The sequence below is a fragment of the Telopea speciosissima genome, chromosome 8 (genome assembly GCF_018873765.1).
Source record: "Telopea speciosissima isolate NSW1024214 ecotype Mountain lineage chromosome 8, Tspe_v1, whole genome shotgun sequence".
Taxonomy (NCBI): domain Eukaryota; kingdom Viridiplantae; phylum Streptophyta; class Magnoliopsida; order Proteales; family Proteaceae; genus Telopea; species Telopea speciosissima.
Window position 1 is genome coordinate 8947071 of NC_057923.1, and position 234819 is coordinate 9181889.

At 40.3% G+C, this 234819-nt stretch overlaps 4 protein-coding genes and 1 long non-coding RNA gene across 9 annotated transcripts; 3 read left to right on the forward strand and 2 right to left on the reverse strand.

The window, feature by feature from the left end:
• The first annotated feature begins 9904 nt into the window (after window positions 1-9904).
• LOC122638283 (transcription factor BHLH089-like) lies at window positions 9905-18996 on the forward strand. Of its 2 annotated transcripts, none has more exons than XM_043831169.1 (6): window positions 9905-10556; window positions 11040-11234; window positions 11462-11527; window positions 11652-11720; window positions 11812-11883; window positions 18573-18996. In XM_043831169.1, exons 1-6 carry the CDS (start codon window positions 10212-10214, stop codon window positions 18699-18701), a joined length of 876 nt encoding a protein of 291 aa, XP_043687104.1. In that variant the 5' UTR covers window positions 9905-10211; the 3' UTR covers window positions 18702-18996. The 2 variants fall into 2 exon arrangements, with proteins under 2 accessions (XP_043687104.1, XP_043687105.1); XM_043831170.1 differs by having other exon boundaries at window positions 11043-11234.
• Window positions 18997-24940: 5944 nt separating this feature from the next.
• On the reverse strand, window positions 24941-27876 carry LOC122638284 (protein SHORT HYPOCOTYL IN WHITE LIGHT 1). The gene is made up of 4 exons (XM_043831171.1): window positions 27677-27876; window positions 27326-27535; window positions 25935-26000; window positions 24941-25329 (listed from the first exon to the last, which is right to left on the reverse strand). The coding sequence occupies exons 1-4, from the start codon at window positions 27848-27850 to the stop codon at window positions 25186-25188; spliced, it is 594 nt and encodes a 197-aa protein (XP_043687106.1). The 5' UTR covers window positions 27851-27876; the 3' UTR covers window positions 24941-25185.
• Window positions 27877-33994: 6118 nt separating this feature from the next.
• On the forward strand, window positions 33995-124367 carry LOC122670775 (phosphatidylinositol 4-kinase alpha 1-like). 3 transcript variants are annotated; one of them, XM_043867757.1, is made up of 27 exons: window positions 33995-34797; window positions 34846-35133; window positions 35262-35603; window positions 35701-35862; window positions 49363-49533; window positions 49695-49853; window positions 49982-50109; window positions 50323-50629; window positions 51020-51188; window positions 51424-51641; window positions 59159-59317; window positions 59420-59602; window positions 60147-60680; window positions 60816-61172; window positions 74253-74467; window positions 78788-78974; window positions 79113-79249; window positions 79348-79501; window positions 84470-84736; window positions 84881-84958; window positions 85064-85111; window positions 86024-86196; window positions 102734-102929; window positions 103234-103374; window positions 122674-122882; window positions 123536-123697; window positions 123855-124367. In XM_043867757.1, exons 1-27 carry the CDS (start codon window positions 34129-34131, stop codon window positions 124111-124113), a joined length of 6072 nt encoding a protein of 2023 aa, XP_043723692.1. In that variant the 5' UTR covers window positions 33995-34128; the 3' UTR covers window positions 124114-124367. The 3 variants fall into 3 exon arrangements, with proteins under 3 accessions (XP_043723692.1, XP_043723691.1, XP_043723693.1); XM_043867756.1 differs by having other exon boundaries at window positions 33995-35133; XM_043867758.1 differs by lacking the exon at window positions 49982-50109 and having other exon boundaries at window positions 33995-35133; window positions 49695-49724; window positions 50513-50629.
• On the reverse strand, window positions 117398-117804 carry LOC122670776. Its single transcript, XR_006334250.1, has 2 exons — window positions 117622-117804; window positions 117398-117522 (listed from the first exon to the last, which is right to left on the reverse strand). It is a non-coding gene; the product is annotated as an uncharacterized LOC122670776 (long non-coding RNA).
• A 4469-nt stretch (window positions 124368-128836) lies between the features above and the next one.
• On the forward strand, window positions 128837-219993 carry LOC122671373 (phospholipid-transporting ATPase 3-like). Of its 2 annotated transcripts, none has more exons than XM_043868542.1 (27): window positions 128837-129041; window positions 164656-164721; window positions 164880-164941; window positions 165230-165311; window positions 165907-166017; window positions 166517-166594; window positions 166771-166867; window positions 178211-178317; window positions 179102-179167; window positions 189991-190112; window positions 190260-190344; window positions 190445-190522; window positions 190638-190754; window positions 190995-191144; window positions 191244-191348; window positions 194860-195002; window positions 195200-195301; window positions 195398-195461; window positions 195553-195765; window positions 197722-197887; window positions 198001-198080; window positions 198187-198426; window positions 217244-217465; window positions 217555-217722; window positions 217997-218359; window positions 218445-218551; window positions 219686-219993. In XM_043868542.1, exons 1-27 carry the CDS (start codon window positions 128847-128849, stop codon window positions 219990-219992), a joined length of 3696 nt encoding a protein of 1231 aa, XP_043724477.1. In that variant the 5' UTR covers window positions 128837-128846; the 3' UTR covers window position 219993. The 2 variants fall into 2 exon arrangements, with proteins under 2 accessions (XP_043724477.1, XP_043724478.1); XM_043868543.1 differs by having other exon boundaries at window positions 128878-129041; window positions 164885-164941.
• The last annotated feature ends 14826 nt before the right edge of the window (window positions 219994-234819 follow it).

Genomic DNA, 234819 nt, shown 5'->3' on the forward strand with positions numbered 1-234819 from the left:
AGTGAGAGGGCAGGAATGGGCATCGAGAGGGTATTTTAGGAGGGGTTGCTGAACCCTAGGATGGTAAGTGAACCGTACTCTATGGGTAGAGGAAAACTTTGTCCAATAAAAATTGGTGTACTGTGCACCACCCGGTCACTCAATACATGCTACCCCTACGTCCTGACATAGGTGCACGAAATGACTGTCGCACCCCGATCATTTTCAAGGTTCCAGAGGGTGCGGTGGTCATTTCGCGTGCCTCTATGTCAGGGCGTAGGAGCGGCATACACTGCACAACCGGGTGGCATTCTTTTCCCTAATAAAAATTAATCATTCTCGATAAAAACCCCTCATCCCAAACTTGTCTCCTCAACTCAGCTGAAGTTGCCTGTTGCATCCTTCCTCACTAACGCTTGCAAAGAGCTCCACATGTATGGTTCCCTCTGTCTCTCTCTCTAGGATTCTCGTTAGATTCTTTGTTGGCACAGCTGGCTTGAGGCTATTACAATATAGCATAGCCCCCTCAGGAAGTTTCACGTTCAAGACCTCCTATTTCTTGTCTAATCTAGGATCTCCTCACCACCCCCACAAAAAAAAAATGTATGTTTTTTGGTAATGATATAAGGATTGAGTTTTCCATCAACCATGGTGAATGCGAATCTATTCACCACAACAACTTCAAATGTGTGTGGGGGGTATTGGGAGGGTATTTTAGGGAACATGTTAAAACCCTGTAGAAGAGATCCTAGATTAGACAAGAAATAGGAGATCTTGAACATGAAACTTCCTGAGGGGGCTATGCTATACTGTAATAGCATGAGGGTTGAGTTTTCCATCAACCATGGTGAATGCGAATCTATTCACCACAACAACTTCAAAAGTGTGTGGGGGGGGGTATCGGGAGGGTATTTTAGGGAACATGTTAAAACCCTGTAGAAGCTTGTGAGTCCTAGGATGGTGGCTGAACCTTCACCACGCAATGGAGGAGAACTTAATAATCCATGATAGAATGATAAATTACTTTTAAATTATTTTTGATAATCCTTTTGTACTCCTAATATTAATAATAATAAAAACTTTGAAAATAAATCACTGAAATTAAAATATACAAAAAACAAAACAAAAAACAAAAACAAAAAATCTATGTTCTAAATAGACCTTTACAGGTGTTATTTAGACAATCCCATAAATAAAAGGATCATCGTTGTCGATGTCCCTTTTATTTGTTAGTACTGAAACGGTCTTCCAAGTTCCAAAGAATATAGCCTCCCAATTGCGTCATCAAATTTTATCTCTTCCTGTATTGGATTATCTCCTAGGGTTATAGGAATGGGATTTTATATAATTCTCTCTGAGCCAAAGAGTTGGGGTTTATGAGAGAGGATGGGCTTTTTGTTTCCAATGTAGGGGTGAAAGCGGGCTGGGCTGGGTCAGGATTTTTAAAACCCCAGCCCAACCTTATGTCCCCTTAACTCAGCCCAGCCCGAGGTCTGGCTACGATATCTAAGCCTAGGCCCAACCCTATTGGGAACTTGGCCATAATTGATCTTGATTGGACCTGGTTGGCCCTTATTGACCTGGGCAACGTTTATGTATGATGTATAATTATATAGGGAAGCAGTTTTCTGTACGGGAGTGTGGCCTACGCCAGCACTCTCATGTGTCTATCTCTCTCTTCCTTAAAACAAGAGGGTAGAAGTGTCTTTTCACATGAAGATGAGAGAGATAGACTCATGGGAGTGCTGGCGTAGGCCACACTCCCGGACAGATAACTTTTTCCCAATTATATATTATATATAATAAAAAAATATTATTATAATCAAAGTTTATGTAAAAGAAGTCGTCTTTACTTTCTACCCTTTTAGGACAACCCACTTCTTCTTTTAACGAGGGTAAAATCATATCATTTCATATATTTTTATTTATAATTATAATTACAGTGTTGGACTAAGCCAAGCTCAAATTGAGGCCTCACACTCTAGGCCTAGCCTGGCCCTGCCCAGGGCCTAGAAATCTCAGCCCTGGCCTACGGGCTGAAAATCCCAACCCAGGCCTTGTCGGGCTCTAGGTGGGCTTGGTGAACCAAACTTGCACCCCTACTTTCCAGGGACTAAAGCAACATGCATTTTTTTTTTAAGTAGGCTTCAACTGGAGTTGAACTCATGATCTATGCAAACAACTGCTAGCTTGGTTGGATGGAGACATTGTTGGTTGAATTCATGCCCCCTAGGAGGTCAAGTGATTGACTCTCCTTGATTGCATTTGTGCTATAAAAGGCACCCCCTCTCCCACCTCCCCCCTTGGTAGTTGTAGGATTTTGTTCGCTTGTCTTAGCCTTCCCTTCTAGCTTAGATTAGATTAGTATTGACAAAAAAAAATAAAAAAAAAAACTCATGATCTCTTTATTTTGAGGTGTTGGTCCTTGCCAACTGAGTTATCCCCTTGGGATTATCATTTTGTTCCAAGCAATGGCAAAAGGATTTAGTAAATAGAGTTTAGCGAAGAGCTAAGAGATTCTAACAGATATATCAATCTTTTTTATATAAAACTGCTGTTAAATTCTCACCCAACTTGCCTTCAAGTGATGGGAAGTCTATGCCTTCCACCATTACAATTCCAAACAGAATAGTCCTTAGGACAATTGCTACTCATATCTTATTAATAAACCCAACAATCATAGGTTTAAGTCCAACCAAAGAAATCAATATATTAAGAGGGAGAGGGTTCCTTGAAAGGCAACATGGCCCCTACGTCAGCACGAGCCAATGGGAGCATGTGTGGAAGCATCAATAAGGGTGAGATTTCTGCATTTCATGAGGGGTGGGGCGGTCATTTTGCATCCCTTTATATCTCGGTGTAGGGGTCATGCTGCCTTTCAGGGTTCTTTTTCCCATATTAAGATAAGGACCGAGTTTTCCTCCACCCACAATGAATGGGATCCCATTTACCGTAGGACGGAAATGGGTATCAGGAGGGTATTTTGGAACATACTAAAACCCTAGGAAGGGTTTGTGAACCCTAAGATGATGGGTGAACCATCCTCAATGGGTAGAGGGAAACTTAATCCTTAAGATAATAGGAGTGTTCTTTGTTTGGGAGCGTGGCCTATGCTAGTGTTTTCTTTTTCTATCTCTCTCTTACCCCAATAGGGGGCAAAGATGTCATTTCATAGAGGAGAAGAGAGATAGACACATGGGCGCTTCTGGAAACAGAACAATTTCCCTTAGGCTCCGTTTGTTTTGGTGTAAAATTTTACCTCGAAAATTTTCCACGACAAATTTTACTTCGTTAATATAACATGTTGAAAAGTTTTCTAATGTTTGTTTCCATAAAAAAACAAGCATTGCAACACTTTCCAACATTTAAAATTGTACATTTAAAATTTTTTTTTGAATTGAAAACTTTAAAGTAAAATTTTACGCCACAACAAACAGATCCTTAAGAATAATAATCCATATATATCAAGGTGTTTCCCACAATAAAATTAGTCAATAAGAAGAATCCACACAAAATTCCATTTTTCCATTATCGACCTATGGATCCTAACCATACACGAATTTATGATCTCTCACTACCCTACTATGATCTTAAGAATTGTAGTAAATAAAATCATAAATATTGAGATATAAGACTTATCTTTAATGCTCCAACAAAAGCTTGAAGTGAGTCTGAATGATAAGGGAACTTTTCCACTAATAACACAATTCAAACATTGGTTACTGTCCATTGAACACTTCACATCAATGAGTTCAAGGGTGGCCTGGGGCTTAAAATCGTTCTCTTTAAGATCGTAGTCACCTCCTATGGTGCAGAATCAGATTTTTTCGAATTGACCTCCAAAATAACAGCCCCTTGAGGCCTCACCAGTAATTGTTGCAGTTAATTATTGGGCCAAATCAGGAGTCTTAAGAGTAATGCTCAACAAATCAATGAAAAAAACATACAAAACTTGTGAGAAGTGGCAAAGGTGGAAACAAAGTAATAGAGAGGGTAATGAGAGAATATGGGAGCAAAGAGCGTTCGTAAATGATGTTCAACAATCAAATTCGTCCTCTATTTATAAAGAGAATGTGTCAGTTGGACATGCCTGTCCAAAACACTACGAGAGGTGACTCCCCACATTTTATTTTTAAGGGAGAATGTTCTCTGTGCCGCAGCACAGGCTGCACCCAGGCACATGGGCCTGCCACTCGAGGGGCAAGGTGATCATTGCGCCCACCCCCATGTGCCTAGGCGCAGCCTGCGCTGCGGCACAGAGAACATTCTCCCTATTTTTAAATATTGGCCGTTGCCAATCAGCCGCCTAAAAGAGTGGATAGGCAACTCCTCCCAATAGCCCAAACCTTTTTTAATCTAAATAGTTAAGGATTTCCTTTGTAAGCAACCAACAGTGGTGTATCATATATGATCTTACTCGAATTACCTTCCTCCATGGATCTTGTCTTGTGATAGATACTGTTCAAGGAGATGCTTCTAACAGAAGAATGAAAGACTTTTAAGGGTCTTCTTAAGAACTGCTTTACTTCAACTTTTTGTGTACATGCCACCTGAATTACCTAAATAGTGATTGAAAGCTTTAGGAACACGCATGATTGATTAGTATGTTTACCAATGCATCATCCATTTTAAAATATTCATCAGCTTTCCTTCTTATTTGTATATTTTCATTCTTACGGATTTATTAGATATAAAGGAAAGATAACACCATCAGGTTGCGCAAAGCATGCCGTCCTTGCACCCTAACATAGGGGTGCACAAAATGACCACCGCATCCTCCTGAAACCCCAGAAATGATCAGAGGTTCAGCAAACATTTTGCATATCCCTGTGTCAAGGTATAGGGGCAACATGTCTAGCGTGACCGAGCAATACACATGGAGTCTTGCTCACAAAGAGAGACAATCCATGAAGAGGAGTTAGGCCAAGTTATCACACCCAATTCGCCATCCATAGTAATTAGAACTATTAAGTCTAAGCTCTAACAGACTAGACACAATAACAAAACTTGAAATTGGGTTTGGTGTTATTCTATTTTGGGAGGAGAAGTGGTTATATTTCAATGTTGGAACTTGGAAGTAAGAATAAAAGTACAAATGCACTAGATTTCATGACTCGTTTGATGTGAACAACTGACTCAAAATCCAAAACCTATTCAACTTAATATCCTGTTTTGCAACATGTCATCCGTAACTTAGATTCGGTAGTCGTAATAGCTGAAATCACCATGTGGCCTCTCTTCACTGCACGTGCATTTAGGATGAAATCCAAATTACACATGGTTTAGTGCATAGTATCGAATCGGGTATCGATCACTGGCAAAACTGATATGATACTGATACGATATTGCCATGGATTGGCTGTATCAGATAAATTTATCTCTAATTTCCCTTAAAATCAGGATTTTTATTGTTTTACCCCTTGTCCATACCATATCAGTGATATGGTATAAGTATGGTATCGGGATCTGCAACCAGTAAAATCATTATGTATCATCTGATACCGATGATACAATACCGATACCTCAAACCATGATTTTATGTCACCATTCCTCGACGTGACATGAAAATTGCCGATGAGTTGTGTGTTTGGCACGTGGGTTTTAGATAAGTTGGAGACTTTGACATTGAGATTGATTCCATCCTAACATGATTTCAAAGACCAGAATTAATGGTCACCGGAGTGTTCTGGTCTAGTCCAATCAGCCGAAAAGATGTATCAAGAAGAAACCTTCTCACTTATTAGTCTAAAATTCTCTCCAAAGCTGATCGATGCAGAATTAAGGTTGTGTTTGGATATCAAGAAAAGGAAATATATATATATATACTTAGACAAAAATTATGATACTGCAACGATTGATTTATGTGTCAGTAATTCTTTCCTCAAATTCAAAATTTTTGGAACTTTTTTTCTTTCTTTGGCATCCAAACATAGCTAAGAAAAGAGAAGTATTAGTCTACCAAAATAGGCTAATTCATACCATTGTCATTTGTCACCAACCACCAGTTCCACACGCATGAATGCGCCTTTCCCGTGGAATTAACAGATATAGCTTTACCATCCAGGCCTTTTGGTGAGTGCATATACCTTAGCAAATTAGATCTTCTTTATCTTTATTGAGTTCTCATTTCTTCTTTGACAAAGGGGGCGCCTTTTGATTTAGGAGAAAGTTTTCTTTCACCAAGCAATAAAGGTTCATCACATTATCATCCATAAATCTCTATAGGGTTTTAGTGTGTTCTTCAAATACCTTCCCAATATTCCTTTTTCGTGGCTGAATAAAAACTCAATCTTTGATTTAGCATGAGTATTGATGGATATTTATTCTGTTCTTTGTGTGTTTGATATTCATTTCCAATTAATGTGGATTGAATTTCAGTTCATGCGGCTTCTACCACATTAACATCACGTTCCTTTTCCTCTTTCATCTCTAATTCTCTATCAAGGTATATTTATTCGATTACGTGTTCTTTGTGTGTTTGATATTCATTTTCAATTCGTACCAAATAAAGATATTCATTTCCAATTAATGTGGATAGAATTTCAGTTCATGCGGCCTCTACCATATTAACTTCACGTTCCTTTTCTTCTTTCATCTCTAACTCTCTATCAAGGTAGGTGAGGTACAAAAATCTTTTACAAATTCTAAGGAAGGGGACAAGAGACTTTTTTTTCCATAAGAGCTTTAGTATAGAGGACGACCTTCTCACGTATGCTTCCTTAATGCTTGGCATGAAATGGAAGTATGGTGGGGATTCCACACCCCACCCCCCCCCCCCCCCAAAAAAACACTCTTTTAAGAGCGTTTAGTATACAAGTTAAGGGAAGTAGTTTTCTATCTTGCAGTGTGGTTTACGCCAATACTCCCATGTGTCTATCTCTCTCCTCTTCAAAATAAGGGAGCAAAGATGTCTTTTCCTCGGGGGTTGTCGCCCCTCAAACCCCCGCATGGACCCAGCAATTCATCAAAGACCCAATAACAAAGATAATGTACAAAGTGGGCCGATTCCTCTAAGCTGTTAAGAGGCTTGGAGAAATCAACCCACTAATGCAAGCGATGGAATACAAGACACCATACCCCAACAACATCCATTAACTTTAGCAAATGTCCACTTATATCAAGGTATATTTATTCAATTACGTTTCTATTAGTCATTGGTTTGATAGTGTACGCTTGGCAGAGGAGAAGACGCTTGCAGGCTAAACCAAAGGTCCAAGCAACTACACAGACACCAACTTGGCATTATCGAATCTCAACAGTTAAAAATATGACCATTAGAGTATCTATTAGTCATTGGTTTGATAATACTTCTTCCTCATATGACTGGGCTACTCGTTTCCTTGTTGATGATTTTTTGTGTAGCCATTGGTTTGATAGCATTACTTTTTTCCTTATTCCTTGGGATCCAGATCTTCTACGGCGCGGGCTACCCGTCCTATCGTGCTACGCAGATACAAGGTGGCACGCATTGACAGTCTTACCCCTGCCTAAGCAGGGGTAAGAAGGTCATTACGCACGGCCTTATGTCTGCACAACACATGCAAGACAAGGCAGTGCGCCATAGAAGATCTGTGTTGTATTCCTTGGTAGCTTAATGTTGAGACTCATGTACTAGCTAATGGTGCTTCTTTATTACATTTGTTAAGAGTGTGGTGGGTTCGGGCTCTACTTTCATCTTAAATCATACTTCTCTTGATTAATAATAGTTTAATGTGTTTAATTGTCAAAATAAAAAGAGGTGAGGTCCGTTAAGAAATTTTGAACTCCCCTAAGTTTTTCTTTTTTTGGAGAGAGAACACTAACCGATGTTATAGCTCGAGCTGTACTTGTTCCCACGCACAATCATGCACAAAATGATCGATGCAACCCTAGGCCTTTTCACTTTTCCAAGTGGTACACCAGTCATTTTGTGCACGGTTGGCGCAAGTACACCCTACGCTACAATCCTGGTGAGTCTACTCTATCCTCAGCTTGCACCACTATTGAATCACCAGTTAAATCCCTATGGTTGTCCATGGTCTTCGCCAAGTCTTTGTGTGATTTTACATCATCCAATTTTCTTTTAGAAGGGTAATCATCAGGTTGACTGTTTTTCTTCTTATCATTTGATGCTGAAGACGAAACAACCTTCAAGCTTTCCTTTGGGAACTCTGCGGCAGGGGTTCCTTTACTTCGGCTTCCCTTTGATTTCTTTTTGCCACCAGATGACATCTGCTCCTTCCCATGGGGCCTCTTCACTCCATCCTGTTCAGAAGATGTAGATTTCACCCCAAACTTCTGTTTTGGAGCACCAGTGGTTCCATCATCAAGATCTTTCCAAGGACATAACCTGCAACAAGGTGAAATTCTTGCCACGGTATCTATCCACGAACAAATCAATCACTTGAATGTCTGAAATTTCTGAGATTTCTTATGGATTTCACCGATCCTCAAGCTTGAATGTCTGAGATTTCAACATATTCAAAACCCTAGCTATTAGAATCTGTTCATGAACATTAAAATAACAGGAAAGATTGAAGGGGGAAAACATACCGCAGTTGGCCGGTGTTCTTCCTTCTTCCATCTTCAGCGCATGGTAGCGCACAGTGTTCCGGCGTCTTCTCCGTTCAGCCCAGAGACACTTCAAGAGGTGAAAACGATGACTCTAGTTTTTTCTTTTTGGTTAAGTTGGGGGGTTTTACCCTTAAGGGTATTCTGGTCAGTTTCTCATTTTTTAAGGGCAATTTGGCCATTATAGAAAAATTAACAGCAACTTAACTGAAAAAGCCTAACAGACTAGACTGAGTTGATATATATTTATAAAATAAGAGTAATCTTTGATATTTTTGCAAAATTTAAAGTGTATTTGCTATTTCAAATAGTTACAGGGGGTATCCATGAAATTTGCCCTTTTTTGTTAAAACAGATCAGAGATTGCGTCATACTTCAGCAGCACAGCAACCAGGATTACATCATAATAAGAAAAAAATCCGCTCCAACCATCCATCCAACGTCATGGAGGATTTGGACGGATCCAGATCCCCTACTGCCGAGCTGCTCGGCAAGACTGTGCTGCCCAGACACAGGGCTATTCGCAATTATCGCTCGCCTTACCCCCACTCGGGCAAGGCGTTTGGGTAGGGGTAAGGTGAACATTGCGCATAGCCCCGTGTCAAGTTAGTACGGTCCTATCGAGCAACTCAACAATAGAGGATCCAAATTCGATTTGGACACGCATCCCTAGGTGTTGATAAGTGTTAGGATGCGTGTCTAGGTCTTCCGAACCGTTGGATAGATAATTGGAGAAGAGTTGGACGCCCAAGTAATTGGAGAGGATCTGATTAGAAATATGATCAATGTACTTGAGACATGTGGTGACATCTCGATAGTCCATTCCATAGATCCTGTGGTCCAACAGAAGAGAAGATTTTAGTACATGTGCATGTGCCGAACAAGTTTCTAGAACTTAAAAATGTAAAAATTTAATGAGGTTAATTAACTGTAAAATGAAGTTTGATAATGAGTAATGACAATGATTAGAGTAAAGACCTTGATTAACATAAATCGTTAGTGGGTCAGTCCAGCCGATATATCGTCGCAATCCAAAATATCGTAAACGGTTCTCGCTGCTGGCTACTCCGTAAGTCCGTAGTTGTGTACGCTGTAAGTTGTGGGTTGTGTGACCCAATCTTGAAACAGTCGCAACGGCAGATCCTGCGATAAAACCTCACTGTCTCACTTTCTTTTCAACTCCCGAGGTTTCTCCCTCTCTCTCTTTCACAGACACTGTGTGTAGTGGTGGGGAAAGAGCGCAGTGGGCGCATTGCGCACCACTGACCACTGACCACACGACTCTGGGTTTCTACTTCTGATGCTGGTTCCTCACAAACACACACACACTCTCTCTCTCTCTCTCTTCCTCTCTTTGTATCTGTGGTCTCTCGCTTTCGTTTTCAGTGAGGGTCCCGCTACGCTTATCTTTCCTTTTCAGTGATGATTAGAAGCTTTCTCTCTCGCGTTTACTCTTTAAATGGCACTATTGCTGAATAGCAGTTCGTTCCAACTTCAAATGCAGATTTTGCAGTCGTGTCTGTTGAGCTGAGCTAGGGTTTTCGGTAGTAGTTTCGACCTGATTTGGTTGCTGAGCAGGTCTAATTGTTTTCATTTTTTATATAAACGAGAGGAATGTCAGGTTAAGATTGGATGAGAAATTCGAAAGGTTTCGCGCTATTTGATGAATTTTGTGCCTGGAGATGGATCGTCCTTCTCTGATCAATGCTGGCTCTTTCCCCTCTGCGAATGCTTCGTCGTATGGTTTAACTGAGATTTGGCCGTTTTCTCTTAACGGAGGTGGCGTTGTTGGTGGTAGTGATCAACCAGGTAGTATGTTGGGATTGCAGAGGAATCATTTCGGTCAGAATTTGGCTGGATTTGTGGAGACTACAGGGAGTGGGATTGTGAATCGGGATGTGTCAGTCGATGAGTCAACGGTTACGGAGCAGAGTGGGAGCCGTGGTAGAGGTAGAAGGAAACGTAGAGATGCGGCTTCGGAAGATGAGTCTTCTAAGCTTGTTTCTACTAGCAGTGGCAATGACATGGTATTCACCTGGTTATTGTATTTGTTTTTTTTTTCACTCAATAATATCTAATCGGTCGGTATCTTCACATTTTTACATTTCTTAACTTAGATTTTGTTATGCTCAACTATATTTGAGATTTTTCTAGCTGTGAAACACTTCTGTGTTAGAATCATTGATAATTTCTCAATGTTGCTGGAGTGAGTGATGATTCCTGCATAGTTAATGAATTGGGTTAGAATCAATTATTTTGGATCTGGAAAAGAATTTCTTACACTTGTTTTAATTATTCCTTTGTAAAATTTTAATTTCAATGTAATCTATTCTGGTCCTGTCTGGTTCTTCCAAATTGTGAAAATTGGTTTGTAGAGAATTGAAGTGTAAGACATTGGATAAAGAGTTGATCAGGATATATGTTTTCTCTTTATTAGCTTATTGTATACATAGAATTCATTTGATTCATGGCTCCTAGTGATGTGGTCCTTATATGATTTTCCATTTTAGCAAAATGATTCTGGTGGTAAACGTCAAAAGGTCTCAGGATCTGGACATGAAAATGGCGATTCAAAAGCTGACGTGGAAGCAAATTCAGGTACTGGCGATAAACAAGCGGAACAAAGCTCAAGACCTAAGCAAGATTACATCCATGTTCGAGCAAGAAGGGGTCAAGCTACTGATAGCCACAGCCTAGCAGAGAGAGTAATCCACTTATTTCCTCTTTACTTGTGCATTTCTGTATATGTCAAATATCAGTGAATGGGATTATAAGATTTTACATGAGAAAGTAGAGCTTAGGATTCAGATAATAAGATTAGCAGGTTTCTATTGTTTTTTAGTAAGTATTACTGTGAGACATTGATAACAAAATGATTGATTACATTCACAAAATGCAAGCAAAAATGCTTATAGATCAATTTGTTGGACAGGCTAGAAGAGAAAAGATTAGCGAGAGGATGAAGATTCTTCAAGATCTGGTCCCTGGTTGTAATAAGGTGCTGTATTGTTGTTCAAGTGCTTATATTGTTAGTTTGTTACTATGCATCTGGGCATGTGGAGATTGAGCTCTATACGTAGAGCATCCAATATGTGTTGGTAAGCTGTTCGTTCTTTGAGCAGGTTATTGGTAAAGCACTTGTCCTTGATGAGATCATTAATTACATTCAATCTCTCCAGCGTCAGGTTGAGGTAAGCATATTTATATATTTTATATTTGCAATGGTTGCTCTTTACCTTGTTGAAACAAGCACAGGTTCTAACAATTCTTTGGATGTTGTAGTTCTTGTCCATGAAGCTTGAAGCTGTTAATTCAAAAATAAGCCCTAGCATTGAAGGATTTCCTCAAAAAGATGTAAGTCTGAATAAACTGTTGAATACGTTATGCATAGAGCTAAATTTTCTTTTGGAAAAGCCAATTTTGTCAATTCCTTGCTGTTATGACTTTTTTTTTTTTTTTTGGGGGGGGGGGGGGATGTTGAGAAAAGCGTATGGTAGACCGAACATCCTCAATGGATTCAATACTAACCCATGAACCTAAGATCTTCACAGACCTTGATATTTTCTATAGAATAGACTTTTATTTTTTAAATATCACAAACAAACATCCAAGTTGTCTATGATTATTTTTCCCTTCATTTATAAAATTAGTTTGAAATGTTGAGTCTAATATTTTGTCCATAGAATAAATCCATTTTAGAATAGCTAGCTTTGTATTTACATTATTTGTACCATATTTTTTAAGAAGTATTTATTATTTATTCATATATGCATGCATGTTGATGGAATCCTAGAGCACCTAATAGTTTAGGTTAGGATTCTCAGGGAAAACCAGGATCACAGGGCAGAAATTGAACCAGAACTGGGATATTTTAGATAACTCAAGATGAAGAAATTTAATGTGGCTGCAATCCAGGTCGAAGGACACCATGAAACTGTGGGTTAAGCTCTCAAAGTTTGGGTCCAATCCAACAGCTGAATTAGGAGTTATGACACTGACTAGAAAATAGCAAATTCCTCAAAACAGATTTAGAAACCTGCAGTCACTTTTGAACAGCATACACAGGCTACTTGGAGACGAAGATCTGAGACTTGTATATAACTAGAAATTTAAAACAGATCATATGTGAAGTCTGCAACAGAATTGGACACAAGAGATTGATCATATCAATGGAAGACACAGAGGTATAGTAATGTAGTCCTAGAATAGGAAATAATCCTACTAGGAGCCAAGTAAAAGCAAGGTCTGGTCAAGCCTGCTGTTTGGGGCTGATTAGGGCAAAATTAGGGTTTAGAATGGGAATTTGGGAATGGGGTTTATATGGTTTTATTCTGCAGGTTTAGGGAGTCATTATGATATAAAAATATCTGGATTTGAAACAGTTTTGAATTCCTGCAGAAATTAGGGTTAGGGTTTCGGGTTTTAGAATTAGGAAAAACAACAAAAACTAGGGTTTAAAGTAGGATTCAGGGGCTGGGGTTGAGGCCGAGTGTTAGAGGGACTAAGGGGAAGGTTCGGCTGCAATATGGGGAATTTCTGATGGCTGAATATGCCTAAACAGAAATTAGGGTTTCTTAGGTTTATGGTGATTAATGGGGAATTAGGGTTTAGAGTGATGGGAAGGGGCAGTAGCTTAGATCGAGTATAGGCAGGGGTGTGAGGGGGCTGTGGCCTGAATCTGGTTGGATTCTGATGAGGGATGAGTGTTTAAAATAACCTAGATGATCTAGGGTTTCAGAAATTCAACTAGAAAACAAGAGGGATCGAATGGGGGGAAAGAGGAATGGAAAAGAAATTTAAATTTAGACTTACAGCAGATATCCACGGCAGCAAATCTAACACTGAAGGATAGAACCACCTTCACAAGGAAAACCTCCCAGCCGTCACGGCGTAAAGAGTCGCAGGATTCCACCCACCCTTCCACCTTAATGTACCCACAAGGATGCAAACACTCTTGAAGAGCAGGGAGCAGCAGCAGCAATCGGCCAGCAGCAGAAAACAATGTTTTAATTCAAATATCAATATGTGGGGGAGCCTCCCACGATCCCTTTACTTATAATAAAGGCCTAAGGCCAAATCCTATTACAACTTAAAGGCCTCTCCTTCACAAAATCGTGGAAGGGAGAGGTTTAAATCTAATTGGACTAATTTAAAACTTAAAATGTCCTAACTACCCCTACTAACTTAAAATAAAAGAATATAACTTAAAAACAACTAATTTAAAGAAGATTCCATAGCAACCAATAGGATATAAGAACCTATTAACCAATAGGAACACTTCACTTAAATTAGACCCATTGAACCAATTGGATGCAACCAATTCTAACCCGGTTCAATCGAAAAACAAGAAAATAAACTAAGTATGGAAAATATAAATCCTAACCTACGGCTCCCTAGTCAAACCCTAGGTTCAGGGTTTCTTCTTCTTCTTCTTCTTCCTTCTTGGAGCTGCATCAACTCTCCCCGTCTTGAAAGCATTCATCCCCGATGAATGGCTGGAGATCATAGAATGGTCTTCCCAATCAGGATTGAGTCTCTTGAGTTCATCTTCAGCGGTTGGCCCAAGCTTGTATGCGGACAACAGCTCTTTGGAGGATGAAGAAGGTTGCAGTTCTGGCTGGACAGCAGCCTTTTGCCGTACCACATGAACACCTCGTAACTCATCATCGTCAAGATAATTAGCCACATCATACTCATCATTAGGAGGGAGTGGGTGAATGCAATTTGCGTCTTGGTCGTCGTCTTCACCTTGAACTTCTTCCTTTTCAGCCACGTTAATGGGCTTCTTCTTATGTGGGCAGTCCCTAGCAATGTGTCCTTTGTCTTGACAGTAGTAACAAGTGAAGGGATCATTTCGGCCCATAGGAGCTTTGCCCTTATCACCCACACGTGGGGGAACAGCAGGGCGAGATGTGCTGCCTATGGAGGAACCTTGTTTTGAGGTGCTATTGTTGATGTAGGCCGGCTTGGAAGTAGAACCCGGCTGTTTACTTGAAGCTAATAGCTCCTCTGCTTTCAAGGCCTTCTCAAAACAATCTCAAACGTCCACAACGTCAACCACTCCAATTGTCCTGTTGATCTCACTTGACAAACCCAACCTGAACCTGGAAAGCATTTGGATGCCCTCCTCCCTAATGCCAGTGCGAGAAGAAAGAGCATCGAATTGCCTCATGTACTCAGTTACAGTCATGGTTCCTTGGCGGAGGGAGTTGAACTTATCCTGCAACTGAGACCTGAAGTGCCTTGGTAAGTATTGCTTGCTCAGGTCATATTTCATGTCTTCCCAAGAGCGGGGTGCAGTACCATTAAAGTCCATCTCCCTTTCAGCAGTTCTCCACCACTCACGGGCAGGTCCGACAAGTTTAGCACGGACTAACTTCATTTTCCCTTCTTCAGATAGATCATACCAGTAGAAATAATCTTCTATTGCGGCAAGCCAATCATAAAATACCTGAGGGTCAGAGTTACCATCGAATTCTTTCAGATCAAGCTTCACTTTTTGGTTGCCTGTATAGCGCCTATTATTACCCTGGTCTCCAGTGAAGTAGGACCTCATATACTCTTCAAAAGTAGGCTGTCAAGCTCTGTCTCTGTCCCGGTCTTCTCTATCTCTGTCTCTGTAGCCTTGGTGGTGATCTCTGTGTTCCCGAGAAGGTTCAGGGGCATATCTAGGTCTGTCCCGACGATCTCTATAATAATCTCTATCATCCATGTCATCTCGGTCAGTCCTGAATCTGTCTCTATGACCTTTGTGTCCATCTCTGGAGCTCCCATCTCTGTCAGGCAGCCGCTGTACCACTGAGTGGAGTTGGTACCTGTCTTCTTCTATGGGTACATTGTTGTCCCCATTAAGTGTAAGTTGTCTATGCTCAATGGCTTGCAGCCTCTCAGCCATAGCTCTCTGTTCAGCTCTAACGTCTTCAAACACAGTCTTTTGGTCAGTAGTAAATTTCCAAAACATCTCTAACATGGCTGCCATAGGGTCGACTGGTTGTGGCAGTACCGGGTTGCCATGTTCGTCCATGGCTCTGATACCAAAATAATGTAGTCCTAGAATAGGAAATAATCCTACTAGGAGCCAAGTAAAAGCAAGGTCTGGTCAAGCCTGTTGTTTGGGGCTGATTAGGGCAAAATTAGGGTTTAGAATGGGAATTTGGGAATGGGGTTTATATGGTTTTATTCTGCAGGTTTAGGGGGTCATTATGATATAAAAATATCTGGATTTGAAACAGTTTTGAATTCCTGCAGAAATTAGGGTTAGGGTTTCGGGTTTTAGAATTAGGAAAAACAACAAGAACTAGGGTTTAAAGTAGGATTCAGGGGCTGGGGTTGAGGCCGAGTGTTAGAGGGATTAAGGGGAAGGTTCGGCTGCAATATGGGGAATTTCTGATGGCTGAATATGCCTAACCAGAAATTAGGGTTTCTTAGGTTTATGGTGATTAATGGGGAATTAGGGTTTAGGGTGATGGGAAGGGGCAGCAGCTTAGATCGAGTATAGGCAGGGGTGTGAGGGGGCTGTGGACTGAAGCTGGTTGGATTCTGATGAGGGATGAGTGTTTAAAATAACCTAGATGATCTAGGGTTTCAGAAATTCAACTAGAAATCAAGAGGGATCGAATGGGCGGAAAGAGGAATGGAACAGAAATTTAAATTTAGACTTACAGCAGATATCCACGGCAGCAAATCTAACACTAAAGGATAGAACCACCTTCACAAGGAAAGCCTCCCAGCCGTCACGGCGTAAAGAGTCGCAGGATTCCACCCACCCTTCCACCTTGATGTACCCACAAGGATGCAAACACTCTTGAAGAGCAAGGAGCAGCAGCAGCAATCGGCCAGCAGCAGAAAACAGTGTTTTAATTCAAATATCAATATGTGGGGGAGCCTCCCACGATCCCTTTATTTATAATAAAGGCCTAAGGCCAAATCCTATTACAACTTAAAGGCCTCTCCTTCACAAAATCGTGGAAGGGAGAGGTTTAAATCTAATTGGACTAATTTAAAACTTAAAATGTCCTAACTACCCCTACTAACTTAAAATAAAAGAATATAACTTAAAAACAACTAATTTAAAGAAGATTCCATAGCAGCCAATAGGATATAAGAACCTATTAACCAATAGGAACACTTCACTTAAATTAGACCCATTGAACCAATTGGATGCAACCAATTCTAACCCGGTTCAATCGAAAAACAAGAAAATAAACTAAGTATGGAAAATATAAATCCTAACCTACGGCTCCCTAGTCAAACCCTAGGTTCAGGGTTTCTTTTTCTTCTTCTTCTTCCTTCTTGGAGCTGCATCATAGAGTCTACCAACAGTGTGGTGATTTGATAGATGGAACAAGTGAGGAAAAACTTACCACTGAAGAATTTGGACTAAATTATAAACAAAGGAAAAAAATAAGAAGAAGAAGAAGAAGGATATGGTTGAGCCTCCCACTCGAACCTAGGTTAGAATCCCACTAGGGTTTCTGCGTCTCACAGTTTAACAGCATAACAGCAATTCTTTTCTCAAACTTCATATCACGGGAGCTGACACAACCCCTCTCTTGTATTAATAGCCTTCAAATCCTCTTCTTGCATGGGAGGAAACCACTTACAAATTGGAAACTAAATAAAGTAAAAAACTGTCCTAATCTAGATTACATAAAAAATAGTAACTTAAACTAAATAAAATCTTGAAACTGAAAGTGAATTAATGTGTAGTAATAACTAAAATAACAACTACTATTACATAAAGAATCTTTATCAAAATAGAAACTAACTAAAAGCTATTAAAGTCCCCCACGCAAGGACTGTAACTTCTCCAGAAAATATCTCCATGTAATCAAGAATGGGTCCCACAGAATATTTTCAAGGAATTTTTTTTGGGTAACATTTTCAAGGAATTCTTTTCCATGCAAGTAACTAATGGGCCCCACAAACATGACCAAATAATCCTTAAGAACTGCTGGACAATGACAGAAATAGGGCCTGGTTTATGGTCTTAATAATATTAGAATATGGGCCCACAAACACTGGATCAATGAGAACAAAATCTGGACAGGCTTCTCCCATCAATCTACATCACATGTCCTGCAAGTTTTGCATCTCTATCTTAGATTTTCTGCAGTATCAATGTCTTCCATGCATTTTTTTGTGCCTCTCTTGAAGTGGCATTGTCATTTGCCAGTACTCCCTCACTACAGATAGTTTTAACCTCCAATTTTACTGGTCTTTATGGTCAGTGCCTCATGTAGCGAAAATGGCAGGGGGACCCAAGCACCTGCAAAGTGGTCTAGAGCAAGCACTTTCACTAATTAAATGCTAACTAAGGCAGAAAAGGGCAAAAGAATTAAGAGAAAATATGATCCTCAAGTGACCTCCATTATTAATTTAAGAGCACTTTATAGTTGAAGATTTGGGGGAAAATACCCTGAATATGATCTTACAGCAATCCTCAAATAAATAGCAGTATTTGAAGATTTTTCCCCCCCGATATTTTCTTAGTACGTACATATTAATGGAAGAAGGGTTTCTGGTCTGCCAGTCCCCATTCAAAGTCTTGGTGGGGTGCCTTACTTCTGCCACGTGGCAGATCGGATTGGGCTGAAATTTTGTGGACAGGTAGACCCAAGGTTCCTAGATATCCAATGGTCGAATTTGTCATTTGACCCTTCTATGTGGTAGAATTAGGTGTTTAAACCAGAGACACCCTTACCTGGTCTGTCAACCAAGGATACTTTTGCCTAAATTTAATAATAAAATTAATATATGATCTCCTTGCTTCACCCAGTTCCTTTAAGTCTTTAACCACTTTGATAGTAGTTTGTGAATTTCCTTCTTTCCTCCTGAAACAAGATAGCTGGATTTTCTTTAGCATTGGATTGTTGTTGTCTTGATTCATTTAATTCATTATTGAAGAATGGCAAAATTATGAAACAAAAAGGAGTAGAAAATTGTTGTTTAAAAATGGGTCAAAAGAGGAGATGATTGGTTGGAGATGCTTCATTTATGAATTATTGATCTATCTATTTAACAAGTTAAATTTTGTGTTTCAGTTCGGTGGACAATCATTTGGTACCACTGGAATGGCATTCAATTCACAAGAAACAAGGGAATTTGGTCAAGAATCACCACAGGAGTGGCTGCACATGCAGGTTGGTAGCGGTTTTGAAAGAGCAACATAGTTCTAGGAAATCCTCATCAGTTGGCAATAAGGGCATCAAACAACCTGTTCCCTCCATTATGACCGTCAACAAATATTTCCCCATGTCTTAATTTATCGTGGGACCTTATTATTGTTTTCAACATCTGGTATGGAGCTGTTTCTTTGTTTATACGCGTGAGCTTGAATTGAAAATTTGAGCAGCCTCCATTACTGTGTTGGAAAATCCATTCTTTTACCTTCATATATCATCTAACGGGAATTTCCTTTTCTCTGTTGTATCGGTAAACTTAATTCAGAACTTTCTTCTATGAATAGTTCCTGAACTTTTTTCTATGACCTAACCAAAGAAGGAATTTTTCTTAGTTTCTAAAGGCTTCTCTCTTGTATTAATCTTGCTTTTGATTTTTTGCACTCAGGAAGTTCAGGGCTCAATATATTGTTCTTTGTTCAGTTCTGTTTGGTTTCTTCATGCCCATTATCCTTCTTCCTCGGATGAAGTTTAGTAATACTAACTCAACTGTACACAACTCAACTGAGCCTTTTTTTTTTAATCTAAAAAAATGTAAATGAATATGTAAAAAAGGAAAAGTCTTACATGGGAAGGGAAAAATGTGACATCACCTTTGCTTTCTCGTGAGGACACTGATTCGCCATGACAGTGGTCTAAATATTTGATTGTGTTCTTCTAAATCAGAGTGTATTCAGTGGAATAATGTTTTCAAATACCAAGGGGTGATGTGACCTATTCTACTTCATTTTGATGCTGGGTACAGGCCTCATGAATGTGCTTTTTTAAAAGAAATAAATATATACAATAGGATCAATTAAATTAAGGAAGAAAAATTGTCTTATGTTGAATAATGCCTTAGTATGGATAGACCATAACTATCCTAGTTCATCATACATAATACCAAAAATGCATTTTTCATTTTAAATTTGCAAATTGACAATTCTTCATGACATAGTAAGTTAACAATCATCCAGAAATTGGTGGTGGGTAAGAGAAGGGTGGGTGTGTTGGGGGGGGGAGGGGGGGGGGGCATGACAAATACCATACTCTCTGTGACTGTTGCCAAGAATTCCCCCCCCCCTGGGTAGAGGGTGGGAAGTAATTGACTTGATGTCCTATCCTGTTTGATCGGGGTTTAATCTATTACAAGGCTTCAGTGTACTGGGCTTCCTTGTCAATCGAGCTTCTTCAGGTGCTGATTCCAGTAGAATGAGTCAATGAGATACCCTCACTACCAAAGCTCTGATCTGCTCCTTGAGAAACTTTTATCCTCCTTGTGGCCTTGTCTTTCACACTTGTTTCATCAAAAGAAGCACAAATTTGTTTATTAATTATTATTTAAACAAGTTGTGTCCCTGAAAATGAGGTGCACACTTGAGGCATCAAATGCGCAAATGTCTCATGTGAACACATATAGTAGAAACATCCCCCCTTGGCACCTGTTGTATGTTTATGCCTTTTAATAAGCTCCATGGTGTTCTCTGATTGCCTCATCCCAGGGTGTCCCTCAAGGCACATACACCCTGAGCACATCTGAAATCCTTGAATTGGGATAACTGATTATTCATACCTGGACTCTTGTTCCTACGGACTTCAATCAGGGACTCTTGCATCTGAGCAGTGTCATTTAATACCTTTACTTCTTATAATTGGAACATATCAAATATTCCTTTTTTCCTTCCGTAGATGTGGAATTTTCTCAGTAAATTTCTTTTGGGAACTTGTTTTTTTGCTACCTTTTGGAATATGTTGGTATTGGCTTATCTTTTGGTATGGTTTGTAAACATCTATTTTTTTGTGTTCCCCCCTCCCCCCCGGGTGGTTATTAGTGATGTAGTAGAGTGTAGGGACCATTGAAATAGGACTTCTCTTTTCAAGTCTGTTGGTCAAGTGGATTTCCTATGAGGGTAAGTTGATATTAATTTTGTTCATTCTTTTAACTAATATATTGTTGTAATTTCTGAAATCAAATGTATACAATGCTTTCTTGATCTTCTTCAATGCTTATTAGGGTCATCTCTCTTGGAACTATGTGTTAGGTCTTTTGCACTTATGCGATATAGAAAGTGTTTTTAGAATTTTGCACCCAAAGTTGTTGGGATTCATATTTGAGTATTGTTAGTTTTTACTGTTATCCTGAGTTAGTTTGGACACTTAAGAAGTTTTTTTTCTTTTATTTTTATTTTTTTGGCTTGATTTTGTTACCAGTACTGTTTGTCAAACCAAAATTTTACAAGTTACATTGGAAATACCAAATATTTAGAACAGAAACCAAAAATAGTTTGAAGGTTTCATTGGAATCAAATGAAGTCAAAAGTTCAAGTTCAGTAGAAATCTCCAAAATTTAATCCCATGGATAGATTTTCTTTCTACCTATCTGTTGAACCCAATGCCTAGCAAATGTGATGTGCTCCAGGAGAGTTATGGCCAAAATACTGGTAGGCTATAATTTCTATGGCACATTTTTTCTTTATGGTAACTTGTTGGGGACTTGCACCTTAAGATTTCTCACATGCCCAAACATATTCTGGTGGACATGTGTGGCAGGGCAAGATTTCTCACATTTTTTTCCTTTTTATGTCCTGCACATAAAAGATACTTGACTAATGTCATTCTTGATTAAATGTGTTCACAGTTTGAAGAATAAACCTGAATTTATGAGTATGGGCATGTGTTGCCCTTTGTTCCGCTTCCCATTAACTTGCTCTTTGACTTGTGTCATATAATATTCCTAAGACTGTACATCATTAGTAACTTTGCCTTTGAAGACTACTTGGAATGTCCTATTCTGTAGTTATATTCAAGTGTGAACGGTCCATAAAGTATGTGGCCATGTTCCTATTTCTGGACTTTGACAGGTTGCCATGTCCATGCTCAATATTCTTGCCTGCATAGTGCTGCTGGCTAGGTATCAGTCTATAACAGTATGTATCTATTTTGGTGTGTTAGGAGTCTTGTTATGAACTCCTTAAACCTCTACTACTGTCATGATTCAATTTCCTATATGCCAATACCCACCAAAGTAACTAGTAATTGCACATCTTTAGTTTGTTCATCCTTACCTAGAATCTTAAATGGCACCCTTGCCATATCTAAAGCTTACCAGCTTTTTATTTTAACCTTATGCTGAGTTTATAAACATCTTTATCTGTCTATAATCCAACTTATGTAGGACTTCCTATGCTTTGACTTGGCCTCATTAAAGCTTTATTTTTATTCTTTCTGTGACTTTATTTATGAAGCCCCAGTATGTGGGGTATGCTGTGTTGTGCTCCATCCTTGTGCTATAACTTAAAACTCTCCCCCCCCCCCCCCCCGAATTGTTATCACCTCCAATTCCTGCCCCCTCCAATTTCCTCTAATTCCTCACATAGGAGTGGAAATGACCACCCTACACCCTGCCCGAACACTGCCCTAGGTGGGGTAGGGTGGTCATTTCTGCTCCATGTGAGGAATTGGAGGGAATTGGAGCGGGCAGCGAATTGGAAGTGATAAAATCCCCACTCATAGTTTAGCTGACTATATTGTCTCAGACCACGAAAGGCCCTTTTTAAGTCCCACTTTTCATCCTCTTTTCAAATCAAAATTACTTCACAGGCTCCATTTTTTACTTTAGTATCCACTAGCTTTTATATTGAGCACAAATAATTTAAGCCCCACTAGCTAATCTACCACCAAACCTCTTTTTGTGATATGTTGCCATTTTCTATGTGTGTTATCCATAGAACCTCCTCCCACTCTGTTAACTGAGCTGGCTATATTGTCTCAGATGCCACATTACCTTCTTTCAAGTCAGTCCCACTTTTCATCTTATTTCAAGATGAAATTACTCCCGAAGACACCATTCTTTACTTTATGATTCCAATGCCTTCCATGAGCATAAATAATTTGAACTGCCGTTCCATATCCTTGGAACAAATATCCAATGAAATTTGAAAATCCATGTTGCATTTGTTAATATGAATGTAGGATTATCAGGTAGACATATTTTTAAGATCAAGGTATCCGAGGCCTCATCTTAGGTTGTTGTTTTGGTTGCGTTGGCCTGTTGTTGACCAAGATGAGCTACCATTGTGGGTTTTTTTTTGTCATGCTTTGTGTGCTTTTACACTGCGTCTTACTGCAGTTTATTATCATCAAGTTCAAATTGAAAAAATGTGTATTACTAAGACTTCAAATGATGTTAATGCTTCAAACAACTTTCAGAAAATATTTGATTTTTTACACATTTGGTGTCAAATTGTCCTTGTGCTTCAAGTATTTTCCATGGAGTTTGGGCCCAACCACACTTACACATGGCAACATTCATCGGTGTGTACAGTTGGTGTGGGAATCCCTCCCTCGTGTATTATCATCAAGTAGACTAAGGCTGTGTTTGGTATGCATTTTAGGTAGAGAATGTGTTCTGAGAAAATTAAAGTGCCGTTTGTAAGCATTTTTCGTTCTTGGATTCCAGAATGTGCCAGAGATTGTAGTCTATTTTGGAACGGGCTTTTTCCCCCATTTCACATTCTCTTTCTTCCTCGTGATTTTCATTCCCATGAAACGAGCTCCTCTTCCTTCCTCTCCCTTTTCTTTTCTTTTTCTTCTTCATGGTCCTGGCTCAACACTGTCAACCTCAAAACTTATAATCCGTGGACGGGTGTCAAACCACTGGTGGGCATGAGGTTTTCAGGCTGAGATCAAGGTTTAGAAGGGGGCAAAGGTTCAAGAAAGGCAATTGTTGCAGAATGCGGTGTAGATCAATGGCAAGTTGAACTTCTTCTTGACTCAGGCAAAGTGGGAGACAAGAAGGAAGAGATTAAGGGCAAGGTCAAGGTTCAGTTGCAGATTTTTTAGAATTTTATGCAAGCTGAGGTTGCAGAGGCCAATGCTGATCTGGCGACTTCAAGGCATATGCTGCAATCCTCGTCGCAGGCTTCCTGAATTTCCCCTTCCCCAAAAGCAGTAGCTGAGGGCCAAACAGGAAAATGAAACTAAAATGACCAAACAGGAAAATTAAGAGAAATGAGTAAAAGATTGCTCCTAGACTTGAGAAATAACTGTCGAAATAAAGATTGAGCTTGGATTCCAGGGAAGGATTGCTCGAGATCCATCCTCGTCATCCCTGCCAAGACATGTGATTCTCTTCTTCGTCCTGGTCTACATGATGACTTTACTCTGACCTGCCTTACCTGGGCACAACAATCTGATTATGCGTTGCTCACTTGCCTCAATAGGAGATTCAATTCCTTGATAGCAAGCCACTTCCTCTATGGAGTTGGATGGGAGAGAGTTGTCCGGTGGTCATTTTTCCGGTTGTTGGAATGGGATAGAGTTGTCCAGCGCCAGCGTCAGAAATTCTAGTCCTCACCAACGCAGCTTGGAGGCTCAGAGTAGATGTTGCCCATTAGATGTTCAATAAAATGCATGAAGGATTTTAAAATAAATGAATGCATTTTGGCTAAACGTGTATCAAAACAATGTTCTCATTCTCACCCAAGAATTCATTCTGTATTCTGAGAATGGGAATGCATACCAAACATATCCTAAATATTAACATAAGTATTAACTTAAATTGAAAGGTCCTAAATGAAATCCATTTTATCCAATCCCCAATCACCCTAAAGCCTTGGGAGCTTTCTTGCGAGACTCTCCATGGATGTAATCAAAGTTATCCGGTTTGTCCTTGTTAACCTCTCTCTCTCTCTCTCTCTCTCTCTCTCTTTCTCTGTGGATTATGGTTCCATTGGGCTGTCAATAAGCTTTATGAGAGCTAAGTTTTGCTGGTAGTGAAATGAAATAAAGTAGGTTATGAAATAAAGTAGGTCATTCTATATCCTAGATATGTACATTACAATAAACTGATGATACAATGCTGATGAATTCCAAACACATAAAACCAGTTTGAATAGATTACTCTTGGTATTGAACTTTGGATGATGAGCTTCAAGAATTTGGCGTTGACCCAAATTGATCTATTATGGGCTCAGGCCAGGCTTAGCCTGGTCATCTCCAAGCTAGCAAAACCTGTTCTGACCCAACAGAAGGTCACGAATCTGTTTCCAATGGTTTCATGGTCTTCATAAAGAAATCCAGGTGAAAACCTATTCCGGCAGCTGTAAGATGAATACTCGTGATAAATTGTTATGAGATTCTTGTATGCTTGGGATTCAATTAAACATTGATCAGTTTCCAGTGCTCCATTTTTACACATTCTTCATCTTGTCCTCTAAAAGATGATACAAACCTTAGTGGAACAACCACTAAATTCTAACAGTATCCCATTTCTTTGGTACCTTACTTCCTGATCTTATTCAGAGGTGAAGTTCTTAACATTGGGTTCTTCCAGCTATCAGCACAAAGCCCTCTCTCAACCAATGGTCCAAGAATCATAAGTTCAACTGAAATGTTGAAATCTGCTACAATAAGCTCATGACCGATGTCTTACGAGAGCATGAACTGAGAGATTAACCAGATTACATATACACAGTGATGTGAAACAATTATAAAATCAACTTGAGGGTTGTACTGTGCCATATGAGCTTCCTCCTTGATTCAAACTACTTCCACTTGACTGGAAATGGGAAACCGCCATCCAGACCACACGTAGCAACAGGATCACAAAGAAAACTACACCTCCAAGCGTGCAAATTACCTGTAGATGACATTCACCACTCATTTCAGTTGATAGAACCAGAGAAACTTCATACCTGATTCTTAATCAAGACTCTTGAGGTTAATGCTTCTTCTCTACAATTGGGAGGGAAACTGGGAAGGGTTTTACTTGCATATATCTGGATAAAATACACAATCGTCGATCTGGTTCCAAGATTAGAAGCTTTTGAGTGGGGGCAGTAACAGGGTTGATTAAATGGGTGACCAATCCCACCCCATTGTTTGGTATGGCCTTATCAATTTTCAAGTCAATTTTTGGTACTGGTTTTTATCCTGTGGGACTTCAGGTCAAAATAAATCCTGCTTATGATTATTCATGGCCCTTTTATTCTTCTATTTTCTCATTAAGAGAATTTCAAACTATTATTTGATGCCCTGCCCCAACCCAGTTGGCCTCTGACTTCACTCTTGGCCCTTCCATATCAATTAAGATTGCACATAAGGTCACTTGGATCAGTTTTGGGCTTTGCTAAAACCCATACAGGACTCACCCTGTCCTGAGAGAAATCACTTCTATTGTCCACAATGAATCCTGATAAGAGAACTCTTAAACTCCAAATTACAATGTTTGTGTCTAACCAATACCTCAAGAAGCGCTTTAACAACAGAAAGCGAAGTCAGAAGAAGAACTCCATCCACTGCAAAAGAAACCTGAATGTTCCCAAAAAAACAAAAAATTCACAAACTCAGACTGCAAATAGGTTGGCACTTCAAAGTCAGGATTAACAGAGTATAGCATGCTTGCTGAAAGCTACCAATATTTTACTTGTAATGGTATCATAATCTCATTTTACACATGTTTCTTTTGATACGGTCGTTCCCTTCTTAATTTTAATGTTATATTCCTTCTTTGAAAATATAAATTAATAATCATCCCTTCCTTTCTGCTTCTTCATCTAATCTAGCTGAGAAATAAATCAGAATTTGTATTTCCCCCTTAGTTTCTTCTGCTTTTCTGATTAAGTTGACTTTTCACGAGTTTCGCCTTTTATAGTGCACGAAGTACTCCACTGCTGCTCTGGTTTAATTTAGGTATCCTTCCCACGCTTCTCATTCCATCAAATAGTCAAATGTGTCCAGAAGAGCTTAATATCATGCACTTTCTCTTGCCACCCCTTTCCCACTCTAAATAAATTAAGCTGTGTTTAGTATGCATTCTTGGAATGTATTCTAAGTTGATAATGCACTCCAAGTGATCATACCAACCACAGCCTTGTCTTCCACCCATGATCCACTATTTATTCAACGTATATTTGTCATCTCATTTTCTCAACCTCAACATTTTGTAGTCCCGAGCACCCCACCCCGTGAAGATCTCAACTCTAAATTGTGGTTAAAGAAAATGAATTATACATCAAAAGCGTTTGAAATTGTATAGTGGACTTTTTTGAAATGAAGGTTGAGTTTGGCATGATTTCTTGTGTTGTGTTTGATATGCATTCTCAAAATAGATTTTAGGTCTAGAATACACTCTGAAGCAAGAGAATAGAGAGAAATCGGGTTTCAGAATACATTCTAAACCTAGAATGTTGGTTTAGAATGTATTCAGAGAATGCATACTAAATCACAGCCTTGGAATGCATTATCGATCTAGAATGCATACCAAATGTAGCATGGTTTACTTCTTGAGAACAATGAAATGACTTCATTCATGTACAGCATGGAATATTGGGATCCTATACTATTTAAGTCCTGGTTTCTACTTTCTCCAATCTGTAAATGACTCCATCAGTTTAACAGTTCGTACTGCACATAAATGGCGTAACAGAGCCTTGAGCTGATGGTAATATCCTATGGGGAAAAAACCCAATTGGTCAAAAAAGAGAGAGAGAGAGAGAGTGCAAGAGTTGGAACAAACTCAGTAATCGTGAACGAATTTTTAAACCTATCAGCTCAATTTCAATAGTCTTCAGTTCACAAAGTACTCAATTAGAGTTCTAAACGAGGGGGATAATAGAAAGGAGCTAAAACCATACCAGCTGCGGAGCTATTGCATGGGGCAATATCGAACGCGTGGCCTTCTTAGCTCTCTTGGAAACCTTTCTGAATATGCTCTGCATAAACCTAAAGAGCAAATCCACACTACTGTCGGAGTCATCTTCCTCGCTTTCATCCTCTATTTCATCATCACCGCCGAAGAAAGCTTCCCCTATCTCTTCTGTTTCTCTTCCCGAAGAAGCGTTCGGCTGCAGACATCAGTTTTCATCATTCTTGATTTCTCAATTTTGTTCCAGAGCTTAAGGTTCATCTAACTGAAGCAACAACTATCAAAATGCACAACAGAGAGAGAGAGAGAGAGAGAGAGAAATAGAGAGAAAGAGAGAGACCTTTCCATTGCAAATACGGCTTCCATGGCATCTTTTGTATTTGAGATGGAGGAAGGAGGGACGAAAAGCGAGGTGAGAGAGCGTGAGATTTATGGGGCTCAATTGGGAACAGCATAGATTGGTAGATGGGAGCACGAGATGTGGAAGCAGGTAGGATACTGCTGCACCTGCCATCGCAAATAAATCTATCTATGGCTTAAAAAAACCTTCGTATTATGCTGCTTCCATGGCAATATGGCATCTGTTGTAATGCTTTTGCAGAAGATTGTCGCGAGCTTAAAAGCACAAAAAATCTCACGTCTGGTTGTCTGGGAAGGGTTATGAAAATCAGAATCGAGGTTTGAATCGGTCAGTAACGATTCTAATCTAAATCATCCGAAATCGTTTGGAATCAACTGGAATTGGTCGGAATCGTCTGGATTGGCCACAGACTCACAGCCTCTCCGATCCAAATAAGCGATGCAATTCCGATTTTTTTAATCGTCAGGACGGGAGTCTAACGCAAAGTCGCGGTTCATAGATTTGAGAGCGGATTGGCCGAGTCCAGGTTTCCATTTAAAAATGGGTTTTTTTTTTAAACCCTTTTTACCGTTTGCCCATACCGATTCATCGATATCGGATCGCTCATGGATCGAGATCGGGAAGATCGGGCGAATCCGCCAATCCGATACCAATCACTTAAACCATGATTCCAGCCGGTGCTTCCAGGCCATTCTAATTGATTCTTGCCGATATTTAATTGATATTGACTGATCCCGATCTCTCGGAATCATGGAGCATAAAATCTTTGGCAAAAGTTTTCGTGCACGGTCGTGTATGGTGCACGATCATGTCTTCAACCGTTGGATGAGGATGAGGATGAGGAACCGTGTATTGTACACGATCATGTTTATCCAACGGCTGAAAGCACGATCGTGCACATGCATGGCCGTGTATGAAAACTCTCCCCAACTTCTTTCAAGAAAAAAAATACATAACAGATAGGGAAAAAGGAGCCAAGTCTGGGAGCACGGCCCTTGTGCCTACGCCCCAGCTAATGGGAGAGCACACGCAGGCCTCGTGTAGGGGATAGGGGCACAATGGTCATTTCATATGCCCTTGTGTCTAGACGCAAGGGCCACAATCCCCAACAGAGAATCCTCACCCCAAAAAAATAATATTAAAAAAAAAGTTTAAGATAATGGTTGCATCTAGAGGCAACTCCTCTTTTTTTTGTGTGTGTGAGACTGACTTACCACGAGGCATTGCATTAGGGGAAAGCTTTCTTTTACCCCAAGAAAGGTTAAGCCATCATCTTAGGGTTCTAAAACATCGATCCTCTTCTTATTGGACAAAATCAATAATACCCTTCTCTTGATGCGCAATATCTTCTCCCATCCATTCAAAAGTCGCAGACAAAGGATTCCCCATTGCCATGGCTTAAGGAAAACTCGATTTCATTACAGAATCTCAAACTGACGTTGATCTTAGTAGGAGTTCGTAGAATTTCATGCCCACACATTTAGAATGTTACTTTCTAAATGGATAAAGAGGATATAGCCCGTGGGCTGGGGTTCCACGATCCGAAGTTGCATAATCAGGCCTCGTTGGCCTAGCGCTTACTTAAGGAAGTTGATTCACCTTGGGCTATATTAGTGAAATCATTATGCTATCCCAACACTTATTTTATGCATGCTCCTATGGGTTTTAAAGTCTCTTGGGCGTGGCGAAGTATACTTGAAGGGCACAAAGTTCTTATTGTTGGTTTGATTTGGCAGGTGGAAACTAGAGATCAAATCAAACTTTGGGATGACAATTGAGTGCCTTCTGCACTAGGATTTAAACTGCAGCACCCAAAGCCCCCAAATGGCCTACTTACTTGGGTTACCGATATTATTGATCAACCAAATAGGAGATGGATCACTGATCGTATCGAATCTACCTTTCATATTGATGATCATAGAGCTATTCTTCGGATCCCCCTATCCTTGTTCCCAAAGGAAGACATGCTGCAATGGGGAGAGGCCAAGAATAGTCAATTTAGTGTGAAGTCGGCTTATCATTTGTTTTGCGATATGGTGAGTAGTAGACAAAATCAAAGAGCTTCCACATCTCACACTTGTAGCACTAATTTGGATCCACCCCTAGTCTGTGGAAGAAAATTTGATATTGCAATATCTTGCCAAAAATCAAAAACTTTCTTTGGAAAGCTTGGAAAGCTTGCGTTGGAGGCCTAGCAACTAGAGCAACTATATTTCAGTGGTGAATCTATCTTGATCTGTAATGCCAGCAGTGTGGAGCCCTAATGGAAAATATTGAACACATTTTGTTTTCCTATAGCTTTGTGAAAGTTGGGTGGTTCGGTAGTCTTTTGGCCTACATTGCACCCATTGGTTAGGACCATCATCATGTAAATCAGTGTCTCCATGTTCAATTATTAGAGAATTCGGACACAAAATTAGGTGCATCCAATATAAGAGATTTGATGGAACAACACTCACCAAGATTCATCACAATATACACATTTTAACATTCATTTGGACTCTTATGAATCATTCAAATATCATTTCAAATAACTTGAATAATACAAAGATCAAATGATTAAAAATACACACATGAAACTTGTACTATGATTTATTTGTTTATTTAGTAGTTATTGTGACAATGAGGAATGTGAGGTTTCAAATTCATGAAAGATGAGTAGTTGGTGCATTGGAATTAAAACCATCCAGTTGTGCAGCGTACACTGCCCTGGTGTCCTGACATAGGAGTGCGTAAAATGACCGCCACATGACCCCCTAGAACCCCGAAAATGATCAGGGGTACAGCAGTCATTTCATGAGCTGCTGTGATAGGGCGCATGGGCAACGTGTCTGGCGCGTGAATGGACTGCATTCTTTCTGCCTAAAAAGAAATTATCTAATCATAGATTCTATAAAAAAAAAAATTGGGGTAATAGATTCTGTAATTTCCACAAAACCCACATTCTTCAATGATGGATTTAGGAGATTAAGGCTATGTTTGGAAGCCAAGAAAAGAACCCTACCATAAAAAAAAAACCAAGAATATAAAAAAAAGAAGGAAAATTACATGATTAGCTACTTTTGGGTTTTCATTTACAAAACTGTCCACTCTATGTTTGAGTTAACAAAAATAGACAAAAACAAGTTAAGGTTTACAAAACTGGACAAAATAGTGCCTCTCCCTCCCAAAATTACTTTTTTAGACATTTTAACCCTGCCATTGTCTTCTCGCCCAGGCATCCTCTGTTCCCTGCAACCCACTCCTGTCCCCGCCACTGCCATTCTCTGCTACCCAAACCCGCCCCTCCCTTCCCTTCCCTGTGATTACCCAGGATGCCTAGGTGAGAAGGCAATGGCAGGGGTAAAAATGTCTAAAAAAGTAAGTGAGGGAGGGAGAGACACTATTTTGTCCAGTTTTGTAAACTTTAACTTGTTTTTGTCTATTTTTGTTAACTCAAACATACAGTAGACAATTTTGTAAATGAAAACCCAAAAGTAACTATTCATATAATTTTCCCTAGAAAAATTGATTTTTTTGGTAAAACAAAAAAAAAAAAAAATTTTGAAGAGAAAGATGGCTAGACACGTAAATCAATCATTACATCATCATGATTTTGTCTTATTGTAAAATAGGTCCAGACTTGACTTGACTTGTCCTATTCAATCACGGAATCACTGTCTCCGATTTCTTGTTGCGAGGTATCCTCCCAAACATGTTTTGAGCTATCGGTATCAAATTGTCCGTATCGATATTGCAAGCCACCAATCCTTTAGACCATGTAGATACTGAATTAGTGAAACAGGATGGACTAGGGGTAAAACAAGCAAGCAACCTTTTTTTTTTTTTTGAAAACTAAGCGTAAACTTGTTCGATATGAGGTGATCCATGCCAATACATATCGGTATCGTATCAACTTTGGAGGTGATTGATACCCGATCTGATACCATGCATTAAAACCATGCTCCCAAAGTCCCAATCCCAAAATTGCATTTGGATCCCATGTTTTTTTTGGTAAGGATTGAATTTACTTATGATAAGCATGTGTACAACCAGTAGCTTCACTTTGAAGAATGGTCAAAAGAGGACGGCCTCAGCGCAATGGTCAGGTTGCTTGGCTCCATTGCAACCTAGTTGTCGTAGGTTCGAATTGGATAACAACAACCCTATAAAAAAAAGGGAAATTTTATGAAACACCCCCTGAAAATGGGTCGAAACTCAGATCACCCCCTAAAATTTGAAAATACTCAGATCACCCCTTGTAATAGAGCCCAATACTCAGATTACACCCTACCGTTAGTCAACTGATGAAGTCAAATAGTTAAATTTATTTAAAACCCTAAACTACCCTTGACCAGTATATAATTACTATTTTACCCTTTAATCTAAAACCCCCAAAATCTATCTTCTTCCTCACATGACCTGCAACTCAATCTCAAGTAGACGAGTCGCCGTCGTCTTCTTCCTCGCAATCCAAAAATCGCTTGTAGTTGCACCCAAAAACTGGTTCTTGGGGCTATTGACCTCCACCAGCTCTCTCCGGCCACGACCATAGCATGGAACCAGCACGACAAAACTGTTCTCCGTCTCATCGTCACTCAGGAAATCAACAACCACCCAATCGACCAATGGATACCCCCTCTCTGGCTTCCTCTTTCAAGCTCTACACAGAACGAAAACCAGAGGAGAACGGAGGAGAATCCCTGGCCTCTTCCCTCTCTCGATTTCAAGCTCCAGAGAATACGAAAACCAAAGGAGACCCCTTTCGATCTCTGTAATGGAGAAAAAGCCTGGGGTTTTCAAGAAATTTAATAAGCGTCCATGGCCATTGTGATTCAGAATCTACCCTTTCCAATGGAGACGCTTAGGTTTTCAGCTCTCTCTCGTTGACGACATTCTCTTTAGGATCGTTTCACTATTTGAAGCCATCTACCTCGTTTCCACTCTCTGCTTCTTCTACCTCTGCTGCGGTTGCCACTTTTAATTCCATTCTTTATCAGTTTCTAGGAACAATCTCAGTTTTGTTTCTGCAAATTTATTTTTTTTTTCTTTGTTATTTAACAATCGAAGAGAACAATCACTGAGATCAATCGAAATTCCTGTAGATCTGCCCGATTCTAGGTATGACCCCAACCCAACCCCCCCCCCCCAAAAAAAGGGGGAAAATGTAAAAAAATAAAAAGAAGAAACCCTTTAATGAAATCGTAGGAAACGATGATTTTAGTGACTCAGAGGCTCAGATCACCAACCTGCTCAATCCCCGCCAAATGAGAGAGAGAAATCGCAATGATTGCAGGGGATCGGTGAATCGCCATTTCTGGTAAATCCAATTGTGCGGGTTGATGTTAGGGTTTATATTAACACTAAAACCCGCGAGAATCACATTCCGAGGGTTTTGTAGGTGTCCCATTGACATACCCTCTATGCTCCACTTCGATTTGCAGACATATGGATCAAAAAGGCCTTTTTCCGCTCTCTCCCTTTGATTTTAAACTACAGTTAGTCGTTCCTCTCTCTCTTCACTTTTTTTTTTTTAAAGCAAATCAGCATTAAAGCAGCTTTATTTATATGAAAGGCTATAAGTCATACCCCACGATTGATTGAGTTGAGTAAATTTGGCTTGATGCCCCCAATCTGTGAGATTCATATTTTTGCGACTGTGAGGTACTGAGGTGGGATGCTTTGCAAAGTCGATGGGATGCTGATCCAAGCTTGAGTGAGAAGCTCAAGTCATATCTTTGATGTGGATCAAAGGTTCCAGCAGAAGTATTTCCATAAGAATAAGAAGGGCTAGCCCAGCCAGCCTCGGGCAAGTTGTAGAAATGGAAACCCCCTCTCTCGCTTCCCTCTTTCAAGCTCTACACAGAACGAAAACCAGAGGAGAACGGAGGATTCCCGGGCAAGTTGCAGAGCAGAGAAGGGGTGGGGCGCTATTGGCCGGCGAGGGAGAAGAGAGGAGAGAAAGGAAAGGGTGGGGTATTTTAGGTTGAAGATGAAGGAAATGGTAGTATTGTAAATTTAATTCTAAAGTTTTAGTGCAAGGCTAAAATAGTCATTTTACAACAATAATTAACAGCAGACTAACACTGTTAGTGTAGAGGGGGTGATCTGAGTTTCGACCCATTTTCAGGGGGTGTTTCATAAATTTCCCTAAAAAAAAGGGGTTAAAACTGAGCAGTCGGTTGAGTTGCCCTTGACTCGGGTGAAGTCGAAAAAAGTCTTGTGGGATGTTTTTTAGAGAGAGAGAGAAACGTGCCCAAAAGTTTCTCTCTCTCTCTCTATTTTTTTCAGAAAAAAATAAAGAAAAAAGCAAAGAATCAGAAAACAACGAGGTGACGAGATGAAATGAAACAGCAAGGGAGGGAACGGAAAGGCAGAATGGAAAACGATCGCCCGTTTAAATCTTGAATGCCAGTTTGGCTTCTCTTCTCCTTTTGCATCTACATTTCTCCATGGAAGCACTGACAGAGCTCTGCGACTTAATATCTCAGAATCCCTCACAGTTCGCCGAGAAAATTGAATGGATTTGCGGCAGATGCCCTCCTGCTGGTTCTCTCTCCGTTGGATCTCATAGGTTAACGCGGCTACACCTCAATGCCGTTCTTGCGGTCGCGAGATTTATTTCTAAATGCCCCAACCACACCGAAACCCACCCTAGATCGCAGGTCATCGAGTTTCTTCAATCGATTCAGGGCTCGTTTCGTCAATCATTCTGGCCGCAGTCTTATGGGATTGATTCCATCTCTGCCTTTTACTCTAATTTCCTCGGTTATGTTGCCAAGGCGGCGGAGTTATCCCCTGATTTCGCCAAGGATGTCGCTGAATTTATGGGAGGGATCGTTATCAGTGCTGCTGCTATCGCCAATGACGAGGCGGGAATATCTAGGGTATTCTTGAATGCTGTGTCGCACAATTGCCCGCCAATTTTACCTGCTGATGCCGAGAAGCTGGTTTCTTGTCTTTTGGAGCAGTTCTCTGTTGCTGCTCCTATTACGCCCAGGGAGGCGGCACTTTCAAACTCAGAAACATCATCATCGCAGAGCTCGCCGCTTGTTACGCACCACTTGCAACCGAATGAGAGTACCAGCCCGGGCAATGAAGTGAGCAATGCCTCTGGGTCGTCGAGTAGCACGGTTTTGAGGGTTGCAGATGATATAACTATTGCGTCCTCGAGGGTTACGGCTGTGAATGGCGGCACCAGTGCCTGGAGGCGCAGTGTCGATCAGCTTGGTATGAATTTTGGGTACAATGATGGCGGAGGAGCAGGAGGCGCGGCCATGTTGAGGCAGCAAATTGCCTTTTTGGAAGAGGAGTCTGTGGAGAGCTTGGAAAAACAAGAGATCGCCTTCAGGTTGCTGTGGCACATTGTAGATAAAGTCCATCTCAATGACGTGCATTTGGACCTGGTCAAGATGGTTTCGAAGAAGCAGCTCCAATCTTCACTGGCTTTTATCAAGGTAAAACTCATTTTCAATTTGTCTGTCTGTTTTATTGCTCATATTTTAGTTATCCCTTCGCTTCCGGTGGAGAGAAATTGGACTTTCTTCCCAAACTTGAGTTATTTTCATGGTTGGTAACTGATCAGATAAGGAAGCGTGACTGGACAGAACAGGGGGCCCAACTAAAAGCTAGAATTGATACAAAGTTATCGGTTATCCGAGTTGCAGCCCAATTACATGTAAAAACTCTTGCATCCCTTGATTCGGATGGGAAATCCTCAAAGAGATTGTTGCTCGAGGCACTGACATTGCTCACCGATGTTGCGGAAGCTTGTTTATTCTCTGTGTGGAGGAAGCTGAGAATCTGTGAAGAGCTGTTCAGCTCCTTGCTTAAAGGTGTCGCACAGATTGCTGTCACTCGTGGGGGTCAGCTGTTAAGAGTTCTGTTTATTCGTTTGAAGCCTCTTGTGCTGACAACATGCGCTCAGGTACATCTGCTTTTCCAAGACTCAAGTTTGTTGCCAGACCTCAGGGTGTGAGTTGGTAAGATACTGTAATGTCATTTATACTGCGCTTCATGTACAGGCTGATACATGGGGAAACAGTCAGGGAGCCATGTTTGAGAGTATCACAAATACAATCTGTGAGATAATAGAATTTGGTTGGAGCAAGGACCGGGCTCCAATGGACACTTTTATGATGGGATTAGCTTCATGCATTCGTGAACGAAATGATTACGAGGAGCAGGCTAGTCTCTAATATTTCCTGTCCTTATAATACTTCTTTTTACTTTCGACATCTGTATGAAGAAAATGCTGATTATCAACCTTAAGAGGTGCCGTGGGTTAAATTCAGTCATTTTCTTTCTTGAATAATACTGTCTAATCTCTGTGCTTCAATTTCAAATGTCATGCAGGCAAAGGCATTTCTCCATGGCCAGTTAATGTTGGCATCGATATAATGCTATCTTTCTTGTTTATAACTTTTAAGTTTGGATTCAAAGGAATATTGCGAAAACTGTATGCTTACCTTTATTACACTATTGATGTCACAAGCTGTTTACAAGTACCATTGTTGGGACAATGTTTGTTTGAGATTGAGTTACTCTGATCCTTTTTTTTTTATGGAAAGATAATTTATGGATTAAAACGAGAAACAGGCAAATGCCTTACAAAATGAGGGAAGGAAATATCAGCCAAAAGGTGGTGATGCAAAAAGGGGGGGGGGGGGGGAGGGGAAGAAGAAGTCCAAAACTCTGAATTCCTAGAGAGAGTGCTATGAACAGCTAAAGCATCTGCTACAGCATTTCCTTGTCTCAAATTATAATGAAAAGAGACATGTTGGAGGTGATTAGCAAGGACGTAGCAATCTTGTATTGTATGCTGAGTACTCCTGGGAGCATCAGAACTGACTTCTTTACGCAAATTGATAATGAGGAGGTTATCACTTTTGTTTTGCTGGTGATAGAAACCTCTGTTAATAGCAATCTGCAATGCGTGTCTGACAGCAAGAGATTCTGCAACCATATCGAATGTGGAACCAATGAAGATAGAAAATCCCAACAGAAATCTCCCGTCAAAGTCATGGAACACGCCTTCAATTCCTGCCGGACCTGGACATCCGATACAAGACCCTTCGATATTAACTTAACTACATTAGGTGGCAGAGGAATCCAATGAATGAACAATGGTCAATAGATATAATAAGTTGATGATTCTTTACAGAACTCCTTGGCAAACGTTTGCATAGAAAAGCTAATGTAGATGGAGGATGAGCATTGGATTGGCGAATAACTTCCAAATATTTCGGCCAAATATGTCAAAGAACTCTAGTCATTAAAGCATTAAACCAATCCTTGGCTTGGTGATGTAAGTGGACTGTGAGGATGTTTGAAATCCATGTTGAAATGGAGCTATAAGAAGTGTTAATAAAACCAAAACCTGCAAGGTTCGAAACTTCCTGAGAAAAGCGACATGTAAGGAATAGGTGGTCCTCCTCCATCATCGGAGATGTGTGACAGAATGGACATTGATCAATGAGGTTGAATCCCCTTAGATTAAGGAGAGAAGGTAGTGGAGTCTTATCCAGCAAAAGTTTCCAAGTAAAGGAGTGAGCTTTAGGGGCAATGGGGATGTGCCAAATCTTCTACCAGAATCCAGATTGGGTTAACCACCATATCTGGTTCAGGTAAAGCAAGCCGATAAGCAGATGAGACCATAAAGAGATCTTTAGCTGAAGGAAACCAAACACAAGACTATAAGAGTCATCGCATGGAGAGATAGGAATCGAGATAGAAAGAATGCTCTCCGCATAATCTGGAGGCCACCAATGTCTAATCATAGAAGATTTCCAACACTTGAGAGATGAGTCAATAAAATCTGCCACAGTAGATGTTGCATGAGGAGGAAGAGGATATGAAACTGCAAGTGGTATAAATCCAGGAATCCAATGGTCAACCCAAAGATTGATAGACCGCCCATGCCCAACTCTGATGGACAATCCCTTAATAAGCAGATCCCGACCAAATAACACTGATTTCCAACTCCAGGACAAGTTGGACTTACTGGTTGCTTGAAAAGATGAACAATTTGGAAAATATTTAGTCTTCATCAACCTACTCTAGAGGGATTGATTCGGGTTGAGAAGCTCCCAGGCCTTCTAAGAGGGACAAGGCTTGATTCATATGAGATGAAATCTTAATACTCAAACCCCCAGATTTCTTGGATTTACATATGGTTTTCCAACTTACTATCCCTTGAAAGGATGAACAAGTGGGAAAATATGTAGTCTTCATCAACCTACTCTAGAGGAATTGATTCGGGTTGGGAAGCTCCCAAGCCTTCTTAGAGGGGCAAGGCTTGATTCATATGAGATGAAATCTTAATACTCAAACCCCCAGATTTCTTGGATTTAAATATGGTTTTCCAACTTACTATCGGTACCAAACTTTTCTCACCATTCAACAGAAAAAGGAGCGATTATAGGAATCCAAACATTTAAGGATTGAGGCTGGAAGCATAAAGCAAGACATGGAATGTAAGGGGAGACCAAACAAGGTGGATTGGATAAGGGTTTGTATACAAGCAAAATTAAGGAATTTAGACTTCCAAGTAGACAACCAGGACTTAACTCAAAGGATGAGCTCTTGGCAGTGAGACTTGTGCAGTTCACCTCTAACAAAAGGCACACCAAAATATGAATACAAACTGTTAGAAAAGTGAATTAGGAAATGATCAAAGAGCAATCTTTTGAGACTGGAAGGTACATTGGGACTGAGCTGGGCTCTGGTTTTGTTTATATTAAGGGATTTTTTTTTGGGTGAATAAAAATTCATTAACCAAAGAGAGATAGCCCCAAGGGGGATACAGAAAGAAAGCTCCAACAAAGGAAAAGAGCAAAGAAGAAAACAAATTACAACTCACAAATGGAAAAAATACAGCCCTCAAAGGAGAATATTCCAAGAAGAAACTATGTGTCTATTTCTGGAGGAGTTAATAAAGCGTAAAGGGACAGCCGATAGCCTGCTTCTGATGTCAAAGGAGATGGAATCCCAAATCTGATGAAAGGATTTGGAGTTGGAGGTCCATCTTCTAAGGTTGCGTTCGAGCCAAATATGATGAATAGCAGCACTAAGGGCCAGTTTACCCACTCGATCACAATAGGAGGAGCCTCCAAAAGTCATATCAACTCAAGTCCGTTCTCTATGGAAAGGAAGGATTCGCTGATGGGCCGGCCAACAACGATTGAGGGGCCATGACCAGATCTTCGATGAGAATGGGCATTTGAAGAACAAGTGGTCCATGTCTTCAAGCCCATTCTAGGAAAGGATGCACTAAGGAGACACATGAATGTGCCTACTAATAAGAAAAACCTGCGTGGGTCCGCGAAGCGCATGCCAGAGGGTGAAGCTGTGTCGAGGGACACAACTTGGGAACTAAACAACATTGTGCTAGATGACAACTTCACCATAGGTTCTGATGAGATTCCATGCGGACTTCAAACTGAATAAGCCAGACTGGGAAGCTTTCCAAGAGACCCTATCACCCCTTCCAAGAGAGGGACCTGTGGATATTTGGGAGGGCAGCCCAAATGCGATCAAGGGGGGAGGGAATAAGGGATCCCAGGAAGGCCCCCTAATGATATGAGAGACCATGGCCAATTTGTCTGAACCCAGATTGTAGATAATTCTACAATAACAACAACAACAAACTCAGCCTTATCCCAACTAATGGGGTTGGCTACATGGATCCAATCAAACAAAGTAGAAAATTCTGTCGTCCACTAAATGGAGGACACCAGCAGGGTACCGGTTGTCTAACCAAAAACTAGTAGAGGCACCATCATCCATAGTTCGAGTACTCACGAGATCTCGGTTTTTTGGGAGGTCGACTCGAGTTGGTATACGAGTTCTTAAATTGCATTTTCTCGGTCGAGATCTCGGGTTGACTCAGATCTCGATCCATCTACTTCTTTAAAAGTCATCTAACTTGACAGGACTCGATATTTCTCGATCGAGTTCTGTCCAAAAGCTATTTTGTTCCCCATTTGAAGGCTGTAACTCATTTTACCTCTAGATTTCAAGTTGTAACCTGCAGGAGAGTTGATTCAGCTGACAATGATTATGGCCAGGAGAGCACAAGTTTCGAATATATTGGCTATGGTCAATTTGGGCAGCCAACACTTGAGTTCGACAATCAAAGCATTGGGTCAGGTTTTGGGCCCAAATTCCCAGTCCCAAACCAGCCACACCCATACATGACTTAAGATGACAGTAGCAGTGGATCTCACGCCTCATGGCAACCGTCTCATGCCTCATGGCCAAGGTACTAAAACTCGGAACTCGGTACTAACTCGGTCCCTTGAAAAACCGAGTCGAATCGAGATCTCAGCGAGATCTCGCCGAGTTGGTGCATTTTTTTTTTCCGACTCAAAGCCTCAACTCGGTGGGTTTTAGACTTAGTTTGGGTCTGAAACTTGGTATTCAGCCTATTTTAGGCCATTTAAACACTGACACTATCAGATTTTGCAAAAACAAAGTCCAAATATGAGTTATGTACCGGTTAAACTTAATTTGGTGTGCACGAATGCTGTCAAATCGCTCTGAATGAAAATATTTTCTTGGACATCAAAACAAATGAATATTTTACAGCGCTTTTGGTTTTTAGCAATGTTTTACCATATTAAGATTTATGGAATTTTTAGATTTGAGAAAAACCCCAGCATTAGAAAGTTGAAAATTGCACCTACCGCCAAGGTTTAAAGTATCGGTATCGGGTGTCATATCAGAAGGGTGATTTTAAGAGACGTATCGTATCGTATTGAAGAGACGCAAGATACACATGGAAATGTTTAGGATACATGCAAAATACAATTTTGAAGCATAAAACACTATAAATAAGTAATATGTAAAATATAGTTTATAAGAGATGTATCAAGTGTATCCATCAGTATCAACCATATTGGTTCAAGTATCGACCCTATACAGTTGATATTTTTTTTAGGTATCGTATCGGTGACCTAAAAATAAGATACGTATCGGCTAGTATCGCCGGATACGTTAAGAGACTTAAAACCTTGCCTACCGCCGAAAATCCAGTTTTTGTTCTTGAACTAGGGGGTTGACTTTTTTTCCTTTTGGAATTTGATTTTTTAACTATTTTTATTGGATTGAAATAGGGGGTATTTGCTATTTATGAATAATATCTTAAGTAAATGAAATACAAATACAAAAACATTTACTTAAATGATATTAGGCATAAAGAAGTGTCTGTTTTTGTTCCTGGCCTAAATAAGTGTCTGTATACCAAGGTTTGCATAGATAGGTGTCTGTATACTAAGATTTCCCACCAAGATCTCGAGATCTGGCACTCATATAAAGGAGTTTGGGTCGAGATCTCGGTCGAGTTGTTGCACTTTTGCAACTCGTATGCCAACTAGTCTCGGTTGCTCAAAAAACCAAGAAACTCGCCGAGATCTCGGCGAGATCTCGCAAGTTCTCGAACTATGCTCATGGCAACAACTATACCCTAGGATTGGGGACTTGACATATGCTGATGACAACTCTTATATGCTTGCTGTGGAGCACTATATGCAACAGTGCAACAACACTATGTCATGGGAAGACTATGTGGCACTATTGGGGACTAAATACTTGATTCAAACTCAGTTTATGTGATGATAGTTGTAACTTGTAATATTGTTAAATAGTTTGATGTATCATTTTAACATTTCAAATGCTTATTTAAGTTGTTTAGCTATTAATTGAATGTTTTGCTTGCTTTCTATTACTAAATTATGTGTAGAGTAGGGTACTTTGGTACGTCGTCGCCTACCAATTTAAGGTCCGAAGTAAAACTCCTATTTGGATTTTGTTTTTGCAAAATCTGATAATGCCATTGTGTTTAAATGGCCTAAAATAGGCTGAATACCAAGTTTCAGACCCAAACTAGGTCTAAAACCCACCGAGTTGAGGTTTGAGTTGAAAAAAAAAAAATGCACCAACTCGACCGAGATCTCGGTTTTACTCAGGGTCGAGTTGGGATCGAGTTCGGAGTTTTAGTACCTTGCCATCATCGATCAAGGAGATTGTGGAACTAAGCGCAAGAGGCTCGAGCTTAAAAAATTTTCTCCAAACCCAAGAGGCATATGAGGGGATAGGGATAGTCCAAACAGAGTCTTTTCTAAGATATCCTTTGTAGACCAATTCCACCCAGATGCTCTTTTTTGTAGAGGCAATCTTCCAAATCAACTTGATAATACCAATTGCATTGGTATCTTCGATACGTTTGATACCCAAATGTAGAAAACCCTAACCAGTAACTTCAGAGAGGAGAAAAGAGAGAAGAGAAGATGGAAGAAGACTATTGAGAGAACGGAATGACTTAGATTCATTGATAGGTAAGCCCCTCTTTTTATAATAGAGGGGAAAGTTACAAAGGGACTGAAATAGGCGATGTGGGACTAAAATCCACATAGCCGATTGTACCTAATAACATAATAAATAAACTAACCCCAAAAGGACCAGAATACCCCCACGGTATTCTGGATTACATATTCCAATACCAAACCATCCTCAGCTTTGGGGAGACAAACTGAGGCTCAGGAGGCAGGGTGAAGAAATCTAGAAGTTTCAAAACCCTTCCAGAGGAAAGAACAATGAGTGCTTCCTACTTGGAGATGACCGATTTGTGGAATTCCAAATATGCCTGACCAATAAATATACGTTGCTTGGAGGACTGTATGATCAGTTCAAGACGCCCCGCATAGGAAAGGAGCTTACCTTTCCACAACTAGAGCCTTTTGAAGCATTGGGGTGCAATGGTGAGCAGTAAACCGAGAGAGGATAAGGGGGAGGCCCAGGTACTTTACTGGAAGGAAACCAAGGGAAAACCCAGATATTTGTAAGAGGGTAGCTTTAAGGTCCTTAGAGATACCATATAAGAGTGGTTTTTCTTTGAAGTCTACCTCCAACCATCACGTTGTTGTCGTACATCCATGGCTTCCCAAGTAACACATTAGTCAAAATTATGGGAATGATATCACACCATACATTTTCCTCGTAATCTGAAATCTTAAGAAGCACTGAACATCGCTGATTAACTTCTAAAGTATCACTATTGAGTAGAGATACCTTGTAGGGTTGTGGATGCGGTTCAGCCTTAACCTTTCCTTCTATGACAAAAGCGTGAGAAGCCACATTAACACAATTTCCGCTGTCTACGATCACTTGTGTTGTTGATGGTCCACTAGACATTAGTGTGTAGAAGATGCAATGTCGATGCCAATCTTCTCCTTTGGATTCAGCAATCAGAATACGTGTCACTACATTAACCTCATAAATATCATCATTATCATTTAGGGTGTCTTCGCAGTCCTCTCCTTCAAGGGCAGCATTAACAGCCCACACATCACTTAGCTGTGGTTCACACACCAGCATCTCCCGGATTGGACTCAATGGCTGTAATCACTGAGTTTGTTTTCCCTTGTTGTGGGCAGAATTTCGCATAATGACCCACTCCATTACAATGGTAGAACTTGGTAGAAGGCTGAATAACTAGAGGAGCCTTACCCTTATCCTCTGTAGTTTGTGGAGTTCGGATAGGGAATCCACTAGGTCGATTAGGGACATAGGGCCTCTTACCATCACCTTATTGTGGAGTGAACCATCGTGGGGTAGCTTTGAGTAGATCTTCAGCATCCATAGCCTTCTCAAAACTGTCGTTCAAATTGTAAATTTCGACCACACCCATCTTATCTCTTATATCAACCCTCAATCCCAATCTGAAACGGGATAGGAGCTGCTCGTCTTCTTTGTCAACACCTGTACAAGATAACAAATCATTAAATTTATCAAAATATATTCCTCAACGGTCAATGTACCTTGTTGGATAGTGTTGACCTGATCATGAAGGCGTCTACGGTATGAAGGAGGCAGGTACTTCTCCTTGAGAATATCCTTCATAGCTTCCCAAGTAGTTGGTTACGTGCGACAGCGAGTCAATCTTCCTTCAAGTGTGCGCCACCAATCCTTGGCCCCTCCGGTAAGTTTAGTACTAGCCAGTTGCATCTTTCAATCCTCGGATAATCGAAACCATTTGAAGTAATCGTCTAGAGCATTCAGCCAGTCATGGAAAGCAATAGGATCGTGCTTCCCATTATACTCCTTGAGATCCAACTTCACCTTATGCTTGTCATCTCAGTGTTGCTGGTTGCCATCATACTCTTCACCATCTTCAAAGTCAACACGGGTTGCTGTTGGTATAGTTCTTCGTGCTTGACGTAGAGGTGACCGAGGAACATTATTCACAGTGGTTTGTTGCTCCCCTGTATGAGTCAACATCTCCCTCAACTCCTTGATCTCCTTATCCATGGATGCTATCTTCTCAAATAACTGTTGAACAGCTTGTAGAATAGCATTAGGAACATTACGAGAAGCTTGATTAGAACTTTCCTCCATAGCTCTGATACCAAATAATGTAAGACTAGAACCTGAAGAGGTCTAATCCCAGATAGGATCGAAATTGGAACCCAAAAGTAATTGAGATGAGTGAACAATAGAATGGGTATATGAGATCTATCTGGTGTTATCAGAAGTATTCCTGCTCCATACCCCCTTTGATTAGCTGCTCCATCAAAGAATAACTGCCAAACCCCTACTGATTCAGTGGTTTCAACTTTCAATGGGAAATCAGAAGGCAGAAAACACATTTTGGTTGGACAGTTCTTCGATAGAACAGGTTTGTTTCTAGCTTGCAGTTATGTGTGTCACATGTTCATGCATGTAACGTCTTGGCTAGAGAGCACGACTTAGAAGTGAATAACTGTGATGAAAATCTCAGGAAGCTCAGAGATGCTAAAGTTATGTATCAGCAAACTCTACTTCAGGAAGAGACCTTTTGGAGGCAGACCAAGTGCGATCGATTGTCCTTCCTTTATAGATTGAACTTCTGCGACTCTTGAACTGAAGGAAGGTTTGGAACCCTAGCCAGGGATTAGTCATTCAAGGATCAGTTGATGCGCAGGGATATTAGACAGTTATTCGGTGCTGCTCCAGGACAAACAGTGGAGGCACATGGAGGTATTGGCTCTCACTATCGATCGGATGGAGGGTACCGCGGCGACGATTGAAAAGGGGCTCGGAGAAAGAAATTGGGGTTCCCAATGCTTCTCCATGCCCAACGAGATGCGCCAACCTCGGGATGCTTTACTCCTAACCCCACAAGGTCTCACAAACCAACAGTTTGTTGAGGCTGCAATTTGGATCGAGTGGTCCCCTTGGATGTAGGATGAAACCCACAAAAGATGAGCACGGTCAGATCAGCAATAAAAGAGATCAATCGGCCTTCAGGGTTTTGAAAACACTAATTCCTCTTAAAATCGATAATGGGGAGTGGCCCCTGTTGTGATGGCTGATAATGATGAAATTTGGCAGCAACAATTGGTGATGGATACCCAAGAGAATGATGCGAACAACTTGCAGAAAATCTCTGCAAACTTGGAGAATTTCCTGAGATCGATTTGGGCAGTTTCAGGGTTTGAAACCCTAATAATCCTTGAGATTGATGGAAGGGATTTTTTTTTGGGGGGGGGGGGGAAGGGATGGGTATCTCACCCCTGGTCTCTCATCTATTCTATCTAACAGGAATCTCACAATTGCTCAAAGCAAAATACTTCTATTATTCAAATCGTGGGGACCTCTCAAGAGCTGATACATATATATAGCCCAATGGCTGAAACAGAACAAAAAATTAAAGTCTAACTAGGATTCCAATTAGGAGTACAATTCAAAACATAGCTAGGAACTAATTTCAAAAACATAACTAGGAATTAAAAGCCTAACTAGAAAAAAGAAATAACATAATAAATAGGCTGCAACATAAGCCCACGATTTCGTTGTGCTGCTGGTATAGGAAGATCCTTACACCTGTGGCTGTATTTCTTGGTATGCAGCCTAGATACATCACTGCCTCTAACAGGGTCAAACTATCTCTCATCTAAGGCAGTGCTTGAAGAGTATCAAATAAAGTTCTGACAAATAGCGCGGCCAATATCTCTCCTTTCAGCAAGAACTGTACTTTCAAAAGAGATTGACAAAATGGAATTGCAAGCTCTTCTTTTGGCAGTAGAAATTTGGAAAATGCTGGTCCCATCTAATTCTGGCCTTTGCTCCCACAGACGCTCCAACTGATTCGTAATCCTTCTAATTGAAGCAGAAAGGAAATTCTCATGTGAAGACTAATCAGCATCTCTGGAATTGAAAGGGACAATGTGGTGGACCTGGTGGTGATCAATTTGAGTTCTCTGATTCTTGATTCTGGTGTCCAGATTACCAACCACAGTTCTATTCCAAAGTGAGAATTTTTGAGAACATGTAGCTTGGAAGTAAGAACGTGATGCAGATCCTAGCCTCCTCGAATTGAAGAAGCCACCCTAAGCCTAGGGTTTTAGTAGGAGCCTTAGTTTAGTTTATTTCAGTTCTATTCTTAGTTTTTATTTTATGTTTTGAACCGGTTTTAAATTGGTTGCATCCAATTGGTTCAATTGGTTTAGTTTAAGTGATTAATTCTGATTGGCTGGTAGGATCTTATATACTATTGGCTGATGAAGAATCTTAGTTGTTTTAAGTGTTTTAAAGTGTTTTTAAGTCATTAGGGTCAATTAGGTCTTTTAATACCTTTTAAATTGTTTTAAGTTACTTATCTACACCTCTCCACGATTTTGGATGGGGAAATAGAGTTATAATAGCTTTAGGAATAAAAGGCCTTTGGCCTATTATTTAATACAGATCGTGGGAGAGGCTCCCCCACCAATTAAAGTTTTAAAATTTTCGTTGTTTGCTGCCATGAATGCTGCTGCTGCCTGCTCCATCGTGTGAGTGCCTTGTGAGCAATATCAAGGTTGCCTTGTGAGTAACATCAAGGTGTAGGGACTGGTGGATCTCGAGTTGACTCCTTGCATCGTGAAGATCGGGAGGTTCTTTCACTGTTTCAGCTGCTGCCATTGCTGGTTCTTCAAACCAGTAGGTAATTTTAGTTTCCTGCACATACCCTTCTCTTCTTCATCCTCTAACCCTAGCCTATCTATACTGTTCAGCATTCCCTCCATTAAACCTACTCTAATTCCCTCTCTATCCATCAAACCTAGCCCTCCATTAAACCTGCAACTTCCACCTTCAAATCATAGCTTAGTTTCTAAGCAACCATCATCCCACCATCAGATCTGTCCCAAACTTTCAGCATACATCCACCACACTCCCCCCTACACTCGATCCTACTTTGAGCCCAATCGGACCACTCAAACCCTAATCCCCCTCATCTCCCATAAAACCCAAAACCCTAAAAACCATTCTAAATTCTGTCTAGCCCTAATTAACCATCAAAACACCACCAAAGCCTGATCGAATCACCCTCCCACTGCCAGCTACACTCGACCAGAAACCCAGCCCAAAGCCCTTTCCTAAACTCTAGAATTAGCCTAAAATCTGAACCTAAAACCCTAACCCTAACCCTAAAACTGCAGAACTTCTAAACCTATCCAAACCCTACTTTCTTTATACCATAATAATCCCCTACACCTGCATACTAAAACCATATGTAAACCATACCAGAATTCTTAGACCTAACCCTTGTTTTACCCTAAACAGCCCACATCTGTAAACAGTTACAGAATTCTGATTTCACCTGGTTCCTATTAGGCTTTGTCTATATAGGACTACATTAGAACGTAGATTGATAACCAGAGATAGATGATGACCAAGATGCTTCCACAACAGACTTAAAGGTGGGCTGCATAACCCAAAAAGATTCAAGTGTGAATGGAAAATAAAGACGGTCTTGCCTTCCATCAGATGTAGTAAAATAGCCTTGTGATCAGAGGACGTGAGTCACGCGACAATTACATCATATATGAGAGTTAAAAGCCTAAAAGCCCTTGGATTCTTATCAAACCACTCTGCCCCATAGAGAGAGCTCTATCCAGACGTTCTTCAATTCTTTGAACACCATGACTCTGATTGTTCCAAGTGAAGGGTGAACCTTGGAAAGGGATCTCTAAAAGAGCAACATCATGAACAAAAGAACAGAAGGGCATGAGCTGCGGGATAATAAGAGTGCGACCTCCTATCTTCTCATTGAGGGACAAGCAAGAATTCCAATCTCCTATAAGAAGCCATGGATGATCGATAAAAAATGATCAATTGAGATAAGGAGATCAACTGTTCCTTGCACCAGGAGGGGAGTGAGCTCATGTAAACCAGGGTGAGAAATGTAGATATACAGCCCGAAGAATGAGGATATGTAAATTCAGCGTGAATACACCAGCTATTCACCCTAATGACGTTAACTGAACAGAATTTCTCCACAACAAAAGAAGGCCATCTGAAGAGTTATCAGCTGATATACAAAAATGAGAGTAAAAAAGAAGATTACGACACAACGTACTGTGTGTAACCTCTGATGATTTAGTTTCAGAGAGAGAAAGAAAATCAGGTCATAAAGTCCGTGACAGCGAACGAATCTCTCTTTTTGTCGAGGGACGATCCACAACCCTCGACGATTGAGAGCAAAGGCCTTAATTGTTGCTCCGGTGGTTGCATCCGGTCAACCACCAAAGGCTCAGAGATAGGAGTAGCAGATTTCAACCGTTTGGAATCATGACATAGTTGCAGAGTGCCAGAGAAAAGAGATCCCTCTTCCACGTTTTCTCTAATGGAGCTTCTGCGTTTGTAAGTATTTGGAGAAGTGGTGCTTGGTTCTGCAGCCACCTTGCCATGCTTAGCCAATGATAATGAATGATTAAAACATGGGAAACAACTGCATCATGAGGACAAGAAGAAGAAGGGTATCAGCTGTGAAAGTAGGGATGGGTTGGGGTTGATTGGAGGAATGGGGGACGGTTGAAACTCTGGAGGAGGTAATAACGGGGTTAAGCTTTGGGAAGATAAGCAATAAAGTCTGATTTACTTGAGGAAGCAATTGGGAGTGGGAGGGACACGAGGCAGAGGAAGAGCTAGTGGGTCTAATTTGCTCAAGTAAAGAAATTAGAACTGGAGCCTGGTGCAAGGATCGAGATCTCGGTTTCGGTGGACACCGAAACCAAGATGTGCCGGATCTTGTTTCGAGGTTTCAACATTGGGTTTCGATCCTAGCCCAAGGGTTTTGTTTTGGTCTCGCCCGAAACCGAGATAACTCGGAGGTCAGTATTATGATTGGTTGTTCTACTTTACTACCAAATTCTCTTTCACTGCTAGTTTCTTTTAAGAGTTAATATCTAAACACTTGCTAGTTTGTGTTTGCTACTAATCTGATCGGGTAACTGGAGCTCAGGCAATCACTTTTGAGCTGTAATTAAGTTCTTCAATACTTGTATACAGTTCTTATTTGGATAGATTTTTCTCCTTTTGTTCCGTACTCCAGTAGGTGATGATATTTTCATCTATTTCTATTGGGAGGAGTTTTGTCGTACTTGGTTGATTTTGTATCCTTGTACACCTGTTAATGTTTTCCTTCATCTACAGAGATTACTCCCACCTTTGTATATGTTTTGCCTGAATGTGAGATTTAACTTCATGTTGTTGAATAGTTGTATATGTTGAGTTCCTTCTCAGATATTATCTGAATTTCTTATGCCTACTTGGTGCCTAACTATTTTCTGGGTGATTTGAGTTTTAAGTTCTGGATGTCTTGGGAGATATATATTGCTTAGATATTTATTACTGTATTTTTTATTGTCTCCTCTGATCTTTTTCAGGACGGGAAAGAGAAGCAGCCAGTTCCTGTTTTGCAGCTTAATGTTATACGCTTGCTAGCAGATTTGAATGTTTCTGTTAATAAGTCTGAAATGGTAGACATTATATTGCCACTATTTATTGAAAGTTTAGAAGAAGGAGATGCTTCAACTCCTGGCTTGTTGCGTCTACGAGTATGAAACCTTGTCTTCTGAGCATGTATATGCTGTCTCATAGATTTTCCGTTCTTGTACATATTTATTGTTGCCAAAATTTTAAGCACTGTTTGGCAGCTAATAATTGTTCAATTGGAAATATGCATTGGTCCTGAACCTGTTTTTTTTAACCTCTGCAGCTTCTTGATGCTGTATCTCGCATGGCTAGTTTGGGTTTTGAAAAATCCTATCGTGAGACTGTAGTTCTGATGACAAGAAGCTATTTGAATAAACTTTCGACTATAGGATCTGCAGAAAGCAAAACAATGGCTCCAGAAGCCACTACAGAACGTGTAGAGGTCTGTTTATAATCATAGGATATTCTAGAATTTTAAACATTTTTCTTACATGTTACTGTCTTGATACAAGTATTGATTAGCGATTTATCTTATTAAAACGGATGCTCACTGGCTCCATCACATTCTAGACTCTTCCTTCAGGGTTCCTTCTGATTGCTAGTGGTCTTACCAGTCCTAAATTGCGGTCAGACTATCGTCATCGATTGCTATCTTTGTGCTCTGATGTTGGGTTGGCTGCAGAGTCCAAAAATGGCAGGTATTACTCAATTTACCTATGAAAATAATATGACATGAACACATTGATAAATTGAGGTGATGCTGTTAATGTTTTTATGGAAATCATACTCCATGGATCATGACTGCACCAGGGCATCATCCTTACATTATTGTGTTCAACTACTTTTTTAAATTTTTTGTTATATGACCTATGGTGTTTAAATGTTCCATTACTGACTCTCTGATTTTCCAGGAGTGGAGCGGATTTTTTGGGGCCTTTACTTCCTGCTGTTGCTGAAATATGTTCTGATTTCGATCCAACTGTGGATGTGGAACCTTCAGTTTTGAAGCTTTTTCGGAACTTGTGGTTCTATGTTGCTCTTTTTGGCTTGGCACCTCCTATTCAGAACAGTCAGCTTCCAACAAAATCAATCTCCACTACACTAAATAGTGTTGGAAGCATGAGTGCCTTGGCTCTTCAAGCTGTGGCTGGACCATATATGTGGAATAGCCAATGGTCTTTGGCTATCCAGCGCATTGCTCAAGGAACCCCTCCTCTTGTAAGTTGATTATAGGGAGCACTTGGATGCCATGATTTTTCTGGTTGAGTATGTTAGATTAAGCTCTTCAGAGTTGGATGTACCGTGGGGCCGTGGGCTACTTGTTTTTCACCATCTGTCATGCATTTTTTTTTTTTTACATATATGGATAATCTTGCTCTAGCAGTGTTTGTTGTATTTTCTGTAACCTATAGATTGCAGTTCTATACTGCTCAAAAAACCTACACTGTGCAACATGGCAATAAAATTGGTGAAGATTGAGCCCCCCATGCTAACATAGTTTAGTTTCGGGAAAATATCCCCTGTTTATGAATTGAAACTTCAACTAGCACCTGTTACTTTCTAAATTTTTTTTGGCTGATATGTAATTGGGGTATTTGTTTTTCTTAGGTTGTTAGCTCAGTCAAATGGCTTGAAGATGAGTTGGAACTTAATGCTCTTCACAACCCTGGCAGTCGTCGGGGTAGTGGCAATGAGAAAGCTGCCGTAGTCCAAAGAGCTGCTCTTTCTGCTGCTTTAGGAGGGCGGGTTGAGGTTGCAGCAATGAGCATGATTTCAGGTTTCTGTTAAATCCTTGAAAGTTGTTAATCAAACAATGTTTCTCTAGGTTCTGCCATTCTGGTAATGATTGTTACACTAGTTGATGCTATAATTGTGGCTTCAGATCAGGGACAAGTTTTCCGGTATGGGTTTGTGCCTTGAGTAGAACCTCTAACAAGGTTTTATGATAGGAATTTGTTGAAGTGTTCAAGTGTTGATATTTCCTATCCTCGATCCCATTTTTTGTCTTACAGGTGTGAAGGCAACCTATCTCCTTGCAGTAGCTTTTCTGGAGATTATACGTTTCAGTAGCAATGGCGGCATCCTTAATGGCAGTGCTAGTTTGAGTGCTTCAAGAAGTGCATTCAGCTGTGTGTTTGAATACCTCAAAACTCCAAATCTAATGCCAGCTGTCCTTCAGTGTTTGACTGCAATTGTCAACAGGGCTTTCGAAACAGCAGTGTCATGGCTGGTATTTACTTCTATCTATTAAGGCTGTACTTGAACTTATCCTTTATCTTGCTTATGTTCTTGAATTGTGTATTCATCTAAACTGCCATGACATAAAATGGATGGATAAAATATCCTTTCATGAAGGATGTCCTCAGAAATAATTGGACTGATTTTAATAGTTGTTGTTACTTGATCATGTATTTCAATGTGCTAGAAAGTGATACTGTTTGATGAGAAATTGAACCCCTTTGAAAGATTTCATTGATCGGATAGTGTTGATTGATTGTCATTAGCCTAGTGTTATCGTTAATGGAAGGATATTCTCCGATGATTAAAAATCTTCTGTTAAGTTCATATCTTTGCGCAAAATTCTCCTTCTACGTGTTTGCCATCCGCGTGGAGGGGGAGATTGTTGGGATATCCACGCATAAAGTCCCACATCGGATATGAAAGGGGATGTGGGTGGGTTAATTGGTACTTAGGCACCCTCTCCTTAACGGCTAGCTTTTGAGGATAAGACCCAAGTCCCTAACAAGTGGTATCAGAGCCGGGGCGTGGAAATTCCCGTTTGACCGAGGGTTCTCGGGGTTTGATCTCAGGCTCCACGTCAGCTCCCGCTTGGAGGAGGAGATCGGGATCTCAGGCTCCACGTGTTATTATTCTCTCTCAACGCTGATAATTTTTCATTCATAGCTGTCCTCCAGCCAACACTAGATAATGCCTCAGATAAAGAATTAGGAAGTGGATGAGTTTCAACAGTAGACAAAAAGGAACGAAAACCAGTAGACAAGCCAGAATAAGAAACAAAATTAGAAATAGAAAGCTGAGTACAACTCCGAGTACCTTTACGCTGGGCAATAGGTAGATCAAGATCAGAAATAATAGGAAGAAGGGGAGTTGTACTTACAGTATGATCTGCAGCGGAAGAAGACATGGTAGAGTCTGTGAGAACAGGAGGGGCAGTAGCTATAGGTGGTTCAGGGGCGGCAGCAGCTACTTGCGGTTCAGGGGGGACAGCAGCAACTTGCGGTTCAGGGGGGGCAGCAGCCATCATGGGTTGATGGACATACACATGAGTAGTGGGAGGATGATTCCGAGAAGCTGGAGCAGGACCCTGTGGCAAAGAAGACTGAATAATACACACAGGAAAAGTATCATCTAAGCTAGACGCATCAACTGGTTCAGTATGGTATGGAGTAGACTTGAAAAAAGTGACATCAGAAGTGATAAAATATTTACGCAACAGAGGAGAATAACAACGATATCCCTTCTGGGTATGAGAATATCCAAGAAAGAAACATTTAATGGCCTTAGGATCCAATTTGGACAGCCCAAGCCGATGATCACGAATGAAGCACACACACCCAAAAATTCGTGGAGGCAAAGAAAATAAAGACTCATTGAGAAATAACAATGTATGAGGAATACCCCCCTTCAAAACAGAGTAACTGTCATCACTGCATCAGCCCAAAACACTTTAGGAACTTTCATCTCAAATAGCAAGGAACGAGTAACTTCCATTAAATGACGATTCTTCCCTTCTGCCACACCATTTTGTTGTGGTGTGTTAGAACAGGAAGATTGATGGATAATACCACGCTGAACCATAAAAGAAGAAAAAGAGGAAGAAAAATATTCTTTGGCATTATCACTGCGCAAAATTTTCACACACACCAAATTGAGTTTGGATTTCAGAGATAAATGCACAAAAGATAGAGAATAATTCAGATCTGTTTTTCATTAAATATAACCATGTGACCCTTGAATGGTCATCAACACATGTAACAAAATATCTGAAACCAAGCTTAGAAGTAACAGGACATGGACCCCAAACATCTGAGTGTACTAACGAGAAAGGAAATGCTGAACGCGTATTGACTCTAGGTGGGTAACTCACACGATGGAGCTTCCCAAACTGACAAGACTCACACTTCAGACTAGATAAAGAACTAAAAGTAGGAACTAATTTTTTAAGACTCTCCAAAGAAGGATGACCAAGCTGGCAATGAATCTGATGAGGGGAAGCAACATTGGTGCAAGCCACAGGTGAAGAACCATCCAATAAATACAACCCCTCTGACTCCGGTCCTCTACCAATCGTCCTCCTCATAGCAAGATCTTGGAAGACACATGAATCAAGATAAAAGGTCATAGAACAGTTAAAGGTTTTAGTTAATTTACTAACAGACATAAGATTAACTGGAAAATTAGGAAGGTAGAGAACAAAGGACAGAGATAACGAAGAACTGGGTTGAACAGTACCAATCCCTTTAACTCTAACTAAGGACCCATCAGCCAAAGTAACACTAGAAGAGGATGGGGACAAAGAAGAAAATATACCTGACATCCCAGACAAATGATCGGAAGCCCCTGAATCAATAATCCATGGATGAGAAGTAGCGGAGAGACATGCAGTGGCATTACCTGTCTTGACTAAAGTAGCAGTGGAAGAAGTAGGCTGAGACATCTGGAACTGATTGTAGCGGGTAAATTCCTCCTCTGTCATGACCACTACCTTATTTTCAGATGGTTGAGTCTGTGGGCTGACTCATTGCTAGTAGCTGAATTAGCAAATTGTTGCTAGGGAGGTTTTGCATGAAGTTTCCAACAAAATCTCTGAATGTGTCCAGGCTGGCCGCAATGATGACATGTTCTAACAAACCCTGAGCCATCAGAAGAAGTACTAGACTGAACAAAACCTCGCTGGTTTTGTGTTTTCCTTGTGCCACGGCCACCACCACGGCCACTGGTGCCACCATCACTACCACAGCCTCCACCACGATTGCCACTATCTCCTGGTGCAAAATTCCCAATCCTTGATTGCGATAATAGGGCAGAATTCTCAATAGAAGGTGTAGGCTCCTTAGAGCCATCCCGGGATACTCGAAGTACCCTAGCAAATGTATCAGTTAGCATGGCAACAGTTGCATCTCCAAGGATTTGAGACCGAACTTACTCAAACTCCTGTCCAAGACCTCCCAAGAAGCCCATGACAGTCAATTGCTCCCTTTGACTTTGCATCTGTTTCACATCAGCCAAGATAGGAAGAAGGGAGTTCAATTCTTCATACATTCTCTTGTAATCAGCAAAGTATTGAGTGATAGAACGTCCCTTCCTCTCAGTGCGATAGAACTCCTGAGAGAGTTCAAAAATCCGTGACAAGTTATTTTGGCCAGAATATAACACCCCCAAATAATCCCGCAATTCTTTCACTGTATCGATGTGGGTAACAAGGTCAACTATGTTGTTCTCTGTTGAATTCAACATCTGGCCAAGAATTCGAGCATCAACGGTAGCCCAAGTTGTGTCATTCTCAGGCTTGGTCCCTGTCAAATGAGCTTGTTGATCACGACCAGTCAGAACCAGGTTCACAATCTTTCTCCATTGCTGATAATTTGTTATACCTTCAAGCTTCTTTTCGGTGATTCGATTGGCAGAAGAGGACACAACCTCTGTGACCACTGCACTTTTTTGTTCATCACCCATAATAGTGTTCAAGCAAGATCACAATAAAAAATTCAGATATGAGAAAAGGCCAAAGCACAAACTGTTTGGCACCACCACTGAGAAGACTTATCCTCCCAAGCAAAAATTTCAGACCAGCAACCGAACCACTTTTCTTCCATAATCAACCCAAGAAAAAATAGATCAGCATAATCTCACCCACAAGCAACATCAAACGATCATAAACACCACCACACACAACCAACAAATCTGCTTTTAATTTGATAAAGCAGATTTACTTCATGTTCATCCGACAACCACCAACAAACACCAATAACAGAAACTCAGGGGTGAAAAATCACCCCCTTCTTTAGGTTCGAGAACCTCTGAGAAGGCTAATCAGAATTCGCAGAAGATAAGAGTGAAGAAAAAGAAAAGAAACAAAGAGAAGAGGGGAAAAGGACTTGCGCAGGCCTAGGAAAGTAGCTCTGATACCATGTAAAATAATAATGAAGAAGAGAAGAGAAGAACAGGAGAAGAAGAAGAGGGAAGAAGAATGCTGCAGCGCAGCCCTTAGAATCACATAACTATATCAACGGAATAAAGAGAATACATATAAAGGAGGGTTGGGGGGCAAATAAGGAAAAAACTAACCAAAAGAGGGCTAATTGAGATTCTTGGGATTAGCACCAGACGCTAATCTCGAGACCTCTTTTGGCCTTCGTAAACCACTGTTAACAATGCGCAAGTAGGTCACCCACTGTAGTATTTTTCGATTAAATGGTGTAGCTTTGATGATGCAGATGATATTGTTAGCAAGCAATTCTAAGGCCTATTGACCGGATAGTTGAAAATAACAAAAAATTTGTACGTACTATGCCCGCAATATCACTCGATGATATTGATCCATTTTTTTTTTTTTTTGTGGGGGGGGGGGGGGGAGTTACAGTGTTTAAAGGAAGGGTGATTTGAGCATCAAGAATAAGGAGTTTTGTGTTTTAAGAGGTGAGATGGTACTGGGTCCCTGAAATGATGAAATATTTAACAGATGGTAACTTATGTCTAGATGAACTTGAAGGGCATCAGGGTCCAATGGTAAGCAGAAAATGATAATGAATGTACAAGGACAACGAAGACATGCCTTCTCCTGTGACCTGCTGAGTCTTGCCTGAGACCCGCCTTCTAGGCTGGTCTCCCAGGCACTATGCCTTCCCCCGCCAGATCCCTTGACCCTTCCTCCGCCTCCCTTCCAACCTCCCTAATCTCTCCTCCTCCACCATCTGAAACCCTGACCCACAATGTCTCCCGCCCAGATGGCTTGGCCTGGAACTCCCTATTCAAACAATCCACCCACCCTGTCCATGTTGGCCACACCATGCACTTTGTTCCACCCACGATTATTGACTCTGAAAAAACTGCCTTCTACCCTGGTAATCTTCTGGAGAATGAGTAATGCAAAATTCAACCTCGAACCAGGGAAAACCAGCGGGAGATCGATTGCAGGTAGGATCAACACGACTAGGAATACATTAAATAACTAAAACTCTTTGTTGTATTGCTGCTTTTTCTATTACATATGAATGCAGAACATAAAGGATAAGAAGAAAGGAGAAGAAGATAAAGGGGTAGGGGATGGGCTATCTCAGCCCTGGGTCTCTCACCCACAGCTATCCCAGCTGTTGAACAGGGAATGTTCTCCCATAACCGATGACAAGCATGGCCTCAAAATTCTAATATTTAATTCTGATATTACAAATGATGGGGCCTATTTATAGCTTGGCCTAAGCTTCACAAAATAGAAAGTTGAAAATTAAAAAGTAGCGAAAAAGGAAACTACTATAAGCCTCTTACAAGAGAATATTGAGGCTTGTACAAAGACTTGACTTAACTAAGTAAACTGAATTAAAATTAGAAAGTAAACAAAAATAAAAACTTAAGTAAATAGTAACTAACTAAATCAGCAATAAAATCGGCCTTGTCGTGCTATCTTCAGTGGGGCCCACAGAATCTCAGATGTTTACTTGGATTTCCTTCTCCATACAAGGCCCATGGACCCATAACACTGTTCACATGAACAGTAAATTTTTTTGGAAGTCTGTTTTGTCTTGTTCTTCAAGCTTCTCTCTGGGCTGGGACTGCCTTAGGTGATGCTCCATCGAACCAACAAAAACTTGCCACATCATCAGACCAGGCTGCCTCTCACAGCAGTTGAATCCAAAATCTTGCTGGTCTGGTTTTGGTGCTTGTTCGTGCGGGTACATATGGACTTGTGATCTACATCAATGAGGCTTCTAAATAGAAAAAGCTATCGTTGGCCACTTTATTGGTTCACGCCCTTCCTTGAACATTGTGAAGTTATCATTATCATAGCAATGGAGACCTAATGGTTCTCTGAAAACTTACCTCCTTGATAATGGTTTTTTCATCTTCAACTTCTCCGACGAAGATGACAAGCAGCGAACACTTGAGGGTGGTCCTTGGCATGTCGACAAGAATCCCATTTTCCTTCGACGCTGGAACAGACACTTGCAGCTCCAGAAAGTTGACCTCCACTCGATCCTTTTGTGGATTGCACTCCCTGGTCTCCCACTGCATTTCTGGTGCGAAGATGGAGTCAGCGTTGTTGGTTCAGTGTTGGGAAAGGCTGAGTTGTTGTTGTTGTTGTCTTCAAGTTTTCTCCTTTTAAGTTCCACCATCTTATTCTAGGGCAAATAATCTCACATTTCCTACGATTTAACATTTTGAAGCACATATCTATGAGCATTAATCTTTATTGCATGGTTAAGCTCTCCCCTAGTATAACCTTGCAATCTTTACATAATAACCTATCAGTCCTTCTAGCTAGAAAGGAATCTATTTGGCTACTATTTTGCCCACTTTTGAAGGTGTTCTCTATTTTCAAAGCATGTGTTTACTAGTGATAAACCATAAGGCACAACAAATTCTAAAATTGAAGTTTCTTCCTCATTCCTATCTCCAAAACCATATCCTACATGAATTCTTTCATAACCTCAATGTCTCTTCCAACATGTCCATTTTGATCTCCCCTTATAATAATCTTTTCTTCCCCTATATGTATTCCCAAAACTATTTCTTAGTATTTTCATCTAATCTGATTTGGGGTGCGTAAGCACTAATTATATTGATTACCTCTTTTCCTAACACAAGTTTGATCGCTATTATCCTATCACCTATGTTTTTAACATCTACAACCTCATTTTTTAACTCTTTATCTGCTATTATTCCCACCTCACTTCTATTCTTTTTATCCCCAGTATACCAAAGTTTTTAGTCATCTGACTCCTTAACATTTGTACTTTTCCATCTAACCTCTTGTATACAAGCTAATTTAATTCTTCTTCTCATTATATCTATCAATTCTAAACTCTTTCCCGTTAAAGTTCCTATGCTCGAAGATGCTAATATAATCCTACGCTTTTGGACTAGTTTCTTACCTGCACTCGTCCATGGTGTGAGAACCCTTGCCTACTTGTCACTGCAACAGGGTGTCAAAGCGGTGTGTTTCTTACAGGGGACACCCTAGCTAACTCTTGCTCATTATTCACTACACCTGGGTCATAGTGTAGCGCGTCACTTTCAGGGGACACTCTAACATAAGGTCGAAAATACAAAATTATAGGATCCATGCACATGGCTAAAGTTTTTACAATGGCGGCTGCTGATCTGACGCATCAACCCTACTTTATCTGGGCTTGGGACTGGTGTCATAAAACACTGGTGGAGTTACCTTTTGCATTTAAATAAGTGAAAATTCACTTATTCTTTTCCTGTTTCCTTCCTAGAAAGAGTAATTGCGTTGCTATTTCTTGCCTTGGTCTAATCTTCTTCTCACATTGCTGCCTGGCGCATTTCTCATTCGTGTAAGGAATCTCATTTTGTTATCAATTGCAAAAGATTTCGAGTATCTTGTTTCATATTTTGATTTGAGGAACTGATTGATTGGTGTATGGGGTGATCCTAGACAGATACAGCTCATTGTTCCCTTTTGTTCATAAAATTAATGAACATTGGTTGCTAGTAATATCCTATATGCCCATTGTTTCTTACTGATCCTTATGATCGGGTTTCCAGGAGGATCGAATATCTGAAACTGGTAATGAAGCTGAGCTAAGGGAGTCTACGCTTTCTGCTCATGCTTGCTTTCTTATCAATAATATGTCTCAAAGGGAGGAACATATTCGGGATATTTCTGTTAACTTATTGACTCAACTTAAAGTTAGGTTTCCACAGGTAAATAAATTTTTTTTTTTTATAATACTATACAATGATGTATGTTTTTCAAAGACATGGTTCATTTAATATGCCTGAAATGAATGAATTGTTTTACTACAGATCTTGTGGAGTTCGTCATGTCTGGATTCATTGCTGTTCTCTGTTAGTAATGAACCGCCTTCTACCGGTGTAAATGATCCTGGTTGGGTAGCGACAGTTCGTTCTTTGTATCAAAAAATTGTTAGGGAATGGATCACTAATGCACTTTCATATGCACCATGCACCACTCAGGGTCTTCTACAGGTATGCTTATAAGCACATATTAGTGTTACTTAAGTTGTTTTGATGATTCACTTGCTCTGTTTTATATTCTGTTACGACTTTCAGCTTTAGTATGGCTTTCATTTTGCATCAATCTTTTCTGCATCTTTTGTGTTACTTTTCCACTGTTTTCAAAATTAGATTTTCTTGTTATTTGTCATGCCACAGGTGCAACTGAATTTGTCAAGTAGATTTTGTGCTTTGCAGGTATTTCAAGGTTTCTGAGTGATTTTTTCCTAATCTTGAAAATTTCTGGGTCTCACTTTCGTGCTGAAGCATGATTTTTTCCTAATCTTGAAAATTTATCTCTGGGTCTCACTTTCGTGCTGAAGCATGATTTTCTTGTCCTAATTGACATGGTTTTTAACATATATGACTGCTTTATGGACACTGAACGCATTTATCATGACCTTCAGGGCAATTACTATTACGTGTTATTTTGTTCGAATGCCTATTGAACTCTAATGTTGATGCTTTTAGTCTTCTTTTACTCCGATTTCTCATTCTCCATGTGTTTTTTTTCCAGGAAAAGCTTTGTAAAGCAAATACATGGCAGAGAACCCAGCCTACAACTGATGTAGTTTCTCTTCTGTCGGAGATACGAATTAGTACTGGGAAAAGTGATTTCTTGATGGGCATACACACAGCTAATATTCCTGCAGTTATCGCTGCTGCTGCTGCAGCTTCAGGAGGAAATTTAAAATTGACTGAAGCTTTTAACTTGGAGGTGCTCTCCACTGGTATTGTCAGTGCAACAGTCAAGTGCAACCATGCTGGGGAAATTGCTGGAATGAGAAGGTTGTATGACAGCATTGGTGGTTTTCAAACTGGTGCATCACCAATGGGCTTTGGGCTGGGTGCGAGCCTTCAGAGGTTGAAATCTGGGGTGTTTCCTCAACAGTCACGACCTGAAAGTGAGTCCTTCAATGAGATGCTTCTTATGAAGTTTATGCGGCAACTTCAACAATTTGTTAACATAGCTGAGAAAGGTGGGGAGATAGATAAGTCACAATTTCGTGAAGTATGTTCCCAGGCAACTGCATTACTTCTCTCAAATCTGGTAATATACCTTCCCTTTTAGCTTTAGTTTTGGTATTTGCACTTGGTGTTTCTTGGCATGGAAAATTTCATTTTGCATCTCACTTTGTCTTTCTCTGAAATAGACATGTTATGTTTTTAATTATTATTTTACCAGAGTTATGATTCATCGAATCTAGAAGGCTTCTCACAACTTCTTCGACTTCTTTGCTGGTGCCCCGCTTATATCTCGACTCCTGATTCAATGGAGGTTGGCATATTTGTCTGGACATGGTTAGTCTCTGCTGCTCCCCTGTTGGGGTCTCTTGTCCTTGCAGAGCTTGTTGATGCTTGGTTGTGGACAATAGATACAAAACGGGGTTTATTTGCATCTGATGTGAGGCATTCTGGACCTGCGGGAAAATTAAGACCCCATCTTTCACCAGGGGAGCCGGAAATGCTGCCTGATAAGGATCCTGTGGAAGGAATAGTTGCTCATAGATTATGGCTTGGGTTTTTTATTGATCGCTTTGAGGTTAGGAGTACTTTGATCTTTTACCTATGCTTCTATCTGTATTGCACTTAGTGTCATTCTGTTGCATTTAGCATAAATCAGATTTTTTTTTTACAATACATGCGTATCTCTGTGAGAAGATCAATTTTTATAGAGTACCAAATTCCAGCGAGGGTCACAGTAGAAATCTCTGGTTAAAACCACAAAAGCCTACAAGAATCCAGTGAGAATAATGGGAATCATTGAAATCTTTGAATTTTGTTGTGAAACTTCAGGGATGCTATTTTGACTGTAAATAAACATTTCGAAATATTTTAGACACAAGAAAATCATCAGAAATGACTTTATGATTTCACTACCTAGTTTCCTGCAATATTGTTGGAGGTTTGAAAACAAAATCTAATAGGCCCCTAACTGTACTTCTCATGCAGCGCCGTCTAAAATCTAGTAGGCCTAACTGTACTTATCATGCAGCACAAAAATTTAGCATGGAACCGGATATTAATTTGTTGTTTTGGATATGAAATAAAGTGAAAAAAATGGAACTTCAGTGTCATGCTTCACCTGTAATAAAATTTTAATCTAAAGTGGATAAAATTAAAGTGCAGATGATGGAATAATGCTTTTTAGCAGACTAATGGATGTGGGTTATTACCTTCTTTCACCCTCATGTCAAAAACTTGGAATTTGGCTGCAGTGAGGGACAGGTACATCAGTACATGACACTCTTGCTCCTGAAAATGTATCCTTGTGGAGGGCTGACAATAGACATTATTTTTTTACATTCTGTATGTCCTCCAAGTATTTTTAGGTTTTATGACCACCTTCTATGGTTTTGCTTCTAAGAACTAAATGAAATTTATCTGTAACTAAAGTAGAAGAAAAGACACAGGCGCAGTTTGTGATTGTTCTGCAATGCTTTTAAAAATCAACCTAAGCACAACACTAAAAACATCAGCAGGTTGGTTTGATGGGTTCAATCGGGTTTGGAAACAACAGTAGTGCATTTTTTATGCTATTATGGACAACTAATTGATGACTATTCTATCTTTTTTAGAATGACAACTAATATGCTGGGTTTAACTTTGTATTTAACATTATGATTCGCTTACCATCACCTGATCCTCTCTCCTGAACCCCCATGTCCGGCCACCCTGGGGTGGTGCTCTTGCCACCCAATAGCGGGTTGGCCTGCTCCTCCCTCTTTCTCCAGCCCAAATCTTTGGTCTTCCTCTACATGTTGTGCCCTCATCTCTCATCGGCGCCTCTAAGGTTGCCCTCTACAACTCTGGTCTTTTAGTAAATGAAGCTAAGAACTGGGAAAATTGCCTTGTCGGACATTTTATTGGTAGCTGCCCGCCATTTCACATTGTCAAATCAGTTCTAGCTGAAAATGGAAGCTTCAAGGGACCTTTGATACATATTATATGGGTGATGGGATCTTCATCTTCAAATTCTCCAATGAATCAGACATATCTCATGCTCTGGAAGGTGGTCCCTGGAATGTAGGCCGTAAGCTGATCCTGTTAAGGCAATGGGATCGCTACCTTCAGCTTTCTCCCACTCTGGGTCTCCCTACCTGGCCTCCTGCTTCATTTCTGTTGTGAGGATGGGCTGAGCCTTGTTGGTTCAGTCCTAGGGAAGCCGCTCTACTCTAATGGAAGGACAAAGAAGATGGACCGCCTCGCCTTTCAAGAATTTGTGTTGAAGTCTGTACTGAAACCCCACTGCCATCCTTCATCACGGTCATTGATGATGAGGGGTTCTCTGCTTTGATTGGCTCCCGCCATACTGCGGAAGTTGCAAAGTTTTTGGCCACCCCTCTGGTAAATGTCCCCCTGCCGTTGTTGCCCCTAACAATCCTCCTTCCCAGCCCCAGGCCTCAAGTACCCTCCCGCCTTCACGGTCTATACCCTCCCCCTCGCCCACCATCGTCCCCTGGCTCCTCCCTTTCCTTTGTTGTCCACTCTCCTTGAGGCTAACAACCCCGTCACTGAAGAAATCCAACCGCCAACGAGCTTCTGCCTTAACCTCCCCTTGCGGTCACGAAGTAGCATCGCCCCTGGCCCCTGTGGATGACAGACCTGCCTCTATCTTTCTTGTCGCCTCTGGCTCCAGCCCCTCTCCTCTTCTTCAGCTGACCGACTGCTCTCTCTCCACCTTGTTGCTGCTTCCAACTGCCATCTCCCTTTCCTCTGAAGTCCCAAAGTTGACATCTGCTCCATCTGTGGCGGGTCCTGCAGAACTCTCGAGATTTCCTGTTGAAGAATCGAGACTTCTTGAACCTTCCTCCCTCCCTCCCCTTCCCCTTCCCCCCTTCTCCCTTGTGGGCCCCACCCCTTGAGATATTTCTCATACCCACTCCTTTTCCACTTTGGGCCTCTTGTCACTTGTTCTCACCTTGGGCCCATTGCTAGGCCCAATATGTCCCTCCCGAACCCTTCTCGCCCTCTCTCTGGGTTCCTTCTTGGGTCCACGTCCACCCCCTTTTCTCCTACTCCTTACTTAGCCCATCACTTCCATGATGGGTCTCCCACTTGGACCCATATCTCTTCATTACCAGACCTTACCCATTTGGTCAAGCCCCCTTCCCCTTCGCCCGACTTTAGCAGACTCCCCTATCTTTCGTAGAACCCAACACCCGTTACTATACCTTCCTCTCCGGGCCCTCCCCCTTGTTGGCCTGCACTCTGCCACCTTCGGGAATATCGGAGATGCTTAACCAGGACGCCGCCAATTTCCAGCCAGCATCTCCCTTTGCCTAACTCTGAGGAGTTGTTGCATCATTGCACTTTGTGGAATACGTGAGACCTAAATTCCTCCTCTAAGTAGTCCGAAATCCGTTCCTGCATTAAATCCCTCCGTGCTAGGTTCTGCTGCCTTATTGAAACAAGGATTGAAGAGCCTAATGCCCGCCGTGTTGTATCCTACATAGCCCCCTCTTGGTCCTGTATCTCCAACTATTCCCACCACCCCAATGGCTGTCTTTGGTGCCTCTGGGACGCCCTCCATCCTCCAGCTTCATCTCTTGGCCTCCTCTTCTTTTCCGAATATCTCTTCTCAGGTTTCAGATTGTAAGCCCAGTCTTTCTGATATTCAAACCAGACTTCAATCGGATATTATAATGCCCCCTTGGCTGATGAGGAGAAAGCTGTCTCTTCAGATCTTCTATCCTTGCTTTCTCAAAAGGAAAGCTTTTTAAGGCAGAAGTCCCGGATCAAATGGTTGGAGCTTGGGGATTCCAATACTGCCTGTTTCCATAGGTCCATAAAGGCTAGAACCAATATCAACTCTATTGTTTTCTTGGAGTCTAGAAATGGTTCCCTCCTCACTCAAGTCAAAGATATCAAGTCTGAAGGAGTGGACTATTTTTTGCAACTCTTCAGGCCTTCAGTCTTTGTCCAGCTTGATGATATTCTGGATGGCCACCTCAACAAATCTATCCTCTCCTCCCTCCAAGTTATCTTGCTAGCTATCCCCTTTGAGGTTGAAATTACTACCTGCTGTCCATTCTCACAAGGCTAATAGAGCCCGTGGTCCGTATGGGTTTAGTATTGGCTTCTTCACTTCTTGTTGGGACATTATCAAAGTGGGCCTTATCATGGCTATCCAAAGTTCTCTTTAACCCCAGTTAGATCAAAGGGATAAATCATACCTTCATGTGCCTCTTCCCCAAGAAAAGAGAGTACTTCCTCTATGGCAGATTTTTGTCCTATAGTCCTGTGCAACTTGCTTTGCAAATTTATTGCTAAAGACCATAAGTCTTAAGCTAGTGGTGGACTCCCTTGTCAGTGACAACCAATCAGCCTTCATCCCTGGTAGAAATATCTCTGACAACATCCTCTCTTGTCATGAGATTGTGAGAGGTTTTGATTGAAAAACCCATTCCCTGGATGCCCTTATGAAGATCAACATCCATAAAGCTTATGACTCCTTGAGATGGATTTTATTGTCGGTGTCATGCTTGAGATATCCTTACCCCCTGCCTTCATCAATTGGGTTTATCATTGCATTACTTCCTCCCGTTTGTCTGTGCTTGTCAATGGCAGCCTGCTGGTTACCTTGCCTCCTCCATTGGTATCCGGCAGGGTTGTCCTCTACTCTCCAGAAGTATTCAATCGTGTCTCCCTCCCCAAATGCAAGGCCTTAAACCTTTCCCATCTTGCCTTTGCAGACAACCTCATGCTCTTTTCCAAGGCCGACCCTGATGTAGATCACAGGTCCATGTGTAGCCACAGGAACAAACCCCAAAACCAGACCAGTGTAGTTGTGGGATTCAACTGCTGTGGGAGGCAGCCTGGTCTGATGATGTGGCAGGTTTTGTTGGTTCGATGGAGCATCTCATAAGGCAGCCCTGTCCAGATAGAAGCATGAAGAAGACCAAGACAGAATTCAAAAAAAAAAGAATGGAATTTAGAATCTAACATGAAGAGAGAAGAGAAGATAGGCTCATTACAGTAAAAAAAAAAGGGGGGGGGGGGAATGCCCCATAAGAAACTGAGCGTGAGAGCCAAATGAATCGAAAGGTTCATGTTTGGTTCGGGAAGAGATCGTGGAAGTTTTGAGAAGATAATCTACTTTCATTAAGTGATTTATTAGATAATCGAAAACAGAGGATCTTGAGTACTATTCGAAATTCAGAAGAACTAAGTGAAGGGGCTATTGAATGGCTGGAAAAAGCCCGGGCCCACTTACGGAAAGTAGAAGTGGAGGCAGATGAATTTCGAGTGAATGGGTACTCTGAGATAGAACGAGAAGTTACTGTTCTCGTGAACAGTAACATGAGTTATTGTTCATGTGAACAGTGCTGTGGGTCATATGGACAGCTGGCATGGAAGATTAGATGCTGCCCAGTATCATATCCCTAGTTGCTATTTCATTAGTTTCTATTTTGGCATGGATCTAGTTTCTATCTTTAGTTTATTCCTTATGTAATAAGTTGGTTTGTCTTTACAAGCAACTTAGTTTCAGTATAAGAAAGTATTAGTTTCCTTTTGCAGTTTGTTTCCTTTCTTGTAAGTTTCTATTTTTATTTCCTTCTTTTTTGAAGCAAACCTTTCTGCCTGTATAATGTAAAAGACTCCCTTGGAGTCCCTAACGATTTGAATGAAAGAAAAAGAGTTGTTTTTACAACCATGTTGCTGTGAGATGCAGTAACGGTGAGAGGCTGTGGGTGAGAGACCCAAGGGAGAGAGTGAGAGGCTCAATCCTATTTATCCATCTATCATAGTTGTCAAGGCGTCACCTAGCCGCCGCCTAGGCATCCAGGTGGTTTTGTTGGGGCTTAGGTGGCTGCCGCCTTATTGTAAGGCGCCTTGCACTGGGTTTTATTGGTATCGAGCCCGGTATTTGCCTTTATTTATGCCAAATATCATTTAAGTAAATGTTTTTACAAAACATTTACTTAATATATTATTCATAAATAAGAAAATACCTCCTATTTGAATCAATAAAAATAGTTAAAAAATCAAATTCCAAATGGATAAAAAGTCAACCCCCCAGTTCAAGATGAAAAACTGGATTTTTGGCGGTCGGTGAAATTTTCAACTTTCAAATGCGGGGATTTTCTCAAATCTAAAAATTCCATAAATCTTAATATGGTAAAACATTACTAAAAACCAAAATGTGCGGTAAAATATTCATTTGTTTTGAAAAGCGATTTTGACAGCATTCGCGCATACCAAATAAGGTTTGACCAAAACATAATTTTTTCAATATAAATCAGATTTAAGCAATTTTGTATTTGTTGGGAAGCTGGTTTTATGCTCTAACTAATACAAAAAGTCTCATGTAATAATAAAATAATTTGACTATTCTAACTTCTTAGAGAACAAGTACCATCTCTCTAAATCAAGAGCATTTAATTACTTATAGATAAGATTATATTTTATAAGAACAGTATAAACCAAATGTATGTTTTTTTTGTTTCAAACTTCCTATAGCTTGCTTCTTCAGCTCTGCTGTCTTCTAGTTCTATGCTGATTTTTGATGACTTGATGTGGCATAATATTGATTTTTGATGACTTGATGTGGCATAATGTTGATTTTTGATGACTTGAGGAGGTTTAATGTTGATTTTCGATGACTTGAGGAGGCTTAATGTTGATTTTTGATGATATAAGGTATATATTGTAGCATACTAAAATATTGTAGCACACTAACTAATGTTAGAAAAGGGGGAAACAAAAAATAGCACTTAAGGGCGACTTGGTCACCTAGGCGACACCCGCCTAAGCACTTAGATACACCTCCACCACCTTGGGTCACCTTGCCGCCTTGACAACTATGCCATCTATCTTCTTTTACTTTCCAATTAATTTTGTATTTGGTGTTCTGCTGCAACCTATCGTCGATTCTATTGTAGAGTGGTTCTTAGTTGAACTGACTTCTACATTGGACCCCCTTTCTGTTGAGACTTTTTTGTCTTATCTGAGACAATTTGAGCTTATGTCTGGGCTCCGCATTAACCTCTCCAAACTCCTCCTGTCTCTGGGGTTTCTGTAGAAGTAAGGGCTTGCCTGGGTTCTCTTTGGGCCTTCTCTCGGTCAAATATCTGTTACCCCCATGCTTGACCTCATGCGTAAGAGGCTTCAGCTTTGGAAGGGCAAACTTCTATCCTATGCACAAGGTTTAAAAACTCGTCCTGACTCGGTGTCTTGACCAGGTTGAGACGACTGAGATCTCAATGAGATAATGTAATTTTTTTTCCCCCCCAGTTTTAATGTTTCAATGGGAAAATGGCCATAGTTGGCTCCGAAACTTCAAGGGAAGCTTGTTTTAGACTTAATAAACGTATTTAAATCTTTAAATTGAAAAAAAAACCCAATTTGTTTTTTTGTATTTGCATCCTTGGTTGCCAATAAATGTCGAACCCTTAATGTAATATTGCCTATTCTACACATTGTTTGAGTGTTATGACTTATGAGACATAATTGGCAAGTAAATTATGCAATAATGGATGAAGAACACATTATTTTTTGACCAAAAAAATAAAAAATAAATATAAATAAAAAAATGAGATAATTGTCATATTTTTTTTTTTCAAAAAATAGTTTTTGGATATAGTAACTTTACTTGAAATAGTTGCATGTAGCCAAATCTTGTACGGTAAATAGCAATCGATCTCTTCGTAGTGATGTGGCAATCCCCCAGTAGTGTATCCCAGTAGTATTGAGTGATAATGTGTCAAAAAATAAAGATCCAAGCTCCCCCCCCCCCCCCTCTTTCTTTAGGTCCAAACCCACGAAATTGGCGAGTTTAGTTTGAAATTTCAAACCTAGGTTCGAGTTGCTGCCTTATTATAAGGTGTTTTGTACCATTTTGGTGAGACGGTACAAAAGTACTGAAATCTCGCTGAAATTTCAGTCAATTTTTTCGAAACATTGTAGACTTGAGATCTCCTAAGAAATTTCGGCAAGTTTTAGAACTATGCCTATGCTGGCCGTCTTGAGCTGATCAGATCGGTGCTCCAATCCTCCTATATTTATTGGTCTGGCATCTTTGGTCTGCCCTAGGTTGTATTGTGAAGCTTGAAGCTCTTATGTGTTCCTTCCTTTAAAAGGGACTGGATTGCTCTAGATTCTTCTATCCCACTTCTTCGGCCTCTGTTTGCCTTCCTAAGAGGGTGCTTTGGGGTTAAGGCATATCAAAGATGTGAACTCGGCAGGCATCCTCAAGTTGATTTGGAAGTTAGCAAAGAAGAAAAGTATGTGGGTTGATTGGGTCTACTCTAGACATCTTAGAAATGACTCGATGGCTCCCCTCATCTCCGATGCTTCTTGGGTCTGGAGAAAGATCCTAAACCTTAGGCATCTAGATTATGGAGTTATCAACTCCTTGATCGATGATTGTGCCCTTGCTTCTCTTACTTTGGCTGGACAGATGGCACCCCCTTGGAGTTCTTCTTCCTTTAGTGGGTGACAGAATAATTCATTCCTTGGGCTCGAGCAGATTAACCAAGGTTTCTGACATTATTCTATGTTCTAACTGGATCCCCGCAACTGGCTTCTATTTGGTCTGCTCTCTCTAGTATCCCCAGAAGTCCTTCTAGATCTTGAGACTTGGTCATTTGGGATACTTCCTCTTCAGGTATCTTCAGCTCTAAGTCGGCTTGGGATCTTCTCAAATCTCGTGCCCCAGTTGTTCCTTGGCGCATTTTGGTTTGGTTCAAGTCCTTTATTCATTGCCACAACTTCACTTCTTAGAGAACCCTCTCTTACTGCCTCCCAACGCAGTCTTTCCTAGTCCAGAGGCACATCCCAATTCCACCATCATGCTGTCTTTGTTGGAAAGCCATTGAAGATGTTGACCATATCTTCTTCAACTGCCCTTTCTCCTCCAGGATTTGGACCGGGCTTCTTGCTATTTGCTGGCCCCAGAGTAGAAGAATTCTGCTTTTTCAACACGAATGGATTTGGGTGGACATGACCTTTGGGGGTACTTTAGTTGGTGATTGAGTGGGCAAGCTTGCCTTTGGAGCTACTATTCATCATATTTGGCTGGTGTGCAATCTCAGGAGAAGGTATTCCAACTCTTGGTTCTTTCACCAGATTCAGGACTCTATTCTCTTTGATGTCAGGGCCAAATTTTCGGTGGTGTCCTCTAGATGTATTGATACCCCAGAAATAGGCGTATTGTTGCCTCTTGGGGCTACCCTCTATCGTTCTAACGAGAGTGGTGTTGCAATTTTTGTATTTTAGTTTGTTTTCTTGTATTCCCCCTCATAGTTGTCACGGCGTCACGGCGATCCAAGTCGGTGGAGGGGTGTCACGTCGATATATCGACATGTCGCCCGCCATGGCGTTGCCATGGCGAGCATGTCGACCATGTTTTATTTTCTCTATTTTTAATGTGTTAATAGATGTATACTCAAGCCATGTTTTATTTTTTCTCTATTGTTTCTCAAGTTTTAAGTAGAAAATTCAGAAATCGAAGAAGAAATCGAAGAGGGAAAGAAGAAATCGAAAGAAATCGAAGAGGGAAAGAAGATAGGAAGAAGAAATCGAAGAGGGAAAGAAGAAATCGAAAGAAATTGAAGAGGGAAAGAAGAAATCGAAAGAAATTGAAGAGGGAAAGAAGAAATCGAAGAGGGAAGAAGAAATCGAAGACAGGAAGAAGAAATCGAAGAGGGAAAGAGAGATAGGAAGAAGAAATCAAAGAGGGACGCCATGGCGTAGGTCGCCATGCAACCCTCTCCAGCGCCAAGACGCCATGGCGACGCCATGACAACTATGTTCCCCCTTGGAAGCCCCCGTTTCCCGCTTCTTTGGTAATGAATTGTTCTTCACCGCACCCCCAAAAAAAAAAGAAGATTCACTTGCCACAATTTCTCATTAAATGTAGAATTATAATTACCCAAATAGTAGTCAAAGTTTCAAAATTTAAGTCTAGTTCTGAATCTATAATTATTAATGCAGCAAAGTTTTTGAACCTTTAAACATATGATTCTTCCTCACTAAGGACCTAATTAATACCCATAGAGGAGCTAACAAATACCAATAAACCAATGGATTAAGCCCACTAATCGAGAATTCAAAAATAGATTTCCTCTTAAAAAAATATGGTTCCAAATCATTAGCCTTATCTGACCTGGAATGGGTGGAATGTTTCAGGATGGTTCAAACTGTTCTTTATGGTTCTGTCTAATTCCAAGATATTTGGCTCAGTAAGGGAACTGACCTGAAGGTTTAAGGATTGATTGTCAGACCGGTTCAATTGTCCAGTCCAGTTTGGGTTTCTAAACAATTGTTGTTCTAGGACATTTTCCTGGTGTTCCACGCATAGTTCAAAACTCGACGTCGAATATTTAGGTAATTTTGTACCCCTCGAGACGAAACATCATACGAAACGTCGAAACCCAAAACAGACAATGTTCGACTGAAATTTCAAAAATTTTGGTCATTTTGTTTCGGAATCTCGCTCATTTCGGTCTAAAAAATGCACCATTTCATCGAAATTTCGATTATTTCAGTCATTTCGTTTCGGTATTTCAGCCTTTTGCACACCGACCAAGCAAAACTCATAGAAATTACAATGTTTCGGCGAAATTTTAAGGTTTTGGTTGTCTCGACCAAGGTTTAAAGTATCGGTATCGGCCGGGTGATTTTAAGAGACGTATCGATCGATGCAGAAATGCATGAAAATGATCTAAATACACATGGAAATACATTTCTGGACACAAAAAACAATATAAACAAGCAATATATGTCATATGTCATGCATATACACTAAGAATTGTGAATAATGTATAACCAGACAAGTGCGGCACTTCTAAATTGTTATAAAAGATGAGATTTCTTACATGCAAAGTCACTCTATTGGCATGAAGAATGTCGGGATGGATCAAACTCATGTCTGTAAGGGTCTTCAAGAATAAGAGCAACTAGGATGATGTTGTATACTGACCGAACATAAGCACAATACTGACCCTTAAGGAAGTCATTTTCGGTTTTGGATGAAAAATGGTGGATTTGAGTTCCAATATTTGCAAATGTATACAAAACATTCATCTAATAGTTAGTTGAACCTATTCTCCTTGAATCATTTAAAAAAAAAAGAACTAAAATGCAAGATTTGAAGCAAAAGATCAAGTTTTTTGAAAAAAACCTACCTTTTCCCTTTCAATTGTTGAGTATGTCTTGTATTCCAAGGATTCGAATGCGATGTGGATCCGACCCGACCCGACATATTTTGTGGTGTGACCCGAATGGAGAAAAAGTTGATATTTAATTCGTGACGCAGAGGGTTGGGGGTTCTGGTTCGTGTTTGGTGTAAAATATGAAAAAAGGCATGTGTATCGATACGTACCGATACATTTAAAAAAATAATAAAAATTTGAAAACAGTACGTATCGGCTGTATCGATACGTATCAACCGTATCGTATCCATAGTTGTCATGGCGTCGATATGTCGACGCCATGGCGTCATATTGCTGGAGAAGTGGGCATATCGATCACCAATATGGATGATGTAAGAATATCTACCGATATGGCCTCCATGTCATCGCCATGGCGCTGCCATGGACGCCATACCACGACATATGGCCATATCGGGCGACATGGTTGTTTCAAATTATTAAACTTAATTTTTTAACAATAAATTTTTTTAACCATTTTTTATTTTAATGCTTTTCCCTTAACATAAAAAAATTAAAAAACATCAATCAGAAAACACTAAGACACTATTGACTAATACACGATCACATATTCCCATCAGCAATTTTTTTTATTTATTTAGATGGGTTGTTTATTAGCTTTATTCACTCAATATAAATTACGTTCTTGTAATTGTTTTTTTGTTTTGTTACTTTTGTAGTCACTTTCATATGAATCATATCTCAACTCTCATGATTTTTCAACTTTATTATCAGCAAGACTATTGCTATCAATTATTTGATAATCCATTATTTGATAATCCATGATTTTATATACACTAATGGATATTACATTTTCATGAATTAAACCATAGTAGATTAGTAGTATACTTTCATGTTAATTTTTGATGTTATAGGGTATATATTATAGCATACTAAATGACATTAAAAATAGAGAAAATAAAAAATAAAACATGGTCGATATGATTGCCATGGCGGGCGACATGTTGATATATCGACATGACACCCCTCCACCGACTTGGATCGCCGTGACGGCGTGACAACTATGATCATATCGTATTGACATGTATCGGTCGATACATATCGATACAGTCGATACATTGTTTTTTTAAAAAAAAAAAGAGATATGTATCGGTATGTATCATATTGACACCGACCGATATCGAGACGTACCGGCTGATACGGTACGATACACACCGATACTTTAAACCCTGGTTTCGACCAGGTCGAGACACCGAAATGAGACTGGTTTTCGAACTATGGTTCCAGGTAATGGGACCCCCTATTATTCTCAGGACCACAGGGTACATCAATAACATGCCCCCAACACATCCCAGACATTGCCTTAACTAAGTCCAAGTTTCTCAAGCAACACAAGGTATTTCCTCCTTTATAGGGCTTTGCTTAAATTTACCTAGTTAAATTTTTTAAACTGAATCATAGTTTTCATGGTGCCAAGGCAGGCTATGGCAGTTGCCAGGCACTAGATGAAGGTACCCAAGGTATGCATCATATTTGAGGAAGATAGGCCCCATTCCTTGTGCTGATTTGAGTTCTATGTTGTTTTCTTATTCCTTTTCTTCTTTTCTCGTCCTTTCCTCTTTATTTTCCCCATGTTTGAACTTTGAACTAAATCTGGTCTGAGTTTCTAGACATAAGATGGCTGGTCGCTTTGGACATATTTGGGCTGCCTAGGCGACACCTTGGCAACTCTGAACTGAATACCGTGTTTGATAACATGAACTAGCTGCAAGCTGGCTACTAAACTTTTTCATGGTGGCAATATAACCAGGAACCTTTATAGAAGGGATATTTCTCCCTTCCTCCTGAAACAGTAAATATAATACACAACACAACAAGCTTAAATTTGCATCATTCTTAGTCCATGCAATGTTTTTTTTGTCCTCTACCAGCATTTCCTGATTGTGACTTAATTATTTTGAAGTTTTGGCCTCGTTTGGTAACACCCTGCAGGATTGTTTCTGCCGCTTTTTTACTCTGCAGGAGTAGAAAACACCCAAAATGTGTTTGGATCTGTTGGTTCACTTTTATACTCCCATGAAGTGATCCAACTCTCAAGAGTGGGAATGAAGAAGCATTTTAAAAATGCTTTTGCACTTTGGGAACACTCATGGTTGCAAAGGCAAAGAAATACGTGATACTTGAGGGGAGGGGATATACCTCTGATATTCCCAGACTCCCGAGACCTCAGTTTGTGCTCGACTGAGGATCTTCACTCAGATTTAGAAACACTTCTTACTTTCGGTTATCAAAATCGTGCTAGTATCTTGCAGAAGTGCTCCCCCGGAGCAGAAATGCCTAGAAGTGTTCTTAGCGCAAAAACACTGTTTGTGGGAGTGTTACCAAAGGTGGCCTTTGTGATTTGATTTTTAAATTGTAGTGTTTAAGTTCTTTCTGTATATATATCTAATAACATTTGATGTTCTAGGAGCACTTTCTCTTCTTATTCATCTGCTCTGGCTGTGTAGGTAATTCGACATGACAGTGTTGAGCAACTCTTGCTTCTTGGGCGAATGTTACAAGGCACTATGAAATTTCCTTGGCATTTCTCACGCCATCCAGCAGCTACTGGTACCTTTTTCACTGTCATGTATCTTGGGCTTAAATATTGCTCATGCAAGTCACAGGGTAATCTGCAAAACTTTAAAACAGGGCTTCAGTTGCTGGAGGATCGAATTTATCGGTGATGAGACTTTCTCTTACCTTCTAATTTACATCTTTCATTCTGGTCTTCTGAATGTATTGTTTATTCTATGATGAGAAATTCTACTTTTCTTCTAGTGTTTTGGACTACTGGGGTAGGGATGGCAATTGGTCGTGTCATGTTAATGTAAGACTATAACCTGAATAGGTCTAATCCCAGGCAGGATCAAATAAAAAAAAATCTCCAAAGAACAAGAAAGAGAGCAATGAGATTCCCAAGAGAACAACGGGAGAACAACGGGATCTCAAAAGATATCCAAGAGACACATTGGTTGGAGGAGAATGATGAAGTCTGAAAAGATAACCAAAAGAAATAATCCCACAGAGTAATAACCTGTTGAAGTAGCAATGATCTTGATGTAATAATCTTCAAGAAATCGATGTAACAATATGTTGAAAAGAAATCCCTAAAGTTTGTAGCACTCTTGAACTCGATTTGACTGAAACTAGGGTTTAGAATCAAGAACCGATGGAAGGGGATGGGGAAAGGTGGGGTTGGCTATCTCAGCTGAGCATCTCAGAATTTTAACATTGCATAAACAACTTTTCTATTCATTCAAGTTCGTGTACAATGCTGGCCTCCGTTACAAACTTATATAGAAGACTTAAAAATAGACTTAGACACTAAAATGGAAAAGCCTAACCCTATCCTTAACTAAGAAAGTGAAATGATAAAGGAAATAGACTCAAAACAGGACTCTAATTAAACTAATGAAATAAATCCCGTTTTCCTACTTTCTACCCATACTTTAGGCCCATTAAATTGACCAATTAAAAAATAAACCCATGGGATCAAAGATCCAATACATATATGACCTAACACTAAGCTTATTTCCAATAAAACAAGCCCTCTAAGTGACTTATCTACATCACATGTTGGTCCATGTTGTGTCAAGACCCGAGTATAACACAAAATGACTAGAACCAAACAACACAGAATGATGAGAAAATGATAGAACCAAAGGGATATACTAAAAGGAAAAGTATAAAAAGTAATAGATTGGTATGAGTCAATTTGCGGTTTGGCGGGTTCAATACTGTACCAATTTTGTCTTGCCCTGATGTTGACCAAAACATGACTATACCCAACCACCAATAGAGATTTCATATGTGGTGTTCATCTTGGGTATTGCTGCCCCTTCGTTTAGGTCATTTCTTATCACTTAAATTTCATGGTTTATCTGGCAGTATGTGGATTGTGGTAACATGTGTGTGCTTGATGTATTTCTTATTTAGATATAATGGTGGATGTTGTATGAATTGTGAAAAGGTAGCACAGAAAAAGGAAAAATTAAGGGTAAAATACACGTACCCCCCTATAATGCACCCAATATTCCTCGCGCCCCCCTAAGGTTCTGACAAGTCCATACGCACCCCCTCAAAATTCCACGTACCACCCCTACTTTACCCCCTAAAGCCATTTAAGTCCACACTGTCAATTTTAGGCATTAAATGCTAAAAACTTTTTTTTATTGACCAAACTACCCTTACTTCTAACAAATTCTAAAATTTGAAAAGACCAAAATGCCCTCATCTTCCCCAAATCATCATCTTCTTTTACAATGTAGATACCCAATACCACCATCACCACCACCACCACCACCGTCAGCACCGTGAAGCCCCACCTCCAACTCCTCCACCTCTACCAGTTCCACCACCGAGTCCACCTCCCTTGCCTATTCCTCCACCAACACCGCCGCCCTTACCAAATCCATCTCCAGCTCCACCATCCTTTCAAAACCCACCTCCAGCGCCCGCCAACCTTTCCGATTCCACCGCCATCTGTGCGCACCTTAGTTCCCTCTAAACTTAGTTTCCTCTAAAAACCATTAGAAGTTTTCCCTGAAATATATCAGGGAACATGAGACAACCATTAGATCCCATATCAAGCAAATCGATGCTAGCAGAGCCATCCAATTGGTCCTCGACCAATCTTCAGGTATCTATATATATACTAATTAGTAATTAGAATCTAAAGTTTCCTAAACGATGAGGATAGGAGCGCTCCTTATTCTTTGGATCTGCTATCATGGTCTACATGGCAATAGAGAGTTGCAGCTGTCATTAATCGAATCAATGGGTTATCCACAATTGCAGAGTATGAATATGAAGTTTCCTAATGATGAAGAAATAAGGGTTTCTTGTTCTTTGGATCGGATATCATGCTGTCCATGGCAAGGTTGCAACAAATGTTGTAGCTGAGAATAATCAATCGAATTGATGATGGCTAGGTTTCCCATGCCAATCCGGTGAGGTTTTTTCTATGAAATACTGAAGTCTGTGGAGCTCTCAACCATCAAGCCTTCGTAGCATCAGAAGTTATTTGAGAAAATGAGAAAAATCTGAGCCCAGGGCTGACTCAAATAGCTCTGAAACTTCGAAGTTAGAGTAGCCTAGGGCTGCTGGATCCAACCAAGTCATTAGAAATCGATTTAAAAAGGAATATGAAGAATCTATTTCAGCGGGTTTAGAAAAAATCGTTAAACTTGGCAGATCCAATTTCAAAATTTCTTATCCCTGGTTTAAAAAGGAATATGAATAATTGATTTCAGCTGGTTTAGAAACAATCCTCTGATCTTCCATGGGTAGATGAAAATAGGTTGCAGAACACGACTCAGGTTCAATCCTTTTGAGGGAGTGTTCTACCCTGTTCTTCGATCGCAAAAGGGAAATTGAAAACGAGAAAGGGAGAAAGGGAAAAGGAGAAGGGAGGGCAATTTAGGGATTTTACATTTTCACCTTTCTTTTTTTTTGTTTTAACCACTTAAGGGCTTTTTCGTAATTACGCCTTAGAAAGGGTATAATTGTACATTACCTTCTTCATGTTAGCATTTAACGCCTAAAATTAACAGTGTGGACTTAAATGGCTTTAGGGGGATAAAGTAGGGGTGGTACGTGGAATTTTCAGGGGGGGGGGGCATGTGGACTTGTCAGAACCTTAGGGGGCATGAGGAATATTGGTATTAGTTAAAGTGAAGAAGAAGAAGAAAGAAGAAGAGAGGAGAAGGAAGAGAAGGAACTGCACAATTGGGGCTGCAGTCGTTAGATTGACTGCTCCCAAAACAATACATTAAATAGGGTTAATAATAAAAACACCATAGACAAAAATACCCCTCATTAGAGGAGTCGTGAATAGGAGCTGACGCTAGCTCCCTATTCACGGCTCCCCCTTACTCCTAACAGGTGCATTATAGGGGGGTATGTGTATTTTACCCAAAAATTAATTGGAGGAAGGATAGCAAAGTGTGCTGGAAGATCTTTTCAGCAATACATTATTTTTTAATGTAACTCCTTTCAAGACGAGTCTTCTTCTTTGATCATTACTGAGAAATCTAGCTCACTACCTGATAGTTTTGCCGAGTTTTTTTTTTTCCCTTCACAGATTCTTCCTGATTTTTATTAGTACACTTTCTTCATTACTACGGTAACTCAGCCTAGCATTTCCTAACTACTTGCGGTTGGCAACCTAAATTTTATTCCATCATTCCACTATATTTGGGACCATATCCTTGTAAGAAGTGATATCTTTCATCACTTTCATGAAAGTCATTTTGGCCTTCCTGTTTTCTGACGCATCCTACTAACCTGTTAGGTCAGATTTTGGAAACAAACCAATAGGTCAGAATCACAGTGACCCATATTTAGAGAACAATAGGGCAGAAATAGAGAAGATCAATAACTACAGAACCAGCCAACTGATGAAGCTGAAAAACTGGTCGAAGGCTGGCCTATACCTGCTGTACTTGTGGTTAAGAAGTAAATTCCTTAATTACTGTGTCGGTAATTCAGGAATTTACTTCCGAATCATAGTTCTCCCGTAACTAAAATTATGGAATCCATTTTGAATACTGCAACATGTAGTTCTAAAACTCCATTTAAGTAGAATAAAGGATACCAATCTAGTCCTATTTTAAAACTCAGCTGATCTCTATTATTAAATCTTTCATGAAAACCTTGATTTCCTCAGAGCCTTAAATTTGTTCAATTGTGTCCAACAGATTTTTTAAAACTTTCTTCACTTAAAACAGCATATCCACAATTAGGTGGAATTATCCCTATTGTTCTTCCTACAAAATATTGAGCCTATATGTATAAAACATTAAGCCCATGCATCTGGTTGCAATGTGTCAACCTGTCCTCATTGGTGAAATGTTTCATTCTCTTTTTGAAGAGCAGCAGTTCATTTATTATTCCATATTTCACACATGGCAAAAGAGTTCTTTTCTCTTCTTTTTAATAATTTGGAATCTTATAGATTTATTTACATGTTGAAACTCATTGTTTCTGTTGCATTTTGTAGAGCCTCGTTGGGTTGGTTTTCCTATGAACCTGAATGGTTTGACATGAACAACAAGAATTTTTCTCAAAGCGAGGCTCAATCTGTTTCTATATTTGTCAATTATCTTGTGAATGAGCGAGTGGATGGTCAATCGGATTCATCTTTGAAGAGACGGGGACGTGCAAGTGGAAGTTCTTTGGGTGATGTGGTAGGAATGGACTGTACAGCAAGAATGAATCTTAGGGTTCTGCTTTCTTGTTTGGAAGTAGCTGTCTGTTATTTATCTTTTATGCTCTAGGATTTGAGGATTTCCAGCTTATTGATAGAGGATAATAAATCTGTGCAGAAGGATCAATATCATCCCGTATGGGGCCACATGGAGAACTATGCTGTAGGAAGAGAGAAACGGAAACACTTGTTGTTAATGCTATGCCAGCTTGAGGCTGATAGGCTTGAAGTCTGGGCTCAACCTCTGAATTCGAAGTATATAGTGTCAACTTCCTTAATCCAATCATTTTAATGTTATTCATATCAATGTGTTCCTGTGAACTTTTAATTTATTGTGTAATTTCCTTTATTAGGGATAACACATCTTCTCGGCCTAAGATTAGCTCAGAGAAATGGATTGAATATGTTAGGACTTCATTTTCTGTGGACCCACGGATTGCTTTGTCCTTAGCGTCAAGGTTCCCAACAGTTTCCTCTTTGAAGGCTGAAGTAACCCAACTGGTTCAAGTATGTTCTGTCATCTGAGTTATCAGTTTTGGTGGATTTTACTTATTTCTTTTCTTTTTATATAACTTATTTGAAATCCACATGCATCATTATTAGGGAATGATCATGGAAGTAAATGTAGAAAATTGTGAAACTTATCGGTTATCACATAATACTGGAAAAGGGTGCGCTTATGTTAGACTTCTAATTTCTAAAAACAATCAACCATGAAGAAATCCTGGGGATAGACTCAAATAATTAGTGTTTAGACTTCTAGAAACAATCAGCCAACAGATTTATCAAATCAGCACCTTGGATGTCTTACAAGGTCTGGCACCTTCAAGAGAACTGTCATCAGCGCTAAAACTGTTAAGATAAAGCCAAATTTTATTCATTATTCAGTACAAAAAAATCAATTGCTGTGTGGTTCACATGAATTGATAAACTTAACATGAATGGACTGACAGAGGATGTTATAGTTCAGAAATAGATAATTTGTATCACTACATGATGTCTTGCTAGTATATTGATCCTAACTAAGAAAGGCAATTTATATTCAGTTTTGCATGCTAATTCGATTATTCTCTTCTAGGCTTTTGCCTTTGGTATTGCTGCTAGCTGTTAAGCTGTGTGTGTCCAGGGCTTTAAGTATCGGTAGGTGTCTTATCGATATCTGATACGATACTTATATTTCAAAAAAAGTTTGTATCAACCAACACAAGACCGATACGGTACAATACGGTCCTATACAGGTTACATGCATCTTCTTTTGACCTGGAAAACATAAACCATGAGTGAGATACAAAACTGTGAGCAACCGAGGCATGGTTGTCAAAGCGCTAGGCCATCCAAGGCATTCGAGGGCCAGCTAAGCACTTAGGCCACAAGGTGCCCTAGGCGCTTTGGTATTGATTAATGTATTCTCAGTAAGATTTTGCGTCATCTTAATCTTAAAATGTCCAGAAATACTTTGGAAGCCTTACATATACATTAATTTTGTACTCCTGTTCCTTTTGGACATCCTTGGTCATTTAGTTGCTAAAGATATCCTAGGCGAATCGAAAGGAAAATGTCATTCCTCTAGAGAGACTTGGTGGTGGGATGATAAGGTCCAAGCAACCATTAGGATTAAGAAAAGTAGTTTTAAGACATGGCAAAGGACTAAGGATGTGGAGGATCTACAAAGTTATAAATTTGCCACTAATGGAGCTAAGAAGATTGTGAAAAAAGCAAGGGTGAAGAAATATGAAGATCTTTATAACAATCTGAACACAAAGGTAGGGAAAAAGCTATCTATAAGATAGCTAAAGTGAGGGAAAGGAAGAGTAGAGATCTCGACCGTGTTAGATGTATTAAAAGTGAAAATGGTAAAATACTAATCAGGGACGAGGTCATTAAGAAGAGATGGGAAGGTTATTTTTGCTGTCTGCTAATGAAGACACTTCGAGTAATAATGATGGTTTTGGGAATTGTTACTTGTGGCTATGAGACACCATCCCACTTTATTTATAATAATGAGATATGTGGTACAAAGACAGTAAAGCCCCTTGGACAACACCATATAAACCCTAAGGACAATTCTACCTTTATACCCCATATTACTTTTAACACTCCCCCTCAAGTTGGTGCATGGATATCACACATGCCCAATTTGCACAGAAGAGGAATAAACACTTTGCTACTTAAACCCTTAGTAAAAACATTAATTAACTGGTCTCCTGACTGGACAAATGGAGTACAAATCAGTCCCTGTTTCAGCTTCTCTTTGATGAAATGGCGGGGTCAATCTCCACATGCTTGATGCGCACATGCTGGACCGGATTGTGAGTGCTACTGATAGCAGATTTGTTGTCGCAGTAAAGCATCATAGGTGAAGATGTAAGAATAGCCAAGACTTTCAGTAGTCCCTGGAGCCACGTTAATTCTCAAATGCCATGGGACATGGCTGATGGCACGAAACTCAGCTTCAGCACTTGACCAGGCAATGACAGTCTGTTTCTTGCTCCGCCATGTGACCAGGTTACTTCCAACATAAGTACAATAACCGGATGTAGACTGTCGATCATCTGGAGAGCTGGCGCAGTCGAGATTGGTGAAGGCTTCCACCCACAAGTAATCATGAGGAGAGAAAAGAATTCCCTTTCTTGGGGCAGACTTTGCAATTTCAAATTTGTTCAAAGCATCAGGAGGTGGTATTAATCTTCACAATTGTTCAAGTCAATCTAGTTAACAGCATCAAGGACGTTGGCTATTTCAAGCAATCAAAACAGAGTTTTTTTTTTTCCCCCAAACCAACAAATATAACAGTGACCTAAATGCATACAAGCAGAGCCTCAAAATTAGAAATCTAGATTTACATGTTTGAAACACTATAAACCCACAAAACAGATTCCAATGAACGAAACCCATACAAGTAAGAAATGCATACAACCGGAGCCTCAAAATTATAAACTAAGAACAATGATAACGAAACCCAGATCTTCAAAGTTCACATAATCAGAGATGCACGCACAGACAGAGAGAGAGAGAAGAATGGGGTTACTGGTTAGGGTTTTCAAAACCAGAAAGGGAGCTAGCAAAACGAAGCCCAAATTAGCAGCGACAATTGACGTTGCAAGCAAGGGCAACAGCCAAATTAGCAGCAGCAACTGTGATTTTCAAGTTGGGAGGCAGAAAACTCTTCAGAGAAATTAGAGATTTCTCTTCGCTGGAGTCCGTGGAGCTCGAGATAGAGGGGTTGAGAGGTTGAAGATGGAGCTCGAGGTAGAGTTCTCTTGGCTGGAGTCCATGGACCGAGGGTTGAGAGCGACCAAAGGAGCGCCAGCGATGTTGAAGAGGGGTTGAGACCTTGAGAGAGGGATGGCAATGTTGAATGAGAGGCGAGAGATATGGGGTTGGGTTTATGTTTTTATCGGGCACACATTTTATTTTCCTCCACTTTTGTTTCCCTCAAGTTGGTCTTTGGACCACAAAAACATGTATGACTTGTTTTTTCAAAGATGGTCTTTTGACCCTTTTTTGTGCTGGTTCGTTACACGAGAACACAAAACAACCTGGATTTACCAAACGCTTTTCTGGTGGTTTTGTGTTCTCGGAGCACTGAAGAACAAGAATAACTGTTCCCCGAGATGGTTATCAAACACAACCTAATAAGGTAACATAAACTAACTAGGAAACTAAAATAATAAAAGAAATTAACTCAAAACAGGACTCTAACTAAAGTAATGAAGTAAATCCTGTTTTCCTACTTTCTACCCATATTTTAGGCTCATTAAATTGGCCAATTACAAAGTAAACCCGTGGGATCAAAAGCACAACACCTACATAACTTATCTCAAAACTTATTTTCAATAGAATAAGCCCTTTAGGTGACTTATCTGCATCAAGATTTCTTCACTCGAAATTGTTATCTTTCATAATCTGTTTTCTGGTTTTAAATCTGTTGCCTGTTGGTTGAAGTCCAACTTTGAGTAGGATTGGTTCTATGTTCTTGAATGCTGAAATCATACTCATTATCTATTGATCTGTTTCATCTGCTTTTGATATCATTACTTAAGATTTTAATTGAGTTTAAGTTTTTGCAGTTTGATCATTCATCTGAATTCTGGTTTGGCAGATTTGATCCTGTCCTAGTGTCAGTGGGATTCCCTTTTATTTTCTGATCTAGCCATTAGATCTTGCGGACTTTTCAGCAAGGCTAACACCTGTTAAGAAGAGAACTTGAACTGACTTTTAGGTCAATCTGACTGTGATTCTATTATTTGAGTTTTCTCCCAAATCTGGTTCTGTTTCTCTATATGTCAATTCTGTTTGGTACTGTTTTAGCTCTTTAAATCAGTATTACATTAGTATTGTCTCTATAATACCTGACTAGTTCTTCACTTGGACCATGCACTGCCTATTTAAGGGTGTGCAAGAGGCTATCTTAAGGGATGCTTCAGCATCAGGAAGGAAAGAAAAGAGCATTTGAGGATGGACACTGGTCTAAAGAGAGGTGATGTCTGGATATGGGACATCTTTTGGCTTAATGGACATTTGTGTGAAATAGTTTTAAGGAGTTATGCATCCTAGGAATGTGGCAGAATTGATGGAACATTTTGGATTTTATTCTTCATTCCAGATACATTTTCTTGAGCTCTTTTTTTCTCTTCCGTATATTTGTGAATCACACCATATAGCTGTAAAGCTCCGTGATATAAATGAAGCTTTACTTTTGTTTCCAATCCAACAAAAGGAAAAAAATTCAATACATAGTATTACTCCGACCAAAATAAAGCAAAACAGACATCTCACCTCATGACTCAAACACAAGGCCTAAAGAATAGTGATAGGAATTAACTTTGACTTCCCTACTTAATTCAATCATGACCTAACTGGCTTCAATTACTAAAAGCAGAGATCATGCAATTCAAAATCAAGTTAAATGAGCCCTAACTAAGTAACTAGCTAAAGCTAACAGTCAAATAAGAATGTAGGTGACACAAACTAAATCTAGATGCCGGAGAAAAAAAGTTAAACCAATGCAATTACCAAATGGCCAGGAGAGAGCTCTTTAAGAGAGATATTTTCTGTCAAACAAAAAGGATAGCATGGGCTATAGCAGCAGTCCTATGGTTGGCCATCCCTGGGAGTGGTTGATTTACGTGGACCTGCTGGAATGGGACCATTTTCTAGATCTTGTCCTACTGCATTGATTTATTCATGGGAATGGGTTCTTTCCATGGTACTGTGTGACATGTTAATATTATAAATTCATCTTTTTATTCAGTACTACTTGATAATCATGGTTTGTGAGATCATTCAAATGCAATGACCGTCACCGTTGCTTTCTTTTAATTCTTTGGGTAAGAGTGATCTTTCACCATTTCTTTTTCTGATCTTCCCTTTTTTTTGGGGGGGGGGGGGGGTGGTTTGGGGGTGTTCTCAATAGCTTATTTAATTTTTAGTCTTGTCTGAAATATGCCCCCTGAATTCTGTATTTTCATGCAGTCAAACATTGTAGAGATGCGCAGCATACCTGAAGCTTTACCATTTTTTGTTACTCCGAAGGCAGTTGATGAAAATTCAGCACTTCTACAACAACTTCCACACTGGGCTGCTTGTTCAATAACTCAGGCTCTTGAGTTTCTTACTCCTGCATATAAAGGTCATCCACGTGTCATGGCATTTGTTCTTAGGGTTTTGGAGTCCTATCCTCCGGAACGAGTGACCTTTTTCATGCCCCAGCTTGTGCAATCTTTACGATATGATGACGGGGTGAGTTACCAGATGCTATGCATTCATGTTAGTCATATCATCGTTCCGTATAAACTATCATATTTGGATGGAATGTTACATCTACCTCTTCTTCAAATATTTTTTTACATAGACATTTATCTGGTTTGATGCTTTTCTTTACAGAGGTTAGTAGAAGGATATTTGCTTAGAGCAGCTCAAAGAAGTGATATATTTGCTCACATTTTGATATGGCATCTACAGGTTTGGTATTGTTCACACTGCATAATTTATTAGTCTATGCTTAGATTCTAGATGTTGGAAATATATGCTGGAACTCTAATATTGACATGATTCCATAAATGGCAGGGAGAGACAAGTGTCCCAGAATCAGGGAAAGATGCAGGTTCTGCAAAGGTATATATATGTGCTTGTCTTGTATGTCTTTCCTGTATTCTAGTGGCACTCATCCCAGTTTAAAATTACGCAGAGATCTGTCTCTGTGTTTCATGATGTTACATCTGCTTCATGATGAGAATAGCAACAACAGAGGGATTTATTTGTTTACTGGGAATGGCAGTGCCATGCCCATCGACCATGGCAGACTCCTAAAAAATGGCATTTTAACTGTGCAGTTGGTCCCACTCCAGCAGAGTGGTGCATCGGTGGTGCTTCCCCCCGCAAAATAGGATCCAGGATTTTTATGTTGGCCTGGGCCATGGTCATTAAATGTGTGTGGTGTTAGCGTTTCCCTTTATCATTTCTCTATGATATTAACTTTTGTACAAATCTGATGTTGAAGTGATACACTTGCAACATGGGCTAACAGGAATGGGTCCATTTGATTGAGGAAACGTTTCAATCCCATTGGACAAATTTCAGTGCAAAACAAGTAGGGAAGTGCCTCAAAACTCAAAAGCAGGTGCAAAGTGACAATAATTACAAAATTGCCATTAACGAGAAGTCGGGATGGCAGTTTTGTAACTTTATGAAACTTTGGACTGACTATTGAGCCACTTCTCTGGCACATATGGTGCTGAAACTTGATCAGTGAGATGGGTGTGACATCCTCTATCACATGGGCCTGTACATATCTATCCATGTTTACCACGTTGGGTTTTGAAAGCTGTATATCCTACGTACATACTTATCTAATTATACATGTATTTATGTATGTATGTATTTCAAAATTTGGGCTGGTCAAGTTTACTACTAATGTTTCCATTATCTTGTAGCAAAATCATTGCTATATTTTATTTGGTGGCCAAATTCTTTGCTTTATATCATCACTTGCTTGCTCATGTGGATATGTTCTTGCTGTTGTTTCAGAGTAGTTCATTTCAAGAGCTGTTGCCTATGGTTAGGCAAAGAATTATTGATAGTTTCAACCCAAAGGCCCGTGACTTGTTTCAAAGGGAATTCGACTTTTTTGACAAAATCACATCAATTTCTGGTACACTGTTTCCACTTCCAAAGGAAGAACGCCGAGCTGGCATCCGGAGGTACTATTTTTTTCTTCTGTTGACTTTGCCAGCTATACTTTCATATGGTGATAGTTTAAGCCTAATTTGGCTCTTGCTTGAGTTGGAACCAGTGTTCTGAGACCCTGCCTGGCACTTAAAATGGGATCAAACCTCATAAATGTGTTCTTCTGATACCCACTGACTAGTCCGTGTTTCATCTGACCTAGGCGGGTGAACCAGTGAACCAGAATGGTTGAACCTGCTATTGATGCAGTAGCACTGTCATAGTTGGACTGACATAACCCGATCTGGACCGAGGCCAAACGAGGCTTTTGGTCTAATAAGCATGGGTAGGGGTTTATTGTTTGTTTTGGGGTTAATCTTGTAATTTTCACTTAAACTTATTTTATTTCATTTTGTTTTCATTTGGGATAGATACCTAGGAGGATTTGGTTTGGTATTTTTCTAGTTCAAGTGGAGTTCTATTTCTGTTTTATTTTTTTTTATATATATTTATGATTGTATGCTTTGATCAGATTAGATGTGAATAAGAAGATTTGGGTTTTGTTTGAGTTGTGTTATGGTGTGAGTGTTTGACTGTAGCTGGTGGCTACTTCCTTCTCCTTTGCATTCTGATCTTTCTCCCCTTCTTTTCCCTTTCTTAGCTCTTCTATTCTTCATATAACCTGTGTTCTCCCATTTTGTCCTTCCTTCTTCCTTACTTCCCTGCCATCCTTTCCCGTCTTATTTTGTTCTATTCTGTCCTGACATGACTTTGTTTCTGCAATAGAGACATCGATCTCTCTCAGTTCTTCGCCATTCAGTTCCAAACTCTGGGGTTTCAATCGATTCCTCTGGGTGACCCTACCTGTAAAGCCCTAGGATGGAAATATGCTGGAAATGTGAGATATTGTTTGAAAACCAAACCTGGTTTCCTTTCTTCCTCTAGTTTGAGTTTCAGTTGTTCATTATTGAACAAATACTTGATCCCAAGAACTGCTGTTGAGCATTCCTCACCAGTCTATTAGTTAAGAATCAGTACCTGAAATTTCTCATTGAGAGGACGTGTATTGAAGGAGTTCTCTCTCCTTAAATAGAGCTGGTTTTCTGCTCCTGCTCATGGTCGAAAGGTTGAAGACAACCTCCTTGTGATATAAATTTTTTTTTTTTTTTTTGGGATGAATAAGAATATCATTACCAAAAGGGAAAAGGGAAACAGGGGGCCCCGAGGGGAAGAAAGAAAAATAAAAAGCCAGGTCCTAGCTTAGCTAGGGGCTGGCATGAGCAACAAAAGGAACATTTGAGAGGCCCCAGGAATCAACAATGAGCCTGTTCCTTGGGGTGTCAGTACAACAAGAAGGAGGAGCTAGCGATAACTTTGCTTTAATTTCAAAGGAAATGGAATCCCAAATCTTCTGATAAGAGCGAGAGTTGGAGGTCCATTTCCTGATATTGCGCTCCATCCAAATGTGGTTTAGAGTTGCACAAAAAGCTAATTTGCCGACTGAGTCGCAAATAGAATGGCCAGCGAAGGTCATGTCAATCCAGATCCATTCCCTTGAGAAAGGGAGGATTCTTCTGCAGGCAGGCCAGCACTTGGACAAGATTCCTTTCCTGATGGTAGCAGCAGTAGGGCAATCAAAGAAGAGATGATCCAAGTCTTCAGTATTGTTCCAACAGAGGCAGAAAGCAGGAGAGACTAAGATCTGTCTGGACCGAAGGAAAGACTGAGTTGGTAAGCATTTGTTAAAAATTCTCCAGGCGGTGAAGCAATGCCGAGGGATATGATGCTTGAACCATAGAAGTTTGCACCACGGGGCCAACGGTCCGTGCTGCCTAATGAGATTCCAGGCAGCCTTGGATGAGAAGGAGCAAGAATTGTTGGACTTCCAAGTAACACAGTCACCTCCAGAAGCAGGTCTTCTGGTAATGGTGTGAAGCTCATTCTAGATGAGACCTAGGGAGGTGGAGGCAGTGGGGGGAGGAGCCCAGCCATCATGATCGTTGATGTCAGGTATTAGGGAAAGCCTGTTGAGACCTGAAGCATAGATGGTTCTCGGGGTGACCAAGTGGATGAGAATTCCCATGGGGTGCCAGTGGTCCAACCACAAGTAGGAGGAAAGCCCATCACCAATACTGGAGCGTGACTGGGAGGACCAGATGACGACTATCAAGGATCTTACGCCAGACCCAAGAGGCATCGGATAAGGCTGAAGCAGTCCAGATAGAGTCTTGGTGAAGAAGACTTGAATATAACCAGTCGACCCAGATACTTTTCTGCTTTGAGGCTATCTTCCAAATGAGGTTGATGATACCCGTAGAATTCACTTCTTTTATTCTACGGACGCCTAGACCTCCTTTTTTTGGGAGACACACAGCTGCCCAGTTGATAGGATGGAGGAATCTAGTAGATTCATTGCCCTTCCAAAGAAAAGAGGCCATGAGAGACTCCAGAGATTTAATGACAGATTGAGGGAGCCCAAAGATACCTGACCAATATATATAAGACGATTCCAGAACTGATTTGATGAGAAACAATCTGCTCGCATAGGATAGAAGCTTGCCTTTCCAAAGCTGGAGCCTCTTCCTAATAAGATCAAGCATAGGGGTGCAGTGGTGGGCTGAAAGTCTTGCCGGAATCAAATTAATTACTTGCGATATAAATTAAAACCCCATAGTCCTTATTTTATTCCTTCCCCATCTGTGTCAGTATTTTCCAGAAATACCCCCACTTAAGTAATTGCTTCCAATTATGTCCTCAACTCTATTACTCTTTTCTTGTTGGTTCTGAATTTCAAATTAATTATAAAGTCGCCCCTGTACTCTTAATTTAAGCTTTCTAATTTTCTTTGGGGCCCATACTGATCCCAAAACAGGGTTTTGTGACCCAGGATTGCATCAGCTGTTGACCTGTTGAAACCAACTTGTGCTTATATGTGTTCAATTTATATGCTCCAATGCTGAATCCCCACCCAAGTGATGTATAAACTTGAAATTGTGAATCTTGCCATTGTGTTGTGGCCTCACTCTTACTACAAAACAACATTATATAGTATAATTCTAAGTGAATTTGAATTTAACACATTCAAATAATAAAAATAGTAATAAAAACAAAAAATAATAATAATAATAATAATAATGGAGGAGGTTACCTATGACGCCAACATGCAGTTTCCAGCCAATAATGTGACAGGGCATATAAGGAATCCGCATGCTGGTGTTGTGCGGTTACTACAAAACAACCCTCTCCTTGCTGTAGAAGAAAAGTCACTCTCCCTGGTCTCCCGCAAAGAAAGCTTTCTTTGACAAAAATCTAGAATTAATTGGCTTGACCTTGGAGACTCTAACTCTGCTTACCTCCACCACTTCTTGAATGCCCGCACAAATGCTAATTCAATCCCTCTCATTGCTCACTATGGGTCCTGTCTCCTCTCTTTCCAAGCTATCAAAGCTGAAGCAGTTTCTTATTTCTCAGATCTCTTCCTCCCCCCCCCCCCCCCCTTTCCCTGATGATCAGTTCAGAATTAGTGTGAAGAGAATAATTTGACTTGTCACTCATGATAGAGGTCCTCATTATTGATAATGAGATTACAACCCAAGAGGGTAAAAAGGGAAAAAGTGAAAATAATATAAAACCCTAATGTAGCCTAATATAAAGTGATAAGATGCTAATCCCATGGATCTCAACATGATCTCATTAATAAATGCATCTCCCCCTCCCACCTCCTAAACTCCCTCCAAGCCATCCCCTCAAATGAGGAAATTCTCTCAGCTATTCTCTCCCACAAGCCAAATAAGGCCCTTGGTCTTGACGGCTTTAGCATGGGGTTCTTCCTTTCCTGCTGGGACTATCAAAGTTGACCTTCTCAAGGCTATCAAAAGTTTCTTCTTCTCTCCCAACCAGATCAAAGGGATTAACCATACCTTTCTCTGTCTCATCCCTAAGAAAGAAGGTGCCTACTCTATGCCTGACTTTAGGCCAATCTCCGTGTGCAACCTTCTTTACAAATTCATTGCCAAGATCCTAGCCAACCACCTCCATTTGGTCACTAGCCACCTTGTCAGTGCAAATCAAATGGCTTCATCTATGGCAGGAGTATTTCAGACAACATCCTTCTTTGTTCTGAAATAGTCTATTAGATAGAAAATCCCACCCTCCGGCAGCCCTCCTCAAAATAGACATCCACAAAGCCTTTGATTCCATTAGATGGGATTGAAATGTCCTTTCCCCTATTTTTGTCCAATGGATTCATTCTTGTTTCTCCTCCCGCCGCTTCTCGGTCCTTATTAATGGCAGTCCAGCTAGTTACCTCCCCCTCCTCTGTGGGCATCCACCAAGGCTACCCCCTCTCCTCTTCCCTGTTCTCCCTTGCTCTTGAACTCCTTTCCCATAGCATCCAACCCAAGACCGATGAGTTCCTCATCTCCCCAATCCCTAAATGTAAGGCCCTTAGGCTCACCTTCTTGCTTTTGCTAATTACCTAATGATTTTCTCTAAGCCCTGACCCCTCCTCCATCTCGTCCATCCTCTCCTCTCTGAGCCTCTTGGTATCCGAATTAACCTCCTCAAATCCCACCTCTTCCTCGCTGGAGTCTTTGACTCCGTCTCCCTCCTTGAGTTGACTAGCTTCTCCCTAGGTCACCTCCCAACCCCTTGATCCCTTCCAGATTGTCTAGCCATCACTGCACCCCTACGCTCAATTCCATCCGCAAAAGACTTTAGCTCTAGAAGGGTAAATACCTCTTATATGTTGGCCATCTTGAGCTGAGTAGATCGGTCCTGCAATCTTCCTACATTACTGGTGTGGTGTCTTTAGCCTCCCTAAATCCACCATTAAGGCCTTAGATCTCTCATGTGTTCATTCCTCTGGAAAGGTTCTGAGACCCTCAGATTCCTTCATCCCCTTAAATGGTCCTCCATCTGCCTCCCTTTTGAGAAGAATCAAAGATTCCAACAATGTGGGCATTCTCAAGCTTATTTGGAAAATTGTGTCCAAGTAGGACTCTATCTGCGTTAAGTGGATCTACTTGGGTCCCAATCCTCTAATGCCTCTTGGGTTTGGCCTAAAATCCTCTCCCTTAGGCTTATTGCCTTAACAACAATCTCCTCCAAAATCGGAAATGGAGCTTCCACTTCGCTCCGACTTGACAACTAGCACCCGTCAGGTATCCTCCTTCCTCTTGTGGGTGCCAGAACCATCTACTCCTCAGGCATCCAAAAAGACTCTTGTTTCCTCCATTATCTCCCTTGGTGCTTGTCCCCCCCCCCCCCCTTCTCCCCTATCTGGGCTGGCCCTCCCCCCTCTCTTGGCCAAATCCCCGCCCTCCCCCCCCCTCCCCCAAAGACTCAATCTCTTGGTTACCTTTTCCCAATGGCCTCTTTTTAACCTCCTCTGCCTAGAACTTCCTGAGACCTAGAGACCCCTTTGTCCCTGTCATAGCTTTACTATTTGGAGAGCACTCTCCCTTTGCCTCCCAACCCAAGCTTTCCTCATCCATAGACACATCCCTACCCCCTCCCTTTTGTGTGCTTTGTTGGAATGGCCTCGAAGACATTGACCACCTTTTCTTCTTCTCCTTTTCTCCCACACTATTTGGCAAAAGGTATTAGGCAGTTGTTGGCCCTATCGTAGAAGAATCCTCCCCTTCTCCAGGGAATGACTGTGGGTAGATATGACTTTCTTAGGGACCTCGATTTGTGACACTACAGGGAAGCTCACTTTCAGTGCCGCCATTTCTCACATTTGGATGAAGCCCAATCTCGAAAGATTGACCTCCAACTCTCGTCCCTTTGACAAGATTTGGAAAGCCATCTTCTTTGATGTTTGCTCCAAGCTCTCTGTTTTACCTCATTGTAATGTTTTAGACACCCCAAGGAACAGGCTCATTGTTTTCTCCTAGGGTTTACCTGAGTGCTCGATTTAGCCTTCTTATCCTAAGCAAGGTTCGAGAACTCGGTTTCGGACCTGGTTTCAGTCAGGCCAAAAATCGAGTTGGACCGAGATCTCGGCGAGTTGGTGCACTTTTTGTTTTTTGAACTCGTTTGATGGTTTCGTTGGGTTTTTGACCCAGTTTGGTCATGAAACTTGGTATACTTCCTATTTTGAGCCATTTAAACACTTTTTATATTTATATTTGTTATTTCATTTGCTTAAGATATTATTAAAAAATAAGCAAATACCCCCTATTTGAATCCAATAAAAATAGTTAAAAAATAAAATTGCAAAAGGATAAAAAGTCAACCCCCCAGTTCAAGAACAAAAACTGGATTTTCGGCGGTAGGTGATGCAGATTCATCATCAAATAAGGCTTGTTTCATTGGGAATAAGTGTAGGGTTGGGATATATATATGTTGGGCCTTTGTTCCCAAGGGTTTTCTATGTATTAGGCCACTTTAGTGGGCCTGAAATAGGGGTATATAGCTTGCATACGGGATTAGCCCAATACTTAGTTTTTATTTTGTGTTTTTAATTGAACCGGTTTAAATTGGTTGCATCCAATTGGTTCAATTGGTCTAATTTAAGTGAAGTGATCCTATTGGCTAAGAGGTTCTTATATCCTATTGGCTACTAGGGAATCTTCTTTATTCTAAGTAGTTTAAATTGTTTTAAGTCATTAGGACTCTATTTTGAGTCTATTTGAGTTTCCTAGTTAGTTTAAGTTGCCTAATAGGTTAGGGATAAGGTTAGGCCATTCCTTTTTAGTGTCTAAATCTATTTTTGAGTCTTCTATATAAGTTTGTAAGGAAGGCCAGCATTGAACACGAATTTGATTAATGAAAAGCTTTTTGTTTGCTGCTGCCCTGCTCTGTTGAGTGTGCATCCTTGTGGTTCTATCAAGGTAGAAAGGACTGGTGGAATCCGGTTGACTCCTTACGCCGTGACGGCTGGGAGGATCTTCTTCAATTCGAAGGTGGTTCTATCCTTCACATCTGTTCAAGCTGCTGCAGTGGAATCTCCAAGAGAAGTTTGACACCCAATTTCTTCTTCTAACCCTCTAATCCTTTCCCCCAATTGATCCCCTTTATGTTTTGTTTGAATCCCATAAACCCTAACTCCATTAAACCCTAGATCTTGCTGTCCAGTTTTACAGAATTTTCAAAACACTTAAAACTCTATAATACCTACATTATTATTGTCCTATAAACCTGCCTAGCCATACCCCTAAGCCCCCTTCCATTATCCTAACCTAAGCCCTAGATTTGACCTAAAACTCGCACTGTCCCATGAAACTGCAACCAGCAGCCCCTTTGTTTCTTGTTATTGGTCCTGGTTTAATTGGCTTCTAGTAGGGCTTTACCCTATCTAGAACTACATTAGTAGGTGCAATTTTCAGCTTTCAAATGTTGGGGGTTTTCTCATATCTAAAAATTTCATAAATCTTAATATGGTAGAACATTGTTAAAAACCAAAAAGTGCGGTAAAATATTCATTTGTTTCGATGTCTAAAAAAAAATTTCATTCAGAGCGATTTTGACAGCATTCGTGCAATATTTTACCACACTTTGGGTTTTTAGCAATGTTTTTTTTTTTTGTGAATATTTTTAGCCATGCGCGAATGCTGTCAAAATCGCTATGAAATATAAATGAAATTTTTTTTAGACATCAAAACAAATGAATATTTTACCGCACTTTTGGTTTTTAGCAATGTTTTACCATATTAAGATTTATGGAATTTTTAGATATGAGAAAAACCCCAACGTTTGAAAGTTGAAAATTGCACCTACCGCCGAAGATCCAATTCTTGTTCTTGAACTAGGGGTTTTAACTTTTATCCTTTTGCAATTTTATTTTTCAACTAGTTTTATTGGATTCAAATAGGGAGGTATTTGCTTATTTATGAATAATATCTCAAGTAAATGAAATTAATTTACTTAAATGATATTACACATAAATAAGTGCATGTCCTGGTTTCTTGCATTGTAAATGTCTGTCCTGGTTTCTGGCATAAATAAGTGTCTATATACCAAGGTTTCCCGCTGAGATGACCGAGACTACCAAGATCTCGGTCAAGACATTGCATTCTTCTATTTCGCCTAGCATCTCGTCTTGGTTTTGCAAAAAAACTGAGATATTACCAAGCATAGTGGCGATCCAAGTCGGTGGAGGGGTGTCTATTCGATATGTCAACAAGTCGCCCGCCATGGCGACCATGTTTTATTTTTTATTTTCCCTATTTTTAATGTCATTTAATTTGCTATAATATATAACCTATAGCATCAAAAATCAACATGAAAGTGTACTACTGTGGTTTAATTCATGAAAGTGTAATATCCATTAGTGTATATTACGTTACACTCATACAAGAAAAAAAAAAAATAGTCGTCGGGACTGAGAATAGTTGCCGGAGGACTAGGAGGAGAAGAAGAAGAACCAAATAAAAAAAAATAATCAAAAAGATACTTTACTTACCTGCTTGAAGAGGTTGCCGAAGCTGGGAGTACTCGTCGGAGCTGAGGAAGGAGGCCGAGAGTCGCTGAAGAGGGGTTCAAAGAACTGCGTCGCCTTTACTGTCGAAGTGTCGAGCCGAAGAAGACTCTGTTTTTGATTTCTATTTTTCCCAACTTAGGGAGATAGGGTATAGTGTATTAGTGTTTAATGCTTTTTTATGTTAATGTGTATTGCAGGTGTAACTTGAAAAGTTACACCTCCACCAATACATATTAAGGAAAAAGCATTAACTCTTAAATGGTTAAAAAAAAATTAATTGTTAAAAACTTAAGTTTTATAATGTGAAACAAGAATATCGCCCGATATGGCCATATGTCATGGTATGGTGTCCATGGAGGCCATATTGGTTGGTATTCTTGATTCACCCATATCGATGGCAACTATGTTACCGAGATCTCGGCGAGTTCTTGTTCCATGATCCTAGGGCTGGCTCAGTCTTGGCTCTTTCTCTTCTCCCCCCCCCCCCCCGCGTGTATATTCCCCCCTCTCCTCTTTTGGGGCTTTTGGTATTGAATTACTTGTTCACCCAATGATAATGGAGAATCAATGATCAATCACCTAAGGCCCTGTCCAATACAGTCAAAATGTAGGCTGAATTTCTGAAGGAGCAGCCTGTGTTGCACCCACATGCTCCACCAAAAACATTAATCTCATTCTATTATCATAAGTCTTATACATAGAAATCCCATATTTATAATCATCAACTAAAACTTTCTTAGATTCCTAAAAGACTCAAAATATCTACAATTTAAAGAGTTGGTAAATTAAAACTCTGCATACAAACTAAAAAAAAAATCTAACTAAAAATTGTAAAACAGTACTTTTCTTTAAGTACTTCTTTTGAGTTACTTAAATACTTTGAGGGATCAGGGAAATCCCATGAAATCGGTCCTACTCTCAATTTTCATATCCTATCATCCCCCCCGGGGGTCCTTTTTCTCAATCTATTGAGCTGAATTTTGCTGGGAGCTTGGTAGTTAATGTAAGACTGGCAAGGATAGGACATTTATTCAGGAATCACCAGTACAATTGAAGGCTTGACGTACTGCGTACTGGTTTGCAACAAGCTCCTCCCCCCCCCCCCTTTTTTATTTGGATGGATAAGTGAAACTTTTTTCAGTCTATGGAAGACATTGGTAGAGGTTGCAAAAACCACAAGAAACATCAATTGTACAACAATAACAAGAAGAAGATGGCCCATGCCATTTAACCAGTAAAAACACTACATAATTGGATATGGACCCTCATGCAAAATAGCTGGATCATATGAGTGGTCCCAACTAAAAGTGGAAAGGGACTTGAAATTGGTGATTTGGTGGATGATTGTGAAGCAAAACCCTCTATGGAGATGCTCACTTATGATTAAACTGGTTAGTATCTCTTGACCAAATCTAGTGTTAGCAGAACTGAGAATGGGAGAATGGCTTGAATGATCAATGAGATCAGTTAAGCTCTCTATTTATAATAATAAAAAGAGATTACAAGGGGAAACACTATTCACGATACTGTTCACGTGAACAGTGTCACACCCTAATTACATGTCTACCCTTGCTCTTAAATACATAAATAAAACACCCAAAAGACCAGAATACCCCCATGGTATTCTGGTGTACATATTCCAACACTCCCCCTCAAGCTGGAGTATGCAAATAAGTAAAGAAGCTCCAGCTTGAACTAATAAGAAAAAAAAATGCTAACACTCCAACATTCTAACATGCCCCCTTAAGTTGGCGCATATACGGCACTAATGCCCAACTTGAACAAAATAGGGAGTAACAGAGTTGTAGCAACTTCCATTCCAGCTTGACACACAGATGGATGGATGAAGCTCCCAAATAGACCTTCAAGAACTTGAAATAATTGATCTTCAAAACCTGGGCAGACTTGATCAACAAAGTGTTCACCAATCTTCAATAGTTGTCCAGTGATGAATCTCAGAGTGTCATAGTGATGTAAAATCTTGAAGTGAAAAACTAGGGCAGCAAGCAGCGGAAACAACTGAATCAACCCAACTATAAATCCTCAAATAGGCACTGTAATCCTCAAATAGGTAGGCAACAACCAAATAACTTCAATACTCTCAATACTTCAATCTCCCCCTTACGGCAAACTCAACCCAATAACAAAGAATACCCAATGGCAATGGTGGAGAAACACTGATCTTCTATGTTTTGCACCAATGTTCCTGCAAGTTCTGCGTTTTGCAATGTCTACAGGTGTATTTTACATAATCCCCCCCCTTACGTGTAGTAGTACACGGGGACAAATAACGAAGATGGTGTAAGAAATAGGGCAAAAGTATGATGTTCCAGAATTTTTCCAAAGGTGCTATGGGTAATTAAAAAAGAAGGAATGACAAATTAGAGTATACCATAAACTTTCAAAGTGGTTATGGGTAAGTGAAAAAGGCAGTGGGATAAAGAATCATGGAGAAAAAACAATGCAACATAGCAATTTTCGACCTTCTTCAATCGATCAAACAGACTTCTTGGATGGAAACTCCTGCATGGGAGAAACACCAAACTCCAATTTGCAGATCTAATAAGAAAACAGATCTGATTTGAAGCAAGGAAAGGCTCCAATCTTCAAGGCTTGAGCAATCTTTAAACAAGGAAGAACCAGTGTGCAAAACTCCAATCTATAAACTCCCATATGCTGAATAGAACTGATGAAGATATCTGGGCAGAATTGATGTAATAAGCTTCTAGAAAAACTTGGACCAGATCTGAATTAAAGAACAATGCTCGGATCAAGTTCTCAAAGTAAGCTGCATATGAACCAGTAGAAAAGCTTCACACAACTGAATAGATTCGTAGTCGCAACCAATAACCATGAACACACTGTTGTTATCCCAAATAAACTGATCTCCAAGGTAGTAGATTCAACTCTTCAACAATGTAAAAGAACTTTGATCTCCAATAGTAGGATACTCAGTCTCAAAACTAGGGCAGCAGTAGTCCTCATAAAGGCAGTAGTAACAAGTTAACCAATCATGCTTACAGAAGCCAATCAACAGAACCAGTAAGGGATGTAGTAAAGCTCAATAGAACCAGCAAGTAGAAGACAATAACTCAGCAGATCTAATAGGAATTGATGCAGCCAGTCACAGAGGAACCAAATAAATATAGGTTGATAGTTGGAGAAATCGATCGTAAGAAAGAAACCTGAATTTGTTCAAAAAATACTCCAAGGATAATGCTGAAATTTGGGTCGAACACTCCTCCAGCATGTATAAGACTCCCCTAAAAAAATCAGCTTGATAGGACAGCCCTAACCCGAAGGAGGGTTTTGGAAAACCCTGAAAGTGAGATTGATATAGGGAAAGGGGGCTTCAATTGCTGATGTAGACTTGCAATAGATGCTGATTAGTACTGCTTGAATGGGACCTCCAATGCGAACAACCAATCTCTAGTTAGAATGAGACTTGGTCTTCAAAAGGGAGAGACACCAAAAAATTTGCAGAAAAGTAGGGCAGCAGCTATCGCAGTAAATAGACCTTCTTCAAGCCATGAATTGATGAAGTAGAGTGTCTCTATTAATGTTAGAACCACCTCCAAAGCACTATAGCAGCTCATCCCTATCCCAAAAAATCGATTTGTGTCAGGGTTTTGGAAAACCCTGTAAAGTAGAGATCGGTTGGGGTAGGGGTCTTCAAAAAAACTTAAAAAGGTGCAATATTGAGGTCAAGTGGTCCTTGTATTGGAGGAAAACAACCCACAAAAAATCAGCATCAACTGGAAGGAGGAATCCTAAAATCGATTGGAGTCAGGGTTTTGAAAAACCCTAAAAAGGTGAGATCGATTGGGTTAACCAAGCTGGAAAAGAAAAGAGAGTGTAGTAGATAGAAGAGGTAGATAGGTGCTGGAAAAGAAAGTAGAGGGAGCTCCAATAATGGAGGATCAGCCTTCATGTGAGGAATCTGATCTTCAAAATTCGGGAAAGCTCCAATATTGCAGGTATGGTTCCAGCAGTATCGATTAGAATTTAGGTTATGAAAAAAAAAAAAAACAGATTGGGAGGAGGGCAACAACTAGATCATTGGATTAGGTTTTTCCTCATTAGTGCTGCCCCCTTACAAGGATGAGAAGAAGGAGAACCTGAGAGAGAGAGAGAGAGAGAGAGAGAAAGGTGGGAGAAGGTGATGGAAGAAAAGAAGGTTTTTTTCTAACCTAGATCAGAGAATTGGCTCTAATGCCATGTTAGCAGAACTGAGAATGGGAGAATGGCTTGAATGATCAATGAGATCAGTCAAGCTCTCTATTTATAATAATAAAAGAGATTACAAGGGGAAACACTATTCACGATACTGTTCAGGTGAACCGTGTCACAACCCTAATTACATTTCTACCCTTGTTCATAAATACATAAATAAAAAATAAATAAAACACCCAAAAGACCAGAATACCCCCATGGTATTCTGGTGTACATATTCCAACATCTAGGAAGTCAAATTCCGATGGAACCATATCTGGAAATTCTAGAGTGGGCAAGTGTTGGTTGAATCGTGAGTTAGAAAAGAGAGAATGAAAGAAAATAATAACTTATATTCATTGATAGGTAAGCCTCTCTATTTATAATAGAGGGGAAAATTCAAAGGGACTGAAATATGCAATGTGGGACTAAAACCCACATAGCCGACTGTAGACATAATTACCCCTAACTAATTGTCTCTATAAGAGCAGTGACTTAAACCTAATAACATAGGAATTAAACTACCCCAAAAGGACCAGAATACCCCCACGGTATTCTGGATTACATATTCCAACACTCCCCGTCAAGCTGGATTATACAAATAAATAAAGAAAGAAGATCCAGCTTAAACTAATAAGGGAACAAAATTAAAAAAAAAAAAAACTCCATAATAATGCTAACACTCCCCCTCAAGTTGGTGCATACAAGGCACTAATGCCCAACTTGAACAAAAAAGGAAAAAACTAAGTTGTAGCAGAATCCAGCTCCAAGACAAATGCAGCTCCCAAATAAGCCTTCAAGAACTTGAAAAAAATAGGTCTTTAAAACCTGGGCAGACTTGATCCGCAAACTTTCACCAATCTTTAACAGCTGTCCAGTGATGAATCTCTGGCTGATAATCTTGAAGATAAGTAATTAGGGTAGCGAGCAGATGAATCAAAAGATCAAGCAGCGGAAAAAATCAACCAAACTATAGAACCTCATATAGGCAGGCAATAACCAAACTTCTTCAATACTTTAATACCAATCTCCCCCTTACGACTAACTCAACCCAATAATGAAGGGTATATCTAATGGCAATGGTGGAAACTCTGATCTTTTATGTTTTGCACCAAGTGTTCCTGTAAGTTCTGCTTCTACAATGTCTGCAGGTGTATTGTACATAATCTCCCCCTCACGTGTAGTAGTACACGTGGACATAACAGAGATGATGTAAGTGATAGGGCAAAAGCATAATATTCCAGAATTTTCCAAAAAAGGTGCTAAGGGTAATGGAAAAAGAAGAAATGGCATATTAGAGAATACCATTATTGTCCAAAGTGGTTATGGGTATATGCCAAAGGTATGTTTTGGGAGGTGGTGAAGTCAAAAGAGCAGTGGGATAATGAATTACGGAGTAAAACAATTCAACATATAAATTTTCAACCATCTTCAAATGATCAAATAAACACTTTTGATGGAAACTCTTGCAAGGGAGAAACTCCTAACTCCAATATTCAAATCTGATAAGTATATAGATCTGATTTGAAGTAAGGACAAGCTCCAATCTTCAAACAAGGAAGAACAAGTGTGCAAAACTCCAATTTATAAACTCTCACATGCTAAATAGAACTGACGAAGATATTTGGACAAAATTGATGTAATAAACTTCAACAAAAATTTGGGTCTGATCTGAATTAGTGAACAATGCTAGGATCAAGCTCCAAAGTAAGCCGGATATGAACCAGAAAAACTTCACATAACTGAATAGGTTCGTAGTTGCAACCAATAGCCTTGGAACACACTGTTGTAATCCCAAATAAGCTGATCTTCAAGTTAGTAGATTCGAGTCTTCGACAATGAAAGAAATTTGATCTCCAATAGAAGGATACTCAGCCTCAATAATAGGGCAGCAGTAGTCCACATAAAGGTAGCAATATCATGTCATCCAGTCATGCTTACAGAAGCCAATCAATAGAACCAGCAAATATAAGATAATAACTCAGCAGATCCAATAGGTAGTTGAAGCAGCCAGCCACATAGGAATCAGTAAAATAGGTTGATAATTGGAAAAATCAAGCCATAAGATGAACCTGAATTTTTTCAATAATAAATCCATGATTGATGCTGAAATTTGGGTCGAATACTCCTCTGATGGTGATAAAAGTCCTCTAAAAAAATCAGCAAGATAGGACATCCCTTCCCCTAAGATCGATTAAAGTCAGGGTTTTGTAAAAAACTCTGAAAGTTGAGATCGATTGTAGGGAAGGGGGCTTCAAAAATTGATGATGACTTGTCAAAGATTGATGATGTATTTGAATAGATGCTGTCCTCTGCGGCTTGAATGGATCTCCAATACGAATAACCAATCTCTATTTGTGTTTAAGACTTGATCTTCAAGAGGGAGAAACACCAAAAATTGCAGAAAAAATAGGGCAGCAGCTATCAAGCAACCCTAACCCTAAATCGATATGTGTCAGGGTTTTGTAAAACCCTGAAAAGGAGGATCGATTGGGGTTAGGAGCCTACAAACATTTGGAAAGAGGCTAATACTGAGGTTGAGTGGTCCTTGTAGTTGGAGTAATTAGCCCTTAAAAAATTAGCAAAAACTGAAACCTGAAAGTCAGGGTTTTTAGTAGGTAACCAAATTAGCAGGCAAGTTAAGGAAGTTTTGCTGTAGAAACAAATCTAGCTATCAGAAAGGGTCCAAACTTAGGTCGAGTAGGGCTTGTAGTAGTAGGGAATCACCCCCAAAAATTCAGCTGCATTGGAAAAGGGAAACCCTAAAGTTGATTGGAGTCAGGGTTTTTCAAAACCTTGACAAGTTGAGATCGCTTAGGGTAGGGGCTAGAATGGTTAATGAGAGATGGAGAAAAAGAAAAAAGGGAAGTAGGACACTAGAATAGGGTAGTAAGGTGCTGGAAAAGATTAGCAAAGGGAGCTCCAATGGTAGAAGGTCAGCCTTCTATGATGATAAGGTTCTGATCTCCAAAGAATTCTAGGAAACTCCAAATTGCAGAGATGGTTACAGCAGTTTTTAATAGAAAAAAATAGATACAATGGAGGAGGGCAGCAACTAAATCATTGGATATTGTATTTACCTCATTAGTGCTGCCCCCTTGCAAGATGAGAAGAAAAAAAACAGAAGAAGGAGAAACCGAGAAAGAGAGAAGAAGGTAGAGATCGATTGAAGAGATGGAGTAGGGTTTTTTCTCCTTTTCTAACCTAGATTAGACCAGCTTTGATACCATGTTGGTTGAATCGTGAGTTAGAAAAGAGAGAATGAGAGAAAATAATAACTTATATTCATTGATAGGTAGCCCCTCTATTTATAATAGAGGGGAAAATACAAAGGGACTGAAATAGGCGATGTTGGACTAAAACCCACATAGCCGACTGTAGACATAATTACCCCTAACTTACTGTCTCTATAAGAACTGTGACTTAAACCTAATAACATAGGAATTAAACTACACCAAAAGGACCAGAATACCCCCACGGTATTCTGGATTACATATTCCAACAAGAAGTTTTCTGTCGAGGGCTCTTGTAGGTATATCTATATATACTATATAGGGCTATACCTGATCATGTGTTCAGTCTATTTGATGAGATTGATCTTATATGAGTATAGTTGTTTTTGTTGTACTATTATGCCCATGACTGGTTTTATTACACTTGTTCTTCATGATTTGTCAATATGATTGTTGATCATAAAAAATAAAAAAATAAAAAAAGGGAAGAAGAAACCTTAGTGAGCCTGGTTCCACATCATGAGTTTTATTATTCCTCATCTTATGTATTATTCAGTCATGAATTGAACATATACCTGGCTTGATTCTTGTATCATAAATCGTAATCCAGGATCAAGACTATGCTCAATTTCAAAACAATATATCTAACTTTGTTTTACCTCCCAATGCAAAATAATTACTTTGCTTCACTTTCCACCATAGAGAATTGGAAAAAATTGAAAGGGATGGGGATGACCTTTATCTACCAACTGCTCCCAGCAAACTTGTTCGTGGAATTCAATTGGATAGTGGGATACCTCTACAGTCAGCTGCGAAAGTTCCTATTATGATCACATTTAATGTGGTCGATAGAGATGGAGATCACAACATTATAAAACCACAAGCATGCATCTTCAAGGTACGCCAGTTTGTTTTTCATGCGCACTGAGTTGATTGTTGACCAAGTGTTCCTCAACTGTGCACAAGACCCAAATTGGAACCATGTGATTTTTCTTGGGCACTAACAGTTCTGGAAACAACATTTGAGTTGCCAATTCAGCTTATTTGTGAGTGTTTTTCTTACAGTTGGAATTATCCAGTACCATGCTGCTGGTGCCAATTTTGGTTGACCGAACGTCACTGAAGTTGTCTATGTTCTCAAGTCTATCAATGAATTTGTGATGTTGGCATATGCAACATAAAACATGGTTCTTCTTTTCCAGGTTGGAGATGATTGTCGGCAGGATGTTCTTGCCCTTCAAGTGATTTCACTTCTCAAAGACATTTTTGAAGCAGCAGGGCTTAACCTCTACCTGTTCCCATATGGAGTTCTTCCAACTGACCCAGAGAGAGGCATAATCGAGGTATAATGGTGGCTATATTGGTGGCATGACCTAATGTGTATTATATACCTTAGTAGTCTGATAAACATTAGCATATTGGGATTGCCATTGTTTTTCCTCTTTTGTCAAAATGTGAGTTCAGTTTTCATTTTAAAGTGGTATGTACAATATGGGAAATCATCCCCACTTTGCAGAAAAAAGGCTGAAGCTTAGGACAGTCTCCAAACTCACCCTTCCCAGTATCCCGCATAGGTGGGACCAGCTCTGATTAATGGCCCTTTTAATTTGGCAAAATTTGTTAAATTATCAGGAGTTTGAATCAACAATCCAAATTTGTGATATCTATCTTCGACATGAAAATGTTGCAGGAGCCTGTTTTCACTCTTGTTCTGGACTTTCTCTAACATATTATTACTACATATTTAATGTGTGTTTTACATGACTTGAAGTGATTGTTGACCAGTGCATGTTAACAGCCGCACCGAAGATCTTAATTTCTATAACAAATTAGGATTTGAAATCAGTACCTGCAAAGTAGAAGTGAGAAAGAGAAAGAGAGAGAGCAATTGCTGTACCACGTCAAACTTTGTCTATCATGGTACCCTGCAGTTTATTTATAACTAAGCAATTCGACTGTTTGTAGGAATCCTACTCACAGTCAATGTCTAATTACAAGAGGAAAAGAAGTGAGACTTAAACTAACAAAAAACTACTGACTAAGCTAACCTATATCACGATAGGGACACTCCCCCTATCATGATCACTAACAAAGAACTTCGCCGCCAACTGTACTGCAGGATAAGACATAAATAACCCTGCAGTAAATGTACATAACTTAACATTCCCCCTCAAGCTGGTAACAAATCAGGATCAAAAACCAGTACTTGCAAAGTAGGAGAGAGACTGTGTAACATCTCGAACCCAGACAGAGTTCTAGGCACTGCTCTTGCAAGCACCGACCCAGAAGGTCACAAATAAACATGTAAAAGTAGTAGCAAAAGTCCCAGTATCGCATACAACACTACGGAAGCTTAAAGGTTAAGTTACATTTTAAGAGTTAATTTATGCACTGGTAGCAAATAACTGCATTTACGTTAGATTTAGGTTAGGGAGATAAGTAGGAGAGGAGGAAGAGGTTGGAGGAAGGAGTCGTCAAGAGAAGAGAGAAGAGAGAAGAGAATATGTTATGTTGTGAATACGGTTGTATTGGAGAGACTTCTCCATACACCTATATTACTTCAAACATAATAAGGAGAAAATTACATCCACCTCCCTAGGGAGGTACAAGGGAAATAAAGAAGAAAGAATAGAATTACATAATAAGGCAACTAGTAATAAGACCACCCCTATTACATGACTTCTAACACTCCCCGTCAAGCTGGAGAATATATATCATGCATTCCCAGCTTGCTTGGGAGAGTACTAAACCAAAAAGAGCCAAATGCCTTGGTGAAGATATCTGCCAACTGATCACCAGTCTTCACAAAAGGAGCACAAATACAGTCATAGTCTATCTTCTCCTTGATGAAATGCCTATCAACCTCAATGTGCTTAGTCTGGTCATGTTGAACAGGGTTGTGAGCAATACTAATGGCAGCCTTGTTGTCATAGTCATGGTATAAAATCTCGCGATATATCGGCGATATATCGCCATATTTCGTAAATCTCGACATGTCCGAGATACGAAACACTTCCGAAACAAAAAAATACAATATCTCGTTGATATATTACGATATCGACGATATATCGTGGATCTCACGATATATCGCGAGATATTGAAAAAGTGACAAATAGTGTCACACTAAGGCCCCTTTTATACCATATTTCGCAACTCTTGGTCGATATTTCGACCGAGAGTTGCTGAAAATCAATTTTTCTCTCTTCTTCCTCATTTTTTGCTTCTTTTCCTCCCTTCCAAGCCTCATCCAAGCATTGTTGAAGCTCCTTGTCGCCGGGAAGACGTCAGAGGGTCATCTAAGCTCATCATCCAAGCCTATTTTCATTATTTAAGGTAAATTCTATTTCTCTAAAACTATTTTTTTAAAAAAAACTTTGTACAAATGTTGTTGGATGTTGATGATATTAATATATGTTAGACACGGAGGCCGATCTACTGACCTCACGGTGTCAAATTTTTTCCCATATGTATTTTTTTTATTTTTTTCTGGTTTTAAAAATTCATTTTCCTACAACTAAAATAGGAAATAATTAGGGGTAATATGACTTAGATGGTAATGAATTAAATATATGTTAGACACCAATGGCCGATCTACGCTTCACAGATGTCGGATTTATTTTTCTACTCTTAAATAATTCTTTTAATTTTCAAAAATTAAGAAAAATATATAAAAAATTAAAAAAACAGAAATAAATAAGGAAAAATATGAGTTTTAAGTTTAAAAAATAATGAAAAAATATGAAAGTTATTTCTATATGTTTTGAGATGCATTACATGTATATTATGTTTACTAATTTTTGGTTTTGTTGTGTTAGGTCAATACTTATATTAACATTATATATAAAAAATTGGTTTTAATTATGTGAAAAATATAAGGGTTAGGGGAAAAATATTAAATAACTATACAAGTGTATTAGTAATCTAAAAGTGTCAATTGAAGTGCATCTACATTAAGTTTTTTAATTATTTGTGTTACTTACATTCGGTAGAAACAAGTATCATTATGGCGGATCGTGATAGACAACGTGCGAAAGGCAAGCAAAAGGTGGGGAAAGTAGTCAACAAAGGGGCGGAGGGAACAAAGAGAACAGAGGGAACAAGAGAGACCGGCCACCAAAGATAGGGGTGACATTGCATGGTTACATGGTACTCCCATTGATGCGGATAAGAGAAAATCTATATGTAACTATTGTCACATGCAATTTATGGGAGGTGGGTCCAGTAGACTTAAACAACATCTGACTGGAGGATCTAAAGATGTTGTAGGTTGTCATATGGTCCCTCTGAAGTAGCCAGGAGATTGGTGATAGTTTGAAGGGAAGAAAGAAGAGGAAGGCCGACAAGCAAAGGATAAGAGAACAACTTGAGGATACAGTGAGGAGTTCGATGGGAGGAGGAAGACGATACAATGATGATGATGATGACTCCTCCTCCTCCTCGATGATGATGACATGCGATCGATGACATACAAACAAGAGAGGAGGCTAGGGATTTTAGGCGGACTGTTTCAAGGAGTAGAGTAAGTTTTCAAGATGATCAGCAGAGACAAAGAGTAGGGGGTAGTGGGAGAGGCGTTCGGAGGTCCTAGAATTTTGAATCCTTTTAAAAGATCACAAAGTGCGAGGGCAGTCCCAACACCTCTACCAGATCAGTACCACCATCAACATCTCGATCCTAAATTGCATAAGGAGAAAGGAAGCGATCAACCCTAATCAAAGGAGCATGGAAGGGGATGAAGGGATTGGTTAAAGAATCAATAGCTAAGTGGATGCTATACCATACCATCCCAGCAAACACTGCACAAGGCCCCCATTATGATACCATGATAGATACCATTGCAGAGGCTGGCCCAGGATTCAAGGGCCCCACCCCATATGAGATAATGAATGTTTATCTACCTCAACAAAAGAGTGAGATTGATGAGTACATTAGTGAGATGAGGAATATGTGGGAGACATATGGGGTGACTATAATGGCAGATGGATGGACTGAGCCTACAAGAAAGTCCATCATCAATTTCATGGTTTATTGTAATGGGAGGACAGTGTTCCTCAAATCTGTGGATGCATCCAAAGAGATAAAGGATGCAAAATATATTTACAGATTGTTAAAGGAAGTAGTGGAAAAAGATGTGGGTATTGAGAATGTTGTCCAGATTGTAACGGACAATGGAAGTAACTTCAAGCTGGCCGGTGAGAAGATGATGAACAATAGTAAGTACCGGCTCTTCTGGACTCCTTGTGCAGCCCATTGCATTGACTTAATGCTAAAAGATATGGGAAAGTTAAAGTTGGTGAAGACTGTGGTTGAAAGTGCAAGACAAGTCACCAACTTTGTATACAACCACTCCTATGCACTCAATCTATTGAGGGAAAAATGTGGGGGTGACTTGGTTAGGCCTGGCATCACAAGATTTGCCACCAACTACATTGCTCTCAAAAGCATTGAGACAAAGAAGGCCGGGCTGAGAAGCATGTTTGCTTCTGAGGAGTGGTTTGAATGGAAGGGTTCCAAGACTGCAAATGGGAGGGAAGCACAAACAACGATGTCATCTGAGGACTTCTGGACCAAACTAAGCAAAGTGGTGAAAGTTTTAGAACCAGTAGTTAAAGTTCTACATGTTGCTGACTCCGCTCTGAAGGGCCCAACCATGCCAGTCCTATATGCTGCAATAGACTTGATGAAAGATAGTGTCTATAGTGTGGCTCCTCGCAGTAGCAAACGCTTCTTAGATATCATAAATGCTCGCTGGGAGAATCAACTTATGCATCCACTGTATAAGGCTGGTGAGTAAATTTGTTTTATGTTTACTAATTCATAGTATTATTATTTACTAATTACCTATGCATTTGACAATACCTCTATTCTATATGTTATATTTCAGCATACTACTTGAACCCTAAGTATCAATATAACAATAGGCTTGGGTTGGAAACTCAACTTATTGATGCTGTGAAACAAGTAGTGAAGAAGTTGGAGCCAGATGGTGCACTACAAGCAATTTGCAACAATGAAGTGAGTTCATTTGGAAACTCAACTTATTGATGCTTTCAAATAAGTAGTGAAGAAGTACTTATTAATTTTCCACATGGGTGTAGATCAAGGTATTTAGGGATGCATTTGGACGTTTTGGAACTGAGGCTGCGATATAAGGCAGAGCACGTGGTGATGCTGGTAATTCTTTTAAGTTTTAAATTACATATGTATTGAAATTTGAAAGTTGAAAGTTGAAACAACATTTGACACATGTCTTTTTTGTTGTAAACTTGTAATGCAGCTGAATGGTGGGTGTTGTATGGGGAATCGGCTGAAAACTTAAGAAGAATAGCAATTAAAGTCCTTGCCCAAACATGTTCTGCATCTGGTTGTGAGAGGAACTGGAGTACCTTTGCACTCATCCACTCCAAGAGGCGCAACAGATTGGGGTCTCAACGTTTATCTGACATGGTGTATGCGCACTACAACTCGAGGCTGAAACCGCAACACATACGCACGGGACATGAGGGACAGAGGGGCACCATTGATCCGGCCGACATCTTTCAAGTCGACTGCACGATAAGGACCCTATGTGGATGGGTGAGGGATAGAGGTGAGCCAATGTTGGATGAGGAGGGAGGTAGGCCCGACCCCACGATAGCTTCCGAGATTGGCGATGATGTGGACGAGTATATGGGCCGACAAGGGTCGATACATGCAAGGGAAGCCTCACCCATACCATTCCACCACCGGTGGCAATGTCGCATGATGAAGACTGGTCTAAGTCCTCAAATGATGATGATTGATGCTGGTGGTGGTGATGGTGATGCTGGTGGTGGTAATGCTGGTGGTGGTGATGCTGGTGAAGAATTTGACGGCATGCGAGAGCGTTATGTGGTAGGCCAGGAGGCCCAGGATACGGCACCTGTAGAGCCACTCCGATTCACTGGAGAGACACAGTTTGATCATGCTACACAAGATACGGACCACGGAGCACGTGCCCCCGCACCCCCACCCTCGAGAGGCACCCTACATACATACAACAGGAAGCGTAGGGGTCGACAAACACAGTTGCAACCTGATCACATGGACATTGATAACCTATCTAGCTCTGTTGGTGGTTTGAGTATGGGTGATAGGGAGGGAGGACCGACTGGACATTGGCGTGCCCCATCTTTTGACGCATATGCCACTCCATTGGCATCGGATTATGGTGCATCACAACCTTACGGTGGATATGGATATGGATCATCATCCATAGGCGTTAGTGGGTAGGGACTGACTGATCCCACCGGGACATACTGGATCATCTTTTGTAGATAACATCTTTGCATACCCTAGCGGACCTAGCTACCAACCTCACCAGCCATACATGCAGCCAATGCCATCGCCTCTTGCGCCGGCGCCAACATCATATCACAGTGGATCATCTTCTTCACAGACTGGATCGATTGGTAACCCTAGTTTATATCCTAGGATAGGTTACCTACAGTATGTTGATGATTCCATTTACGTGACACTTGTGGATGACTACACTCGTTTCTTCTCCGATTCTATACCGTGGCCCACATATGTCCTTCAAACAGAGAGCAATGGACGTCGACTCCAGCGAGGCATGAGTGGGATTGATCCAGGGAGGCACAAAGAACTACTATTAGCAGTTTAGCACTTGTAATTTGTAACTTAAGTTGTGATTTCATTAATCTATTGTATTTAACTATTTATACATTAGGGTCGGCGACCGTATGTCAATCAAGGGTGCAAGCCCAAAACACCAATTTGAATTCACATTTTTACAATTTTATGGTTTAAATGTGTTTATTAAGCTTAAATAAGGCTGTCCATGAAGTTTCAAGCCTAGATATGGCCAAATACCCCCCGAGATGGACCCTCGAAATATTGCAGAAAAAATGCAATATTTCGGTCATATTTCGCGATATCTCGGATATTTCGGATATCTCGGTAGGCCCGAGATACCGATATATCGCAAGATATAGTACTATGGTCATAGTACAGCCTCATAGGTCCTTCAGTGTCAAATCCCAGTTCCTGAACAAGTCTTTTTAACCAGATGAGCTCACACACTCCATGTGCCATAGCTCTAAATTCTGCCTCGGCACTAGATTTGGCTACAACATGCTGTTTCTTACTTCTCTATGTGACTAGGTTACCTCCCACAAAGGTACAATAGCCGGAGGTAGATCTCCTGTCTGTAATGGAACCAGCCCAATCGGCTTCTGTGAAACCTTCCACTCTTAAGTGATTGTGCCTTGCATACAACAGTCCTTTCCCTGGAGAGGACTTCAAATTCCTTAGAATGCGATACACAGCATCCAAGTGGCCACTCTTGGGAGCATACATGAATTGGCTGACCACCCCCACTGCATAAGAGATATCTGGCCGAGTCATAGAGAGATAGATAAGCTTCCCCACTAGCCTTTGATACTTCCCCGCATCAACAAGAGAAGGACCACAATCCTCTCCTAGTTTGTGACTCTGCTCAATAGGAGAGCTTGCTGGTTTGTAGCCTAACATCCCTGTCTCCGTTAACAAATCAAGAATAAACCTCCTTTGACATATGTTGATTCCTTTCTTCGTCCTTGATACTTCAATTCCTAAGAAGTACTTCAAGGGACCCAGATCTTTGATCTCAAATTGTTGTGCCAAGTAGCTCTTTAATTTACCTATCTCAGTTGTATCATTTCCTGTGACCACGATATCATCAACATAGACAACGAGAGCTATGATAGTACTATTACTCCGCTTGGTAAAGAGAGTGTGATCAGCTTGACTCTGGGAATATCCATTCTTCAGAATAGCCTATCAGAAGCATTCAAACTATGCCTTTGGTGACTGTTTGAGACCATACAGAGCCTTCTTAAAGAGGCACACTTTCCCTTCAGCTGAAGGCATCTTGAAGCTTGGTGGGGTTTGCATGTACACTTCCTCTTCCAAGTCGCCATGAAGGAAGGCATTCTTCACATCCAACTGATATAAAGGCCAATCTTTATTGGCAGCCAAAGATAAAAAAACTCTTATTGAGTTTTGCTTGGCCACAGTGGCAAATGTCACCTGGTAGTCAATTCCATAGACTTGACTGTACCCCTTGGCCACCAACCTTGCTTTGTATCTCTCAACACTGCCATCAGATTTATACTTGATTGTGTAGACCCATCTGCATCCAACTGGGACACGTCCCTTAGGAAGGTCCTCAAGTTGCCAAGTACCATTCTTCTCAAGTGCCATCATCTCCTCAGACATGGCTTGTCTCCACTTTAGGTCAGATATAGCATCAATGACATTCTTGGGAATGGAAGCAGTAGAGAGAGCAGTAATAAAGGCAAGACCTGTAGGAGAAAGTGCATCATAGGAAACAAACTGGGATATAGGATTAGAACAAGCTCTTTTCCCTTTCCTAACAGCAATAGGAAGGTCCAAATCAGATGGAGGAGAAGGAATGTCACCTGATTGAGAAGAATGAATCTCAAGATGTGGATCTGGATCTGAGGAGGACTCTTAGTAGGTCTTCTTTCCTGTATTATGCAAGCCTTCACCTTTTTTATATGTAATGTGGTAATCATTCTCCTTACCAGAACCACTTTCAACAACCAATTCTGTATCCCCCTCTGGTTGATCATCAACCTCAACCACATCTACAGTCCTGTGTTTTCCAATGTCAAGCATAAAAGGAGATGTAGGTAGAGGAGAAAGGAAGAAATCATCAGTAGCCTGTTCACTCCCACAATTCTCCCCCTGAAGAGGATGCTGAGAAGGGACAAACAAAGGGACAGACTCAAGAAATTTAACATCCTTGGAAATGATACATCTGCGGGAAGAGGGGTGATAACACTTGTAACCCTTGGTAGTAGAAGAGTATCCAAGGAAGAGACACTTGAGAGCTTTGGGGTCAAGTTTGGTGCGGGCAAAATTGTTTACATGCACATAACAAACACAGCCAAAGACTCTAGGGGGAAGAGAAAAAGCAGAGGCCTTGGGAGATAAGATCTCCAAGGGAGATTTGAAAGCAAGAAACTTGATAGGCATACGGTTGATGAGAAAGGAGGCAGTGAGAAGAGCCGCGGACCAGAAGGTCTTGGGGACATGCATGCCAAACAAGAGACTACAGGTGACCTCCAGTAGATGGCAATTTTTCCTCTCAGCAACCCCATTTTGTTGGGGCATGTCAACACACGCGAGCTGATGGATAATGCCATGAGTAGTAAAGAAGGTTTGAAGGCCTCCAAACATGAACTCTCCCCCTTTATCAGATCGAACAATTTTGATTCGAGTCTCAAATTGAGTAAGAATCATTTGATAAAAATTCTGAAAGGCATCACAAACATCACTTTTATGCTTCAGAAAAACAGTCCATGTAGCACATGAAAAATCATCAACAAATGACACAAAGTAACGATAGCCAAATAAAGAAGTAGTAGGGGAAGGACCCAAACATCAGTATGCATAATATGGAAAGGAGCAACAGTTCTATTACCATGATAAGGATATGAAGACCGACAATGTTTGGCAAACATTCATGGTTCACATTGAAAAACATGAGAAGAGGCAATAGAAGAAAATAATTGAGGCAATTGTTTCCCCATTACAACAAAAGATGGATGGCTAAGACGATGATGTCATAACATAACAGAATCCACAGAACTACTATCATTATGGCCACACACATAGGATTGAGCTGTGGGCAAAAGAGGGTAAAAAAGATAGAGGCCTTGCTCCTCACGTCCACTACCAATAATCTTCTTCGTCACCAAATCCTGAAAAAGATAGTGACAAGGAAAAAGTATGACACAACAGTTGAGAGATTTAGTTAGATGACTCACAGATAAAAGGTTAGGGAAATGAAGAACAGAAGTGAGGGAAATAGATGATGTCATAGGGATATTACCCTTACCAAAGATGGAGGAAAGGGAGCCATCAGCTACCCTAACCTTATCCTTACCAGAGCAAATGATATAGGAATCATTATAATGAGACATACCACTCATGTGGTCTATGGCACCAGAGTCAATGACCCAAGACTGGGCGGCAGTAGAAGCTGAGGTGGAGACCTGTAAAGCTAAGGATGATGAGGAGCCAGCCACACTAGATGTAGAAGATGTGCTCAACTGTGACACGACCTTGCGAACCACTGCATCCATAAAGGTGGAGTCATCATGTGGAGCATCAGCCTCAGTCGTAGCGGAATGAGCTTGAGCGCCCCGTCTACGGCCTCCACGACCACGTGTACCAGGAGGACGACTATGGAGAGACCAACACCTATCCTTGGTGTGTCCAGTTCGTCCACAATGATCACATTTAAATCTGTCTCGCCCAACTCCACTAGCACCAACTGTCTCTACAGTACTAGCTTCCTCACGGTTAGGCCCTTGGCCTCTACCACCTCCACGGGTGTCCCGAAATGAACTGGAATTGAGGGCTGACCTCTCATGAGATGATGCTGGTGGTGGTTCCATAGTAAGCTGCCGAGTCTCTTTACTTTGTAAGTGACTATAGACCTCACTAAGAGAGGGAAGGGGAGACCGGCCTAACAGCTGGAGTCTAACTGGCTCATAGTCAGGGTTCAGACCACCAAGTAAAAAGAAGACACGCTCCTTTTCAAGAGTCTGATACAACTTTGCTTCATCCTCTGGGTTGGTCAAATGAAGGTCCCTGTAATGGTCATACTCCTCCACAAGACTAAGAAAAGCACTGTAGTACTCAGAAATAGTTGTCACCCTGCTTCATTGAGTGAATTTTTTGATGGAGCTGATAGACCTTGGCAGAGTCACCTACTCTGTCAAAGGCCACAGAGACACTATCCCAGATAGCTTTGGCAGTTTCTTTCCTTATAAACCTTCTCCCAATCTCGGGCTTCATGGAGAAGATCAACCATGTCATAACTGTAGAATTTTCAGTCTCCCATTTATCAAAAGTAGGTGAACCAGCTTCTGGAGCCTTGATAGTACCTGTGATATATCCAAGTTTTCCTCTACTTCTAAGGGAAAGTCTCACAGAATGTGACCAATCCAAGTAATTAGTACCATCAAGCTTCACAAAGGAAATCTGTTGGTGAGTGTTCTCATAAACCAATTGAGGAGCTGTTGAAGGGGGCTGTGAATCAGCCGAACCAAGCTCAGAAGACTCTGTACCAACCATCATGTAAGGGAAATGGTACTTGACCATATACTAGGGTACCAATCCAAGTGGGGAGTACACACTCAACCCAAAGAGAACCAAATACAAGGAAAAACAGAGGCAGAATTGAAAAAAACTGCACCCTAATACATTCCAATAGAAAACCAGAAGTTGAGCATTCTCGGCTTTACCTGGGCAGAAAACAGAGCTCCACGAAAAAAGGATAGTACTCTTATGGAGTCTCCAAAAAGCAAGAAGGAGCACAAGGGTCTTCACCAGCACTATTGGGCGATTCTAGTGACATAGTCCAAGCTCCAAAACCCTGCCGAGATAGAGAGAGACAGAAACTCCAAGATGGAGCAGGCGGTAATTCTAGCAGTGGCTAGAGAAGCTTCAAAAACATTCAAGGAGCTTCCTCCAAGCTCAAATAGTAGTTGCAGACCTGAGAATAGGTTGTACTAAACCTATTTCATTCTCCTTTCAACAGGTTTCTTACATACGGAACTTCTCCTTGAAACCCTTTGTTCCCTAGGGTTTCAAAGAGAAGAAAAGAATGGGAACAAGGAGATAGATTCGACTCTCAAACCCTAAGGCTCTGATACCAAGTTAGATTTAGGTTAGGGAGATAAGTAGGAGACGAGGAAGAGGTTGGAGGAAGAAGAAGGAGTCAAGAGAAGAGAGAAGAGAGAAGAGAGAAGAGAGAAGAGAATATGTTATGTTGTGAATACGGTTGTGTTGGAGAGACTTCTCCATACACCTATATTACTTCAAACATAATAAGGAGAAAATTACATCCACCTCCCTAGGGAGGTACAAGGGAAATAAAGAAGAAAGAACAGAATTACATAACACAACTAGTAATGAGACTAGTTCCTAAACTATTCCTATTACATGACTTCTAACAATTTATGCATAAACAAAAGTCTGAATCAAATATACCAAAGTGTTTTTTACAATTCAAAAAGTCAATGTTCTTAACATCACAGAATGTCTTTTGGGCCCTAACCTTGGGTTCTCTACTCATTTACACCAGAGTTGTACAAGCCTCCTCATTTGAAAAATATCAACATATATGGGGTGAGCTTACTCCCAATGAGGTACACATGATTCTATACACACAAGCATTCAAAGATACAGTACAACAACAAACTCAGCCTTATCCCAACTTAATGGGGTCGGCTACATGGATCCAATCGAACAATGTAGGTAAAAACTGTGAAGTGAGAGAGAAGAATGAGAAAATGATATGAACAGTGAAAAAAGAAAAATGAGAAAGGAAAATACAAGAAAAGTGAAAGAGGAAAGAGAAATAGCCCAGCAAGTTAGGTGAATCTCAGCTAAATAGGGTCTGCTACATGAAACCTTACCCTCCAATAGACTCTATCCAAGGTCATACATGGCACAAGACCTAGACTATGCTTGTCCTTTCTCACAACTTCTCCTATGGTTATTTTAGGCATACCCCTTGCTTTTTTAGCTCCATCAATCGGAATCATATCACTCTTCCTTACTGGGGTGTCCCTAGGCCTCCGATGGACATGACCAAACCACCTCAGACGACTCTCACGGAGCTTGTCATTCAAAGATATAGTAATAGATACAAAGATATATATAAGAAACCATAGAAATTCATTCCTTAATTAGTTAGGTTAGGTCTTGGCCATTTAGTGAACTACCGTAGTGCACAATCTATTGAGGGTAGTAGTCGACCTCGTATCATTATTCTACTCGTATTCCCAGACACTGCAGCCCTAGGGAGGATGATACGATGAGCATTATAGACGAGCCACATGTTAAAATTATTTATCCACCCATGTTCCCCTTTGGATAGTCTGCTGTGTTAGAGTTCCTGTATGATATACATATTGTTTCCCCCTTTCCTATAAGGTCGGCCTTTTAGAGGAAGCGGTTCCAACACCATGCATCGGAGCTCTGGGGGAGGACCCCTCATTTCATAAGCATCATACTGATATAGACGGACTCTACTCATGTGTATCCAGTCACCGGAGCCCTGGGGGAGGAACCCTCATCTATAAACATAACACTAGACATGTCTACTCCCATGTGTCCAGGCACCATAGCCCTGGAGGCATAGTTGTCACGGCGGCATGGCGGTCCAAGGCGGTGGAGGCCTGTCTAAGCGCTTAGGCGGTAGAGCGGCCGCCTAAGCGGAAAAGGCGGTCTAGTGTTAGTTTTCTCCCTCCCCCCCCCCCCCCCAAAAAAAAACACTCAATAGTCAATACATGATGGCATGATGCATCACAGTATCATACCTTATATCATTAAAAATTAAATTTAAGCCACCTCAAGTCATCAAAATGAAAAATCATACATGACACATAAAAATTCAAAATAATCAAACATCATAAATTAATTAAAAAACTAAAAGATATAGCACAAAATCACAAATGACTAATCAACATTCTCTTATTTAGTAATCAATTAATCACTAATCACTAATCAATAATCACTAAGTCCTAGATAAAAATGTGCTATTATCATCATTTCATAAAAGACATAGTTGCATAGCATACCTTAACCAGGATGCTACCAAGAAAATGAAAAAATTGAAGAGATGTCAACTGTCAAGAATCAGGATGTTCATGTTGTCCATGACTCCATGTATCAATCCTGAAAATTAGCAATGCAAGTAAGCATGCTAATTGTTAAAAACAATTAATAGAGAAGAAAGAAAAAATAAATCAAATTAAGGGGGGAAAAAAGAAATAAGACGAAGAATATGAAAGACTCAAAATATCCTAGTTTAAGCAGTCAAATACTCAAGACTTCAAGAGTCAAGTTAAGTGTCAATGTCAAAGACTCAAAATATCCATAATATCCAAATACAAATGTCAAATGATTTAATCAAAATCATCATCAAGTAAATTAGCAGTTGGTAGGTGATCATGATCTTCTTCTTGTTGTTCCATGGAACCACTTGCCCTTTCTCCAAAATTATCTACGACATCCTTGTCGTCATTCACATCTTCCTCTTCTACCATATCTCCATCTGATCCTGAATCATCTTCAACAATAGCCGTCTGGGCTGTCCCTCGATTACGACGTGTGTAAGAGTTGATTGCTCCAGAGGTTGATGGTTGAGCTCTCCTTGCTCAGTTTTGGCCTTCAAATGATGTAGATGCCCCCATTGCTCTATCAGTAGCGCCCCATGTGAGATCATCCTGGGGATGGACTAAATCATCCATTGGTTGGCTAACCATCCACTCACTAGTCCAGTCTAGCTCATCAAGCAACAGGGGATCATAATTTCTATTCTCCTCACTCCTTTGTCGAAATCTTTCTTGAAGGCGGCGATTGTATTGAACATAGACTAGATCATTCAAACGTTCATGTTCTAGTCTATTCCTCTTCTTGGTGTGAATCTGAATTCAATAGAGGATCCCAAGTCATTCTTCTATAAACTAATAACAAAATTAAAAGTCTAAAAATAAAAAATATAAATGTAATCACAAAATACTTACAAAATCAAATGTGCTCTAGTTGCGCTCACAACCAGAAGAGGTGCAACAAAGGCCCAGTAAACGCCGTGCAATCCTTGAAAGCTCAAAAGCATCACCTCCATGTGTATCCCACCAAAGAACTGTAAAGTATAAATATAAGAAAAAAATTGGATTAATATATCATACAAAGTAGGTACAAACTACAAACAAAATAACTAAATAATATAAAATAATTAGGCAATTAGCTACTTACTAGGATTCATAGTTGTCCGTTGTCTAATGGCCATACTGCTCGAAAAAGGACCTCGAGCATTTCTATATTCACCAGCCTGATGTAATATCTTGTCTTGTAAAGATGGATCAGGCACTAATCTTGAAGTGACTTGATTAAAAGCCGTTTGTAAAGTCTGTCTCATTTGATAATCCTCAGCTTCTGAATACTAAAAAAACTTCCCAGGATTAAGAAACAATGCAGCAGCATACAATGGGCGCTCCATCTGACACTCCCATCACCTATTAACAATATTTATGACTTTCTTCCACAACCTCTCTTTATCCCCAAAATTTTTCTTAATCATCTTTTTAGCCTCTTTCATTGCAACATAGACTGCGGGCTTCTCATCAGCATCTACAATCCTCAAAACAACAATAAGTGGTTTTGATGCTCTAATACAGTCTTCCACACCATTCCAAAATGTAATAGCAAAGACCTTTTCAGCCACTTTCTTTCCTGCCTCTGTCTTTGCCAAATTAGAATGCTTCCATTCATCAAAAATAAATAAATGCCTCAAGTCATCCTTATGCCTCAATAAGCTCTGGAGTGTTAGAAATGAAGTTGCAAATCTAGTTACAGCAGCCCTCACCAGATCTCTCCCATTTGTTTTAACTCTCATGGCATCTAGAAGGCGTGTGTGTCTGTAGATGAATGTTGTTATTTTCTTAGCCTTCACTATCACCTTCTTGTATGCCTTCAAGTTACCAATATCTTCCAACATAAGGTCAATGCAGTGGGCTGCACAAGGAGTCCAATAGAGCCTAGTCCTCTTCTCCATCAACAATGCACCAGCTGCTTTATAATTGGAAGCATTATCTGTAACAATTTGCACAACATATTCTTCCCCAGTTTCTTCTACCTTGCTATCAAGTAATTGAAACAACATATTTGCATCTTGTACATAACTTGATGCATCTACAGAACCCACAAAATAAGCCCCCTCCGGACAGTTGACAAGGAAGTTGATCAAATGTCTTCCCTTCTTATCTGTCCACCCATCAGACATGAGTGTACATCCATACTGCTTCCAATACCCTTCATAGGTCTTTTTCATCTCTGTAGTTCTCTCCTTTGCTGACTTTAACAAAGGCACCCTCGCCTCATGATAAGTAGGGGGCCTATATCCTGACCCATACTGTGCAACGGATTCAATCATCACCTCAAAACTTCTTGACTTTAGTGCATTGAATGGAATCCCACACTCATAAAGCCAATTTACAATATGATTATCAACTCTTTTTTTCTCTTCAGCTGATCTCATCTGGTTCTCTATTGTAGTTTGGTTACGATCTTTAAGCCTCCTGTCAGCAACCACTTGTTCAGGGGTCCGTCTCACATGAGCATCCATTGGACCCCTTACTTGTGGCTGAATTATGACACTCTTCTTTTTCTTTGCAGCTCTCCTAGAGCTTGGAATAACTCTGGAAGAAGATTGGGACCTACCAGGACCAGATTGAGACTGTATCTGCTCAACCTCTACATGTGTCTCTACTGCTCCTCCTCCCTCATGATCATCATCATCATCCAATATATCTACTAACTTCTTCTTCCTATTGCGCATTAAAGCTGCATTCATCTCTTGAGCAATTGCTGCAGTTGTCTTGGTGCACTTCGCAACATCTCCATATCCACCCACCAAATGTTGCTTTATCCTTTTAATCCCACCTCTGAGATATTTTTTGCACAGATTGCATTTGACAAGATTTTTGTCTGTAAGGTCAGGCCAATACCCATACTTCCACCCTGGGTCATTTGATTTGGCCTTCCTGTTTGGGTCTTTGAATGGATCATACCCCGCAGTACTGCCGTTATCAGCCCCACTACTAGCAACGCCAACATTACCACCCTCGCCGTTGCTATCCATTATGTAATGAATCAATATTCAATACTTTGCAGGCTTGCAATGTGCCAACTGCCAAGGGATAAAAGTAACTACCAAAAAAGGAAAAGAAAAAACATAGAAGCAAGAAGGGTAAGAAAAAAAAGGAAATCATGATTTTGATTCATCATCATGATTCTGAATCTCTGATTCATACTTTCAAAGAAAAAAATGTTGCAAAGAAAAAAAAAAGAAGCAGCAGCATCAGCATCCATTGCTCTAACATCAATTCATCATCACATCATGTCATTGCAAAGGGAAAAAAAAAAATTAGAGAAGCAGGGAAGCTACATCAGTATCTAATATTCTAGATTTCTAGTATCTGACTATCTATTTTAGTGATTCAGGTATTCTCCATTACAAAGAGAACATCAAAATAGAGAAGAAGAAGCAGCAGCAAGTGTTAGACTGTTAGTACTTAGTACTACAGAGAAGAAGAAGAAACAGCAGTAAGCAGTTAACCAATAAAAAAAAACAGAGAAGAAGCAGCAGCAGTTAGAGCATTACAGAGAAGCAGCAGGCAGCAGTTTACCAAGTTACTATAATACCATTACCAAGCCAAAAAAAAAAAAAAAAGCAGCAGAGAAGAAGTAGCAGAACCAAATCTCTTGAGCAATTGCTGTAGTTGTTAGTACTACAGAGAAGAAGAAGAAGAAGCAGCAGTCAACCAATAAAAAAACAAAAACAGAGAAGAAGCGGCATCAGCAGCAGTAGGATGTTAGTGCGTTACAGAGAAGCAGCAGGCAGTAGTTAACCATGTTACCAAGCCAAAAAATAAAAAACAACATAGAAGAAGCGAAGAAGCTTAGAAGTTACGATTCTGACTTCAAAAAAAAAAAAAAAAAGCAGCAGCAGGCATTACAAGCTACAGAGAAGAAGAAGCAGAAGAAGTAAAGAAGTTACCAACCAAAAAAAAAGAGAGTTACCGTTACAGACTATAGAGAAGAAGCATCGATAGAAGTTACCAAACAAAAAAAAAAAAAAAAACAAAGAAAAAATTACCGTTACAGACTACACTCTACAGAGAAGAAGAAGCATAGAAGTAGAACTATAGAAGTTGCAACGCAATGAAGCCAAAAAAAAAAAAGACAAGAAGTTACCGTTACAGACTACAGAGAAGAAGCATCATAGAACCATAGAAGTTACCAAGCAAAAAAAAAAAAAAGAGAAGATCAGAAGAAGTTACCGCTACAGAGAAGAAGAAGCATAGGGAGTAGAGACTTACCTTGCCGTAAAGGTAGGAGGAGGAGGAAGCTTCGCCTTTTGCGCAGAGGACTCGAGAGGTAGGAGGAAACTTTGCCTTTGCCTGAGTCGAGTTGCCGTTGCCAAAGCCGGAAAGGAAGGAGGAAGGTTGCAGTGTCGCACAACCTTTTGTATAGAGGAGTCGAGGGTTTTACTTTTAATTTCTTAGAGAAGAAGTTAAAGGCTTTTAGCCTTTTACGTTTTAAGTTTTAACCTTTAGGAATTTAGGGATTTTAGATTTTTAGTTGTAAAAGCTATTTATCCCATGTAGCAGCGTACGTGAGATAATTATACACCAACCAATACCAATTAAACAAAAAGAATAATATATAATTGCATGAAAAAAATCAAAAAACAAATACACTCTCCATATTGACGTCTGCCTTGCCCTCATAGCGTCGCTTTAACCGCCTAGGTGACGCCTAGATGGTCAAGTCGGCCGCCATTCACGAGTCTTGTTAAGCGTAGGCTCGCTTAATACATGGGTTTCCGCCTGGACGCCAAGGCGGCGCCTAGGCGACACCTTGACAACTATGCCTGGAGGAGGACAAACTCTAGTTCATTGTAGACCATATCTACACCTTGTTCCAAGCGACTGGAGCCCTGGGGCGGATGTGGTCCTACTCATCATCCGGCCCTCATCTAATACATAATCCCTTACTGGAAATGGGACGGTGGCCACAAGGATGGTTTACAAAGTTACCATTAACCATACATACATACTTCTCTTTCATTCTTTTACTTCCATCTCTTCATTACCCGTTTCATTTCATAATCATTCATTACTTTCTCCTGGCATAACATGTGAAATCGTTCTCATACATATTTCATTGCATGGCATTTATTAGATTCATATCATATTCATAAATCATGTGCATATCATTTCATATAAACATCTCATGTCATACTTCATACAACATCCAAATATTATCAAGTAAACACTTTAAGCATTCCCATGGCGTTTATTCATATAAGTATATAACAATATATAGATCAAGCATTAGTCAATAAACACATTACATCATACAATTCATACCCATGCTTCCCTCACACAACATATATACACTGTATTATAGTACATAGTCATGGATCTCTCACCTTTGACTCAACTTCTCTGTTTCTTCTTAATTTCCTTTTAATTCACTGCTCCAGCAGCACTAAGACTCATTAAATATAAAATCATATAAATAATACCAAAGAACAATAGGGCATTTCTACCATAATACAAATATTAATAAAATATTCACAGAAGTATAAAAATATTCAATTCCATCTAAATATCAATAAAATAATCATGACATGCATGTGCGGTGTTACAGAGAGAGTCGGAATCCTACTAACAATCAATGTCTAATTACAAGAGAAATAGAAGTAAGAGTTAAACTAACAGCAAACTACTAACTAAGCTAACATATCATGATAGAGACACTCTCCCCTATTGTGATCACTAACAAAGAACATCACCGCCAACTGTACTGCAGGAGAAATACAAAAATACCCCTGCAATACATGTACATAACAATTTCTGCACTCACCAGAAATGGACAAGATGGTCCTTTCTGGCTGGAGGGGGCTGGATCCACCTTAGACTAATCCATATTTCTATACATGTGGTGCTCTATGAGATTTGCTGGTAGGTGTTTTTAGTATTGCATTCATTTCAGGTTTGCACTTGCAGGTTGTCCCTAAAACACGGAGCAGAAGCCAGATGGGTGAAACCACTGATGGTGGATTGTATGAAATTTTTCAACAAGACTATGGGCCTGTTGGCTCCGCCAGTTTTGAAGCTGCCCGTGATAATTTCATAATTAGCAGTGCTGGTTATGCAGTTGCCAGCCTCTTACTTCAACCAAAGGATCGTCATAATGGGAATCTTCTTTTTGACAAGTATGTCAAATCTTACTTGACTTTGTGTATGTGGATGAGAGAGCATTGGGGGGGGGGGGGGGGTTTGCAGGATCCTTGACAATGTTGATAATTTGGAAGTGCCTATTTACTGCTTCAACAAGGCAGACATGGCTATAGTCACCACTCTGGGTCTTTATGTTATATAATTTTAAAAGGTTTAATATATTATTAGAAATAAAATTAGTTTAAGAAGACCCTAAGGCTCCATGTTATTGGTTATAAAATATTGCAATTATAGAATTTAGAGAACAAATTGGAAGCTTTCTGATCATTACCAACATTAATTGTGTAACTAACTAAGCAACTTATTTTCATTTTAGTAGAAAAATGTGACAAAGTTGAAAATTTACTGAAAGTTTCAGCTACTTTTGAAAAGGTTACTATTTTCTCCCGAACTATTGGTCATTTCTTCTAAAATGTTTTACATCACATTTCATCCTTTTATGTACAACCAGATGAGCCTAAAAGTATGTTATATACATTATATTATCCACACAGCTATACTCCTGGCAGTATTGAGATGTGGAGGTCAAGCGAGACCGTCTTCGGGATATATAAAACCACCAAGGACATTTGTTTCTGTCCCCTGGCTACTTGGATGGTAAGTTTACTCAATTTTTTGTTTCATGCAGTGTTGGCAGGCTTGTACACATTGATTTTGGTTTTATCTTGGAAACTTCCCCTGGTGGCAATATGCGTTTTGAAAGTGCTCATTTTAAGCTGAGCCATGAGATGACACAATTGCTTGACCCATCTGGGGTGATGAAAAGTGAAACCTGGCAACACTTTGTAAGGTAATCTCTCTCTCTCTCTCTCTCTCTCTCTCACACACACACACACACACACACACAAATGCACAGAAACATTCTCTGGAGTAACTTACTGATTCATTGGACTAAAGTGCCACTCAGATCTTAGTGCTGTTTGTTATGATTGGTACAATATCTGCAGCTTGTGTGTGAAAGGGTACCTAGCTGCGCGACGTCATATGAATGGGATCATCAACACAGTACTGATGATGGTTGACAGTGGACTACCTTGCTTCAGCCGGGGAGACCCCATAGGAAATCTACGCAAGAGACTCCATCCCGAGATGAGTGAACGTGAAGCTGCTAATTTCATGATTAAAACCTGTGTTGATGCCTACAACAAGTGGACTACTGCAGGCTACGATTTAATACAGTATTTGCAGCAGGGCATTGAAAAGTAGAAGCTTATCGACCACACTCACTGTACTTATTGTTTGTTGCTAAGTGTATCTCATCATTGTTAACCCGTTACTTTGTAGAAAGAATTTTTCTTGGGAGGTTTTCTATTTGACAATTCTAAAAAAGATTGTAAATGTGAAAACACCCGAAAGAACCAACAGTTCCTTGTAATGGGATTATGTCCTGAGTTCTGTTGAAATACAAAGTCTGTACCTTGTAACTCCAATTTATCAATAGAAAAATGTTAGGTTCTTTTTTTTGTTCCCCTTTCTTCCTCCCCCCACCCCTTCCCGTTTCCCCCTCCATAAGAGGGCATATTTTTTTGTGGTGGAGGGGAATGCCCCATTAAATGTGACCGTTAATACAATTTTTTGTTTCTTTTTGGTACTATATCAAATTGGTTTACCGGAAAATTGGCCATGGCTTGAGAGGTAATGTTTCCTGTAATACCAATAAAACAGCCACTAGTGGAAATTTGCATCAATTGGAAGAGAAAAAATGTATTTTGCTCTTGAAAATCAGGTTTGATGTCCAAGGCACCATATCGTCTATGAGAACTACAATATGGCATATGGTATATATTTTTTAGGGAAGGCTTGTTCGCTATGGTTCCGTTTGTTTCGATGTAGAATTTACATCTGAAAATTTTACTTGTTGAAACATTTTCCAATGTTTGGTTTAAGGGAAAAAGTAAAATATCTCTAAAAAGTATCAGGCTTTAAGAGAGACTTCCACTGGTTTGGAACCAGAGTAAGAATTTCACTGAGCAAGTAATGAATCACCCTTGCCCCACTGTATTAAGAATTCCATAGTTGTATTTAATGCAGGCCGCGCATGCGCACAGCCGCACATGAATCCCTTCCCCAAAAAAATATTATTGTTGCTTGGTTGTGCAAGATCTTTAGTTTATTAACCACCTTGAGAAAGGGACAGACGAACCATACATGACATCTCATTGGTTTTTTTTTTTTAAATATTTTACAATATTAATAAGTGTGATGCAAAAAGAGGGATTATTATTTAAAAGAAATATATTTTTTTCACACTAATGCTTTCAAGAAAATGCAACCAAATAACCAAATTTTCCACTTATTGGTAACTTTTCCTTTCTCACTCTGCTCTAAATGGAAGACAGCATATGTAAAGATATTGAAATTAATAAATTTCGGCTTCATAAATAATATTAGTATGGAACAATAGAGAATTTATATTAATTAGAGAAAGAATACATGGATGGTCATTCTAAAAAATTTCTTCCCATTGGCATCATCGCGTATTAGAGCTGAAAAACCCTTTGGGAGACTATATATACATAGACGGATTTCCTGGCAAGAGTAAAGAAATCCAGCCAAAAAGTCAACACGGCTTTAACCTCTCTAACATGATGTATGAAAATACAGATACAGAAGCATTCCCTCATCGAAGAAGCCCAGAAAGAAAACTTCCATCGTCCATTAAACATACGACCAAAAATGTCGGAGTTGGACGTCTTCACACGAGTCTCCCGGGTGTTCCATATACCCAACTTAATCATTGAGTGATGGGTGATCTTGAGTGATGCATTGGGGGTTGCTCTGACACAGGCTCCTGTCTCTTTCGTGCAGTGCTGAAGTGATGGCATCGACATCCACTGTCACATTGCCGGTTGAGTCAGTCTCCTGTAATATTGCAAATCGATTCCCACTATTGTTCGCTATGGAGGGAGACCCATGCCACCCAGCATTGTCATCAATGGAATGAGTCATGACATGAACTGAGGTCATGACAATTGAATGTCCCGCACTCCTTGGGGCCCATTCTATCCAACATGTGACAACTTCGATGATCCGTTATAGTTATTCATGGCCACATCTGATATTGTTTGGTTGATAGTTGGGTTCAACCCAGATTGAGTAGTGACTTCGTGTGTGGAGCGATTAATAGGTGATACATGCAAGTTCTTAACTGACTCCTTACCACGTTCTGCCTCCTTTCCACGTTCCACGTCATCATGTGCCATGGACGTGGGCTGTCCACTCTTGTTTGCAGTTGTGGTATGGCATGTGTTCGATGAAGTGTGTGCCGGTCGGAGCCATAGGTTCGGGAGATGGTGCAGCATCGAAATCCACAGGTGGTGGTCGTTTACCTTTGGCATGGTCTATTTGGTTCCTTCTAGTGACGATCTTCCCTCGTTGTGTCATGACATTGTGTAGTCGATTTGGGTATTTGCTTGACAATAGCAATAGGGCAATATCGATCACCATGACTGAACACCTTACAAGCCACCTTTTGTTCCAGAATAGATCCATCGTCAAGAGCGATGAGGATTGTCGACGGTAGCCCATCTTCCGCCTTGATTAGCACACAAAGACGCGAGTATGATCCTTAAATAAATTTGGCAGTTAATTAAAGATTCTGAAAACTTTGCCCGCCTATTCCTTTACTTATGGACCTCGTGACTTTAATTCTGGCCTTTTTTGATAAATCAGGAGAGTTGATCCATTGACCTCCTGGGGGGAATACACTCAACTGGGAAGCCACCAACGAACTGAACTAGTGGTTGTTTGCGTCAGCTCGTTAACTAGACCCAACTTTGATGATAGGCCCATTTGACCGGGAGGTGGATTGGGGAAAAGAATGCTTTGTTAGGTTGCAAAGGGAATTAGAGGAAAAGGGAAGTGAAATTTTCTTATACTTATTACTCATATGTTTATGTCATTACCTCATTATTTGATTATTAAATTTCACTTTACTTTGCTTCCAAATCCCTTGGATTTAAAAGTAAAATAAAAATCACATCCAAAAAGTATTATTCCTAAAGTACTATAAACTTTGGACAATCATCTTAGATAATGACTACAAAAATGGGAAGGGAAGCAAAATGGAAAATTTCAAGTTTAAAAAAGAAACTTTTGTAATAATTATTCAACATGATTGTCTAAACGACTTAAATTTCTAACCATATTTAGGAATGATATTTTTTTAGATGTAATTTTTATTTTACTTTTCAAATCTAAAAAAAATTAGATGCAAAATAAAGTTAAATTTTATAATCAAACATAGAATAATTTAAAATTAGTGATATAATCATGTGAATTAATGATTACAAAAGTTTTTTTTTTATGTTTGAAATTTCCCTTCTCTACCCTTCAATTTCCCTTGCAACCAAATGATCCACTTGCTTTTAGTGTAGAGCCTTCTACAAGTGTTTTTTTTCTTCTCTTGAGGAGCACTTCTGCAAGAAAAAAAAACAGTTGATAGAGAGAGAGAGGGGGCCATCACAAGATCAATTTGCTTTGCGAATTGGGAGTGATAACCAACCAAACAGAATCTAGGGATCAGAGATATGGAGATTCTTTTTGAGTGGTTCTCATCATGTGGGTAGAGATCACCCAATGTGGGTAGCTGATCCGGACTCAAAAATTTCTCCATTTTACTTCAAAGCCCAGTCCAGTCATGGAAATGCACAAAGAAAGTACAAGAAGCATTCCACTAACAGTGTTATCAAATTGGGCATTAGCTGAAGCAGAAGCACCCTTTGAGAGTTTTGACAAAAAAATAAAAAATAAACAGAACCACCAAAGACCATAGACTGATGGGCTCATGGGCCCGTGAATGAATCCATAATGAATGCGCGCGTTTGCAATGAAAATCGTATATTCGCAGCAATACCGTGTCACGATCTCAAAAAAAAAAAAAAAACAACAATTTATTAGAAGAAAATAAAAGATTATATGAACTATAAATAAGAATTTTTTTTTTCTTTTAAAGGGGGTGTTAATTGAAGAATTTAGGCGAGCGACACGCGGTTACGCAGATTAAAAATGGAAACGAATCGTCTTTAATTCCTTAAAGTTGTAGTGCGGTGTAGTTGGGAGTTGAGAGTTCGACACCTAGCAAGCATAACATCCAATTGTATTGAACTCGAGAAGTAAAAAAAAAAGAAGCCCAAATGTTCTCTGTGCTGGGGGCATAGGCTGCATCTAGATACATGGGGGTGGGCAAAATAACCACCCTGCCCTTGAATGGCAGCACCATGTGTTTAGGCGCAGGCTGCGCTGCGAAACAGAGATCATCAACCCAAAAAAAAAAAACAGGATCAATCTAGCTCGGACTATTGGATGTCACATCTACCAGATGTCGAGCTCTCAGATACAAAGCATCTTTAGAGAATTAGAGAGGATTAAATCAAGATTATCATCTTTTCCAATTCTTAAATCTCGACAGTGCGATAGTGCGACAGTGTTAGGTGGAGATGCGGACACATGGTAGCTCGGACATCCAATGGTCCAAGCTCCACATAGTCAACGAGCTCGGACCGTTGAATGTCCAAATTGTCACATGTCAACATCTCCATCCAACACTGCCAGACTGCCGAGCTTTAGGGAATTGGAAAGTATAATTTTTCATTTAAATGTATTAAAGTCTATACCGTGTAAGCAATTATAATCCTATAATTAAATCTGCACTGGCAGAAGAAAATCTATATAAAAAAAAAAACAAAAACTATGGCCTTCCCTGGTTATTATTGGTAAGAATAGGAATTAGGATTGTTGGACTACCACGGTCCATGTGATGGCCCACTGAGAGAAATTGAAAGTTCAAAACTCAAATTAATGGAAAGGAGAACGGCGAGAAACGTATTGCAGTGTTAACCAATCGAATTCCGTTAACTGCTCCTCATCACTCTCTCTTTCTCTCTCTCGATTGCTTTCTCGTTTTTTGTTCCTTCCGGCATATTTTCAGAGAACCGAAAATGAGAGGGTGGGATAGGATTAGGTCATCGAGGTCACAAATTCGAGGGCTTGGAGGGTTCACAAGGCTCTCCAATATGAACGAGCATCAACCTTCTTCTCGTACTGTTCGTCTTGGTCGGATCCAACCCCAGGCCCCTGGTCACCGCACCATCTACTGCAATGATCGAGATGCCAATCTTATCGTTAGGTTCAAGGTTGGTACTATTCTATCCCTCACCGATCTCATTTATTTTTTCCTTCTTCACGATCTGTTCTCCTTGTTCCATCTTTTATCCATTCAAGCACTGTTCAGGAAATAGTTTGACATTTCAATTGACAATGGGTTGGTGAATCCTGGACGTTTTTGAAGAGCTTGATAAACTTTTGACTGAATTGTGGTAGAAAGGGTATGGTACAGGTTAATAATTAATTGTATAGAACCACTCAAGAAAAGAAAGGAAAAAAGAAAGGCAAGAATTCGGTCTATAAAATGTGGACATGATTCAGGTATTCTGTATTGACATAGATTCTTAAACAGCAATAGATATAACACTCCTATTCTTGCCTATTGTGAATAAGATTTGCTGAATGCAATTTTCTTATACATGATCAAGATGTGATATATCATCAACTTATCAAATTAGAAGGATGCCAGTCTGAATTTGGTGGCTGTGACAGGTAACGCTGTTGATGTTAATTCTGGTGATACCTCACTGGCTTATTTGCTTAAAAGAAAATCCAAATTTAGCTGAGTTTAGATCAATGCTAATTAATCAGGATAATTAAACTTCACTTTAATCCGATAAGCATTGTTATATCAAAGACAATGCAACATCTGCAACACTTTCAATTTCTAGAACCACCAAAGAGCAAATCCAATTGATACTCCACCAAATTTTAGATTCCGCGACTAAACTTGATCATAAATTGCTCTTCAAAGAATTGAAATTGCCGAGGTTTAGTGGCCTTCTACGGAGCATTGGGATTTGACCCAGCTTTCTTTAGGAGGATGGATATTCCCGATCGCTTTGATGTTGAGGCAATTTGATTTGGTTGTGGGTGGGGAGTTTCATTTCTGTAGTCTGTGTTTGTCTATTTCTTTTTCTCTCCTTTTCTAATAAAATTTCTCCATTGATGGTTGAAAAGAAAAAGAAAACACTTACTGCATGACTGATCTGCCTTCCAGATTCGAAAAACAGGTTATGCTCTTCCTGACAGATCCATGACTGAGTGATATAATCTCGGATTCATAACTTAAGTAAACTAATACTAACCTAAGAAGAAGGATATCTGTTACAGCACATATGGAATTTAGATATTAGAAGAGACGGTGTCCTAACACTAGTAGTAATCATGGAGCGTAGCATTGCTTAACAGCAATTATAAAGTAGAAAAACAGCAGCCAAAGGGGAGGAATAGCCTGGTTTTAGCCTGTAGAAACTATCAATACCAATATCAAAATACTAAAACACGAAAAGAACACTCACAGATCCCCTAAACTTTGGTTCTTTTGCCACTAGGGAAAGAATAAGAGCAATTACTAAAAAAAACGTGTAATCCGTCCTTGTGGACCACCCTTAAAGTACCAGTGTGTGGAGAGGCATCGTAAGTAACATCATCAAATCCATGGAAGAAATCTTAATCAAGTGAATATTAATATTAGGAGTTTTGTAGTTTCTGACAGGACAGGTGGAGTGGCAAAGTTTCTTTTCAGTTTGCCCCTCCTAATCTGTACAGGATCACCTTCGGTGGAACCAATATTTTGAGTAGTGTTTTGATCTGGTAACTGGCACTCAGAGTGGGGATCCAATGCTGAACATGAGGTGAAATCACTGGGAGTTTCAACAGTCCAACAACCTTCCGGATATGCTAAATCAGATGGCAACTTTCAGATTAATTAATCTGACACTGATGTCTGGATATGGAAGAAGCTGTAAATGAGCAGTACACTGTTAAATCTGTAGTCTCTATTTTGCAGTCAATTGATGAAGGCTGAAACACTGCTTGGTTCAAGATCCTATGAAAATTAATGGAACCTGGTAAAGTGGGGCTTTACCAAATGCCAATGGATGATATTAAGTATAAGATCCTCAATGGGTCAACCTTGTTCTGTAGATATTCCAAGGTTACTCTCAAGTTGGACAAGATATAGTCTGACTTCTTGTGGAAGAAGGATGTGTAACAATGTTAAATAATTCAATTTCAACCAGGGTTTGGACCCTGATTGGAACCAAAATATTTCACGAAACGGCAAAATTTGCACATTTCAGTTTTTATTTCAATGTTCAAACATTTGAATATTGCCCTGAAACTTTAGGGCAAGCCTATTTAAGCATGATTGCACTTTCAAACCATTAGATTAAAAATAACAAAGGGTAAATTACACCTGAGGTGCCCAATCTTTGTGAAAAGAATGTTTGAAGTACCCATTCTTTGAAAAGTGACGTTTGGGGTGCCTCATTAGATTAGTCCTGCTCCAAAATGAATATATTTCCAAGTTTGCCCCTCTCAACCCCACCTATGACCCCACCTTCACCTCGACCTCCACTTCCAACCCTGACCCCAACCACCACCACCGCTGTTGTTGCCATCACCACCTTCTTACCCTGCATTCCTCAGCCCACCTTAGAGGTACTCATTCTTTGAAAATTGATGTTTGGGGTGCCTCATTAGATTAGTCATGCTCCAAAATAAATATTTTTCCAAGTTTGCCCCTCAACCCCACTCCCACCCTTGATCCCACCTTTACCTCCACTTTCACTTCCAACCTTGACCCCAACCACCACTACCGCCGTTGCCGCCGTCACTACTTGCTTCCCTTGCAATCCAGCCCCTCTCTCTTTGCCACCCCTCCCCACCTCACCCCATCCCACCATGCTCCCTGCCCTCGCCAGCTCAATCTCTCCCCCGCGCGAACCCCCCACCCACCGCACCTTCTCCGCCACCCCACCATGCTCCTTGCCACCGTTCAGCCCCACATCCCTCTATGTTTCCTCCCCAGCACAGAGCAATTATAGAAATAAAAAACTAACCTTCAAGCTGCCACAACTAGAGCAGGATGTCTCTGTTAGATTATATGGGCCAGAATACCGTGGGGGTATTCTGGACTTTTTTCCCTTTTTATTATGTCTCTTGTATGTGGTTTAGTCCCACATTGCTCATGTAATTATGTTATATGTTTTATTATGATTATAAATAGATGTGCTTGGGATGATAATTAATCATCAAAGCCTTACCCTAATTTTGAATCTCTCTACATGGTATCAGAGCAGATTTCGAATTAGGGACCAACCCCCTTCTAATTTCAGTTTTTTCTCCTCTCTTCTCTCTCTCCTTCCTTGTTCTCCATTCTCACATAGGGCAGCACTGATGAGGTGATCATTCGATCCAGTTGCTGCCCCCATTACCTCATTATCATGTTACACAATTTTGATCGATAGGAACCAGCCACACCTGCCTGCCTGCGATATTTGGATCTTCAGCTCTTTGGATTGTTTCTACTACATTACAAGGAATCAATTCCTCCCTTTGAAGGCCACGAACTGCAGCAGGATTGCCCTTGTTTTGGTTCAGTTCTTATCTCCCAGCTTTTGAAGACCTCCTTGAGATCGATTCCTCCATCACAGTGTTTTTTTTCAAAACCCTGACACCTATCGATCTTGGGGTTGCTGCTGTCTATTGGATCTGATATTTTGCAGGGTATTTCTTCCATCATAAAGGGTCCCTCAACTTCAGTTCCAGCCACTTCCCTACAGTTCTTTGGCTCATTATTCTCTACATCGATTTCAGCAATACAGGGTTTTTTTTCAAAACCCTGACAATATCGATCTAGGGTTTCTACTTGGCTGCTATTTCTGATTTTTGGAGACATATTTACTCCCATTGAAAGGGGATTCTCCTTCAAATTTCAGCCCTTAACTTGAAGGCATTTATTGGTTTTCTCTGCTGCCAGCATGGGTGATTCTTCCAATTCTACAGCTACTACGGATCAGCCACTTCATGATGGCCACAACAAGACAGACTACCACAATTTTCCACCCAATCCTATTAAATTTGATGGCTCAAATTACCTTCTATGGTCCAGATCTGCCTCCTTTACCATTGCTAGCCGTGGTCTCACCAGCCATATGAATGACACTAGTGTTATGCCCGATGAACAAGGACCTGCTCAGGAAAGGTGGCTGGCCAATAATGGTGTTCTCATGTCTTACCTAATTGGCTCTATGACTTCAGATTTACAGCATAACTTTCTTCTTTTGGACACAGCCTCATAGATTTGGGCTGCTTGCAAGGAAACCTATGGGCAGCTTGGCAATGATGCCCAAGTATATGAACTTCGGAAGAAGGTCCTTCACACCACTCAGGGAGATCTTTTAGTGTCCAAATACTATGCTACTCTGCGTAGTCTGTGGCAACAGTTGGACCACTTCTTTGACTTTCACCCTGACATTGCTTCCTATAAGAAGCATGTGGACAAGATCAGGGTATATGATTTTTTGGCTAGCTTAAATGTGGAGTATGATCAGATTCGTGTTCAAGTGTTGGGCCATACGTCTTTTCCCACACTTGAACAATCTTATGCCTTGGTGTCCTCTGAGGAGAACCATAGGGCTGTCATGTTGCACCCTTCTATTACTGACAGATCAGCTCTCAAGGCTGCTGCCCCGGCCACTCCTGCACCTAGTGGCACTGCTTCTCTTGGTGATTCTACTACAGAGACTGTTGTTTGTGAGCACTGTCACAAACCTTACCACACCAAAGAGAAGTGTTGGAAACTTCATGAGAAACCGGCTGACTTTGAAGCTAAAAGGGCTGCCAAGACAAAGACAAAGACCAAGGCCCATTAGACTGAGACTGTTACTGCAGCCCCTGCTACTAACACTGGTCTATCCCAGGATGACCTACAGGTACTCCTACGTAGCTAAGGTCTTCCGCTGCTGCTATCTCTACTACATCAGCTATTGCCAATTCCTCTGCTCCTTCAGGTTCACACTTTACCCGGTCAGGTATTCCATTTGAAGGTCATTGTGCTTCTGTAGCTTTCCATCCTTGGATCATAGATTCTAGAGCTACAAATCATATGACCGGTTCCTCTAGTCTATTTCACAGATATTCTCCCACTTCTGGGAAAGACAAGGTCAAAGTGGCTAATGGTTCCCTTTCTTCCATATCTGGAAAAGGAATCATCAACTGCACTTCCTCTCTTCCCTTGTCTTCTGTTTTGCACATTCCTAATTTTACTACTAACCTTCTTTCAATTAGTAGCATTATTCGTGATCTTAACTGCAAAGTCACTTTTTTTTCCTTCTCATTGTGTGTTTCAGGAGCTGGAATCTGGGAAAATGATTGGATTGGGTAAAGTGTACGGTAGGCTGTACCTGCTTGATGACGGTTGCTTCTCTCCACCACCATTACCTTCTCCGCTACACCAGAACTCCATGGTCTCTTCTGAACTCTACCAATGACACTCTAGGTTAGGTCACCCCCCTTTAGGAATTTTAGCTCATTTATTTCCTAGATTGGTCACCCTACATTCTAAGGATGACTTTTTTTGTGAGGCTTGTGTTCTGGCCAAACAGACACGTTCAAATTGTCCAATTTCAAATAAAAGGAGTTCTTGTTTGCAATTGGTGCATTCTGATGTTTGGGGCCCTAGTCGTAAGACATCTATTTTTGGACATCGTTGGTTTGTCTTTTTCATTGATTGTCATTTTAGGAACACCTGGGTGTATCTTTTGCACATAAAAAAAAATAGGTTTTCTCATGTTTTTCAACATTTTCACAAAATGATCCAAACTTAGTTCCAGGCTACTCTCAAAATATTGAGAAGTGATAATGGAACCGAGTATACAGAACCTCAATTTCAAAAGTATTTGGCTGATCATGGCATTATTCATCAAACTAGTTATGTTGATACCCCTGCCCAAAATGGTGTGGCAGAATAAAAAAATCGGCACTTGTTAGAGATGGCCAGGGTTTTAATGTTTGCGAGGAATGTCCATCTCAATATTGGGGGGATGCGGTTCTCACTGCAGCCTATCTCATCAATAGGTTATCTTCTCGGGTTCTTAACTCCCATAGCCCCTCTGATGTTTTGCTGGGAAATTCCTCCTTTATTGTGCCTCCCAAGGTGTTTGGTTGTGTGTGTTATGCCAGAGATACCAAATCTCCAGGTAAACTTGAACCTCGGGGGCTCCGTTGTATTTTCTTAGGTTATTCTCCAACCCAGAAAGGTTATAAGTGTTACCATCCCCCTTCCCGCCGTACCTTGGTTAGTATGGATGTTATTTTTCATGAGTCCCTTTCTTATTATTCTTCACCACCTCTTTAGGGGGAGAGTTCTAGTGAAGATGCGTCTTTTGAGATTCCTCCACTTGAGGTTCCTTTGGCTGCCCAGCCTTCTTTACCACCACCTACGGCTGCTGCCCAGCCTCCTTTACCACCACCCACGGCTGCTACCCAGCATCCTTTGACTGCTCCCAACCTCCTTTGGATGCTGCCCATCCTACTTTGATTAATGCCCAACCTCCTCTGGCTGTTCCTCCCTCACCTGACGGGAATCCTTTACAGGGGGAGACCATAGAAAATAGTGTTGTTAATGTTCCTATCCAGGGGGAGCTGACTCCAGTCCAGAGAAGTATTGGTGAATTTTAGAAGAGAATTGACAACTCCAACTTACTCACCTATACAAGGGGTAGAACCAACAGAGGGCAGCTGCAATCCACTTTAGCACCAATACCCATCCAATTGTCGGCTCCAGATCCAGATCGTTCATCTCCTGGTAATCTCTCTTCTTCCGACCTACCTATTGCTCACCGCAAAGGCACTAGGACTTGCACTTTACATCCCATATCTCGTTTTGTTTCTTATAGTTCTCTTTCTCCTTCTTTTCGTGCTTTTGTATCTTCTATTTCTTTTGTTTCGATTCCTAAAAATTGATAGGAAGCATTTACAGATGGAAAGTGGAAGGCAGCAATGTTGGAAGAAATGAGAGCACTACACAAAAATAATACGTGGGATCATGTGGCTCTTCCTCCAGGGAAAAAACTAGTTGGATGTAAATGGGTGGTCGTGGTCAAACAGAAGGCTGATGGTTCAGTGGATTGATATAAGGCACGTCTGGTTGCAAAGGGGTTTACTCAAACTTATGGAGTTGACTATTAGGAGACCTTTGTACCAGTGGCAAAACTCAACACTATCAGGGTGTTATTATCTTGTGTTGCAAATCTTGGGTGGGATCTTCAGCAGTTAGATGTTAAGAATGCCTTCCTCCATGAGGAGCTTGAGGAGGAGGTATATATGGACTTTCCACCAGGCTTCTCTGATGACAGGACTAAGGGTAGGGTTTGTAAATTGAAACGTGCCCTTTATGGGTTGAAGCAGTCACCTAGGGCTTGGTTTGGCAGATTTCACAAGGCTATGATTTCAGCAGGTTATAAGCAGAGCAATGCTGATCACACTTTGTTTATTAGACGAGTTGGTGACAAGGTAACTTTTCTCATAGTCTATGTGGATGATATTGTGGTCACTGGTAATGATGGTGATGCTATTAAGAATTTAAAGCTCTTCCTTGGCCGTGAGTTTGAGGTAAAAGATCTTGGCCCTCTAAAATATTTTCTAGGGATAGAAGTTGCCCGGTCTTCGAAGGGCATCTTTCTTTCTCAAAGAAAATATGTCCTTGATCTATTGACTGAGACTGGGTTGCTAGGTTGTCATCTTTCAGATACTCCTATGGAAGCTACTACAAAACTTAAGGAGAAAGAGGGTGAGCCTGTTGACAAGGGTTGTTATCAGCGATTAGTGGGCAAACTAATCTACCTCTCTCACACACGACTTGACATAGCAGTTGCTGTAAGTTTGGTGAGCCAGTTTATGCATGATCCCTATTCCTCTCATATGGATGCAGTCCGTCGTATTTTGCGGTATTTGAAGTCTGCTCCAGGAAAGGGAATCCTTCTCTCTCCCAATGGTCATTTAAAGGTTGAAGCCTATACTGATGCCGATTGGGCTGGTTCTACTAACAAAAAATCTATCTCTGGCTATTGTTCCTTTGTGGGTGGGAACCTTGTCACATGGCATAGCAAAAAGTAGAATGTTGTGGCAAGGTCCAGTGCTGAAGCCGAGTTTCGTGCAATGGCACAAGGAATTTGTGAACTTCTATGGTTTAAAGGATTATTGCAGGATATCGGTGTTGCTGTCCATCTTCCCATGATGCTTTATTGTGACAATAAAGCCGCCATTAACATTGCTCATAACCCTGTCTAGCATGATCGTACTAAGCACGTGGAGGTTGACCGATATTTCATCAAGGAGAAGCTTGAAGCCGGACTCATTTGTGTTCCCTTTGTGAAGTCTGCTGATCAACTGGCTGATGTGTTCACTAAGGGACTAAATGGCAAACTGTTTCTTCCTATCTTAATCAAGTTGGGCATGCATGATATATATGCTCCAATTTGAGGGGGAGTGTTAGATTATATGGGCCAGAATACCGTGGGGGTATTCTGGAATTTTTCCCCTTTTTATTATGTCTTTTATTATGTCTCTTGTATGTGGTTTAGTCCCACATTGCTCATGTAATTATGTATGTTTTATTATGATTATAAATAGATGTGCTTGGGATGATAATTAATCATCCAAGCCTTACCCTAATTTTGAATCTCTCTACAGTCTCCATGTTCGAATCTTCGTCCTCATCATGGCAAATTCTGCACTCCACCAATTTCCTCGGGGATGACTTGTGATGAATTCCATACTAGGAGAAGTAATTTCTTTGGTTGTGGCTTCAACAGCCGAGAGACTGGTGGTTTGTGAAGACTTGTTTCTGTCCCAATTGCAGCTTCCAGGGTCTATTCAGTGAGTATCTGATCCACCAGCTATACGAAGTGATCACCCATCTTCAGATAATACTCAAGAAAATAAGTGAAGAAGAAAGATACATAAAAACTAGGAAGTGATCCTTTGAGCAGACCTTTGATTATTTCACCGAAGGTCCGGAAAAAACAAAATGATCCAAACAAAAAAATTTGTAAAATTAAGAACCTACTACACATATAGTAGCAATAAACGAGAGAGAGATGAGGATGACTTGTAGAACATAAACCAGCGCGAGACTGCAACAAAAATGGGAAAAAGAACATAAGAAGAAGGTAAGCAGCCCTGGCAGGAAAAAATGAAAATCCAAGTGCCAAGAGGAAAGGAGTTACCTTTACCAGCATAAAAAGAAGAAATGGACTTGACCAGAGGTTTCAAAAAATCAAAATTTTTAACTGTAAAAAGAAAAAATTAATAAAAGAAAGCAAAAAGGCGAGAGTTGAAGTAGGTGTATTTACCAGTCAAAAGCACAGCTGAAGCTTTGTCAAGAACCAAAGCCAAACCATCAAAATAGAACAAAACAAGAACATAAAAAGTGGGAAAAGTAAATGGAAGGAAATACGAGGAAGAATATATAAATAAGCATATGAAGGACTTAATGGTAATTTCAGAATTCCTTTCTTCAACCTAATGACCTTCCTTGCTTTTGATTACAATAGTGCCTTATCCAAGAGTGATAACCAATAACAGATTGGGTTTAAGGTCTCAACTCTCCACTCTCTTGGATGCAGGGTTTTAGTTCATGGTATGGAACCGGTATCGGTCAGTTCCAAAACTGATACCATATATCCAATATGTATTGGTCCATATCGGTCGTGTCGGATGTTTTGCCCTCAAAGATGCTGATACGGTATCATATTTTTACCATTTTACCCTTTGTTGATCCAGTATCGGCCAGGTACTGGGATCTGTGTCGGCCGATACCTATACATACCTATAAGGATCAGCCAATACAGCTGATCCAATATCGATTCCTAAAACCCTGCTTGGATGCATTCCGGAACCAGGACTGAAGATTAACCAGAAAAAATAAAAAGATACCTGAAACGGACCCAGGCGGAGGTTACTGGTTCAGGTTTAATATCAAGTGAGTATCCCACGGTAGGAGGGTTTAAAGAGGAAGAGGTTCTGGAGTTTAAATCGCCCAAAGGTGGGTTTCAGCATATAAAATTTTCAAAAATGAAAGGTGCAGAATTGAAGGAAATCAGGCTCCTCTCATTGGTGTCGTAGGTAACGGCTAGGACAGGTAACAGTAGGCTACTATTCTGGTACAGTGCAAGGATGTTTCATCATGCCCAAATGTTCCTATCAGTGAAAGTGGCAATGACACAACATTTGAAAGGAGGAAGATTAAAAAATCGAGAGGGAAAGAATGCAACAAGAGTTTAATGAGGCAATACTAGAGAGGGCTGGTGCGAGAGGTTTGTGGCGAAGATGATCTCGACATTGGGCCTCCACTGGTGAGTTTCAATCAAAGGCTGAATGGAGAATTTACCAAGACTTTGGCGAGAGTAGACAAAGTTTTCATTTTGATAATATAAGAGCATATGAAGCAGCAAGAGGAGCTGGTGGATCTGGCTCATTGCACTGATCAAGAAGATGAGAGGAGAAGAAGCACTTTGGGACAAGAAATATACCACGACCCCAAACCCGACCACGAGTACAAGGTCAGAACCCATTTTGAGCAGGATCCCACCACTTTTAGGCAACAAGATGCCTACCAGCCAACCATCCCACAAGTATTTGGTGGTAAACAAGAGAAAGCACGAAAAGCCTTGACAAATTCATGCTTTACCATGGCATTCCAGCCAATGTAGCACAAGGAACATACTATGATGCATTCCTTGATCTTGCGAGGAGGGCTGGTGCGGGATGGAAGGGACCTTCACCATTTGAATTATACAATGTGTATTTGCCTCGGGAGGTAGAGGAGCTAAAAGAATACATTGATGGTTTGAAGCCAATGTGGGAGACATATGGGGTTACTCTTATGGTGATGGTTGGATTGGACCTACTAGGCTGTCCATCATAAATTTCATGGTGAGTTGCGATGGAAAGACTATATTCTTGAAGTCTATCGATGCATCAAAGCATATAAAGGATGCATCATACTTGTATAAGGAGTTGAAGCAAGTGGTGGAGGAGGTAGGACCAAGGAGCGTTATCCAAATTGTGACGGATAACGGTTCCAACTATAAAAAGGCTGGAGAGAAGTTGATGAATAAGAAGAGTAAGAGGATCCGGCTCTTTTGGACCCCATGTGCAGCCCATTCTATTGATTTAATCTTTGAAGGACATGGGGAAAAAGACTTTGGTGGCGGGTGTGGTAAATAGGGCAAGACAAGTGACAACTTTTGTGTACAACCATTCTTATGCTTTAGCCTTGATGAGGAGAAATGCAATGGAGATTTAGTGAGGCTGGTGTCGCTCGATTTGCCCCAATTACATTGCATTGAAGAGCTTTGAGTAAGACGATAGGTCTAAGGTGTATGTTTGCAAGTCGTGAATGGTTTGGTTGGCAAGGTTCTAAGTCGAAGAAGCAAAGAGTAGCACAAAGACCATTGCAAATGATGGATTTTGGAAGGACTTGGGGAAAGTGGTTGGCATATTAGAGCCGGTGGTGGCGATGCGAGGATGGTTGATACGGAGAAGAAGCCTACTTTAGGCCACATTTATCTTGCCATCCAAAAATGAAGGAAATGGTTAGAGCTGCTATACCTCGAAGTGCAAAGTCCTACACTAACATCATTAATGAGCGGTGGGAGAAGCACTTGAGTCATCCATTGCATAAAGGTAGTGAGTTCAACATACTTTATACTTTAAATGTTATAACTTTTTTACATTTACATATTCAAAACCCTAAAGGCATTAAAGCGATTAAGTCACTAACAAATCATATTTGTGGTGTTTACTTTACCAAACATACTAATTGAATCCAAAGTATCACTACTCCCATGATCTTGGGCTAGACATAGAATTGTTAGAGGCGGTTCAAGTGTTACTCGAAGTTGGAGCCCCATCCAAAGACACAAGCTGCTTGCAACGATGAGGTGAGAGTATGGGACTTTGGCGCTTTGGTTTTATGAATGTAATTACTAAATAGGAAATACTAATGCCTCATATTGAAAATAGATCAAATACTTAGAGAGGCCTCGTGAAGTTTCGGTCGACTAGCTGCGGTGGAGGGTAGACAAAGTCGGACCCTGGTAGGTGGCATGATATTACATTTATGAATTATAATTTATCTCTTTATAATGTACATATTCTTACTATTCTATATTTGTAATGCGGATGGTGGGTGCTTTATGGTACAAGTTCACCCAACCTGAGGAAGGTAGCGGTGAGAGTGCTCTCCAAACTTGTTCATCCTCCGGATGTGGCGCAACTGGAGTACATTCTCATTGATACATTCAAAGAGGCGGAATAGGTTGGGTAGCGACGCATTGGAGCGACTTGTGTATGTGCGCTCTGATATGAGATTAAGGATGAGGCACATACGTGAAGGAATTGAGGCCAATGATAAAGAACCCATTGAAGCTGTCAACATTTTTCAAGAGGACTCGATGACGATGAGGATCCCCTATTCCGGTGGGTGAGGGATCGTGGTACACCGATATGGATCAATCTGGGGGTAGGCCCGACCCCACCATTGCGTCTCTAACCGGCGATGTTGATGAATATATGTCGGCCTGAGGCGGCGTGCACATGCGAGTCACGAAACCTTTTGAGCCGCTGCTGTAGGAAGTCTGCTGATGATGATGATGGTGGTGGTGATGACACTGGTGATGCTAGTGATGGTGATGGTGATGGTGATGGTGATGGTGATGGTGGTGAAGGCTGCTGCTGCTAGTGGCATGCGGGTGGCGGTTATTATGATGATCGTCGTGAGGGGATGCGCGAGCGATCTGAGCAAGTGAACGCGGGAGGACCCTGTGCGTTTCACCGGTGAGTCTCGGTTACGCATGCCGCTCGAGATCAAGACCATGGTGGCTACCTAAAACATACAATGAGAAAGAAGGGTCATGCAAACACTCACATCGGTCATATGCTCGGGAGGAGGACAACGCGGTATGAACACCATGCTTACAAGTTTCGGAAGCATGAGTATAGATACTACTAGTGAGCATCGATCATGGCAATCATCTCGGCATCATCATGGCTATGACTATGGCCAGCGAGCACGGTTCGATTATAGTGCCTATGGTCGGTATGGGCGATCAGTGAGTATGACGATCAAGCTCTAGGGTCAGTGTTGGGCATACATTCCTAGTCCCAAACCATCATACATGCCTCAAACTCAATATGACGATGTGAGTGGATCTTACACCTCATACCAACACCTCCCATGTACCCTAAGATAGGAGATTGGTATATGTTGATCAGAAGACTTATATGGAAGTGTGTCACACTATTTGCAACACTATAGCAATTCCATGACATGGGAATTATATGTGGATCGATATAGGGATGAATTTCTTGTTCAATCTCATTTTATGTAACAAATTAAGTGAACATTGATGTAATGTACATTTTATTTGAATGTTTTGATTGATGTGTGCTAATTAGAATGTTTTGATTGCTAATTTGCTATGTTTTACTAAATTATATATAGATTATGTTGTTTTAGACTTTTAGTACGACTCGTCGCCTACCAACCTATGGTCCAAAGTGAAACTCATATTTGGACTTGTTTTTGGCAATCTGGGCATGCCATTGTGTTTAAATGGCACTGAAATAGGCTGGATACCAAGTTTCGGACCCAAAATATGTGTACAACCCACCGAGTTGGGGTCCGAGTCCAAAAAAAAATTGCACCAACTCGCCGAGATCTCGGCGAGATCTCGGCTCGACTCGGTTTCTGGCCTAGCCGAGATGCCACCGAGACCCGAGTTCTCGAACCTTGACAGTAGCAACCAAGATAAACAGGAAATCAGTGAATAGAATAATAGTGATTAAGAAGAATGGAAGAGAGAGTAAGGGAGTGATTAACATTGAACAAGGGGGAGGAACAGATTGCAATAATTTCGGCCTTTCGATTAAAGCTTTTTCTTCCCTCAAATCCAGAAAATAATTGATGTAGATGCATTGTACTGCCCCACAATGTGTAGTACAAGTTGACCAAAAAATTAGATTTTGAAGGCTCCTCAGAGGTTTCGGTCGAAATGCCGTAACAAGACGGCGTCTAGAGGGAAAAAATCAAGGTGACACTAACAAGACGCCTAGGTGACCAAGGCGCTTGGACGACAAGGCAAAGCCTTGACAACTATGGCAGTAACAGTCAAAATTTCGATTGAAATAAGGTGTATATCGTAAGGGTTTGTAATTTGACCCCGAAATGACCCAAACATAACAATCATTTCAGCATTTTGATCAAAACTTGCACACTGCTGCCACATTTGAAGTATGGTTTGAAGGTAATGATAGGGCTTTCCAAAATCATGTGGGACCTGCATTTAACTTGGCAGCAAAGGCCAGAGAGAAGATTATTCTTTGGGCTTTTTTTTGTCAAGAGGTCTCTAATTTGTCCATAGGTTACATAATGCATGACTGGGAGATTAATTTTGTGTAATACTCTGATATTGTGGCCTTGTATAGTCTTCTGTGAATGGGTATATACATATAAGGGACCTATTGGTGGTGTACAAGGCAGTTCTATGTATCATTTTATCTGTATGCTGGATTCCAGATTCAGCTCTCTCTCTCTCTTTTGTTTTCTTTTTAGTATATTTTCAGACATTCATGTGGATGACACAGTTTGGAAAATTGTGTCCAAGCTCGATAGCATTTGGGTCAAGTGGGTTTACTCGAATCCTCTCAAATCTGACTCCTTATGGACAGCTTCCCAGTCCTTAGATGCTTCCTGGGTTTGGTGCAAAATCCTCCACCACTGCCCCATTGTCCTTAGAGCCATATCCTCTAGAATTGCTGATGGAGCCTCTACCTCCCTTTGGCTTGACTACTGGCACCCTCTGGGTGTTCTCTTTTCTGTGGCTGGTGCGTGAGTGGTCTACTTCTCTGGCATCGCTAAACATTCCACTGTTGCTTCCATTATCTCCCAGGGTTTTTACTCTATCCCCTACCTGGCTATCCCTCCACTCCATCCCTCTCCTCGGTTTGGACCTTCCTCCCCATCCTCCTGGCTAGCCAGCCCCTCTCCACTGACTGTGTGACCTGACTCAGTTGTTGTCACGGCGTCTAGGCGACCTAAGGCGGTGGAGAGAGTCCAAAACAAAGCTGACCAAGGCATCCAAGGCACCCCCACCTAGGCGCCCAAGTCGACCAAGGCGCCTGGATGCCTAGGCGACGCCTTGACAATTATGCCTGGAACAAACTTGTTTGGTTCAAGAGTTTGTTCCAAGGGTCATGTAAATCTGTAAAAGAAGAAAAAAGAGAAGAAAAGAGGGAGGAAGAAGAAGATGATGTGCTGCAACTCTTGGGAGTCACAACCAAGGATTTAAGTATCGGTATCGGGTATCGTATCGGTCAGGCGATTTTAAGAGACGTATCGTATCGTATCGTATCGGAGATACATATCGATCGGTGCAGAAACGCATGAAAATGATCAAAATACACATGAAAATACACTTTTGGACACAAAAAACAATATAAACAAGCAATTTGTGTCATAAATCATGCATATATACTAAGAATTGTGAATAATCAATAACCAAACAAGTGCGGCACTTTGAAATTGTTATAAAAGATTAAAAGATGAAATTCCTTACATGTAGAGTCACTCTATTGCCATGAAGAATGTCGGGATGGATCAAAGTCATGTCTGTAAGGGTCTTTAACAATAGGAGCGACTAGGATGATGTTGTGTACTGTCCGAACATAAGCACAATACTGAGCCCAGTCAAAATACTGATGGTAGTGACTCTCCCACTTATAGTAGAATCGTGTGTACTGCTCTGGAGTGGCTAATGTCACGACAACACTAGGTTGTGCTTGTGCTTGATTCTCTCCGTATCCATAACTTCCATACCCTACAGAAGCCCCATGTCCATAGCCTGAAGAAGAACCTGATGCATAATGCCCATGGCCTGATGAAGCACCAGCATAATCAGAACTAATACTAAGCGACTCCATGCCACTCATAAGCACATCACTATCATATGGATTGTGGAAGCGCTTGCCAGACTTGCCCTTATGCGGCTTCCGCGAGTAAGTCTTATGGCCAGCAGGCTCAGGGCCATGATCCATATCTTGGGTAGTATGTGTGTATCCTGCCTCACATGTGAACTGAACCCCAGCACGATGTTGTGAGCCTCATGGCCACCACCACTACCTCCAGCACCATGGCCACCACCACCACCACCACTACCATCATCATCATCGTCATCATCATCATCATCGTCATCATCATCATCATCATCATCATCATCAGCATCAGCAGCAGCAGCAGCAGCAGCAGCAGCAGCAACAGAACCACCACCACCATCACCAGCACCATCACCATCACCATCACCATCAACATCACCATCGTCGTCTTCATCCTCATCATCAACATGTTGTTGAGTTCCTCCATACGGATGACCTGACCTTGCCCTCCTGACTAAACCTTCTTCAGAGCTACTTTCATTTTCTTCAACATTAGGACAAGGATCTTGTGATGGTGGCTGTGTTGCATCCTCATCCATCTGTTGAATGATGCTCTCTATCACTGGATCAGGTTTGGTTGTCTGGCGATCCTCACTTAATTGATCCATCACCAATACCTTATCGGTATCTTCTATCCATGCTCTAACTGGATCTTCATCGTCAAGTAGGTGGTTGATGTCGATTGGGTTGACATCTACATCAACTCCTTCTCTTTCCAGCTCTAAATATTTTAGCTTCAGCTTCATGTTGTAATGGTCATACACTAGCTTCTCCAACTTTGAATAACTGAGACGATTCCGGGGTTTGGTGTGTATCAACCCGAATGTACTCCAATTACGTTCTCAACCACTAGAGGATGCCGTCAGGGATAATACTTGAATTGCAATTCGGGTTAAGTGTGGAGCACTAGTACCCCCATAATTGAGCCACCAATCAGCTGCACAATAATAAATGAAATATTAAAAGACAAAACCTTAAAACAAATTTTATATGATATAATAAATTAGGTAAACCTAACTTACCTGGACGTTGTGTGCTCCTAGCATGGATAGTCATTCTATCAGCAAAACCACGAGTGGCCTCCCGAAAATACTTGGTCTAGAGAGGTATTAAAAAAATATATATATTAGTTCCACTTCCACCAATCACTCTATTCTTGGTTTCAATCATTTATACAACTAATTTAGCTCTAACCTCATCCATGGCAAGTGTGGCCTTCGCTACATCTGGCTCCATTCTGTTCACAACATTCCTTAGGGCACGCAATAGATCCGGTCTACACCCTATATCATTAGAGTATTGGATATCCGGATTCAAATAATATGCTGCACATGGTTTGTAATGGATGGTTAGAAACCTAGAAATTCTAATAATAAATAAATAAATAGTAACTTACTAACTATTAAGTGTTTAAAATGAAACCAAAGTCATATACTTATAAGATTACCTGCCTAATGAACATCTTGAACCAACATATTTTCCCATCGATCGGATATAATCTTCAAATACTTATTGTTTGATGTTGGGTTATTCTCATGTATTTTTCTCTTCACACATCCCATGGCCTCTACCATCTTACCCATGGTCTGCTCTTTATCCCCATCAACCTCTCGAGCAGACAAAAGAGTATAACATTATAAAGTCGGTCCATTGCAGCCCAAAACTTTGAGGAGGTGACAAGATCTTGAACAAATCTCCCAATTTCAGACCTTGCATAATTGCTAGTCAACCACTCAGTAGAGGTGAACATCTGTAGCAGCCCATGCTTTTGGGAAATGAGGCTATCAATTGCAATGTAATTTGTTACAAATCTTGTTGTTGCAGGCCTTACTAAATCCCCTTGTGTGTAACTCCTCATCAATGCCAAAACCCAACTATGTTTGTAAATAAAGTTGGTGTTTTTCCTTGCATTACCAACCAACTTTTGGACCTTGGGCAATTCTCCTATGTCCTTAAACATCAAATCTATGCAATGAGCTGCACATGGTGTCCAAAATAGATATTGCCTCTTTAACATAAGCAACTGACCAACCTTCTTGAAATTTGCTGCATTGTCAGTTACTATTTGGACAACATTTTCTTCTCTTATGTCCTCCACAACTTCATCCATTAACTTGTACAAGTAGTTGGCATCTTTGATTTCACTAGATGCATTGGCCGACTTGTGGAAGATCGTCCTTCCATCACAGTAGATAAGAAAATTGATGAGGGATAATCTTGTTGGTCCACTCCATCCATCACATATGATGGTCACTCCATATAGTGGCCACTTCTCCTTGAACCTCTCTACATACTCATGCACCTCTTGGACAATATCATCCAAGTAAGGCCCAACAATCTCATGAGGTGTGGGTGGCTTAATATTTTTCCCACACCGCTGAATCTCCTTTACCATGGCCTTGAAGTGGGGATCTTTGGCCTTATGTGGTGGAATCATAGAACTGTGGAACCATCTGGAGATTGCTCTGCCTATCCTTTTACTAAGTGTTTTGGGTTGAAAGCTTTCTTCAATCCTCTGTTGGCTAGCATCCCTTGCTCTATAGACATTAGGATTCATGTCTCTGATATCTGGGCTCTTCTTTCTCTTACCCTTACCACTCTTTGTAAACCGGTCAAACATCCCCTTCACACTGGTTGCTCTACTAAGGCCAACAGGCTGCTTACCCTTACTTAGAGATGGACGACAAGAGGAGCCAACACCAATATCTACAGGGCCCTGGCTGGGTCGAGCTGATTGACTTCTAATCAATTGCTCAGCTCTCCATTGTTGCTCTTTTGCTTCATGTCTTGATTGTTTCATCGCCAATGCTAACTCTGGGCCCTCCTCTGCTTCCATATCCGATCCTTCATAATCTTCAAAATCTTCCATCAAATTTTTCACCAATGCATCAACATCATCATGTATTTGCTTGGATTTTTTTTGGAATCTCTAAGGTGTTTTTGCATTGCCCTGCTTAACTCTACATGACACTTTGTACACTTGGAAACATTTCCATATCCTCTTGCCATGTGCTCTTTTTGCCGAGTTGCCCCACCTCCAAGATGTTGGGTGTCACAGAAGTTGCACTGTGTATGCAATCTATTATTGTTTATTTTGGTACAATAAGACCACCCAATGTCTTGTTGTCGCGGCATCGTCCTAAATACCAAACAAAAGTAGATAACTATATAAGATATATATTAAACAATATTCAAATCCACACATCAATAATTTATTATTTATACAAGTATAGACAGACATTATGATGCATGTCATGCATTGCATCATTTCATGTATTTACTACCTAGCAAAGTTGCCCTAAACAATATTTAAACATTTTTATATTTTCTACAACTAGTTACACATTATTTAATTTTTTAAATAATGAAAAAAAATGACATAATGTACTACATATATGAATCTAAGTCTTTGATTCTATTTTAGCCAATTATACATTTTATCAAACTATAATGAAAGAGTATAGATGGAAAAATCAGATTTTTTACATTTTATTAAGTATTTTATAAATTCAGAAAATACCCAAAAAAAAAAAAAATACAGATTTTAGGGTAAATGTATGAGCTTCTTGGGATGTCATACATCTATACATAATGTACTCCATATCTTATAAACATTACCATTTGTTTTAAAGTTAAGAAGAAAAAAAAAAAAATTTTCATTTTAAAGAAGGAATTTTCGGTTTTGGGTAAAAATGGTCAAAGAAACATGGATTTGAAACCAAATCTTTGTAAATGCATACAAAGAATGCAATTTCTATGTTTGTTTAACATATTCTCTTTGATTCATACAAAAAAACATACCAATAATCAAAGATTAAAGCAAAAGATTCAAGTTTTTTTCAAAAAACTTACCTAACCCTTCAAGAACAGCTTTTGAATTCGAATGTGGGCTGTTAGATCCACCAAATGATGTGATTTCAGCTACTCTAAGTTCGTTTTTGGCAAAGAATTGAAAGCCCTCAAGAAATCTTACCCAAAAAGCAAGTTTAAATGTGTTTTTGGAAGGGTTTCTCAAAGCTGGGAAGAGCTTTTTTCCGCCAGGACTGCTAGAAATCGAATTTTAGGTGAAAAGAATGAAATGGCCATGTGTTTTTTAAGTTAACGATACGTATCGAGACGTATCGAGTTGTCTCGATATGTATCGGTATGTATCGGTCGATACATATCGAGACGACTCGATACTTCTCGATACATATCGTTTTTTAAATATAATAAAATAATCTTTTTTAAAAACTATCGGCTGTATCGATACGTATCGATCGTATCGTATCGTATCGGTACGTCTCGGTCGATATGTCTCGATACAGTCGAGACATTTGCATTTTAAAAAAAAGATACGTCTCGGCCTGTATCGTATCGACCACGACCGATACTGAGACGTATCGGCCGAGACGAGACTATACGATACGGTCCGAGACTTAAATCCTTGGTCACAATCGTAAGGTTGGGACTCCCCATCGATTTCAATACATATTAGGGAAAACCCCAAAACACAAAAACAATGAAAAAGACAGAAATACCCTCATAGAGAAATTGTGATTAGTAAATCACGACTCCTCCCCCCCCTCCCTATACATCGTGACTTCTAACACTCCCCCTCAAGCTGGAGCATAGATGTTGATCATGCTCAGCTTGTTACAAATATACTCAACCCTTACACTTCCCAAAGACTTGGTAAACAAATCAGCAAGTTGCTCCCTCGTTCGAACATGCCGAGGAGAAATGATCCCTTGTTGCAGCTTCTCACGGACAAAATGACAATCTATCTCAATGTGTTTTGTTCTCTCATGAAACACAAGATTAGTAGAAATATGGATAACAGCCTGATTATCACACCACAAAGTCATAGGAGAATTGTCAACAAACCCAAGTTCAGTGACTTCAGTCATCAACTGTTTGATCCACATCAGTTCACAAGTACCATGAGCCATAGCACGATATTCGGGCTCTGCACTAGATCGAGCTACAATGGTCTGTTTCTTGCTTTTCCATGACACCAGGTTCCCTCCAATAAACATACAATATCCTGAAGTAGACCTCCGATCAACTAGAGATCCTGCCCAGTCAGCATCTGAAAAACCCTCAACCTTCCCATGACCATGGTCAGAATATATGAGACTATGTCCAGGAGCCTTCTTGATATATCGTAGAACCCGTATAACTGCATCCCAATGTGATGACCGAGGAGCGGACAAAAACCGACTCAGTACACTAACAGGAAAGGAGATGTCAGGCTTAGTCACAGTCAAATAATTAAGTTTCCCTACAAGTCTCCGATACTTCTCAGGATCCTCAAGAACATCACCATCATCTGCCATAAACTTCAAATTTGGATCCATAGGAGTATCCAGAGGTTTGGCGCCCAATAACCCTGTCTCTGAAAGCAGGTCAAGAACATATTTTCACTGTGAGAGCGAAATTCCTTTCCGTGATTGAGCAACTTCAATGCCCAACAAATATTTCCGTCTTCCCAGATCTTTAGTCTAAAACTGTTGTCCCAAATGTACTTTCAATTTCTCAATACCAGACGAATCATCTCCTGTGATGACAATATCATCCACATAGACTATCAAAAATATCCTTCCTACATTCGATAGCTGGAAAAACACCAAATGGTCACTTTCAGATTGAGTCAGCCCAAACTCCAACACAACATCAGTAAATTGGCCAAACCACGCTCGAGGCGACTGTTTCAGCCCATACAACAATTTCTTCAGCTTACACACCTTACCAGACTGCCCCTGAGCAACAAACCCAGGAGGTTTCTCCATATATACTTCCTCATGGAGATCACCATGTAAGAAGGCATTTTTCACATCTAACTGAAATAAAGGCCGATGATGTGTAGCAGCCAAAGAAATCAATATGCGAACAGATGTAAGCTTGGCAACAGGAGAAAAGGTATCCAGGTAATCCACACCATATTCCTGGGCATAACCCTTAGCAACAAGTTTGGCCTTCAAACGAGCCAAGGAACCATCAGGTTGACCTTCACCACAAATATCCAACGACAACCAATAGCAGACTTACCAGATGGTAAGGAAACAACGTACCATGTCTGATTCTCCTCCAGTGCAGATAATTCCTCAGTCATAGCAGCTCTCCACCCAGGACTAGACATGGCCCATGCAACAGACTTAGGAATAGGATGACGCTCAACCGTAGACAAACAAGCAATAAAACTAGAGGACAAACCAGAATTGGAAACAAAGTTAGAAATGGGGGATGTTGGGTGCAACTCCAAACACCCTTACGACGAGCAATCGGAACATCTAAATCGGAAACAACAGTAACGGTAGGAGAAGAGGAAGTACCTAGTGCTGGATCAGGATCTGCTGACAAAGAAGGCGTGGTAGAAGCATTCAGCCGAGTGGTGTATCTCTCAAAAGGTGTAATACGTGGTGCAGCCTTGTTCGGAGCGCGACGCTGAAACACAACATGAGGTTCTATAGAAGTAGGAGGCGGAGCAGAAGACAAAGGAACCTACAAACCAGGAGAACTTTTGACAACATAAACAGGCAAATCATCATCCAAATCAGAAGAAACTATTGAAGACTCAACATAAGGAGTAGACTCAAAGAAGGTAACATCACCTGTCACAAAATATTTATTTAAATCAAATGAATAACAGCAATAACCCTTTTGAGTTTTAGAATACCCAACAAAAAGACATTTAAGAGCTCTAGAATCCAACTTAGAACGACCAGAATGACGATCCCGAATAAAACAAATACTCCCAAAGACACGTGGTGGTAACACGAACAATGGTGTAGAAGGGAACAACAAAGAGTAGGGAACACCACCTCCCAAAACCGAAGAAGCCATGCGGTTAATGAGATAGCATGCAGTCAAGACAGCATCACCCCAAAAAGGCTTGGCCACTTTCATCTCAAACAGAAGAGATCGAGTGACCTCCATTAAATGTCTATTTTTCCTCTTTGCCACACCATTTGTTGAGGCGTGTTAGCACAAGAGGACTGATGAACAATCCCATGCTGCATCATAAAAGTACTTAAGGAAGCTGAAAAATATTCTTTAGCATTATCACTACGAAGGATTTTCAAAGAAGTACTAAATTGATTCTGAATTTCAAGAACAAAGGCACAAAAAAGTTGAGAACAACTTTGAACGATTTTTCATTCAATAAATCCAGGTAACTCTAGAGTAATCATCTACAAAAGTGACAAAATAATGAAAACCCAACTTGGACATGACCGGACAAGGACCCCACACATCTGAATGAACTAACGAAAAGGGTTGGTCAGACCATTTATTGACTCTAGGGGGATAACTTACACGGTGAAGTTTCCCAAATTGACAAGACTCACACTGTAAACTGGACAATGACCGAAAACGACTATCCAAAATTTTTAAACTTTCCAATGAAGGATGACCCAAACGACAGTGAATTTGGTGAGGAAGTGCACACTCGAACATGCCACAGCTGATGTGTCCTCAAGTAGATACAACCCCCCCTCCCCGATTCACGGCCTCTACCAATCGTCTTCTTCGACTGTAGATCTTGAAAAACACAATAGCCAGGAAAAAAGGTAAAAGAACAATTATAAGTTTTGGTGAACTTTTGAACAGATAATATATTGAAAGGAAATTTGGGCAAATAAGAAATAGAAGATAATGACAAAGAAGGGGTAACATGCACAGTGCCTGTACCCTGGACTTTTGCTAAAGACCCATCAGCCAACACAACATTGGAAGAGGACTCATGAAATGAAGAAAAAATACCTGAAACTCGAGTCATATGATCCGAAGCACCTGAATCAATGATCCAGGAACGATAAGTGGACGAAAGACACGCAGTAGCATTACCTGTCTGAACAAGTGTAGCAGTGGAGAACTGAGATGACTGGGAATTCTGAAATTGGGTAAAGCGCTCATACTCTTCATGAGACATCTTCACTGTCTTTCCCTCAGATTGTGGAGATGAAGCAACAACAGAATCACTACTAGCTGAATTGGCAAACTGAGCTGGTTTACCAAGAAGTTTCCAACAAAAACGTTGGATGTGACGAGGCTTGCCGCAATGATGGCAAGTTCTCACTACCCTCGAAGCCTCTGAAGTAGTCTGAGTACCAGACACTGGGCCCTTACCAGCCCCACGACCATGGCCAGCACCACCATTCCCAACACTAACCCCACGGTTAGGGGTGAAAGACGCCAATGCAGAAGTTTCCACAGGTGTGGTATCATGTGTATTCTCACGTGAGACACGTAGAACACAAGAAAAAGTCTCTGAAAGGATGGCCACTTTATCGCCTCCAAGAATCTGAGAGCGGACAGCATCAAACTCTTTACCCAGGCCACCCAAAAATCCCATGATTGCAAGTTGTTCACGCTGATTTTGCATCTGCTGCACATGAGAAGTAATAGGAAGTACAGAATTCAGTTCCTCATACATCCTCTTGAAGTCTCCAAAATATTGAGTCAAAGAACGACCCTTACGGTCAACACGATAGAAGTCCTGAGAAAGCTCATAAATCCGAGAAAGATTGTTCTGTCCAGAATACAGAACATTCAAATAATCCCACAGTTCCTTTACAGTATCGATATGGGTCACTAGATCAACAATATGGTGATCCATGCAATTTAACATCTGTCCTAAAATTCGGGCATCCACCACTGTCCATGTAGCATCAGAATCATCCTTGGTCTGTGTCAAGTGCTTCTCATGTCCACGACCAGTCAAAACCAGTCCAACAATTTTCTTCCATTGTTGAAAATTGTTGGCACCTTCCAACTTCTTTTCCACTAACTTGTTGGAAGAGATTTCAGTAACAACAGATTTGTTATCACCCATTGATCCAAACAAACAGTCCAAATATGATGCAGAATGTATCCAGAAAATTGACCAAAGACTGATATAGAATCTGTCCAGAAAATCTCAGAAAATTGATCCAGAAAACTGTCCCAAGAAAAACGATGCAGATTATATCCAGAAATTTGATGCAGAATCTGTCCAGAAAATTAATTCAGAAAGCTGTCCCAAAAACAATGCAGGTTTTGTCCAGAAAAAACTGATGCAGAATCTGCCCAGAAAATCGATCTAGAAACTGATCGATATCACTATCTCAAACACTCAGCAACACATACCTGAATTGAGATAGAAGCCACAACCTTCTACTTCATAAATCGATCACCAAACAACAAAGAGCCCTACTTCTTAAATGCGAAGCATGAACTAGGCTCTAAAAATCTCCAAAATACAGCACCCCCTTCAAGCGAAGAACGAAAAAGTCTCAAATCACCAACCAGCAATAAACCAATCGATATTGGTTGAAACCGTGAGAAAGAGGAGAACAAGATACTAGGGAATATGTAGCAGTCCTAAGGATCTTGCTCTGATACCATGTAAATTTGTAAAAGAAGAAAAAGGAGAAGAAAAGACGGAGGAAGAAGAAGAAGATGTGCTGCAACTTACGGTTGGGACTCCCCATCGATTTCAATATATAATAGGGAAAACCCCAAAACACAAACAATAAAAAAGACAGAAATACTCTCATAGACAAATCATGATTAGTAAATCACGATTCCTCCCCCCAGCTTACATCGTGACTTCTAACAGGTCACATCCCTTGCCGTAGTTTCACAGTCTGGAGAGCCCTAACCCACTACCTCCCTACCCAGTCCTTCCTCATCCATAGACAGATGCATGTCCCTCCCTCCTGTGTCCTCTGTTGGAATGGCTTGGAAGACATTGACCACCTTTTCTTTTCTTGCCCCTTCTCAGCCTCAATCTGGAAAAGAGCTCTAGACAGTTGTTGGCCCCACCTCAGACGTCCTGCTCTCCCATTTTCTACGGAATGGCTTTGGATCGACATGACCTTCTCAGGTAGCTCCATATGATATTGCAAGGAAGCTTGTTTTTGATGCCCCCATCTCCCACATTTGGATGGAGTAGAATTTTCGAAGATGGACCTCCAATTCTCACTCTTATCGACAATATTTGGAAAGCCATCTATTTTGACGTCAGCTCCAAGCTTAGTTCATTATCTCATTGTCCTGTTCGTGATTCCCCAAAGAACAGGCGTAGTGTTGTCTCCTGGGGTTTATTTGTTTCCCCGCTTCAGTCATCTTCCCCTTCCTCTTAGGGCTTGAAGTTGTGCTTTGTTCCCCTTCCCCCTCCCTTTTTCCTCTTGTATTTTCTCCCCCCCCTCCTTTGAGGTTTTGGTAATGAATTCTTTTATTCACTAAAAAAAATGCAGGCAGAGATTAAGGAGCCTGCTGGTAATGCTCCTAATAAATATTGTTAAGATTATCGTGTTTAGTTCCTTGGGGTTATTTATGTCTTTTGTGGTTCTTTCTTGTTAGTTCTAATTAGTTTTATGTCTCAAGGGTATTTTGGGTGTTTTCTATTATAATTCACTTAAGTTTTATTATAAATAAACATGTCTCTCACGATTTAGTTATTCAACCAAAATCGTGAGAAGCCTTCTCTCTCTCGGTTTTACTTTCTCTTCTCTTCTCAGATCTTCTTCTTTCTTCTTTGCTTTCTTCTTCTAGTTCTCTTGCTGCAGATTAGTTTTTAGCTTGATTCATTACATGGTATCGAGCATTAAATTTCGATTCACGAGATTCTCCTTCTTCTTGCTTGTTTTGAAGGCTTTTCACCCCTTTGTTTATATCGTGGTCTACAACAACCATATCTGCTTATATTGATCTCGAACTCTAGTCATATATTCATGAAGGACTAGAGTTCTTCGCTATCGCAATCGCTTGTGTATGTCCCCTGTTGCTGTTTGAAGCCCTTGAAGATTGGTTCCTTGCTTGCCCCTAAAACCCTGACAATCAATATTCCAAAATCCTGTGGAAATCGATTTGTTTTTTTTTTGGGATCTGTTCTTCATTCTTACTGCTGGATTTACAGTGATTATACATCATTATTGCTAGTTATCATCAAAGACTATACTTCTGTATTGGGCTGTTCTGCCCTATTCTTCAAGGCTATCGATTTTACCCTGATCAGGGTTTTGTTTCTTTTCTCTTGGGCTGTTATCGACATTGGTGTTTGCATCTATTAATTTCCCTAATGGCTGATACTAAGTCTTCTACCGACAACTTTAACATTCAGATTACCAGTGTGAAGCTGAATGGTGCTTCTAATTATCTACTTTGGTCTCAAGCCTTTGAGGTCTATATCACTCGCCGGAAGATGAAATACCTTACCATGGAACCTCGACATCTACCGATGACAAATATGATGATTGGAAGGCTGAGAATGCAACCCTTCTTTTGGCTTTGGAATAGCATGGAACCCTCCATTACTACTAATGTTATGTTTCATAAAACTGCCAAGGGTGTTTGGGAAGAACTCAAGCAAAGCTACTCTCAAGATACAAATCTGTCCCGAATTTATGATCTCTATGAGAAATTCTTCTCTTTTAAACAAGATGGAAAATCCCTTGGTGAGTATTACAGTTCATTGAAGGGGATGTGGGAAGAACTTAATGTATACCAGCCTATCTCTACTGATGCTACTGTAATTAAGTCCCAACGATCTGAATTTTTGGTTGCCAAATTTCTCTCTGGATTACATTCTGATCTTCAATCCGTCAAAAGTCAATTGTTGACTGGAGAGAAGATCCCCTCTATGAATGAAGCATATTGTCGGCTCCAGAGAGTTGTATCCCCTTCAGTGGTGAAGTCTGATTCAGCTCCTACCAACAAAGATAATTCTGCCCTTTTCACTTCTACTGGAGGGCGTGGCCGTGGTGGTGGTGGTATCTCTTCTCGCGGTCGTAGTTCTACTTTTGGGCGTGGCCGTGGGACTATGTCTAACACTGCTGGTTCTGGTTCTGTTGATGCTAGTTCTCGATGGTGCACTCATTGTAATCGGTCTAATCATACTATTGATAAGTGTTGGCTCAAACATGGCAAGCCACAGTGGGCCCGTGAGCAATTTGCAAACTCTGCTGTATTTGATGGAGGGGCTGCTTCTGTGCACTCTTCCGACACTGCCCCGGGATCCTCTACTGATGGTGGTAATTCTTCTAATGATTTAGTCTCTCAACTCTTACAACGAGTCCAGCAACTTGAGGCTTCTTCTTCTACATCTACAGCTGTCCTTGCCCACTCAGGTACTACTGCTTATTTTGTGTCCTCATCCTCTCCGTGGGTCATTGACTCCGGAGCATCTTCTCACACGACCGGTAAGTCTAATTTGTTTTCATCTTACACACAGCCTTCTATGTCATCTCGGATTTCTATTGCAGATGGTTCCTCTATACCAGTGACTGATCATGGGAAAGTTTCCTTGTCTTCTGACATATCTTTAACTAATGTTCTCCATGTTCCCCTCTTAATCTTTTGTCTGTTAGTCAATTAACTAAAACTTTAAATTGTTCTATAACCTTTCACCCTTCTTATTGTGTCTTTCAGGATCTTGCAACAACGACGAAGATTGGTGGCGGGTATGAGAAGGGAGGCCTCTATTACCTTGATTTGGGAACTACATCCACTGCAGCGGTTGCTACTTCTCCTGGCGTATCTCCTTTACATTGGCACTATCGGCTAGGACATCCTTCTCTATCTAAGCTGCAGGACTTTGTTCCCAGTTGCAAGTCTGTCTCCCGTATCGAGTGTAAAGCTTGTGAGCTTAGCAAGCATCAGTGTACTGTTTTTCCTTTAAGTCTAGAGTCTAGGAGTACTTTATTTCAGTTGGTTCATTCGGATATTTGGGGTCCTTGTAGGGTCAAAAGTCGGTTAGGGTTTTCTTATGTTGTTAGTTTTATTGATGATCACTCTCGGATGACATGGCTGTACCTCTTGAAGGATCGATCTGAATTTGTATCTGTTTTCAAACAGTTTTATAATGAAATTCGTGTTCAATCTGGTGTTCCTTTAAAAACGTTGCGTACTGACAATGCCCTTGAATTAATTCAGCATGAGGTCTCTCATTTTTGTTCTTACAATGGCATTCTTCACCAAACTTCTTGCTCTTATACACCCCAACAAAATGGTGTGGCAGAGCGCAAAAATTGTCATTTGTTAGATGTCGCTCGTTCTTTGATGTTTCATATGCATGTTCCCAAACTCTATTGGGCAGTTGCGGTGTTGACAACTTGTTTTCTGATTAATCGTATGCCTTCATCTGTTCTAAATAATCAAATTCCTTTCAAAATAGTGTTTCCTGATCGGGCTGTTTTCTCTCTTCCTCCTCGTGTTTTTGGTTGTCGGTGTTTTGTTCATGTGCTTCGTCCAGGGCTTGATAAGTTATCTCCTCGGGCTGCTAAGTGTTTGTTTCTTGGATATTCTCGTACCTAGAACGGGTATCGATGTTTTGACCCTGTTACTCACCAACAGTTTATTTCTGCTGATGTTACCTTTTTCGAGAGTTCCCCTTATTTTGCTGGTTCCTCTGTTGATGTTAATCTTGATGAAGTTGGTCGGGTTGCTGCCCCTGCTCCTCTTCCTCCTCTTCCTCTGCCAATAGCTGCCCCGCCTGTACAGGTTTATGTGCATCGTCACCAACAGCAGCCGCTGCCCCCACTTCAACCTATTGCAGCCCCACCTTTACCGCCACCACCTGATTCTTTGACTGCAGATCCTCCTGTTGGTGTTGATGATCTTCCTATTGCTCAGAGAAAAGGTACTCGTACTTGCACTACCCGTCCTCTTTATCCTCTGGCAAATTATGTGTCTGTTTCTCATCTTCCCCCTCATTATCGTGCTTTTGCTACTGCATTACATTCTACTTTTATTCCCACTTCTTATACCATTGCTATGTCTCACTTTGAGTGGAAAAATGCCATGGATGTGGAGATGGAGGCTCTCATCTCTCGTAAGACTTGGTCTTTGGTTGATCTCCCACCTGGTAAGGATCTTGTTAAGTGTCGTTGGGTGTACACGGTGAAGTACAATCCCGATGGTACTGTGGAGCGGCACAAGGCCCGTTTGGTTGCCTAGGAGTTTACCCAGACCTATGGGGTCGATTATTTTGAGACTTTCTCTCCTGTTGCGAGGCTGAATTCAGTTTGTATTTTGCTTTCTTTGGCTATTAACCTTGCCTAGCCCTTTTTCCAGATGGATGTGAAGAATGCTTTCTTATATGGTGACCTGCAGGAGGAGGTGTATATGGAGCAACCTCCTGGTTATGTTGCTCAGGGGGAGGATAGTGTCCGAGTTTGTCGCCTTCATAAGGCAATTTATGGACTGTAACAGTCTCCCCGTGCCTGGTTTGATAAATTTAGCAGTGTTGTTGCTGGTTGTGGATTTTCTCAGTGCTACTCTAATCACTGTATCTGTGTTAGACGACAGGGGTCTAATGTGGTCATCTTAGTAGTATATGTTGATATTATTATTACTGGTAATGATGTTTCTGGGATTACACAGGTGAAGACATATCTACTTGACAATTTTCAGATTAAGGATTCGGGTAACCTCAGGTATTTTCTTGGCATTGAGGTTGTTTGCAGTTCTCGCGGTGTCTAAGCTTGTCCCAAAGGAAGTATGTTCTTGATTTACTTGATGAGACAGGTATGACGGGTTGTAAACCTATTGATACTCCTATGGAGCCTCATGTCAAGTTTAGTGTTTCTGATGACATAGCCTTTAGTGATCCACACCAGTATCGACGCCTGGTCGGTATACTTATCTATCTTACAGTTACTCGTCCTGATATCTCTTTTGCTGTGGGTGTTATCTGTCAGTTCATGCAGACGCCTAAGCAAGTTCATTGGGAGGTTGCTTGTCGTATTTTACGTTACCTTAAGGGTGCTCCTGGCAAGGGGCTTGTCTATCGCCGTCATGGACACACTAGCATTGTTGGATTTTCTGATGCCGATTGGGTTGGTTTTGATGGTGATCGTAGATCTACTACAGGTTATTGTACTTTCTTTGGTGGTAACTTAGTTACTTGGAAGAGCAAGAAACAGACTACTATTGCTCGTTCCAGTGTAGAGGCTGAGTACAGAGCTATGGCTCACATAGCTGCTGAATTGATGTGGATTCGTCCCTTTACTCATGAGCTTGGTTATTTCAGTGATCAGCCCATGGAGATGTACTGTGATAACCAGGCTGCTATCTATATTGCCAACAACCCTGTGTTTCATGAAAGAACCAAGCACATTGAAGTTGACTGTCATTTTGTTCGTGATGCTGTTCTGAAGAAGTTGATTACTACTCCTTTTGTTCAATCCTAGTTTCAGCTTGGAGATATGTTTACCAAAGCTTTGTTAAACCACAGTTTGCAAGTGGCTGTTCCAAGCTGGATCTTGGTGATGTCTACGCTCCAGCTTGAGGGGGAGTGTTAAGATTATCGTGTTTAGTTCCTTGGGGTTATTTATGTCTTTTGTGGTTCTTTCTTGTTAGTTCTAATTAGTTTTATGTCTCAAGGGTATTTTGGGTGTTTTCTATTGTAATTCACTTAAGTTTTATTATAAATAAACATGTCTCTCACGATTTAGTTATTCAACTAAATCGTGAGAAGCCCTCTCTCTCTCGGTTTTACTCTCTCTTCTCTTCTCAGATCTTCTTCTTTCTTCTTTGCTTTCTTCTTCTAGTTCTCTTGCTGCAGATTAGTTTTTAGCTTCAGTTCTGTTACAAATATATTGCATCAAAACATAAAACCAAATGCTGAAGGAAGGAGGAGAGAGAGAGAGAGAGGGAGAGAGAGTTTTGCCCATCAAACTATAGGATAAGAAAACATTCCTTGACCATGTTTCCATAAAACCATAACCTTTCACCAAAAAATAACAACTATATTATATGTTTACACAATCACAACTTGACTTATCCTAAATCTACACATCCACTCTCGGACTCTTTAAGAGATGCTTATAGTGGTCACACTTGGGTTTCTTCTCTTGTAAAACATTAGGTGAAACATTTAGTGCTGTTAGAAGTGATGTTAGAAGTGTCGTGTGGGACCTATCTATGGGTGTCGGTATTAGCGTTTGGAGCTAATACCGAGATCCCTTGTGGGTCTAGATTTGTGTTTCTTTTATTCTGGTCTTTTCCAGATTTGCCCTTATCCCTATTTATATTGTATTCTTTTTATTATGAGATCAATAGAAAGTTGCGGCTGCTGTTCCATTCTCCTCTTCTCTGATTTCCTTTATTACATGGTATCAAAGCTGAGTTACTAGCACTGGTACACAGCCGTCCGTAGTCCCCTTTTTTCGTCCTTTTTTTCCCCCTCTATTTTCTGCGATTTCTGGTAACCTACCAGAGACTTGAGATCTTAAGGGAAAAAAGGGGTGAATTCACCCCTCATCTTTGCTGGTTCATGGATTTGGTTGTTGCGGCAATGGATTAAATTTCCTACTCTATAATAAAAAAATAGAGCAGATTTCTGGAGTTTTCTTTTTTGGTGGTGCTATGCGAGATTTCTGAAGTTTTTTTTTTTTTTTTTTGGGTGGTGCTATGCGAGATTTGATGGTAGCAAGCTATTGATTAGCTTGATATATGTTTTCTGGTGATTTGATTGGGATTGGTGGCTGCATAACTTTTAGGTTAGTGACAGCCTTTGGTGTGTTTTACTTATTTGGTGAAAGATTCTCGGTTTTTTGTTGGAGTGGTGTGTTCTTGGTTTTTTTGTTGGTTGGTGATATTTTTTTGGGTGAATAAATATGTAGTCACTTGTTCCACTACCAAGCATGGGTGATGAGACAAAACAGAATATGGTTTCCGAAGTTGTTTCTTCATCTTTCATTCGAATCACGGAGAATAAACTTGAAGGTGTCAAAAATTTCCAGCAATGGAGAAAAATTGTGAACCTGGTCTTGACTGGTCGCGACCAGCAGGCACATCTGACAAACACCAAACCCGCTGGAGATATAATTTGGGATACAATCGATGCTAGGATTCTTGGTCAGATGTTAAATTCGATGTAGATTGACATAGTGGATTTGGTTACTGATATGACACTTCTAACAAGTGCATTTCCAAATAATGTGGTGGTCAACTCATAGTAAAGATTCAGCTATGTAGCTAATGTTGTGGTCCTCTTAGCATTGATATATTCATAACATAGTTAATGTAGTTCTAGATTTGTAGGAGACCAACTAGAAGCCAATAACCAGGATCTGCTATGAACTGGGTAATTTGGCTAGGTCTCAATAGGTGAAATTGTGAAATTAGGGTTAGGGTTTGATGGTAGGGTTATGTCAAGTTGATGTAGGGGAGTCTATCAGTGAAGGTCTCGTTAAGTTTTAATGGTGTTAGGGTTGTAAACTTGAATTGGCAGCAGGTAGGTAGTCTAGAGTTTTGGGTTTTTGAAAGGTGGAAGATGAGAAATCTAGGGTTTAGAGTGGTCAAAAGCATGGCAAGAGAACTCAGTCCAAACCTGTCGAAACCGTTGAGATATCTTGGTTTCACAGGTTTCCAAGACGAGTTGGCCAGGTACTTGAAAAAATGCATGGTTTCGACTGGTTTAAACCAGTTTCAACCGAAATGTTGGTAATTTTGCAAGTTTCGACACTTATGCCCATCGAAACTTGGGAAAACTTGGCTCCAAACTAGTACAGATACTTATGTATGCCAGTAACCAGGCCAGAAACCAGTATAGACACTTATTTATATTTATGCCTAATATCATTTAAGTAAATGTTTTTGTTTACTTAAGATATTATTCATAAATAAGCAAATACCCCCCTAAATGAATCCAATAAAAATAGTTAAAAAATAAAATTCCAAAAGGGAAAAAAGCCAACCACCCAGTTTAAGAACAAAAATTGGATTTTCGGCGGTAGGTGCAATTTTGAACTTTCTAATGCTGGGGTTTTTATCAAATCTAAAAATTCTATAATCTTAATATGGTAAAACATTGCTAAAACCAAAAGTGCAGTAAAATATTCATTTGTTTTGATGTCTAAAAAAATATTTTCATTTAGAGCGATTTTGACAGCATTCACTCACACCAAATTAAGTTTGACAGGTACATAACTCCTTCAATATAAATCAGATAACTTGATTTATCACTGGTTTCGACCATATCTCAGTTGCTGGCTGGTCGAAACCCGAGATCTTGAACCTTGGTCAAAATTGAACGAGACTTGGATCGAGTTTTCCAATGGGTGAGAGGAGAATTCGATCCAAATATGGGAGGGTTTTGATGGCTTGTTAGGTCTGGGCAGAATTTAGTTCTTGGGAAAATTGAAAACAAAAAGGGGGAATTTAGGGTTTGGGCTGTGAGAGGATTAGAAGAAGAATTGTTGGGGATGGGGATGATTCAAACCCACTGTTGTTGCAGAATTTTCTTGGTAGCAGCTTGTTTGATTGTAGATCGTGAATAAAAGTCAAAACTTGAATTGAACTTGAAAGTAAGGCTTCAAAAGAACCAAGAGAGCTTGAACTACTTGCCTCCCTTACAACCTTATATAAAAGACTCAAAAACAGATTCCTACACTAAAAAGGAAAGGCCTAACCCAATCCTTAACCTATTAGGTAACTTAAACTGACTAGGAAACTTGAATAAACTCAAAACAGATTTCTAATCCAGCCCAACTAAACACTTAAAATAAAAACTACACAATCACTAAAATTGAACAACTGGTTCAAACCAGTTTTGCGCCTGTTTAATTTAAAACACTAAAACATGAAAATAAACCAAGTATAGAAGCTAATCCTGTATGCAACTTAATTACCCATATTTTAGATCCATAAAAGTGACCTATGACATTGAAAACCCTTGGGATCAAAGGCCCAACATGTATATAACCCATCCCCAGACTTGTTCTTATTTATTTATTTTTTTTGGTAAAGACTTGTTCTTAATAAAACAAGCATAGTTTGGTGGTAAATCTGCATCAATAGCCCTTTGGGATTTGGTGGACTACTAAGGCAATCATGAAAGAGTTTTCTTTTTGTACTTAGGTCTTCGTTGCTATGTGCTTCTATCAAACAAATGCTATCACATTTATTCAAATGGTTAAAGATCTTAACATGTGTCACCATTTTGGCTTGGGGATGGGTTTAGCAATGCTATAACTACATGTTTGGTGAGGAGTCTCAAAAGCGCACTTAGAAGATATCATGTTAATGTGTACTATGAGGGTGAGTCTTAGCTGTACCGTAAGGGGGACTGGTTGATGTTGAGAGTTATTTTCTTGCTTTAAGTCGTTGAGTTAGTGTTAGTTACTTTGAGTTGTCTGTCTTTATTTGTAATTAGAATCTTTGTAGGTTTCCTAAACATAATATATTGTGGGACTAGACCACAGTAGGTACAATGGTGAATCGTGTCGTGGCTCTAGGTTAATTTCCCCTTTTCTCCTATTGTGCTCCCTCTCTTGGTTCTCTTCTTCTTCTTCTTCATAGATTCTGGTGATATTTGACTTTGCTTCATAACTCAGATCACTATCTCAACTCGCAGCATTTTCCCAATTAAATTAGGTCGGCTACTTGAAATCTGTTCCACCATTCAACTCTGTTTAAGGTCATGTTCATTGTCATATCTCATATCATTGATTAAATTAAATCTTTAGCAATCTATATGGCCATCTCATTCTTTTTGTTCAAGATTAGCTGATGCCCTCATCAATAAAAAAAAACGGTGTACCTAGTGCATGAGACTCCCGCCAGTGTGGGATCTGGGGAGGGTCATAATATATGCAGCCTTACCCCTGCTTTCGCAAAGAGGCTGTTGCCAGACTCGAACCTATGCCCGGTCACAATAGAGCAACCTTACCATTGCAGTTTTCACCAAGGTCCACCCTCTTAAATGATTTAGTAAAATAAAGGGGTCCAAAGGGATGTTTTATTGCATTTTTTATTTGTATTTTTCAACATCCTGATAATTTTGGTTTGTAGGAGATCTCTTTATAACTGGACTTCCATATTTCATGAGTTAGCTGTTGCTTGTTGCTTGTTTCTTAAGTATGATGTATCTATTTATAAATCTTTCAGGAAAATTCTGTATCAACCACAAAGTACAGCATACTTACCTTTTTACCGAAAGGGTTGTTTGAACAGGTAACATATTGTGAACCTATGGGTTAAAAGAGATTTCTTTTTAGGTTATGAACTATCAACTGGATCCTTATTTATCTTAGACTCCTTTATGTACTGTATGGTTCTTGTTCCACTTATTATTTTCTCCTAAACTGTTTCCTCTCTGTTCATGTTGACAGTTCAGGCGGGTCGCTAATTTATACTTTCTTATGATCTCTATCTTATCTACAACACCAATGAGGTATCTTGTTGGAGTTGATCTAGTTTCTTTTGGATTAATTTTTGTTTTGAATTATTTATTCATTGAAACATTCTTTATTTGAAGTTTGTGTTTGAGTGGCAATTTTATTTGCACAAACATTTCTGTGTGGCAATAATTAAAATATTTTGAGGACACAGAAATTTCTGCTCCTTTATTTAACCTTTTTATTTGTTGATAGATAGATTTAACCTTGTGCACTGGGTACTCCCCTTTTTTTTTAAAAAAAATCTTGTATATGATTATGAATAATTGCTCTTTTTGTGGCAGTCCTGTAAATCCTATAACAAATGTGGTACCATTGAGTCTCGTGCTTTTTGTCTCCCTCATAAAGGAGGCTTTTGAGGACTGGGTAAGTAATATACACTACTACACTTTCTGAAATATGTTTTTGTTGAAAGATTTATGTTTTTATTTTAGGAAAAAGGTTTCCAGCACATACAAGGCTGGAAACTATCCTGCTCAAACAGCCCTAAATGCTATGTGGGAGTGGTTGTTGGTCAACTGGATAGATGGGGAATAACGTGGATAGTCCATGTGTCAAGTTTGGTGGCCTATCTCAAACATATAACCCATTGCATATGGGTCTTTTCACCTTACTTTTGCAACTGTCCATGTTCTTCCAGCAGTTCATTTGAAATTTTTGGAAAAGGATCATATTGACATGTAGAAAAGTAAGATTATTCTGAAATTAAGCCATGACTACTGATGATTGTTCAACTTGTCCAATATTTGAGCCCTGACTGAATTGCCACATCGCAGCGTTGCCAGAAACCCAAATTCTTCCATTTTAATTGAGAGAATATTTTTTTATTTTATTTTTTAGAAGTTTCCGAGCCACAGGGTTTAGTTTGTTCCATCTTTGTTGCGTCTTTTAGATATTTCATGGTTCAGAGCAAAATAATTATTTAAAGTTGATTGTTTCTTTTCCTTGTACTGTAAAACAGAAACGTTTACTTAACGATAGAGTGATCAATAGTTCCCCCATAGATGTTTTGCAAGGCCAGAGATGGGAAAGTATTCCCTGGAAGAAGCTGCAGGTTGGAGACATTGTTAGAGTAAGTTGTCTAACTTTTTCTTGCCCCTCACCCCTTTTTACAAAATTTGATGACGTATGAGGTGGGGTACCATAATTTTTCTTTTGGGGATGGATATCTTAGGAGATACTACTATGCTTAAAGAAGTCTTTATCTTTGGTCATCCTGTCATAAATGAAGTGGTCATCAAATTATGCGTAGACCACTGCACATTTTTTTAGACAAAGGCTTTATTTGTAAGGGAAAAAGAAAAGATTATAGGTTAAGGCTAGAAAGACTGAGTCTGCATGAGATACTTTGTCCAGTCTCTTCTCATTTCACATAGTGAAGAGTCATGAACACTTCACAGATAGAACGTTTACAAGTAGTGGCTCACACAGTCTTGGGATTGCCTGTATAACAACTTTACTAAGGTAATTATTCCTTGATATGGTTTCCTGTTGCAAACTGCTATGTACTAGTATGTCTTGATCATAACTTATAGCTTATAGTATGAATCTGATTGTTGCATTGGTTGTAGGTTAACCAGGATGGGTTCTTTCCTGCTGATCTACTGTTCCTTGCTAGCTCAAATCAAGATGGTGTTTGCTACATTGAGGTTCTTTGTCATTACCTTTTACTGCTTAAGCTTCATTGGATTTATTTGCTGCTCTAAATTATACATGCTTATCTTTTCCAAAGAAAAGCTGGCGATATTTTGTTTGTGCTATTTTGGTTTTGACTCTCTCCCTCTGTGCTTGTGTGTGCATGCTTCTTCTTCTTCTTTTCCTCCAGACTGCAAATCTTGATGGTGAGACAAATTTGAAGATCCGAAAAGCACTGGAAAAGACTTGGGATTATTTGACTCCTGAGAAAGCATCTGAATTTAAAGGTTTAATCTTCTCTAATTACTCACCATGTTGCATTGAGTTTGCTTGGACCAGAATTTTAGAACTAAATCCTTATTGAGATTTGGTTAAAGAGCATACCCATGATACCATTGAACTAGTTTTTAAAAGTAAGCAATACATGCTTTCTTCTTGCTTGATTTCAGATGATATCATATCCCATGCGTTATAGCCGGATAGGTATGATAACGAAGCTAGATTACCGTTAGGCATAAAATCAGTCTTCAGTAATGTATGGTTATTTTCAAGAAATCCTATTCAAATCCTTTATCTTATGCATGAATGCATGATAATAAATTAGTTGAATAATTTCCAAGTCTTTTCAAACTTCATGATCCTGTTAAAGGCTCAAAAACAGAGTCAATGATTTCAAGTATTGACAATCAGACGTCAATAGGGTCATCATGCTTGTCAACTCAGCTGACTACAGAATTCAACAGCAGCAGAATCACTGAATCAACTTTAAAGAAAATCTAACAGATTCATGATTCCGGGGGAAAGTTGCAGATTTAATACATGATTAGTTCATTACTATTCTGCAATTTTTTTAACCAGTCTACTACTTGAAGCATGATTTTTCAACTTAGTCGAGATCGCTGGTATGGTAATAAAGTAACAGGCAGCAATGAGGACCAACCAAGGCTATCAATCCATTGTTGCACTTATTGTAGAGAGAAGGAAGAAAATACCAGTTTTAATCAAGAAAATCGTCATTTATCAAGTCATGCTTCTCTTTATAAGCATAATTATGGACTTCAAAGTATCTAATCCTACCTTGATTGCAACTTGACTCAACCTCAAGTGGCTCCTAGACTCCTAGTTGAACTCATGACTCCTAACTTGACACAAATAAATAAGAATACTCTCTTACAGTAGTCTCTGAAACCGACAAAAACCCAAATTTACTTAAAAAGAAAGATTGGGAATTAATAGAAATAATTATGCCAATCTAATTACTAAAAAAATAATTATTGAATTAAAATCTCATAAATTTCAGAAAAGGGGAAAAAAGCCAGTTTTCAAATTTGTAACTGTTGACCAACTCCCAACAAATGGCTGTAATCCCACCAGTAACGCCAATAGTATTGCCAAAAAATCCAAACCCCAGGACATCAGTTGTTATACTGCATCACCGCTGGATGCTCTCTTCTCAATACTAAACTAGCATATTGCATTATCTTTCGGTAGACTTTAGTAAGCACAGGTTAAATATAAATAAAGGGTGAATATTAACAAAAAAAGACATGGCATAAAGATTCCTGGTTGAGTCAATTAAGATTCTTTCCTGGTTGAAACACTTATTTGTGCCATGTGGAAGGATGATTTGGCAATTCTGACTGTCAGATGTCTAGGGAATTGTATGGGTTGGCCATGTGGTAAATTTCAGCTCCAAATTCAATCATTTATCCATCCATGTAATGGCATACCCTCTCATATATCTATGCATCCCCTTAGTAATCTGTTCACCCTCTTTTTTTTTTTGGGTGAATAAGAATTTCAATACCAAAAGAAGAAGAGAAGAAATTACAAAAGGCCCTAAAGAGGAAGAGCCCAACCAGCCAGCCTAAGCATTAGCCGGAGCAACCAAGGAGACATTTGAGAGACCCCAGGACTGAACAATGGTCCTGTTCCTATGGGTGTCTTTACAAGTAGAGGGGGGAAGTAAAGATAGCTTTGCTTTAATTTCAAAGGAAATGGAATCCCAAATCTTTTGGAAAGGCCGAGAGATGGAAGTCCATTTTCTCAAATTACGCTCCATCCCAAATCTGTTCACCCTCTTGGTAGGCCACGAAATGGAAAATTCAGTTTGGGCTGAAACTTGACATGTGAGTAGGGGTTGATGCAGCAGCCAAGTACAAGCTACAGTACCAGAGAAGGAGAACTAAAGATCAGAATTCTACGCTCTCTAGGAATCTTATTCCTATTCTCTCTGAGAAATTTTTTTTTTGGGTGAATAAATAAATTCATTACCGGTTATATTCTTTTGCAGGGGGGTTGGGGGAATGAGGATCCAAGGTCCTTTTTGCCTCACTCGTCCAAATGTGTACACACATTTCAAGTTTGGGACAGAGAAAACAATAATGAGGAGGGATAACTTCACAGCTAGTCGACATTGACACGGAGATAATGCCATGAGCTCCACACCTCCTCCTCCTCCACCTTCAACCTCTACCACCCCCTCCACCATCTCCGTTACCTCCACTCTCTCCACCTCTATCCCCTCGGCCCCCGCCACCAACTTAGACTACGCCTCCACCATCTCCAACACTCCAACCATCCCCGCTACCAACTCTGACTCCACCACCACCATCGCCAGCACTTCAACCACCCTCGCCACCTTAGCAACCCCCCCGGTGGTCCAAAAACCTTGTCATCCCTTCTCTCTCCCCCTCCCTCCTCGAGCTCAGGCCTCTCCCTCCACTTTTTTAAGCCCTATGTCGAAGATGGTGTCTCCTTTGCTCTTTCCAGAAATTTCCAAATGGCAATCGTATCTTGTGGGACACTTCCTTGGCTCAAGGCCTTCTTTCAACACTGTCAAGGCTTCTTTCTCTGAGTAGTGGAAAGCTCATGGTGCCCTTGATATCTTCCTACTTGACAATGGTGTCTTCATTTTCAAGTTCTTCTCTGAGGATTCAAAAGCTCGAGCTCTGAACGGTGCTCCGTGGCTTGTCGGCTCCGAGCCTATCTCCCTCCACCAATGGGATCCCTACATCCAGCTCCACAAGGTCGACCTCAGCTCCATTCCCTTGTGGATTACCCTGCCATGTCTACCATTTCACTACTGGAGTCAAGAATGCCTCAGTAGAATTGGTTCAGTCTTGGGACACCCCCTCTACTCTGACGTGCGCACTCTCAAAATAGACAGACTCTCTTTCGCAAGAATTTGCGTTGATGTCTCTGTTGCTTGCCCACCGCCATCCTCGATCTCCATCGTGGAAGAAGATGGGTTTCGCTTTGAACAACCTAGCAAGTTTGATTGGCTTCCTCCTCACTGCCTCCATTGCAAGTTGTTTGGACACCACTCTCGTGACTGCTCCAGCAAAGCTCCTCTTGTCTCCCCTGATGATGATCAAGACACCACTGCTCACGCCCCTGCAGATGCCCTGGCTCCTTTGGTTCAATCTTCATCGTTTCAAGCTCCTTCATCTTCAAGACCTTCTCCTGCTGCCACCTCGGACACGCCTCAGTCTCTCGCCACTCCACCTCTTGGTCGCTCTCCCAGTGCCGCCTCCTACCATCCTCCTCCCCCAACTTCTGGCCTCTCCAGAACCCCTAGTAGAGGAAGGGTCAAGGTGTGCGTCCGCCATTGACGTTGCCACCGCCACCATGCTCCAATGTCTGAGTCTCTGTTGCGCAGGGAAGTCTCTACTCCTGTGCCTGAATCTACGCTAACAACCTGCGATGCTCCTTCTTGGTCTGTAAATCCTGATGGAACCTCGATCCTTGGTCCCCATGGGCTGGCTCCTCCAGCTGCTTCAAGATCCTCAAGATCGATTGCTCCCTGTTTTAGGTCAAGTTCTCTGATGGCAGAACCTGAATCTCGGCTGATCAGCTCGCCTTGTCGCAATGCTGAGTTCTCCACAGTTGTACCTGCTGCCAGTGAGATTTCCTCTCCATGCCTGGATGCTTCGTTGTCTAGAGCTATGCCATCTCTGGCTTCCTTGGTCGCAGATCCTAAAAGGGATCGTTTTGGTCTTATCCCCAGACGCTCCTCTCTAGCTGGGAACCTCGAGAACACGCGAAGCCATTCTAAAGTAAGGCCCTCTCTCTCTACCCGTTACGACAAAACCTCTTCAGTCCCCAAATCTCACCTTCCTCCTCTTTTACCTAACCCTTAACTTAACTTCGGGTCCCACCATAACCCTGGCCCCACAGCACACCCTAACCGTTCTACTCCTTTGACTTCCCTAAACCAAACCCCTTCTAACCTGGCCCAACCGTTACCTAAACCTGCCTCTTCTTTTTTTACCTATAATCTCCCCATCATACCCCCCCAAAACATCTTTATCTCAACCAACCCGTCCACCTCTTCCACCAACACCATCATCGGGTCTCAATTCCCTACCCGACCCTCTCCCCATAACCTTAACAATATCTTAACCGACCACTCCCCCCCCCTTCCCTGTTCCAACCCCTTTTCCCTTCTCTCCTTGTCCAATGAGAGCTTCCTCCCCCCTCACCCTTTGCTTTCCCATTGTGAGCTGGTCAGCTCCTCTGATGCCATCGTCATTGCCCGTCATCGCCCTACCCTTGCGCACTTTCGCAAGAGGTACAAAAGTGTCCCCCCTAGGACTTCGGCTACCCCCTTTAGTGGTCCATGACTGTAGGAATCTTTTGGAATGTCAGGGGTCTTAATTCCCTGGCCAAACATCATGAAATTAAAGCCCTTTTCAACTCTTCTCATTCATCCTTTTACGCCTTGCTTGAAACTTGTGTCCTCCAAGCCAATGCCCCTCTCGTTGCCGCTTCCATAGCCCCCCCTTGGTCCTTCATCTCCAACTACAACCATTCTCTTAATGGGCGTATTTGGATCCTTTGGGACCCCTCCAAGATCCACATCTCCCTTTCCCATTCCTCCCCTGAGTTTATTCACCTCTTTTGCTCCATCCCTAACCCCTCCCTCTCCTTCCTCACGGTGGCTTATGCCTTCAACTGGGCTGTCGACCATTTTACCCTTTGGGATGACTTTATTCTCCTTAATGCAAGATCTGGATCCCTTCCCTGGGGGATTGGGGGTGAGTTCAATGTCGGCAGATTTCAATCTGAGAAAATTGGAGGTCGCCCTCTTGATTCCCTTTCTGTCAATGCTTTCAATGACTGCCTTGAGGAAGTTGGTGTTGATGATCTTAGATGGTCTGGGGCACCCCTAACTTGGTACAATCGCAGAGGGGGGCCAGACCAAATTGCTTGAAAGCTGGGTCGCTTCCTCATCAATGAAGCTTGGCTCTCCACCTTCCCCCATTCCCATGCCAATTTTCTTCTTCAAGGTCTGTCAGACCACAGCCCTTGTCACCTCCTTATTCAACAGTACTCCTCCTTTGGCCCCAAGCCTTTTAAAATTTTCGACATGTAGACATCTCATTCCTTGTACCTCCCAACCATCCTCAAAGCCTGGAATCCCCCCGATCCCGTTCCTCCCTCCCTCTCATTGCTTTCGCCAAAAAGCTTGTCTTACCAAATCTGTCCTCAAATCTTAGAACTCTTCCACTTTTGGCAATATCCATTCCCGGATCTCGTCTTTTCAATCCGACTTGGCCAGTGTACAATCTCGCCTTCAATCGGATCCGCTCAATCCCTCGCTCGCTGCTGGGGAGAAGAAGCTTTCTGAAGAACTCTCTTCCCTTGCCTCTAATGAAGAAAGTTTTCTCCGTAAAAAATCCCGTATTAAGTACCTGGAGCTTGGAGATTCAAATACGGCTTTCTTCCACCGTTCTTTAAAAGCCAGATTGAGCTCCAATTCCATCACCTAACTCATTGCCCATGATGGATCCCAACTCTCCTATGTCCTCGACATCAAGTCTGAGGCTGTCTCCTTTTTCACCTCCCTCTTTAATCCCCCCTTCCCCCTCCCTCTCCCCTCCCCCCTGGCTTAATCAACAAATTTGTTCCCTCCTCCTTGGCTAGCTCCCTCCTTGCCCTCCCTTCGGACGATGAGATCTTCAAGGCCATCCTTTCCCATAAATCCAACAAGGCCCTGGGCCCTGATGGGTTCAGCATGGGGTTCTTCCTCAGCTGCTGGGATTTTATCAAAGAGGACCTCTTCAAAGTTTCGCAGCTTCTTCTTTAATCCTAGCCAACTTGCCCAGGTCAATCAGACTTTTCTCTGCCTCATCCCTAAAAAAGATGGAGCCTTCTATCTGTCTGATTTTCGACCTATATCTCTCTGCAATCTTCTTTACAAGTTCATTGCAAAGATCTTGGCTAACCATAATCAACTTGTCATCACTTCCTTAGTCAACTCAAACCAATTGGCTTTCATCTCTGGTAGAAGCATTGTGGACAATATCATTCTCTGCTTTGAAATTGTGCGCGGCTTTGATCGAAAATCCCACTCACCCACTTTCCTTATGAAGATTGACCTCCACAAAGCTTTTAATTCCCTCAGATGGAACATTATTTGCGATGTGCTTGCCTAAATGGGCTTGCCCCCGGCTTTCATCAGATGGATCTATGCCTGCATCTCCTCCCCCTCTTTCTCTGTCATTGTCAATGGCGCCTCCGCGGGTTTCTTCCACTCTCAAGTCGGGATCCGTCAAGGCTGCCCCCTCTCTCCCTTCCTCTTCTCTCTGGCCCTGGAAGTCCTCTCGAGGAGCATCCAAGCCAAAACTGACCTCCACCTCATCTCCCCTATTCCCAAGTATAAGCACATCAATCGTACCCACCTGGCTTTTGCGGATGATTTAATGATCTTTTCTAAGGCCTCCCCTCTTCTATCTCTGCCATCATGTCTTCCCTTCATCTCTTCGAGAGTCTTTCTGGCCTCTGAATCAACCTCCTTAAATCCAAGCTCTTTCTCTCTGGGATCTCGAATTCCAATAAAGACTACCTTCTGCGCCTAACGGGCTTTTCCCTGGGCTCCCTTCTAGTGAAATACCTAGGCCTCCCCCTCATCCCTACTAGGCTCTTTAGTCACCATTACACCCCCTTGCTTGACAATATCCACAAGCGCCTCCAACTCTGGAAAGGCAAACTCCTCTCCTATGTGGGTAGGCTCGAATGCATTAGATCGGTCCTCCAATATTCCTACATTTATTGGTGTGGTATCTTTGGCCTCCCTAAAACCACCATCAAAGCCATGTAGAACCTTTTTTGTGCTTTCCTTTGGAAAGGGAAGGAAACTTCCAAATTCTTCCAACCAATTAGCTGGAAATCCATCTGCCTTCCTAAATCTGACGGTGGCCTTGGCATCCGCCGTATCCGTGATTCCAGTATGGCTGTAATTCTGAAGCTAATTTAGAAAATCTCCTCTAAGCATGACTCCATTTGGGTTCATTGGGTCTACTCCCATCTCCTCAAGAACGACTCCATTTGGACCGTCCCCACTCCTGTGATTCCTCCTGGGTCTGGCGCAAGATCCTCCTCCTCCGCCCTCTGGCTCTTAGAGCCACCTCCTCCTCTATTGCTGATGGATCCTCCATCTCTCTTTGGCTTGACCCCTGGCACCCTAATGGGATCCTCTACAACTTCTTTGGGGCTAGATCTATCTACTCCACCGGCATTCCCAAGTCCGCTCCCCTTTCCTCCATTATCTCTCATGGAGAGGAACCTTAGGAGATGGACCTCCAATTCTTGGTCCTATGATCAGATTTGGAAAGCCATCTCTCTAGATGTTTCCTCTAAATTGACACTTCTCCCCCATAACGCCTTTTGTGACTCCCTAAGGAACATGCATATTGTTGTTTCCTGGGGTTTAGATAGTGCTCTTTTACGGCCCCACTCCCTTTCTTAGTTTGGTTTGGGGCTTTTTTCTCCCCCCTCTTGCTTTCCCATTGTATATTCCCCCCTCTTTTCCTCGTTTTGATAATATATTTTTATCCACCAAAAAAAAAAAATAATTCATTACCAAAGGGAGGAAAAAGAAAAAAAGGGACCCCAAAGGGGAAAAACAACCAGAAAACAGCAAGCCAAAGTCTTAGCTAGGGGGGGGGGCTGGAGCAACAAAAGAGACATTTGGGAGACCCCAGGAGACAATAATGAGCCTGTTCCTTGGGGTGTCAGAACAAAAGGAGGGAGGAGCAAGTGATAGCTTTGCTTTAATTTCATAAGAAATGGAATCCCAAATCTTTTGGTAAGATCGAGAGTTGGAGGTCCATTTCTTGATATTGTGCTCCATCCAAAAATGGTTAAGAGTTGCACAAAAAGCCATCTTTCGGACCGTATCACAAATAGAAAAGCCAGTATAGGTCATATCAATCCAAATCCATTCTCTAGAGGGAGGAAGAATTCTTTTAGGGGCAGGCCAGCATTTGCTCCGAATGCCCTTCCAGATGGCAGCCGATGTAGGGCAATCAAAGAATAGGTGATTCAAGTCTTCCACATTGTTCTAGCAGAGGCAGCAAGCAGGGGAGACTGAGATCTGACGGCTGCGAAGAAAAGCCTGAGTTGGAAGGCAATTGGTGAACACTCTCCAGGCCGTGAAGTAGTGGCGGGGAATGTGATGCTTGAACCAAAGAAGATTCCGCCAAGAAACCAACGGGCCTTTCAGACAAATGAAATCCCAGGCTGCCTTGGAGGAGAAGGAGCTTGAGTTGTTTGACGACCAAGTAACACAATCGCCTCTACTCACAGGTCTTCTGGAAATGGAGGGAAAATCATTCCAAATAAGGTTAAGAATAGGGGAAGAGGTGGGGAGGGGGGGGGGGGAGCCCAGCCAGCTTGATCAAGGATGTCAGCCACCAAAGAGAGCCTATGAAGTTTGTTTTGGAGTTTTGTGTTCAAATTGGTTTTCCTGTTTTGACTATGTTCATTTGTCCTAGTTCATGTTGAATTTGAATTTTATGAGTCTAGTCCTATTTTGTTTTCTTCGATTATGGGTAATGTATTTGGGTTCAAAGCCCTACGCACTCTACGTCTGGAGGATCTGCGAATCTTGTTTTTCTTTAATATGTCAAGTGATTATTATGACCCAAAAAAAAAAAGAAGTAATTATTAGAAATTTGAGTCTATATTATCTTGAAGTTTATGTTCTGTTTTTAGAGTCATAGTTTGAGTGGGACTGTGAAGTACTAGTCTGTTTTTGACTATTCCAAGTAGTAGTTTGAAATTCAGTTTAGGACTGTTAGAGAGAGAGTGTATTAATTCTATACATGGAGTGGCCTATGGTCTTAGCCACGAATTTTTGAGCAAGTAATGTGGATTGAGTTCTGGTACCATGGATTTCAGACCATACCCTTGTGCATTCAGGAGTGATTATCTGCTGTGGATTCAGAACCAAACCTGGTGGATTCCAAGCCTGAAGATTGGGTGGATTCCTAATCTGGTTCTTTCTATCCTTCTTTCTCTATTTCTTCTCCATCTAATCAGGTCAGAATTTCTTCACTTTTTTTCCCTGCGATTTACAAGATACTTTTTCAAACCTATTTATACCAATCATTCTTCTTATGGCTAGATCCAATCTCCTGGTTTCTACCAGAAATTTCAGTTTTGAACTTGTGTTTGATTCTAGTTGCTGAATTATTTCCTGGAAATATTCTACCTAGCCTGATTCCGATTGGTGTTCTGAATCTCAGATTTATTTTCTGTTCTACAATTCTCAACTTCTAGGTGAAATCTGGTTTCCCTAGTTCATGTGTACTTCCATTTATTTTCAAAATTCTAAATTGCTTTTCTTAAACTGATTACAATTCTCTGCTCATTTTTCTATTTGAATCTCTACTTTAATTCTGTTCGAGTCCTTCAAGTTCTATGCTCGATTCTGCTGTTTTAGTTTGCTTTTCAAGTTTCCTAGTTCTAGTAGGATTGCTTAATAATTCTGAATTGGTCCATTGGATTTTAATTTAATTTTACTGGTTTATTCTCCTTGATAAATCGACCACTTGACTAAAGAGTTAGCCTAATGAGATATGTATTTACTGAGTTATTAAATTTCTCCTAATCTGAATTCTTCCTTATCCCTGCAGTTCTGGAAATTCTCTAGTTTTTCTAAACCCTAGTCTTTTAGGTGAGTAGAAAAGCCCATTAGGGGCCCTCGGGGTCTAATTTCCAACCAGGGATTCCTTAGTGGTTGGGCCATCCAGAAAATCTGTTCCCAAAAGAAAAACTATGAACTTAAATATGTACGTTTTTTGCATCCTTCCTAACTATCTCAACACGGGACAGTAAGAGTCAATAGAATTTAATCACCCCCCAACGAAAGAAAATGGAGACCGTTGAGTGATTAGATTCCCCACGCGTAAGAAAACTGAGTGCTCAAACAATCTTTTTATTTTCTAGGAATACCAAATCTATAGTGTTTGAGCAAATTTTGCTGTGAAAAATGTTTTAGTACAAAATTATAGTCTTAGCTGGAGGTGCAATGAGAAGCCCAGTAGCTGCTTTTCTTCCTTCATGAGTGACTTTTTAAATTTTAGGAGTCATTTGGATTTAACTTTTCTCCAGCTCGTCCATCCAATGTTCATGCATGTCTGAAAATTCCCATTTTAAGAGAAGCACTTTTATTTTCAGTGCAATCTTGAATTGTATTCAGTTCCATCACGTTATCTCTTTCCTTACTGAAGCAAAATTTAAATAAGTCCATAAACTTTTCATCTATGCCATGTTTGTTTCGGAAGAAATGGATAAAAAAGAAAAATAGGAATATTCTACTTTTCTAGTTGTTTGTTTGTCAATGGGGAAGAAAAGAAATCATGGAATATTCTTCTTTCAAATTTGAAATTGCCTTGGGAATGGTGAAATTTTCTTTCCTTGCAATTTTTCTTTCCAAAATTGTAAGATTTGGCAAGAAAATTTCACTTTTTGAATTTATTTTATTTTCTTGATACTTTTTCGTTTTCTTTTCTTCTCTATTCATTCTTGCCTAAGAAACTTGACCCTACATAAAATAAAGATGAATTCTGTTTTAGAGTACAAAGCTCATACGAGCTGTCTTAGACAGCAGATTCAGGGTGCACACTGATATGCAAATATTTTGTATTTTATGAGATGCGTAATGCGTTTATGTGACAGTTTACTTGATGCAAGTAGTGATGTTTGGGCAGAATCTATGACTATTCATTTTTCCTTTTGAGTTGTGGAATAGTTAATGACTTGCCATTGCCTAGGCAAAAAAAGTTGATACTATTCGCCATCCTGAAATAAAGTAAGTAAGAATATAATTCAGTAAACATACATGATAGTTACAAAAGTTGATAGAATCATGTAATAAATCAGTGAAGCACTTTCGAAAGAACATTCTTTAATCCCCTGAGATTCCCCCACCCTCTATGTACAATTGTACATGCATGTTAAAGAAAAGATAAATAGAAAGACCAAAAAACAAAGTGACATTATATATAAGAAAAAATGGAGCATAATATCAAGTTAGTACCTGCATGTGCAAGATAGCAGACTTGGTTGACTACTGACTTGCTATTAGTTGATTGACCTAGCAATTAACTGGTCATTGGTTAGTCAACGTTTTAATTGCACTGCACGCTAGGTGCCATACAAAAGAATCTTCTGCTGAAATTGAAGATGTGGTGTATCTGGCATGGTTTCATAAGTATGCCCTTGTTTCATGGATCTTCATCTTATTATCCTGATTCTTGCAAATTCATCTATTTGTTTTTATTTTTTAAATTTGTTCCCATGTGATTTATTTCTCATAGTGATTCTTATCTTGAATGCAGGGGAAATACAATGTGAACAACCAAATAACTCTTTGTACACTTTCACCGGCAACCTTATTGTCCAAAATCAAACATTGCCCCTTTCTCCAAATCAATTATTGTTGCGAGTATGGTTTAACTTCTGTTTTTCTCTTGTCATTAATGAGGCTCAAACAACTGCATGCATGCCTATCCTGACAAAAAATTCTAATGCCATTTATGCTTTTCATGGCCCTTGGATGTTCTGTTGAAAATATGTGAATCAGTCGTTGTATCTTGCCACTGCTAAGGGCTCATCTCGTGTAACTTCTTTGCAGTGATTCCGAAGGGTTTTTTAATATTCCTAAGCTATTTGGTAAAAACTTGATTCCTTGAAGCGATTCTTCGATTTTTGCTGTTTTGGAGTTTTTTTAGTGGGCAGGGCGGGGGGGAGTTGAAAATCTTTTGCTTCTTATCCTAAGAATTTCTTCTTCCTCTTTTGTGGGAATCATTTGTAAAAGTCAAAGAATTGCTTCCCAAAAAGAATCATTTTAGAGAAGTAGAACTTATACTTACGGCTGGTTAAGTTTTCAATTTCTGGTTTGATGCTATTATCTTTCATTCCAATTTACATCTTTGCATGACATGGGTGTCAGGCCCCATCCCCTCTTGTTGTATGTTGAGCGCAAAGATAGATTGGCTTGATTTGTACCATAACATGAATAGATTTTAGGTTTGTGATCCTAGATACTTGTTCTCTTCTTTATACCGGTTTATTTCTCTCAAACACCCATTTGAGAGCTACTATGCAACATTTTCAGTGACATTCTAGTAAGAGACCTATATATACTACTGTTTTTTCCACTTGATATTTGAAGCTTCCATCTTAGAGGTATTTTTCACTTATCAGTGTAACTAATGTTATCGGTTCAGGGATGCAGTCTCCGAAATACAGAATACATAGTTGGGGCTGTTATATTTACTGGGCATGAAACAAAGGTATGCTCTCTTTCCACTAGCTGCCATGTGGTTTCTTTTGAAAACTCCTTGTCACCCTCCCCCTATACTTGCTGATCCTTATATGCATATACAGCATGATGGGATCAATTTCTTTCTTTTTTTAAACTTCTGGTGAATGGACTTGTAATCATTATGATGATTTGTCCTTAGGGGTATAATTGCACTTGTACCTCATCTTATTTTATTATAAATAAAGCATGGCTGCTGTCCATGTATTTGGTACCATTGTCAGTGCGAAGAACTTTAACTTTAGCATCAAATTGAGTGTGGACCATACTGTGAAACTTTTGAAAAAAACTATACACTTCATTCTTATGACGCAGCAAATACATCCAAGTAGTAGGAGTGTTGCAATCAATGAAGGTAACAAACCGGCGATATCCAGTAACAGAAACACAACAGGTAGGGCCCCATACATCGAAATGTATCAAAAAAAAGGTAGCTTCACTAATATTATCAGAACTAGGGTAAACAGTACCGAGTCTGCTTGGCTAAAACACAAGCATCACAGAAAAATTCATTCGGATTACAATGCTGAAATAAAATCGGAAAAACTTTAGCTAAAGTTCAAAGGGGTGGTGGATGGCCCAAACAGGCCTATGCCATCGATGCAAATCGGATAAAGCTAACTAAGGAGAACCTGTGTGAAGAGCTTGAGAAGTAATAGTAGATGGAGAAGGCTAGTCATTGTCAAGCAAGTATCTACCACTGCCAATCGTTTTCCCCGTCACCAAGTCCTAAAAAACACAATGGGATGGAAAAAAAAATGTGACTACACAATTCAAATCTCTTGTAAGACTACTAATGGAAAGTATGGGATGGAAAAAAAATGTGACTACACAACTCAAATCTCTTGCAAGACTACTAATGGAAAGTAGATTAGTAGTAAAATTAAGACATGTAACATAGAGGAAAGGGATAACAAAGGAGAGCATTGAATAGAACCCTTCCCTGAAACAGTAGAGAGGGAACCATCAAACAACTAACTCTGTCTTTACCATGGTTTTAAAAATCGGGAATCGGAAGAGACTAAACTAGGCGATGTGGGACTAAAAGTCTAAAACCCACGTAATCCACTTACACTTAATAACATAAGAAGAATAAAACTATCCCAAAAAGACCAGAATACCCCCACGGTATTCTGGAGTACATATTCCAACACTCTCCCTCAAGCTGGATTATACAAATAAGTAAAGAAAGAAGATCCAGCTTGAACTAAAGAAAAAAGAACTCCTAATAATGCTAACACTCCCCCTTAAGTTGGCGCATACAAGGTACTAATGCCCAACTTGAACAAAATGGGAAAAAACTAAGTTGCAGTAGAATCCAGCTTGATATATCAATGTAGCTCCCAAATAAACCTTCAAGAACTTGAAAAAATAGATCTTCAAAACTTAGACAGACATGATCAGCAAATCGGGACTGGAATGTCTTTCAAAAAGGTAGTTTCAACGATCTTCAATAGCTATCCAATGATGAATCTCAGATTGTCATAGTGACATAGAATCTTGAAGTGAAATAACTAGAGCAGCAAGCAACGAAAACAAACTGAATCAGGCAGCGGAAAAAAACTATATCAACCCAACTGAAAGTTCTCAAATAGGCAACAACCAAATATCTTCAATACTTCAATCTCCCCCTTACGGCAAACTCAACCCAATAACAAAGTAGATACCCATTGGCAATGGTGAAAACTCTGATCTTCTATGTTTTGCATCAAGTGTTCTGCAATGGCTGCAAGGTTTTGTTAGTTCTGCAATGTCTGCAAGTTTTTGCAAGTTCTGCAATGTAATATTCAATCTCCCCCTCATGTGTAGTGGTACACGTGGACAAATAAAGGAGATGATTTAAGGAATAATGGCAAAAAAACGTAATTTTCCAGAATTTTCCAAAGGTGCTATGGGTAATTAAAAAGGAAAGAATGGCAAAATTGTAATTTACTTGAAATTTTCAAAGGTGTTATGGGTAAATACCAAAGGTATGGGATATGAAGGGAATTAGAATTATTGAAAGGGAATGGTGTTGGAAAAAAGGATGGCATGACTGTAATTTGGTGGAAATCCACTTTTAAATACAATCCAAGCCAAAGGGCAAACTGGTAATAAACCAGAATTTTCAAGGGTCAATTGGGTAGTCAAATAGGGGAATGTATTAAAAAGTAATGGCAGTTCGGTAAATAATCAGAATTTTGCAAGGGGTCAATTAGGTAGTCAAATTGGGGAATGGACCCAAGTGGGATTTAATATGTATTGTGCAAGGACAGATTTGGAAAATAATTTAATTCCCTAGTAGAAAGGGTAAACTAGGAAAGGAATGTAAAAAATGGATAAAAGATAATAAGAGATAGCGAGAAGGGTATTATGGGAAATCACAAAATAAGGTTTTAAGAAACCAACTTACGAAGGTTGTCTTCAACCTTACGACAGAGAAACCAGGGAAAGCTGGGCAGCGGAAACCAGGGAAGAAGAGGAACCAGCAAAGGCAGAAAAAAAAAAGGATCTGTTCGATTCGATGTAGCAGAGAAATCCTTCAGTCAGGCTCCCCATCAAATCAATAACTTTGAGACCCCCTCGTCTCCTTCACAAAACCAGGGGCGGTAGTCGTGGATGCAGCGGCAACCCAGCAAAATCTCGCAAGGGAAGAGAAGTAAACCACAACTGCTGCAAACACCATACAACCAGAGCACCAAACACCGCAACCAGCCCAGCAGGAAACCAATATGTAAATCTGCAGGACCTTTTTCTTCTAGAGAGGGCTGCACCTTCAATGAATGGACGTTCTTCAGATGTTGGTTCGATTCACACAACAACAGTCATCTTCTCCAACAAAATCACTCCATAATAACAAAAATAAAAGGGCAGTAATAGCAGCCCCATCTCCAGACAAATAACACAGCCAGCAGAAAATTGCAGGTGGATGTCCTTCTTCCACCTTCGAACCAATCCTCAAAATGGAACAGCGGCAAGTAACCGACGCATATTCATTGAAGAACCCAACCATAGCAGTAGAGCTCCTTCAACCATTAACGGTAGCAGGGGTATCGTAGTAGCGGCAACGTATCACATACCCAACAAGGAATATAACTCCTCGAATAAAAACAGCGGCAAACAAGAACCAGATCTGAAACTGGCCAGGAAAAAGAGCTGTTCCCAATAATAACGCTGATCGATCTCCAAGGAATCTTTAAACAGAACAGCAATCGATTCCAAAAAAACACACTGTAGAAAATAGATCTCCAAAAAAGCAGATCACAAGTATGAAAAAAAGAGGTAGGTTGGAGGAAGGGCAGCAACTAAATCATTGGTTTAGGTTTTCCTCATTAGTGCTGCCCTCTTACAAGGAAAAAGAAAAAGAAAACCAGAGAAAGAGAAGCCGAGAGAGAGAGAGAGAAGAAGGAGAGGTCGATTGGAGAGATGGAGTAGGGTTTTTCTCTTTTTCTAACCGAGATCAGACCAGTTCTGATACCATGTTGGCAGAATCGTGGGTTAGAAAGAGAGTGAGAGAAAATAATGTGTTATATTCATTGATAGGTAAGCCCCTTTATTTATAATAGAGGGGAAATTACAAAGAGACTAAACTAGGCGATGTGGGACTAACACCCACATAGCCCACTTACACTTAATAACATAAGAAGAATAAAACTACCCCAAAAGACCTCTGGAGTACATATTCCAACACTCCCCCTCAAGCTGGATTATACAAATAAGTAAAGAAAGAAGATCTTGCTTGAACTAAAGAAAAAAAAACTCCTAATAAGGTGCATCAGAATACCGTGGGGGTATTCTGGTCTTTTTATTGTTTTAATTTTATTTCTTCATGTATTCCTAGCCATGTCGGCTATGCTAGGGCTATTTTTGTCTTTTGGCTGTACTTTCTCATATTATAAATATAAGGCTTGACTGATCTCATCGATCAATCAAGTATTCTCTGAAATTCTGTCTTTTATCATGGTATCAGAGCAACACTCTCTGATCTAGTCATCTAGCCTGTTTCTTAGCTCCCCCCCCTTCCATTGTTCTCCCCTTTCCTCTCCTTCCACTCGATCCTCTTCCCCCCCCCCCCCTTCCTACTCGATCTTCTCCCCTTTTTCCCTTGTTTCTCTTCCCAAATTAGGGCAGATCTAATGAGGTGATCTGTGATATAGATGCTGCCCTAATCAATCACCTCTTCACTTGATGGTTTAAGTAGTTTTTTGGTTCGATTGCTGCTGCCCATACTTCTGCGATTTTTTTTTGGAGTTCTCCCCTCTTGAAGATCAGTCTTTCCTTACAAATTGAAGCTGGTTTTTCTTATTGAGATCCATCACTGCAGTTTTTTTGGACAGCTGCTATCACAGGTTCTCTTCCCAAGCATTGAAGCACCTCTCCATATCGATCTCCTTTCAGGGTTTTTCAACACTTGTCGATTTGGGTATATTTTGTTCTTTGTGTGGGCTGTTTTTGGAGAGCATCTTCATCTACATTCAAGACAATATCTACAGTTTTTTTTCTCAGCTTTTGAAGACCCCTAATCCCGATCGATTTTCTCTTCCAGGGTTTTTCTCAAAACCCTGCTTATCGATTTTTTGGATTTAGGGCTGCTTGTTGCTGCCATTCTATTCCCAGTTTTTTGCTGCCACAGGGATTAATCGACCTTTCATATCAGGCCTTTATTTTTCTGTTTTGCTGCCAAGGTTTTATCTACACCATAGGAAACTCAGAAGTTACCTCGGCCAACTCTGGAGGTGATTCTCAGCCCCGGACAGAATTCCTCCCTTATGCTGCCTCCATTAAAATCGATGGCACCAATTACCTCATGTGGGCCAGGTCTCTCTCCTTGACTGTGGCTGGTAGAGGACTCAGGGGGCATCTTAATGGCACCTCTAAACAGCCTACTGAAGAGGGCCCTGCCAAGACTCGATGGGCTGCCAATGATGCTATGGTTATGTCTTTTGTCTTGAACTCCATGCCACAAGAACTTTCCAGCCAGTACCTTCTTCTTGACACAGCTGCACAGATATGGGCTGCTGCTAAGGGCACTTATGGACAATTGGGGAATGATGCACAGGTGTATGACATCTGGAAGACACTCCATTCTACTACTCAAACGGAGCTGTCAGTTACTAAGTACTATGTTGTCCTCAAAAGTCTATGGCAACAATTGGATCACTATGCCCCCTTTCAGCCCACCACAGCTGCTGATGTTACTGCTTATTCAGCCTATGTGGATAAGTTTCGTGTTTATGATCTCTTGGCTGGTCTTAATGCTGATTATGATCCCATCCGTGTGCAAGTACTTGGTAGGTTGCCTTTCCCTACATTGGAGCAGGCCTTCTCTTATGTTCTTACTGAGGAAACATGTCGAGCTGCAATGATGTTGGGTCCTTCAGTTGAAAGATCAGCCCTACAGGTTGCTGGTTCTAAAGCTCCTCCATCTGACACTACTGCTACTACCACTGCTACTGTTGCTGCCCCTACAAGGGAGCCTGTCAAGTTTGAACATTGCAATATACTCTACCACACAAGGTACTAAAACTCGGGTCTCGGTGCCAACTCGACTCTTGGAAAAACCGAGACGAGTCGAGATCTCGCCGAGATCTCGCCGAGTTGGTGCATTTTTTTTTTCAACTCGAGCCTCAACTTTGGGTCAACCCAAGATCGGACCGAGATCCAAGATCTCGCCGAGATCTTACCGAGATCTCGCCGAGATCTCGCCGAGATATGTCGAGTTTTGTCCAATTAGGTAAGGTATTTAAGTGGTAGGTGGGTTAAATAATGGGTTGAAACCGAGATCCAACCGAGATCCAACCGAGATCCGAGATCTCGCCGAGATATTGCACTTTTGAGACTCGCAAGCAATCTCGTCTCGAGATTTCAAAACCGAGAAACTCGGCGAGATCTCGGCGAGATCTCGCGAGTTCTCGAACCTTGCTACCACACTAAGGCCTAGTGCTGGAAATTACATGGGAAGCCTACTGATTTTGAGGCTAAACCTAAAAACAAAGCCAATCACACTGAAAGTGTAGCTCCAGCACTCACTGCTGATAATAGTTTCTCCCAGGAGGAGTTCCAGGCTCTCCGGCGTAACGGAGAGCATGTTACAGTCTTCCACTGCATCTACTACATCTGTTCCTGCCGGTTATTCCACTCCATCAGGTTCCCACTTTGCCCGCTCAGGTATTTCCTTTGCTGGTCACTGTGCATTGGTTGTCTCCGCTCCCTGGATTATAGAGTCCGGTGCCACTGATCACATAACAGGTTCTTCTACCCTTTTTTATACATATTCCCCTTCTTCTGGCAAAGATAAAGTTCGGGTGGCTGATGGTTCCCTCTCTTCTGTTTCCGGAAAGGACCATCAGTTGCTCCCCTTCACTTACTCTATCCTCTGTTTTGCACATTCCAAAATTTACTACTAATCTTCTCTCTATTAATAGTATTACCAAAAATTTGAATTGCAAAGTGACTTTTTTCCCCACTCATTATGTCTTTCAGGAACTGGACTCGAGGAAGACGATTGGATCGGGTAGGCTGCATAGTGGATTGTATCTTCTTGATGATGGACCGCAACAAGCTTTGCCTTCTCAGTTATGTCAGCCATCTTCTTTTTCTTCTGAATTACACCAATGGCATTCTAGATTAGGACACCCCCCTTTGGGCACATTATCTCTTTTATTTCCAGCTTTGTTTAAAACTTGTAATAAGGAAGAATTTTTTTGTGAGCCTTGTGTCTTGACGAAATAGACACGATCAAATTATCCTATATCTAATAAAAGAAGTTCTTCCCTATTTCACTTAATTCATACTGATGTGCGGGAACCTAGTCGTAAAGCCTCTCTTCATGGCCAGCGATGGTTTGTTACATTCATTGACTGTGATTCCCGTTTCACTTGGGTATACCTCATGCATAACAAGGGTGAAGTTTTCTCTTGTTTTCAGCATTTTCATAAGATGGTTTAGACCCAGTTTAATGCCACTCAAGATTTTTAGGAGTGACAATGGGAGAGAGTATATGGAAGGTTAGTTCCAACAATACCTTGCTGACTATGGCATTTTACATCAAACCAGTTGTGTTGATACTCCAGCCCAAAATGGTGTGGTTAAGAGAAAAAATCGCCATCTGTTGGAGGTGGCTCGGGCCCTAATGTTTGCCTGTCATGTTCCCTCCTTTTATTGGGGGGATGCTATCATTATCAAATAGGCTGCCCACTCGGGTTCTTGCTTCCAAGTCCCCTATTGAGCTTTTAAATGGCTCTTCTTTTTATATTGTTCCCCCTAAGGTTTTTGGGTGTGTGTGTTATGCTAGGGATACTAGATCTCCTGGCAAACTTGAGCCCCGTGGTCTCCGCTGCATTTTCTTAGGTTACTCTGCTACTCAAAAAGGTACAAATGGTATTATCTTCCTGCCCGTCGTACCATGGTCAGTATGGATGTTATCTTCCACAAAGCTCTCTCTTATTATTCGTCCCCACCTCTTCAGAGGGAGAGTTCTAGTGAAGATGTGTTGACCGTAGACCCCCCTCTTAGGCATGTATATGATGAGTCTACCCCTGCTGTCCCTGATGTTCAGCCGGCTGTCCTTGCTGTTCCGAGTGTGCCTGATGTTCAGCCTGCTGTCCCTGCTGTTTCGAGTGTGCCGACCCCTACCCTTCCCTCTACGTCAGGGGGAGACATTCCTACACAGGGGGAGGTTCCCTATTCTCCTTCAGGGGGAGATGTTCCTGCACAGGGGGAGGTTCCTACAATTCCTGCTCAAGGGGAGGTCACCCCAGTCCAAAGAACCATTGGTGAATTTCAGCGGAGGATTGATGCGACAAATTTGAAGGTTTTTGCAAGGAGCAGGACCAGACCTAGGGAGCTTCAATCCACTATGACACAAGTACCCATCCAATTGCCAACTCCGGATCCGGAACGTACTTCTCCACCTGGTAATACTTCCTCTTTAGATCTCCCCATTGCTGTTCGCAAAGGTGTGAGGACTTGCACTCAATACCCTTTATCTCATGTTGTTTCTTATGATTCTCTTTCTCCATCTTTTCGTGCATTTGTTTCTTCTCTTTCTTCTGTTCGTATTCCTCAAAATTGGCAGGAAGCTCTTACAGATGGAAAGTGGAAGGCAGCAATGATGGAAGAAATGGACGCCTTGCAAAAAAATAACACATGGGGGCTTATGACTCTTCCACCAGGGAAACGGACTGTTGGATGCAAGTGGGTGTTTATAGTGAAACAAACGGTGGATGGCATTGTGGATAGGTATAAGGCACGCCTAGTGGCCAAAGGATTTACTCAGACATATGGGATCGATTACCAGGAGACTTTTGCCCATGTCGCTAAGCTAAATACTGTCCAAGTACTATTATCTTGTGCAGTCAATCTTGGATGGGACTTGCAACAGCTTGATGCACTCCAATCGGGGCAAAGTGTGTACATGGACATTCCACTAGGGTTCTCTTGTGACTCCAATTGGGGCAAAGTGTGTAGATTGAAACGTTCTCTTTATGGGCTGAAATAGTCCCCTCGAGCATGGTTTGGCCGTTTTCACAAAGCAATGGTTTCTGTAGGCTACAAGCAGAGTAATGCAGATCATACTCTCTTTATAAAGAGGGTTGGTGAAAAACTCACTATCTTGATAGTCTACGTTGATGATATTGTTGTTACTGGCAATGATTGTATTGAGATCAGCAGGTTGAAGACATTTCTTGACCAAGAGTTCGAGATTAAGGATCTAGGGAGACTAAGGTATTTTCTTGGGATTGAAGTTGCCAGATCGTCGAAAGGCATCTTCCTTTCCCAACGAAAGTATGTCCTAGACCTACTGATTGAGACGGGTTTGTTAGGGTGCCATCCTTCAGATACTCCTATAGATGCCAATGTTCGTCTCAAGGAAAAGGAGGGGGAATCGGTTGATAAAGGGAGATATCAAAGACTAGTAGGGAAGTTGATTTACCTCTCTCATACTCGTCCTGACATCGCCATTGCTGTAAGTCTGGTCAGTCAATTTATGCATGATCCCTACACTTCACATATGGAGGTTGTTCTTCGGATTCTTCACTACTTGAAGTCAACTCCTGGGAAAGGGATTCTAATTTCTCCTCATGGTCACCTGCGGATAGAGGCATACACTGATGCAGATTGGGCAGGTTCCCCAGACCGTAAGTCTATTTCTGGTTATTGTTCTTTTGTGGGTGGCAATCTTGTCACCTGGCGTAGCAAGAAGCAGAATGTGGTGGCTCATTCAAGTGCTGAGGTAGAATTTCGTGCTATGGCACAAGGTATTTGTGAGCTACTCTGGTTGAAAGGTTTGCTACAAGATCATGGAGTTCCTATTCGCCTTCCCATGATGTTGTATTATGACAACAAGGCTGCCATTAGCATTGCACATAATCCGGTACAGCATGATCGAACCAAGCATGTTGAGGTTGATAGGCATTTCATCAAGGAAAAATTAGAAGAAGGCCTTATTTGTATTCCTTACGTGAAGTCTGCTTATCAGCTAGCTGATATGTTCACCAAGGGACTGCCTGGAAAGGTCTTTCATCCTAGTTTAGTCAAGTTGGGCATGAGTGACATTTTTGCTCCAACTTGAGGGGGAGTGTTAAATAAGGTGCACCAGAATACCGTGGGGGTATTCTGGTCTTTTTACTATTTTAATTTTATTTCTTCATGTATTCCTAGCTATGTTGGCTATGCTAGGGCTATTTTTGTCTTTTGGCTGTACTTTCTCATATTATAAATATAAGGCTCGACTGATCTCATCGATCAATCAAGTATTCTCTCAAATTCTGTCTTTTATCAGGATCGTTGAATCGGCCGATTCGTATTGGAATCTGCTGTGACTGATCCCGATTTTGGACAATCCAACATGTCCAATTCACACCTAAAACCCTAGAAATTTCCATGTTTTTGGATCTGTGGACCGATTCTAGGGTTCTTGAAGGCTAATTCTGATCCGATCTGGATCGGAATCGTCACTGCCAGATTCCTTCTTTGATTCCGCATTTTAAATTCTTGGTCTTTACCTGAACATGGAGAGTACTGAAAAAAATTGATTTGAAGACCTGGTCATATGGTCAGTGCCTCAGTGGCACCTATGTCAATTATCCAAGGGATGGATACAACTGAAGCACAGTGACCACCAAAAGAGTCACAGATAGAGAAAAAATATCTCTAGAACAGACTTCAAAAGCAGCAGCAACCGATCATCCCAACTGAACAAGGGCTCTCAGGCCATATAGATTCAGGCCAAAGAGCACACAGAAAAGGAGAGGAAGGGCCCTCGGAGGGAAGAGAATCACCACCAAGGGCGAAGGGTGTGATGCGGCCCGATGAGAAAGGGGCCGAGAGAAAGGGAGGTGGAAGAAAGAGGCGCAAGAAGAGAGAGAGAGAGAGAGGTGGCGGCTCCACTGTGGTATTATGGTTTGGATCCCAAGGTGGATCCTCGCTTTGATACCATGATGATTTTTTGGAATAATGGCTGTTGGAGCTGGACAGGAGACATCTATCTTGGGAGCTCTTTTTCCCTTGGGGGGGGGGGGGGTGCATTTTTCCATGGTGATGGTGTTTCATTCATAAATAAATAAAAATAAATAATTAAATGAATGCTATTGTAAATTATTTTTTATTTATTGCAAAGCAATCAATCCTGCTGTTCTGTTCCTTTCTATGCATCTTTTAGTTATTTTATCATTTCATGTTATGAAGCACATTTCATGTCTAGTCTTATCCCAATTACTTGCAGTTGGGTATGCGATCATTCTCTCTGCAATATTCCACGCTTATTTGGGCCATAACTTTTTTTACTTCATGTTTTCATGGATTAAATTTCAGGTTATGATGAATGCCATGAATGTTCCTTCCAAAAGAAGTACATTGGAGAGGAAACTTGACAAGCTTATACTAGCTCTCTTTGGTACTCTCTTCTGTATGTGTATCATTAGTTCCATTGGCAGGTGTGGTAATTAAAAATTTTAATCTTTTTTATGATTGTAAGGCTTTTTTTGTCGATTACTGTACAAAACCTTGCATATTTTGCCAAATATTTGGATTCTCTTAAAGGCTGGAAGTAACCTAGTTTATTCCTTGGTTGAATTCTGCAGTGGTGTGTTCATAAATCGCAAGTACTACTACTTAGGTCTTGATGAAGGTGTGGAAAGTCAGTTCAACCCCAACAACAGATTTCTGGTATGTATCACTGCTGTGGACAATCATATTTTCTAAAAAAATGGTCATGTTTTTATCAATAGCATACTTAATATTTTTAATATTTTCCTTTTCTTATCAGGTTGCTGTGCTGACAATGTTTACTGTAATTACGTTATTCTCAACCATTATTCCTATATCTCTTTATGTTTCCATTGAGGTGGGTTGCTTATTGGATCAAGTTAAGATGCAATCTGGTTAAAGGATATGCTTTTCTTGTGAAACTTTGTAGATAAATATGTTGGTTGGTACTTTGTGGTGTTTTAAAATTTCAGATGATCAAATTTATTCAGTCCACTCAGTATATCAACAAGGATTTACATATGTATCATACTGAAACCAACACACCTGCATTGGCTCGGACATCTAATCTGAACGAGGAGCTCGGGCAGGTATGTCGATGCAATCCTTTCAATAATTAACCTCCACCCCCAAAAAAAAAAGGTGCACTGCTTTCTACAGTGCAGATGAAGCATTAGATGGTTTTAGCTGTCTGTTGTCTCTACTCAGCTGACGTATGAAGAAACTGTTGCTGTTGAACTACTTTTTAATGGGTTTTTTTTAGAATGATTTTTCTTATTGCAAGTGCAAGTTTTTGAGTCTTTGTACTTTGAACTCTCTCCTTTGGACAGGTAGAGTACATATTTTCTGATAAAACGGGAACATTAACAAGAAACCTGATGGAGTTCTTTAAGTGTTCAGTTGGAGGAGAGGTGTATGGCACTGGGATAACTGAAATAGAAAGAGGAGCAGCTGAGCGGAAGGGTATGAAAATTGAGGAGGTATGTTTGTGGGCCATTTTTGAAAGGGACAGGCTTTTATACATATACTCTTCTTCTTCATCATCATTTTCTGGTGGGTGCACCTTCTGCCTTGTACAGGTGCCAAGATCAGCAACTGCAGTACATGAGAAGGGTTTCAACTTTGATGATCCTAGGATTATGCGTGGTGCTTGGAGGAATGAGCCTAATTCTGATACTTTCATGGTATGTTAGCTAATGGGATTGGATTACAATACTAATTTAGCATTTCGTTAAATGATTTCTATGAATTATATTTTTTTGGTAAATGAATATATTACTGAGCCCCAAGTGGGGGCAGGGAAGAGAGAAACAATGTACAAGGGGGGAAAGAAAAGGAAAAAGGAGGGGGAGAAAAAAAAGGGGGGGGGGGGGGGAAGGGGCAGCCAACCAGCCTACACAGAGGAGGAAGGCCGCAAAAGGGCAATATCAAGGCCCCAAAAATTCACAATGTGCCTGTTCTTGATGTTATCCGTGGAGTGCCTCTGACGGATGCAGCTGAGCTTGGAGGACACATCAAAGGAGATGGCTTTCCAAATCACGTCAAAAAGATCTAGAGTTGGAAGTTCATCTCCTAAGGTTCCTTTCCTGCCAGATATGGTGAATCTCGGCGCTGAAAACTAGCTTTCCAATAGTGTCACAAATGGAGTTCCCTGGAAAAGTTTTGAGAACCCATAGCCATTTGCGGTCAAAACTTAGGGCCCTTCTGCTTCGTGGCTAGATGGATTATATTGTTTCCATGTGCTAGTGAATTGTGGTTTCTATAAGATTTTGACTTCTATTTGAGAAAAGGAAGTTCTTGATAATAGGTTTGGGCATATGATATCATTCCCCCCCCCCCTCTAAACATAAGATTCCCTTGATTTAGTTCTAGTATGCTGGTTGAGGCCCTGGTAATTTTTCTGTTCTGATTTCAAAAATTGATTGGAATATAAGTCAATTATAATTGTTATTTTTTGTGTTGAATATTTTGCTGGATCTGTGGATGAATCAGGAAAGAATTCAGTATTCTGAATCTATTTTTTCATTTGGCATCCCATCTTTGTACTAATGATTGACCAATAAGTCTGTCATTTCAAGGATTTCTTTGGGGATAGTTGCTTGGTTTTCTGTTATTAGATGTGTGTTCCTTATACTTGCCATATCATCCTCATCTATGAATGGTCAATCATTTCCTGATGAAAAGCTGCTGCATTACAATGGATATGCATTTCCTCTCTTTTGTTTTTTTTTTGGGGGGGGGAGGGGAACCTTTTCCTGCTTATTTCACAAGAGAATCAGAAGGCATTGGCATAGTATCTATTTTCATTTTAGTATGGAAAAATTTACTTTACTGGGTTTTCATCCATATTTTCTTGTTAGAAACATAATTTTATCATGGTTAATCACTAGTATGTACTCTTTATATGTATTCATAGTTCAGTGTTAATGCCCTGGAATTTCCTAGTTTTTTACTTCGTTTTCAGCTGAAGGATGACTTAAGATTAATGCCTCTGGCTTGACCCCTGGCACCCTCTTGGGATCCTCTATAACCTACTTGGCCCCAGAGCAATCTATTCCTCTGGGCTCCCAAAGGATGCCCCTGTCTCCGCACTCATTTCCTCTGGCTCCTGGTCTCCACCCCCATCTCTTAATCCTAACATCATCTCACAGATCTGGGCAACTCTCCCCCCCTTGCAGTCCACCCCAGCCCATCGTGCGGACCGGGTTATCTGGCTTCCCTTCCCCAATGGTATCTTCACCTCCTCCTTTGCTTGGAACCTTTCTAGAGACCCTAGCCCTTTAGTTCCCTGGCATAACCTAGTCTGGTTTACTGGCCACATACCCCGCCATAGTCTCACTGTTTGGAGAGCCCTCAGACTCTGTCTACCTACCGAAGCCTTCCTCATCCACCGCACCATCCTAGCCCCCCCCCTCTTGTAACCTTTGCTGGATTGGCCGAGAAGATACCACTCACCTCTTCTTTGACTGCCCCTTCACCTCCACCATCTGGAACAAGGCCTTGTCATCCATTTGGCCACGGACTAGAAGGGCCCAGAGTTTTGACCGTGAATGGCTCTGGTTGCTCAAGACTTTTCCGGGAAACTCAATATGTGTCACTATTGGGAAGCTAGTTTTTAGCTCTGCAATTCACCATATCTGGTTGGAAAGAAATTTTAGGAGATGAACTTCCAAATCTAGATCCTTTGATGTGATTTGGAAAGCCATCTCCTCCGACGTATCTTCCAAGCTTAGATGTATCCGTCAGAGACACTGCAGGGACAACCTCAGAAACAGGCATATTTTGACTTTTTGGGGCCTTGATATTGCCCTCTTGCGGCCTCCCTCCTCTGCGTAGGCTGGCTGGCCGCTCCCTCCCCCTCCCCATTCTCCTCCCCGCTTTTTTTCTTTTCTTTTCTTGTATATTGGTTCTCTTTTCCCTTCTTCCTCTTGGGGTTCGGTAATATATTCATTTACCAAAAGAAAAAGTGAGCAGTTAGTATTAGTTACTAGTTTTTCTTTTTTATCTTTTTTGGTAAATCATGGGACTTGTGAAGTGGCTTCTCATAAGTCATAAGATAGAGTCCGTTTGAAGGATAGATGCTCATTGGTGCATCTTCTGATGGCATCTGAATGTAAAGAATCTTTTATCTTGTCACATGAATATCTTGGGAACATAATGGCCTAATTGTGATAGTAGCCTGTTAACCTGAATTCTTTGCATGATATGCATGTCAGCATACCTAAGCACTCAGGATCTAATTTGTTAAATTATTGAAAGGGACGTCAGTATACAAGGAAACAACAGTTATAGTTGAATAACATGATGGAGAACCCCTGGAAATAACCACATTCATATATGTAACTATTAGTATTTTTCTTTCTGGTAGGTTCCTTCCCTGATTTGGAAGTGAGTGAATTCTATTAAGATTTTAAAGCCCTCAGGTGCTATTTCATAATTTTCATTTTAAGGTGCTTCGGAAAAGGAAATTCACTTCCTGACTTGGTTTCATGGATTGCTCCTTGATGGGCATGATAATGAGTTACCGGTTGAGGTATCATTAGATTTTTCAGTTGATTGCTTATTTTGGTGTGGCTTCGCCAATCTTCTGTCCATCTGAGATATATTTACATTGTTAGACTATTCGAAATTTGGAATTCTTTTCTAGAATCAACCCTTCATGATCTGTTGGCATTTGAAAATAAATGAGAGAATATAATGATTTCTGAATGGCTCATGTCACCCCAACTGCTCCAAGTTAGGACAGGAAAAGAGAATTCCAGAATTTTGGAATATTGACTTCATCACGGTGACTTTTTTTGTCATTTGTAGAAACCTAGTGCCTTTTGGACAAGCACATGATTTGTATCCTGTAAATTTATCCAAAAAAGAAAGCAAAATGATTTGTATTCTGTAAAATGAACATGACAAGAGAAAGACTGATGGTGACAAAATTGCTCTGTTTTTTCTGCATACTGCATTGTGGAAAGTGGACTTTTGTTGTGGCCTGCATTTTGAGGCTATTGTGTTCTGCATGGATTCTCAAAACATGGTTGCCACATGTAAAGTTATTGACATCTTGCATAGGATTTCATCTATGTGGTTTATAATATAATAATTTATCCTTTGTTGAAGCATATGCGTGTGCGTCCTTTCATTCTCTTATTTATGTTCACCTTATGGCACTCTCAATGAAAGTTTTTGTTTGTTGAGTAGGAATTCTTCAGATGTCTTGCTATATGCCATACTGTGCTTCCTGAAGGTGATCAATCCCCGGAGAAGATTATATATCAGGCTGCATCCCCAGATGAAGCTGCTCTAGTTACTGCAGCAAAGAACTTTGGCTTCTTCTTTTATAGGTTAGAACTTGATATATCATTTATGACATCTATATCATTATGGTAATCCTCATTACTGTGTAGGAATGAAACTGCTTCCACCCCCCTCCCCTTTTTATTTTTGGTTATTATGTTTTGTTGGTGCAATACTTTTAGAAACCGAATGTCTGATCTACAATTCTATGTTAGATTGAGTGTGCCTCTGTTTCATCTTTCAGGCGGACACCAACTACAATCATGGTTCGTGAATCACATGTAGAGAAGATGGGTAAAATCCAAGATGTCTCTTATGAGATTCTGAATGTTATAGAGTTCAATAGGTGGGTCTCATCCTTCTGTTCTCATTTCTTTGTCTTTGTCATTTTCTGTGTTGTATTTTAATAGTAGCAATGATGGTCATTTTGTCTTTTAAATAGTACGAGGAAGCGTCAGTCTGTCATATGTCGCTATCCAAATGGGAGACTCGTTTTGTATTGCAAGGTGATTATTTCTCCTGGTTCTTTCTTTTAAGACGGGCATTGCTAAGGACAAATAAACTGAGCCTCAGATAAGATAAAACTGTGTTTTGCAGGGTGCAGACTCTGTCATCTATGAAAGACTGGCGGAAGGAAATAATGGGATAAAGAACTTAACTAGAGAACACTTGGTGCAGTTTGGTTCTTCTGGCTTACGTACTCTTTGCTTAGCTTATAGGGATTTAAGTACGGAGCTTTATGAAAGCTGGAATGAGAAATTCATCCAAGCAAAATCCTCTTTGAGAGATCGAGAAAAGAAATTGGATGAGGTATGTGCACTATGCTTTTGAAACTTATTTTTAAAGCAATTCAACTGAAATTTATTCTTTCCAGCCAATTAGGGAGATTCTAACATTCACAATGGTTTGTTCACAAGTTGCCACATGGTAGGCAATGCATGACATGGATGGGTCCATGTTATGGAGGATGTAGAACCCATCTCATCTGTCAAGGTTTTAGTGGCACATGCGTCAATCTGCCTAGCGCAGTTGGTCATAGCCCTGTTTGTAGACAGCAGGCGCTGCTGCCATGTCTCGTGTTCGAGACTCTCCACACACCCTCAATCCCAACACTCCTCCCCACTAGTTGGCCTATGGGCCCTCGATCGGAATGGAACCCCCCCCCCCCCCAAAAAAATAAATAAATAAATAAATAAATGGAGATGCCACTAACCTCTAAAATGTAACTTTTGAGGTTAGTAGCATCTTTATAATTTTCCACAACTTTGGATACACTTATATTGCATATACGGCATGCTTGTTCTGGACTTCTGGGTTGAATTCTAACGATGAGAAGGATAGAGGGATGTTTACACCAAGGATCCACCCAAACTCTCAAATGTGATATTTTGTGAATCACTTACCCTTGTGAATGCTATAACCATAAGCCTCAGGCTGGTTTTATATATATAAGAGTGTCCCAGTACACGAGGCTCCCACTACTGAAGGGTCTAGGAGGGGCAAATGTATGCAAATGCACCATTAAGTATTAACTACCTTGAAGATTCTCTTAAAATATGGAGCTTATTTTGTCCACACTCCAATCTGATTCAATCTTCTTGACTGTTTTTGATCTTCATTTAAATCTTTTTTTTTCTTATCCCAACATAATTGGTATCACACATACATCATGGATTGTGGACGATCCATACACCAGAGAGGGGGGGGGGATGGTGTCAAGAGATGGGAGAGGAGAGGGAAGCGCATACACAGAGGGTGAAGCAGGATTCAATCTTCAAATAAATCCATATGTTAGGTTTAGCCCTTTGTCATAATGGAAAAGCAAAATTACGGTGCAGACAACTGCACCTGATCTGTGCCAACAACATAGTTGTCAAGGTGTCGCCTAGGCATTCTGGCGATCTTTGCTAGAAGGGTGCCTTGGTCGCCTAGGCGGCAGGCACCTTGTTCCCCCCCCCCCCTCTTCTCCAATGCCTAAGGTCTCCTAGATGCCATGACAACTATGGCCAACAATTCATCACAAGCTTGGTTCAAATTTGGATCTGCTGGTATGGATCCAAGTTGTGCTCCACATCTGGGTTGGAATTTATTTACAATGATTTCAAAATCTTATAAAAAGATGATGTTACAACTATATGATTTTTGTGATATGGTAAAGTATCCAATTCGTGAATTCAATAGACCCTGTCATAACTAGCAGTTATGGTACTTAAACAAAAAAATAGCTTGCAGTTAGGATGCCGCAGAAATCTTATTTGTTATTAAAGATCATTAAGTTATTTAGGTACTGAAAAATCAATTTATCGACTGGTTAGATCAGTGATTGGGATTTCTTCCTTCTTAAACTAATAAATGGTTGAAAAGAAAATGCAGAATAAATTTTTCTATTTTTTTGCTCAAATATCAGATTAACTTCAGATGCATCCTAAAGTTAATTATTTGTCGATTTTTCATGATTTATTCTCTTCCATTTTGAGTGGGTCACTTTGATGTATTTGTCTTTTTGTAGCCGTTAGATGCCATGCTTATATATCATGTAAGTTTAATTGTTACAAAACCATTTATGGTTGTTATTTTAAACAATGTTCGGAAGCAAGTACTGCCCATCAACCCTTTAATCCAGACCACATGATTTCCATTACTGAGCTGATGAAACTTTCCCCAAAATCAGAATTAGAAACCCTGGATTTATTTTCTGGCCTTTGAAATTATTGTTTTATTGGATTGCATTTCTCCCTTCTCCTCATGCTGTTAAAACTTCCTCAGGTGGCTGAACTTATAGAGAAGGACCTGATTTTGATTGGCTCTACTGCTATAGAAGACAAGCTTCAAGAAGGAGTACCATCTTGTATAGAAACTCTTTCTAGGGCTGGAATCAAGATTTGGGTTTTAACAGGGGACAAGATGGAGACGGCTATAAATATAGCATATGGTGAATTCACCAAGCCTTGTGATTTTATTTGTTCATCTCGTATTAGCATTTGTTGTTTCTTAACCAATGTCAGAAAACTTCTTACTCTGTGTTACATCTCACTTGTTATACAGCATGTAGCTTGATCAACAATGACATGAAACAGTTCATCATCAGTTCCGAAGCAGATGCAATTAGAGAAGTTGAAAGTAGGGTATGCAGCATTTCTATGCTCCGTATATGTGTCAAATTTATATGAGGAAATTTTCTCCAGTTAAGACTGTTCACTGGTTAAAATTGTGTTTAAATATTATGATTAGGGTGACACCGTCGAGATCGCTCGCTTTATCAAAGACACAGTGAAACAAGAGCTGAGAAAATGCCTTGAGGAAGCAGAACACTATCTACATACAGTGACCGGACCCAAATTGTCACTCATAATCGATGGGAAATGTTTGATGTATGCATTGGACCCAAGTTTACGAGGAAATTTGCTTAAACTGAGCTTGATTTGTTGTTCAGTAGTTTGCTGTCGAGTTTCTCCACTGCAGAAAGCACAGGTAGAATTACTGACAATGATCTTTTGCTGAGTACATTTGAGTTTTTTTTTTTTTGTTTTTTTGTTTTTTTGGAGGGGGTGTTAAATATGCTTGTCATATAAGTATTTCATCCTTCCAAAACACCCCCAAAAGTCCTCTTTTTTCTTTCTTTCTTTCTACACATCCAAGACAAGTTTGTTCGGACTGATGTCTGTGACTTCTTGGCTTTGGAGCTTAAATTGCTGTTCCATACTTCTATCCAACAACATAACAGGATCATCAGTCATCACATCCTTCAGCATCATCCAGCAAACATTCAACTCTGTTAGCAAAACACAAAATAGGAGAATGGCTTGAGTGAATGAATTGTTCACTCAGCCCCTTTCATTTATAACTTTCAATAAGAGGGCAGAATTACAAATATGCCCTTATATAGCCGAATATGCTAGTTACAGGGAATAAACAAAGAAAAAACCCACAAATACCCTTATCGGGTTACACAACTCAACACTCCCCCTCAAGTTGGGGCATAGATATCACACATGCCCAACTTGACTAAACTAGGATAAAATAACTTTCCGCGTAGCCCTTTGGTGAAGACATCAACAAGTTGATCATCAGACTTCACAAAAGGTATACAAATCTGCCCACTTTCTAACTTCTCCTTGATGAAGTGTCTGTCGATCTCCACATGCTTGGTACAATCATGTTGCACTGGATCATGGGCAATGCCGATTGCTGCTTTGTTGTCACAGTACAACATCATTGGACGATGAACAGAACCACTAATATCCTGGAGTAAACTCTGAAGCCACAATAACTCACATATGCCCTGGGCCATAGCACAGAATTCGGCTTCAGCACTGGACCTTGCCACAACATTTTGTTTTTTACTTTGCCACGTGACAAGGTTACCTACTACAAAGGTACAATAACCTGAAGTGGATTTCCTGTCAAGTTTACCACCCCAGCCAGCATCTGTGTAAGCCTTAATACGAAGATGATCATGCGGAGATAGGAGAATCCCTTTTCTTGGAGCTGACTTCAAGTAGTGGAGAATACGAAGAACAACAGCTATATGAGTGGAGTGGGGATCATGCATGAACTGACTGACCAAGCTTACTGCAAATGCAATATCCGGTCTAGTGTGGGAGAGAGAAATTAATTTTCCCACCAACCGTTGATATCGTCCCTTATCAACCAGATCACCATCCTTCTTTGCAGACGAGTAGTAGCTTCCAAAGGAGTGTCACATGGATGACATCCTAACAAACTAGTCTCTGTGAGTAGATCTAGAACATACATCCTTTGGGAGAGAAAAATGCCTTTCGGAGAACGGGCAACTTCAATCCCAAGGACGTACCTGAGCTATCCTAGATCTTTTATTTCAAATTCTCATCCCAAGAAGGTCTTCAGGTGAGAAACTTCATCTGAATCATTACCAGTCATAAGTCATAACTATGTCATCGACATAGATTATAAGAAGAGTGACCTTATCCCCATTTCGCTTGATGAATAAGGTGTGATCAACATTGCTCTGTTTGTATCCTACAGAGATCATTGCTTTATGGAATCTACCAAACCAAGCCCTAGGAGATTGCTTCAGCCCATATAATGCTTGCTTCAGCCTGCAAACCTTCCCATGAGTCTTGTCATAAGAAAAACCTAGAGAAACCTCCATATAAACCTCCTCTTCTAGCTCTCCATGAAGGAATGCATTTCTTACGTCCAATTGCTGCAAATCCCAGTCTAGATTGACAGTATATGACAGCAAAACCCGAACGGTGTTTAACTTTGCAACCAGGGCAAACGTCTCCTAATAGTCAATCCCATAGGTCTAAGCAAAGCCCTTGGTCACAAGGCTGGCCTTATATCTGTCCACTGTTCCGTCTAGCTTCTGCTTGACAACAAACACCCATTTACAACCAACTGGTTTCTTGCCCGAAGGAATAACCAGCTCCCACGTCTCATTTTTGGATAAGGCTGTCATCTCTTCCATCATGGCTGCTTTCCACTTTGGATCTGCAATTGCCTCCTGCCATTTTTTAGGAATAGAAACAGAGGAAAGAGAGGACGCAAATGCACGATAGTAAGGAGACAAAGCATCATAGGATACAAAATTGAAGATGGGATGTTGGGTGCAAGACCTAATGCCTTTACGGGCAACAATAGGTAACTCAAGAGAAGGATACTTACCAGATAATGTAGTAAAGTCTGGATCTGGATCAAGTTCTGACGATTGGAGAAGTGGTACAGTAGTGGTAGTCTCAACTTGCTCTTTGTGCTTCTAAGTATAGACTTTAACAGGAATCTGACTTACTGGTCTACCCTCCCCCTAAATAGGAATCATACTGGAGACTGAGGTTGGAGGTTCTGGAGAAGAAGGCTCCCTCTGAATAGGAGCCGGTGGTAGAAGAGCAGACACATCTTCGAAACCTGGATCATGCTCCCCCTGAAGAGGTGGCTGAGGATAATACGCTAGGGATTCGTGGAAGATAATATCTATGGTCACAAATGTACTCCGAGTAGGTATGGGTGGCGGAGTAGCCCAAAAAAATACACCGAATGCTCCGAGGATCAAACTTGCCATGAAGATGATGATTACGAGCATAGCAAACACAACCAAAAATTTTTGGGGGAACCACAAAAGAGGAAGAACCTTGAAGAAGGTCAACAGGGGCACGACCATCAAGTTCAAGGGTAGGCAGCGGTGAGGATAGCATCACTCTAATATGGAGAAAGAACCTGCCGTGCAAACATAATTGCCCGAGCCACCTCTAGAAGGTGCCCATTTTTTCTTTCAGCCACTCCATTCTGGGTCGGAGTGTCTACACAGCTGGTTTGATGAAGGATGCCATTTTCAGCCAAATAGTTTTGGAACTAACATTCCATGTATTCCCTGCCATTATCACTCCGCAGAGTTTTTAATGTGGCATTGAATTGGGTTTGAACCATACGATGAAATAGCTGAAAACATCGAAAAACCTCACTCTTGTGCTGCATCATATACACCTAAGTGGTCCTAGTAAAGCAGTTAATAAAGGAAACAAACCATCTATGTTCAGAAATAGAAACACAACGGGCAGGGCCCCACACATCAGTATGAACTAAAGCAAAGGGAGAAGTACTTTTATTTAATGGAGAGTAAGTGGAACGAGTCTATTTAGCCAAAACATAAACCTCACATAAAAACTCATCCCTATTACAATCTTTAACTAACTGAGGAAACAAAAAGGCTAAAGTTCGAAGAGGAGGGTGACCAAGCCGACAATGCCATAGATGGAGATCCAAAGAAGTGACTGAATGTAACTGATGAACGTGGGAAGAAGCTGACGGTGGACAAGTCTGACCCGTGTCGAGTTTGTAGAGACCACCATGTACCTTACCACTCCCAATCGTGTGCCCTTTCACCAAATCCCATGGTTCAAAATTTCGTGATATATTGTCGAAAATTTCGGTAATTTCGACACTATCGAGACGAGATGGGCTTCCGAAATGAAAAAAGTTCAAATTTCGTAGAAATTTCGGTAAATTTCGTAGAAATACTGTGTATTGAGTCCCATATTTCGGTATATTTCTTAGAAATACTTTGTGTATTGATTATTGAACTATTAACTATTATGGAGTTTATGAGTTATGACTTATGAACTTATACACTTATGACTTTATGAGTTTAAACTTTAAAGTTTAAACTAAAGGTTACATTTGACTTTATTTTTGTTTCATTGCTTTGTTTAAATTTCTTGTTATGTCTTTTAGTACTTAAACAATGTGTATTTAACTATTTATACATCAGGGTCAGCGACCGTATACTGTCAATCAAGGGTGCAAACCCAAAATAACACTTTGAGTTAATTTTTTTGCAATATGAAGGTTTAAATGTGTTTATTTAGCTTAAATAAGGGTGTACATGAAGTATGAGGCCTTAATATGGCCAAAAACCCACCGAGATGGACTGCCGAAATATGGCAAAAAAAATACCATATTTCGGCGATATTTCGGTATATTTCGGCCATCTCGACAAGCCCGAGATACCGATATATCGCGAGATCTTAAATTATGCCAGATCCTGACACAATGAGAGGGAAAGAAAGTTATTTTGCAGTTTAAATCTTTGGTTAGACTACTAATGGAAAGAAGATTGGTAGGAAATGAAGGAACATGCAAAATAGAATTTAATGTAAGGGTAGAAGAGCAACAAATGGAACCCTTTCCATTAATAGGAGAAAGAGAACCATTAGCTACTTGAACACTATCTTTACCAGAAGAGGGAGAATACTGGTGAAAAACATGGGAAGAACTAGTCATGTGGTCAGTGACACCAGAGTCTATAATCCAGGGGACACAGTCAGCTGATGCACAATAACTACCGATTGGAATACCTGAGGCAAAGTGAGAACCAGAAGGGGCAACAGGTGCAGATGTCGTAGTAGGTGTAGTGGAAGAGGCTTATAGCATGCGATGGAAAGCCAGGAGTTCATCCTGAGTAAACCCAATGTCGGTAGAGGGGGTAGCAGTAGCAGCAGAAGATTCAGTAAGATTTGCCTTGGGTTTGGACTTCACACGGCCCCGTTTCACCTCAAAATCAGCAGGCTTCCCATGTAACTTCCAACATTGAGCCTTGGTGTGATAGGGTTTGTTGCAATGTTCACACTTGACAGGCTCCTTGGAGGCAGCATTACCACCATCAATAATGGTAATGGGAGTGGGGCTGGAAGTTGTCTGTAGGGCAGACCGATCAGCAGTAGGAGTATACAACATAGCAGCCCGACGAGTCTCCTCTGTATGAACCAAAGCAAATGACTGCTCTAATGTAGGGAAGGGAGAGCGGCTAAGCGCTTGCACTCGAATAGGGTCATATGCCACATTCAGACATGCCAGGAAGTCGTATACACAGATTTTGTCGACGTGTTTACGATAGGCAGCAATATCAGTAGGCATAGAGGGCTGATGGTCCGAGTAATGATCCAATTGCTGCCACAAGCTTTTGAGGACAGCATAGTACGCAGATACGGACAGATCCTTCTGAGTGGTGTCATGGGCCTTCTTGCGAATCTCATACACCTGACCATCATTCCCAACACGTCCATAAGTCTCCTTGGCAGCACTCCAGATTTGATGTGCTGTTTCCAGAAGTAAAAAATTGTCAGACAGATCTGGTTGCATAGAGTGGATCAAATAAGACATCACCATAGCATCATGAGACATCCACTTCTCTTGCGGAGAACCAGGTTCAGCTAGCATGGGGTTAGTCCCAAGGATATGGCCAGGAAGCCCACGACCAGCAATGGTCAAATAGGTAGTCCGAGACCACTTGAGATAATTTGTGCCATCGAATTTGATAGGAGCAGCAAGGGGAAGAAATTATGTCCAGGGCTGTACATCTAGCCCAGAGGTTACAGAAGAGGAGTCTGAGCCTATCATTGGGGCAGCCAAACAATGAAGAGAGCAAGCAAGGACCCGATGCAGTCAGCCAAGAAGAATCAAAAAACCTTGAGATCGATATAGGGAGAAATCGATCTCAAGACAAGGAAATCTAGAATCTCCAAAAACTTGCAGAATCCTCCGAAAAAGACAGCAACAACAAGCTGCCCTAACCCAAAAATCGATAGGTGTTTGGGTTTTAGAAAACCCTGAAAGTGAGGATTTGAGGTTAGGGATCTTCAAAAAGGAATGGGAAAGGTCAATAGAAGCTGATTAAGGTTGCAGAAGAAGCTCCAATCAGGGGAAGATCAACCTACAAAGTGATAGAGGCTTGATCTTCAAAAAAATTGGACAGCTTCAATATCGCAAAAAGGAAAGGGCAGCAACTATCGGGTAAAGGTAGGGTTTATGACATGGAGAAAAAGAGGTAGGTTTGAGGGCAGCAACTAGATCATAAGATCACCTCATTAGTGCTGCCCTAAAGTGAAGGAGAGGAACCAATAAGAAGAGGAGAGAAGAGATCGAAGGAAAGAGGAGAGAAGGGAAAAACGATGGAAGCAGGTGAGGGTTTTGGAAACTTAGATCAGAGTAGGGTTTAGCTCTGATACCATGTTAGCAAAACAGAAAGTAGGAGAATGGCTTGAGTGAATGAATTGTTCACTCAGCCCCTTTCATTTATAGCTTTCAATAAGAGGGCAGAATAACAAATATGTCCATGTATTGCCGACTATGCTAGTTACCGAGAATAAACAAAGAAAAAAACCAAAAATACCCTTATCGGGTTACACAACTCAACAAGCTCGTTCAAAAGCCCCATCAAAACCTTAGAATGCTAGCATTAGTGAAGGCAGTAACCACTGGATAACAAGTAATCTATTGTCGGAGACTCAGTATCCTATCATGAGAGTCTATTCAAAGAAAAATAATGGTAACAAACCTTTGATCGAGATTGGACCAAAGTGAACGATTCTTCTGGAACACCAATGAGAGTTTCAAAATAAAATTTGACTGAAGACATTTCTGAGGCTGCCAGAGACCAAATATGAAACCCTTTTATCCTTTTCCCCCACAATGTTGGTGGCTTGATTCAGAAATGTCCACGTGCTGAACCTTTTTTTGAATTTCCAGGTCATTTAGATGTGGCTGAGATTGAATCCAAGGCCTAAATGTGCTGTGGAGCTCCAAGCAACCTGCCACTTTTGCCTCTTACTGGATGCAATGTGGAAAAGAACCCAAATACCTCCATGATACGTCATCCATACACCTAGCTTCTCACTAGACGCTGAACAGTTTTTTTTTGAACTTCCAGGTCATTAAGATTTGGCTGAAGGTTAAATCCAAGACCTAAACTCACTGTTGTTGCAGAGTTTCCTTGGCAGCAGCTTGAGTGATTGTAAAAACTTGAATAAAAATCAGAACTTGAAAGAAAATCTTCAAAGGAACCACCTGAGCTTCACACTGCAAGGTATCGATTGGATGAAACACCAATCTCACCAACGAACCACCCAGGCTTCCTACCGCAAGGTGTCAATCGGATCAAACACCGATCCCACCAGCAAGCACAAGCCAAAAATCTTCAATGTAGAAGAAGGGCAGCAAAAGCTTTTCATTGATATCAAAATTCGTGTTCAATACTTGCCCCCCTTACAACCTTATATAAAAGACTCAAAAATAGGCTCCTACACTAAAATGGAAAGGCCTAACCCAATCCTCAACCTATTAGGTAAGCTAAACTGACTAGGAAAGTGAAATAACAAAGGAAATAGACTCAAAACAGGACTGGACTTATAGAATACTAATCCAGCTCCACTCAAGGTACTAAAACTCAGGTCTCGATACCAACTCGGCCCTTGGAAAAACCGAGTCGAGTCGAGATCTCACCGAGTTGGTGCATTTTTTTTTTTTTTCTGACTTGAAGCCTCAACTTGGTGGGTTTTAGACCTAGTTTGGGTCTGAAGCTTGGTATTCAGCCTATTTTAGGCCATTTAAACACAATGACACTATCAGATTTTGCAAAAACAAAGTCCAAATATGAGTTTCAATTCGGACCATAGGTTGGTAGACGATGATGTACTAAAATACCCTACTCTACACATAATTTAGTAATAGAAAGCAAGCAAAACATTCAATTAATAGCTAAACAACTTAAATAAGAATTAGAAATGTTAAAGTGATACATCAAACTGTTTAACAGTGTTACAACTATCATCACCTAAAATGACTTTGAATCAAGTATTCAGTCCCCGCTAGTGTCACATAGTCTTCCCATGACATAGTGTTGCTGTAATGTTGCATATAGTGCTCCACAATAAGCATATAAGAGTTCTGTCGAGTTAGGTAAGTAAATACATAGTAGATGGGTCATTTCCATGGGTCAACCCAAGATCTCGCCGAGATATGTCGAGTTCTGTCGAGTTAGGTAAGTAAATACATAGTAGAAGGGTCATTTCCATGGGTCAACCCGAGATCCGAGATCTTGGCGAGATATTGCACTTTTATGTACCGTATGCCATCTCAACTCGGTTTCTCAGAAAACCGCGAAACTCGCCAAGATCTCGCCGAGTCGAGACGAGTTTTGAACTATGGCTCCATTAAAACACTTACTGGCAACTTAAATTGAATCACATAGAACCAGTTCAATTGAACTGACCCAAAACAACTTAAAAATAACTAAGTAAAGAAATAAACTAACTAATCCCGTATGCAACCTTATTACCCATACTTTAGGCCCATAAAAGTGGCCTATGACATTGAAAACCCATGGGATCAAAGGCCCAACATGTATACAACCCAATTCTAGACTTATTCCTAAGCAAAGAAACCTATTTTGGTGATAAATCTGCATCAACTCCCCCCAACTTGAAAAAATTCGTCCTCGAATGTTGTAGTGATGAGGGGGAAACAACATGTGACTAGCAGCTTCAACCATTCCCAAACGAAACTCTGGTGATGCAGGGACATTAAAAATAAAGTCTTCAACCTGTGAGTTTTCTCTTCAAAGTAGTGAGGTGCAATCACAAACTCAATAAATTCTCCAATGGTAGGAATAGTATCAGGGGTGCTGACAGCTTTATATGGAGTGTACGCAAAGTCTTCCTTAATCACAACCTCAGCTGGTACTACAGCTTTAATTGTGTCTTCATGAACCTCTGTGATGCAGTCCTCAGCTTTGATAACCTTTTCATCAAAGACTTGAGGCACAAGCTCTACATCTTTAAGAACAACATTATGAATGTCAATGACTTCTTGTAGAGTCCTCTCGACCACTACCTCATCTTCCACTGTTTCAGCTCTATCTACTTTGATCTCTTTAGCAATGTCTTCTACCAGTTGACCTTCCATCTTTGAAGTTTCAAGCACTGCCTCTTCTTTATTATCACAGTTCATTGTGATAGCTTCAGCTGTATCTTCAACTTCAAGCTCCTTTTCCTTAAATGCTTCCTTCGTTTCTGCCTTTAATGGTGCAAAGTTGAGTTGAGTCCGTGTTCTAACATTAGTGGTGCTTGACTTCCAATAATCCTCATTTTGTGAACTTAATTCCATTGATGGTTGCTTCAAGTTGTTTTCACTTCTGAAAGTCTTTTGGTAGTAACCTAGTCGAAGGGCAAGTTTCCTTGGGATATTCTTTGGTAGGTACTTGTTCTTCAACTCGTGCTTCATCTCTTCCAAAGTCCTAGGTTCACACCTTCTACCTTTAAGCCTCTCTTTATGGAATGTCTACCATTCTTCAGCACGACTAGTCAATCGTAAGCAAACAAAGTGAAGCTTCCTTGCCTCAAGTCGTTCCATACCAGTCAAAATATTCATCTAAAGAATCTAACCAATCAAGGAATAGGTATTGGTCTATCTGTCCATCAAAGTACAGAACTTTGGGCTTCACCTTCTTTGTGGTAATACCAATCCTTCTCTGTGGACCTCTATCCATGAATCTCTGAGTACGGTTGCCTGTTGTAGACTGTGTCAGATGTTTTGCCTCACCTTTCAGAGGTGCATAACTACCTTGTGTAGGGGTAGCAATCCGGTTCTCCTTTGTTTTCATCTAATCAAGCAATTGTTGGAACATCTCCAATACCCTAGTCATAGGATCATGTGGGTATGGAGTTCTTGAACTTTTCTTTGCCATAGCTCTGATACCAATTAATGTAAGATTAGAACCGTGATAGGTCTAATCCCAGGTAGGATCAAATAGAAAAACACCCCCAATAAACAAGAAATCATACGAGGGAACCAAGAGAACAATGGGAACTAAATCATATGAGGAAACCAAGAAAATAATGGGAACCCAAATATATTAGATTAGGTCTGGGAGTAATAAATCATAGATTTTGTTACCAGAAGAATTACCACCAACCTCAACCATAGAGTCAATTTCATCATCAGTCCACTCATCCAATGTCACAAACAAAACCTTTGAAATGTGTTCCGATAGTTGATGAAGAGAACCTTGAGATCAGATTGCTTGACTGTAGAACAGTAACGGAGAAAACAAAGTAACCAAAATGAACCACCCGGGCTTCCCACCACAAGGTGTCAATCGGATCAAACACTGATCCCACCAATCTTGATACACAAGACAAAGATCTTCAATGGAGAAGAAGGGCAGCAAAAACTTTTCATTAATATCAGAATTCGTGTTCAATACTTGCCCCCCTTATAACCATATATAAAAGACTCAAAAATAAACTCTTACACTAAAAAGGAAAGGCCTAACCCAATCCTTAACCTATTAGATAGCCTAAACTGACTAGGAAAGTGAAATAACAAAGGAAACAGATTCAAAACAGGACTGGACTTATAGAATACTAATCCAGTTCCACTAAAACACTTACTAGCAACTTAAATTGAACCACATAGAACCAATTCAATTGAACTAACCCAAAACAACTTAAAAATAACTAAGTAAAGAAATAAACTAACTAATCCCGTATGCAACCTTATTAACCATACTTTAGGCCCATAAAAGTGGTCTATTACATTGAAAACCCATGGGATCAAAGGCCCATCATGTATACAACCAACCCTAGACTTATTCCTAAGCAAAGAAGTCCAGTTGGTGATAAATCTACATCATTTCTCTTCTAGGATTTTGGCTTGGCTCCTTGCTCGTTGTTGGCCCAAAAACAAATAAATCTTGCCTTTTCAGCATGAGTGGATTTGGGTGGATATGACATTTGGAGGATCCTCAGTTTGTGACCTTGTGGGCAAGCTTGCTTTTGGTGCTACAATTTATCATATTTGGTTGGAGCATAACGTCAGAAGATGGACTCCCAATTCCAGATCATTCCAGCAAATTTGGGACTCCATCTCCTTTGACATCAGAAACAAATTGTCTATGGTCCCTTTTAGATGTGTAGACTCCCCAAGAAATACGTTAGTTGTAGCCTCTTGGAATCTCCCCCACTCTTTTTAATGTGGGTGTGACGTTGTTTTGGTTTTTGGTTCCCGGGGGGGGGGGAATGGTTTCTTCTTTCTTTGTTAATGAATTTTTTTTTTTTTTGGATGAATAAGAATTTCATTACCAAAGGACAGAAAAGGAGGGGGAGGGAGCACAAAGTCCTACCAAAAGGCCAAGACAAGCAAAAAAGGGGATGAACCCCAACAAAATCAGCGAACTAAAGAAAAAGAAAATTCAAGGACTTCAGGAGACAACCAAATCCAACCTCAACGGAGACATTCTATCCTAAATCCAAAGGCTCATGGCATAGGGCGTGGTCTCTAATGTCCGAGCTCAGAGGCAAAATCTTATCCAGACAAGACAAGGCGTAGGCGATGTAGGGACGGGTTTTTGGGAAAGGAGGGGAGTTGGGGTTACGACGACGAAAGACTCTAAGGGCCGGGCGGGCATACGACTGGGTCAAAGAGGGGGTTAACTTGATTTTGGAGTTTAGGCCCAAACAAGGGTGGGCTGGGAGGGATGGGTTAGAGCGGGCTGTAGGCAAAGAGGATCTGGCCCATGAGGCCCATCAGGGACACTCACAGGGATATCGTTAGAGGAGTTAATGAAAGAGGATTGGGAGGTGGGCCGGGCTAGAGGGGGAGTAGGAACCACAGGGATTGCATTAGAGGGATTTACCAAAGGGGTTACGGTAGGAGAGGAGAGGATGGGGAGAAAGAGGATCAATGGCGCAAAAACGACTTAGAAAGACCTTTGAGAAAGTGGGTAATCCCCAGGTTCGATGGGGCTAGCCTGGGAGAAGTCAAAGGAGAAACTACAGGCACTGAGGAAGGGGAAGGGGAGGGGGCTTGAACAGTCTGAAGAGGAACAGAGGAGACTGGCAGAGGATGGCGACGGGTCAATTGGGAGGGGACATGAGGAACAAAGATCAAATCATCGGGAGATGGGATAGCAGAATCATCGCCGAGACTAGAGGACAAGAGAATGGCGAATCGGTTTGGACCAGCGGTAGCTGATAAAGGGACCGACGGACTAGAGGGAGGAGGACCTCGGGGAGAGCCTGAAGCCGAGAGATCTTTGCGATTGGATCGGCGGCATCTGCTTCTTCTCCGGCCACGGCTAGTACCACGGGAAGTAGGGTCTGCCGGAGTGATCGAAAGTAAGGGATAAATAGAGTGGCCAGAGCCTTTTGCCGCAAGGGCCATCGACATAAGCGATAAAGGATCGACTTCGCACACAGCAGTACAAGCAAGGGCCTTAGGAGTACACGCTTGGGTAGGATGTCCAAACGCTTTGCAAACAAAACACTGGGCTGGAAGCCTTTTGTAGTGTATCTTCTGATGGAAAAAGAAACCTTCCTCATCCACGACAGTGACTGAAGATGGAGGAAGAGCATCGACAAAGACCTCAACGCAGATCCGAGCAAACGACAACCTATCTATCTTTTTGGTTCTCTTATCAGAGTAAAGGGCTTTGCCGACGATTGAGCCAATGATGCTAAGGTCCTTTTCACACCAGAAATGGAGAGGAAGACCTGGTAGCGTGATCCACAGAGGAATGGAATGGAAATCGACCTTGTTGAGTTGCAGATGGTGATCCCATTGTCATAGGAAGATAGGATTTTTCCCCACATGCTAAGGGCCACCCTCAAGGGCTTTCAGTTTATCATCTTCTTCAGAGAATTTGAAAACGAAAACTCCATTTTCTAGAAGGTAAGTATCCATGGTCCCTTTGGATAACCATTGCTTTGTAAGAGACGACTTCACAATATTGATGGGAGGTCTATGTTAGCTTTTAGGGTGGAAGAAGGAGAAGAGAAGAAAGAGATAGAGAGTGCTCCACGGTTTTGGTTTGGTGTGTTATGTCTCAAAACAAGAGACTAACATGTTTATATTGAAAAGAATAAGTAATTACACATAGGCCCTTGGCCTCATACAAATGACAAAAAGAATACACAACAGAGGGGTTATGTACATATATACCCCTGATACAACTATTCACTATTCTTAACACTCCCCCTCAAGCTAGGTGGTATATGTCATACATACCCAGCTTGTCTAACATAAAACTAAAGTAATTAGAGCCAAGTCCTTTGGTGAAGATATCTGCCACTTGTTCATTTGTCTTCACAAAAGGAGTACAAATAGCCTTAGAGTCTATCTTCTCCTTGATAAAGTGTCTGTCAACCTCAACATGCTTTGTCCTGTCATGTTGAACTGGGTTGTGAGCAATACTAATGGTTGCCTTGTTATCGCAATGTAGACTCATAGGTCAGTCGTCTCAAATCCTAATTCTTGGACAAGTTTCTTCAACCACAAGATTTCACACACACCATGAGCTATGGCTCTAAACTCTGCTTCAGCACTTGACCTAGCTACCACAGGTTGCTTCTTACTTCTCCAGGTGACTAAATTTCCCGACAAAGGTACAAGATCCAGAGGTGGATCTTCTATCGAAATAGACCCGCCCAATCAAGCATCAGTATATACTTCAATTCTCAGTGACCATTCCTAGAGAAGAGAAGACCTTTTCGGGTATGACTTCAAATACCTGAGGATCATGTAAACTGCATCAAGATGTCCCATCTTGGGTGCATGCATAAACTGATTCACCACTCCAACAGCAGAGGTGATGTCAGGCCGGGTGAGTGAGAGGTAGATTAGCTTACCTACTAACCTCTGATACTTTTCAGCATCCACAAGAGGTTCACCACAATCTTCCCCTGGTTTGTGGTTCTGCTCAATAGGGGAGGAGATTGGTTTGCATCCTAAGTAGCCTGTTTCTGTAAGTAGATCAAGAACAAACTTCTTTTGGCAAACATTGATCCCTTACTTGGATCGTGAAACCTCAATCCCCAGAAAATACTTCAATAGACCGAGATCTTTGATCTCAAACTACCGAGCCAAATAAAGCTTAAGCTTTGAGATCTCAGCTTCACTGTTTCCTGTGACCACAATGTCATCAACATAAACAATGAGAGCCGTACTGGTGCTGTCCTTCCTTTGTATAAACAATGTGTGATCAGCTTGACTTTGAGTATATCCATTTTGCAGGATAGCTTGTCTGAACCTCTCAAACTAAGCCTTAGGAGACTGTTTGAGTCCATAGAGAGCCTTCCTAAGTCGATACACTTTCCCATTATCACTAGGATGCTTGAACCCAGGAGGAGAGTGCATATATACTTCTTCTTCTAGGTCACCATGTAAGAATGCATTCTTCACATCAAGTTGGTACAATGGCCAATCAAGATTTGCAGCCATTGAGAAAAGTACACGAATGGAGTTATGCTTGGCCACCGGAGCAAAGGTTTCCTGATAGTCAATACCATACACTTGTGTATAACCCTTGGCGACAAGTCTTGCCTTATACCTCTCCACAGTACCATCAGACTTGAACTTGACTGTAAATACCCATCTGCATCCAACAGGGATTCTCCCTTTAGGGAGTTCAACCAGATCCCAAGTGTGATTCTTCTCAAGTGCCAACATTTCTCTGTTCATTGCTTCTCTCCATTTGGGATCTGCCATAGCCTCTGCTACATTCTTGGGAATAAAGATGGATGAGATAGCCACAGTGAAGGCTATACCTGTAAGGGAGATAAAATCATAGGAAACAAACTTGGCAATGGGATTAGTGCATGCCCGAGTTCCCTTGCGGTGGGCAATAGGAAGATCTAAGTCTGAGAATGTAGAGGAAGGTATACCTGTCTCGATGGATGGAGGCTCAGGATGAGGAGACGAAGAAGGATTTTGGCAGGTCTTCTTTATAGGAAGCCATGAAGAAGGATTTCTCCTATCCTTCGTATACACCAGTAGCTCCCCCTGTTCTCTGTTCTCCTGTGCACTAGGAAGCTCCCCCTCAACAACAGTATCCACAGAAGGTTCCTCATCAACAACAATAGTATCCAAATAATTTTTCTTTCCCTTGTCAATCTGAAAAGGGGAAATAGGGACAAGAGAGGAGAAAGGAAATGACACAAACTCGGGAACCTCTTCACCCTCAACACCACCACCAAGAGAGGAACACTCCCCCTGAAGAGGTGATCGAAAATACGGAATGGTTTCAATGAAATGAACATCTTTGGAGAGAAGCCACCGACAAGTAGGAGGATAATAGCATTTATACCCCTTAGAGGTGGGGGAATACCCAAGAAAGATGCACTTGAGAGCCTTAGGATCCAATTTAGTGCGGGCAGATTTGCTAATATGTACATAGCAAATACACCCAAACACCCTTGGAGGGAGAGAAAAAGAAGAAGACCTTGAGGGGAGGACATCAAGAGGAACCCTGAAGTTCAAGACACTAGAGGGCATGTGATTAATAAGAAAGACAGCAGTGAGTAGGGCATCAGACCAAAAAGTTTTTGGAACATACATGATAAACCAAAGGGATCTAGCCACTTCAAGGAGATGGCGATTTTTCCTTTCAGCCACCCCATTTTGTTGGGGGGTATCAACACAGGCCACCTGATGAATAATGCCATGGTCAGAAAAAAAGGTTTCCAAACCACTATACACATACTCCCCACCTTTGTCAGAGCGGACAATTTGGATCCGAGTGTGAAATTGGGTAGACACTAACTCATAAAACTGTTTAAATGCAACATAGACATCACTCTTATGTTTCAAAAGGTAAACCCAAGTAACCTTAGAAATATCATCAATGAAAGAAACAAAGTAGCGGAAGCCACGCAAAGAAGTAACAGGGGAAGGCCCCCAAACATCAGTATGGATAAGATGAAAAGGTGAAGTAGATCTATTACCATTAGATGCATAAACTGTTTTACAACTTTTGGCAAATAGACAAGGTTCACAATGAAAAACATGAGTGACAGGAAAAGAAGTAAATAAATATGGCAACAGTTTCCTCATAACAGAAAAGGAAGGGTGCCCCAAACGACGATGCCAGAGCAAAATATCCTCCTGAGTACGTCCACCTTCTTGCCCACAAACATAAGACTAAGCTTGCACAACAGGGGAAGCACCAGTCTCCAAAACATACATGCCATTAGCTTCACGACCACTGCCAATCACCCTCCTCGTCACCAAATCCTGAAACAGACAATGGGTAGGAAAGAAGGTGACAAAGCAATTCAAAGATTTAGTCAATTGGCTAATTGAAATAAGGTTAGTGGCAAAGTTGGGAATATGAAAAATAGACTTCAAAGGTAAAAGTGGGGCGACCTGGATATCTCCCTTACCAGAAATAGAAGAGAAGGAACCATCAGCAATTTTTACCTTATCTTTTCTAAAACAAACAGAATAGGAATTATACAGCGGAGACCTACCAGTCATATGATCCGTGGCACCTGAGTCAATGACCCAAGGTGTGGTACCGGAGGAGGAGGCCTGCAGTACAGTGGAAGGAGGAGTAGCGGAGGAACCATCCAGATGAGCCACAATCCGGCGAAATGCAGCAATGTCTTCTTTGGAAAGAGAGGATTCATCAGATTCAACAACTCCAACATGAGCCTTAGGCCCCTTCTTCCGCTGCCCTCTCGGTCCTCCAGATGAACCAGCAGGGGGCTTCCCATGGAGATTCCAGCAAAAGTCCTTTGTATGCCCAGTCTTGCCACAATGGTCACATAAGAATCGGCCCTTCACAACCCCCTTATCAGCTCCCTTAGTGGAGTCCTGAGGGGTGGAAGAAACAAGAGTAGAGTGCTCAACAACAGTGGGAGCAGTCCCCATGGCACCCCTACGGGTCTCCTCACTCTGTAGATATCCACACACCTCCTCCAGTGAGGGAAGACTTGGGCGGCCAAGGATTTGCACCCTAAGAGGCTCAAAGTTAGAATTAAGGCCTCCAAGAAGAAATATGACCATCTCTTTCTCAAACAACCGGTGCACTTTGACCTCATCATCAGGGCATAACTGAAGGTCTCTATAGTGATCATACTCCTCCCACAGACCCACAACAAGACTGTAGTACTCAGAGATGCTTTTATCCCCCTGGCGCAGGCTAACAATCTGTTGGAGAAGTTGGTACACCTTTGTAGAGTCCCCAACTCGATCAAAAATACGAGCCACACTGTCCCAAATGTCCTTGGCAGTTTCCTTGCCCATAAATTTTCTTCCAATCTCAGGCTTCATGGAGAAAAGAAGCCAGGCCATCACAAGAGAGTTCTCAGTGTCCCATTTGGAGTACCCTTGCTCGGTAGGGAGGGGGGCCTTGATGCTACCATTGATGTAGCCTATCTTCCCCCTACACTGAAGAATCAATTTCATGGAGCGGGACCAATCCAAATAGTTTTGGCTCTCAAGTTTGGCAATAGGAAGTTGGATATTGGGGCTCTCGAAGGAAGAGGAGTGAGGTGGAGCTGTTTCCACAAGGGGTAAGGATGTTTCAACATTTTTCTCACCCATAGTGAAGCTGAAATCAATCACTTAGGCTAGGGTAACAGCAGTACTTCAAGCAAACAGAAATTGCGCAAAACAGTAGGCACAAACAGGGCAGAAATATGGCCAAAAACAGCTTAAAACACTTATAAATCTTCAGAAATTGTTCAAACAGCAGCGGAGTAAAGATGAGTATTGTTCCTTACCAAAAAACGATGCAAATAGACCATAAACAATGGTCAAACAAAGACCTATTGAAGACCACAGAGCCAAACCAGACTCTAGCTGGCAGAAATTCAGGGCAGAACAGCAACCACGAAATCTTTGTGGATTGAATGGAAGCTTGCAAACAGCTTAATAGAAGTAAAGGGAATCAAAGAGGACTCCCAAACGAAACTAGAGCACTAAGAAGCACTCCATTCGGATTCCAAACCAAAGAGAAACAGCTTGGAGAAGATAACCTAACCTGACCTTGGAAAGCAGCAGCAACTTGGACCTTCTTCACTCCAGTCTTCCTTCAAACAGATACCATGTTAGCTTTAGGTGGAAGAAGGAGAAGAGAAGAAAGAGATAGAGAGTGCTCCACGGTTTTGGTTTGGTGTGTTATGTCTCAAAACAAGAGACTAACATGTTTATATTGAAATGAATAAGTAATTACACATAGGCCGTTGGCCTCATACAAATGACAAAAAGAATACACAACAGAGGGGTTATGTACATATATACCCCTGATACAACTATTCACTATTCTTAACAGTCTGCTCCCAAGGAAGTGTCCTACCAAGCAGTGCATCCATTTAGTGATTTCAGAATCTAGAAGCCCAGACGGGCGGAGGCCAACAAATTTGTTACCAATAATGGTAGATGGGACAAAGTGGAGAGGGTAAACCTCCCTAGCAGAGGAAAGGGCAGGCGTGAAAAGAGAGTTCCAGGTTTTCACATTGGAGTCAGGGAGGGAGGGGGGAGAGTTGGAGGGGTGGGGGAGTGGGGGGAGGGAGGTCAAACATGGCGGAGGGGCACCCCAAAAAAAAAAATTGGCTAATGTTGATCGGTGGATCTTCCACCTATTTTCCCGTACATATTTAGCTGCAATAATGGTTCTCCTTAGGCTTTGATTTACCCTGTCTTTCCACTTTCGATCACACCCCTCCGTGCATTTGTCCTACTTACCATCATATGAAAAATTGCTCTGTTCCAACCTGTCTGCCACTGTATCCGTTAATGTGGACCAAGATAATCCAGGAATAGTAGCAATCAATCATTATAGAATGGAACAAAGAATATGCAAATTGGACTCTGGAGGTGTGTACCAAGCAAGATTAGTAAACTGGGTGGAATTTTTTTATTCCCTGTCAAACTTGGGGTTTATCTTTCTTACGTACGGGTTCTCATCTCCGGGAAAAATCAAAGATGTTTCAGAATAGTTCTCAAGTCACTTAAACCATGTCCTTCTTCACTTACATATTTCTTTCATTACTTACCCCCACAGCTTTCTTCTTTTTTTTTTTTTTTTTTTTGGGGGGGGGGGGGGTGTTGGTTTGGGTCACCTGGGTGACTATACCAATGTTTTTCAATTGCAAATCAGCCTTAAATATGTTGGATTGGAGAATGTCTTCAAATATGAACAGTGTTATATATTTTTCTAAGTGATTCTGAGCTAGAAAGTCTGGATGCTTTGCAGGTTACTAGCCTGGTCAAGAAAGGTGCAAAGAAGATAACCCTTAGCATAGGAGATGGTGCTAATGATGTGAGCATGATTCAAGCTGCTCATGTTGGTGTTGGAATAAGTGGGTTGGAAGGAATGCAAGCAGTAATGGCTAGTGATTTTGCAATCGCACAGTTTAGCTACCTTACAGATTTACTTCTCGTGCATGGTCGATGGTCATATCTCAGAATATGCAAGGTTTGATTTCCCTATGTTATTCCAAACTACAAAAGTCCTGTTGAAAGCTGTTTAAGTAGTCACATACTTTCTGTTCTTATTACTTGCAGGTGGTGACATACTTCTTCTACAAGAATCTTACTTTTACTTTGACTCAATTTTGGTTCACCTTCCAAGCTGGATTTTCTGGTCAAAGATTCTATGATGATTGGTTCCAATCTTTGTTCAATGTTATTTTTACAGCTTTACCTGTGATCATTCTTGGACTGTTTGACAAGGTATAGCAGTCATTTTCTAAATGTGCACTTAATCTTTGAGTATATGTCATTAAACTTGAAGCTACTTCCATTTAGTTTGGATTGATGGTATGATCCTAATTATTTGCAACTGTTCATGGAGGAATTTTTTATTTCTATAATTCATGAAATAGTACATATTGCAACTGGAGTATCAATATTGTTGTAATATTAATTTTGCTAAGTAGACAACCTTTGTTCACTAAATATTTGAATAAAAAGTAATTAGTGATTGATTTATCCTTTCTCTTGCCAGGATGTCAGTGCATCTCTTTCCAAGAAATATCCCGAGTTGTACAAGGAGGGAATAAGAAATGCCTTCTTCAAATGGAGAGTTGTCGGGGTGTGGGCTTTCTTTTCTGTCTACCAGTCGCTGATCTTCTATTATTTTGTGACTGCTTCCAGTCGTAATGGTCACAATTGGTCAGGCAGGATTTTTGGTTTATGGGATGTCAGCACCATGGCTTTCACTTGCGTTGTAGTAACTGTCAATGTGCGTCTTCTTATGGCCTGTAATTCTATCACCAGATGGCACTATATTAGCATTGGAGGAAGCATTTTAGCTTGGTTTGTGTTTATCTTTATCTATTCTGCAATTATGACGCCACATGATAGACAGGTAAGTCATCTTTGACATGTTTCATTAAGTGCTTTTCTATGTAACAGTATGTTATAATTCACTATGTTCTCTGTTTTTCTTGCAGGAGAATGTATATTTCGTCATTTATGTCTTGATGAGTACATTCTATTTCTATTTCACACTTCTTCTTGTTCCCATCGTTGCACTTCTCGGTGACTTTGTTTACCAAGGGTGAGATTCAGAAAATGTCCTTTTTCCTGCACACATGCATATAATAATATTTAGAGAGGGGTTTCCTCCACCGATGGTGAAACGTTTTTCTTTTCAGGCTGATATTTCTTTAGGTTGAAATGCTGATCTAGTCATATATGTCCATTGGGTAGATAGGATATCCTCTGGGTTGGCTAAACTTAGCAGCACATCTCAATCATAGGTCCTATCATGTATTGGATTTTTTTCCTCATATCTTCAGCAGTGACTCCCAGAAAAATTTTACCTTTCAACAATTTTTCAGACCATTATTTTGGAGAGTCTCCTACTTGACACATAATTAGAGGGATGATGTGGACAATGTGTCCACAATGTTTGAGAGTGAACCAAAGTGTCATGTAGTAGATGTAGTCATGTAGGCACCGAAGACAGGAACCATTCCTTCACTGGCAGTGACAGAAACCTGCCTCCATATTTTCATTCAGTGTTATCCCGAGGAAGCCATACTCCTGAGTTGTATGTGTTGGACTCTTGAATACAGTGCCTGACATCTGTCTGTTGAGGTGAAGAAGAATTGGATAATTTTACCCTGTGTTGACTCTTGAAATCAAGTGTCCTGAAATGTGTCAGGTTCATGTTAACCCTACTTTCCAATATTGTTTTTGGTTGGAAATGGAACTTTTCAAAAATTAGATTGTTTGGATAGTTGTTTATTTTTAAGTAATTTTAGTTAGTGTATATGCGCCATCCACTATCCCAGCTCCTGATTTCTGAATATGCACAACACTGTATTCAATATTTGAGTAGACTAAAGTAATGACTCAACTTAGTAAGCCTCAACCACTCAGGTTCTGCTAGACAATCCTGTTTAACCAATCAACGTCATAGCTGCTAGTACACACTTACGCATTTATGACCACTTCACTCAGGTTGTCTATGACCTTTCCAATTTTTTTCCCTTGACATCTAATTTTCACAATGTCATCCTGACTGCTACGTTAATTGGTCATCTTCTTCAATCCTTATTACCTAGTGGTATTGCTCCTAGATTCCCTTGAATGCATTCATAGCCATGTTCATGTTTTCAAACTTTCCATTGTTGTGATGCTTCGGTTATTGATATTTACTGTTTAAAACATTTTCATCTATTTTCAGGATTCAGAGATGGTTCTTTCCCTATGACTATCAGATTGTTCAAGAAATTCACAGGGATGACCCAGATGACAGCAGCAGAGCAGAGTTGCTGGCGATTCCGAGCCGTTTAACACCGGATGAAGCGAGGAGTTACGCGATTGCTCTACTCCCTAGAGAAACGTCTAAACACACTGGCTTTGCTTTTGATTCACCTGGCTATGAGTCATTTTTCGCTTCACAGGCTGGTGTTTCTGCCCCACAGAAGGCCTGGGACGTGGCCCGTAGAGCCAGTATGCGAAAACAAACAAGGGCATCTAAAAAGAATTGAATTAGAAGAATGTAAATTTCTTTTTTTCTTTCATTTAATTACAAAATCTGTAAAAAAAAATAGCTGTGCCATATCTTAGTTTTTTTTTTTCTGTTAGGGGGGTGGGGGGGGGGGGGGGGGTTGCACTTTTTCATTTTTTGAATCCCTTCATTTTTGTTCATTCTTCACGTGTATAACTCATGAGGAATATAGAGATTTTAGTGGTCATCAGGATTACAATTTTAAATGTGGAATTTACCAGAGTTGATTATCTTCAATCAATACAACTTTTAATGTGGAATTTTACTTATGTGGGCTTTATTCTCAGTTCTTTGAAATCTTGAGTACCAATGCCCTTTTTTTTGTGAAATACCAGTGTCTTGTTTTCTCATGTAGTTTAGCACAAGTTAAGTGCAATCATCGAGTCATCACATAAACAAATACCCATACAGCCTACATGCACACATTGGCAATCAACCATTGTGAATTGTGATAGGCTATTAGATTTGACATGTGGCCTATCAAGGTTCTGTATTAACAGCTAAAATGACCAATGGCTTGGAGTTGATTATTTGAACAGGACCTACTACGCTCCACCCCATGGCAGGGCTACGCTCGCCCCCCCCCCCCCCCCTTCCCCTCCACAGGTATCACTTCCCCTAAACACTTGTCTCAATTTTAATGGTCCCAACTTGTTAGACTTGGGTTTTCACCCCAGTCAAAAGTTTACACTTTTTTTTTTGGGTAAATAGTCTATACACTCTTAAAACCGCGGAAAACCACTCATTATCTAGGGATGTGTTATGGAATGCGTATATATGATATAACCTCTTTTACTTAGCAAGATGTGTTTTAAAACCGTGAGGCCTACCTGCCAAAACGGGACAATATTATACCATTGATGGGGTCGGGTTTGTGGCTCTAATTTGGTATTAGAGCCACTGATGATTTTGATATGGATGTGTCTCCCACAATGGTGGTTGTAAAAGGTGCAGCTTTCTATATTTTACGAGGATGGTTCTTTATTTGTATAATGTATTCTAGTTTGTGCTAGCAACTGAGTATCTCTCATGTATATTCATGTAAAGTACTGACTATTTTTTAAGTGTTTATGTAAATGATTGTTCTCTCTTGATTAGGTCATCGGTGGTTGTCCTGCTTCTTTTAAGGCACAAGATCTGTTGGGATTGAAGCAATTAGCAGGGGACGTTCTGAGGTACTTTCTTCTATGGCCTAAGTTTATAATGGAACAGAACTATTTATTTAATGTTCAATTCATCTCAGGTCAGGGTAGAAAGAAAATAGGAGAAATTAAACAGTAGGAGAGAGGAGAGCTGATAGGGGAAAGATAAAATAAAGGGATAGATATAAAAGATGGGAGAAAAAATAGGGGGTTTGCTTTAGAGATAATTCTTGAGTCCTGGTTTGGGTGAGGAAGTCTTATTTCATCGCTTTAGAGTTATTTTTGGAAATCCCTTTCATTCTTCCACTAGGGATCCACGTCTCTCATTAGATGAGAGAATCCCAATATAAGCCCATAAGCCACTACTCCTAGTTGTTATAGGGAAGCAGTTTTCTGTACGGGAGTGTGGCCTACACCAGTACTCCCATGTGTCTATCTCTCCTCTCCTTAAAACAAGAGGGCAAAGGTGTCTTTTCACATGGGGAGGAGAGAGATAGACTCATGGGAGTGCTAACGTAGGCCACACTCCCGTACAGAAAACTTTTTCCCTACTAATAACTACTCCGCGTACATAACTTTTGTAACTGCCACGTATGTAGTCCTTAAAACTACTACTGCTGCCACCTCGTACACAAATCCCTTCGAATGTGAATGATAGGAGAGAGATGATACGCCATGCAACTTCGTACAATCTCCTAGTGAAGCCATTGACTTGATTGGAGCATTTGAAAACCCTTTCAGATGGTTTCAATGATAAATCCGGTTGCACTCCATTATTGGAACTTTCCCTGAAAAGATCCCATCTGAGTGGCTCAGAAGGCCAACGGACAGATGAAAGGCATACATTGAACCATTCAAATGCATTTTCATGGAGAGATACTGTTTCTGTGCTTCATTCTATTTGGGGTGAAACATTACTGTTAACATCAACATAAACTGATAAATATTTTTATAGAGATTTTCTTTTGCCTCTTTATATTATGAAAATGTATTTCATAAATTTTTTTGTTTCAGGCTCGGGGAAATTTTTCCTACTATACTGATAGCAATGAAAGAATTATTAAGGCATCCACTAGCATGAAAACAAGTGAAACTGCAGTAGTGAAGATTCTTGGTTCATAACCGAGTTATGTTGATATTAACAGTAATGCTTCACCCCAAATAGAATGAAGCACACGAAAAAACTTGTAATTTTTTTATTTTTTTTAAATCCTAAACGATTTGAGGAAGAAGAGTTGCAGGTTTTTCTTCTATTTTTTTTTTTTTAGTTAAGGGCATTCTGATCATTTTACCCTACCCAGGACAGAATAGTCTAACAATGTTAAAAAAATGTCAAATGTTAGAACATGACGACCAGACTAATGGAGAGGACTAGAGTGTTACATAGTTTAGAAAATAGGGGTGTATTTGGAATTAGTGAAAGTTCAGGAGGACATTTGTACGTTTGGGCAATTTGAGGGGGGGCATTTGAAGAAAACCCTAAAAAAAATAAAGACTTTACGTCTTTGCTGACTTATGAGAACAGTAGCACTTGTCCATTCCAAAAAAAAAAAACCCACAAGAGATCCCAAAATTTGCAATGTGACCTATCTCTCTATCCATCCAACTATTAGAATACTCATACCATTTGTTCATGTAGCGGAAAAAAAGTAAATACACTATCATTTCCTTATTTAGATTCGGCTCCTCTCCAAGCAATGCCTAGGGATGTGTGCGGCACATCCCAACGACTTGATGCCCCTGGGCGTGCTGGGCTCCATGGACAGGAGCTCAATCCTATTTCCTATCAAGTTCTTTGGTTTATGAAAAATGATAAGTAAATAAAGGAATTTAAAATGGATTTCAGCTATCATTATACAAAAAGATAAAGAGTTAAGAAAACCAAATATTATCTGTTTTTCTAAATGTATTATCGAGAAATGGATGCTCTTTGGAAATGTGTTTCACAATAACTATTAGAGGTGTCAATTCGTCAGTTTGGACGGGTTGACTTAACCCCTTAGCATATATTGGTTCAGACCAAAACCATCCGAACAGCTAATCAGTCTTTAAATTCCAAACCGAAACCGTTTAGCTATTGGTCTCGTTGGTTTCAATCCTTTCTTATTCTCTTTTCAATCCCATATCAGTCAATCTCTCATCAATCCCTGATCTTTATTAATATATAAAAATTAAAACAAATAATATATACTTCAATTAGCACCTTAAATTGAGTTTCTATAGGTCTATGTATGTCATATATTTGATTTTTAATGATTGTAATCAATTATAAACTAATGATTAAATATATCTATATATATATATAACAAAAACTATTGATTTTTATCGGGTTTTTCGGTTTCATCCATTGGATTGATTTCAATCTGTCTAATCAAGATAGACCAAAACCAGATTGATATTAAATACTTTTAATTTAAAATAAAAAATCATAAAAATAAAAAATTCAATTAAGGTTAGGTTTTTAGTTTGACTTCCAAATTGACCCTCTAGTAATTACACCATGAGAAATTTTTTTATGGTAGAAATTTTTTTATTCTATTTTAAATTAAACCAAAAGAGGTAACTAATTCGGATTTTTATCCGTTGTTGTAACTGCAGCGCTGCTGTGCTCATCCTGCGGCACTGCAAGTGCCATGTGTGCCATGTGGAACCCATTATACACACATGGCACCTGTAGCATCGCACGATGAGTACAGCAACGCGCGTTGCAATTACAGCAACGGATAATGATCCAACTGATTCACTGTCACGTATGAAAATGAATTTATTACCAATTATGATGGCCAGTTGGAATGCTCCATCCATTGAATTTTTATTCTCTCTTGTTCAATCCCTTAAGTTTGGCCATCGAGTGAATGCTCAATTTCGATAGACAATACATTCTCATCGATAACCTCCTCCTCAATGGATCAATGTTCATCGGAACTAGAATTCTCTCTTTCACATACCATGGTGGTGGATGTCACACATGTTAAGTCATTTTCCACCTCTTCTCCTGAATGGATTTCAATTCCAATCATTCAAGTAGATTCTGGTGATCTAGAAGTCATTAGGGCTATTGCTCGTGAATCTGTAAAATCTGTTCGAGCCAAACTCATGGAAACTGATAGTGGGTTTAAGGATGCACAATCTTCTAATCATGCAATTATGGTATCAGATAATGAAGCTGAAAAAGTACAAGAAAATCCAAAAGGCAATAAAGCAATCAAGATTGAGGTATGTATGTTCGTATTCATTTTTGTTGAATTTCTTGTGAATGATTTGTTTGTTGGTTGGATTAGCTATTGTTATTGTCTAAGGATTGGAGATTATTAGTTGCAATCACCATGGAGTCATGATTGGAATCAGTCTTTGCCTAGTCAACTACAATAGTTCTCTCAACTTTTGTTTTTTGGGTGCATTTTGGCTTCGGTTAATATTGATTTATTAGCGGTCTTAATAGAAAAATAGAAACTCCTTGAGTAGAAATAGATGGTATAATGATGAGAAGATGTTATTCTATTAGGCATAAATAATAAAATGAACAATGGTATAGTGACCTCAGATAGAGCTTATTGGAGGGCAAGGATCCATGTCACAGACCTCATTTATCTGAAATTCTCCTAATGTACTGGGTTATACCTCTTTCTTCTTACTATCTTTCATCTTTTTAATTATTTTCCACATTTTGTTGTTCTTTTTCTTCTCTCTTTTCTCTCTTTTTTTCATGTATCTTTTTCTTTTCTTTTTTAATTATTTCTCATATTTTTCCTATTCTATTTTGTTTTGGACCCACGTAGCCAACCCATTAAGTTAGGATAAGGTTGAGTTTGTTGTTGGTATTATGTACATCATATAATACAAAACAAAAATCATAAAACTGCTTTTCAAGGGGTAGATTGTGTATTTGAGACTAGAGAGAGACTATACAAAAGTATCCAAACATATATTCATTTCAAATGCCAATTCTAATGAATCTAAGAAAAAGAAAGTAAAAAATTAATTTAAAATTCTTGAAAATTTTGTCAAAAAATTTGTAAAGGATTTCTAACTTAAAAAAATATTCTAATTTTTTTGGCTTACATTCCAGTCCCCTCATCCAAGTGAAATTTAAACCTTAGTTTCAAGTGGTTAGGCTGGAATTTAAAACTATCAACCTATGATTAGAACCTACAATAGGTAACACAAAAATCAAGCTTAAAGGAATAGTAGTTTCTTTATTATTTTGGAATAATTAAAGATAACTACCCAAAATATGATTACATTTTACTTGTACATTTTATTTTCATAATAGCCATCTCTCTTATTTCACCAAAATTGATGCTGCTAGCTAGGGTAGCCACAAGTGCAAGATAAGATTAATCAGTAAGATGTCTTTAGTTCATAACATAGAACATCCCGTATTTTATTTAAAATTTTATATAATGTAAAGAGATTTTATTATTTACATTCCTCAAGGTGTCAAATAAGCTCGACCTTACTCTTTGTATGAATTACAATTTTTACAATGAGGGTAATAGTGTCATTTCAAATGCGTCTTGTTATGAAAAATATGTATAACAATGACATAATGATATGTCACTTTCAACTTAGTTTTGAAAACCTTTTGAATAATAGAAAATTAAAAGAAGGTGCCATGCAAAAATTCCTTTGTATAAATGAGGAAGAAAATATACTTCTACTAGTTAAATGTCGCACTATAATCTAAGTAGGCTTACATAATACAAGGTCTAAAAGTTCTTGGAAACATGATGTTTTTCCCCCATTTTTCTTCTACAAATATATCCATATCATCAAATCAATCCTCTCACAAATGGTTTACCAAAAAAAAAATCCTCTCACAAATGAAGTCAAGGTCTTTCACCTCTAAACACCTATTCTATAAAATAAATCACACTTTCATTGCCTTTACCCCAAATATATCTTCTCCCAAGACAGCCAACCAATTTAAACCCATTTTGACTCCCATTACACTACTTTATGTATTATTGCTAAAATTTAGCACTGACATTAATTGATATGATTCTAAATAAATCATATCTCCCCTTTCAAATCTATCTTTTGTCCCTATTTTTTCTATTAGCAGAAGATCTTTCACAAGTTTAGTCAAGAAATAAAGATAGATAGACCAACAGGTCTAGATAGGATGCAGTAGATATTTTTAATGAAGGTAATGAGAATGTAAAAGTTTCTATTTTTGTTTTTTTTTTTAATATTAATGAAAAGGAGAATGCATATAGCTCTAAGTGTATTACGTTAAAAGAAGTGTTTAATGATTCTAAACATGTTTTGTATATATCTGTAGTTGCACATTTTGTGAGAATATGTATTCATACCTTTGAATAAAAAATTAAGAGCCAAACCTGAAATAACCAAATATAGGTATAATTCTGGTTCCTTACAAATGAACCAATCTACTACAAATGACAACTATCATCCAAAAGGTTTGGAGAACCAACAAGATTGCACAATTTAATGTATTTCTCTAACAAGGACTAGTAGTCAACTCTAATGATGACTGATTAAGTTTAGAAACCTGTTTTGTGGCTTTTGGCAAGAATCCAAAAGACATCTTTAAATTTCACATCATCTCATGGAGCTAGTTTTGTTTGCTGTTTAAACATCTAGTTTGTTTTAATCTAGCAATGGAATCAAAGTATATCATGGAGTCTGCTTACCTAATCTAACTCTCTCACCATCTGTGCATTAAAATCAAAATGTCCATGGCTTCTGGTATGTTTTATATTTGTGTTAATTTCTTTTAGTTAGAAATCAATGCAAGATTATGTTCCATTCAGGATCAATTTTTTCATTTGTTTGTTTGTTTTGTTTTTTGTTTTTTGGTTTTTTTTTTTTGTTTTTTTTTTTTTTCACCAAACATGTTTTGCTAGCAGGTCAAACCCCATATACAAATTTATTCTCTAGAACTCAAGCAATGTGGTTAGTTGGACCCATTTAATCCATATTCTTGATTGCTTGGATTGAATGAATTGGTAGGGTGAGAAGCATTCTCCCTACAGATAAGTCTCAAATGAGGAGTAATTGGGAAACCCATAATGCATCTAACTCCATAAATTAAGATCAATCCCCAAAGCTGATGATCAAGAAGGTAAAACATTATCTAAATCAGCAGTGAAGAGTGGTATTTCCTCTGTTTTACAGTTTTTTTTTACTTCTATTGTTAATGAGCTGGAGATTGATGCTCTAAGAAAATTCCGTTTTAGGATTTGCTATTAATTTCTAGTGTTTTGCGTGTCATTTTTTTCTGCTGATGACCATGACATAGGTGGGAATTTTGACTTTGCTTCTTGTTGATGTTTATTATTATGTTTTTTTTATTCCTTGTTTCTTATATTCAAGGTGTATATTCTTTTTAATCTTTTCTTCTTAATACAAAGGATCTTTTATCAGAAAACAAAAGGTAAAAACATTAGTTTCATAATTAATTTGCTAACAAATGTACCTTTACCAGAACAAGTGAACATGAATGCCCAAATATTTAAAGAGTATTAGGTATTACCATCCCTGACAAAATTCATTTTTCTTTTATTGCAGAACAAGGAATCGATTGTTGTGTCGCCACCCCTGAAAAAGCAAAAGACTGAGGAATGCTCCGAGGAGTCTGGTTCGCCTGCAAACTGAGCTTTTCAAGTGTGTTTTGGAAATGGATTCCTAATAATAAGACATGTCGCATAAGACATCTGAACTTGTCTGGAGAAAATAATTTGTCTATGTAATATCAAAAAGTGATGCATGGTAGAATTATATGAAGAATAAGAGATAAATGGATTAATTATGGTCTCCTCATTATCAGTTTCATCTTCATCCAATGACTTAGTATTTTGAACCTAGATCCCACATTATGTTTTCAAAAGGTCAAACTCTTCTTGCCTAATGTTGGGTAGGATTTGGTTGTTCTAGTCATTGTTATTTATGTATCAGGATCAGATCGGTCGTATTGACTGTGACCAATATCGATAACTGATCGATATCATATCGGTGGTGTTGGAACAATGGAGGAAAATATAGCCTAGTAAACCCATATTGATATTTTGAAGAACAAAACGATTTGTGTGCATGGGCAGGTGAGAGTGTGAGTAATAACATGGAGAATAGGTCCGTCTCTAACACCAATCTTAACGAGCAATGCCATCTTTAATTTAAAAGCTCATAAGCTCTTGTTTAGAGCCTTGAAGAGATCGGCGTCTCATGAAACGGACAAGAAACATAATGTCAAGGAGGGTCACTTTGTTAAGAGTGGTGTTAGTATTAGTAAACAATATATTTTTAATTTAGCTATTTGAAAGATTGGAGGCCTAAATTTGGGTCTCAAGCAAACTGAAATGAAAAAGTTGACAAATACCTACACTCATATATTACAATGGCGCATGAGAAACTATCTGTTGGAGAGAGGACAATTTGGTCACTTAATCGTTTTTCAGCGAGTTCAATGGGTAGGGTTATGCGCAGCGGCAAATCTTGAAATCCTTCCGTGGTGGGTTGGCGAAGAGGAGAGCATACATAAGGGTATTATGGTAAATTCACCCTGTAATAAGGATAGTTTCGCCATTTAAAAAGAAATCCAATGACATCATCACTTAACTGCAAACACCTAACGAAATGGACTTAGTAGTCATAAATTCATATCATCAGGGATGGTCTGTGAAATTTTGAAAGTTTTTGAGGTAGCTGTTCATTTAGGCCTAAATGCAGTGGGTGTCCGTATAATTTATCAAAAAAATTTAAGATTAATTTCGTGAGCTTAAACTTGCATACTCTATTTTTTCTTGTCTACTTTAATTTGCTTATTTACCTTTCTAGAGGTTTCTTTTTTGTACTTTATTGAGTAAATTATTCCCCCTCCCCTCGATTATGCTCTAATGACAAACCCTTCCCCTGGGTTTTGAATAATGACTCTCCCCTCCCCTGGATTCTCAAGATTCTATCAACTGTGTCCATTTTGACTGACGGTATTAAACATGCAAATAAAAAGACAATAATACCCTCATCACTCTATTCAAGACCTGCAAGTCATCTCTCTCCCATTTCCACCATCTAAGAGGTCACAGTCTTGGATGTGCTGGTGGAGTTTGGCCACTTCGGCGTCAATGTCACTCTGCGTCCTGAGCTTATCGGTGGAGAGGTTAGCGTGGTGACAGTTTTTGGCTAGGTAGAGAGCATCGGTGAGGGTTTGGTATTTCCTCCATTAAAGACGAAATAAGTTGGTGTGAACCAGCGAATGCTCTGTTTTTTTTTTTTTTGAAATAACTCACCAAATTCTCTCCCTCCCAATCTGATTTATATCAATTGAATGCTTTCCCAAAATCGCATCTACCTTTGGAACTCACCATAAGCATCATGAGGCCTTGAAGTAGGATAATTTTCAACTGGATATGGGTACCTGCCCCCTTGAATCCATAGGTAAATTACTAAATTAGCCCCTGCAAAAGAAGGATTGCCAGACGAGCTGCTATGGTCAGAGTAATTGGGTTACGTGGTTGTAACCACCAAAGCCCGAAGCCGACATAGAAGAACGACCCATCCGCAAGGGAACAGGTCTTTCCTCAAGTGACCTGGATCTAATTGTTTGAGAACTAGAAGGAACCCCTTTTCTTGCCCTCGTCCTTAATCACTTTGTGCACAGCATCCACACCTTTTGCCAAGCATAGCCTATCTTTACCACTTACAATGATAAACTTCTCCTCCATTTTAATTTTGCATCCAATATCCTTTTCAATCTTCTGGATCACTTTCTCTGTGAAAAGTGCTTTTACAGGTTTTTCTGTAGCAGGGACCCCTTTCAAAGAAATCTTGAGACTTGCGATTGGCTCCAAGAGTGGTAGGGCAACCCTGAGTAAAGTGACCTGATTCTCCACATATTTTGCAGATCATTTCTTCTTCCATCCATTTCTTCCAGTTCCTCTCTGTAGCTTGTGATTTAGCATCCCATACCTTAGCCTCTCGGCTAGTAAAATCAATTGGGACAGCATTCGAGATGGGATTAGAAATAAAAATTAGGGTTTATCGATTGGGTTTACCTTCAGTTTAGCCGGATAGCATTTAGAAGAATATGGTCGGAGATAACCGCTAACATGTACGATGATGTTCTCTGCTTCCGCCGGAGTTCTTTGCTTCCGTCGGAGGAAGAAGACAACAGATAGGTGTTCGAACGACGAGAAGAAGAGAGAAGTTTTCTCTTTTCTTATTCGTCTTCTCTTGTTATTAGGGGTATTATTGGAATATTACAAATATAAGGGCAGTTTGGGGTTTAAATGAATATAATTAAAATGATGTCATCATTTAACAGTCCTTTTTAACGGAATAAGTACGGTTGATAGAATCTTGAGAATGCAGGGGAGGGGAGAGTCATTACTCAATACTCAGGAGAGGGGTTTGTCATTAGAACATAATCGAGGGGAGGGGAGAGTAATTTACTCTAATTTTTGTAAATATCGTCTTTTAGAGGTTTTATATCCACTCAGCCACTTTTAAAGAGCGTTAATGTAGGGTTTGGTGTTAACTATTCGGAAAACACTTTAGTATCGAACTATTGAAAACGCCTACAAGTTTGGAGAGAGCCAAGGAAAACTACTATAAAGGTTTGATTCCTATCTGAAAAGCCAATTTTTGGGAGCACTTGGAAGTGAATGTAAACAAGCTCTTTTTTTTTTAATGCTACAAAATCCACTACTGAACCATACATGGTTCTAAGTATCGGTATTGTATAGCCCGTATCGGTTTTGTTAGTTACCAATATCGATACCGATATCGTGTCGATACCATGCTGATACTATATCGGTAACACGGTACGAATAAGGGGTAAAATGGTCAAAAAACTCATTTTTAAAGAAAATTCAGGGATAATTTTGTCCGATATAGCCGATCCAGACCAATACCGTATCGGTTTTGCTTATTGCCAATGCCCGTGCCGATACCATGCACTAAAACCATGGAACCATAGGAAAGAATGAAGATAAAATAACAAAAAGGTCCTCCGGAAAGGAGGAGACCCACAAGCCCTCAAGGGGATAGGAAAGTGCCCACTTAGCAATACTGTGAGCATAACCATTTTTAGACTGATCAAAAGGAATTTCGCTGCTACACTTGTAGCAGGTATGTTCCTACTATAAGGCTGGCAGCTAACGAAATGGAATCTTTCACTTTCCTTTCGGGTTCATAAATACCCTCCTAGGTTTTAGTATTTTCTAAAATACTCTTTTAAGATCCTGTTTTCTTGGCTGCCAACCTTGTAGTAGGACCATTCTGCTACAAGTGTAGTAGCAAAAAAATTTTCGATCAAAACAAAATATAAAAAATCATCCAACTTGAGCCTTCGCATGCCTACTATTAATAATCAAAATAGCAAAGTGCATGATTCGTAATCTTGGATTGGGTTAGTCGGTCGAGACCGATCTAATACTAATCCAATGGTATGGCCAAAGGGTAAAAAGGTAATAAAATCAAATTTTGTTAAAAAGCATGGATAACTCTGTCCGATCCCCAGACCAATTTTGATCGCTCTGGATTGGTATCAGATCGGTTTTAGCCTTGAAAGATCCCGACCGATCCCAGGATTAAGAACCATGGCTGTGAGAGAGAGAGAGAGAGTATGGCTCCTGGAAAACTGACAAATTGTTTGATTCCAGTTCAAATAAATTTGATCAAAGAACTTGGTTTCCATTAAAATAAAAAAAAATAAAAAGATAGCTATTAGTGTCACAATTGTGTATGACGTTTCAACAATCACAAGTCTAATATGAGGTCTGTTTTCATGGTTTTTCATATCTAACCCTATTCAAAGTTGGGAGATTGCACAATAATGGTTTAAAGTAATTACACACATGCATAGACATCCATAGGAAATATATCAATACATCAAGGGTATTTTATTGAAGGGAGAAAGAACTCCACTCGATTGTGTGTCTTAGTTATTTTGCATTCGGCTAGCTCTGGGCACAGGTACACGCATGACCAGATGGTGTTGCTTTCCCCTTTATTGTATTAGACTCCAAAATCAACACATAATTAATTTAAACTATATCCTCTCTATTCAATCATCAAAATGGGGCTGAGGCTTGATTGTCTGGGCTTTGATACTATCTCTCTTTTTTGCCGGTTCTTCTATCTTCACTTTTGGTCTAATAAAACTGCTTCAATCTAGTTTTTTAGTTTTTTTATTATAACTTGTTACTTTATTTGGACATGTAGAAACAAATTATTGGTTGACTCCGCATAACCTAATCCTTCATGGATTATCCAAGTCGTCTCTCAATGGATTGTTGATCTCAAATTATATGAATTTGGATGTCACTCTCAGACTGATTGGGTGCATGATATTGTATTCCCCTTGACACCTTCTTTCTTTGTTTTACCTAGTTATGATTTTCCTATCTTAACCTGTGCAGGATTCAGTTCACCTGGACTGACAGAGGCTGGCTGGGCCTATCTCTTTTTGGTTGATGGCAAGTTTAGGTTTTTTGATGCAGGAAAGCTACTTTGTACGGATGACTTGGTCTCTTATATTTTTGTGATCCGTAAGGGTCTCGACTGTGCTGCCAGTATTGGGTTACAGATTAAGAAAATTTGGTGTGATAATCTGACGATCACGGAATCTTTTCCATCTCCAACTAAATGCCAATGGCCATGGCACTTGTTTCCTAAGTTACTTAAGCTTTCAAACCCAACTCAGAATGTATCTTTCAGGTTTAGTAGTCACATGTTTAGTGTAGTCAGTTGCCAAAAATTTGGCACAGAATGTTTGTACTAACAGCCACGTTTTTCTTCTTAACAAAAAAGAAAACAAAAAAACCAGCCACGTTTTTCCTTAAGTTTGGTATATATTTCTTTATTTCCATAAAAAAAAAATGGACTCATGATTTATCCACATGGCAGAGTAAATATCTTGTAAAATTTGAAAAAATAACATTAGAATTAGAAGAAAAAAAATTACTGAAATTCACCGAACAGCCCAAAATCAGATAGTTTCAAAACCACTCTCATTTTATTTGTTTTAACTACCGGTTCAATCCGGTTTTAAGACAATGAATAACAACACAGTATTTTGACTGGGCCCCACAACATTGACATTCCATCCCCTCCCTTTTCTATTGGACCCTACCTTTCAAGCGGGGCCCACATCCTCGTACGTCACTTTTCTTTTAGGGAAATTATCAGTGCCACCCCCTGAGTTACACTCTTATTTTAATGCAACCCCATTAAGTATCCAAATATCAAAACCAACCCAAAATCTAACGGGGTTAACACATAGTGTTGTTAAGTGGTGATGTCAGCAGGTAAATTTTTTTTAAAGACTATTATACCCTTCCAATTAAATGAAGGGGAACCAAATCATTTTCTTCCCTCAACCCAGTCAACCCAACATGTTTCCGACAACCACCATCGACGGTGGCAGCTGCTCTGATGCTGACGCAACGGTGGTGGCAGACGAGATGGTTAGTGGATCCTATCGGTCATCGGTGGTTTCCGCCACCGGTGAGGTTAGAGCAGGAGGAGAGAGGAGCTGTCGTCGGAGTGGCAGAAGTGGACGACAACAGCAAAGAAGACGGGTAGGAGGGTGAGGAAGCAGTGGCGAGGGATTTCTCAACAGAGATCTAAGGTCGCTGGGCTGCCGAAGAACCCGCAGTTGTTGACGCAGAGATGGTGTCCTTCTGGAGCTTCCCATTTGTGCTCTTCCACCGTACTCTCTTTCCAAGAGCATATTTGTTCTCCAAATGGATTGTTTGATTAAAATCTGCAAAGGAATCTCTGCAATAAAACCCCAAAAAAAAAAAAGGAAATGGGAAGCTACCGGAGAAGAACTCTGATCGGTAGGGTTTAGATTCAACCCTAATTGATAACAGCCCGATGAGATTCTCAGATGCTCCTTCGACTATCTCACCATGGCTGCTCCAGTCCTGCAGAAATCCAAGGCCCCTCTGTGCATGATGCAGAGACCCTTCCTTTGCAGGTATTGCATGCCGGACCCCATGTCTTCCTCCATCAGCTTCGCCACCTGGTGCTCAGTTATATTTCAAAATGCCGTTAATTATTGGGTTTCTTTCTGGTGATGTCTGAAGAATCCTTTTCTGTAAATTCAGGGAATTTTCTGTGTTTGATTTTTCAAATCTCTCTCTTAATTTGAGCTTTGATGCCTCCAGGTTGTGCAGAGTGAGCCATTCGCAAGAAAAATCCAGAGCTCTTCACTGGAATTTTGCCACATATTGTGTAGGTTGCAGCAGTCATCTCCACCTAATTCCCATTTAACCAATGTTCAGGTACTTCAGAAGTGGGCATGTTCTTGCTACAAATTAGTTGTAGGAAGAATGTGAACAGAGCGGAACAGAAAAGGAAAACGACGAACAGAAACCAGATCTGGAAACTGGTTCAAAAAAAAAAAAGAGTCAAAGAGGAGAGGGACGCAAAACCGGAAAAATCCTCACCGGAGCATCAGTCCCCGACTCCCCCATTAGATTTTGGGTTCATAAAATTTTAGTCATTTCTGCAATTTCTCCATAAAATTTTTCAAAACTAGGGTACTTTAGTCATTTGCATTTTACACAGTTAATCCTGTTAGATTTTGGGTTGGTTTTGATATTTGGGTACTTAATGGGGTTGCATTAAACTAAAAGTGTAACTTAAAGGGTGGCGCTGATAATTTCCATTCTTTTATTCACTCTTTTGTTCTCA

Excerpts from the sequence above, each read along its gene's own strand:
- LOC122638283 (XM_043831169.1), top strand. The coding sequence starts at position 10,212 with ATGGATCGTCCTTCTCTGATCAATGCTGGCTCTTTCCCCTCTGCGAAT. Across the intron at positions 11,235-11,461 it reads GCCACAGCCTAGCAGAGAGA|GCTAGAAGAGAAAAGATTAG; the intron begins GTAATCCACTTA and ends TTTGTTGGACAG. Across the intron at positions 11,721-11,811 it reads CTCTCCAGCGTCAGGTTGAG|TTCTTGTCCATGAAGCTTGA; the intron begins GTAAGCATATTT and ends TGGATGTTGTAG.
- LOC122638284 (XM_043831171.1), bottom strand. The coding sequence starts at position 27,850 with ATGGCAGGTGCAGCAGTATCCTACCTGCTTCCACATCTCGTGCTCCCA. Across the intron at positions 27,536-27,676 it reads GCCGTATTTGCAATGGAAAG|CCGAACGCTTCTTCGGGAAG; the intron begins GTCTCTCTCTTT and ends TGATGTCTGCAG. Across the intron at positions 26,001-27,325 it reads ATGCAATAGCTCCGCAGCTG|GTTTCTTTTGCAGTGGATGG; the intron begins GTATGGTTTTAG and ends GGGAACATTCAG.
- LOC122670775 (XM_043867756.1), top strand. The coding sequence starts at position 34,129 with ATGGAAGCACTGACAGAGCTCTGCGACTTAATATCTCAGAATCCCTCA. Across the intron at positions 35,604-35,700 it reads TGCTGACAACATGCGCTCAG|GCTGATACATGGGGAAACAG; the intron begins GTACATCTGCTT and ends CTTCATGTACAG. Across the intron at positions 79,250-79,347 it reads GCTCAACCTCTGAATTCGAA|GGATAACACATCTTCTCGGC; the intron begins GTATATAGTGTC and ends TTCCTTTATTAG.
- LOC122671373 (XM_043868542.1), top strand. The coding sequence starts at position 128,847 with ATGAGAGGGTGGGATAGGATTAGGTCATCGAGGTCACAAATTCGAGGG. Across the intron at positions 179,168-189,990 it reads TTACTGGGCATGAAACAAAG|GTTATGATGAATGCCATGAA; the intron begins GTATGCTCTCTT and ends ATTAAATTTCAG. Across the intron at positions 218,552-219,685 it reads GGTGACTTTGTTTACCAAGG|GATTCAGAGATGGTTCTTTC; the intron begins GTGAGATTCAGA and ends ATCTATTTTCAG.